This window comes from Rutilus rutilus (assembly GCF_951802725.1).
Source record: "Rutilus rutilus genome assembly, chromosome: 9".
Classification (NCBI taxonomy): domain Eukaryota; kingdom Metazoa; phylum Chordata; class Actinopteri; order Cypriniformes; family Leuciscidae; genus Rutilus; species Rutilus rutilus.
This window is the reverse complement of record NC_140223.1, coordinates 17,733,103-18,021,460: the sequence shown is the minus strand read 5'-3', so window position 1 is coordinate 18,021,460 and position 288,358 is coordinate 17,733,103. Positions and strand designations below refer to the sequence as shown.

At 39.9% G+C, this 288,358-nt stretch overlaps 9 protein-coding genes and 1 long non-coding RNA gene across 14 annotated transcripts in view; 6 read left to right on the top strand and 4 right to left on the bottom strand.

Moving 5' to 3' along the window:
• Positions 1-63,422: 63,422 nt before the first annotated feature.
• ubash3bb (ubiquitin associated and SH3 domain containing Bb) lies at positions 63,423-92,539 on the bottom strand. The gene is made up of 14 exons (XM_084419952.1): positions 92,046-92,539; positions 83,486-83,539; positions 75,466-75,652; positions 75,183-75,381; positions 73,684-73,853; positions 73,362-73,570; positions 68,001-68,145; positions 67,764-67,884; positions 67,564-67,686; positions 67,379-67,471; positions 66,099-66,243; positions 65,916-66,022; positions 64,298-64,407; positions 63,423-64,214 (listed from the first exon to the last, which is right to left on the bottom strand). Exons 1-14 carry the CDS (start codon positions 92,171-92,173, stop codon positions 64,077-64,079), a joined length of 1,929 nt encoding a protein of 642 aa, XP_084276078.1. The 5' UTR covers positions 92,174-92,539; the 3' UTR covers positions 63,423-64,076.
• Positions 92,540-92,674: 135 nt separating this feature from the next.
• Positions 92,675-102,543, bottom strand: gkup (glucuronokinase with putative uridyl pyrophosphorylase). Its single transcript, XM_084419953.1, has 23 exons — positions 102,385-102,543; positions 102,095-102,201; positions 101,963-102,007; positions 101,635-101,788; positions 101,424-101,495; positions 101,078-101,166; positions 98,692-98,848; positions 98,501-98,578; positions 97,681-97,772; positions 97,492-97,597; positions 97,336-97,415; positions 97,072-97,140; positions 96,490-96,550; positions 96,373-96,389; positions 96,116-96,173; positions 95,928-96,020; positions 95,766-95,826; positions 95,173-95,286; positions 95,034-95,091; positions 94,858-94,926; positions 94,611-94,674; positions 94,399-94,470; positions 92,675-93,525 (listed from the first exon to the last, which is right to left on the bottom strand). The coding sequence occupies exons 1-23, from the start codon at positions 102,439-102,441 to the stop codon at positions 93,439-93,441; spliced, it is 1,860 nt and encodes a 619-aa protein (XP_084276079.1). The 5' UTR covers positions 102,442-102,543; the 3' UTR covers positions 92,675-93,438.
• Positions 102,544-104,121: 1,578 nt separating this feature from the next.
• usf1 (upstream transcription factor 1) lies at positions 104,122-110,430 on the bottom strand. Of its 4 annotated transcripts, none has more exons than XM_084419954.1 (11): positions 110,307-110,430; positions 109,814-109,879; positions 109,677-109,726; positions 109,447-109,592; positions 108,945-109,058; positions 108,711-108,861; positions 108,508-108,595; positions 107,306-107,364; positions 107,120-107,214; positions 106,560-106,688; positions 104,122-105,552 (listed from the first exon to the last, which is right to left on the bottom strand). In XM_084419954.1, exons 2-11 carry the CDS (start codon positions 109,819-109,821, stop codon positions 105,463-105,465), a joined length of 930 nt encoding a protein of 309 aa, XP_084276080.1. In that variant the 5' UTR covers positions 109,822-109,879; positions 110,307-110,430; the 3' UTR covers positions 104,122-105,462. The 4 variants fall into 4 exon arrangements, with proteins under 4 accessions (XP_084276080.1, XP_084276082.1, XP_084276081.1 ...); XM_084419956.1 differs by having other exon boundaries at positions 108,541-108,595; XM_084419955.1 differs by having other exon boundaries at positions 109,477-109,592.
• A 7,774-nt stretch (positions 110,431-118,204) lies between these two features.
• LOC311297240 lies at positions 118,205-120,063 on the bottom strand. The gene is made up of 4 exons (XR_014628782.1): positions 119,950-120,063; positions 119,678-119,725; positions 118,834-119,181; positions 118,205-118,479 (listed from the first exon to the last, which is right to left on the bottom strand). It is a non-coding gene; the product is annotated as an uncharacterized lncRNA (long non-coding RNA).
• Positions 120,064-126,800: 6,737 nt separating this feature from the next.
• On the top strand, positions 126,801-138,717 carry LOC311296948 (alpha-2-macroglobulin-like). Its single transcript, XM_084418962.1, has 34 exons — positions 126,801-126,928; positions 127,058-127,238; positions 127,312-127,468; positions 127,708-127,760; positions 128,043-128,063; positions 129,654-129,819; positions 129,918-130,002; positions 130,114-130,228; positions 130,311-130,434; positions 130,873-130,982; positions 131,064-131,234; positions 131,323-131,556; positions 131,664-131,873; positions 132,866-133,015; positions 133,134-133,259; positions 133,427-133,520; positions 134,175-134,283; positions 134,381-134,606; positions 134,677-134,803; positions 134,881-135,002; positions 135,101-135,152; positions 135,273-135,356; positions 135,801-135,977; positions 136,082-136,157; positions 136,366-136,522; positions 136,631-136,705; positions 136,787-136,949; positions 137,051-137,244; positions 137,328-137,540; positions 137,654-137,775; positions 137,864-137,945; positions 138,144-138,227; positions 138,329-138,434; positions 138,536-138,717. The coding sequence occupies exons 1-34, from the start codon at positions 126,843-126,845 to the stop codon at positions 138,574-138,576; spliced, it is 4,293 nt and encodes a 1,430-aa protein (XP_084275088.1). The 5' UTR covers positions 126,801-126,842; the 3' UTR covers positions 138,577-138,717.
• A 2,010-nt stretch (positions 138,718-140,727) lies between these two features.
• Positions 140,728-162,215, top strand: LOC311296945 (alpha-2-macroglobulin-like). The gene is made up of 34 exons (XM_084418958.1): positions 140,728-140,854; positions 141,238-141,418; positions 141,528-141,684; positions 145,813-145,865; positions 145,987-146,007; positions 146,202-146,367; positions 153,024-153,108; positions 153,317-153,428; positions 153,546-153,666; positions 153,788-153,897; positions 153,991-154,161; positions 154,240-154,473; positions 154,572-154,781; positions 154,869-155,018; positions 155,641-155,766; positions 155,934-156,027; positions 156,477-156,615; positions 156,837-157,062; positions 157,133-157,259; positions 157,337-157,458; positions 157,557-157,608; positions 158,769-158,855; positions 158,943-159,119; positions 159,256-159,331; positions 159,548-159,704; positions 159,937-160,011; positions 160,093-160,255; positions 160,362-160,555; positions 160,639-160,851; positions 160,965-161,083; positions 161,392-161,473; positions 161,557-161,640; positions 161,738-161,843; positions 161,956-162,215. Exons 1-34 carry the CDS (start codon positions 140,769-140,771, stop codon positions 161,994-161,996), a joined length of 4,317 nt encoding a protein of 1,438 aa, XP_084275084.1. The 5' UTR covers positions 140,728-140,768; the 3' UTR covers positions 161,997-162,215.
• A 38,146-nt stretch (positions 162,216-200,361) lies between these two features.
• LOC311296949 (alpha-2-macroglobulin-like) lies at positions 200,362-214,766 on the top strand. Its single transcript, XM_084418963.1, has 31 exons — positions 200,362-200,414; positions 200,536-200,556; positions 200,741-200,906; positions 201,025-201,109; positions 201,409-201,520; positions 201,634-201,754; positions 201,864-201,973; positions 202,066-202,236; positions 202,328-202,561; positions 202,660-202,869; positions 202,954-203,103; positions 203,318-203,443; positions 203,585-203,678; positions 209,750-209,885; positions 210,094-210,319; positions 210,390-210,516; positions 210,594-210,715; positions 210,805-210,856; positions 211,363-211,449; positions 211,536-211,712; positions 211,857-211,932; positions 212,115-212,271; positions 212,503-212,577; positions 212,659-212,821; positions 212,938-213,131; positions 213,215-213,427; positions 213,517-213,635; positions 213,943-214,024; positions 214,107-214,187; positions 214,289-214,394; positions 214,507-214,766. Exons 3-31 carry the CDS (start codon positions 200,840-200,842, stop codon positions 214,545-214,547), a joined length of 3,714 nt encoding a protein of 1,237 aa, XP_084275089.1. The 5' UTR covers positions 200,362-200,414; positions 200,536-200,556; positions 200,741-200,839; the 3' UTR covers positions 214,548-214,766.
• Positions 214,767-217,868: 3,102 nt separating this feature from the next.
• On the top strand, positions 217,869-255,014 carry LOC311296946 (alpha-2-macroglobulin-like). Of its 2 annotated transcripts, none has more exons than XM_084418960.1 (34): positions 217,869-217,985; positions 229,307-229,487; positions 229,597-229,753; positions 230,589-230,641; positions 230,763-230,783; positions 230,978-231,143; positions 231,262-231,346; positions 231,646-231,757; positions 231,871-231,991; positions 232,101-232,210; positions 232,303-232,473; positions 232,566-232,799; positions 232,898-233,107; positions 233,195-233,344; positions 233,559-233,684; positions 236,562-236,655; positions 249,766-249,901; positions 250,110-250,335; positions 250,406-250,532; positions 250,610-250,731; positions 250,821-250,872; positions 251,358-251,441; positions 251,529-251,705; positions 251,851-251,926; positions 252,103-252,259; positions 252,492-252,566; positions 252,648-252,810; positions 252,911-253,104; positions 253,188-253,400; positions 253,490-253,608; positions 253,918-253,999; positions 254,082-254,162; positions 254,264-254,369; positions 254,482-255,014. In XM_084418960.1, the coding sequence occupies exons 1-34, from the start codon at positions 217,900-217,902 to the stop codon at positions 254,520-254,522; spliced, it is 4,308 nt and encodes a 1,435-aa protein (XP_084275086.1). In that variant the 5' UTR covers positions 217,869-217,899; the 3' UTR covers positions 254,523-255,014. The 2 variants fall into 2 exon arrangements, with proteins under 2 accessions (XP_084275086.1, XP_084275085.1); XM_084418959.1 differs by having other exon boundaries at positions 251,355-251,441.
• A 6,721-nt stretch (positions 255,015-261,735) lies between these two features.
• LOC311297326 (uncharacterized protein) lies at positions 261,736-263,473 on the top strand (the record flags this gene model as incomplete). The annotated part of the gene is made up of 4 exons (XM_084419576.1): positions 261,736-262,094; positions 262,182-262,267; positions 262,366-262,420; positions 262,571-263,473. The coding sequence occupies exons 2-4, from the start codon at positions 262,209-262,211 to the stop codon at positions 263,471-263,473; spliced, it is 1,017 nt and encodes a 338-aa protein (XP_084275702.1). The 5' UTR covers positions 261,736-262,094; positions 262,182-262,208.
• An 11,176-nt stretch (positions 263,474-274,649) lies between these two features.
• The window catches only part of LOC311296947 (alpha-2-macroglobulin-like), a 20,472-nt gene continuing 6,763 nt past the window's right edge, over positions 274,650-288,358 (top strand). The window contains exons 1-21 of the mRNA XM_084418961.1: positions 274,650-274,790; positions 275,162-275,342; positions 275,461-275,617; positions 276,521-276,573; positions 276,733-276,753; positions 276,943-277,108; positions 277,227-277,311; positions 279,154-279,265; positions 279,375-279,495; positions 279,615-279,724; positions 279,813-279,983; positions 280,064-280,297; positions 280,405-280,614; positions 280,697-280,846; positions 282,196-282,321; positions 282,486-282,579; positions 282,842-282,965; positions 283,188-283,413; positions 283,484-283,610; positions 286,602-286,723; positions 286,813-286,864. Of these exons, the coding sequence (XP_084275087.1) occupies positions 274,705-274,790; positions 275,162-275,342; positions 275,461-275,617; positions 276,521-276,573; positions 276,733-276,753; positions 276,943-277,108; positions 277,227-277,311; positions 279,154-279,265; positions 279,375-279,495; positions 279,615-279,724; positions 279,813-279,983; positions 280,064-280,297; positions 280,405-280,614; positions 280,697-280,846; positions 282,196-282,321; positions 282,486-282,579; positions 282,842-282,965; positions 283,188-283,413; positions 283,484-283,610; positions 286,602-286,723; positions 286,813-286,864 (2,728 nt within the window). The 5' untranslated portion in view covers positions 274,650-274,704. The remainder of the gene's footprint in view (positions 274,791-275,161; positions 275,343-275,460; positions 275,618-276,520; positions 276,574-276,732; positions 276,754-276,942; positions 277,109-277,226; positions 277,312-279,153; positions 279,266-279,374; positions 279,496-279,614; positions 279,725-279,812; positions 279,984-280,063; positions 280,298-280,404; positions 280,615-280,696; positions 280,847-282,195; positions 282,322-282,485; positions 282,580-282,841; positions 282,966-283,187; positions 283,414-283,483; positions 283,611-286,601; positions 286,724-286,812; positions 286,865-288,358) is intronic.

Genomic DNA, 288,358 nt, shown 5'->3' with positions numbered 1-288,358 from the left:
TAATACAATGCATACCGTGGGATGTTCAAAAACTTTGCATCCAATGGTTAAAAACATCTAAATGTGCATGGCTGAGCAGTAGGATGTATTTAAAACAGCAACTTTTCTGAGAGGGTTTTAGTGTGAAATCCGCCTAACAGGATGCTGTCAGCAAGCTACAGTAAGCAGAGTGCCGCTAATAAAAAACTCAATAAAAAACTTTTAAAAAACGACATGACCTCATTAATCAATATGACTGGTTTTGAGGTTCTCTACATAAGATGACCCCCTTGCAAGACAGTATAATATATATAAATTAAAATTAAATACATTTCAGCAAATGTAATTTAATAAATATAATTTTCTTAACCTGTGTGGAAAATATTACTTGTAAAGAAAAGTTAAATAAATGTTTCCAAAATCATAATTGGTCATATCGTCACTGTACTAAAGCGAATTATTCAAATATTATCTAGAATTATTTTTTTTCTCTCCCACAAAATTATATACAGATTTATTTTCTTCTCACTGTTAAAATCTGTGTTGTCAATAGAATAAAAAAATTAAATAATAATCACAATTAATCTTATGTTTTCTGACCAGTGTTTAAAAAGCAGAACGAAATAACAATATAACTGAATTTGGTGAATGCAAATCGCCATTATATATGCTTTAGCTTTAGTCTAATGACAAAAAGCTAGTGCTGTCAATACAACAAAATAATCACAATTTATTTAAGAATTTCGGATCAGTCCTTTGTAGTAAACGTTAACTATGACAGCTCTAAAGAATAAAAATTTTACAGTCAGTTTTATTTTTACAGACCCCCCTAGCACCGCCTTGTGCTACCCTGGTATTACCGGACCCCAGTTTAAAGACCTCTGAATGAGTTGACCACTGTGACCCAACGGTCTGAACCAACAGTGTCTGGGCCCTGTAAGCAACATTGTAAGTAATATTCTGCCATATGGATAAGTATTATCTGTTGAGCGCTCAGATCAGGGAGGAGTAAGGTAATAGGCACAAGGGGGCATATGGCCAGGTTTAGAAAGCAGGCTGAAACCGAACCGTACGCTCTTCTGTCTCACGCCCAACGACTCCTTCCATGAAACGGATACAACGATCGTCCAAAAAATGCTGCATACCTGATGATGCATGTCGGGAGGAATCCGAGACCTAATACAGCACCACCCTGCGAATGACCTCACATTCATTGTCTGTCAGGTGTTAAAAGATGCATTGCAGGAACAGGGCGCCAAACTCTCCCCGTCAAAAAAAAGAAAGAAAAAAGAACAAGAAAAAAAGGTATGGAATGAGATAAGCACCTAAGTTGTGTTTGTTGTTGTTTCTCCTAAACATGCCAAGACTAGGGAACAGCAGGCAAAGTGTCTCTTCTTCTCATGGTTGAGCATATGGCAGTCAAAGGGAACAAACAAACAAACAAACATAGGGAGCAACACACAAGTGTGATCACAGGATGGAAGTGTTAGTGACTTCTCTTTATATTTGTGTTGAATGGTTGTTGAGGTGCCCGGGGAGAGAGACATGTCAGGCTGACAGCAAGCAGGACAGGCTGCTTAAACCAGTGAAAGGAAGAAAAAGGAAAGCAGGAGAGGGAACAATGATCAGCTTCATATGGGGAAGACATCTTGTGGCTTTGCACAGCCGGGCCGGTTTACAAAGAGAGCCATTGTTCCTGCACAGCCACCTCTGTGCCCCTCTGCTCTGAGACTGAGCCGTACAGGGCCTGTACGGGGCCGCTGCAACCTGTCCCGGACCCCACACGCCTCCGCTGCTCCCACCGCCCCTCTTCTAAAGTTTCATGCCGCTTGAGCTTATCATTTGTAGAGTTTTTACCTTTGAGCATTGCAGGACGCGTTCCGACACTGAATTATGTTTCACGCCGACTCCCAGGCAGAGTCCGGCTCACGTTTCAGCCGCAGATCGCTGACCGATGAGGATATGTTTAAGGCAAACACACACAATGAAATCCTTGAGAAAAGAAGCGCAGGTCACATCCTGAGAGGGTCTAGCAGATATATGGCTTATGTTGCTTTGGCGGGCTCAGGATGAGAAGCAGAACGGAGGCCAACGACTAATTGAATAGATAAGAACAATTGCTGGATGAGAGAATTTTTCCGAGCTAAAAGGCCGAGAGGAAACCAGGGGTAATGGAAAATGAGGATTTATCCCGCACTCTCTGAATAACAAGAGTATGAAAAGCTAAATGGACTGACATCTCACACCACGTCTATTATGTCCTCATGGACATAGATGGCTTTACTTACCAAGTAAGCATGATTACAAATCCTGGCGCTAAAGCAGATCCAAGTGCATGGAAGTGGAATCAGGCCACATTCCATCAGTGTTCATGGGACTGTTTTGCCTCCTAAACCGCAAGCATACAAAATAGTTTCTCAATCCCACAGTGCTCGTTTAACATTTATACCACACATGTCTCAACAAACACAGTGGAAGACAGACTGACTTCTGTTTAAAGAGATCCTATTTTTCCTTCCTTCCTATTTTTACATTAGATGACCCCAGCAACATCCCCTCCCAAATACTCTATACATATCTGCGCTTAAATGCACACACAGAGTCACAAATATACATTCTACAAACATGTAGTTTTGGACAACCCTAACATACACAACAAACCAACCCAAACAATCAGACATGGGCCAAATATAACCACACATCCAGACACTAACTCAGGCACACACACACACACACACACAAATATGGGCAAGGTCATTCCATACCTTTTATTAGTGTAACATGGACTCGCTGCCCCTGGTCATCCACTCAAAAACTATAATAATCTTGTTTATTACCGGACGAAATAAGGAACCGTCTGACAAGCCTAGCACCCATCTGCCGGGTCAAGAGGGGTGTTATTCTGTCTGTTTCTTCTTATTTTCACCGCTTGCTACCATTCTATCTTTATTACCTCTCTTTCTTCCCTCACAGCTTTATTCCCAGCCTGCTCGCTCTCCCTTATTCACATCTGAATGCCAAGGACAGCGAAGGTCAGGCTGCTCAGGATGGAGAGCTTGTGGTGTCTCAACAGCAGTCATTAATGTCCAGATACTGCAGAGCTTCACACCCAAAGAAGGCGACTAGAGGGAGAGTGTCTGACAGCTCGCCTGGTGTACTAATGCACTGCAGCCTCTTCTGCTCTTATCAGGGTCCCTTGCAGAAAGCTAAAGGGGAGCGGGAGTGCATCAGAGCAGATCATTCATCTAGGTGAGCGGGCGAATGGTTGATCTGGGATTATTTGTGCAATTTTCTGAAGGCTCAACTGTGAAATTTAGCACCATCCCTGTACCATGTTTGAGCTGCTCTTCTAATTAGCTTTCAGACACGATTTAAAGGGTTAGTTCACCTAAAAATGAAAATTCTGTCAGTAATTACTCACCCTCATGTTGTTCCAACCCTGTAAGATTTTCGTCAAAGGTATTGGCCGACGCTGGTCATGTGTGTGATGCGTGAAATGCTGGCCAATAGTGAGCTTACGTTCTGACGTACAACCCAGAAGCACTGTGCTGTTACACTACCTGAACTCACTCAGAGGCCCACACAGAAGAAAATTAATAGTTGGATAAAGTCGTTATTTTTGTTTGTCTCATCGCTTGATAAACTTAAGGTTGAGCCACTGTAGTCACTTGGACTATTTTAATGATGTCTTTACTAACTTTTCTGGGATGGCAGATATCGATTACCTAGCAGCCAATGAAGGAGTGAGCGAGCTCTCAGATTTCATAAAAAGATATTTCGAAGAATGTTGGTAACCAGACAGTTGATGGACCCCACTGACTTCCACTGTAGGAAAAAAAATACTATGTAAGTCAATGGGGTCCATCAACTATCTGGTATAGGGATGCAAGATATTATCGGCACACCATCAGAATCGGCCGATAAAGGCTTAAAATGTAATCATCGGCATCGCTCGATATGAAAGCATTATGCAGATATGCCTTGCCGATAAGATAGCGTTTAATATGCGCCTGCAAAAACTCACATGAGCAAGGAGTGCTAACGATAAGATCACGTCAGTAGTGTGGCCATTATTGAAGTGAACTTTTGCATCTATGGTGATCAGATACACTGTTTTGGAGTGTCAATTTGAACTTGAGCACACAAGTTTTATTTTCAGTTTTCAGTTTTATTTATTTAGGGGATCGCTGGTGGCCTACTTGTTAGACTAATAAAATGAAAAGCAAATAAAATACACAACAATAAAAATACACAAGTTACTTCCGAACTTCTGAATAAATAAAGCAGTACTTGCAGGGCTCCAGACTGTGACCAATTGGCGCCACGAACTCGCCAGTCGCGGGCCGATCTCGATCACGCGACACTGTTACTAGGAGATCCAGACTCTGGAGATCCAATGAAGAAATCCATTGAATTCGCCTCAGAATTAATTGCATCAACGCTGCCAGATCCAGTGAGAAACATTCCGATTCGGCGCAGAGTTCTCTGTTATAAACCATAGATATCAGATCAAACAGCGCTGACGTGGAAACCAGAAGAAACACTTATAGAAGGCTTTCAGTCCACAAATCAGCAACATTCACCATGGATTTAGGCTAATGTAGTAACTCTAACCATAACTATGGTATTGTGACAGAAATAGTCAAATGCTTACAAGTACTACACATCTTTTTCCAGCACTTCAAAAGTATAACATCATATATAAATGTTATTTTTAATGTGATGACCAACACATTTTTTGTTCATCCTTCAAGGATTGTCCTGAAAATAAAAATTTTAAGATGTAGGAAAACTTTCATTTAAACACTTATTTAAAAAAAATTAAAAAATAAATACCATTGTAAACAGTAGGATGCTTATTGGCTATTTTCACTCCCTAATATCAATTTTTTCACTCGTTTTGCTTTTTAATTAATATTAAGACATTATTATTGTCAGTCCCAGTGCTATTTTTTTTATAGAACTCAGTGGCTCCGGTGCTGCTGCCCTCAAATGTTAGTCTGAACTTAAAATAAAACTGCACATTGTAAAATCTGTACGTTAAGTCTATTTAAGAATTTGTCAGTATTACAGTTATTTTGGGGGAAATCTGAATAATTGCATTGCAAGCTGATTTAAGGCATGCCCCTACATTTTCTGCTTGTGCTCCTAAAATTTTCGTCAGGGTCTACAGCGCTCCTAGTAAAAAAAGTTAGTCTGGAGCCCTGAATTGATATCATAAAATCATAAGTCTGATTTGATTTAATGGTCAGAAACTATAGCCTACATGATATATAAAAACAACACTCGTAAATTAAAGAATTTTTATGAATTTTTACAGTTTATCAATGAGTTTTTTTTGTTGTTTTTTTAAACAGATGATGAAAATAACTTAAATCCAAGGAGCTCTAAAAGATTTTTTGAATTTTTTATCTGAGGCTAAACGTGGTAGTCCTTCAACTAAAGTCACGCCACCCGCACTTCATATGTTGACAAATCCATTGCTGTAGACTCCACATTAATGGATTTGTCAACATAGAGTGCTGCTGGCGTGACTTCAGGTGTAGACCATCTACAAATGTTAAAACCTCAAATAAAATGTTCAGGTTACAACTGCATCTGCAACCGCAGTGATTGACTTTATTATTGTTATTTTTAAAGCTTTCAATATACTCTTATTATTAGACCTCAGAACTCTGAAACCAGAATGAAAAAATACAGTTTTATTCCATTATTCAAAATGCAATTATTAAAAATTAGTTTAAAAAAATGAAATGCATTATTAGAAATGCATGTGTAGTGTGATCCTGGATCAACATATTTTGGCAAACTCTAACTGTTAACTCTAATTAGCTCTACAACCAGTCCTAAGATTAACCTGATAGGAATAGAAACTCACCCTACCAAAATCATGGTCAGTCTACAGTAAGTACAGTAGTAAACAGCTGCCGCTGGTACTCAAAAGTGTTATTCACATAGATGAAGCGAATGTTCTGAGGCGAATAATACAATATGAAAAGAGACCTGCGGGGGACGGTGGAAGCGATCAAACCAAGTGTGAAAACAGCATAATTGACATCAAATAGCTTCAGGATTCAGCAAGTTCAAAAATGCTGTGGTCTGAACCTAGAGCTTGATGATGATTTCACAGCAGATCCATTGTTTTTTATTTTAAGATTCCACTGTTCATAGATGAAAGCAGACAACCTTTTATGACGATCCAGCGGTATATTTTTAACAGTTCTTAATTTGGCGAGACCTTCAGATGAATTGCAGATGGAAATGCTTAGTGCAAACACCTGCCTGTCATTAACACAAATTGTCTGTAATATTTGTAGAAGTTTTTTTTTTTTGTGGCTCTGTCTCTCATCACAGATTCTGCACACCTTGTGAGCCTCCAGCCTGAGAGGAGACCTTGTCTGTGTGAGTGGTTCGGCTTTCTGCGCTGAACCCGTGACCTTGGTACAATTAAAATAAGGCTCTCTCTTTCCTCTACTCGCGCTCATCAAAAGGAGCTCCTGACTCAAGGTCAGCCCAAGAGCTGCTGTTTTCTGAATGAGTGCACAGGGCTTGTGGCGCTGAAGAGAGTAGCCGTGTGGAGAAACATTGGGGTTTGTTCTTTCTGAGTGTGTCATTAAACAGCAATTAAACAGCATCTAGGACCAGTGTTGAGAAACTAGTAAAAGTAGCTAAGATGTTATAGAAAGTGTAGCTTTAACATTAACAAATGATTTGTTCCCCTAACAAGTAGCAGTGCAGCCACGGCTTTATAGCTGAGCAAGATATAATTATCAGAACAATGAAATATGCAGTCAGCTCTGATTCACTGAATTGGTTTGGGGTCTGTCAGTTTTGTTTATGTTTTTGGAAGAAATCTATATTGCTCACTAAGACTGCATTTATTTGATCAAAAATACAGTAAAAATTGTGAAATACTATTAAACATTTTATTTTGTTTTCTACTTACTCCAGTCTTCAGTTTCACATTATCCTTTAGAAACCAATCTAATATGCTGATTTGGTGCTCAAGAAACATTTCCAATGAATACATTTCAATGTTGAAAGCAGGTCAACATGCTTTTTAATATTTTGGTGGAAATCTTGATCCTTTTTTTTCAGGATTCTTTGATTAATCTTTTTGTAACATTATAATAGGCTTTACTGTCACTTTCAATCAATTGAATGCATCCTTGTTTAAAAATAGATTTAGCATTTTTAGCTGTCACAACACTAGTAACCTAGCCTGGGTTTCCCCATGCTGCCTTGCTCGCAGCGCGATTTTATTCACGCTGCTAGGCAGTCTGGACACCATGGACCAGATTTTCCCCTGAAAAAGGGAACCAATCACAGAACGGGGAGGGAGCAGCAAGACGATGACGACACCGAAGCAGTTTGTTTATATCTATGGATCCAACATGGCATCAGACTCGACGTTACCTTCTACCCTCATGTTTATCTTGCACAAACGGTAATATTCGCTAAACGCCATCGTGTACAAATAAATCTCTGACCCATCGTCTTTTTCCTCGTCGAATTTCTGTCACTTTACATACGTCATCTGGTATAATTGAAGCGATTGGCTATGAGCTACGTACAGGCGCATTTGATAGACATTCATAGCGCCCAATAAACAGCTCTGGGCATTCGTAAACCACGCCTCAAATATGAGAAAATGAACACGTGGTTCCCAGACCAAGTCTCAAATGAGACTTGGTCTGACGTTAGCCAGGCTACTAGTAACCATAAAGAGATTGTAAAACTAATCTACATGTATATGAATTGAGCGGTTTAGTCCAAATTTTCTGAAGAGACACAATAACTTTATATGATGAACAGATTTAATAAAATTAAAAAATTCACATAAACATTCATCAACTCACACATCAGTTGTGGTAAACAGAAGCTCAAGCATGTTCGCTTGCCGTGCGAGAACCAATGAGGCTCATTCTCTTGTGTTATGCAGCACGTTTGAGCTTCCACAAGAGGTTTGTTCTCACGCATCAAGCAGGTTTGGTTGAGCTTCTGTTTACGTTCACTGATCAATGTTTAAATGTGAATAAAAGCCTAAATTAAATCTGTTCATCATGTAAAGTCCATTAAAATCTGGACTAAACCGCTCAATTCATATGGACTAGTTTTACAATCTCTTTATGAACTTTTTAAAGCGTCAAAGTGGTAGTTGCGTAGCTGTCTATTGAGAGTACAGAAAGCTCTCAGATTTCATCAAAAATATCTTCATTTGAGTTCCGAAGATGAACGAAAGTCTTACAGGTTTGGAACAACATGAATGTGAGTAACTGATGACAGAATTTTCATTTTTGGGTGAACTATTCCTTTAATGGTCTTAAAGTTTGTATTTCAGCATATGTGTGTGTGTGTGTTTTTAGCAGCTAGTGGTTGGTCAGCTGCTGTGTTTCAAGGCTGATGAGCAGAGAATATAAACAGCTGCACGTAAACACAAGTTTTGTATTCTATCCATGTGCCAAATATTTGTTTACACGCACAGCTATTAAAGGCATCCAAATGATGTCTGCAAATATCAGTAATGGATGGGCACAAAAAGCATATACTTACATTTGAATGATGACTTTGTGCTTCGTGTCACAAAACTTGGAGGTGCAAATTTCAATTAACCCCTGAAAACAAAACAAAAACAAAAAAATTACTTCAGAATGGTCTAAACTCAGTCATTAAATCACACTCTAAATTCAAGAGAGCTGTATAGATTTTCAGTGAACACTTCTCAATCACACTTTGTTTTTCAAAAAAAAAAAAAAAAGGGTTTTAACTCAATGCTTTTAACACCATGGTTTTAACACCTGTAATTATATGGCAGCTGCCTCTGTTGCAAACCCACTAATGAAAACTACACCCTTAAAAGTGTGGTAAATGCTCTCTAGTATGCCAACTTCCCTTGAGCAGGCCTGCAGCAGACTGCAGTTCTCACTAGAAACATGCACACTCTTATTGTTACCATTATCTTTACTGTTATTCCCCTTTGCCAGTGCAAACACATTCCACCCATTCCTGGCCTGTGCATTATTGGTTGAAAGCTGGACTCCTTCAAAGACAGATTTCTCATTTTTTCCTTGCATTTTTAAGACAAGCAGCCAATTCCGGGCATGCAGTCAAACAAAGGGAGATGAAAAAAAAAACGTTTTTCTCCGACACACGCTCATGCTGCATTAGCTCACTGTTTTCTTTTTATTGCACTTGAATATTTTTTAATTCTGTTGGCTGTTACGGTAAATGGCCTTAATTATGATCCTGCGTTCCAAGCAATGGCAAAGTAAGCAGAGAGCTATTAGCGTGTGGCTCCTGTATGCCTATTAAACAACATGCATCCAGGCAGGCTACTGTCTCTCCTTCCCTACCTGTTCACAGCAAGCTTGAAAGCAGCCGTTTAGGCAGTCTATTTGTCTTCTGTGTTAAAGGGTTAGTTCATCCAAAAATGAAAATTATGTCATTAATGACTCACCCTCATGTCGTTCCAAGCCCGTAAGACCTCCGTTCATCTTCGGAACACAGTTTAAGATATTTTAGATTTAGTCCGAGAGCTTTCTGTCCCTCCATTGAAAATGTATGTACGGTAGGGGTGTAACGGTTCACAAAATTCACGGTTCGGTTCAATACGATACACTTGTGTCACGGTTCGGTACGTTTTCGATACAGCAAAAAGAAAGAAATGCCAGAGATTTTTTTTTTTTTAACTAACATAATTTTTTTAAACTAACTTTTTTTTTTACTTTGAGCAATGATAGAGTTATAATAGACTCTTCTTAGGAGCATATAAAACAAAACAGCTCCTTGGAAAAAATTAAATGTAGCCTAATATTATAGTAGATATAAACAAAGGTCTATTTTAGTTCAGATTAACATTTGAGGGCAGCAATTTTATTCATAATGTCAAAATAAAACCAACGTAATGTTACTTGAAAGCATTATAGCCTACTATTCCTGCCAAACTTCCATGGTTGCAGTTAGTGTTATACAGTAAATCCATGGTAAATGTTGCAGATCTGTGGACACCGGATAGTTCATTCATGGCACAATGTTTCTTCCTGGTTTCCACGCGCTGTTTGATCCATTAATAACGGAGAAATGTGAATGTTTCTCACTAGATCTCGCAGCAATGTTATTACTTAAGTGGCGAATTCATATGATTTCTTTACTGGATCTCTTAACGCTGTGTAGTAACAGTGTCGCTTGATCAAGATCGGCTCGCGCTGCTTTGGTCCAAACTGATAAACGGTCCGTCAACCACACAATAACGAGTAGCTCAGTTTCGTTCCGCTTACATTACGTTTGCCATTTGACGTTGGACAATGTTGTGGTCGCGCTGGCGTCTCCTACTTTATGAGCGTGCTTGCGACCCGCCTACATTTGAAATAACTAAATTTTGGTCGGCAGGAAAAATGGTCCAACGAATCGTTCGGTTTGAAAATGCGTACCGAACCGAAAGCCTCGTACCGAACGGTTCAATACGAATACGTGTACCGTTACACCCCTAATGTACGGTATACTGTCCATGTCCAGAAAGGTAATAAAGACATCATCAAAGTAGTCCATGTGACTACAGTGGCTCAATCTTAAGTTTATCAAGCGACATCACACGTAGGCTCACTATTGGCCGACGCTGGTCATGTGTGTGATGCGTGTGACGTACAACACAGAAGCGCTACGCTATTACACTACGTGAACTCACTCGAGGCCCAGAGAGAAGGAAATGAATAGTGGAATAAAGTCGTTATTTTTGTTTACTTTTTGCGCACAAAAAGTATTCTCGCCGCTTGATAAACTTAAGATTGAGCCACTGTAGTCACATGGACTACTTTGATGATGTCTTTATTACCTTTCTGGACATGGACAGTATACCGTACATACATTTTCAATGGAGGGACAGAAAGCTCTCGGACTAAATCTAAAATATCTCAAACTGTGTTCCGAAGATGAACGGAGGTCTTACGGGCTTGGAACGACATGAGGGTGAGTCATTAATGACAAAATTTTAATTTTTAGGTGAACTAACCCTTTAAGGCCTTTCATTTCTTTAGTTTGACAGGTCATGGTGAGCTGCACTTGGTTCAACCCTGTTTAACTGTGAGGCACGAGAAATAAGGAACAAGCTGTGCAAAAACGAACTGTCACTAGCTTATTAATGGGCGGCGTACATTTTAATGTGCATAAAAAGCAATTAATGACTGCAGCGGGAGGAAATTATTGCATAAATGGAATATGACACACTGGTAATTAAACAAGTTTTCAATAAACGACTATTTAATTCAAAATATTGAACTACTGTACGCGTGTGCGGTATGCAAATACAACAATCTAAAGGGCATGCATACACGAGATACTTCCTAATCAAAGACATACGTTGTCAACTTTAATAGCATCTGATGTCACAGTACAGTGGGTGCATATACTGTGATCATGCATGCTGTGAAAATATAAACCACACTTCATTGGCTACTGAAAGAACAATGCAAAACATGTTGTCTGTTGCATGTAGTTGTAATTTTATCCTTCTCTCATCATTCAAATATTTCCTCTGGGGTGCTCATATTACAGCAAAAGCCTTGCTGATTATGATGGATTAGAAAAGTGGCCATGATCCATTTCAGTTATTAAAAAAAAAACTACCTTGATGATGGCAAAAATCTCTCAAGGATAGACTTGCCTGCAGCGTGAATGGTGGGATCCCTCAAAACCTTTCAAAAGGCAAAGGGCAGAATTCAGAATGCGTAGACAAGGTTTTATTTTCACAATGATTTAGCCTCAATACTATAGTACAAAATATATATATATTTTAAATGTATTTTATATTGAATTTACAATATATATTTATTTTGTTACATTTCTAACATTTTGATTTATTTAATTTTAATATAACAATATTTAAATGTTCACTGACAATGAAATACATTTTATTTTTTTCTCCCACCAAAATATTATAAGGGATATAAATAAGGGATAATTCGGAGGGGGTTATTATTGAAACTTGTGCTATTCAAACAGGATTCGTTTTCTAAACAATGTTTGAGCAACAAATATGAATGGAATATTTCACTCATAAACATATTATTCAGTTAAAATTGTTTCACACTCGTGTCATTCCAAACCTGTGACTTTCATTCTACAGTGGATAAAAATCTCAGTGTTTTTAGTCCATACAATGTTAGTAAACGCTCAAAAAAACAGGCTCCAAGCTCCAGGCTCCAGGTTTCTCAGAAGAAATAGTCAGAATTTCCATGCTTTCACATGGGGCATCTGTGATTTTATGTACTGATTCAGATTGGGTTCTGTGTAGATTTTAAGATGGGAGTGTTTTTTGTCTGGATGTGGGCATAAAGAATGATTATGTGCTCTGGATCCCATCACAAAACCCACTGAAATAAACCAGACTTGATATATGATTAATTATTAAACATTATGTATGTAATTATGGGAAGGAATTAATTAAGGTGAGGATCATACTACAGTAGCCACTCTTAGGAGTTTCCCGGATCAGACTCGGATCAGACATTTAATTTTCATTTTATGTCAAATTAGATGAAAGCAGAACCCCCAATTGTTATTTTCTCAAGAAAGTTGGCGTACGTTCTAAATACACAATCAAGGTTCACCAGGCAGTGCAATCATACACTTAGCTATAGTTGCAGTATTCGTGAAGGTCAAAATAAATGAGGTGAAAAGTAATATACTGCAATCATGGACAATTCTATCCAGAGTTGAAGTTTTCCAGAGGACCCCCTGAGTTAGCCAAAAAAACGTAGGTAATTTTGCAACATCATTTTAACCAAGGCTGAGTGAGAAAAACACAGATGTGTTTGATTCGGATGGCATTGAAATTCAAGTACAGCTATGAAACTAGTAACTGTGAAAACTAGTCCAGTCTGAATAGGGCTTTACACCAGTTTACAGAACATTCCTCCTCCCTAGCGGGCCACAGGTCGTGGATGCTAATGTATTGAATAAAATGCAACTGAGCAAATAATCATATAGTTAGGACAGAAATTAATAAATATAAATAAAGTATAAAAATAAAATATTAAATTTTTATTAAATCTTTTAAAAAAAAAAAAATTATAGGAGAAAATAAACGTACCACATGTTTTATCTATTAAAGGCCATTCGTCCGAACAAAATATACAGTGAAAATTAATTTATTGGTAGCAGCTAGCCAAATGATGCCTTTATACATAAAACATGGAGAAAACTATGCAATAAAATGAAATTTAAAAATTGGTGTAGATTAAAAATGGGTTTACATACATGTGCTGTAGGACAAACATGGGTTGTGTCACCTACAATGTGTTTTGTGTGATGAATTAAAAATATGTATTTTTGTAAACCAAAAATAAAGGAAAATGTCATTTTTCGTACTATTTTCTGAACATCTGTGGTGCTGATGGAGCTCTGCTGTATTGTGTGGTGGTTTATGACAGTAACTGGGCGTCATCGTACTGCTGCAGTCCTCTCTCTGTCTCACTCTGCAGTCATCAGCGGCCCCTGAGAGACGGCAATTTTTTGTGAGTGTCCTTAAATGACCCGCAGTCCCATTTGCCTCCCTCCCTCTTTCTCTCTTTCTCTCCAGGCTGCTTCCTTTTTCTCTCTCAAATCACCCTCCATGCCCCCTTGCTTTCTGAACGTTTCCTCGTCCCTTTGACCTGTGCTCTGTCCCTGTCACTCTCTCTGTCTGTCTGTCTCACTGAATCCACCTTTTCTCCCCCAAAAATTATTCATCATTCACCTCCACTGTCCTCCAGCAGCTTTGAACGCTTATTTATTTCTTCTAAACACATCTCTGACCACCCTGGGTTAGTTCTATAGTTCTGATTTAAAATTTTCAGTTTGTGCTTTCAATTTAGTTTAATTTTCATTAATGTTTTATAGTTTTCTTAAAAGATTACACAAAAGATTTAATTTTAACTAACATCAATTAAATACTTCTGGGTCATCTAGTTTTATCATATTATCTAAATAATTTATAATGAAGGCAGAAGGAATAATTACAAAATAATAAAAATATATATTTATTGTGTATTTAAAAGGTAAAGTTAACATTTTAATTTATTTTCAGTTTTTCCTAAATAATTATGCTTATATATATATATTTTATTTTATTATATTATTTTTTTACATTTTATTTATTATATTATTTATCATAATATATTAATTCTATTTTTATCTTTTTCATTAACGCTATCAGCACTATATTATATTTTATTATATTTATTGTCATTTTGTATTGTGCTTTAAAAACTAAAATGAACTCGTTCCATTTTATTGATTTATTTTAGTATTTTTAGTCATTTATTTACATTTTTTCTTTCTAATGTTTTATATTATATTTATGTATTTTATATATGATACATTTTATATGAATCATTTTTATTTTAGTTAACGCTAACAGCACTGCGACCACCTAGTATCCGCCTGTCCTCAGCCCTCCCTGAATCTCTCTCCATCCTTTTCTCCTCCTCCTCCTCCCTCTCGAGGCTGATGGAAGAGGGTGGGGTAATCCGCACTGGTTGCCATGACACCAGACAGCCCTTGCTTGGTGAAGGCACGTAGTTTCCTCTCTGCTCTATTTCCCCGGAGTCTTAAACGCAGAAGAGAGTGAGGTGTATGTGTGTGTGTGAAAGGGAGTGTGAGACAGTGTGCCTGTGAGTGCAAATGTGCATAAGAGATGCCAATGATGCTCGGTAGTGAATACATCATGTGTCAGAGTGCTGTTAAATCACCAGCCGTGTAAATGCTCGCATGTAATGAGCATGTAGACATAAGCAGTGCTAATGCTACGTTATCCTCCTCTCGACAGGCCTTTATTCAACACCGCTGCAAATCACAATCAGAGAGCGATGTTTGACAGCACCTAAGATCAACACAGCAGGCACTGACATCTGGGAAACATCTAAGGATAATATTTCAACAACAACATCAACATTCAGAACAGACGTGAATAACGGCTGTGTTTCAATGAGGCGGTGGCACTTCTGCAAATTCGATGCAAGGCTATTATATTCATGCCGGTGTTGCTCTCTTTATTTTTCTTTCTTCCTCCCTCTCACTCCATCGCTTTCATCGTCCCAGTAAACTCTATCACTCCGTCACTAACCAAAAGCTGGAGCCCTGATGAATAATTTAGCAGTCGATATTTGCAGCCATCTGTTTATCTTTTCCACACATCAGTCTTCCTCACAAAGTTCCCATTCACTGCACTTTGCCATCAAACAGTGACTTCAGTCCAAATGCTGCATTAGAGGGCTACGCTAATTAATGCGCTTTAAAGTCATAGTACTCACAAAAATGACAATTCTGTCATCATTTACTCACTCCCATGTTGTTCCAAACCTGTATGACTTTCTTTCTTTCATCGCACTGGAAGAATGATCCTACAGTAGTTGCTCGTTTCCATGCTGTTGCAACGAATGGGGCTTAGAAGCTTCAAAAAGGACCTAAAAGCACAATATTATGGACCACACGAATTATACACTATATTCCAAGTCTTCTTGAGTCATATGATAGCTATGTTAGAGGAACAGAACGAAATCTAAGTTGGTATTCATTGAAAATTATAATATCCTTGTTCATAAGAAAAGCAACAATATCTCATTTGAGAACAAATCCTTCTTTTCAATGAATTAGTTCATCCAATTCATAAAACTTACAAGTTGAACAGATCCAGTGATTCAGTGATCCAACTGCACTCACAGCTCAAATTACGCTACCGTTCAAAAGTTTGAGGGCAGTACGTTTAAAAAAAAGAAGAAGAAATGAATACTTTTAATCAGCAAGCAAATTGATAGTAAAGAAATGTATAATACTACAAATAAAAGCTGTTCTTTTGAGTTTTCTATAAAGAAAATCCTGACAAAAATTAATTATTGTTTCAACAAAATTTTAAGCGGGCACTGCTACTGTTTCCAACATTTATAATAATACATGTTTCTTGATCAGCATATTAGAATGATTTCTGAAGGATCATGTGACACTGAAGACTGAAGTAATGGCGGCTGGCAATAGAAAACTATTTAAAATTGTAATAATTCTTCACAGTATTGGTGTTTTACTTAAAATAAAAGTACCTTTGGTGAGCATAATGGCGCTTTTCCACTACACAGTAACAGCTCGCCTCGGCTCGGCTCGGCTCGACTCGACTCGGCTCTGTTTGGTTTTCCACTGTGTAAAAGTTGTACCTGTACCTGCTTCCAGGTACTTTTTTTCGTACCACCTCCGGCGAGGTTCTAAGCGGGCTGAGGCGAGCTGAGGCGATACTAAAATGTGACGTGAAAACACGGCAGACTGCTGATTGGTCAGAGAGAATCGTCACTATTCACTGCGTCATCATTGCACGCGCCAGACGGAGTATCCTGAATAAAAAACAGCAAAAACAAAAAACAAAAACATCCAAAAACAGCATACACTCGATTTCCTCCTTTGCCCTGTGTGTGTGGGTAGCGGGTGTGTCTCGCGCGTCTCGCGTAAAAGATTAAGTCATGGCGGTTTCCTGCGGCGTCGCTATGACGTCCAGGTACTATTGTGGAGGTACTATCTGCAATGGAAAACGGAGCGAAAAGCGAGCCGAGCCGAGTCGAGTCGAGCTGGTACTGGTAATGGAAAAGCGCCATTAGATACTTTTTTTAAAAAATCTTACTGACCCAAGTTTTGAACGGTAGTGTATCTTATGCAAAACTGAACAAAAACATGGCTTCAGAATAATTAAAACATACTGTACAAGTCATATAAAATACTTTTTTTGGGTGATTTTACAAGTACTTTTGTGTCCTTTTTGAAACTCAAAAGCCTAAGAAAAAGAAAGAGGGTGAGTAAAGGATTTTAGAATATATAAATTCTATTTAACTAAACTAAAAGTTTAATAATTATAACAAGATCTGAAATATGGCCATATAACTTTTCTACAGCACTGAAAGCCTGTCACTGTTTTTAAATGACGATTATATAAAGCCATGTAGTTATTTCATATTTACCCCTCTATAATGAACTAGTTTTTATGTTACTAGAGGTCATAGGAGGTTAATAGGTATATTAAGTTACCTCTGTAACAACTCTCTCAATAACCGCATTATGCTTCAACTACCAACAGAGGGCAAACTATAGTTTCACAGCATACCCACCCTCTGGTGTGTGTCTCACAACTTTATTTAACAATGTTTAATCAAACTACATCAGGATGGGCTGCTTTTGATTATAGTGTACGCATGATGAAAATAATATGCCATTTCAAAGTCCTAGTACTGTAATTATGCCTATTTCAATAACATGCCATCAGGACGGTACAGAAAAATAAACATAATCCACATTAATATCCTCAGCCAGCGTTTACATAAAAGGTGGGAGCGGGTCGTAGCATACTGTAGGCTATTGCAAGGGATGATAAGCTGACTGAGTTGAACGTACAGGGTCCGAACAGGGTCTCTATTTTTGTGAAAATTACAGCTTTTGTAGATCAAGCCCCTGGTGGGGAGCCAACACAACCAGCATCTTTGTTCAGGTGAAATTCCTCGCCGTTATCTCAACCCACCGCCAACAAACCACTCCCCGCCCCGTTCGCTAGCCGCTAGTGCTTTAATTAGGGGTCCTGCAAACCTGCCCCGGTCCCGCCGGCATGACTACTCTCATGCAGAAGGTAATAGAGGGCAACATTCGGGTTCCGGAAATAAAAAGTCAGTTTATTTTCTCCAGAGAAACTGATTTTTAACGATAACTTATAAACCTTTAAAGACAAATCTGTAGACTTTATGCCAAATGCCACATAAACAAACAGGAAACCAGGTCTCGTTGCATCCGCTTGTCGGAGAAAGTGTCACTGCCAATATGAACTGACGGCAATATCTATGGACTAGATACTGGATAGGTAATCGGCTAAACTAGCTAGTTCTTTTTATTGCTGGCAGTTTAATCCGATTTAAATATCTAAATGTTAGTAAGAAGAAGAAAATAAAAAACTTTTAGATATCAATCTGCACATGCGATAGACATCAGGGCTGGGCGATATGGCCAAAAATATTATCACAATATTATAATATTGTTTTAATATTATTAGATTTTTTATTAAATAAGATGCTGCAAAACAGAACTGTATAAATTAAAACGGGTGAACAAATATCTTGGTTGTATATTGACGCGCAGATGCTGAAAACACCGTAAGCATAATAGTGTTCGAGTTTGTGTGGACAAAACTTCGGTACTCGGTCAGAGACATGCAGAACATGCAGACTTATTAGCGATATGCACTGACTGGCTGTTGTCGCGTTCATTTCTGCTGTGTGATAGGCTGTTGGATTATGTCATTTTTTATTCACAATCTCCTCATCTGTGGCACTAATTTTCGCACGAGTTTGTGTTCTGATGTCACATGGCGATGGCGCAACAGAACCCCAAAGCAACTTGTTCAATTATTGGCTGTTGACTTGCCACTCGTAGCAATTTATCAAGGCTGTTTATGATGCAGGGACAGAGCACGCTTGAGGGTTGTTCATGCAACCAAACTTATGTGGTTTCATGTCTATTTACATTTGACTGCAGCTGTCCGACTTTGAGATGGCGAATGGGAATATGCTTTTGCGTAACATTAGCAACACATTATTAGCGGTTTGATAACGTAGTCAAGCAAAAGGCTAATCATATTAATTACCTTTATGTGTTCGACGTTGTAAAGAGCGATACCATTGTGCAGCGTTTACTACAGTAAGTTGAGCGAGTGCATCTCTGAGCTGGAGCGATGGAATGGAGGTGGGGCTAATTAGCATATTCATGGGTCTAAATGAAGCAAGGATGTAGAGTTCCATTCAAGCTATTCTAAGGCAGAAAAAACATTTAAATGTGTTATTTTGGTGATCAAAGATGAGTTTTAAGGGATAAAATTGTTGACTACAGGGGAACTTTAAGTGAAGCCATCAAGCGTTATATCGGAAGAATTTCTATCGATAACGGGATATACCGTCGATAACAGAGCATGGAAATTTGTTACGCATAACCCTCGTTGTGAGTTCCAAGGTTGTTGATGATTGTATATGCCTTTGTTGAAGTCATCTGTTCATTATTTCATTGTTTCAGCTTATTTAAAAAATAGTTTTTTAGATGCAAATAAATGTTGTCATCATTTTAATTTATGCTATTCACAATGCATCATAAGATTGTAGTTCTTTCTCTCATTAAATCTTGGAGTTGGCTGGCTTTTTTTTTTTTTTTTTTTATCCCTATGGGAAAAATGATTGGAAAAAATACTTCCGGAACCAACATCGGTGAAAAAGTAAGCAGGCACTAATGCATTCAATACTGCACCAAAATCACTCAACGTGTGCTGCGAGCCGTCAGAGCTGAGCCGACACGGCCTCGTATTTTGGTCATAACTGCACGTCTGGAGGGTTCTGACCGAAGCCTGACACATCTCATCAGAGCTCAGACACACTAGAGGCTGCTCTAAAAGCGGCCGGAGCAAGAGAGAGGAGGTCAAACATTCATTTTACTCTGCCTTTACACACACTGACAGATGCTGTCTGCTTTGATCTATCTTTAGCCAATCCGCTCCTATCTGTGGGCCTCTGTCCGGAAAGCCGCTTAGAACTTGCTGCCTCTCCTATGCCCAATGGCACCGCACGGTCGAGCCGTGCATGAGGCGTGCATCCAGCGATTGGGGGGGAAGGGTGATTGGAATTCATTCAAACCAACAGCACCCATAGGTGCAAACGCCAGACTTGAAAGCATAGAATAGCTGAATTGTGCACAGCTGCATGCAGTGAAGTAGCACCGTAGCTCGTGCGCACAATGGCAGCCGCAGCAGCAGTGAGAGCAGGAAGAAATCTGGCAGTGTATGTGTGTGTGCGCGCACTCTCTCGGAGCACAGCGCGGCCAGGCTGAACCGAATGAACTGCAGAAGAGCGTTTGCTGTGAGGTCAGAGAGTCCAACATTCCTCTGGAGCCGTGTGTTTACACTGCTCCGAGAGAGGGGGGATGGCAAGGGGGGAGCAAGAGGGGCTTACAGGAAAGGAAACAAATCAAGTCCCGGCTGCACTGTATGCGCTTCTACCTGCCGGCTGGACCCCATCGCTTATTAAACTACTATAGGCGCTCATCTGCTAGGCCAGCCAGGACTGCACATACAGTATATCACAACCTAGTTCTCCGTAATCTTATCCTGCACTTAAAACATGGGAGTCGAGTGTCATTCACAGTAGCTTTATAAATCTGCTGGCAGCTAAGGAGTGGTGCGCACAACACAGAGATCTCGTAGTCGGACGTTTGCTTTGTTTTTTTTATTGGAAGAGAAAAAGCATCACATTTTATTTTTTTATTATTCTAAAAAAACAACAACAAAAAAACATACCTTTATTAAAAAATAAAACTTTGATCAAAAGCTATTTCTGTTTAATCTGTTGACGGTTTACTGATTTTAAATGAGGTCAGCATTAAACTAAATAAATAGTTTCAAAAATAATTTAAATCAAATGAATTAAATCAAACAAATCAAGGGATTTTTCTGGGAGGCTTCGATACGCTCCAGAATATTTCCAGGCTCAAAGGCTTATTGTTGGGAATGGATTCGATTTTTATCTTTATTAAATTAGCATTATTCTGCCAGGTTAATGAGATTAAAAAAAAGAAAAAGTTCTGTCTTTTGTTTTGGTTAAAAGGCAGGCAGCCAGCAAACAAAACGGATTCCTGCCCAAAGCTGTACAGCTTTTTAACAAGATATCCGTTATTAGATACGATTAATAAGATCACATTTGCCAATTTTTGGATTCGAAAAGATGCTCTTCACAGATACTGGCTGAATTATGATAATGATTACATTCATTGTATTTTACAAACTATAAAAACATAAATAAATAACAATATAGCCTATATATATATATATAAAATACACAAAGCTTATTTATTAATAAAAAAATTGTGTAGATATAATCTTTTATCTTCATCTGTATTTCAAAAACATAATGGATCTGTCTTTACAGAACCAGATGAGACAAGATGAAAAGCTACAGTCATTTATGAAGTGATGAGTCTGAATTTGGAAAGGAGTATGCACATAAAACTAAGAGAACTGTATCTCCTAATCTTTTTATATTATCATATCAAATGCAACAAAGCGAAGCAATCTGGATCGGAACCACTTTTACTCACAGCCGGGGATGGAGGTGGATTTTCCTGATTTCTGCAAAGACGTTCAGTTTCCTCCCTCTCCTGGCCAAAGATGAAAACTGCACAGTGACCACATGAAATCTGAGTGGACATGCTGTAATACATTGAATAACGTGTACATCCTTTTGCCTTTTAACTGAATGCAACTAGAGGCACTTTTATTGCAAAAGACCAGCAGAAAAGCGAAACATCTAACATCTGTAGCTCTGTAGAGTTATTAATAAAGACATGTAATCACGATAATCCCAAAACAGAATCTCATTTATAACTACGTCATTATTTAACCTAATAATAAGAAAGCGTCTCTCTTTATCCAGTCATTTATAATACATAGAGCTAATTCAGAGCTACTAATAATCCTAATTATCATAAACTACTACAGAGATAAATATATTTCATATCCACATATTTGCCAGCTTCGATACTTGTCCAGAGGGCTTAGTGATGTCAGCCGTAAAGGGAATTGATTTCCGGTCGACTTTAAAGATTTAGACTTAATTCACTCAAAAAAGAAAAATCTGCTATTGTTTATTCACCCTCATTTAATTCCAAATCTGTATGACTTTGCTCTGTAACAAAAGGGGATAATTTAAAGAATGTCTGAAATGTTGTTTTGGACACACTGAATTTCAGTGTATTGACAAAAACACTTGAAACATTCAAAATATCTTGTTTATTATTTCACAGACAAGCGCAAGTCATACGGGTTTAGAACAACATGAAGAGCAACAAGGACATTTTTTTAAATCTAAAGTTTTAAAAAGTCTAAAAATGTAACTGCAACACGATCATATCATATATTATGTTATGTATTTTCCTCAGCCCTAATAAACTGGTTTGACATGTCTTTAATGTCATCTGTCTTGGTCCTTTTGTCTTTTTGATATCTCAGATGGGCGTCAGGAGGTCTTTTAAACTTTTACACATATATGCCCTAAGTCCTCCATACACACATTTAGGTCATATTTTTCACACATTTCTTGCAAAAAGAAATTCCCTTTGTGCGAATGTTTTTAATCCATATATGTATATATATATATATATATATATATATATATATAGATAGATATATAGATATATAGATACATACATACACACACACACACACACACACACATCCTAAACCTCTCACTACCCTCAGATTCATATGCAGTCAGTGTAGTAGCTGACAGCCTAACATGGGCACATGATCCACAACACAACCATAAGACATCCACAGACCGGATGGAGATGTATGAGATGAAAGGGCATAAGAACTGAGAAGAAGAATCATCTTCAAAAAGGGCTTCACTGTGTGACGCAGCTCCTTTAGCAGTGCTCGCCGCTGGATAGCACCCCGGCTTGCAGGACGGGGCGCAGCGGAGCAGCAAACAGCTGCCGTACCTCCATGCCGCAGCCGCTCAACCCCTCTCCATCTGCAGCATCGGGGCTCAGAGAGAGAGAGAGAGGCCCAGTTTTGGGGGGCAGTGGGCTGGACATGAACACAATAGCTAGCCGTGGCTTTAACAATGGCTTCATCGCGCTCCCGCCCTCTCAGTGCAGAGACCTTTGCTCTCTCTCCATGACACCCGCATTCAGACAGCAAGCCAGACAGGGAAGACAAGGACAAAGGCAAGTGCAAGTGCAACAAAAAAAAAAGTGTGTGTGTGGGGGGGGGGGGGGGGATGGGGCAGTGCGAAAGCGTGAACCAGCAAGGGATGATGAAGAAAAAGAGGATGAATGGAATGGGTTAGATCGCTCACCTTTTGTCCCGTCTCGCACTCTCGTTTTACGCGTTCAATTCATCCTCAGATTATTTTTCTCCCCTCTTTCATAGTAATCCATCAGGAAGTTTGAAGGACAGAGCGGGTGCTGAGAACACTTTTATCTGCCTGCCTTTCACTCGCTTCTCAGTTTTGGACAGTGAGCTTCTCTCCCGAATCGCTCAGTCCGGTCCAGCCTTGCATTGCTATTAGAGTAGAGACTAGAGCGGCGTGGAAAGTCAGCTGTGAGTGTTTTGGTGTTGTATCTGCACTCCTTTAGATATCCCTCCTGCACACGTTTATACACCCCCACCCCACCTCCCATAATACCACCAGCGTGAGAAAGAGTCGACAAAAGTATAAAGAACAGAAATTATATGTGCGTGAGAGTAGCCCGTGGGCGTGAATGTCCTCTCAACTATGTGTGTGTGTGTGTGTGTGTGTAAATACAATGTTCAGGTATGTTCGACTGCCTGTGTTTGCGTGAACCTGAGTTTCACAATGTCTCATTAGCAGAGCCATTTTTAGAAGCTCATTAACAGTTCTCACACTAATCCATCTGAGAGTTCAGAAGACAAAAAGGTGGAACAAAAGTGTGATGGAAAAGGTGGAAAACGCACTTTTCTTAGAACAGTCCCGTAGATCATTATTAGTCCGTCTGTGCCAGTGACTCACCCGTTCGATCTGCGAGCGGTTTGTGTGCCCTTGGTGCTGGCGAGTTGAGAGGAGGAAGTGTTTTGCACCAAAATGGCCATGGGTGAACTTAAATAAACAAACCTAATGACAACAAAGATGCAGATTTATCAGGTCGAGAGGCAAGAAACAACTTTCACTAATTACGGAAAATCCACATGCAGAGGGAGCAAGTACATTAACATGCACAAGTATAACTAAGCTACGGAGGGCTTTTGCATTATTTGTCACAAAACAAAATTAAAATATTTGAAAGACTAAATAAATGCTGCCTTTCACCTCTCTTTCAGAGCAAGTAGAAACATCAAGGCCAATTGAAGTCCGATTAACATGCGTACATGCTGGACGAAGTCAAGCTGCAATCACATTATCCACCTTATTTTTAACGGAAATACGGACGCAGCCAGTTGACGGTATTTTGTGCGAGACTTCCGGTCAGGCACTTCCTGTCACTGGCGACCTAACTCACTTTTCACCGTAGCATTTATCAAACAAATATTCATAACAACTAACTCATCGTTATGGCTTCGAGGAAGACCGGGATTGTTTGTGCAGTTAGAGGTTGTCATAATAACTGCTACAAAAGAAAGATTTACTTGGAGCAGGAGTGATTTAATCATCGAAATCATTGACATTTTAATCATCAGGCGCCCTACGACTGGCGACACACTGGCTGCGTGGCGTTTTCTATGTCTTTGCACACCAGAAACTTGTCTGACGCGGCGCTTCTGCTGCTAGGTGACATTATGATAAGCCTCATTGGTGATATATTCGACATATGGGGAGAGAGTAGTGGAAGGCCTATACTTAATGTTAAACATAAATATATAGCAGCAAAGACAACGTCGGCAGTATTGATGGCAAAATAGGCTACAGAATATTTAGTTCTGTATTGACAGGTGCAATATTAGAAAATTATAATTGCATTTATATCTGCATTTGTCAAAACCTAAACTTTCAAACATCAAAATGTCATTTATTAATATGTATTCATCTCACAATGACATACAAATATCTTTTCCTATTCTATTTGGCCTGGAAACGCTTCCAAAACGCTTGCGTGTCGCGTGAAAAATAGGCGTTGATTCTATTTCTAGCATGCACGAGTTTTCTGTCTCAGGCTTGTGCCGCGCGTCACGCAGGCAGCGTGCAAGCTCTAACCTGTTAACATGTGAGCCGAAATAAAAACGGACACGCCACGCAGCCAGTGTGTCGCCGGCCTGAGGAATCCCTTCGCCTGTGGTTAAAAGCTTTGTTCTTTTCATTTCGTGAACACAAGACCTACAGAAGACCACCCTATACCAGAAAAGTGGCTGGGCTAAAAGTTTCAATAAAAACTCTGAGGAGAAACAAAATCATTATAGTAACCCCTGTATACAGTAGAATAATCTAGTCATCATGGCATAATGGCATGATCATGGCATTTATTTTGTCTGATATACAATTATTTATATCCATCTACTTATTGCTATCCTGTGCTTTGGTTGCATTCTGATGGCATTATTAATACATTTGACATCACAAAATACCTCCATATATATATTAGTCCAGCGCTGGCTCGACCGTGTTTAGGGCGGTGCTGAAGGCGCCGGCGAAGTTTTAGCACTCTGCCAGCTAGATACATGAGTGTTTTCAACCAGGTCCGGTACCCAAACTGGGTGAGGCGGGGCTTTAGTTCTTTGTTGTATTCATCTGCTACGTTATGTGTAACATTTTTCTGTCAATTCTGCATAATCCTTTGCGATTGATATCGTTAGTTAGCCCAGGGAAGCGAGGAAACGGAAGTGCCGCACAAAAACCGGATACTGGACCCATATTTACTTCCGCGTTCGAAAATAAGGTGAATATAGGTCTGCTAATCTGACTGTGCAAAAAATGGACTGTACAATTTCAGTTCAATTAAGGCGAGACACTACAGGTGAATAGGGTAAAAATTTTAACTAGCAGATATCACCATGAAACTTTCCCAGTTGATTACCTACATTAAGATGAGAAAAAAACGTATTACAAGTTTTCTGTAATTTAATGTTTAAATATGCAAATAAGTCAATATCTAATTAAATATGCGCTACTTTGCATATATTTAAAAAAATTAAATCTGAGTATTGGATAAAGCCAGGTTAAAATTTATTTTTTCATTGTGTTCACATATTAGATGGGGAAAAAAATACAGAGGGATTTATGGATATTTTGGACTTTTGTTATCCTGTAAATCAGAAAATACTGTCAATAGCCTTAAAAATATGATTTTCACCATGTTTTTTGGAATAAAATGTTATATAAATCAGGCTAGGAATAATATATTTACAAATCCCTCTGTAAATGTCTTCATAATATAACTAGGTACAAGACTGGAAAGTTTGGTGTATATCGGTGCTACTGAAGTGGAGATTTCGGACTTGGAGTATGAGAGAAAAGTCATTTTGAGAAAACGGGCTTTAAAGATTTATCATCAGCCAATGAGGTTGCGCATTCAGCCCTTTTACTTTCACGATTGGTTGCTGATAAAAAGGAAATGACCATATTTGGATCCGACAGCATTGTACAGGAGAGAGAGTGCTTCCTAATGGTGCATGTGATGACAGGGTGCCGGCAGAGATCGCTGAGCAGCATGTTGATTAAGAACGCAAACTTTTGTTGAATTTATGAGAAATCTACAGACGCAAACAGACAAAGTGTAATAAAATAAAGACCTAAATGTGTATTTCGGACTTTTTTTCACCACAAGTCTGAAAGAAGACATGTTATTGAAGACAAATATACAAAAATCTCAAAATTGACCAGTAAAAAAAAAACGATGTTTTTGCCTGCCGTGTCTCACCTTAAAGCATTTACATGAACACCTAAAAGGACAAATTATTGCTCTAGTCTGACTGAGTTACTGCTAACAATCTCACAAACAGGCACGCTCCTGGTCTTGGAAGCCAAGCAAGGTTTGGGTCGGTTAGTTCTTGAATGAATTGAACTTTTCAAAGTTCATGTAATTGTATGACAAAAAGAACCCACGACAATTCTCAAAAACACTGACAAACATGTTGTTATGGCTTTGTTGATTTCAATAAATAGTTTTTCTTCAAAATTCTAGAATCAAAGTTTTCGGCATTTGAACAAACCCATAACCCAAGCATTCAAATTTAGCACACACCTCATACCGCAGCGTTGTGCTATGGACCCAAATGATTCCTCAAATCATGTGGCTTGTTCAGGAGAGGTGTGCTATTACTTTTCTAAGATAAACAGGTAAAAACAATCCCTTAGACTTACATTGAAGAACTCCACCCATATCAAGAGACCAGAAAGTGGTCTATATATAAGGTTTATACACATGGTGGCTGTTAGCAAACACCCTAGAAACCGCAATGAACACCCTTAAGAACACTGTGGCGAGCACGACGAGGTCGAGGGCCGTGGGAGGACGGCGCGAGGCCGGTGGCGCGATTGATAATGAGCGACACGTGCGCGACGCACCGGTCTCGCATCTCTCACGGAGGAGCGGAAGCATAAAGGAGGAGCGACGACAGTGAAGAGCGAGAGAGGACAGGCCTGATTTTTATTTGATGTTGTGTCTTGCCAGCAGTCGTCCGTGAGGGGCTGCTGGCTTTTACTTTCATTTTGTATTTGGTTTATTTTTATCATTAAAATATGTTGAATGTTCGCCGGTTCCCGCCTCCTTCTTCCCGTAACAACATACCTCGTTACACTGGTGCCGAAACCCGGGAAGAAGGAGGGACACGCTGTCGGAGAGCCCTCGCTGCTGGGGGGGATCGCGGTGCTGAGGAGGTCGGGCAGCACGAGGGAGCGATGGCCGCCGATTGCTGCCCGAGGCGATGGTGCTGGAGCGATGGAAGAACTGGGGGGACGGAGCTCGAGCTCGCTGCCGTGCTCCTGGGTCGAGGAGGGGTGGCTGCCGTCCGAGAGGGAGCGGAGGAGTCCCGTTTGCCGTGGGCCGGAGCCTGTTGCCGTCGGCCATGATGGGGGCGGAGCAGGGAACGGGAGACTCGCTGCCGGCTGCCCTCAACCGGAGGAGCCATCGCCGTCCGCCAGGAGGCGGAGGAGCGTCGAGCTGTTCCCCAACGGATGTCCAGTACCATCGCATGGCACCGCGAGTGACTCTCAGCTGGTTGAGGACCGAGCGGCAGTGTGTCCGGGAACCGGATCAAGAATTTTTTTTTATTTATTTATTTTTCCTCTCTCCCCTCTCTCGTCTCTGTCGCTCCTCGTGCTTCCGTCTCCTTTTCCCTCACCTCGTCTATCCATACCTCCAGCCCAGGTACCGCAGCCGCCGTGATCGGTCCCCCCGGGGAGGGGGGGAGGGGGAGTAAGCGCAGTCTCGTGGGTGCCCCCCGGCCTGCGAGGGGCGATGGGGGTATGTGGCGAGCACGACGAGGTCGAGGGCCGTGGGAGGACGGCGCGAGGCCGGTGGCGCGATTGATAATGAGCGACACGTGCGCGACGCACCGGTCTCGCATCTCTCACGGAGGAGCGGAAGCATAAAGGAGGAGCGACGACAGTGAAGAGCGAGAGAGGACAGGCCTGATTTTTAGTTCATGTTTTGTTTCTGTTTGTGTTGCCAGCAGTCGTCCGTGAGGGGCTGCTGGCTTTTACTTTCATTTTGTATTTGGTTTATTTTTGTCATTAAAATATATTGAATGTTCGCCGGTTCCCGCCTCCTTCTTCCCATAACTATTGAACCTCGTTACAAACACCTTGCACATAGTATTGCAGTAGGAATGCCCTGGCAACCACTCAACACTGTTGCAATGTCAAAAAAAAAAAAAAATTTTGCTACAATGCTGTGGTCATAACTTTTTATTGTTATGTTGACAAAATGCTAAATGTGGAGGAAATAAAAAAAGGGAAGTAGAGGGAGGAGGAGGACATTTAAAGAAGAGAGGAGGGGAAGGAGAAACAGCATGAAATGAGGTGTCTGGACTGGAGCACATACCCACAGGAATGGTGCTGCTCGATACTTCTAAGGCTTTCAGTTGTACTAAATGCATTATTCATTCCGCTCTGCAGTTGTGTCACCGGCAGATTGAGATGTACCCCTGTTTCACGGCAGATACAGACACAAGCATTATGCCGAGGAGCCATTCAGCAAGCCCTGAACTTACACAAATGCCTTGCTCTTGCACGGCACATCATTTATTCAAAGTCATTCAAATTACTGGTCATCCCACATTCTTCTCCAATTTATCATCGCACCCACAGGGTCATCCCATCACACCCATGCAAACCTGGATGTAATCAACCGTTCCAAAAAAAAAAAGACCTGTGAGAAATACTGGAATAAAGCCCCGCGTTCACACCGCTAGCGACTCTGTCGCTGTATGTCGCTAGTCTCTGTACTGTGAAGTCGCTTGTGGGCGTTTCCAGTGCTGTCGCTCTAATGTTATTGGTTGACTTCACGTCTGGCCATATCTATAGAAAGTACAATTACAAGTGATATATTAAACTAAGATATCATTATAATTTGACAAGGAATTAGGCTTAAAAGAATTAAAATTAACATTATGCTGTTGGAGAGTGTTGTTATATTAACCACAGCAGTGCTCAGTGCGTTAAATCATTAACTAGATTAACGATAGATCAATCAACAAATTAAACTCACTCATTCTGTCAAAAATGACTAAAATGTCATTATATTTTGACAAATGATCAATTTTCTTGTCCCTAAAAATCAACATAATGCAGGGGAAACCGTAAAATGAACTGCAGTCTGCAGCGGTGCTAAACTTGCATCATAAAATTACAACACACGAACTATCAATGTATAAATCAAACTCGCAAAGACTGTCGACAGTTTCTTTTCCATTCATCATTTTATTATATCCATGGTTACAGTCAAATAATATAAAACAGTGAAATCGCTCCGGATCTCTGTTCTGTCTTGCCTGCATTCGAGACGGTGACGTGAGCTCTATTGACAGTCCCTCCTATTGGTTGTCGCTCGCGAAATTCGCTTCTCATTTGCATAAAGTTGACATTTATGAACTTTTGTAGCATGTCTTGCGTCTCGCCGGCTCCTAGCACTGAAACCTAGCACTACGTTTGATCAATCTTTTCGTAATATATGCAGCTTTTCTCTCTCTTAATGTGTGTCCATGAGAAAGAGATGTCAATCAATTTATTACTTAAAGGGCATATTTTAACGTATCGCCAATCAGCATGCGTAGTTTTCCATTGACTTAAACATTCCGAGGATTGATTTTTTTCTGATAATGACTGTCGTCAATAAAAACGCCACTGTATAACAAACTGCTGTATAACAAACCGTGACTGGCGCCATCTTGCGTCCCCTTAGCAATTGTATTGAAAATGACTACTCGTCTTGTTTCCAGGATGATTGTTTTGCACATTGTAATGGATTATAAAGTAACAAGCTGGATTTACATTATCCCTTACATCTTAGGACCTTTATTACAAACAAAACAGATAATAGAAAGATCATATACTTTGTCTATATAATACAACTAGAATAAAAATAGGATTTTTTGAGTATGAGAATTCTTTTTTTTTTTTGTAAGGCATGAAATGACTTGAGACTCGACTTGGACTCGTGACAAAAGACTCCAGCTTAAAGACTTGTGAACATCTCTGTTCCAGGCTAATAGAAAATAAAAAAAATGCATACATTGTAATAATAATACTATTACATTGTAAATAATATTAAATACTGCACTTCTCTTAGCACTGCTGGACTAGATGACCTGTCTAGTCCAGGTAACATTTCATCTGTGCATAAAAATGATTTGTTTTTACAGACAGAGATATCTGCAATATGTTGGTAAAATAAATAAAAATAATAAATAAATGAGCATATTTGTCATAAATCAGCAGTGTAGAGGGAGTGGACTTTTACAGGAGACTCTTTTGTCTTTGGTCTCCAGTATCAGGTGAGCTGCAGTGATTATCACGACAGCAACAAGGCTTCAGCACTTTCTAGCCAGGTTGGATTCTAACCAGCAGCAGAACCCAGCTGTGGTAATTATGGAGATCTCTGCAACTGGAATGGTGTTATTGGGCAGCGTGTTAAATGTAGATGTCAGCAGGGCTGTTGTGGGCTCACGAACCTCACGGCCCCGTGCCTCCGCTCCATACAGCTATCCGTCAAAAGCCGGCGTCTCAGCTGCACATAAACGAGCAGACTCAGACACACACAGTTACACACGTCACTGCAGTGAGATCGATGGACGGGAAAGGGCAGAGTAGACTGGCCTTTTCTGAAAAGTTTCTGCATTTTTATTGCTCAGAAGTTGTTCTTTCATGAGACTTAACGTTCTCAGTCATATTTCACTGAAGTATCAAATTTGTGTCAGGTGTTTCACCCAAAATTAGACACGAAGGTGCAGAAAATTTGCCTTAGAAAGAATTTGATGAGAAATGTTTGAGTTAATTTTGAGATCTTTGATTGTAAGATTTCAGCAACTTAGCAAATCTGAGAACAGTTTCTGACTTAATAAAAATATCCTAGTTTCATAAGAGAATTTCAAATAGGATTCATTTTCTATCCATTTAATCTCACTGCTATTTCACATCATTGCATCACTGACTAGAATTGCAAAAATAATATTGCTAAACAAGTTCAGTGAACATATTCAGTGTGCTACTGGTCGAACAAACTCACTCTATTGGTTTAGCCAATGTTGTTGCTGTAGGGCTGGTAAGGATGCTCAAACGAACAGAAAAATGTTGTAACAGCGCCACAGAGTTTACAATTCTATTGATATCTGACATAAAATGCTAAATGATGGGAGAATTTAAGAAAGCTTGTGTGTAGCTGAGTGTGTTCCTAATTTGTTGCGTGTGTCTTGTCAAACGTATTCCCGATTCACCAATGACAAATGGTTCCATCCTAATTACTCTGGTCAAATTATGGCTGCTAGAAGAAGCAGGCCAAACATCTCTGAGAGGTGAATAACTTGACGCCCAAATTAGCACTGCAGATTTTGTTTTCAGAATAATAGAGAATATGATGCACAGAGAGAATTTTCCCTCCTAAAAATGTTGGTATGCTCAAGAGAGCTCATTTTAAATATAATTTTTCTCCAACTCTAAACTCAACATCTGGGTAGTGTATTTCATAGGAATGGAAACATGACTCTAGTGGGTGATTTATGCTGTAGGGTAAATGAGTGGAAGACCTGGGCCACTCGAGTACTTACATTACAGCACAGAGGAGAACAGGCTACATATTTCAGAACAAAACATCTATTCAGTCCTGTTTCTGTGAAAGTCAGTGTGGCAGTAGATGAGATGTGCTCAATGAAAAGTCTGGACTTATTACTTTGGTAAGCTCCTGAAAAAGACACCGCATCAAACTGTCATTCAATGTGAACATTAGAGGAGAGAATTTCTGTGCGTTTTACTGTAAATGCAGTTGGCTTTTATGTCTTGAAAGTCTTGAAAAATCATACTCATTTTTAACTAAGTTTTCCTGTCACACTGAAAATCGAGGCAAAGCAAAACAAAGCTTTCTTTCAGCACAGAGTGCCCATGATCCTTTGCAGACGGGTCTATAGGGGTCTATATCTATAGCCGACTGTGTAGTATCTAAGCGCCAGTCAGGACTCATCCAACACCTGGTTTCCTGCACTAATCTCGGTGACAGCTGCCCCACATAAGCTAGCACCTCTGCTTACACAGCTCTTTACTACAGTTCAAGAGAAATATGAAAGGTTTAAATAAAGAACGAATGAAAGAATCCTCGAAAGAGGAATGGTCCAAAGAAGGAAAGACCGATAGTTAGGTTGAACGGATGAAAGGTAGGGGTGTGTGATATGTAGTGAAGGGGGTGGATTTACAATCCCTCTTCTTGTAATTATATAATGAATTGGAAGTCATATTTTTGTTAAAAACAGTGTATCTATTTGGGTATTTATGTTACAGGCAATGTCTGTATTTGGTATATAAAAGGTGACTGGGGGTCTGACCCATAAAAGGATATATACATACATATACATAAATATATATATTCTGTTCTTCTCATGATAGCTGTATGAGAAATGTAAAGATGTAAAGACAACTGTGTCTAAGGTCATGAAGGTCACTAATGCACTACATGTATCCACTAACATATGCATTGTTAGCATGTGTAATTCTTTTTAGGATATTTAGCACCATTGGTCACTACATGTTAAACTATGACAGTGAATCATGTGTAGACATTAGAGATGTGACGGTGATAATATTCTCCCACCGGTTAATCGACTTGTGACAACGCCGGTAATATCGGTTTCACCGTGGGGTGTGGAGGGGGGTTTCATTTTCTTTGACTGACCAAATTTGAAAGTTGAGACTTTGTTTCATATTAAATATTACCTGCTCGATCCTGTCTGTCAGCGCGTTGTCAGTGTCCTCTATTTTTCACTGCTTGAGAACATGGGTTGAATCCTAAAGTTTAAAAATAAAACTAAACCAAATTAAAATATGAATAAAACCAAATAAATAAATAAAATAACACTCCAGGTCTCCGCACCAGTCAAGTAACTGAAAACTATGAAAGCCGTGACCGGCCAACCGGTAAAATAAAATAAAAAATACATTAAAGAAATTATTCATTTCATTAATAAAGTTTGACTACTCGCAGCAGTCTCGCATGCGCTTAGAGCTCGTGTGAATTGCACGTATAAAATGAAATTAACGAACAACCTCGATCCATCAGGAAACGTCACATAGTTCGCTGAATTTCACTGCGCTTCATGAAGAGTTTTTCTTTTGCGTGAAGAAGCCGTTCGCCGGAGATGTGTTAAAAGATAGCGGAGTGCATTCATGATTATTAGGCTACCGATATAATAATCCTCCTGGCGCCGGGTCTGAGTGAGTACCGTAATTTACTCTCTTACCTTTGTTCTTTGATTAACATTAATGACACTTTAAGACCAGCCGCTGCCCATTTTCTCACAAATCTCTACGTTCATTTAAGACTTTATTTAAATCATTTAAGACTGCTCTTATGGGGACACTCGACAAAACGGATCGAATTGTGGGTGTGTAATAGGCAGGACTTACAGCGCGGTCTCTTTAGTCTTGTCGCGCTTGAATGGTTTAAAAGCATTCACATTAATAAGAGCGTGATCATACAGCGCTAGTCAACGGGTGACAGAAAAAAACGGATACTGCGTAATTGCGTTAAATATTTTTACCGCTTTAAACTTTTTTTTTTTTTTTTTCGGTGCCGCGGTTGGCAAGTGATGAAACCGGTGTTGCGACTGAACACCGTGTAACACCGGTAACACCGACTATCGTAGCAAGCCTAGTAGACATTTGTATCCATGCACTGTGCCCTGTGTGGATGCAGTTTTCATGTTCTGTTCCAGTGAAGTCCTGAGAAAACCCAGCCATGAAGAGAGTGCGTATATATATATATATATTGGGGGTGTATCGGTTCACAATTTTTCATTACTTTGAACAATGATGGAGCAATACTTGACCCATCTTCTGGGGTGTCTTCTTAGCAGCATATAAAACAAAAACAGCTCCATCGTTCTACTTGTTAATTTGGTTTTAGACTTGCCATTGTGTTTATAGTTTTGTTTTTGGATTTGTAATTGTGTTTTCATTATTGTGATTTGTTTTGCACCTCTCGGCCACCGTATCGTTCGGTTTGTAATGCGTACCGAACCGAAAGCCTCATACGGAACGGTTCAATATATATATAACCATGCCAAATGAATGGGTTTCAGGAGAGATCAACAGCATCCCAGATGTGAAGGGTCCTACTGGAATGTATTATTTACCTGTGACCCTTCCCAAAGGTTTCAAAAGAAAGTATGAAAAAAAGGCTGAAAGAAAGAAATATAGGAAGATATAAAGATCTATTAAAAAATGGAAGGGTTGAAAAAGAATGAAAGAAAGATAAAAAAACAAATGCAAGCATCTGCAGCTGTATAGAGATAATCTGAGCAGCCATCAAAGGTCACTGATGAAGCACTACACATAGGAAAGAAAAATCAAACGTGAGATCTCTTTAATATCTCAAATGTTTCTAGTGTCATGTGTCCTAGACAAAAATGAGTTTACTTTAATATCAAACTGAGACTTTTTCTTGAGTCTCCTCCTTCTCACACTTGTCTCCTGAAAAAAACTCTAACGCTCTCACATTTGTCTCCTCGAAATTTTACAAGAGACCTCAACATCATCACACACTGTGTTCAGATTTTTCTCCTTAGGTAGAGACTCCAGCAGTCTCACATTTGTCTCCTCTAAATTTTGAGGTGATCTAAACAAATTTGCAAAGTGTATACCAAGTAAAATGTCTCAATATGAACTCAAACATTCCTACCATATAATATGTATTAATAAACAAATTAGTCAAGGATTGAGTCATGAGCACAATGATTTAGCAGAGGAAATCATGACCTGTTTTTACATGCATACAAAATGGGTTGTGCAAGATAAACATTGCAGTGTTAAACGAAGAAAAAAAGGTTATGTAACAACCATGAAGCACTGATACACTAGTAAGATAAAGTATTTATCTTAGACTAAACATCTTACACTTGTCTAATCCCTTGTTTGGAATATGCACTGTATTTACAATGCTGGGCACTGAAGATAAACTTAAACTAGTAACCCGTGATATTCTGAAAAAAAGGGGGACCGGTTGTAAAAACTTCTTAGACTAGTCTTCAAAGTCTAAAGGGCCTTACACACCGGGACGAATATCGGCGCGCGTTTTTTTTCGCCAGCGTTTTTCAACGCGTTTTTTGTGTTCACACCCAAGCGATTTTCGCTGACGATGAGCCGAGTGAACATGCAAATTCATTCCCTGACATTAGATGGCGCGATTGTCAAACGTTCGTGGGAAAAAGTTACAAGCCTATGTACATGAAAGACAATTAAGTAAAATGAAACTCACCATCAAGGCCCATTTGCTCTGCAATACCACTCCATAACAGTTCTCTTTTATCAAGATTTTTGTAGTCGCGTTTGTCATATAGTTCTTTATGTTCCGACACCAACGAGGCCAGCAGCTCTACATTCATCTTGCCTTGCATCTTCCTCGTCTTATTTCTTCCCAGCAGTGTAGACGCTATCTTCTTCGCCTGTATGTGTGCTCGGCAAGACCGTTTTGTGTTTGAGCGCCCCCAAGTTGTGTTTTACTGTAACTTCAGAAGCTCCAGACACGTGAGCAAAAGCGCCAATCTCATTGGTCGGATAGTTTTTGACGCGGCGCGTCAAACCAAAAAAACGAACCCGAGGCGTTTTTTTAAAAATGACGCTTTTACGCGTGGCGTTTTTCGCGTCGGTGTGCACACTCACATTGGCGCCCTTTGTTTAGTCATGAGGCGTTAAACGTCGGCGAATATCGCACGCGAAATTCGTCCCGGTGTGAACAGGCCTTAAGGGCCCTATTTTAAAGATCTGAAACGCAAGTATCAAGCGCGAAACGCAAGTAACTTTGTGGGCGGGTCTTGGGCGCTGTTGCTATTATACCGGCGGGATAAATGACTCTTGCGCCCGACGCAAATCTAAAATGGGTTGGTCTGAAGTAGCTTCATTATTCATAGGTGTGGTTTGGGCGTAACGTGAAATAAACCAATCAGAGCGATATCTCGCATTCCCTTTAAGAGCAGGCACGCTTGTTTTATGGCGGATTCTTATTATAACGGCGGATTTGCCAGGCAGGCGCGCGCCAGCAGCGGTTCACAGCAGAGGAGACCGACGTTCTCGTCAGGGCCGTAAAACACAGAGAAGTGACATTAGGGATGGGAGAAACCCACCCAAATTAACTTCGGTTAAACAGGCGTATGATAATTTGGGTAAATGTGTAAGCTAGATGTATGCTTTTATAATAAACTATCTATCTATCTACAGTATCTATCTATCTATTGTAATAATGTATGATGATTTGCAAAAATGAAAACTGCTGCTTCTGTGTAGAGAGAATTAAAGTGTATGCACGTTGTGCACACGCTACATTGATTATGGCCAAGCATGCGCCCTTAAAATAGCATATGAATAACATGCGCAATGCGCCACTGACTTTAGACTTGGTTTTTCCTGGTCAGTGGCGGAATTGTTTTCAAAACCTGCAAAATAGCATCAGGGAACGTTTGCAGCATCAGGGAACGTTTGCGCTGGAACACGCCGCCTCTTTGCGCTGAACCGCCCCGGGGAGCGCAAATGCTTTTGCATTTGGAGGGAAAAGTCCGCTGTGCGCGGGTGCAAAATAGGAATGATACATGCGTCGGTGTACAAAGTCAAAGTCTTGCGCTGGGTGCAAGATAGGGCCCTAAATGTTTTTCCTAAAGCCTGATAAAAACTTTAAGTCATTTACATAAAAAGTTAGATCTGTTTAATTTGAATTGGAAAAGTAAGACTTATTGCCTTTTGGTTAACTGATACTTAATCAAACTAGTTCTTAAGTTACTATCCAACCAACTGGCACCAGAAGACAAAGCTGATACCTAAATGAGACATATTAGAGAATAATCAGCCCTTAGTATCCTGAGCTTAGAGAAATCTCTGTCACGGCAACACATCAACATCAAGACACAACTGCACCTCTGACAGCACAAGTTCAAGTCCCAGCTAAAGGTACTTTCTTGCTCCTGTTCCCTTCTCTCCTTTCCCATTGTTTCCTGTCTCTCATTATATGGTCCTGTCCATTAAAGGTGAAAAACCCCAATGTCATGAAGAAAAAAGAAAAAAAAAAAACCTCTGAAAATAATTTTACAATGGAGTCTTGAAAGAGATCTCCCATGTTTCTCATTCATCTCAGAACTTTCTCATGTGTCAGTTGTGTCTACTTTTATTTCTCCTAAGGAATTTTAGGAGAAACATATGAGATACTGTTGATACTACAATGAGAGATATATGAGAATCAAAACTAAGTCTCCTGAGCTTAAAAAGAGCAAACTCTGATCAATAAAATATTCCTATAATGGAGTCTTGAAAGAGATTGCAGCAAGACAATAAAGAGATGTTCTATGTTTCTTCCATAACAATCTCAGTTTTAACCCCTTTTCTCTCAGATATTTCTCATGTCTTATTTCTTTTAGGAGACATATCTGAAACTCTGTTGATACTAAAATGAGGGGTATATGAGAATCACAACTACTGTAAAGGTCCTTGCACACTGAGTCCGAAATTTTCGTATCCAGGTTTTTTTCGTATTCGTCATTCTGTGGCTCTAAATTGTCCAAAAAAACAAAAAAAACATTCAATCTGCTTGCTACGGATGCAAAAACCCCAGAAAATCGAAACCGATCCGAATTTTTTAAAGACGGACGAAAGTTTCGGAGGCAGTGTGTAAGCGTGATTGACATAACGTGAGGTCGTATTTATTTTTTAACATGCGAAAACTTAGGAAAAGCAATACACCACTGAGCAATACATTTTTCCTCTGGGTAGAGTTAAGACAACCTTCTCCTAAAGCTCGGCCCATGTCCTTGGTGGTCAGAGCCCATCTGAAGTGTGCACCTGTCCCCACTTAAGCAACAGGAGATCGCTTTATGATGTGTAAGGAAATCTGATCTGGAAAATAAGGTGAGGCTGTCAAATGTGAGGGTGTAGCCTGTCCTCAGTAAATAAAGTCCTGTTGATTCAGCTTTCACAACTCATCTGACATCAGCAGGGAGCCACTTACACAAAACCTGGGCTGATCTGAGACTTTGAACATATTGCTCCTCTTGTACATGGGTAAATCTAGAAATACCTACAAAGATCGGGTCAGCGGCTATTTTCGAACATTTCTAGATTACAACTACACTCATATTGGTATCACATTTCATTTTTATAATCATAAATCAAAGCAGACTGATTTACAGACCTGTCTGTCCCCTCCAGACGTCTGATTCTTCAGGACGTGGAGCTGTACAAACCGACCCAGGTGATTTACAAGCCCTGTCTCCACGTACAAGAGCCATCAAGAGCCACCCTCCCCCCAAAACATGGCTGTCCTGCTCATGTCATAAAACACCAGGTAAAGATGCTCACTGCCCCAGACAGCAGACAAATCTGACAGGGAGAGGAGGAGGAGGAGAAGGAACAGAAAGGAAAGGGATGCTGAAGGCCCAACAGCTAAAAGCACTGCATGGCCCACATTCCTCTCACTTATCTGGGGCGGCAAAACAAAGTCATTTGGCAGAAAAGGCCAAGAGAGAGAGGGAAATCGAGAGCACAGGGTGCCAGCACTAAGCCTAAATAATTACCTGTCACACCAGCAAGAGTGTGACTGGCAGACACGTTTTGCCCTGTGAAATAATATGGAAAGATTAATAGTTCCCTGTCTATCCAACTTTCTCCCCTCTGCTGGACAAATCTCTCTCTGCCTAACATTGTCTACACACAGGGAATTCTGAGCAAATGGTGATTACCAAACAGAGAAAAGGCACAGCAAGAACAAAAATACTGCAGACCTTAACAACAAAGAATGTAGATCAAGAGCAGTGAATCTCAGCCAGGGGGTGTGTGTGTACTCCAGGAATACTTAAAGGGTTAGTTCACCCAAACTATGAAATGAAAATTCTGTCAGTAATTACTCACCCTCATGTTGTTCCAACCCCGTAAGACCTTCGTTCATCTTCGGAACACAAATTAAGATATTTTTGATTAAATCTGAGAGCTGGCTCACTCTTCCATAGGCTTCTAAGACACTATAACTTGCTGGCCCAGAAAATGTATTAAAGACATCGTTAATATAGTCCAAGTGACTCCAGTGGCTCAATCTTAAGTTTATAAAGCAACGAGAATACTTTTTGTGCGCAAAAATAATAACTTTATTCCACTTTTCATTTCCTTCTCTCTGGGCCTCGAGTCTTTTCACGTAGTGTTTAAGCGTAGCGCGTCTGTGCACGTCACCACGTATCACACACATGACCAGCGTCGTCCAATAGTGAGCCTACGTGGTGACGTGCAACAGACGCGCTACGCTTAAACACTACGTGAAAAGACTCGAGGCCCAGAGAGAAGGAAATTAATGGGGGGGGGGGGGGGGGGTTGGAAATGACTTTGCTTTAATAAACCTAGTAAGTAAATAAATCAAGTATTATGTTTTATTTTGTAAATATAATATTTTAAATTGAATATGAATAATACATTTTATTATGAATACAAAATAAATGAACTTCTTAGAATAACTAATGAAAAACTATTAAATAAAAATAATAGTAATTATTATTATTATAAAAAAAATATATAAAAATAATGAAAATGCTGACTGGGCAGCTGATCTCTAAGCTTGAGCAAATGAAAAGCATGCAAAAACTATAAAACCTACAAAACAAATCATCTTAAACAATGCATCATGTCATAGGTTTGATATCTAGGGAATATATGAACTATTTAAATGTATACTTTGAATGCAATGAAAGGTGCTTTGAATAAAAGTGTCTGGAAAATGCATGTACATTCAAAAAACTACAACTGGCTGACGTTGCTTCCAATAAGTAATTTGATGATACCACGTTATTATACAGTACATATTAATTAGAACGTGTTACCCAAAACTGTATATAGAAATGATAAAGTATATTACAAATCCCTGTCAGGAGCTACAGTATAAATGTAAAAAGAAACTTTCCAATCACTGTGCTCTGTTGCTTATGTATATTTTATGCAAACAAAAAAAGCAGAAAAAAGCAGCGGGTGTGTTGAGCTGAGTTTAGCCAGGCTGAGTTGAGGTGTGGTGTCCAGAGCAGCTGTGGGGGCCCGACCGCAGGGAGAGCTGCAGTCATTCTTCAACTCCCTCAGAGACACATGCAGCCATCACACCCCGTGACAAAACAAACAAGATCTGTGATGATTGGAGCACGGCCAGCTTTTAGGCGAAAAAAAGAATAAATAAATCTCCCTCCATCAACCCTCGTCATCTTGCCTAAAAGCTATTAGGGCCCAGGAGAGTCACGCACCCTCTGACTCCTCTCATGGTGGGCTAGCAAACTAAATTAATAAACGAATCAAATAGAGCAGGGCTGGACTCCGGCCCTTTAGCCTGTCGGACAGTATGTGCCCATCTCTACAGAGTTGTAAGCATACAGTCATATAATTGTTCCCATATTTCTCCTGAGGATGCAGTGAATTGTCCCGCTCTGTACTGGCTGTCAAACATTTTGGCCATTTCATGTCTCCTGAGAAATTTGGGTCAGTGATTTTTAAATAACAGTTTTGCAGTAGTACAGTAAATGGGAAACATCTGATCTGTTATGGACAAAAGTAAGGATTGACATACTATACAGCATAAATGTCACTATACTGTTAAATATACTCATCAGCCATTTTGTTAGGTACGCCTGTTCAACTACTCGTTATCACAAATCAATGCATTTAGGCATGCAGATATGGTCAAGACAATCTTTTGTTAAAAGTGAGCATTAAAATGGAGAAGAAAGGTGATTTAAGTGGCTTTGAACATGTTATGGTTGTAGGTGCCAGGCGGGCTAGTCTGAGTATTTCAGAAACTCTTGTTATAACCGAGGTAAACAGAATAGCGTCTCTGTCTGAACACACACAACATGTCGAACCTTGAAGCAGATGGGCTTCAGCAGCAGAAAACCACACCAAGTGCCACTCCTGTCAGCTAGGAACAGCAAACTGAGGCTACAATTCGCACAAGCTCAAAAAAATTGGTCAGTAGAGGATTAGAAAAACGTTGTCTGGTCTGATGAGTCTCGATATCTGCCATTCAGATGGTAGGGTCAGAATTTGCCATAAACAACACGAAAGCATGGAACCATTATGCTGGCAAATTTTCTTGGCAAATTTTGAGCCCCTTAGTACCAACTCAGCATTGTTTAAACGCCACATGAGTATTGTTGCTGACCATGTCCATCCCATCTTCTGATGGCTACTTCCAACAGGATAATGTGCCAAGTCACAAAGCTCAAATAATTTCAAACTGGTTTCTTGAACATGACAATGAGTTCACTATATATATATGATGCATTTGGTTAAGTTAAATACTGCGGTAGTAAATCGCTTCAGTGTACCGGTGATCATCTTTAGATTCAGCGCATGCAGCTCAAATAGCAATGTACGACATTAATAACTACTGTATGACTGGGACTGTCATATTACATGACATTATAATGAGAACATTATTTTAATAAAATGTTGTGAATTAATTTGGTTTAGTTGCCATGTTTCAGCGTGTTGTTGCGTGAAGAGCACATCCACAACAGGAGTTAGACATTCTGACTATAGCACAGTCAAGTTCGCTTGTGCATTCGCATTGGCATACATTATGTTTATTATCCGATTTATCTCATATAGGATGTGTTTGGTTAAGTTAATTAATGTGGTAGTGATGAATTAAGGCAGTTCTGAAGGCAAAAGGGGGTCGAACCCGGTACTAGCAAGGTGTACCTAATGAAGTGGCAGGTGAGTGTATATACAGTATATAAATATCATGTACCATCAGAGGAATAAATTACATTGTAAAATATATTAAAATAGAAAACAGTTCGGTTAAATTTGAATTTTTCCACAGTAATACCTTTTTACAATATTTTTATGAAAAAAATTAAAGCCTGGGTAAAAAATTAAAGCCTTTTTTTACATAATAAGAATTATGTAAAAAAAAAAAAAAAAAAAAAAAAATCTTACCAACCCCAAATGGAACATGCTCATAGTTAAAGCTGCATTCCGTAACTTTTTGGGGTTAAATATTATCCAAAATACATTTTTGAGCAAGTACATAACCAGCCAGTGGTAAAAACGATCTGCTTGCCTTAGCTCGATTCAAAACAGTAAGCTTGTAATAATGTTTTTAATTCCAGTGGTAGTACTGGTGGATTTCCGTGGGAAATTCGAGCATGTCTTTGCGTCATTACGTCACATCTGTACACATAAAGAAGGTGTCTCGGCTAGTAGGCTATATTGTGTGTGAGGATGCTGGAGGTGGAGATTTATAGCCTTTTCTCACAGCACTTTATATTATTAAACTTATCAATTTGATGGTGGATCCAAAAAGGTTCAAACGACAATCAGCAGTGACAACTGGAGATTCACCCGTTGTAAAATGCAAAAGTCTTCGTTCGGACTTCGGAGCGGCTACAGAAAAAAAAGAGACTGCAACCGGGCCATGAGAAAACAAGGATAATATCGGAAGGGCATTAAATGTAGTTACTCAATGCTGATGTTGTTAACATTAACAATCTGATCATTTGCACGGTTTGACGTGATATGATAAGCGATCTTTAGATTTAATCAGCGCGATTTACTGCAATGCTTTTTTTCCCTTAGTTGGTCAGAACAAAAGTTGATGTTACTTGTTCATATGACATTTTCTGGTGAAAATTGTTATGTTGGTCATACTTCCAAAAAGTAGAATCTGTGATTCCAAATGACAGCCGCACATTCTCCTCAAAACATTGGATTCATCCGCGCTGTGCCGCGCCGAGGCACAACCCACATAAAGTTGATAATTCCGTGAATAACTGCAATTACAGATTTCGAACAGAGATGGCGACAAAGAGGAAAACCTTCAGACTACAGCTTTAAGGCGATAAATTGCACATGTGGTTACCCTGTTTGGACACATGTGTGAACTTGAGGGAATCTAAGTTCTTATAGCCACTAAAATCACAGTAAAAGAAACTGTAAAAATGGCTCAGAAAAAGTTAATTGTGATTCTATTCATTTGTTTGCACATTTAGACTTTAAGTGCGATATAAGCATCCAAATCCTTTTAGGGGATACTGTATAATAAATACAGTCAAAAATGGAAATAATAAAGCAAAAAATAAAACCCTGGCATAGACACTAGACATACACTCGTGACTCCAATCTGACCCAGCTAATGTTACATCATTTATAACAGCAGGGAGTTGTAGGATCCTCTCAGATCATGGGCTGACATGTGAGCATTCCAGGGTCTGGAAGGTGACGATTAACAAGAATAAACTGCATTCAATCTTGTGTTCTGTGGTTGTGCATTCCCGTCAGTCTCTGGAGATCATGTCTTTTCTATTCCATTTCTCAGTCTTTACACAAACACAGACCAGGCTGTATAGTTGATGAAAGATGAAACCCAAGACAATCATCCCAGCGGAGAAAGCAAACACACACTGAGGCGGGTCTAATGCTAAATTGCAATCAAATAAAACTATTCCTTATATCAATCACAGAGCTGCTCTGATTGGTCACAAAGTGCTACATATATTTTATCTAGTTCTGCTATGGGTGACAAGAATAATAAACTTGTAGGACTATATTGTACAATTATCACACATTTTCTCAAAATTGCTCATAATTGCAGGCTCGAGTTGTTATTTTAAGCTTGGTCCTATGTTTTTGCAAGTCCCACCTTTTGGAGCTTAAGGGAAAAAAGGCTATATTAATCATTGAAGCCCTGATTGTGTGCATTCTGCATCAGCAAGCACAGAAGATTTGTGGTTGCCCTAGTGATTGCACATCGTGAGAGTAACTCGAGAAAAAATGGCCTCTCTTTGCACAGCGACTGCAAACGGGTCCAAACGCCATTAAAGGAATAGTTCAACCAAAAGCCAAGAAAAATAATGTCATACAGGTTTGGAATGACATGAGGGTGAATAAATAAAAACACAAATGGGTGAACTACCCCTTTAAATGGTACCACTTTCAGAAATGGCATGTGGGCCCTTAACCAAAGAGTACGAGTGAATACAGAGTCAGACTTGTATTATAAGTGGTGTGAGGAACTTCCAGAATAGTTAAACAATGCCATGGGATTGCAGGGTATGCGTCGGGGTCCGGTACCATTTGCTAAATAACCATCCTCAGAAAGGAACTGATCAGTAGACCAGGAACAGGCCAGTAAGATTAAAGAAACACATAGCCATGCCTCGTTCAGCCGGTCCCCTAGGAGAGCAAGAAACGCTACAGTGGGCATCTCACATTTATCCAATATCAGCAGCTGCTGTACCGCCCCTGCCCTCCCCTTCACTACCCTCCCAGTCCCGCTGGGGCATTCAGCAGATTTTAATTTCACTTCTAGCTTCTGTTCTGCAGCTTGTGCTTTAGGCACACAAAAGCCTGAGTTTCAAGTTGAACGTGAGAACCACCTCATCTCCTGAACCCTATTAGCATATGAATCCTCTGGCAAAATGATGGAACAGAAAGAGGAACGGGAAGACATAAGAGAATGACTGAACAGGAGGCAAAAAGTGTGCCCACCACCAAGTTAAAATCTCAGACAAGATTTTTTTTTGTTGACAAAAAGGCACAAATTATGTTTTTTTGCGCTTTTTCAAATATGCTTGGTTCTTTGGGCATTACGGTTTTTATTAGCAATTCTTTTTGCAAGGTTTACAGACTTAAAATGTACGACAAGGAATGCTGCCATTAAAATGTTCTTTCATTAATATAAAAGTATGTGTTGAAAACACATACAAGTGATGCTCGAACTCGACCTTAGTGCACTCACTGTTTGTGCAGGTAAATGAAAGGGTTTTGAAAGAAGGTTATAAGTGCTATTTGGCCAGGGTTTCATCCTCAGATCATTTATTGGCTGAGCAGCTAATCTGCCGGCAAACCCAAGATTGACCCCATTCTTCAGGGTTGATCTGATGGGTCTAGCTGGGGTGTTGCTGGGGGATATACAATGGGGGGAAGAAATGACAACAGTTGCACTGACCCGATCCGTCTCTCTCAGCATGGCAAACAAAGGGCCCCATACTTGTTCTTCTCCTCTCCAGCTGTGGACAGAGAAACACCACTGTCAGCAAAGCAGAACAGGAGAAAATACACACAGAACAAATTGATGTGGACCCTTGTGACACCCAAAATGATTCATGATGAGTGCTTGAGTCAAATTTCTTTCAGAAATTGATTATGCAGGTCATTATGAGTCAAAGGATATCCAGAAATTTTAAAAATCCTTGTTATTAAAGCATCCTGAGCCAGCGACCCTGTACACAAGGCTAGGGATGTCCCGATCCGATCCGATATCGGAGGGGAGAAAAAAAATTATCCGATACCTATGATCCGATACCCATTAGGGGTGGAACGGTACGTATTCGTACTGAACGTACGTTCGGTGCATGGATTTTAAAATAAATAAATCTCGCGTGCACATTAATTAATGTAATAGGCTACGGAACTAACGTTACTGTTAGATACGCGCATATGCGGGTTCTTTAGGGACACCTAATCTGTAGCCCGCCTTAGCTCTGAACGCGCGTCTATATCGCTTCAAACTCTCACTTTATCATTATACGCGCGCGGCGCGTCCTATTCGTTTTGGACGCGCGAATGGATTCAAACTGTTCAAGCATCGAACTAGACGCGATAGACGCGAATTTGACGCTTTATTCGTGTTTGGTGTGAACGCTGCAAAATGAACAGGCTGCGATGTCAAGATTGCAATGCTGGAGTGTGTGTGTGTGTCAGAGAGAGAGAGAGAGGCACGGGCGCAATCGAACAGTGGAAACGAAACATAAAAACATACTCCGTCATTTTCATACAGGACACCATTAAAACTGCACAAAGTGTTTAGCCTACTTACATTTGTGTAAAACACAATATTGTGCTTTTGTCAAACTGTAAACTCTTGTCAAACTGTAACTGTCACCTAGGGCTGCTCGATTATGGGAAAAATCATAATCACGATTATTTTGGTCAATATTGAAATCACGATTATGTAACACGATTATTTCACATGACTGGGAACGTGTTGCATTTATTAAAAAGACACGGTAACACTTTACAATAATGTTAATTAGGTAACATTAGTTAATGTATTAACTAACATGAACTAACAATGAGAAAAACATTTGTTACAGTATTTATTAATCTTGTTTAATGCTAGTTAATAAAAATACAGCTGTTCATTGTTTGTTCATGTTAGTTTACAGTGCATTAACTAATGTTAACAAATACAACCTTTCATTTTAATAACGTATTGGTAAATGGTGAAATTAATATTAACTAAGATGCTGTAGAATTATTGTTCATTATTAGTTAAATTTTAACAAAGGTAAGCCTTTTTTAACCGTACAACCTTATTGTAAAGTGTTACCAAAGACACCTTTCAACAATTCTTAAAAATCGAAATGTGAACATTGATTGTACTTTTTGACCTATTAAAATAAATAATGTAACAGATAATACTTCAATGAGTATTTTAATAATTCCCGCAGGTCTACCACTTATAATGCGGGAAATTCCCCACAAACATTGATTCACTTTAGCATGTAGATTGTATGAATATCTTAAATGAATCCACACAGATTATAAAATCAAATCAATAATTTTAAAACTTTCTCCAAGACGCAATTTCACAAACCGCGTGAGTGTTCAGCGGCGCTGCGTCTCCTCTCTCTCTCTCTGCCTCTCTGAATGTGCTGGACAAAAGCAAGCGTCGAAACTACACTTTCGCGTTTAGGAGTCGGGACATGATGGAATTGTCACTTGTACAATCGGGCCAGCATTGCATCGTAACTAAAGTTTATCATTTTCACTTCTTTTTAAGTCTTATCAGTTTAAACATTCAAGCTGAGAGAGTTTACGGCATCGGGAGGGCCGGATGTGCGCGTGCGCGCGTCATTCAGAACACAAGACAAAATAAGAGCGTTCTTTTAAAACAGAAAATGGCAAAATAATCGTTTTTACTCGATTATACTAATTTGGTGATCGTTGGGAGCAAAAATCGAAATTGAAATTGAAATTCAATTAATTGCACAGCCCTACTGTCACCCAACCAAAATCACACACACACACACACGCTGTTTAAAAGCAAAAATGATCTCATCTTTTGGACATTCATCATTGCATTGGTTTTCATTTCTTGTCCTAAAACAGAGCACTAATCTGTTTATTTTTAAGTTACACATTCTACATTGAATAAAAAAGAAAATCAAATGTGTTTTTTAAAAAGTAGTAGTATTTTATACAGAAATAAATTATTTATAATTCAGATGAGAATAAAGTTAAAGTTACTTAAAATTTTAAGGAAACAAATATATTCATCTGAAATATAGCAAATTAATTTTAAATTCATTCAGGTTACCAAACATATCTCAAGGTCTTGAATAAAGGCTGGCAGTCTTTCATTATCAGCTGTTGTTGTGGACTATATACTGGAGAAGTATTTGTTCTCCATTTGAGTGAGATGTTTTTATGTGGCTAATTGAGCAAAGTGCTTCCATTATATTTTATTATTATTAGTATTAGTTCAAGAATAAAATAAAAATATCGGATTGATATCGGTATCGGCAAATAGCCAAAGCTGCGGCATCGGTATCGGTATCGGAAGTGAAAAAGTGGTATCGGGACATCCCTACACAAGGCCATTTAAAACTGCACTTTTTCTTTTATAGTGAAAGTGTCCAATAATGGGCGGGGTTAGGAGCAAATATACTCATCATCATATTTCATCATCAACATAGTATGTGCGTATGTTCGCATACATGCAGCCTTTGTTCTAACTGCGTACAGTGCACGAAGTAAGCACCGGAACATATTACCGACACTTTTATATTTTAATCTGTAGCGTACCCTCACTTTTTCTTGCATACTACCAGCACTTCTCATATGTTGCCGGTGACCACCCCACCCCCAGAAAGATTTCCACCATGCTGTCTGAATTCTTGGCTACAGTTGGTAAATTCCTTGCTGATATAGCGCAAAAAAAAACCAACATGTACTATATAGGGATTAGTGAATGCGTGAGTAATTGCAGTCATTTTAGCCTGCTCTCAAGAGATAAGCAATGGTATCGCCCACTGAAAAACCCATATCGTTCAGCCACTACCAAGGGTCATGGAACATGTTCCAAATGAATCCAATAAATGCAAGACAGCACACATAAAATTGTTGTTCCAAGCAGATAGTTGTAGATTTATGATCTGTTTTTATCATTGGTAGTCTACTGGACCATTACACAACACAAAGCGGCATCAATCTCCACTTCTGTCAGGCCATTAATGATGGTGGCGGTCGCTACCCCACTCTCTCTCTCTCTCTGCCCAAGTCCCATCAGCTTTTTGTTCCCTCTTATTTTATAGTGATGAATGATGGATGTTATCGCAGACTAAGAGACAGACTTTTACAAGCATGGATTACTTCTGTACATGACCAAAAACTACCACACTACATCATTAGATCAAAGCACATAGCCACAAAGCTCTTCATTGTGACAGCAATCGAGATAAGCACCACACATGTAAGGGGATCATATTGTCTAATGTCTTCCACAGGACATCATTTATACATTTTTATTTGTCTTTCTCTCTGAGTTTGCAGAGGACTGGGGACGCAGCAGTACAAGACGGGAGCGAGGCTCAGAGCAGCTGCCTGTGTTATTATTGCTCTACACAGCTTTTATCATTCCCATAAATCTGGTTCTGCAGAGCCCCATAAAATGGCAACCTGTGAGTGTCTGGCACTCCGAACACCCCGTGGAGAAGGAGAGATCGAGACAGAAAGAAAGAAGGAGAACCACGGGAGCTGTTAACCTGACTAATGACAAACTCCACTTGTGCAAAAGCCCAGCGGACTCTATGACAGTGTTTACTGCTGCTACTGATGAGTAAACGGAGATGGAAAAACAGAAACTTGGCATTATCAGTTTAAAAAAATGATAACAACAATACATACTCGTACAAGAAATTGAACTGTAGTATAAGTGCTAGGTAGTTTAGACTAACATAGTGTCCAATCCAGTCGCAAGAGCAAAAGGACTTGCTTTCCTTAATTCCTTAATACATTAAATACATTTGGCGCTCAAGAAAATGTCTTATTATCAATGTTCAAAACAGTTGTGCTTTACATTTTTTCAGCATTCTTTTATTAATAGAAAGTTCAAAAGAATTTTATTTGATTTATTTGAAACAGAAATCTTTGTAACAATGTAAAAGTCTTTACTGTCTGTCACTTTTGATCAATTTAATTCTGAATAAATAAAAAAAATCCTAATGACCCCAAACTACCAAATTAATTCAACTTTAAATTGCACTTACTGTGTAAATCTGTTATTATAACAATATGTAAAATAATTAAAAAATTAGGGTTAGGTCTATTAGTTTGCATTTACACTCCAAGACTCAATGCAGTATCAGCTTGTTTTGTCCCATCTGTTGCTATGGTTATATCACTGTCAGCATAGGCGCCAATTTATGCCGTTTTGAGCGGTGTTGAGCAGATTCTGACAAACTTAAACATCTCTGATTGGCCTTTACATTTTCACACCCCTACATATGAGCAGAGCCATATAGAGAGAGAGTTGCGACAACGGAAGTTCAAAATTCTTAGTTGTCACGTGATTCGCGTAGACCTCAGATAGTTCCAGGAAGTGCTTCGGAATCAACTAGCATGCTTTAAAACACAAGTTTATTTGATTCAGATAATCTGATAATATACAATCTTATTCTTTAAACGTCTTATCTTTTAAAACTGCATCACAAACGGTCTGTTCTACCGCGCTGCTGTTACTTCCGGGAACTATTGAAAGGCTCTACGAGCCGCCATTGCTGTAAAAAAAGCGTTCCATTGTAGTCAGGGGGGAAGTAAGTCGACCGGAAGTTGAAGTCGGCCGCGTGTCGCCATCTTGTAGCAGAACTTCACCTGCAGTTAGCATCCCATTGACTCCCATTCATTTTGGCGTCACTTTGACAGCGAATAACTTTACATCTGAGGCGTTTAAAGACTCCATTTGTCCATTATTTATTTCTAAAGAAACACGACAATGTATAAAATGCTCCATTACCTTGTAGCTTATGTTATGGCCCCGTAGAAGCAGTTTTTGTAAAAGTAGGCTAACGATTGCGTCATAACCACGCGACTCTCTGTCGCACAGTAGAGAGATTACCGTATGGACGGGAGGAGAAGCTCGCGGGCAATCGGGGGGACGTGGAGTCAAAATGACAATATAATTAATTAGAATACCTAGCAAAAGTTGCTCCTGCTCCAAGCTTATGGACAGCTCCTACTCACACTCTCCGTCTCTGCAAGATTCGGAAGGGAATGATTCAGATTTTTCTTGGCACAGCTACTAGAAGACAGACGGGTTGCTCACGTGGTCTGTGTAAAGCTTTGCTCGGTTTGAGTCTGCGCGTCAGGAAAGGAAGTGCTAAGAAATCGCTAAAAATGGGCTTCACTTGTCTCAATTGAGTTCCAATGGGGTCGCTGTGTCCATTTCTTTTACTGTCTATGATTGTAGTCAATGGAGTTGTCGCAACTCTCTCTCTCTATGGCTCTGCATATGAGGCGGAACAAAACGAACTGTGATTGGTTGCTTGCTTAACATGTTTTTGGCCAATGAAAGCTGCGATGGAGTCCAGAACTTCTGCCGTCAGTCTGAAGGTCTGACTACACGAGACTAGCCATTAGTGGATCATATGAATTGCAGCATTTAAACTTAAACAGCAAAGACGTAAAATGTTTAAAACAACACCCAAATTCAAATATCAACAGCAAAATTGCTGCCCATAAACCTTATAGAAACTCACATGTGAACAATTCCAGCTTCCACTACAGCATATGCTGCTTTTATCAGCTGATCTCATTTCACACTCAGCCTTCAAATCAATCACAGGGACAGGTAAGATAGCTGAGAAAACAAAGAGCTCAGAAATAATATTGCTTCCAAGCGTAACCACAGTGTCCTGCTATTGTGGGAAAGGAAACACCTCATATAATACTCAGGACATTCTAAAAAGTCGGAAAATGACTGCTTTCCTTCAAGGCTCAGTGGCCTTCTGCTGTATGCTTTTAGTGTTGTGTTAACAACTGAACTCTTTCACCCTTTACTCAAAACACACAGCTGATGTCAGTATGATAACGTTGCGTAAGCAATGACGTGTGTCTGCCAGACCAAACAAAAGATCTGACACATTCAATGTACTTTGGCCCAAAGCAGAGTGAGCTAAGACTTCATAACAACAGGTTGAGGTTGCCCTGCAACAAAGCTACAGCTGTTATGCTATGCTATGCTATATACTGCTTACGATTATCTTTAAAAATCAAACAATTAAATTATCCTTAATATAAATACAATACATTTAAATAAGAATAATCAATTATTATAATATAATAATATAATAAAAATAATATATTTTTTATAATTTTATAATATTATAAAAAAGAATAATTCACAGGACAAACATGTTTATCCTCATTGCAAGAGAACTCTGTAATAGTCTGGGTCATATTTTCTTCTACATTACATCATTCTGCTCATGTTTTTTAAGGATGAAAGCATGTCATGCAATCTGTCATTTGATGATTGTGTTCATTTGATTAAGCGTGAACGCTGCCCTCCGAATCCTGATGCGCACCAAACAAGCAAACCAAGACCCCTGAAAAGGTGGGTCTCGGTTCGCTTCCAAAAGAACTCTGCGGTTCGGCTGAAATATGAACGCAACACGGACCACAGACATCTAAATGGAGCTACGTTGCCCATTAAAGTTCGGTACAGGCATCAGAAACGCCGTCTCCGTTGGTTGCACACAAACGAAGATCTGCAGAAATGAGGAATTCCTGACGCCGTTTTGACTCCTTTACACATTGAATAAACTCTTCACGAGTTCTCAGCTTGTCAAAATACCATCATAGGTTGGCTACGCACATAAAACGAGCGCATTTAGTCCAGAATTGTTTTGGATGTTCGTTAAGCTCTGTCACAAAAGACACAAAACAAAAAAACGGTTTTTGTGACGTGTATTTTGAGACGGAGCTTGTCGAACATCCAAAACAATGCTGTGCACTGGGGTAAATGCGCTCGCTATGTGCGTACATATGATGGTATATGATGGAGCTGACAACATGTGAAGAGCTTATAAAAGGAGTAAAGGAGTCAAAACAGCAGAGGAATCCCTCCTTCACACAGACAAAGAAGATCTGCTAGGAAGAGACACGTTCTGATGCCTTTACCGAACTATAATGGCAACATCGTGACCATGAAAGGGAAAACAGGTATGCTTGAGCATTCTTTTTTAGGGTCGCATCTTGTGACATCATGTCCTTTTTTGGTTTGTTTACATGTCTTTGGTCCGCGTTGCATTTATATTTCATTCGAACCGCACCAGAGTTCATTTGGAAGTGAACAGAGACTCATCTTTTCAGCAGTGTCTGTCCGCTTGTTTGGTGCGCACCAGGGTTCGGAGGGCAGAGTTCACACTTAATCAAATAAACGGCACTAACAGAGCAATCGCACCAGGGTTTATTTTAATCGAACCAAACCTGCCAAGTGTGAACACACATTAAAAGCATAATTTTCTTTATTTTTCGCTTAGACTAAAAGAACCAAACTACAAGTGTGAAAAATCTCTTACATTTCAGGCAGCAATTAAACTTGAGTTTTAATTCATTTTAGGAGGACACTCCTAATTTTTATCAGCACATGTCCCTCTATTTTTGCAACTTTGAAGGACACAGCAAGGCAAGTAGAAATTAATTTTGACCATGACAGTTCTGATACTAAACACAATAGGAAAAGGTGTTGGCATTGGACCAAAAAGTAAACCAAAAAGCTTTCATGGCCTCTGGACACATTGAGTGTGATGCTCCATGAATTAAAGATTTAGACTTCAGCATTCAGGACAAAGAAAATGATCTTAAGCAGTCTGCATTTATTATCATGAACGGTTCAAGGATCTTCAGCAAATTAATGAATTTACTAAATGCTTTTGGTTAGCTAGAAATGAATTTTAAAATGTAAAATATATATTGTGATGGGGTAAGTAGAAGAAATTGCTTTACAAGAAAACCATGGGCACATTTCCATCGGAAGACATATTTACTTTTATTCAATGGAAACATAAAAACTGACCACTAACCAAGAGTGTTTGGGTCCATAAAATTACACTCTTCCTTAAGTTTATGAGTTTTTTTTTTTAAGGTGATGAATGTGTGTAATTATCTAAGTGCTAAAACAAGTACCTAAGAGTCAATGATTTAGAGTGCAAACACACTTTTCATATGTAGTATTGCGTAAGTTACTTACAAACAGTGCCAAAGGGTGCAATGAAAATAAACCATATTAGTGGGTTTTCATACAGCTGTTTGTTGGCAAGCAGCACTTCCCAGATGTGAATTCCCAGTATCAAAGCATGAGTAAGTGTTATATCTGGTGAGCCTTTATAACAAAACAAACAGGCTGTCAGAAAACACAGTTCATCTTTACATCTCCTCATCATCTGGAGAAGGGAGCTGCACAACAGCTGAGTGGGAAAATGATTTCATCGACTGTCACTGTTCCCTTCTGGACATTAAAATAAGAGAGGGAGAAAAACAGCTTAACTTTTCTTTTCAGAAATTAAACAACAAACACAAAGGTTGCAACATATAGCATAAATAATAAATGGCACAAATAATACCAAATATAATCTGAAGTTCTGTTGGAATTTAAACAGTGTGTGCTCAAAAACCTGGACTGAAATGGTGTTAATAATGCTATTACTAGTATGACAACATACGCTATGTAAATACATAGAAAATAATAAGTTTGACACTTCTGAGGAACTTCTGTTTCACAGGACAAATGACACAAACTATCAAGTGTACTAATTTAAAAGTTAGATTTAAAGGTTTAAACTTTACAGCCCCTCTAAGTGGGCGGCAATACAGTGGTGTCAAATGTGTAAATATGTTGTTCAGTACGTAATTAAGATCTAGCTTCTTGATTTCAAACTAAAAGTATATATATATCTTAGCCAGAGGCCTTGAATCAACTTCCTGGTCTGACATTAAAATAACACATACTGGTGGTTTCAGCATAGAGGATACGGTAACACTTTATTTACTTTCCCTTATAGTTAATGTATTAACTACCATGAACTAACAATTAGCATTACATTTGTTACAGTATTTATTAATCTTCGCTAATGTTAGTTAAAAATAAGTTGTTCATTGTTTGCTCATGTTAATTCACAGTGCATTATCTAATGTTAACGAATACAACGTTTGATATTTAATAATGCTGAAATTAACATGAATTAAGATTAATAAATGGTGTAGAAGTATTGTTCATTTTTCGTTCATGTTAATTTAAGTAGTTGACTAATGTTGCCAAAAATACATCGATTAGACTACATACAGTGAAATGCTTACATAAAAAAAATTTGTACATCAAGGTAACTTCTTGTAGTTTTAGCTTTTATAAGTGTGACCGGAAATTATACATTATTGCTTATAGCATTGCTGCATTACCTTTAGATGCAGCAGATGACAAGTATATGTTAGAAATCACAACATCTGACAACGGCTTGTGCCCCCAAGAACACACAAAAATCTGAGACTTCTTGAAAAACACATGACTACAGAAACTCTAGAAGTTGCAGGAAGAATTCAGAAAAACAACCACGTGTTTCGCACTTTATGAAATCTGCCTTTTTTCATGGTACCCACGTGGCTGCAGCTGAGACAGATCCCTTCCGCCCTGCCGTCACATCCCAGACAGACATTCACCCTGAATCAGAGCAGCCACACATGAAGTGGTGATGAGACACTTCGAGCAGTTATGTAAAACTCTTGAGCCCTGTGTCAATGTAGGAGTTCTCAGAATGTGTCCACGTGTCTTCCCAATCATAACACAAGTACAAGCCTCCCAACGCCTTTTTGTCAGCATGTAAACATACCTCCTGACCTTTTCTTATACTTCACTGGTTGCTTTCCATTTTAGCTTAACAAGTTTCTTTGACCTCGTTATTTCTAAAATCTTTATTCAGACTGCTTCTTATCTTTCTGATGAAGTTTTCCTTGCTTAAGAGAGAAAATGTACAGGGGTAGAAAAAAAATGCACGCACCCATCTCATAAGTCTTCCTGTCAATGCGCTCCATCTTTTCCAGTGTAATCCACGTTCACCTTTTCAACCTTAGAGCCGTAGGTGCAGAAGGAACCATGCAGGGTGGAAGCCAAACAGACACAGAAGAGTCTAACTCAAGAGTCAGCGGCGTAACTTGCCCTCCCTCCAGTTCAAATTTGGGGGCTGGATTTTGTGGGAGCCGAGCGTGCCTCAGTGAGCATGCTCTGAAACGAAAGGCACACTTTTATAGGCACATGACAAGTGATTTCCAGTCCCTCCTCCCATCCACATCCTCCCTCCCTTCTGCCTCCGAGCTGAACAGAACCCAGGAATGCGGCTCAGACCAAAGTCCGGCCTCCATCAGGAGTAGGAGCAAGAGAGAGCCTCCCCCCACTGGATCAATAACACGTCCAGCTGCCCGAGGCAAACGCTGAATTTTACCGGCCGCTTGCTTTTTCTTTATTGGAGGCAGGTGGCTAAATAGCAGAGGTCTGTACCACAAATGGGAGGCTCCCAGTTCCCAGTGCTGGGAGAATGGCACCTAACTAACCCCCTGACCCTTCATCTCCCCCAGGGGCATCCCAAAATGACTGGCTTTCCCAACAAAGTGCGTTTTCTACTAAGAATAGGAATGTCAGAGGTAAAAAGACACCTGAGCTAAAGCTTTTCAACTGGTTAAGTAAGTTGTGAAATACCCTCTTATGTTACTGCTCACAAGTTCTCACAAATCACAGGTGACACGCCTCCCTTAGTCGACCCCATGACCTTTATTGAAACTTAAACAGGTCTTAAATTATTTCTTTATTCAATACCATTCAAACGTCTGGGACCAGTACGATTTTCCGAGACGTTTTTGAAGGAAGCCTCTCGTGCTCCGATGCTGCATTTACTTAATCGAAAATTCAGATAAATAATAATATTACAATTTAAAATAAAGGTTTTCTATTTGAATATTTTAAACTGTAATTTATTCCTGTGATGGAAGTTGAACTTTCAGCATCATTACTCCAGTCTTTAGTGCCACATGATCCAATCATCCTAAAATGCTGATTTGCTGCTCAAGAAACATTTCTTATTATTATCAATGTTGTCTTTACTGTCACTTTTAATCAAGTTGCTGAATTAAATTATCAATTTCTTAAAAAATAAACCAAAAAAAAACTTGCTGACCACAAACTTTTGAATGGTAATGTATATTTATACTTTAATTATGCTTATTTAACTATTATCCTATTGAGTACAACAATAACATCATATTATACTATAATCTAGTATACTTGATTCTGATTGGTCAAACACAGAATTCTAAATTTTTTGTATAATGGTCACTATTAACTGTTTATAACTGTTTAATTAAACATGTTTCTTGTAACATGCTGTTTTTTTGTGTGTGTTTTTTACACATGCTGATAAAGCAATTTCAACTCCAATCAACATTTTAGGTCTCTGTATTTATTTTTTTGTCAAGTAGCCATGTAATAAACAGTATAATGTCATTAATAAATGTATCACCCTAACAGAGATTATATTTTGCGTTAATGACCGGCTGATTGTACAACCACACAGCTGAAAAGGACTGAATTATAAGTTTTAATTTCAATTTAATTGAATTCAATTCAATTCAATTGAAATTTAATTTCAATTGAATTTTAAAATGATAAATTAATTTGTCAAATAGTCAAAAAATGTGTTATGGATAACTGTTCGCCATCTCACCCACCAGTACTGTTATCATTTACAGTTATGCTGTTTCATATGCATATCCACCCAAGGGAAGAATGAGACACGCCTTCCATGGTGTTTTTACAGTGTGTGCACGTCTGTTTTCACTCTTCTATCTGTGTGCCGCTGTCTGGATAACTCTGATAAGCGCCTTGTCTCTCAGCCTACATGCAGATCTATTTGCCATTTCACTGATCAGCCGGATGAGACTTTTGTTCACCAAGTGTAGCAAAACAAACCACTGCTGTTTTCCCACATGCATGCATACTTATCACATGCCGCTCTATCTATCGCAGACAAAAACACACACGACCCATGGAATCACTGCTCATATTCTCCAGCTCTCACAAACACACACTGAGCTGATAAGACTGAAGAGCAAACAGATTCATTCTAGAAAACGTGATTCCACTGGAACAAGCTTCTATTCAGAGAATAGAAATACAAATTAAATGTGTTTCTGCTTTTTAATTCATCAAAACAAAACAAAAAAGGTTGATTGAAACAGGTTGATCATTCATCTGCTAATTACTGCTGTCGAAATCTCATTTTTGTCTAATAAAAGTTAAGTAATGAATTGATTTTTGACACCAGGTATTACATTTTCTGGCGGTGGGTTTCACTGTGCAGGGTGTTTCAGACGCGCTCTGGCGATTCTCTCTCCTGCCCTAATTTCTCAGAGAATCTGTCTGCATTCAAACCAGGTTGTACAATGAGGACATTAGTCCTTTGAGACATTCTCTCAGCCTCCCTCTAGCTCTCTCCTCTTTCACACACTCTCACTTTCTCTCCCCTCACTCACTTTTTTTTGTCTTTTCCTGATTGCCACCCTACAATGAGAACCCTACCCCGTTCTCTGCATTTCCCTTCCCTCTTAATACCTGTCCATCATACCATATCCCTGTAGGCACCAAACAAATGCCAAGTTAACATCTTACCTCAAATGGTTTCTATTCATTGTATCTAGTAAAGTGGTTTTCAAAATGTTTCCAACAAGGGGGTCTCGGGCAAAAAAAAAAAAAAATTGCAATGTAAAAAGTGCTGTAACAAGTAAATCTGAATTGAATTTTAAAAAATATTTGTTTCCTTCAATACAAATTATACCTTGCAAATAATATTTAATATATTTAGCTTTAGTACAATACATAAATGGCATTTATTTCATTTTTTAAACATGTCTTTATAATATTACATTCTCTATTTTTCCTCACACTGTATAAGTTGGACTTATAATATATGACAACCTTCATAATTTAGGAAGAAAGTCCTTTGCGATCTTCTTGGCTTGAAAAAGTTTGAAAACCCCTGATGCAGAGCTTCATATCTCACAACATAATAACATACCTCGCAAATCTAGAGTATTCCAGAAAAAGTATCCTAAATGGTTTATTCAGTTTAACACAAGTATATTAAATGAATTCGCTAATATTACTTAAACAGTTTACACAAAACATCAATGTTTTGTGTAAACAAATCGCCCATAGTTTTGGCAGGTGTCAGAGTGATAATTCCCTACAAGGAAGATAATTAAATAAGGGAGGACTGCTCCAGATGATTGCAGATCAGTCCATAAGGTCAAAGGTTATGGGAAAAAAGGAGGTAAAAAGAGCACTCGTGCTGAGGTGAAGGTGGATGTCTAACTGGGCAAGAACAAAACAGAGAGGTGCAGAAGTGGGGGAGGAACATTGTCATTACGGTGGCCACAATAAAAGGTTTAAGCCTGTGACCCTTCAAAGCCAAAATAATGCCAATTAAGCTTTAAGAGACCCTAGCGTGGGTTCAGCCAGTGGCTCTTAGCCCTGGTCCTATTTGTCCGTTTTAATGACCACTTTAGCCAGATAAACAGCTCACATTGTCCGTACATAAGAACAACAACAAGAACAAAGGCGGTACATTTACTGCCTTTCTCAGGTCACGCCTTCCCATAACACAGCAGCATTGACCGGCAAGCCACTACACTGACCCTGACTTTACAAAGTGAAAACAAATAAGAATGTGGTTTAAATCGGAGTTTCAAAGGCAGCTGCTGCCCGCCCCATTGATGCTGAATAGCATATGGTTATCTGTGTTTCCTCTGCAAAAAAAAAAAAAAAGGGAAGGGCGCATTTAAAACAACTAAATCTCAACAAATAGTGCATGGACTATTTTCATTTATCATGGTAAGTAAATCAGACCATAATCTCTCCCAGTTGTGTGCATTATTAAAGCTACTAACCTCAAGAGTCTGGAACAAAGATATGTGCTAACAGCAGCAGCTACGGTGCAGGTCATCTCTGCACAAACAAATGATATGTATCACACTTCACGTATTTTAGTATTCTTTCTGCCACAAAAATATAATGAAACCATGCAGCTCATTTAAAACAATACAGCAGAGAGACAGTAGATGGTAGATGGCAGTATTTGACCCCTTTGCTATGAAAACTAGGGACATTTGTAGTTTTTTTTTTTTTATTATTATTAATTACAATGATTTTTTTAAATGCATGATAAAATTTTGATTTATTTATTATAAGTTATCCGTGTAAACTATAAAACAGAGCAAATTCACTGCAAGTTTTCTTTCAATAGACTAGTAACACCTGCACAACACCACAATGGACCTTTGTGTGCATGCCTGTGTGCAGACCTTGAAATAAAAGGGCTTAACAACAAGCAAAAAGTAGAAAACTCACAGGTCTTGCACTGTTGCTGCATGAAGCAATGGACCGGCAGCTTCCATCGCACCATATGAAGCTCTATTGCCTCCTTTTGGAAATAAATGGAAGTTCCTGAGGACTTCATTTCAGTCAGACAGCTTGATTAGTGTTGTAGCAGGCAGCAGTTTGCAGTTTGTTTAATTCCTTATGGCATTTAGACATATTTTAAACGTTTTTTTTTTATATCTAAAATTTAAACACAAAGATTACTCTTCAAGGACCATATATTAGGATGTGTGAATGCAACAGAAATACATTTTTCTTGTCTTTTAAATGAAATTTGTTCCTTTATTTGCGCAAAAATATCATGTTCCTTAACTGAAAAATATCCATTAAAAGATCTACATGAAAAATATATAGTATATATATAAACATACAGTAAGAAAACTGACAACTTACCTGAAATGTTCTGGTTATGACTGCATAATAATCATCTGTCCATAATTTGTAGAAACAGAAGTTTCACTTGAAAGATTCAGACCTCTTCATTTCCACATTCTGCATGCAAAGTGAACAAGCAAAGACTATAATATCAACACTGAAAAGCAAACGTTATTCCGGTGAGACGTCTGTGGGAGAGCCACGGGCTCAGTGTCTTTACACCCTCTGTGTGTGTGTGTGTGTGTGTGTGTGTGTTCCTTCCACTCCACATATAGGCTACGTGCCTTTGCCATCGGCATTACGCTAATATATCTCTTGTCTTTAAGAAGGCACTTCCCTTTTTTCTCTCTTTTTGACTGGAACTGAAATCAATGGTCACGCAATTACAGAATGTGGATTTGTCAACCGACTTCTGGCTGTTAAAGTGCGTGTGGGGAGCACTATACAAATACTCAATGAGGAGTTCAATAAGAGCAGTAACACTGCTGATTGCCGACTACGGTCCCATCAAAACCAGACGGCCAGTTCCAGGTGTTTTATTCTGTCGAGAGGCAATACTGCATATTGGCAAAGAACATCGATGTTCACTCAAACGTCTCAAGGCGGTCTATTGACTCTCTCCACCAGGGAGCAGAGTCAACCATTTGGAAGTTATAGCTCCTTTCAAACAGTTTTAAGATAGAACAAACGTTCAGAGCTGGAAAGTGCTGTCTCGAGAGGCTCCGTCACCGATAATTAGTGATCAATCACGAATTAGTTTAAAAGCTTGAAAAGAACACTGAGAGCATTATTAGATTGCAGAGATTCACTGCTCTCCAATAATGACTTGGATTTTTAGAGGAATGAAACCCTCCAATCGTTTGTCAGTCTCCTCTATTGCCAATCAGGTCCATTAATCAGGAAGGTCCAACCGGTCCACATCTGAAAGAGCGCAGGTGCCAAACAGAAAGGAAGAGGGGGAAAAAGGCTGCTTTACAGCTTGTGTAATTAAAGGACGTTAACACAGATGGAGTCGACAGCTTCAGGTTCATCACTATGTGGTAAGTATTTAATAATAACTAAGTCTTAAAATGCTAATCAAAGACTCATTTATGTTAATTCTGACACTGAGATCTAAACTGAAAGGTATTTGCTTAAAATTGCACTCATCTAACGTAACAGATGCAAGATACTTCTATGTCTGGAGTTTGCTATCAAAACCACTCCCTCCCATGAGCATCTCTAACAGTAGCTGACCTGAACTGACCGGCTCTCAGTAATTGAACAAATGCATCAATGCTGCATTTGTTCAATCTAATTTCAGGATGCTGCTAGAGGGAATCTTTATCGAAGAGAACAAATGTCTAATAGATCAGATTAGCCCACAAATCACAGGTCAAAGGAAGAAGCCATATGACAAGATACCTGAGGGTTAAACCAGGACATTAAAGATTTAATATTGTTGTCCTTTAGAAACCTGACCAAGGGCGTTTATCGTGGTGGCATAAGGGCCTTAATGATTCAGTCAGAAGCTAAAACTAAATAATAATAATAATAAATCAAACAGTTATAGTTTATATACTTATGTAACTCAGTTATTATGGTTTAAAGTAAACTGTCAACATTATTATATACTTGGATATTTGATCATTTGTTATTAATATACTCACATTTTTTGTAACTATCCTCTACTGTTAACTGACTTAGGCAAACTGACTGTAAAATGGAAGGGTTGGCAACACTTATGGTGATATAGGGCAGGCTACTTGATAAAGGCGCGAACTCTCGCGATGCAACTAATTGACAGAAATGATATATTCAATCGACTTGTTTCGCGCCATAACACTTTCACCTGCAAAGGCGCGAAACCAGCTAACTGCAAATGAGATACCTTACAAAGGCGTGAGACACTTTCTTATCTTCTCCAAACTTTCATCTCCAGATCAACGAGATAATGGGAGCTCTCAAACAAAGAGCCGATTTTCTTAGTGGATCCTGGCCCAAATAATTGGCACTGGACGTAATTTAATAAAACGTGCATGTATTAGCTTTGAGTAATGGCTGAAAGCAAATTAATTACCTACTTCTCGTACCTGTTATGGTGCTCTTTTTTTTTAATGATGATATCTCTCTGCAGTATTTTTCTTTTCTGCAGTGGGGATGGAGGGTTGTTGCACTGCCCATGATAGAGTTGAGGCGCTGTCTGTCTCTCTCAGCCGTTGAGCAGCTGTCAGTCGTTCGAATCTTTTCAGCGAATCGGTTCTTTCGAACTTTGCTCTAAACATTCAAATAAAGCCATTTCTAGGAACATGTTGTTTATTGTGTGTTTTTAAGCAGGTTATGAGGGGCCTTTCTGCTTTACCTCATGATCACTACTACCACTGTACTTTCATGTATCCCCAAACTAACATATGCGTTAACGTTAATTCAAACGATTCAAATTCGTTCAGGGATCTCTACAAGTTATCATCCCAAAGTCCCTTTGTGTAAAATCTTTGATCATTCTCTCGAAAAAAGTCACTACTAATAACAAAAAGGCAGCTGTTCAATTTCGAAACATCTCAAGTGTTTAAAAACACTCAAACATATATTAACTTTTCCACGTAGGCTAGATTATTATTATTAATCGAAGCATTTTACTGAATGAGTTGTCGCTTTGAAATATTGGTATATTTGACAAAAGGACTAATGATTTGAATTAGTCTGTGATTTTCGATACTGCTAAATGAAGCCTTTCAGCTAGTCAAAATAGGCCTACAGTATATCAATAGTTTTAATAATATGGGCATATATGCTACCGCTGGAAACTTACCGTGATTCGTCTGGTTGAGATGGTGTTAAAAAAACTTAAGTGTGTAAATACCACTTAGGTATTTGCAACAATTAACCCTTTTCACATTTCCGGTTTTCTCAGAAGCAAGTCGTTATAGTTGGGTTATAGCGGTAGGCTAATTGAGAGAAAACATTAAATCTATTTTTTGTGTTCTCATTTGCTCAAATAGCAAAAGAAAAACTTGACAATTTATTGTTTTCACAACTTTCAAAAAGAGGAAAAAAAATAGAGAGATTGATAATGGCATCCAGAAGAGAGACATATAGCAATTTTATCGAAACCCCCACAGCCGCTGTATTAGAGACACCCTCACAGCAGCATTAACTAGTTTTTTTAAATTTGATGCAAAGGTAATATAATACAAATTATAGTGTTATAAATGTACATACATAAAAAATAATAATAATATATATATATATATATATATATATATAAAAAAAAACTTTCAAGGATTTACCATGTTGATGAACATTAAAACTGTCTGTGAAAAGGGTCTATTATTGTTTCCAAACAGGTTTCCAGAACACACCCCCTTGTCTATCATTGGTCAAAAAATTGACAGCCTCCCCCCAACTCATGCAATTGGTTGAGCAATGCTGCAGTCTCCGGCTGCTCAAACAGTGATAGAGCCAAAGAGCGAAAAAAGGAAAATCAACCTGCAAATAACTTAATATTTATCTGATCATATTGCTCTGAGATGGGACAGGAACCCTTTTTAAGATTAATTACAATATTAACTATTTGTTTTTAAAAATTACACACTTCAGCTTTAATGTAAAGATATTACAAATGCATCTGATATCCATTCAGCTATGCTAAAACAAATATTACACATTTTATGCATTCAAGTTACATTTGCAAGAGACATAATTGAGACATGGCTGCCTTTAAGCTCTTGCAGAATTGTACATATTTGCATGGCAGGACATGATCTTTAATCTTTATAATAAGTGCTGCATTATGCCACTGTGCATTTTGACCAGTTAAAGTGATAGCCAATGCCCTGAGAAAGCCTCTTTAAAGGCTCAGTAAACACTACCACAAATTTTAATTTATCAGTGCAGTCTCCTCTGTCCACCTGCAAACAAAAGCTCTGCCACATCCTGTATGAATATCTTATTTGCATAACTTAAAGACGTGACAGATTAGTTCTGTTTAAAAAAAATATTCTCATTTCTGTGCTTCCAGTGCAGGTAGCATTTCAGTCTCTTGTGGAATGACCCTGCAGATAAGATCATTCTTGAAGTAGGGTCTCTCTCCAGCTGAAGCTGTGGTTGGGCCCATGAGTTAAAGGAAGAATTGGTGGATCCACGAGCTGCCAGACTCCCGAGTCCCCTTGCTCCTCACAGGCACAGAGACCCAGGTATGGAATCTGGATGGAAAGATCGGCTTCCATAAAGCATCACTTTTTAAAGCATAAAATTCAAATGTTTAAAGTAAAAGGCTGAAACTAACCTTTCGGACTACTTGCACAAAATCTTTAGGATTCTGGGGAGAAAGACCCTGGATCTGGCGAGTACAGGCCTCCAAAGAGGAAGCATGTCCCACAAACAGAATATTTTTTCCTGATATAAAAAAAGAGAAGGGGGTTATTATTAGTAAAGAACAAGTGTGCTTGCCTGACAAGCCTGGGAACACACCATTGGCAGGGCTCAATCCGAGGAGCGGGATAAACGGTTGTCTTACAAATTCCCTCTGCACGCAATAGGATAGCGCTACAACCAACCAGAGCAACGAAGAAGGTGACGTAGTCAGAGAGATGAAACTTTTGCCGTATCCGGTCGGCAAAACTCCGAACACATCTTCCTTTTTTAAGAATGACTTCAGTGCCATTCTTTGTTCTTTTCTAATAAAAAAACTTAACTCCAAGTCTTCCAGAGTCGCGGCCAAAGCCGATTCGAAAGACCGCTTTTCGCCAGCAGCAGCAGCCATCTTCTTTGTTTTCAAGTAGCAGGGAATTCACGCGGAACCATCGCAACTCTGCCATCATTATGTTAAGCCCGCCCACCGACTCTATACACGATGTGATTGGCCTGACTAGTTTGGTTTTTCCAGCTCGAAAGCTAACAGAGATTTGCTAGACGACACTGGCTGCAAAATAAAATTTGCTGCCGCTAGGGTGCGTCTAGATTTCTAGGCTACAAGTGTGCCGCACACGTCAGGAAAAGTGAAGCCAAAGCATTTTGATCACCCCCTAGTAGGGCTGAACGATTAATCGCAACAAAACCGCAATCGATTTGCGATTATTTTATGCGCAGCTTGTCAGTGGAGTGCGGCTGATTGGTAGTAAATACAGCCCCATTTGAACGCCAGAGGGCGCTCTCATGCAAACACGATAAATATGCCCCGCCGCAGAAGTACAATAATGCGCATCATTCCAGGAAATCCCTGAATAAACAGAAGATTGAAACGCTTTGATTAAACATGACTTATAAATACACGACTGCCTTATTCTGTGACTCAAACTCACAGTGCTTTCAGATGGAGCAGCGTTTACAGAGCCGTACATCAATGACAAACTGCGCATAAAAAAATAAATCGCAGCCTTTGCGATTTTAAAATCGCGATAAGCCATCTCGATTTAAGTGCGATTACATGGAAAGTGCGATTAATCGTTCAGCCCTACCCCCTAGTGGCTGGCTGCAGTATAGGTCATAAAACCCACCCTCTCAATGTAATCGAATGGGACACAAGTCAAACTTATAAAATCCACACAAAAAAATCCAATTACACTTCAAATAATTTTTTTCTTTTGTCATTTTCGGTACTGTAGTTCTTATCACACAGTCGTATGTTCAAGTGTTTTTCCAATAATTTGGTTTTAGTTATTTGATGCGATAAAAACATAAAAATTGACAGCTGTGCTTGCGTGAGCAGGAATATGGGCGGGACCTTGATAACGCATCTCCACCGCAGGATCACTACTACGCAGAATCAGGCTCCGAAGGACATAATCGGCAACAGCCATTTCTGCAATTTTCACAGTGGAAGTGGTGGAGACGCGTCGTCCAGCTTTTTACAGTCTATGGTATAGATATGTGAGTCAAGTAAAAGCAGTATTTTGATCACTTACCCTTATCTTTGCAGTATGCCAAAATGTCTTTGGTCACCTGGTGGCTGCGACTTATGTACGTGTCATACGCCTCCGAGACGGTTAGCTTGCTAATGGGTATGTGGGGTCTGAGGAAAGGCAGCTGTTGATTAGGACTGAATTTGAAATACATAGGCCACAGTACATGATCACTCCAGTTGTTACCTGTACGTTGTGTCTACATTAAGGTTGGCCGCAGCAAGATCTGTGGGGGGTATCCAAGCAGGCAAAGATGTCCCTGACACCCATTTAGTCCACTCAAAAAGCCCAGGCTCAACTCGAATGCTTATTGTGCCATCTTGCTGCATTCCTAAAGTAGTACATGACATGTCACAGAGCATTTAAATATAATTTTTTTTATTAAAAATAAAGTGACAATGTCAATAAAGATGTAGCACAACAGAGTGTCATTCTTTCACACTTATTATGATATTATAAGTACAAATCTAATACAACTGTGATTCTCTAAAACAGGGGTTTTCAAATTGGGGTCCAGGGACTCCCAGGGAGCCACAAGGAAATTCTACCTATCTATTGGTGGGTGGAAGAAAAGTGCAACTTCATAGGACTAAATATACATAAATAGATTGATATATTCAATTAATATCCATTAAATATTCCAGCTAATATTTTTCACAGTCTGTAAGACTTTTTAATGTTCTAAAATAAGTCTCTTATGCTCAACAAGGCTGCATTAATTTGATTAAAAATACAGTAAAACAGTAATATTGTGAAACATTATTACAATTTAAAATAACTGCTTGAATATATTTTAAAATGTGATTTATTCCTGTGACGGAAAAGCTGAATTTTCAGCAGCCTTCAGTGTCACATGACCATTCAGAAATTATTCTAATATGCTTATTTGCTGCTCAAGAAACATTCTTATAATTATCAATGTTGAAAACCGTTGTACTGCTTAATAATTTTGTGGAAACCAAGATGCCAATGATTTGTTACATTGTTCATGTATTTAGTCATTGTCGATCAATTAATAAAAAACATCTTTCAAAAATCTTAACTGACTGAACGGTTGTGTATTTATAGTATTTTTATTTTTCACAGTAGAAATTGGATCTTTATACTGTACACGCAAATGTATTGCTACCATTTATATTTTAGAAAGGGTATTTCATATTTGAAGGTCCATGGCATCTAAAAGATTAAAAAACCCTGGTCTAAAAGATATTTACATACACCTATAGGGATTTTCCTGTAGACATGTATAGATTTGTTCACACTGCACAGGTGTAATTTTTGACAGTAACTGAATAAGCTCATTAATTCTCATTCATATCGTTAACGATATAAGAGTGTGATTCTTCCAAATGTAGGTCATGTAAAACAATATTCCCAAGTGGCAAACTCTGCCCTTCTTTATATTATGTTGGCATTCTTATCCATTACACCACTGCTGCCTCCATATTACTGACTGCAGAACGTACCTCTGAGAATTTCATGAGCCGTCTGGACACATCGGAGGCTGGGCGAGCAGTACACAAAATCAATACTGGTATTACTTTCCAGCAGAGCCTCACCTGGAAATCAGACAGATGACATAAAAAGAGCATGATGGACTCTAATGGTTGGTGAAATTGCATGTGGACATTAAAACAATGAGCAGACATACCCACTGTCTTAGCCTGTGTAGATCCAACCACTGTGATAGGAGCATCCATTTCATAGTCCCTGTGCGCTCCCCCCCTGGCGGGCAGTGAAGCAGGCATATTCAGGTTCCTCCTCACATACCTGCCTACAGGAAGACAAACTGAGCTGGCAAACTAACAGCACCATGTGAGCGTGCCGCCACGACCTGTCCGTTCAGATTACCTTTGGAGTCAGAACACTGTGAGAACCAGTGTTTCCCAAACACAACATCCATTCTCTCTCCATGCCGACATACAAACAGGGTCCTTTTAGGGGATCGAGACTGCATGTTGGAGCGAAGCACCTACCATCAACAGCACAAAATGTATTAATAAATTACTCAAATCATTAGCAACTGCACAAACCCAATGTTTATTTTGAACTCAGAAGTTTTTTTTTTTTTCATAAATAATTAGGCACCTGCATAGGTTGGCAAATAACACTCAAGATGGCAGACTCTCCCAGCTTTGAGTTTTCAAAGCATCGAAGGTTGAGCAGCCCATCCAATGCTTTGCTCTCTTTGGAACACTTTTCCGAAGGAGAAGTACAAAAGAAGGAGTGCGATCTGTTCAAGGAGCATGAGAAGAGTTAAATGCACTGCAAAACATTGTTTTTGTTAACATTTAACACATTTAACACTCAGTCAGACTGAAAATGAGATTACATTTTTACATTAATGCATTAAAGGGGTCATATAATGGTACATGCACTTTTACAAGTTGATTGTACTGAAATGTGTGTTAGCAGTGCCTGTACACAACCATCATATAATGATAAAAATCCATCCAGTGTTTTTTTTTTTTTTATCTCCTTATATGTTTTATGTAACGTCACACGGTCAGACGCCCCTCCCACGATTGTTAATTCACAGCAGCGTTTCAACACAGACCCGCCCTGAGCGAGCTGTCATCATAGTCCGCATTGTTGATACGCTGGAGCAGAATGGCGTCTAAGCGATTGTGGTGTTCTGTTCTTGGGTGTAATAATGAACATAGCAGTCATTTTGACGTTCCTAAATCCAAACCGCTGAATACGCAGTGGCTGAGTTTTGTTTTCGAAGGGAATATTCCCCACGATCAACGTCAATGCTTTCATGTTTGCGCGAATCATTTCTCACCAGACTGCTTTAGAAACGAGGGTCAGTATAAAGCTGGACATATACATTACAACAAATTCTTAGGTGTCCTTCAACTACTGCTAGAAATATTCCTGCCGTGACCTCATGTCAGTGCTTCAGCCCTGACAGTTGTACCTAACACTGCATAGATAACGTTACGCATCACTGACAAGCCTACATTTACCGAAAAAAAGTTTTTCATGACCATTAGCTGTAACATCAATCTGTCAATGAACTAACGTATACATCAGTAAACACATAGCGTTCGTATCTCACTACTCTACCCTGCCAGTACATACAAAGATAGATCAAAGTGACATTACGTTAACCAATCATTCAGAAACGTCCTGTTCGAGCCTTAATTCTCGAACTTCTTCGGGGCCGTCATCTTGTTCTGAGTCCGACTCCGGTTCAAATTGATTTGGTTGCACAGATGTGTCCTCAGAGACTCCCACTGCCATTCTTTCTCCAAAATATACCCTCAACTGTTGTCAAGGCAACACTCGGTTGTGTCAAAACGCCCCACAGAACAGAGGGGCGGGGTGAGCAAAGCTCATTATCATTTAAAGCACACTTAAATGGCGTGCTGAAAACAGAGCTGTTTTTGACCAGGTAAAATGAGTGTTTTCTTACAATACTAATGAGAATTTTTAATTAAAGTATATTACAAACTTTTCATTTAGACCCTAAAGAATCATATTAACTTGTACAAAAATGGCATTATATGACCCCTTTAAAATTATGTGGTTGAACTAGGTTTTCTAAGGGTAGGTTGGTTTACACGACAACAAATGTACTAAAAACAGAAAAGTTTTCGTGTATAGACGACAACATTGTCAAAAAACAACTAAAAACGTTGTATTCTGCATGCCAGGCCAGTAGTTGGCGATGTCACTTTGTTAGGAAACACTTCACACAGATAGACTGAACACGTAATACACATGAGCATGATGTCACAGTTTTCAAGAATTCGCATTTTTGTAGTTCACACAGAGACAATAATGGTATCGTTTTCAAAAACCTGCACACTTTGAATCCCGTTTTTAAAAGTTTGCGTTTTCAGGCCCCCAAAATGTAAGTGTAAACAAAGTGTAAATGAACCTAAATAAAAATATCATACATTTTTTTCTGTTTTTAGTTCAAACTGTGTCATATAAATGGCCTCTTAGTTTGCCAAGTAGTTTCTGACATGTTTGCTATGAATTTTGGAGTTTTTTCAAATGCTTAAAGAGATAGTTCACTCATAAATGAAAATTCAGACATCATTTATTCACCCTCATGTCATTCAAAACATGTATGATTTTCTTTCTTATGTGGAACACTCACAAAAATTTTACATTGGTGTCCAAACAACATTGGACCCCAATGACTTCCATTGTATGGATAAAAAAAAAACACTGAGACATTTCTCAAAGTAAGTAATATAGTGTAGGAATGATATGAGGATGGCTGCATCTGAAATTGCATACTTCCTTAATAATAGGTAAAAAAAAGCACTATGTCCGAATTCACAGTACTTATAAAACAGTAGGTGAAAAGTACCCGGATGACTTATTACTTTTGTCGAGATTCCAAAGTGCGCATCCAATAGACACTTTACTATCCCATGAGGCCACGGGAGAGGATTTCTGAATGGCAGCGAAATGACGCAACTGACACTGGTAGGTCACATGACAATGAAAACATAGCAAATGTAGTATGTCTGGATAACATTCATACTACACACATTCATACTACTGTGAGATTTATTTTGTGTGAATATTCAGTATTATACAAATTGGATAATTTGATTTGCTGTTCATGGGTGATGCAATTGTGACATTATGGATAGGTATGGGGATGTAAGGTTTGAGGGCGAACCAAACATAAATGAATCTTCCAGGTGATTTGTTCAAACATAATTCCACACCGAACTCAACATTCCAGACCCCAAATCACCAATCCAGAGGCATAAAATCCAGGCTCCAGCCAGTCTACGCTAAGAACTTTATGGCCATGCAAGCAACTAAAGTAAGAACGTTGTCAATGTTAGATGGTTTGGAAAAAGACTGATTGGATCAGAGATGGCAAAGCTCAGTGCCCGATCAAGATAACGGCAAAGGTTGCTTGATCCCACGACATACAGTGCAATGCATAAGTGAATACACCCATGCTAAGGTTGACTAAAAAGAGGAATAAAAAATCATATTTTGGAAATTGAACTTAATGCCTTAATTTAAAAAATTAGGAAAAATTCAACCTTTAAGGACACCAATTTTCTTTGTGAATGAATAATGTATCGTAAATAAATAAATGTTCTTCCTTAAAATACATGGTGCATAAGTGAGTACACCCCTATGTTAAATTCCCATAGAGGCAGGCAGATTTTTATTTTTAAGTATTTAAAAAAAAATTTTTTTGGGATACTATGCATCCTGATAAAGTTCCCTTGGCCTTTGGAATTAAAATAGCCCCACATCATCACATAGCCTTCACCATACCTAGAGATTGGCATGGGGTACTTTCCATAAGATCATCTCTCAATGCAAATCAAACCAGCTATTAGGCTAACTGAAATAAAACCATGCCAATCTCTAGGTATGGTGAAGGCTATGTGATGATGTGGGGCTATTTTAATTCCAAAGGCCAAGGGAACTTTATCAGGATGCATAGTATCCTAAATTTTTTAAAAAAAAAATACTTAAAAATAAAAATCTGCCTGCCTCTATGGGAATTTAACATAGGGGTGTACTCACTTATGCACCATGTATTTTAAGGAAGAACATTTATTTATTTACGATACATTATTCATTCACAAAGAAAATTGGTGTCCTTAAAGGTTGGATTTTTCCTAATTTTTTTAATTAAGGCATTAAGTTCAATTTCCAAAATATGATTTTTTATTCCTCTTTTTAGTCAACTTTAGCATGGGTGTCTAAACTTATGCATTGCACTGTATACAAAACAGACCTCCTTCTTCTTAAGGAACTCTGAATGAGGTTGAAATCTCTTATAACCAAAGAGACTGAGACTTTACCTATAAAAATAAATAAAATCATCCCAAAACAATTCTTAATGGACTTATAATCAAACATCGTTCAACTACATAATTCTATATTGTGTCTACAACCTATATGTGTGTCTAATATGCTTAGATCCCATATAAGTCATGTAATTGTTATAACTATTAGATGTTTGAATGAAAGTGTGTCGTTTCCTATCAGTATGATCCTATGTTCTTAATTCAAAAGATGGCTTGATTGAAGTCTGTGTAAAATGTTTCGTATTCTTATAATAGTAATGATGTCTAAACTGTGGCCTCTGTACTCTCTACTAGAGCTTGGAGAGTAAGGAGATCACAGATAACGCATGATTTACGATGAGAAGTGAAGAAAATGCCACCTCTCAAATAAAGACAGTGTCTAATTGGTCAGATAAAGAAAAAGTAGATTCAAAAACAATCATGGAGAAGCCATGACGGAGTGACTAGACAGACTCAGAAGAACATGGGTCAAACAGCTTCATTCAAGCCATCTACTCTTGTCTCAATTTTCTTTCTTTTCTTAGTTTTCTTTTCTTTTCCGTTGTGAGTCTTGGTTCTAAGTTAAGTTTTGTGGCAAAGTTTCGGTCCACGATTCTTTTGCAAAGCCTGCTTTACAGCTTCAAAGACTTTCCATTCACCCGCCAGCACACCACGTGATTGGCCGCCCCAGACATCTAACGTTATCCAGGCACGAGGAGACGCCAGCCAACGAACCCAGGAAACCCCTTTTACGCAACAAAAGGGAATCCCCAAAAGGAACACAAAACAAGCAGGTAGCCTCCAGACTCTTAAGCTGAACTGGTGTATTTATATAGATTTAATATGATTGATGGTTCGTTCAGGTCATGTCTTATAAGTGCATATAGAATCTCGAAATTTCATCATCTCACTCTTAAAACTCATTCTTTCCTCACTCTCTTTCTTTCTGCAACTCGTATGAATGTGTGTGTGCGTGTGTTTGTGTTCGATATTAGTTTATGTGTTAGAATAATCAATAAAGTCTTGTTTGTATTTTAAAGAGAAGTGTTACTTGTGTTATGTGCTTATGAATTTAATGTCTTAAACTGCTGATCTAAGTTACCTTGCTAACAAATAGTGTTTCACTATAGTTTGGATATTTATATCCGCTGCAGAGCTGATAGTTACGGCCGGTTCAAATGAACCCTGGACGAGTCATTTGCTCGGCCGTAATAAGTGATTCTTTCGAATTCCCTATAAATTAATTAATAATTCACTAAATTACGTTACAGGGAATTGGCAAGCTGACATGCACAGTTATTGTTATGTGTGAAAAGGGACATGCACTTGTATGTATGACGGAAAAAAAGAATAGTATAGAGAGCACGTAGGTGAAGCGAGCGTTACTGCAGTGTGTGTCTCCCTATATGAGCTCTGACAAATAAAAGTAGTTCCAAATTTCCTTGTATGCCTGCATTAATTCGTTCCACATCCCCTCTTACACTATATAGAACATACTTGTTTAATGGATGCAAACAAAGTGATTTCTTATTCAAAAGAAGTACCTACTCGGGAAGTATGTGATTTCGGATGCATCCGGTGAGTATGTGTTAGGTGAACTTTCCCTTGAGCCTCAAGCAATGTGAAAGAGTCTTGCTGAGAACTGATCATTTGGAGAACTTACCCGTGGAAAACCCACGTGTCAGACTCATCTGCAGGGCTCACATAATTCTCAGGCAGCAGTGCAGAGATGCCTGTTCCCAGAGACGTGCCGTACACCCAGCCCTCACTGGTACTCATTTGCTCCACTGTAGATGAGAAGATAAAGTCTCCTGGCACCAGTTCCAGCTCATCGTCATTCTGAGGAGTGTAGGGGTACATCACTCGCAAAGTCTGACAGTGAAACAGAGGTTAGTGTGCATTAAAGTGGATTTGCATGAACTAGTAAAACAATAAAACTGCATGAATGAGACTAATAGCAGGACATTGTCTCAATTGGGCCTCACCTCGTGATTCGCAAATCGGATGTCCCGTGAAAAGAGGGCAGCTAGCCAGTCACAACCCAGCTTTACCTCAATCCCTCTTGCCAACTTTTCCAAGGAAGAATAATGATTGGTTGGGAAGTGATAGGCTAGAGTCAAATGAAGCTGCTTTTTATGTGGTTCCACATGGACATCTATGAAATACATAAATAAATAAATAAATAAATATTGTCATGAGCATTTTTATGAATTGATAATCATTCTTTATTCAAATACCCTTTTTGATTAATGAATCAGTATCAGTTAATTCAATTTGAACAGATTTTTAAAAACATAAATCATTCATAATGTTTAATAGTTTAGCAATTTATCTTGGACAATTATAGATTTAAAGGGATAGTTCTTCCTAATAGAAATAGAAATAGAAAATTCTGTCATCATTCACTCTCATGTCTTTGATGTCATGTGAATGTTTTTGCTGCTCTTGTCCATATATTAAAACCGTACAGTGTCCATGGGTCGTCAAGCTCAAAAATGGAAAAAATAAGCATCATAAAACCATAAAAAAGTACTCTTTTTTTATCTTATCCTATATGATATTATGTGCATTATATGAGTTTTCTGAAGCCATATGATAAATTTGAGTCAGGAAAAGAACATTATTTTAGTTTTGCTTATAGTATTTATTCATATTTGTAATGAGCTTTTTTGTAATATTTAAAAATTTTATTACAATTTTAGATTTACCAATTTTGGCAAGTGCTTTTGTCACTTTTTTTTTTTTTTAAATCTATTTATCTTTAGTAATTGTTTTACAGTTTTAGTCATTTTAATATTTCAAGTTGTTCGTCTAATATTTCTAATTCATTTCAACTTTATTTCAATTAACGGAAATTATTTTTATTAGTTTTAGTGGTAACGCTACAATAAGGTCCAATTAGTTAACATTAATAAATGCATTAACTAACATCAACTGACAATGAGCAAGACATTTGTTACAATATTTATTATTCTTTGTTAATGTTAGTTAATAAAAATACAAGCTGTTCGTTGTAAGTTAATGTTAAAGTTAATGTTAATGTTAATGCTCAGGTCCATTAAATAATATTAATAGATCCAACTTTTTGATTTTAATAATGTATGATGAGTAAAAGTTGAATATAGCATCAAATAAGATTAATGAATACTTTCATTGTATTTTTCATTGTTAGTTGAAGTTAACTAAAAATGAACTAATATTAAGAAATGAAACCTTCTTGCGAAGTGTTACCATTTTAGTTAACAGTAACAACTCTTATTCGCTGATAATTAAATCTTTTAAAAATCCAAAAAAAAATAAAATGTTTTTTTAAATGCCCTGCTTTCATTGTATTGATAAAAGCAGCTTGGACATTCTGCCAAATTTCAACATTCATGTTCCAAGTAAGAACGACATGAGGATGAGTAATGAGCTGATTAGGAAAAAAAACGTGAGCACTATCCAGGCACCATCTGTGACAAATGCTCTGATCACGCCTCCCCACCAGCTTTAGTGGCAGCCTCCACAGCAAAGTCAGCCGCAAACTTCTTCAGTGTCTCAGCCACCTGCTCCTCCACAAAGAGGCCAATGAAGTTGGTGGAGGTGTAGAGCTCCAGGGGCAAAGGGCTGGGGAAGCGTCCTCTCCACTGATTCACTGTAGACTGCAGAGCTTCACACAGAGCCACTAGTTTATTGTCTGGACACTGTAAACACATAAAATGAAGAAATGTAAAAATTTCCACAGCATAATTAGAATAGATCAGATTAAAATAGAAATTGTGACTCACCATAAAGAACTGGCAGAGTGTGATGTGTGGAAATATGTTGTGAGCTTTGTTCTTTCCACAAGTCAAGCGAGACTGCTGCCAAAAATGGGATAGCTGGTTTTGTAAAGGCCCACTGGGGCGCAGGTAGAGCACATACTCTCTGGGTAAAGGGTCGTCCAGGAAAGGGTCATCCAAATGTGAGAAAAGCCTAAGGAGACATATGCACATGATCATAAATTCTAAAGCATAGCTAAACCAGCATGTAAAGTATGTGTAATTGTAACTGTCAACCAATTATTCTGCTTGTTTTATGTATAGAACTGCTGGTTTGATGCAAATGAAGCACTAGAGGGCAGTGCAATTTCTTTAGACTGAGGGCTTCAACCTTGCTCCTGGGGAACCAATGTAAAAAAGCATAACGCCTGCTAAAGCTGTGGTACGCAGGGAAGGAGAACAGAGGCTGGATTTTTTTAAAGGATGTCAAAGGAGGAGAGGCTTCACTACGCTGAATAAACCGCTTTTGTGGGAAAGCGGCTTATCATTTAATGAATCGACAGCCAATCGGCTAATCTTCAACATATTTGCTCTTAAACATTCGTTTTGGATAGTTTACACCGAAAAAAATCCAGTTTTATAAAAGAAGTCATGGACATTTGGTGACAGGTATGATTCGGTTTACGGCAACTCTCATTCATTTCTATGGTATCTGCAAACAGTGATTGTCGCACAACTCTGAACTCTGAAATTCATTGACGTCAAGGCTGTAATGTGATTGGTTATCAAGGCACAGATGATCCAAGTTGGCTGTTACACTTTCCCCAATGTTAGAGCCACGGACCCTCGTCGTATCTCCCAATAATAAGACCACCGGTGCGTTCCAGTTCGCCTACTTATACTATGCCCTAAAAGAATGTACTGTTTTCGTAAAGAAAAAGTACGTGTGTAGCAGAATACTAGGCAAGCTTTGGGACATACTACTTCGTCATAACGTTTAAAATGCCGTCAATCATCTTGTCACAATTCAATTTAATTTAATTTCCTACCGTTTCAGAGAGACATAAAAAAAAAACCCGTAAAAAAACGTCTCCGGTTACTTTCGTAACCTCGGTTCCCTGAAAGGCAAGGAACGAGACATTACGGATGTCGTATATGGGAACTCCTCTCATCCTTCACTTCCGCTGAAATCTTATAGGCTAACGCCAGCAGAGCTGGCCAATTGACGCAAATATGCAAATACTGAAACACCGTTGCAGTTATAATGCAAGTGCAGCGTCAATTCCCTTCAGAATCGAACAACGCTAAATTAATAGCGAACACGGCGGCGAGCGTAATGTCTCGTTCCTTGCCTTTCAGGGAACCGAGGTTACGAAAGTAACCGGAGACGTTCCCTATCAAGGCTACGGAACTCGACATTACGGATGTCGTATATGGGAACTGTATAGAATCCCGCCGTGGCAGCAAACTACTGAACAGACCCAATACAAACCTCGCCCCCAGAATGGAAGTGCCTGATAGGCCGAGATTGACAAATAGCGAACCTCTAACCTCTGATAGGTCCAAAGGGACCAATCACAGGAACACACCAACACTACCGGAATTTGCATATCCCGAGCAGTATAACTGGGGGAAGGTTGCACTGTAGACCAACAGGGCAACAACAACAACAGAGAAGCCAACGCATAGCGGTGACAATAGTATAACACACAAATAGCACACAGAACAACTCATGAGCAAAGCGCAGAGCTGCTCTCTTAATGCTGTGTAAGCGATCAACTCACCGAAAGCACTCGAGACGCTACAGAGGGTAAATCCAACTTATAAAATCTGGCAAACGTGTTCTGAGAAGACCAGCCAGCCGCAAGACATAAATCCTGAATAGACATACCCTTAGTCCAGGCCCACGAGGAGGCAATCGCCCTAGTCGAATGGGCCTTGATGTTCAGGGGACATTCCTGTCCCAGGCAATCATAAGCCAAAACAATAGCGTCCACGATCCAGTGAGCAAGCCTCTGTTTTGAGACCCCCCGTCCCTTGTTGCATCCACCAAAGCACACAAACAGCTGGTCCGATTGTCGAAACGCTGCCGAGCGAGAAATGTATTCTCGGAGCGCTCTGACTGGGCAAATAGCACTCTGAGCATCCGAACCCTGAGAGGTTGATGGCTCAGCGGACAGGGCAGGCAGAGAAACGATCTGCGCTCTGAACGGGGTATTGAGCGACTTAGGAACGTAACCCGGTCTCGGTCTGAGAGTAACATTACAGTTTCCCGGTCCAAAGCGAATACAATCTTCACTTACAGAGAAAGCCTGTAAATCCCCAACCCGCTTCGCCGAGGCGAGAGCGAGAAGCAGAGCCGTTTTAATCGATAGCTCCTTAATGGCAATCGAGGCTAGGGGCTCAAAAGGCGGTCGTGACAAAGCCTCCAAGACCAAAGCTAAATCCCACGGCGGCACAGAAGGCGGCCGTGCAGGGCACAATCTCCTAGCTCCCTTGAGGAACCGTGTCACCGACGCATGTCTACCGATAGACTGTCCGTCAACAGGGGGGTGAAACGCGGCAATAGCGGCCACATAAACCTTCAGAGTGGATGGCAGGCTCCCTTCATCCATCCTATACTGAAGGAAGCGTAGAATATCCGACACAGAACAGTCCGCTGGGTCTATACCGACATCCTGACACCATTTAGAGAACACACCCCACTTCAGAGCATACAGGCGCCTGGTGGACGGAGCTCGCGTCTCCGCGATGGTATTCAAAACCCGCGAGTGCAGCGCGTCCCGCCCGCTCAGCGACCCTGTAGCGGCCACACATGGAGGCTCCACAGCGCGGGGCTGGGATGCCAGATCGTTCCGCTCGCCTGAGACAGAAGGTCCTTCCTGAGCGGGATCTCCCATGGCTGCCCTGCTAGCAACTCTACCAAATCCGCGAACCAGGGCTGATTCGGCCAGTTCGGGGCTACCAGAGTCACCGCCGCCTTCTCCTCCCTGATTTTGCACAACACCATGGGCAAAATTTTCACCGGAGGAAAGGCATAGAGACAGACTCTCGGCCATCGCGCAGTCAGCGCGTCCACCTCCCGGGGGGAACGGGACAGCGAGAAGAACATCTGACAGTGCGCGTTCTCGCTCGTTGCAAAGAGGTCGACCTCCGCCCTGCCGAAACGATTCCATATCAGCTGAACCGTCCCGGGGTGAAGCCTCCACTCCCCCTGGGGAATCCCGCTTCTCGAGAGCATATCCGCCCCGCGATTTAGAACACCGGGGATGTGCGCCGCTCTCACCGAGAGGAAAAACCGGTCCGCCCATAGCAGAAGGGATTCCGCCTGCCTGAATAGGGCTTTGGAATGTACACCGCCTTGGCGATTTATGTACGAAACCACGGAGGTGTTGTCTGTCCGAATCAACACATGCCGCTGCTCCAGCTGAGACCGGAAGGTTTTTAGAGCTAGAGAGACCGCTTCCAGTTCCAAGCGATTTATGTGCCACTCCATCTGCTTCTCTGACCACCGACCCGAGGCGGGCTTGCCCAAGCAGACCGCTCCCCATCCGGTGGATGAAGCGTCCGTCAGGACCTCCACTCGCTGCGTCACTAAGCCCATAGGGACACCTGAGCTGAAGAGATCTGGGTTCCTCCACGGGGCCAGGGCGCGGGCGCATCCGCTGGTGACCATAACGCGCCTGTGGCCAGAATACCACGCACTCGGGGGAACGCGCGCTTTCAGCCAGTGTTGAAGCGGTCTCATATGCAGCAGCCCCAGATGACACACCGAAGAAGCCGCTGCCATCCGTCCCAGTAGCCTCTGAAACTCTTTCAGTGGGACGAGCCTGCCAGGTCTGAAGAGACCGAGAGAAGAACTCAGAGCCTCCGCTCGCTCGGGGGAGAGGCGCGCTCTCATTCTCACCGAATCCAAGCACACTCCCAGGAATGTTATCGTCTGGCTCGGTGTGAGCACACTTTTCTGGACGTTCACCCTCAACCCGAGCATCTCCAAGTGTCGAAGGAGGGCATTCACGTGGCTGACCAGCGTTTCTCTCGACTGAGCGAGAACTAGCCAGTCGTCCAGATAGTTCAAGACGCGCATTCCGCTCGATCTGAGGGGTGAAAGTGCCGCGTCTACACATTTTGAAAACGTTCGGGGGGCTAGGGCCAGTCCAAACGGAAGCACCGTATATTGGTACGCCGAATCCTCGAACGCAAACCTCAGGAATCGTCTGTGGCGTTTCACTATCTGAATGTGAAAGTAAGCGTCCTTTAAATCCACTGAAGCGAACCAATCCCCGGGGCGAATTTGCGCCAGGATTTGCTTCAGTGTTGTCATCCTGAAGGCGCGTTTGTGAAGCGCTCTGTTGACAGGTCTCAGATCCAGAATGGGGCGGAGACCCCCTCCCTTCTTCGGCACAACGAAGTAGCGGCTGTAGAACCCGCTGTCCCGTTCGCTCGGGGGAACTGGTTCTATAGCCTTTTTCTCGAGCAAGCTGCACACTTCCTGCCTCAGCACGTGAGCGTTTTGGGGCAAAGTTAATGACTGAATTACGCCGCGAAAGCGGGGTGGTCTGCGTTTGAACTGAAGTGTGTACCCGCGCCGAATTATATTCAACACCCACGGCGAAATGCCCGGAATAGCTTCCCACGCTGCCTGGAAACGACTGAGCGAGGGCTGATCTAAACCTGCGGTCATCGCCGCTGCGGTCATGGCCGCTATGTGAGTGTTGGGGGTAGTTATTGACCGTGACTCTGCGCTGCTCGAGGGCAGGGCGGGTAACACAGTGTGTGGTGCAAGAGGAGAAAAAAGCTCTGTTTGTGAAGTAGTAATTTGCTTTATTTGAACAACATTCACAACATTTACACACACAGAACAACTGCACGCGTCGCTCACAGAACTCTGAGGGACGAAGTGCACTAGAGCGCGCCGCTTGCACGCGGGGCCGGCCTGGCGCTTTTTCCTCCTCTTGCCCGAGCGGTCAGGACGACTGCTTGGGCCTGGCAGGGGACGCGGTGGGCTTTCTGCGCGGGCTCCTCTGCGTCCTCCTGTTACCCGCCCCTTGCCATGGACCGCTGCGGCCTTTACGGGCATCCTGTCCCGGGCGGGGCGCTGTCTGTCTTCTGGCCGCAGCCTGGGGTTGGCGGCCTGAGGCTGAGGACGAACGAGAGCGCGGCTGCGGCTGCGGCTGCGGCGGCGGCGGCGGCGCCCTTCGCGGAATGACGTGGCTCATAGCTTTGGCCTTTTTCTGCGTCTCGGAGTAACGCTCGGTTACTTTCTCCATGGCGTCTCCGAACAGGCCTGCAGGGGAAATGGGCGCGTTCAAGAGCGTCTTCCTGTCGGCTTCCTGCACGTCCGACAGGGTGAGCCACAGATGCCTGTGGAGGACCACGAGGAAACCCATAGAACGGCCGATCGCCTGGGCCGAGCGCTTCGTGGCCAGGAGCGCGAGGTCCGTGGCCGAACGGAGATCCCGGATGGCGTCAGCGTCAATAGAGGCGGCGCCATCCAGAGACTTCAGCTGCTTTGCCTGGAGCACTTGGAGAAGGGCCATAGCGTGCAGCGCGGATACCGCCTCCCCCGCGGCACCGAAGGCCTTGTTGGCCTGGTGGGCCGTAAATCTGCAGGCTCGGGACGGCAGGCTGCGGTCCGAGCCCAGGGCGGGAGCCGACGGGCAGAGATGAGCGGCGACGGTCTCCTCGACGGGAGGGATGCCGAGGTAGCCGTGGTCCCCCGCCTCGTCCACGGGGGCAAACATAGCCTGGGTGGAAGTGAGGGTGCGCGCCGATTGCGGGGCCGCCCACGACTTCACCACGTGCTCATGCACGTCGGGAAAAAACGGTGTTCCCCTTTTCGAAGCGGCCTGACGGCGGCTCGATTGTAGGAACCACGTATCCAATTTGCTCTTAGATGGTTCATCAGGAGCTTTCCAGTCGAGGTCCAGCTCCTCGACGGCCTTAGAGAGGACACGGAAGAGCTCGTCCTGCAGGTCCGCAGGGGTGTCCTGCTCCGCGGCCGCCAGCGGTGCGGCCTGCTCCGCACCCCAGTCGTTCTCGGAGGCTGACAGCGACATGGAGTCGTCCCCCTCACTCACCCCGAAGGAAACGAAGTCAGCGACGTCGCGAGGGGGATGAAAGGTGGGGTCGGGGAAGCTCACCGGGGAGCGAACCTCGACTCTGCGGTTGGGGGGGGCTACCAGCGGCTCAGAGGCGGCGGTAGGCCCAATTCCCGCTGCTGCGCGAGCCTCGTCCCTCCTGGCTCTGAGGGCTCGAAGGGATAAATCCGCGCAGTGGTCGCAGGACCCTCCGTCCCCGAGGGCTGACTCAGCGTGGGCCAGCCCCAAGCACGCGATGCAGAACAGGTGCGTGTCGGGGGGGGCGATGGGGCCCGAGCATAAGTTGCAAGTAGTTGCCATCGGATGCAGGAGACAGTGCGAGTATCTCCGACGCAACTTCAACGACGGCGAATAATCCAAGTTTGTAGTATCAGCTTTCTAGCACACGATTTAAGCGTGAAGAGAGAGATTCTGAAGGGAATTGACGCTGCACTTGCATTATAACTGCAACGGTGTTTCAGTATTTGCATATTTGCGTCAATTGGCCAGCTCTGCTGGCGTTAGCCTATAAGATTTCAGCGGAAGTGAAGGATGAGAGGAGTTCCCATATACGACATCCGTAATGTCGAGTTCCGTAGCCTTGATAGGGAACTGTAATTTTCTGGCAGCTGGGGCGCCAGAAAATTCCTGTTATAAACAGAAAAATACTGTAAAAAAACGTTCTTCCCGTTGTTTTTACGGAAAAAAACTGTATATTTAACATTGGATTTCGGTAATATGATATAATGTTAATTTACCATCCTATTGAAGTATTAATATCTGTTTTTTACACTGATAACCACCAATCACAGCAGTGATGAGAGTCACATGATCAATCAAAGCTCAACATAAGCAGTTATTCCACAAGAGAGTTAATACTAATATATATAGAAGCTGCACAGTGTCATTCACACAAACATTAAACACCATCATGGTAATACATGAAATTTTAAAAATGCAATAAACATTAATTTAACAACATTAAATGTAACATAAACCCCTAATGTACATAACTGATTAGAAAAAACGAAGAAAACTATGAAGAAACAAACATAGTTATTTCAACAAAAATACATCAAATGTGAAGTGTCACAGGGAATTGTGGGAATGTCAATTTACGGTTTTTCACTGTAAATGATACAATGAGTTTTCACTTTCAAAAACTGTAAATTTAACGGTATGTTACAGTAAAATTACATTAAATGTACCGTTAGATCTATCACAGTTATTTACCGTATATAGTACGGAAACTTTCTGTTAACCAATTAACAGTTTTTCACTGTAACATTTTTACAGTCTTTTACCGTTAAAATTACGATAATTTTTTACAGTGTATAGCAGCACGTTGATCTGCCAGTCGTGGGTCTTTCATGCAGGAAACTCTCCTTTGTAATCTGCATAATGATGTTTTTAAAGGTACAAAAGTTTTACAAAAGTTCACAATGCTGTTGCAGATGAAATATAATGTGGATAACACTGAATACATATCTTTAAGTCAGGTTAGATACTGATTACTGATCACTCAAGGGTCAAACCCCTTTATCTAAACCTCTCTACTACTCTACTAGTTTTTAACACTTTTTATTCATGTTTGTAGTTCTAATTCAATTTTTTCTCCAACGCTCAGTGGGTTGTGGCACTGGGTGATTTTAGCCATTAGAGTGCGCACGGATTTGCACTTCGGATTCTAAACGGAAAAAGTAGACCGTCCGAGTATCTTTGGAAAACTCATTTCAACATACTACGATTTGGGACACTAATTCTAATTTCAAATACTATTTCGGACGGATAGTATGCGAATTGGGACACAGCACATCTCTGGTTTAGCTACAACCCTAAACAAACACGCCTGAACCAGATAATCATGGTACTCAGGTGTGCTGAAGCAGGTTGGAAATAAACTTTGCAGGAGATTGGGTCCCCAGGAGGAGGGTTGAAGACCTAGGGGTGCAGTTAGGAAAGCTCACCAGTCACATGCAAGCTGAACACTTCTGCCTCCAGTTGATGCCAGAGCTTTCAGCCTGTAAAGAGAAAATATTTTAGAATTACCAGTAGCTACAAGTTCCCCATCTCAGAGTCAGACAGCTGCCTTAGTATCCTTAGAAACGCTTTGAACATCTTAGAACGTCAATGGAGAAAGGCATATAGTTCATCATAACATCGTAATATACATCATATACATAATTCACCTGCTATATTCTTCGATTCTTCATATCAACAGAAAAATTTACAGGGATAACATGGCTTCTCTTGAGACTCTCTTGCTTCACAGCATAGTAACGTTGACATGATTGGTTACAGGTAGTTTGCGATGTAATTAACACCAGCGATTTCAAACCGTGTTTTTGAGACTATCTTTCACAACAGTTTTAAAGAGAAAATACTCCGCAATGGTGTTGACTTATGAATTTGCACATGGTTTGTCTTAAAGCATATTAAAAACACCACATAGACACATAAAGAATATTAAAAAAACTTGATTTTTAAGCAACTTGTGGTGTGCAGGCCTGAGCAAGCATACAGTATGATGAGAATATGTTTGAAGGATGTATTTGTGGAATTATTTTCCAGTGGACCATGTGTCATTATTTTTTAATCTAATAGACTATGTGCTCACTGCTCACACTGTGACACCATGTTTGAGGTCTGTGACAGTGGAACATGTATAAAAAGAGATGAGATGTTTTTTTTTTTGTTTTTTTTCTAACATGTGAGCCAGTGAAAAAGCTGTAATGCTGCGTGGGAGAGGTGATCATCACACTTCTTTCACACCTCAGTGTCTCATACACACTGTGATTGCTTCTTGAAGTTAAAGTTCTGCGTTAAAAAGTGTGCATCTTTTTTAAGATGCACCTTAAATGGAAAGTATTTCAGTAGTAAATGCAGTTTGGATCATATTTTCTTTGAACTTGCATACTTTTGTTCATGGTTTTCAAAGATCTTCTTTGAAACATCGTTATTTGGCTAGCTTCTAACAAGTGACAGATAAATGTGTGCAAACATATAGTGGTTTCAACACACAACCTTTGAGATCAACAACAAAAAATATGCATACCTATGCATGATAGTATAGTTAGTTGGACTTTATTTGCGTATTACGGAGCCTCGCACAAAATGTGTTCCCTTGGAAAAGAAACATAAGGGATTACTATTCATTTTTATGTGATTTAATTACAGTTACTTCTGATGTAATTGCATTAAATACTTTAAAAACTATAGAACAATTCTTTAAGACGTATATGAAAAAAAAAAAAAGGCAGGGTAAGAATACACCCTAATTTGTCATTTTCAGAAACCTTGGAACCTAATGTCAAAAGAAGAAGAGGTAAATTTAACAGCATTTGCGTGACCAAATAGAACAAAAAATACATTGTGAGACGGTTTCTGTTCTGAAAGCACAAATAAGTGACACTGTGGTTACATCATGGGATTGTAGAGTGTATTAGAGTGTTTCAGCCTGTATAAACAGGTCATCATAAGACCTCACAAAGCCTCGTTTTACCTATTACTACTGAAGCGAAACCTCATGGTATACCAGGACTTCCCCTAAGCTCTGTTCTGCAAAGACCTTGAACAGGAAAGAGTTTACCCAAAGCCACGGACAGTCTGTATATTTCTCAAAAAAGTAAAAAAACTGACCTTTTCAGTTATTACTCCCTTGTGACGGTTTAAACCCTTTTTCTAGTACGAATCACAGCTTTGCGATAACCTTTTTACAATATTATTTGTTCATTGAAAAGACTAATTAATTGCTGTAGATAACAGCAGTCAACATCTGAACATAAATAAATGACTAGATCGTAAAAAAAAAAACTTGAAATTCATTATATTTCCATGATCGCGTAAATGCCAACAACATGGAAATTATGAACTATTATATATGATGAAAGGGATTTTTTTTTTTATACCAAAGTGTGCTTTACAATGCAAATGAGACAATCACTGGGCTAAATATTGCATATTTGCAAATAACAGATGAATATTGCAAATAACAGATGAATCTGTGCTAAAATAACACAGTTTCATTAGGCTCATGGCATTTAACTTGACAACAAACAAGACATGAAACTCACAAAAAAAGTCAAGTGTTTTGTCCTCCCTAATAGTTGATGAATTTATTTAGCTATTTTAAATATATAATATAATATAAGATTGATTTGATATGGTTAGTTACATTTTATTATTTGCATTTTTGTATTCTTTTTTCCATTTCCTCATTTTCTTATTAGAACAGACTTTTTCATAATAAAGCAGCCCAGATCAAGTCATCTCACTATACAGTGTATAGACTCAATCACAGTGGTAACAGGCCCGAAATACTTTCTCATGCACAGCATGCACTGAGTGAAAAAGAGAAAGAGGCCGAAGAGGTTTACAAGTTAACAAGAGGGTGACAAAACAAATCCGTTTTTATGGCAATCTAATTTCATGGAAAAAGCTCTTGACAACATGAAATATTAACGCGCATACCAAGCATGATAGTGAAAACATCCACTGATTAAAATTTAAAGTAGGTCATAACGCTTCAGGTAATATTTTCCCATCATATCACCAAATATGCCTCTTAAAACGAGATAAAAACTAAATAACCGCCCAGGCGCCCACACAAGCCTCACTCACAACCGGTCATGTCCTAAGACGCCTTTTATGTCTTACTAGCTATTTCCAATTTACCCTGTATTACTCATATACAATTTGCTGAAGGTGCAGTGGGGGGTGATTCTTTACAAATTCCAGTGACACATATGATAATTAAATAATTATGACTGTTCGTCCGAAAAGCTGTGATCAGTAAAGTCTTTCACGCCTATTTTGCTCAATGAATTTGTACATCTATATCCTCAAGTGTATTGAACAAAAACATAAATGTAAATGGAGAAGGGCACTTACATGAGCAAAATCTTTGTATTGTTTTGTGGTATATGATATAAATGATCTAAAAGGAGATTATTTTTGTGGATATTTATATCAAGGCTTTTAGCATTAGCAACCAGCAGCCTGTAAACAAGATTAACTTTACAGGTTTACTGCCTGTTCTATTTTTTGTTCTTGTTTAATGATGCATCTAATTGTTTTCCACAAATCATTTCAGATAAATCTCCACAAAGTGTCTTTCATAATCATCCAGCTGACCAAACAGGCATGAACACACCTTTCTCTCGGCTCTTTGGGGAAATCCCACAGCTCAGACCTCTGCATCCCTATGTTTCCTGTTTACAGATCTTCCTTTTAGCCTGATTCTTTGCCAAGAGGCTCAAGAGTCACTGCAATCCAGAAGAACACTTTCAACAACTGGTTTTGCAGATAGATAGATGTACTGCAGTACTGGACTGTTTGCACTAGAAGTAATAGCCTATATGTAAAGATTCAAAATATAAATAGCTTTTTATAATAGTAAGGACACATTAAATCAATCAAATGTGACATTAGAGACATTTATAATGTTACAAAAGATTTCTATTTCAAATAAATGCTGTTCTTTTGATATTTAAAAAAAAAAAGATCACGGTTTCCACAAAAATATTAAGCAGTACAACTGTTTTCAATCTTGATAATAAGAACTGTTTCCTATGGAAGATAAAAAAAAAAAAAAAAAAAGCTAATTGCGACTTTTTATCTCACAATTCCGAGTTTACATCTCGCAATTCTGACTTTATAACACGCAATTGCGACTTTACATCACACAATTCTGACTTCATTTCTCAGAATTGGGAGCTATAAGTCAGAAATGCTAGATGTAAACTCTTGTGAGATAAAAAGTCGCAATTATCTATTTTATTCTGTGGCGGAAACAAGCTTCCATAGTTTCCTGAGCCCCAAATCAGCATATTATAGTTATTTCATGTGACACTGAAAACTGGAGTAATGACTGCTGAAAATTCAGCTTTAAGCAGGCATAAAACACTCTAAATAGTAACAATACTATTTTTATTTGTTATCCTTGTGTTTCTTCCAGAGCTTCATTCTGAGCAGGAGGGTGGAAGGACACCCGCATTTGGACACACGGCTCTCATTCTGGCAATCGCACAACCCCCACAGATGGCGGACTCACAAATGAGAGAACACACACTGATACAGGCCCCTTATAAACAGTGGAGGAGTGGAAGAGTAGGCTGACTTTAGAACAACTGCTTCTGTGGATCCCACTCTTGTGCCTGTGCCTGTTTTTTTCAGAGGTGGAGGAGAGGTTCGCTCCCTATTGACGCTAGTGTGCTGGCCTACATCTGTTTCCTTTATCCCAGCAGCCACCGAGGGAGCTGAGCCAAAAAGGAAGAAGAAAAAGATACGATTGATCTCACTGACGCCCGGCAAGAGCAACAGACACTATATCCCACAAGCCCCAAGCCCCACAAGTACCAGCTGCCATCCCTGCCACACAGAGAGCACAGCTGTTCATCCCAAAATATGGCCAGCCAACACCTGCAGGCCTGTCGGCAAATGTGGCCAGACCAGGACAGGCAACAGGGACAGCTGACGGCCCACTTGTATCCACAGAACATCACATCACAACAGAAACATGAAATGCATCCTGCGAGGGACATAATGTGGCCTTTCAGTACGGAAAATGATCAGGATCTCAGTATTTATACACCAGGAGGTCATGGTCGCTATCTCATTTCCTGCTCTGTCATCTTTCAGGAAGGAAGTTGATGACATTTACACAGCGTGACCCTGAGACGAAACCACAGCATTATTATATACGCGCAGACTGACTACTGGTAAACCCTACCTCATGACAAGACAGAAACGGTGATATACGCATGAGCAAGAGAATAACGAGAAGGACTGGTTAGTGTAGTCAGACTTAACGGTTCACCCAAGAAGGAAATTACTGTCATCGTTTGCTCACCCTGCTGTTGTTCCTAACCTCTAGGACTATGTCAAGTCAAGTCAAGCTCAATTGTCATTCATCCGTAGTATACATGTATACAGCTGAACGAAATTTTGTTTCGAACGTAACCAATGCAAGAATAAACAGCAACAGATCACAACATCCTACAAGAGACAGTGCAACACAGCCCTCAACCATTCACATGATACACAAAATACAATACATAGCAAACGGTAAACAATACACAGTAAACAGAAAAATTGTGCAAATCGCCAGTAGACAGAAAAAAGTGCAATAGACAGTCAGTATGTGAACAAAAAGAGGAATTTTTGAAGAATATCTTGCCCACACTTCCTTAATATAACGAAAGTTAATGAGAACTGTATTCTGTCAAGCTCCAAAATTAAAAAAAATTACACCATAAAAGTATTAAAATTGGTCCAAATGACTCATGACCTTTAGGCTGTTATTCAGTGCAAATCTGGACATCTGCCTCAACTTGAACTGCCACAAACTTGGTGAGTTTAGAGAAGTTGTGATCAGTGTTGGGGGAAACGAAAACACGCATTACAAGTAATGCGAGTTACGTCGGATTACTTTTTTCAAGTAACTAGTAAAGTAACGCATTACTTTTAAATGTACAAAAAAATATCTGAGTTACTTTTTCAAATAAGTAACCCAAGTTACTTTGTTTCCCATTCATTTATTGACACCTCTCCTGTCTCCATGTTGAGAGAAATCAGGAGTAAAGTTCAGAGGGGTTGTGTACGCTGTGTATATATGATGGTTATTGTATTGCAGTTAATCTCACTTTATTAACCAAAGTCTTTGATGCTGACCTTTGAAGATCCAATTCAACCATACTAATAAGCAAAAAGGACTAGATAAACATCACAATATATATATATTTTTTTTGCTGAAGTGAGAGAGTTGAAATTTCCTGCTTCCTATTACTCAGCCATCCAGAATTGTTTAAGCTGCACCCTCTACTGTACAGCCGCGAATTTGCATTTTCTTCAGTCAAGGCTTACTCATTTTACTTTTGGTGTGAAAGGGCCTTTACATTTGCACAAAAATCAAACTTTTGTGTTTTTTTTGTTATTAAAAAAACAAAACAAGCAAGCCTAGCTCAGGTGAGGAAAAAGTAAAGCTAAAGTAATGCAACACATTTTCTTCCATGAAAAGTAACAACACAATATTGTAATGCATTACTTTTAAAAGTAACTTTCCCCAACACTGGTTGTGATGTCCAATTTGTGAACGAATCATTCTTGTGAATCAAATGTTCTCAAATAATCTGTTAATCCAGTAATTCACAAAAACTAGGCTGCATTTAAATCCAATTTGGTGTTGGCACCGATAGCCTCATGGGCAGGGCACTGACATATAGCGCCGTTGCGCTTCGGGTGACCCGAGTTCGAATCCCCGTCCCCCTTCTCTCTCCCACCTTGCTTCATGTCCACTCTACACTATCCTATCACAATAAAGGCAAAAAAAACTTGTTATGCCCTTCCCTTGCTAACTTCCCTCCGTCTCGTTCACTCTGGTGTACGTCATTGCATGAGTGCCCACTATTGGCGCCCTTGATCACTTGGAATCTGCTATGGAGCTGATTATTATTATTTTTTTTTTATATATATATAGTTTTTTTTCCCACATGAATTTGTTTTATGCACCATTTTATATGCCTGTAAGTATGTTTGGCCTGTTAAATAATTAAATATAAACAAATATTAAATATGAATATATTTATATTCAATATAAAAAAAATACACAAATGAAAATGATAATACAATAAACTATTACTGTGTTTAAAAAAAAAAAGTTAAAGGTAGCTACAAGAAGTATTAAATGTAGTTAAATGTCAAAAGAACGCCAATATCATACACTAGAGATGTGTGGGGTGGGGGTAAATTAAGAGCGACCTGCTGTGACGTCACAATCATGGTGGAATTGTGGACTATGGATCCGCCTGAAGTGTACATGTTGAGTAGACTCACTCCCTTGGTCAGAATCGAGGGGTAGAGGGTCTGTCCAAATCAAATTTTGTCGTCCACTGGACGAAGTTGAATGCACTTCAGAATGGCGGTGGGGATTCCCATAGGGGAAGTGATTGGGGAAGTTCGCAAGTATCGCTAAAAGTGGAGAATGATTGTATTGATCAGAATGATTCTACTGATCAGAATCATACTGATCTATATGGTTTTACTGATAGGAATGATTCTACTGATTAGAACGATTCAGATCAAAATGATTTTCTAATCGCCAACTGATCCGGTTGCAACAGTTAACAGCTCTCTGGAGGGGAAGGTTATCAGTGAATAATGATTTAAATTTCAATACATTTGAAAGTAATATTGAAGTTTTATGGGGTTTTTTTTTCTTTTCTTTTTGGAGCTCGACATTTCACTTTCATTAAAGTGGTCAGGATTTTTCTTTAAAAAAATCTACTTTTATGTTCCACTGAAAAATAGAAGTCATCATATATGGGGTTGGAACAGCATGAGGGTGAACAAAGGATGACAGAATTTCCATTTGTAAAAAAAAAAAAAAAAAAAAACATCCTTGTGATCAGTTCCAAATGCAACAAGTAATCACCAGGACCACAAAAAGAAGAAAGAAAAAAGAAAAGAAACTTCCCACACAAGACTGAGCGCACATCGGCTGTACTTTATTTAATTTTGAACAGCTGCATAGTCTTGGGTTTTCTCATATATGTGCCAAAATAAGAATGAAAACAAAAACCTTGTGACTTACAAATCATTCATGCTGTAATAAACACAGATGTTCCTTCCTCATGTTACAGGACACCTTTACCATCTTTTTACATTGACTGGGTCAGTATGATGGTACTCCTATCTCAGTTGGTTCACATCAGGGCAGTTGACACACCTGAAAGCTCTTAACTTTAAAAGAGTCCTTTACAGGAAATCAGGACAGTTCACTGTTGTTATGTGGGTCAATACATCCATAAAGGAAAAAGAGGAAAAGCATATTAATAACTCCTGACTAAGCTTGACACACACACACACACACACACACACACACACACACACACGCTAGTTAATACAAATGCATTTATGATTGCCCTTAAATAGAAAAAAACTTGAATTATATATATATATATAAAGTTGTATTTTTGACATTTATTTGTTACATTGTCATTTATATAATATATAATTGTAATTTTAGATTTATATAGCCTATATTTGTATATAATAAAATATTAAGGAAACACTGAAGGATGACTTTCTCAAAAAACATGACATCGTTACATTGATTTAGACATAATCCCCCAGTTTAGATCGTGCTCTCTGTGGGTTTTTTGACACAATTACCAAAAATGGCCAGAAGACTTTCTCTTATGTGATGCTCAATGTGGCTGCAAAAACACATCACTGACCTGAATGACAAACAAAAGCCTTTCTTGTAAGCGATATAATACAAGCCATTTGCATTGCATGATAACCATTATTTTCATGTCTAGTATACATTATCCCATAGGATATTCAGTCAGTTTCGTGACTTTATACTGACTTGAAGTCAAAGTAATCCACCTCAACAATAATTTAATTAGGTTCTACAGCGTGTTAAGACACCCTACAGACGAACTTTGAGAGACACAAACATTATTTATACATGGGTGATTTTACGAAGAACGCCATTATAGTCTATATTATAAATATGGGACTTACGCTCTCATTTGAGGAAACCCCATCGACAGCAGCACGTCCAGATTGGATCCATGTTTGACAGAGACGCAATTGTTCTGTCTCAGTCTGCGCGGAATAATCTTTGAGTAAAGATCCTCCTTTGCTGCCATCCTTTAGTCCCATCAAATGATACTGACGATAGTCGGGTACGACACATCCACATCTGCTTATTTAGCGATTTACACTATGACTGCAATAAGCATAACCGGTCCCTCCTCCTGACAGCGGCAGCGTATGTTTGTATACAGTAGTAGTAAGTACAGTAGATTAACGAGCTACAGAATGTCTGCGTCTCAAAATCTAGTCAGCTCCCTACATACTAAAATACATTTGGACCATCATAGGCGGGTTTCAAGTATGAACAAAGCAGCATATTTGAGAAACGCGCCTGTATGCCAAAAAAAGAAAGCAATCTATATAGGCAGGTCACGAGGTTTTAGACACAGCTCAAGTGTTATGCTTGTCAAACTAGCAGTGACCCGTTCACTCGTCATGCTTGACACTAACCTTCTTTAATTAGTCTAATTTACCTAAAAGTCCAAAGTTAATAAGGTTTTACATTACTGTTAGCCTACACACCTGACATGAAATAACAAGTAACTCCACACATTCAATCACATCTTTTATTTACTTCCATGTAATTCCAATACTAATTTAAAGTGAGTCAAAAGGATTTATTTGATTCATTAACATATTGACAAAATATATGACAACATGGGAGAATTTTTTGGTGGTAATTTGGTAGTGCTGACTATATTAATACATAGACCGATATAATTGAATTAAACCTTCTATTCGCAACCACGTCTTATTGAAATAAAGAAAACGCTTTCGGCTCTGCACAAAAATCTCTTTACGACACAAAAACAGGATGGGTGTGGAAGGCCATTGCAAAGTCAATTGTTTCTCGTTTCAATCTGAAACGTACAACAATTGGAGCCCCACCTACCGCTAAACAATGACCTGTGATATAGAAGTCTGAAATAGGAAAACATTGACAAGTTCATTTAAACTTAAGTTCAAAACTTATGTTAAAACAAATATAAAGGGATAGTTCACCCAAAAATGTACATTCCGTCATCATTTACTCACTCTCGTGTCGTTCCAAACCTGCATGACTTTCTCCCGTGGAAGACAAAAGATGATATTTTGAAGAATGCTAGTAACCAAACAGCTTTGGGTACCACTGACATCCAAAAAATCTTAAAATAAATCTTCTTTTATGTTCCACAGAACAAATAAAGTGATACAGGTTTATACTGTATATTGTAAAAATTACAATTTTGGGGTGAACTATGCCTTTAAGCTATGTTCCTTTAAGCAGAGCCTTTATATCTCAGCTTCTTGGCCAACAATTAACCATTTCTCTGAGTGATCAGTTCTGACCCTGCACTGACGGGTCATAAGGCACAATTAGACAAAACACGCATCCCGCCTCTTGGAAAGCCCTCTTCATCTCCACCTAGTGGTAAAACATGAAATATATTTTTATACTGGGGCACAAAAATACCACTTCCAGTTCAATTTAATTTCATATCAGCCAAGATCTGTTTATGATAGATGATGCTGTTTTCACAACATGTTAAAATTTGTGTAATTACCAGTACATTATTACAAGACCAGTAAAAAAAAAAAAGCATCAAACTCAATTACAAGTTGGAATGTCAGGCTTCTCTAACTTGACTGTTTAAATGTCGTAAAAACAACAAAAATGGCAGCAGTTTAAAGTAGTTCGGTAGCTATATACATACACTAGGTTGCAAAAGTTTGGGGTCATTAATTATTTTCTTGAAAGAAAGAAATTAACACTTTTATTCAACGAGGTGACAGTGAAGTAAAGTTTTCAGCAATACTAAGAGATGTTTCTTGAACATCAAATCAGCATATTAGACTGATTTCTGAAGGATCATGTGACACTGAAGAATGGAGTGATGATGCTGAAAAATCATCTTTGCCATCACAGGAATGAATTACATTTTCAAATATTAAATATTTTTGATCAAATAAATGCAGCCTTGTTGAGCATCAAAAATATTTAAAAAAAATCTTACAGACCACAAACCTTTGAACACTAGTGTACATTTATGTTTGATATAATTCATAATGTCTTAATATAGAATCATTTCAATTATAAACCAAAGACATTCAAATGGTTTACAGACAGTGCATCTAGTACAAAAGTTTTGATGTTATGAAAGATAAAATTTCCAATAGCACATGAATAGCTCTGAGTAGAATCCTAAGTTACTTGTTGCCTCCTAATTACGGTAATTCACACATTGCATAAATTAAATTACAAACAAGCATTATATAAAAGTCAAAAGATCTGCCTTACCAGCCGCTCTTGGTCCTTACACAAGCCCACCACAGCACCGCCACTGCCGGGCAATTTGACTGCAGATTCAAACTACACAGACAAGAAAAAAATCATTCAGATGTGCTGCTTTTTTTCTGCAGGTCAGATTGCTTCTAGTATTATGGAATAACTTAGTGCACCAGTTAATTTACCAGATATATTAGGGAAACAATGCATTGGCATTCATTTACCTGTCTCGCAAGCTGTACCATTTTCAGATTTCCAGGGCCCAAGCAATCTTCAGTATACACCGACCTGATGGACAAAATGTAACTTCAACAGTGGTATCTATTTATAAATGAACTTGTATTAAAATCCTGTTTGATTTGAACCACATAATGAAGGATTCGTTGTTGGTTCTTTTAGCTTGAAACTACAACGGCAATCCACAGATTAGTGACATGCTGTTAAACCTCCATTCAACTTAAAACATCATACCGCCGTAGCTCAAAGTTTTCATCCATGAGCTGTGCGAGTCTGGCCCAGTCCTTACACAGGAAGGCAGCCCTGCATACAGTGAGAAAAACTTTAAAGCACTTTTCATTGTTTCGAATTTTACATGAAAAGTACAACGCTACAATTATTGAAGGACCAATCCTCAAAGATGAACCAACCGGGCTTGGTCTGTGAGTTCAGCAAATGATTTCATAGCTTCAACCACAGCAGAGTCACCTGTCCAGAAAGAACAAGACTTGTGAAAAGCTTCATTTATTCACTATCAAGACATAAACCAAGACATAAAGCAGGACTTACCGTTTAACCACCGCTGTCTAACATTACTGTGAATCCGTCCAGAATCACTTGGATCGCTCAAGTACGCCAGCCAGAACGAGGGAAGATCGTTCATGTCCAAGGGAATGTATTCTCCTATTTAAAAGAATAGATTGACATGCAGTACAGTCACTTAAAATGTAGGTTTCTATAGCAAATGCACTACCGTTTAAAAGTTTGGGGGGAAATAAATGAATACTTTTATTCAGCAAGGATGCACAAGTGACAGTATTGACTTTTACATTCTTACAAATTTCTACTTCAAAAATGCTGTTCTTTTGAACTTCCTATTCATTAAAGAATCCTGAAAAACAACCGTTTTCAACATTGATAATAATAATAAGAAATGTTTTTTGAGCATCAAATCCACATATTAGAATGATTTCTGAAGGATCAATGTAATGTTATTTTACAATGTTACTGTTGTCACTGTATTTTTGATCAAATAAATACAGCCTTGGTAAGTATAAGAGACATCAAAAACATTCAAAAACTTTTTTAGGTTTATATACAGTACAATAATGAATTGTTTTATTTATATTGCCCAGAATAATATTTCTGTTCAAAGACAGTACCATAACCCCGCTCGTTCATAAGCTGTTTGTTGAAGTCCATGTAAACCAAGCCTTCATAGACCTATTAGAAAGTTAATACAGAGACAGTCATGTTCCACAAAGTCTAAGTCAGATTGGTAAAATTTATATATATATATATATATATATATATATATATCTCACCTGCACAACTCGATCCTGTAGACCAGCTGTGATGAACAGCTCATCTGTCTCTACGTTGAGGATGAAGTTGGCTCTGACTGGTTTAGGAAGATCCTGACTCAGGATAAAGTTTATGTAAGCTAATAGTTTTTTCCAACATTAAAAAGTAGTTCTAAATCCATCCACTGACTGGTGAATGCTGAACATACGTTATCTGTGATGTTGTAAAACTTCATCAGGCACTTCAGTGTGGCAGACACAATCGCACTACACAGAAAACACCCAAATGCTAATGTTAGAATACTCAAATTTGACCCCAATAACAGCAGATGAAACGGCAAGTGTTTGACACTTGAATAATGATTACAATGCATCTTGTTTGATTAAAAATCAAATAGACATGAATGAGCTTTGGAGAAACTGACTGTTAATGTTCACTGAAGTTTGTAGTCAATGTTTTACTTACCTGCTGCCAGCTAAACCCTAGAAGACATCAAAGAAATGTAGAACAGCGTTACTCCACAATTCTTAGTACTTCAACTCTAGATAGACAACTGCAAATATCATTAGTAATAAGTCTTACCACTTGCCGAGGAATGTTTGTGTCGTACTTGAGAGTAAAATTCTGCTTGGACAGAGCAATGCTGTCAGAAAAAAAGAAAGAAAGCAAATACAGTCAATGTCTTAATCATTCCAATTACGCAACAGATCTTTTCTTCCGTATTATTCCATACACAAGTGTAATGGATTATCGAAAAAGAAAAAATATAATGCAGGGATTTGAATCATTCCAGTGGTTGTTGATTGGATTTTTCTTTTTTTTAATAAAATCAGTTTGCAAATAAATCTATGATCTCCAAAATACTTCCAGATCAATTATTATCTTCATTTTTATACTGTATATCCTAATGATAATGAAAACATATTTGTCAAGTTGCCAGACGTGACTTAACGTATTTCTGTCCAATTACAATGAAGAGACAAAATTATTTGTCTATTTCAATACAGTACATGGAACAATACTTCAATAAAGAGACAGTATTGTATTTAAAAAGAGACACTGCCATTGTATCACTGTATTATCTACATAAGCCATGTCTACATAAAGTGATTGGACCCTGATAATCACGACTTTAAGAATGTATTTATGTTTATTGGATCTCACCCTTGTTCAGAGCAGAACTGGTAAAACTTTTTACAGGTGGCTTGTAGAAGTCTCAGACCTCCTAAATACCTGTAGGGTAAATAAATGAATACTAATGATAATAATTGGTTTTGTATTGTAAACATAAGACAGATGGGTTTGGGTCGACATGAGAGCGAGTAAATGCTGAGAGATTGTACATTTTGTTGTTTAAAGTGTCCATATTGTTGAAGTCCATGCAAAAAAACACACCAAAAAAATCAGAGACAAATACTTTGGACAAACCCTTCTTTCCGGCTGATCTGAAAGAGATCCTGCAAGCTTCCGAACTCCGTAGGGTCGTTCAGAGGATGAGGTAGAATGGCCTTAATAAAAACAGTGAAATTAATGAAGAACAGAGCTTTCCTTGATGTCTTATATCAGTCTGTTTTTTTGTTTTACCAGAGTCTGGCTCTCCATGAGTGTGACCTCAGCCCAGAAGTTAGCAATGGTCATAGCAATGGTTTTCCCATTGAAACCATCAGAGGGGTTCCCCATGAGTCCAACCCTGTGAGTCAACACACAGACGCATGTATAGTAATGAAAAGCAGGTAGGCATTCGTGGATACTAGCTAATGTGTTCTGACTGACCTGGCATATGAGCGGCATGTAATAGGTTTAGATGGGGACAGCTGCTGTTTAGAAGAATAGTGAGCGAGCCATTTCGTGTAATCAGACAGACCCTGTAATAACAGATGTTAAAATTCTCAACATGTATTAATACAAAATTTATGTTTAGAATAGTGGGGTATACACTCCTGTTCAGTGTCAACAAGATTTATTTTTAATTGATATTTGCATTCAGCAAGGATTCATTAAATTGGTCAAAAGTTATTGTAAAGTCATTTATAATGTTACAAAAGATTTCAAATAAATGCTGTATTTTTTAACATTCTATTCAAATCTTGAAAAAAAAAAAAGTAGCAGAGTTTCCACAAAAATATTAAGCAGCACAAATGTTTTCAACATTGATAATATAATAAGAAATGTTTTTTCAACACCAAGGATGATAACTATAATGATAATGATAAAGATATAGTTTTAAAAATCGTTGTAAATATAAAAGAATAGCAGAGTCCACAACAATAACGGCACTGAGTAACAATATCATTGGAATCACTTTCAGAAAGATTTTTTTCCAGCTGAAGAAAGATAAAAACATTGACAGCCAATCAGAATCCATCCTCGAGCATTTAAAGTGCGGACGATAAACCTGCAGCGTGCACTTAGGATAAACATCATTATCGTTTGTTAATGTTAATATAGTTATCGTTATGGTTATCTATATAGTTATTGTTCTTGGTGTGAACGGGCCTTGAGATTGCTTTTGAAGGATCATGTGACACTAAAAACTAAAGTTATGGCTGCTGATATATAAAATTAACCTAAATAATGCTACATTTGTACCCACCACTTGTCCAATTAGTTGAAATCCTGTTGGTAACTTCATCCCATAAACAGGAACCTTCTCCTCATTTATAAGCCATTCCTACAACCAGTAAAATCCTATTTAATATTGAAGTTAACATTAAATCTTAAGACACAGAAACAAAGGTTTAATGCTTTACATTTTAAAACTCAAAGATCATTTAAAACATTTACCCAAAAAAAGCCAAAAGTTCTATCTTTAACGTCTGGGTGTTGAACAAGGAAATCAGATATGTACGGTAAGGACTCTTTACGCAGACAGTAGAACACCACACTTGCCAGACGGGATGCGGTGACGCCCTCTCGAGGCTTCTCAATGAAGCGCATGACCCTGGTGTGCACATAGATTCAACATCTTGTAGTGAATGCTTAAACTCAAGTGGTGCTCACTGCTCACTGCAGAGCCACCTTCTAGCTCCACCCATTATGCCTAAATGACATCTAGAGAGGGGGAGCTGGCCACCCATGGCTCTGCAGTGAGCTGCCTCTCCTTAAATTAAAAGAAAATGATTACATCTTCCATCAGGCCATATATTAAAAATGTCTAATTGTCAGTTTGAATATTAAAATGCTACTTTTTTATTTATGTCTACATACAGTAGACTTTATGCTTATAAACATAAGCATACATGTTGTCATATGTAAAAAAACAAGAAAAAAAAACAAAACAAAAACAAGTCAGCCATCATAACGTCACTTTTCTCTCTTAAAGTTTATTTTTATTTATGTCTATAGGTATGTTTATATTCAATGATTATGTCCAATGTTTATTTTCTGTACACAATTGTCTAAATGTAATTTGTCAAAACATATTTCCATTCTATGACACATTAAAAGGAGAATTAAGAACCAAACCCTGCTATTTAGAGTACATAAAATTGCCATTCACCGTAAATAAAAAGAAAATAATAAAGAATCTATTAATCTTGGCTAATTTTTATAATATCAGAAGGTATTTCTCCGATCTGGCAAGATATTAATGTTTATTTCGATGTTTTTTTAATAACAGATGCCACTGCATTTTAAAGCACTACTTTTTTACTTTACGAGTATGTTTATACACTCACCTAAAGGATTATTAGGAACACCATACTAATACTGTGTTTGACCCCCTTTCGCCTTCAGAACTGCCTTAATTCTACGTGGCATTGATTCAACAAGGTGCTGAAAGCATTCTTTAGAAATGTTGGCCCATATTGATAGGATAGCATCTTGCAGTTGATGGAGATTTGTGGGATGCACATCCAGGGCACGAAGCTCCCGTTCCACCACATCCCAAAGATGCTCTATTGGGTTGAGATCTGGTGACTGTGGGGGCCATTTTAGTACAGAGAACTCATTGTCATGTTCAAGAAACCAATTTGAAATGATTCGAGCTTTGTGACATGGTGCATTATCCTGCTGGAAGTAGCCATCAGAGGATGGGTACATGGTGGTCATAAAGGGATGGACATGGTCAGAAACAATGCTCAGGTAGGCCGTGGCATTTAAACGATGCCCAATTGGCACTAAGGGGCCTAAAGTGTGCCAAGAAAACATCCCCCACACCATTACACCACCACCACCAGCCTGCACAGTGGTAACAAGGCATGATGGATCCATGTTCTCATTCTGTTTACGCCAAATTCTGACTCTACCATCTGAATGTCTCAACAGAAATCGAGACTCATCAGACCAGGCAACATTTTTCCAGTCTTCAACTGTCCAATTTTGGTGAGCTCGTGCAAATTGTAGCCTCTTTTTCCTATTTGTAGTGGAGATTAGTGGTACCCGGTGGGGTCTTCTGCTGTTGTAGCCCATCCGCCTCAAGGTTGTGCGTGTTGTGGCTTCACAAATGCTTTGCTGCATACCTCGGTTGTAACGAGTGGTTATTTCAGTCAAAGTTGCTCTTCTATCAGCTTGAATCAGTCGGCCCATTCTCCTCTGACTTCTAGCATCAACAAGGCATTTGGCCCACAGGACTGCCGCATACTGAATGTTTTTCCCTTTTCACACCATTCTTTGTAAACCCTAGAAATGGTTGTGCGTGAAAATCCCAGTAACTGAGCAGATTGTGAAATACTCAGACCGGCCCGTCTGGCACCAACAACCATGCCACGCTCAAAATTGCTTAAATCACCTTTCTTTCCCATTCTGACATTCAGTTTGGAGTTCAGGAGATTGTCTTGACCAGGACCACACCCCTAAATGCATTGAAGCAACTGCCATGTGATTGGTTGATTAGATAATTGCATTAATGAGAAATTGAACAGGTGTTCCTCATAATCCTTTAGGTGAGTGTATAATATTTACTTGTCCTTTCATGTTCATTTGATGTACATTTCGTTTGAATCATGATGTCACTGATAACGTCAAAGACATTTCCATTTAATGATAAAATGAATAAATGGTAACGCACAACATCCTGCTATTAAGAGGGCATGACAATGGCCATGGAACACTAAATAAAAAAATATATATAAAGAATCTAATAAGCTTGGCTAATTTTATAATATCAGAGGGTACTTCTTCCATGACAACACAACAAAAATAAAAGTAAAGATGCTATGTCATGTCTCACCGATGGGTGTTCGGACAAACATCAACAATTCCTCTGGAGTAGCTCTTCTCTCCTGACTCCAGCTCATAATATATAGCAAGTTCTCCAGGCTGAAGTATTAAATTGTAATGAGAATTAAAACTGAGCCGAAATTACAAATTATTTCAGCAGGTTAAATGAATAATGATAAATAAATAATGATATAAAGTTATAAAATGATAACTGTATGCGTCTGTGCCACATGAGAATCCCACTATGGTGCAAGCGGGAAAGTACAAATCAGTACGAACCTGGTGTTCTATGTTTGACATCTCACCCACAAGAACCAACTTGTTACAACACAGTCAATATGATAAGTCTCTCTTACCTTAGATCTGAAAAAGCGAATAACTTGTGCAATATCAAAGTTTTGATCAGCACAAAGCATGTCTCCTGCGATCTGCAAATGCAATATGAGAACACACAATTGAAAGCAGCCCTTTCAGTTTAAGATTTAAGTCAAATAAAATAGGTTTTGGAAAAAGGTGCGACTAAAGGGACGTTATGCAGTGTTTTAATAGCTCAATGAGGTGTCATACCACCATAATGTCATCTTGTAGCTGTCGGCTTCGGATGGCCAATTCAAGGTCTGCAACAGCCCCGAGTCTGTCATCCAGAGTGGTGCTGCCATCATTCACAACATTCTCCACCGGAAAGTCATTGGCTGTTGCCCACCGCTCATAGTGTTTGTATCTGAATAGAGTGCAGTTTTGAACCAATATACAATTTTAAATTAGTTTAATGGCTGCTATTGTGTATCTTAAACATACAAAAAGCCACACTTCCTGCACTTATTTTCACAAAATTAATGTAAACATTGCAAAAAAATAGTTGGCATGTTTGTCAAATGACAGAACAAGGACTTACTTATCAGCATTCGTGACCAGATAGACTTCACTGAAGAGCTGGCGACTGGGAGAGAGGGTAAATAATGTGTTGCATTAGTTTGCATGGAAAACACCTTTCGCAATGATGCTAACAACAAATATAATGGCTCACGTGTTGACGGTTTCCCACCAGAAATCCAATATTTTCTTTCCACCCACTCCAGGTAACAGAGCTTTGGGCACACCGGCCAGATGAGCATACAGACCTGTAATATCACTCTTGAAATATAGAGACATGTTTATTGAACATTGCATTACATCTTTTCTTTCTTGTTTTGAACAAAACAACGTGGCATTAAAGCTATTACAAACGCTAACTGCAAAATGACACAAAGTTTAAAAAAATCATAATCGTTTTTGCAGCTCACAGGAAAACGTTTAAATCAGTTGATTTAACGTTACCTTAATCTGTGTCTCTAAAACCGTGCCGTGCCCTGCAACTAACAATATGCAAATCATTGCTCTGGCTTATTTATTTATTTGAAATAGCAACGAATAATCCCTTCCATCACAGGATCCGTAGAGAGTCCATAGTGCAACTAATAACACAGTTACAACTTTGAACTTACTCACGTCACCGGAAACCTTACAAATCCTTAAAGAAACAGGCTCATGATTTCATTTGTAATATGGCAAGCCGGTTTAACATTTAGTAATTTAAACAAACTCTTTGTTTGTTTGTATACTAGTACTTATTAATAAATAGTTGTGACTAGTGCACCATTAATAGATACTAGTAGACCTGCTCAAAATTTTATCAGTAATAGGTCAGGTTTCACTAGTAATGATTGCTTTGTAAGTTATGACTAGTCAGAATGGTTACTTTATACATACCTCTATTCACTTCTGATTAGTGCTGTTAACTGTTAACTAAATTTGTTCCAGGTTCGCATTCCTGTTATTTGTAACTCTTCCAGGTAGCCTAGTACTAATGTAGTAATTGCACTGTATTAGGCTGCGTTTACACTTGGCATTAACATGCGACCTGTATCCGGATGTTGTCCACATACACATTGAAAAGACAACTGTAAACGCGCTTCTGATCGTAATGTTATCGATCGTTCTGTTTTTAAAAGAAAACCCACCACTTGAGGTCGACTTTGCACCATCCTTTTTTTTTTTTTTTTTGCAGGAATGCAAGATCCGATCTGTTATCCACATTCAGAAACCACTTGATGTGGACAGGTGTAAACGCACCGTGTCCTGATTGGCTTATGATCCGATCTGCTTGATTGGATCACGGTGATCGCATGTTAATGCCAAGTGTAAACGCAGCCTTAGAAACTCTCTAATCGTAGTATGTTGAAATGAGAATTCCAAAGATACCCAGAGGGTCTACTATTTCTGGTTAGAATTCGAAGTGCAGATCCATGCACACTCTGACTAATATTGCCCAAAACCCATTGCGTGTTGTACGAGGATTCGATTAGAACTACAAACACGAACAACAAGTGTTAAGAACTACAAACCTGGAGGATGTCTGAGACCAACAGTTAAGGGGTTTTAGTGATTAATAATTAGTATCTAACCTAACAAAAAAATAAAATAATTCAATGTTATCCACATTATGGTTCATCTGTACAACATTGTGAACTTTTAAAGATGTTTGATCATTAACTTTTAAATGCAGTTCTCTGCATGAAAAACCCGCAACTGGCAAGTGATCCTGCTAATACATTTCAATCCAATACGGTAGTACATTAAATTAAATTGAATGTGGAGGATTTTAACTGTGACCAGATGATTGACAGTTTAAACAGTGACAGGATGCACATAACTAAGTGACAGTGCGTTCTGTTAAAGATGAAATTATGACAAGGTAGTATGTCCCAAAGCTTGCCTACTATTCTGCTACACTCAAAAATATCATGCACATACTTTTTCCTTCACAAAAACAGTACATACTTTTAGGGCATAGTAAAATAGGTCAATTGCAACACAGCATTTGTTCCTGGAGGGCCACAGCCCTGCAGAGTTTAGCTTCAACTTTAATAAACTGCACCTGATCCAGCAAATCAGGTTGGGACAAAACTTTGCAGGATTGTGGCCCTCCAGGGGCTGAGTTTGCCAGCCCTACTCCAACTCCTCATATATGTGTGTTAGGACATCAAAAATGTGCTTGGGGATACTCCAGGACCAGGATTGGAAACCACTGTACTAGTACATAATTTAAAATACATCATTTAAAATACACCATTCACCATTGGAATTATGTAAAATAATAAAAAGTGGACAACGATATTAGTCACTATTGGATTACTTAATATTCATTTAAAAAAGGACTAGAAAAACATATACTTTTTAGTTTTAAGAAATAAATGTTAAAATGGCTTGCCATAATGTCCATGGTCATAGAACTCAGTTCCTGGAGTGCCACTGTCCAGCAAAGTTTAGCTCCAACCCTAGTTACACACCTGAACCAGCTAACCAAGGTCTTCAGGATTATTAGAAACTTCTGGGCAGGTGTTTTGGAGCTGGTTGGAGCTAAACTTTGCAGAAAAGTAGCCCTCGAGGAGTGGAGTTCTACACATGTGTCATAGAGGAAGGTCTAAGAACATTGAAAGCAGGTTTTTTAAGGCCTGAAGTGCTGCATGACCCTTGATTTTTAAGTCTTGAGCCTTTTTGCATACCAAATATTTTTTTTTTTTTTTTTTTAAACAAAAATAGACAAGAATGTCTCCAGGAATCAGAGATATTTTTGTCTATTTCTGTTAAAAACTAAATATTTGACAAGTGAAAAGGCATAACATAACAACATACACTGAGGTGTTGCAACACAAAACATTCTTAAACCAGAGTCTACAAAAATGGCGTAGGGGAAATGTGTCTATTTATTTCAGCACTGAAATCTCCTATGATGCTATATGTTGTAAATTGTCAATTAATAGGCAGTTAATTTACATGCTCATTATTCAAACAAATTAAATTGAAATACCTTCTGAAAAGTATGAAAAATATGAAAAATGCATTAATAACAAATATTTGACATGTATAATTTTCACAAATTTAGAAGTAAAAGTACAAAATGAACAAATTTTCCTGACCTGTCCTGGTACATAAAAATGAATGCTAAGTTACATTAAAATATGGGGCAAAAAATTAAAAATAAATTATGTACATAAGGCAAGATCCTGATGGAGAATCATCACCAGCAGTGGCGTGCACAGACCTCTGCTGGGGGCATTCAGGGGGCATGGGGGCGGGGGTCCCCCTTGGTTGAAATCGCGTTCTGGAGGTTGTGATTGGGAAGATGGTCACCCTCAGTTGAAATCGTGTTTTAGGGTGCACCGCAATACGACCGAAAGTGCACTTTACTATAAGCGATTAAAGTGCACACCACTGATCACCAGTAGGTTGAATACTGCATTATGTAAGTCATGCATTAAGCGTTGTTCAAGGTTGTTAAAAAAAAACTGCAGATATGTGCATCTCCAGCACCAAATGTTTTTGTTCTAAATTTCCAAAACTCCTTAGAATTCTTCACTGGGAATCTGCACTTGCTGCCGCAACTATGCCGTGCTGTCGGAGTTGGTTCCTCAAAATCTGATTCTTAGACTTCCAATCTTCCACCTTTAAAAAACAAGAAGACAAAATAAAACTGTCAATGAGAACAATACAAAAGAGAGAAATAAAGAAAGTGATAAAGACAGATAGGAAAACATGCCAAGTCAAGTCACCTTTATTTACTGTATATAGTGCTTTATACGGTACAGGGATGCGTTTCCCAAAAGCATCTTAAGCCTCATAGGCATCGTAAGTAGATCATAGAGTCCTTTGATGCAATTGGTTTACGATCAACTTATGGTGGGGACACACCAAACCAATGCCAAAAAAGAAGAAAACGTTGGGGTGCTTGAACACACCGAAAGGACTACAGGCGACTGTCAACTAGCACACGCGTTCTGCGTCTGCATGTCAAGGAGATAACTGTCTATTTAAGCAGATATATATTCGTCATTCAAAAAGGGAAAGCAAAAGAACAGCCTTCTGTCTGTGCCATCATGACTTTGCTTGCTTTCATCACTTTTGCTCTTATTCTTGTGTTTGCTAAACTTGAACAGCTATAATCAGTTCACTCTCTAACCGACGGCCCGACACTGATATTACATGTTGAATCGGACCAAAAAAACCTAAGAAACTCTAGCTCTAAAAACCACTTATTATTCAGCTGATGTCAGTTCAGTGTTGATTCAGTTCAGCAACTGTGTAAAGTTCATCGATTATGAAGTTTAATTCAGCTATAAAGTATCTCTGCAGAAAACAGTGATGTCAACATTGAGCTCAGTTCAGTTCTCATCCGATAGATAGATAGATAAATAGATAGATCTATCCATCTATCTATCCATCTATCATATAACATATAGATAACGCCTAAAATGTTAATGTTGATCTTGGTTTTGCAAATTCATTTTAAATAACAAATTAGTTTTTTAAAACCTTTACCTAGTTTAAAATAATTCAGGTTCACTGTAAAATTTAAACTAGGATCAAAACTATGATTAAAGTGCAGCTGAATTATTAGATTCATTTAATCTAGATTTAAAATTAGCCCTAATTGATGCAAACAAGTAAAATACCTCTTGCCGTAACAGTTGGTTATCCATCCTCAACCTGTCAAGGCTGTTCATTTCATCTCCTAACCGGCTGTTACTTTGTCGCAGCTCCTGAATGTAATCGCAGGCCTTTGATAGAATCCCACCCTTACTCTGTAACACACAACAGCAGATATAATGGGGTTATGTGCAACACATTTCCATATTCTGTAAAACAGGTTGCATCGTGTTCAGGTCTTTTGTAGGTGCTTCGTTAAATAAAGAGCCGTTTTACTCAAGATCAAAGATGAGCATAACCGATGTCCATCACATATACAGACTGATGTCTAAAAGTTTTTAATTTTTCTAACATTAAGATATTTAAATCGAACAAAACATCAACAATAAAAGAACTAGCTAGGTTAGCTGATTAACTTAAAAGTCCATAGATATTGCCGTCAGTTCGTACTGCCAGTAACACTTTCTCCGACAAGCGGATGCAGTGAGAATTATTTTCCTGACATTATTTGTTCATGTGGCGTGCGGCATACAGCCTATCCAGTAGATATTGCTGATACAATTATATTCACAAAACTAACACATACCTGTCCAGTTTTAGTGGCATCAATGGTGCAGTCTGGAATTGTTTTTGAGAGCTGAACAATCCAGTTGTTAATCTTGTCTCTGCGTCTTCGCTCAACTGTAAAGTGGTTTGAAAATAATCACTCACAGATATATTACACAACAACCTGCATGTAATTTTCAAGAATTTTTCAATTGAAAACCTTTACCTTCATTGTGCTGAGCTCGCCTTTTATCATCTCTAGACGTTCTTGGCCCCTCTGACTTACTGCAAATATTGAAAAAGTGTGTTACAACTGTTTTTTCTTCTTCTTTGGGACCATAAGCTAATCCATGAATTCAAAATGTAAATGTCTAGGGAGAAACAATGAGTTGTATTAGCAACACTTCAAAGATTGGAAATACAACTTACAACAGATATCCATTACTTTTTAATTCATTTTACAAAAAAACAGTAGTTTGAATACCTCTGCTCCCAACTACTAGAATATGGAAATAACTTTTACTGTATCTTCTGACTGCACTACAAAAAAAGTGATGTTCTTCCTCAGTATATTTGTCTTCCAGTTGTTTTTCCAGCGAAAAAGTCTAAAGAGTCTTGTTTTCTGTGAAAATTTTTGTTTTGAATATTTGTTTTTGCTTTAATCATTAACTTAATTTTGTAAAAAAATTTAAGAGTTCATTTTACATTTGGATCTTGAGTAAATGTATTTAGATTTTAAGATGTTTCGATATTTGTTTGGAAAACAGGATAAAAATACTAAGGAAGATATTGAGTCTCATTCACTAAGCATGCGTACGCACAAATTTGTGCGTGACATCTGTGTACGAACCATGGAAATGGTTTGGCCGTGTTTTATGCAAATGACTAACCTCATGCACGCGGCCGCTCATTAAAAACACTCCAAATTCACATTAGAACGAGATTAAGAACAAATTCATGTGCGTACGCTTGTGTTGTGAATTAGGCGGAGATTTTTCGTGAGAAGGTCTCCTGTGCGTACAAATACGAAATGATCCACGCAATTATTAGTGAATGAGACCCATTCATTTTTATGCAATGCATGCTACATTTAATGCTATGACTTTGTGAATTTAAGACTGTCCGCTCTTTTTAAGCCGTTAATTTGTGTAAGGGCGAATTAAGAATTTTTAAGACCCGCAAACACTGTCATACGTTTATTAACAGCTCAATTACACTATATTTTTAACATTTAATATAAAATAGAATAATGGCATGCTTAGACTGATATCAAAATAATAAACTGAGTTTATTATTTTGATTTATTTATATTTTTTATTATTGTTTGTGGTCACTGTGGTCAATAAAGATAGCGAAACAGCAATAACTGAAAAGAGAAATGTATTAAACGACTGAGTGCTTTTAAGAGGCTGGAAAAGGCAACATTACGCATTGTAAGGTTGTGTACGAGGTGCAATAGACCTCTGGTTGGCTCCAGTAAGGACCTCCTGCGGAGACATCATAACATACAACTGACCTAAAGCAGGAGCAAAAAAGCAAACAAATAAATATAAAAAACTGAACTGAACAGAACTGTTGCATTGTTGTGTATTCATGCAGATAATAAAACTGAAAAGGGTTTAATGATGTACCTGCAGGAGCACTCTGACTAAGCAGAGCATCTGAGGCCTGAACACTGGTCACCATTGTGCCTGCTGCAGCGTCTGAGATAGTAGCAGGATAATACGTGTAATGGGTTTCTGTGCCATCTCCATCTAAGCCTTCTGAATGAGAGAAAACAGCCTGAAAGACATTTAAATTAAGTTAGTTGTAATCAGATTTATTTATATGATCTATTTCAGGTAAAATAATAAAGGCTTTTCCACCTGTGTGACAGGCTGTGTTGTAGCTGGAAACCCAGTAACTACACTAACAGCTGTTGCACCATCAGTTTGAGCTTCCAGCTGTCCATCTGCGACCTGGATTACTCGATATGTAACCTAAAGAAAATTAAGATGGAAAATGATGTTACGCAATATAATCTTTCAGAACTACACTCGTCTGTACATACTACCTAAAGTGAAAAAGAGAGATCACAGCTAAATCTTCGGAAAGAACATTTTATGGGAAGAATTTAGGTTGGTTTAAACCTGGTATTAACATCTGTCTGGCATGGACAGTCACAGCAGCACTAAATACATTTGTAAAATTGTTCCCCAAAAGCACTCAAAAGGTCATGTCTGTGGAATGTTTGAGAGCAAAAGTGAGTCTGTCTTTCTTGACTGACCACTTGTGATCAGATGACTGAGACGAATGTCACTACCAGGTGTAAACTGGGCCTAAGTTCTTACTCAGGTTTGAATATAGCCCTTCCTCCCCATCTCCTACCTGCCCTGAGGGAGGGTACAGCTCCCCTACCTGCCCCCCAGCTCCCTCTGTCTTGAAGAGGTATTTAATCGGCTGCTCCGAAGAAAACGTAGAAGCAGACTGTATAGTTGTGATTGCCGATGGGTCCTCTGCAGTAGCAACTGCCCCTGAGAAAAGAAACCACACACATCAATTCTCAAAATATATATTTTTTAAAACTGACATTACTGCATTGCTTAATCTGATAATACCTTCTTCAATGACTGGAACATTGACATCAGGTTCAGAACTTTTCTGTTGTCTGAAAACAATATTTTAGATCATAGTGTAGTTATAGTGCACATATACAGATAATTTCTAATCAGTGACAGTAATACTTGCTACTAACCCTTTCATATCCACAGTCAGTATGTAACAGGAAAAAGTGCCTTTACTCCTTGTTGCCTGATCAAATCTGTAATGGAGCCAATAGAGAAAACCAACTATTTGAACGTTAGCACCAAGTTACTTGTGATATATACAGATAATAACCAGTATTAACAGAACTAGCCAACAGGAGTCACTCCTTACATTAGTACGCTGGTTGTGTATTACAAGGTAAATATTTTATAATAAAATAAATAAATATTATATTGCAGGCAATAGGCTAACAAAAAAAAAAACTGCACACAAAGAGATTTATAAGCCATATCAATGGACATTATAGACTCAGTTAAAAAAGGATAGCTAGCTAGCTCCTAGCAGAGCAATCTGGAAAGCATAGACAAATAACGAAGCATGTTTTAAACGAACGAGAATAAATAATTTGCATCTACATATAGCCATCATAAAATTGGTATTGAAATAATGAAAAGAAACATGGGGTTTAATTTACATCTCACCGTTTACTGTTCTCGTGTCGTCTTGTTTACAAGAGGGGCAACCGGGCGGTTCGGTTTTGCGCATGCGCACATAATCAGCTTCAACCTTTTACAGTCTATGGCTTCAACACAGGACATCATCGTCGATTGATACTATCTAGCAGTGTTTCCCAACCTTTTTTCAGCCACGGCACCCTTTGAAATAAAAAATAATAATAATTGTGCCACCCTACACTAGTGTTGTTATGAAACTACTTTGATACGATACCTTGAAATGTATCGATTTTCAATACCACAGGGACGAACCGCCTACTGTCATATAGGCTAGACTTGATATTTTAAATATTATTAAAAAAAAAAAAATTGTCCATCCATTGAAAGTCTAGGAATCAGTCATTTCTTCTGAAGAGATCACTTTATATGGTGACGTATTTAATTGAGGCTTTTATTCATACATTGCTCAATTTCCATTCAAGGGTTCGATCCCTTGTCGGGAGACATGACCATTCTGAGAAGTGTTAGAGCACTGAGCTATTAGCCCAGGAAAACCCAGACGAACTTCCGGCAAATTTAGATCTGCTCTGTAAGTCAGTCTGGCCAAGAGCCCATTTCCAATCTTTCCAAATCTTGGCACTAGAGGTGGGCGGATCGATCCTGAAGTATCGATACTATCAATACTGACGTGTATCGAAAAGGATCGATCCTCACATAAAAATATCGATCCAAATGTGTGTTTTTTTTTACCAGTAATTTTTATTAATTTAGCACGCAATTCAGTGCGTAAAATAAGCTTCTAAGTGGAAAAATAAGCGAATGTTAGCAGATAATTGTGTAGGATAGAACTTTTTCTCCTAGTCATCTGGATACAAGACGAAACCAATCAATCACAGAGAGCGTTCGATGCTGGTGCTTCGCCGAGCTCACAGGCCCAGTGCGTTTGGGAAACGAAGCCTTGCTTAGATGACAGAGAAACAATCGGGAGTTATTTTGCAATAAACAAAGCAAAAGTGTATATAACGGTTCAAAATGTTGACGTCAGTAAGATTTTTTTAATGAAATTAATATTTTTATTCAACAAGGATCGATGCATTAAATTGATCAAAAGTGACAGTCAAGGGTTTTTCACTGTTAAAAATCTACTTCATATAAATGCTGTTCTTTCAACTTTGTTCATCAAATAATTCTGCATAAAATGTATCATGGTTTCCACAAAAAATATGAAACTGTTTTCAACATTGATAATAATAAGAAATGTTTCCTGAGCTGTAAATCAGCATATTAAAATGAATTATCATCATGACTGGAGTAATGATGCCGAAAATTCAGCTTTGATCACTTGAATAAATTACAGTTTAGTATGACATAGCAAACAGATAGCCTATGTTAAATTGTAATATTACAGTTTTTATTGTATTTTTGATCAAATAAATGCAGAAGAGAATTAAATATCTTACAGACCCCAAACTTTTGAACAGTAGGCTAGTGTACAATAGCACTTTTACTATAATTAGGGTAGTTTTGTAAAAGTCACTGACTAATAATAATTACAGGCGAGTTGAGAGCACAAATCACAAAATATTTAGTAGTCATGAAAACGTATTCAAATTTAGCATATTAATGATGCATTCACCTCATAAATCATGACACACTGCTCTAGCACAGGAAAGTGCATACAAGTTCAAGTGCATGCTTTTAAAATGAAAAAGTATTGGTATCGGTATCGATATCGGCGATATTGGCCCTGTATTTACTTGGTATCGGATCGATACCGAAATTTGCAGTATCGCCCACCAGTGCTTGGCACTACAAAAATTGAGGCGGGCTTCACACGATGACGATCGCTCTGATTGGTTTTAGGTCTGAGCGACGTCCGTTGGTGACGCCCCTTTGGAAATTGGATGTGAATGAAGCTTCGCCAGACCCACTGGTGTAAACCAGGCTACTGAGCTATGCACAACGCCAATTGTTTTATCCACAAGACACATACTTATAATTTACTGCTTAAAAAATGTCATGCATGTATAGTTTTATTATTTTACGTTAAATCTTACAATATGACAATCCGTAAATATATTGATAAATAAGTATTCCTAAAAATATGCATTATTACATTTTAAAACTATGATAAAATAAACTGTTAAACAATCAGTCGATTTCAGTATTTATTGTGTGCACGTATATTTAAACAATTATTTTTTATTACAACAAACAATTCTGCCCTTAATAGAGTTAAATTTAAACGTTAGCGTAGCCTACTTGGTTATCAAGGAGACAAAAGTGTCAGTGTATGATTGATGTGAAACATGAAGAGAACAAAGAAAAATCAAGGTTAATATCACTTGTGAGCAGAATATTTTTTTATTGTGTGCCATTTATATTTAAGCTGTAATGAATTTCTGCTTCCTTCTGCTGAACACAAAATAAAATATTTTGACAATGACTTCTAGCCTAGAAATCTAGACACACCCTAGCGGCAGCAAAATTTATTTAGGGTGGTCTAGCAACTCTCCGTTGACTTTCGAGCTGGAAAAACCAAACTCAGGTCAGGCCAATAACATCGCGTATAGAGTAGGCGGGGCGGGGTTAACATAATGACGACAGAGTTGCGACGGTTCCCTGCTACTTGAAAACAAAGAATGGCTGCTCCTGCTGGCGAACAGTGGTCTTTCGAATCGGCTTTGGCCGCGACTCTGGAGGACTTGGAGTTAAGCTTTTCTTTGAGAAAAGAGCAAAGAACGGCACTTAAGTCATTTTTAAAAAAGGAAGATGTGTTCGGAGTTTTGCCGACTGGATACAGCAAAAGTTTAATATACCAACTAGCCTTCTTCGTTGCTCTGATTGGTTGTAGTGCAGAGGGATTTTGAGAGACAACCGTTTATCCCGCCCCTCGGATTGAACCGTGCCAATGGTTAGCCAGACCTAACATCTAGGTCTGGCTTGCCAGGTTAAATGACTTAAAGGGATACTCCACTTTTTTCGGAAATATGCTCATTTTACATCTCCCCCAGAGTTGAACAGATGAGTTTTACCGTTTTAGAATCCATTCAGCCGAACTCCGGGTCTGACGGTACCACTTTTAGCATAGCTTAGCACAGATCATTGATTCTGATGAGTCCAGTAGCATTTCTTTCAAAATGACCAAAGAGTTTCAATATTTTTCCTATTTAAAACTTGACTCTTCTGTAGTTAAACCGTGTACTAAGATCGACGGAAAATGAAAAGTTGCGATTTTCTAAGCCTATATGACTAGGAACTACTCTCATTCCGGCGTAATAATCAAGGAACTGTGCGGCTGTACCATGGGTGCAGCAGGCGTAATGATATGACGCAGCGCCTGAAAATAGGTCTAATAGGTTAGACAAACTTAGTCCCGGTCACGTTGGAAGAAGTTACCGAGCTGGGGACTATTTTCAGGCGCTGCGTCATATCATTACGCCTGCTGCACTCATGGTACAGCTGCACAGTTCCTTGATTATTACGCCGGAATGAGAGTAGTTCCTAGCCATATAAGCTTAGAAAATCGCAACTTTTCATTTTCCGTCGATCTTAGTACACGGTTTAACTACAGAAGAGTCAAGTTTTAAATAGGAAAAATATTGAAACTCTTTGGTCATTTTGAAAGAAATGCTACTGGACTCATCAGAATCAATGATCTATGCTAAGCTATGCTAAAAGTGGTACCGTCAGACCAGGCGCGGATTTATGGGTGGGCCTGGGTGGGCATGTGCCCACCCAGATTGACCGGTGGCCCACCCAATCAGATTAATATAAACAATTAAAAATTTTAATTTTAATAATAATAATAATAATAATGAACTAATAAATCATTTCATTTTAATAGTGTCCTGAGGACATTTATGTACAATAGCTACGAAAAATAGCTACAAAAGAAAAATTTTATGTCGGCATATCACGTGTCAGTCCATTGATGCTATCACGCAACTCATCTCTGTGCGAGCACTGACTTAACATTGTGATAGTGACTCGCGTGACAGACAGATGAACTTTAGGTTTAAAGCAGCCGGGAGGACTGACTGACATGAGTACAAGGTAGTTAAATTCACTACCTAAGTACCGATCTGCTATTGTTGACATTTATCAGGCGTGTAACATAGGCGTAATTTGCGGGTGGGACATGTCCCCACCACTTTTTAAAACATCTCGCGGCACGAATGTACCAATTCTACAAATAAATTAAACATCTCCAGTTAACCAGCAGAGCATTCATTTCGTTCGTTTGTTAAATAAGAGACGATCTAGCGCTGAAATGTGTTTTTTTAAATCAGGTGATGAAAGTTGCCGCTGCGATAAGTGGCGCTGATACAGTGTTCTCTCGTGTGGCTCGCGCACACACCGCACTGTCTTGACTCGACGCGCGCTTCAATCCGTTGCGGATACTCTCTATTCGTTGTGGCGAAATCACACATCATAATGCACACGTGTCCCTCCTTGATATACAACCACTGATGAACATAATCAGTTTTGATTAAAAAAAAAAAAACTATTCTGGAGCGGATTAGATCCCACAACCTCTGACACTGTTGGCGAAAGTTCTACCACTGGACCATTTAGATGTACGTTACTCGACATCTATACTTATATCTAAGTATTTTAGTCACACAAAAATTCTATCATACAGCATAGGCTACATCTCATTAAACGACAAATGTAGCATATACTATTTAAATCGGTGGACATCGTAATGTTATTGTACAATGTACATATAATTTAGCAAAGTTACGCCACTGAGCGTGTATATAAGCTTAAAAAACCGAGGCCCCCCGTATATTCACCAGGCCCACCTATTAATGACATTCTGTATCCGCCACTGCGTCAGACCCGGAGTTCGGCTGAATGGATTCTAAAACGGTAAAACTCATCTGTTTAACTCTGGGGGAGATGTAAAATGAGCATATTTCCGAAAAAAGTGGAGTATCCCTTTAAATAGTATGGGGGAAATACTATGCACGTCCAGGGTTCTCAAGTGTCACTCATTTCGGTCTTTTGTCACGCACTCCCGCCACACGTATTTCTCACGCGGAAAAACTATTTATAATATATTTAATATGCCGCAGCGCCCAACATTTCTCTGGCCGCGCCGCTCTCACTATTACCCCTTTTCCACCAAGGCAGTGCTGGTGCCGGTTCGGAGCCGGTGCCTACCCGCGAACCAGTTCTTTATGTTTCGACAGACAAAGAACCGGTTCTCGGCCAGGAAAATTGGTTCCAAAGCCAATGGAACCGGCAGGAATCAAGCGCGTCTTCCCTAGAGTTCTTAGTCGAGCCTGCCACTTATCAGCCAATCAAAAAAAGAAAGGGCCTACACAATAGCCAATCAGAAAATAGCACTATAGTTTCTGGGTAAGATTTAACGCAACAACCAATGAAAAAAAAAGCATATCCTGGAATTGTTCACGTGATTCTGCCCGAAAGTTTCGTTCACCCATAGAGGAAATCACTCCGTATATAACTTTGAGCACAGAGTAAGTCATGATCTCCTGTTTTAACGTTACAACAAATTCACAACTTGTTTGACACAAAAAGTGACAACTTAACTGCTGTTAGAGAATGTTTCCCAGATAATTAGCATCAGTTTTTCATGAGTGTGTGTAACTTAGCCAACAGTTTTACAGCCTGTTCACTGACAACACGTGCTCAGAACAAGTAGTCTAGGCCTAGTCATATTTTCGTTATCACACGATGACTGACATATTGTCACATTATAAACATCTCTCTATCCAAATAGGCTTAATAATTTTATTAGCACTAAATAAATTAAAGTGTATTGCATAGTCGATGTTATAGGTCACTTTTAAAATCATGTATTTTATAATTATATCCTAGCCATGGATGCATTAATCTGTCTTTCAAAGATGTCAGGTAAAATGCAATTAAGCATCCTCTCATTTGCCCTGAGAGGAAAGCCCCCTAAAAAGGCCGGGTTAGAGGATGCTGGCCCAGAGAAGGTGGTGAAAAGGGTAGACCCATTAGAGGAGGAGACAGAGGAAGAGACAGTGCAGGTGGAAGGCAACAAGTCCAAAAAGGCAACAGACACTTACAATAAACAACACCAGTCAAAATCTCTCTCTCTCTCTCTCTCTCTCTCACACACACATGCGGAAATTGAATAAATACTTTGTATTTGGTATATGAGCAATTATTATTAATAACAACAACAAAAACACTAATAATAATATTATTAATGAAACACCCCCGTTCCCGTGACCCGTCCAACCCGCCCCCCCTTTGACCCCCTTGAGAGCCCTGGAAGTCAATCGGGCCCATCAACTGTTTGGTTACCCATATTCTTCAAAATATATTTTGTGTTCATCAGAAGAAAGAAATTCATACAGGTTTGGAACAACTTGACGGTGAGTACATTTTCAGAATTTTCATTTGTGTGGTTAAGCGTTTTCAAACCAAGTCGTCAAAAGGAAAAGGAACGCCATTCCAGACCGGAAGTAACTTTTTAGATTTTGATTAAATATTACCACAAAAAAAAAATAAAAATCTGTGTATTAACATGCAAGGATTAATTGGTTACCCTAAGACCAGTAATGTGTGCTAACAAAGCAAATAGGGTCAATTTTGATTTCATGAGGACTTTAACAGAATTAATGGGGAAAAGCCACTTGGGTCATTTTGATAATTGATGATCCAAAAATAAGTTGACTGTTAAAAGAAAACATGTGACAACATTAAGTGTAGGTATAAAAGGTAAAACCTGTGAGGACTTGTTATTAAACATAACATAATACATAACTTGAGATGTGGTGACACTGTTATATAAATGTTCACTGCGTTCAGAAAAAAAAAGAAAAAGAAAAAAAAATTGTCTCATGATGCATGCATACTAGGGTGGTCCTTATTTTTAAAGTCTCCAATTGTCATGCTCTTAACCCTTTAAATTGTTCCTTTATATAAGAAAATACAGCATGCCAATTTTTATGGCAGTAACATAATTACTGGTAGCTCAATAGCTTTAAACTTTCTGAGATTTTGATGATTTTCGTAAAAATAGATCATTTGAATTGGTATTGTACCTGGCTAGTAAAATTCCAAAAAAAACATCTCCATAAAAGCATCTAATGCACCATATATTCCTAAATATGTATTTTAGATACATATCTCAGTTTACTTATTGTAGAAACTAAATCCAAATTAATTCATCCATGACCCGGTTTAGCAGATTTACCTTTCCTGGTGGAATAAATACATATTTCTATTGATGATCACCTTGGTTATTGTTTGGGTTTAGAGCACATTTTTTGGTTTAAAAAAAAGACATTACGTTCCTTGAAATTGACCGGAACTTTGGCCGAATCAAGCAGATTATCAGGAGGCACAGGCAACCATACATGCAATGAAAGTAGTCAATGATCACGCCGAGAGAGGAGTGGCTCTGATTCAAGAATACAATGGCTATCTCACACACTCTGAAGAACAATTGCAGTTTCTCCTTCATGTGGTGGAAGATCACAGACGGATCTATCCAGACTGCAAAAAGTCAACACTGACTGCTGAGCATCAGAAATGAGGGATTGTTGAATATTGCTTTTTTTTAGATTGTTGTCATCGTTGTCATGTCAGTGTTGCTCTGATTTCAATAAAATGTATAGTTAATTTGCAGCAACTTTTAATATTACTTGCATATCACAATAACGCCGCACAGCTTAACATAGGCAATCTTCCACATGATTGAGCTACCTCTAAATATCATTTTTTTTGTCGACATTTTTGCATATTTCTAATTTTGAAGTTAAAAGGAACAGTTTAAGAGGTTAAGACATTAACATTTTGCAAAAAAAAAAAAAAAAAAAGGACTTAAGGATAAGGACCACCCTAATGCATACACTGTTGGGCATTGTTGAAATAGAAAAAAATTAAGTAGAAAGAGCATGAAAAGTGTGGTTTTTAGACCCAGGGCCAAACACATAATTTGGACAATGCAGTAAGTATATTATAGCTACTGAACAGATAAACACCTTCAGTGGTTGCGTGTTCCTAATACGTTTAAGTATAATGTTTCATATGCACACTCCACTCTTATGAGTTTGTTTTGAGTATAGGTTTCGAGTGGGGAACAACGTTTGATTTTACAAGTACGTTTCTTGGAAGAAAAGAAATGCCATTGACCACAGCAGTCTTGAGACATGTAGGAATGGTCCACCTGAGGGACAGACCTTGGGTCGCTCTGAAAGTAAAAAGAAGGCTCAATCTGTTAAAGGGTGTAGGATAATGCACAGATTAAAAAACAACAACAAATATAGCACATTTCATTACCTACATTTGCATAAATAATCATCTTTAGCAAGTGTTATGAAGTGTTCAAACCTGCTTTTTAACTGCAGGTTGACAATTTAGAAAGAATAAAGCATTCTGTTTATCACAGAATGCCCATTTTTCCAAATTTAGTGTTTCCCCCAACCTCATTCATTTTTAGGGAAATTAATGATAAGGTCATCTGTATCTTTCACATATTTTTGCATATTTACCATTATTTTCCGGTCAATTTCATTGTGATCAAATCCTTTACACTGACACTAACCTTTTCTTTTCTTATTGTATTGTACAGTCAGGTTCTTCTCTTCTTTACTTTTTCTTCGTGACAGAGAGCATGTGTAAATCTTGGTCTTGTTACGGTAAATGGTGGCATGATCTTTGATAATGAGTAGACATTTTCCAGATGCAGCATTTAAGTATGAAACATTGTCGTTTACCATTTCCCGGTTTGAGCTGCCAATTAGCGTTCTTGTGTTTTCTTCAACTTCATACAAGTCGCAGTTAAAGGGTGTGTCGTCACAAGCTGGGTAAAAACATTTAACCTTTAGGCTTTGGTTTTTGTAGACACATGCTGAGAATGTTCCATAATCTATTTTCTTTTCAGAATAGACAGCTGAGAAAGAAAATACAGAAAAGAAACTATAAATAAATAAATCTTATGTACTTATACTAAGGTATTACATATAAGTAGATTTGAAGTAAATTGTGATCTCTGGAAAGCAAAATAATAGTGTTATAATTCCTTTAAAGGAAAATTATCATTCCTTTATTATTATTAAAGGATAATTGTTTTTTGAATGACAAACAATATGTAAGTGTATAGAAGCAATGGGTGATTTTAAAAAACTTGATCTTGAAGACTTATCAAATCACATTAAGGACACAGTAAACTTGCTGGCCTATATGCTGCAAAAGGTTCACACCAAAACTATTTCAAGCAAGCATATCACATATAACTTTAGAGAACATTTCAGAAAACCTTTTGATTTGTTGCAAAATTTCACCCTTGATTTTTTTTTTTTTTTTTTTTGTATTGGTGTGAACATTTTTAAAATGTATCTGATACATTTGCACTATTTAAAGATGTAGATCTTCTATGTGGCTCTTACCCGGGAACAGGAGGACAGCGATAATCATTTCAATGTGCAAATGGCTCTCTGTGCAAGACAATAAAAATAAACTTTTGTAATATTTATTATTTGGTCTTTAAAAACATAAATGACACAACTAACTTAACAATAATTAAAGAGGACAACATCAAAGTCATTTGTTGACATACACAGAAAACTGGTATCTAGTTGAGTTGTTTTCATAGACAGTTTTTCTGTTCAAAATTTTCACAGGTTCAACAGGTTGAAGAAAATAATTCTAAAGTTCTTACCTTTGAACATTGTTACTGGAATATATTTGCGTTTTTTAGATGAATAATCCTTGTATATCAGTTATTTGAGATTGAGAGAAACATCTAACATTGTGGGCAGGGCTCAAATGAGCGAAATCGATAGTAATGTGATTTCATAGGGCTTTATAGCATTATATTGTGTGTGTGTGTGTGTGTGTGTGTGCTGGGGCGTGGAATGCATTGCCGGATGCATTACATAACAATATTACTCAATACTATTACTCAGAAAGGGTAGGAGAAGAAGAAAACTATGTGAATACCCCCTAATCTTTCTGATTGTTTTTACTATTCGTAGAAGTAGCATCCTTTTACTTTTTAACCACATCCTGTCTTCTTAAAAGAGCCTCAGCTATCACAGTCCATCAGTGTGCCTTTTACATGTGTTCCAACATCATGCATTATAAATGTAATGCACCATTAGAGGACTCAATATCACCATAGAGTGCCTTTGAGACTTCACAATTTCCCAAATAAAAAGCTGAGATTTTCCTATTTGTTGTATTAAGGAGACCATAAGATGTTAGAAATGCATGTTGGTCAAGCTCCAGCACTTTTTATAAATGAACTGCAAGCAGACAATGTACGGGCAAACCACAAAACATGTCCACCCTGTCACAAAATCAAAGTAGAGTATATACATTTTCATTGCATAGTGATTATAAAATTTAGATTTTCAGAAAGATATTTATTCCCTTTCTCAACCATGTATTTGGGAATATCATCTTTTTATAATGAAATTACCGCAAAATATTTGGTTCCCTATAAAATATGTGCACTTTTCTTTTTAAATAACATCTAACAACAAATATATTTGGTCAAACTTTCAAACAATGCTAACTGGATTAATTTCTTTATAAATAAATTAAGCAAACGGTTTTGCTAATTTGTTCAAATACTTTGCTTATTTTCATAAAAGATGAAGATGACAGGGTGGACAACTGAGCTGCGTTTCACTGAGAAACGTCATTCTCAAGCCGTCCTTGCGATGGCGGTTCGGGTTAAATAAGTTCTTCGAAGGTTTCATCAGACTCGCGCTCAGATTGAGGTGGTAAAATCGGCGTCATCGTTACTGTCTTTACAGTGTGTACAATCGCTGAGGACTTAAAGGGATATTTCACCGCTGGAAAGATGAATGTGTATGTAAATTGGGTCATTTATGTAGTAGAAATGTGAAATTATTTTAGAAGTTGGTGCCTTCTAGACTGAGAAGAGCCAGAAAATTTATTTTTGGCTCATGTGGATGAAAGACAACAACTCCCAGAATGCACTTGCTTCGCTGCCCTACGAGGCCACTTCCAAGCCACGCCTACCGGTTACAGAGGGCAGTATCAGAAGAAATTATACAACTAGGCTACTAGTTGACTCGAAACTGAAAAGACGCCGTTTTATCGTGAGATCCCACCCCCTATGGGCGGGTTGAAAACATGCGGAACGAGCTCCTACTACTGGCGGTAGTCTCTCGCCTCTGGCCAGAAAAGCCTCAGATGACGCAAAATGACGATTTTTGCGTCATCGGACATTTTTTTCCAGACACACAATACAGAAATATCTGGTCTCAGAGGGACATGAGGAAGGGAAGCACAGTCATTCGAAAATACTACCGGGTTTCTACTGATACAAAGCTTAATGCTAATTGTTGAAGTATCTCTTCTCTCTTCTGCAGAATATTACAAGATTGAAAAATATTAAGAATTTAAACAAGTTTACACATGCAGCAAGAAGAAAATTGCTGTCTATGAAAGAGGATGACTAAAATAAAAAGTCTTGCTATATCAGTGCAAGTAAAAGTTGTGAAGTTAATTTATACAGTTGAAAAAGGTATAGTATAACTTTTAAACTCACATGTAGTCATTTTATAGCTTTATCTATTGATTCTAAAGTGTATTTATATTACCTTCATATATTTATTCCTTTAAACATGTGCGTAATAATAATTGATAAAGTAAAATTGTACATGTGTGATCGATTAAGGGTATATCTAACATCTAAATCATACAAAATTATTATTCCAAATAAGCATTATTAAAAGCCAGGCGATTTTGTCTTTAAAAATCATTTGCTATGTAGTTGCCTTTAATTTGGAGTAGAAACAGGTGGAATGATTTTATCCTTTGCTCACAGCTGATTGGACTAAGTTCGGTTTGCAACCTCTTACCTGAAACATAACCTGTCCCGGACCAGGTTAGCCGTGGAGCGTAAGTTACTATGGCGATGGATACTGCTAAAAGCCAAACCACTTTCATGGTGCCTAAAACCCAGGGTTGGCGCAAACTAAACTGAAACATAGCTGGCTAGCTACCTAAACCGGCTTCATGATATAGGCCCCAAGAACAGAACAACATAGAACTGGAAGAAACAAAAGGCTTAAATAGACAACAAACAGAGGAACTAATGAGACTAATTAACGAGACACACCTGGGGCCTGTTTCAGAAAGGAGGTTAAGTGAAAACTCTGAGTATGTTAACCCTGAAATGAGAGGAAACTCTGGGTTTTCTGTTTCAGAATGGGAGGTATGTCAAACCCGAGATGGCAGAGTAAGTCAAGCCCGTTTCTGAAAGAGAGGTAACTTATACTCAGAGTCAGTTACCATGGTAACTTGGTGCAGGTCGGTGTAGAAATCGGTTTAAATGAGGCTAACCTGCTAAATGACGTTCAGTTAAGAACATCTTGCTGCGACCCCTCGAAGTAACCTAATAATTAGAATTCCCTTTAGGATTTCCCAATGTGGTTGGATGGATTGATGGCACACATATTCCCATCATTGCACCTTCCGAAAATGAAGCTGACTATGTCAACAGGAGGTCCATCCACAGTATTAATGTGCAGGTACACTGACAGCCTACTGTTTCTAATGGTCAAAGGCTACATCACAATACTGTAACATGTCTCATTCTTTGCACTGTCAAGATCATATGTGATGCTGCACATATCATCACAAATGTGGAGGCCAAGTGCCCCGGCTCTGTTCGTGACTCACGAATGTATCGCGAGTCAACCCTGAGCAGCAGGCTGGAAAGGGGTAAGTAAATGTATGTCCTATACACTTATTTCAATGTATGCATGTATGCAATGTATGCCGACCAACACTAATTACCCCTTACCCCCTTACCTTACCCAACACTAATTACCCCTGAACCAGGCCCGTTGAAAAAAAAAGTGAAGAAATGTGAATGTGTAGATTTGTAGACACATTATACACTCTCTGTGGCAGCAGAAACTGTTTCTTCATCATCCTGTGAAGTTGAGCATTTGGTTGAGTACACTTTATAATACTATTTGTCATCATTTCTGGTGTATTGAGTAGGCTACTTTTAACTGCCTGGGGTTCTGTTGGGACAGGAGGCTCCAAAAGACAGATATTACCATCAGAATCTGTTGGGACCAACAAAAAACCCAAAGTAATATAAATGGAAATATCACAAATAGCCTATAAAAAATAACACATAGGTAGACCTCTTACATTTTATGAAGGCACTTGAATCTTCGGGAGTGACTGGCTCTGATGAAGTCCCTCCAGGAATTCCCTCAGCCATTGGCCTTCCAGCATTCAGGCTCAGGGCCATCTCCTCTGCATTTGTCAGAGGTGGTGGTGCAGGTCCTCCCCCGGTTTTGCGAGCCTCTGCCTTCTTTCTGTTGACTGAGTAGAAGTCAAATGAGAATGAACATTTAGACCTATGTCAAAAATTCTGCTGCACTGCTAGACACTGGATGCTATTTAGTTATTTAATGTCAAATGTTTGTAAAGTCAGGTATCCTACACCTATGGTATGCTCAAGCCTTACCTGATTGAATTATGTTTTTATATTTCATTTTCAGCTGCTGCCGCCATGTTCTTTTAATGCCTGCAGGATTGCACCTACATGAAAATTAAAATTAGGTTTAATAACAAACTGTTCTTCCAGTTTCACCTCTGATATTATAACAGTTGGGTAAGTTACTCTAAAATAGTTATTAATTACTAACTACAAATGACATCTTCAACAGTCTAATTAGATTAATGTCATAATTACTATCTCTAGAAAGTATTGGTCTACTTATTACTAATTACTTTCTAAATCCCATATCAACCTCAAACACTTGAACAATACAAGGAGAGGCAAGAAACTGCACTTTTAATGCTTTAAAATAAACAATAAATTGCATGAATTATTCTTGAATTGACCAAAGTGTGTAGAGGGAGAAGGTTACATTATAAAACAATAGTGGATTCAACATCAAATTTTAAAAGGTATATTTTTAAAGAATTGTTCTATAGTCTATGCAGAATTTAATGCAATTACATCAGATTTAGAGCCCGTTTAAACACTTCAAAGACTTTTGAAACTGCATTGATTTGGACTTAAAAAACGATGGTAACCAATGAAGTCCATTGTTAGAAGAAAAATCCAGAAATGTTTTTCTCAAAAAACATAATTTCTCTCCCACTGAAATTTTCATTTGGGGGTGAACTAATCCTTTAAGAGTAATCCCTTTAATTAAATTACAGTATTTGGATTATTTAGTAATTAATTACACCCAACACTGTATACCAGTAATTAAAATGTAACCTGACACATTGACTCGAGCAGCTATTTTCTCCCAAGCTAACTCTCTGTCCTTCGCCGCTGCAGCCGTGTTGCTCTTTTTTAATTTAAATAGGCCTATGTGTTCGTACTCACTATATGCATGCATAAGCACATCCAGTTCTGCTGGTGAAAAATATGCAGACCTCTTTTTTTCTGCCGCTGTTGCCATGGTGACTCATAATATCTGTGCTCCATTGATAATGGCTTTTTATAGTTGTGGTGCACACGCTTAACTCAGAGTCAGTCAACTTAGAGTTGATTGAACTAACTCATTTCTGCTGTTCTGAAACCGAAAACTCAAGAGTTTCCCATCTCAGGGTAAATCAACTCAGAGTTCAAGTTTTAACTCAGAGTTGGTTGAACCTCCTTATTGAAACAGGCCCCTGAACTGAAACTCAAATCAGGGCCCGGTTTCCCGATAACGCTCACTCTTAGCCTGCTAAGAAGACTCGAAAGATATATCTTACCAAATTTGTTTATTTTCCTAAGTGTGTTCCCCGAACTATACCTTAGGAAGCCGCTTAAGATATACCTTCTTACATGGGACGTGAACAGGCGCTGTCCGTGCCAATGGTGCTGAATTGTTTGAAATCGATGGCTCGAGAATCAATTATTCTCTCGTGCAGGGGCTGTTTATGTGAAAAAGCGGTCATCTTTATAAAAGAAGCACTTCAGAAATAGTTGAAATTTCAATTTATTATGATTATTGGATATTATAAAAAATAATTCAAACTATAATAGCCTATAAAAGCGTAGCCTACATATTTTAAAATTGTAACATATAGCCTATTGCTGCCACAATAACCTTTTCAAAAATTTACGTGCCGCCTTTTCTTTCCCATTTTTGTTCGCTGAGGTGGAGCTGCGATGAAATATTGTTCTTGTGTAAATACTTTCCAGCATTTCAGTAATAAAAGTTTACATCTTGCGTACGGTGCTCGGCAGTGATCAAAAAGGATTTAAACCATGAATTTTGAATCTCTTGTAAACTCGGAGATGTGGATTCAGACGGCAATTAAATTACCACATGACCTGTTTGTCAAAAAACAGAAGGTACTAATTTGGCCAGTGCCAAAATTAATTTGGCCACTGATATTATGGATTCGGACGGCACTAAAATCACCGACTTACCCCTGTAAATGTTTAAAATACCGGACGAGCCCATGAGAAACAATATTAGCGTCCGAATAGGACTTAACTGACAGTAGCCTATGCTTTCACTGGCCTTTAAAAGAGCGTTTTAATTCAATTAATAATATTGTATAATAATATAATTAAAAATCTAACAACAATCAGTGTAATGACAATTTTATTCTTTGCATGAAAACACTTGAATTAGCCTAATTTAATACTGTCTGGGTGTATTAAAACTTCAGAATTATATTCATTTAGACCTGCAACAACGCTAAGAGAGAGCTACGAATGGTCCAGACCAACCTTACGAAAGTGTGACTTACAAAAGATATACTTAGCGTACGAACGTTTCGGGAACCGTCCCATAAGGTTAAGAGAGAGGTTAAGGAATAGGTTAAGAACTACTTAGAGATAAGAACGCTTTGGGAAACCGGGCCCAGATCAGTAACCACAGATACAAACAGGCAGGGGACGGAGAAAGACTGAACTAAACACACTGACAGCAAAACACTAGAAATCCTATCATGAATCATTGAAAATAGTTTATAACACAAATTAAGGAATATGACCAAACTTTTCATGACATTTTCAGCACAATTTGTGAACAAATGGTTAAGAAACACTGTTTCAATTGATTTATAACACAGAATTACCGGTAGCCCCTCTCACACATAAAAATGGGTGTAAGTTAACTACTGTGTAAACAGGGCCAACAGGTCAGTGACCATGGTTTTTCACTGATTACATAACCACAATGATGAAACAATTTCATTAAAAACTAAATACGGATACAATCTAATCTTTATATGTTTATAGGCTATACATTTTATATTGTTTATATTTCAGTATAAACAAACATAGGTATCAGCTTTGCATCTGAATCAATAAATAGTCATCGAGGATGACAACTGATACTAACTGCTTATTTTATTTTACAGAATTTAAGCAATACTGTGAATGATATCAGGAGGAGGAGTTAAGCAATGTCTTAGGACCTTTGCACAATGTCTCGAAGCGCCAACAATTGTAACTAATGTTTATCAAAATCTCAAGAAATTAATCATTAATTTTAATACAAATAATTTCTCAATAGCTTGTTTGGGGCGAGTGCCCTATAAAATAAAGACACAGTCAAAGTTGTGTTCATAGTGTGTTCTGCATCAGCCTTCATCATGGCTTTCAATGAGCATTGTGATTGGAAAGGGCTTCTTTTAGTTTCTTTCCTCTTCCTCTCTGTTCATGGACAAACCTCAGGGCCGTAAGTAACTTTGAATGGTAACTGTTTATCGATCATTGTGAATATAGTGAATGGATTGAGCCACAAATTTACTGTTTGTTGTTCTTGAATAAGACACAAAAGTTGCAGAGCTTTGATATTTCTCGACAGATCTTTCATGGTGACGTTTCCTGCAGAGATCGGGTCTGGATCTGAGGCCAAACTTTGTGCAAGTCTTCTCAAGCCCAATGAAAGCCTTGTCCTGAACATTCATCTGGTTCATGGTAACCAGAGCACTTTACTGTGGCAGGAGAAAGCTGAGGAAGAGTTTCACCGCTGCTTTAACTTTCAGGTTTGTTATCAAGAAATGTGTATTCACACACAATTGAACATTCATAGGTTTGATATAACTTGTCTCCCAACAGACACCTCAGGTAAAAGCAGAATCAGTGCAGACAATGAAGGTAGAACTTCAGGGGACGAACTTCAAAATGACAGAAGAGAGAAAAGTCTTGTTCAAACGTTACTACCCTTTGACTTTAATCCAGACTGATAAACCCATCTATATTCCAGGACAAACAGGTGAGTTGTGTGCGTTTGAGATTTAAAGGTCCGTGAATAAATAAGGTTTTATTTGTTTCACACTGTTAGTGACATAGTGGTTTTATGGGATGTGATTAATGAAAGAACATTAGCAATGTCCAGGACACAACAGACAAACAGTTTGGCATTTCTCAGAGCCTCTTATATTGCTCTGTAGCTCAGAAATGACAAGTGAAAAGTTTGTAATCTCATGTTTTCACATATTTCTCATTTCACAGTGAATTTCAGAGTTGTCACACTGGATAAAAGTTTTGTACCCCTTGATCAGAAGGTTTGTATCCTTTAAGCAAAAGCAACAGTCTTTTGTGTGTATGTAATTCTCTTATGTTTAGCTCCAAGCCCAATTAAACACACCTGAAACAGGTAATCAATGTCTTACTAGGACTACTAGAAACTTCCAGGCAGGTGTGTTGAGGCAAGTTGGAGCTAAACTCTGCAGGACACTGTTTGGACACCCTGGCTTTAACAATAAATATATGATTTGCACAATAGATTGTTAAAAAAATGATATTGCATTTTGTTACATTATTAATATTTATTCTCTCGTTTTTAGTACAGTGCAGTCATGCTGGAGGTAAGCACAACCCGTCTTTTGCACAGCCATATACATATACAACATTTGCATTTCAAATTTCTGTTGTATTTGCAGTTATTTATTATTCATGTGATTACTAATTGCTTAAAGTCGGCTTGAAATGGAAGTCTTTCTACTTTCTACCAAAAAAAAGTGCAGGGCGGGACTTGATTTTGTCCATGGGGAATTGAATGGATGGTTGTGGTTTGCTATTGCTGTGATCTCATGTGAGTGACAGGTTGTCCCGCCCTCACGCCAGTAAACACGTCATCAGAGAAGAGATGAGATGTTTGGGAAGAGCCCAAAAGCAGACAGATGCTCAATCAAATATTATTTAAACTCAAAGAACAAAACTGGGTCGAGCCACCTGGCTCCAGGCCAACTTGGGCAGATTTGAAGAATGGTCAGACAGGCGTATGTCGAACCAGAAAATCAGTTAGAGTCAACAATTGGATGAGCAGTTCAAGAGAGGTGTGGTGTGGTAAAAAAACACAAAAAAAACATGCATCCACGGCACTAACTGGGCAGAGGAGAGAGATATGAGCAAAACAAAAAACTAGACTAACGAACTAGACCGACAGACTTGACAGGACTGAGAAATGGGCACATGTGAAACGTGGAAAGCAAAAAACAGTGGCAAAGCACAATCAGCTGTGAGCGACTGCCACGTGGTAAGAATGAAAACAAAGACTACAGCGAAGAGGAGGAGAGATCAAACCAGAGTCCTGACAGTTGCAGTAGGAAGTTGAAGTAATTTTGATTAAATATAACAAGGGCACATAAAAAAATAAATAAAAAAAAGATGTGCATGGATAAATCATTTATAATAAATATGACAATATTCCATAAAAAAAAAAGAAATTATGCACAATTACATGCAACTAACCCTAAACCAAACAATCATCCTAACCCTTACCCTAGAGTAAGTGCATGTAGTTAATTATTATTACTCAGTACTTAAAGGTATAATTACACTGTAACACGGACACCTTAAAGGGGTCATCTGATGCAAAATTCACTTTTATATGGTGTTTGCATATGAATGTGTCTTTGCAGTGTGTGGACACAACCACCATACATTGGAAAAAATCCATTCACTCCTTTTTTTTAATACTCAAAAAGTCTAAACACTCTCAATAATCAAGCCTTTTGGATTTTCTAAGCACTATGATGTCATAATGCTCATGCTTCGCCCACAACCACTGATGGACTGTCCCGTATTAGCATATTTCCCCCTCAGCCATTCGACACCCCCCACAGAAGAGAGGGGTGGGGTGAGCAGTTGCTCATTATCATTTAAAGAGACATGCACCGAAACAGGTCACTGTGAACAAAGCTGTTTTTGAGGAGGTAAAAACGGTGTCGTTTTACGCAACCATTGAGGAATTTTAACCAGGGTATATTACAAACTTTACATGAACACCCTAAATAATCATACCAACTTGTGGAAAACGGGCCTTCCGATGAAACTGTCACCAGAAATGTCAATTTCTATTTCATGGTGACTTTAAATAATGGTCAGGAACTCAGGATGTATGTAGATGACTATAACTAAACTATCTGCACTGTGTGTTCTTTGTGATCAAACAGGACAGTCAAGATAACAGGATTGGTCAGTGGACAAATATTTCCTCAACAAGGTGGATATTGCAGCGCTCTCATGAGTTGAACCCAGAGGCTCGTGAAGGCATGTACAAACTGAAGGCTTATATTGGTGAACGGGTGATCACACATCATTTTGAGGTGAAGAAGTATGGTAAGTTACAATATCACAGAACGTTTTTTGAGAGCTATTACAGCATTAATCCTCATTCGAAATATTTTTTTAATTGATTCTCTGTACTTGATTTCCAGTTTTACCTAAGTTTGAAGTTACCATGAAAGCTCCAAAAGAAATAAGTTTTGGTGATAGCGACATGAATCTAGAGCTTTGCGGGAAGTAAGTGAAGGTTTATCTGATTTGGTCTTATTTTACTGTAGCCTATATATTAGTGTTTTATTATAATATAGCACGATTTCAAAAGTATAACCCAAAGCATGTACTTTATAGATACACATTTGGGCAACCAGTGGCTGGTAAAGCATGGGTGGAAGTATGCCGGGAACATTTGAAGTATATTTCTCGACCCGACTTGATTTCACCATGTTTGGTTGAAACCACTGAGGTATGAAACTATGTTACAGCATGTTTATAAACACATTTTCATCCGATACTGTTTTTAATGGTTGTGTTTGTGTTTCTTCCAGCAAATAAATGAGATGGGCTGTGCCTCCTTTACCTTGGATACATCAGTCTTTTTTAACTCTAAAAATGAGAGATTTCTGGAAGAACATCTTACTGTAAAATGGAAAGTAACAGAAGAAGGAACAGGTGACAGATCTAAGCAGAACATGGACACTTGGAACGAACAACCACTTGCTAATCCTTTGAAATATTGGTAACACTTCACAAAATGAGTGCACTAATATGCATTAATACATGCTTAACTAATGTACAGATAATCCAAAATGAATGTATGGAGAACTTAAGCATTTATTAATAATTGCCGCATCATCAACTTATAAAGAGTCAAGTCAAATATGAATTGCTATGAATTAAATGCCTCCTCATGGATTAATTCCCTATCAACTTCTAGTATTAGACTCTTTATTAGTTGCTGATGCAGCAATCATTAATGAATGGCTTAGTTCTTCACGGGTCACACTTTAACTCAGGATTATCTATGTATTAGTTAAGCATGGATAAATGCATATTAGTGCACTCGTATTGTAAAGTGTTACCATATTATTAATTTGTTTGTTTTCCCAGAAAACACAATGGAGCGATCTGAAACGATAACTCTGACATATGAAAGTGGTAAAGCTACGTTTACTGAGCTGCCCGAAATTTATAAACATGGGTCAGTTATTGAAGGAAAGGTATGTCTAAATTCTGGCTGTTAATTGTTATTAAATTGAAAAAAATTAGTCTGATTTTTCTTTTCTTTCTTCCTTGAACAGATCAAACTTGCAAACTTAAAAGGAGCACCTCTTCAAAACAAACAAGTTCATCTTTTGGAGGGTAAAAGGTGGACTTCAAAACTGCTCCTAAATCTCACTACAGACAGTGATGGACTAGCCAGTTTCTCTCTTAACACATCTAATCTTTCTAAAAGTGAAATTAACTTGATGGTATGATAATCAGTGCTCATCCATCCAGTGTTTGATCATTTTATGTCTTTGTTACATGAAAAATAACTGCACATTCTTTGTTAAACAGGCTAGTGCATATCCAGAGTTTCAGTTTCAACGCTTTAAACTGCCTTACTTCTCTACTGAAGAAAAAACAGTCCAGCTCTTCCAGCCTGCCACTCCATACACCCCAACACTAAGTGAATTGATTATAGAGGATACTGAGCAACCATTAAAGTGTGACTCTGAGTTTACAGCCACCATCAAGTATTATTTTATTGGAGAGACTGTTGAAGACTACAAAACAGATATTGTCTATATGGTGAGAACATGTGCAGTATTTATTTTATTACAGAGATGCTTTTGTTTAACAGTATTATTTGGCTGCACTAGTCAGTTTGTTATTAGAGTGTCATCTGTCTGTTTCAGGTCTTGTCCAGAGGAGTGATCGTTCATCATGGATATGAGAAGGTTGAAGTGAAGTCTTCTAATGGAGCAAGTGGCACAATGTCGTTCAAACTGTCTGTTGGTTCAGATCTGGCTCCTGTACTGCAGATTCTGGCATACTGTGTTCTGCCCAGTGAAAATGTTGTTGCGAGTAGCAAAAATTTCGACATTGAAAAGTGTTTCAAAAACAAGGTATGTATAAAAACGTCTCCGGTTACTAAACATAACTTTGGTTCCCTGAGATGAGGGAAAGAGATATTGCGTCAGAAGCTGACAAAGAAATACTAAAGCCTGATTGAATAACGCCGTTGTTCTTAAAACGGCCAATGGAGTTCATGCACGCAAAATAGGTTTAGTTTTTTTTAGAGATCTGTGAGGCTCAGCCACAACTGTCTGTCCAACACGACCAGGCATCCCATTGCACTTCAGAGTTCTCTAAAGATCTCAGGGTCAGGGCCTCATCCAAGTGCTTCAGCATCTTGGCCTGGAAGACTTGAAGGACAGCCATACGCTGATAAGCTGCTGCCGCAGTTTAGGCTTTGCCAGTGATTTTTGCAGTTGTGCAGAAGGGCTTTTTGAGCAACAACTTATCCAGCCGGCTTCATTTTTTGGCTCAGCGGGGTCAGAATTTAGCTCCTCCAATGCCCAGGTCATAATCCAGAGAAGCTCTTCATCGATAGCGCCTGGAAAATCCAACACTTAGGGCTATGAGACTAGTCCTCTGTGTCCGACGCGACATTGACATAGTATCATCGTGCTCCTCGCTCGGCTCCCTACAGAGCGGCTTCTGAGGAAGAAGATGCAGCTGTCATGGCTGTCCAGGAGCTCAAATGGTCCTGAACAGGCGGCACAGGGCTTGGTAGCTTTTTCCATCAAAGATATTGTCGTCGATATGCTAAGGGCATCAGTGTAGAATTGTCATCCACTGCAGGTGATAAATCATGGTGAGAGGCTTCTTGTAGATGTTCTTGTGAGGGAGAAAGATTCTGAGGCAATTTCGCTCAGTGCCGCTTTATTAAGAACAATGGCGTTAATTAATCAGGCTTCAGCATTTCTCTCTGAAAGGTGTTTCCCTCAATAGTGTCAGCTTCTGATGCAATGTGGAGTGAACCTAAATCATTTACACGATCACAGTCCATTCTAGTTCAGTACTAAAATGACACGTCCTTCTGTTGTTGTCACAGGTGTCTCTGCGGTTTTCTCCTACTAAAGCGGTTCCTGGTGAGAAAAACACTCTCCAGCTCTCAGCTCAGCCTGGTTCACTGTGTGGACTCAGTGCTGTAGATCAGAGCGTCCTGATCCTGAAGTCAGGAGAACGTCTGGATGCTGACAAGGTGTAGATGAATAGCTTATCAACTGAAAAACAACAACTTTTGTCTAGAGAAAAACATAAAATGTTAAAAAGAAATCTGTAGATTGTTTTTAATCTGAATATAAATGTTACCTTCATAGGTCTTTAACCTGCTGCCAGTACAGTCAGTATCAAGTTATCCTTATAATGCTGTGGATACACCAGAGTGCCTAGAAGTTAGACCTCGTCGAGCTGTGTTATCAGACCATGTTTATGACAGCTTGAAGGTAACAAACTGCTTATTAAATGGTTAGTGACGTTATTTATAGAGGATGAAGTAGTACATAATGAAAATAATTACAATTAACTACAAGAAATATGGATTTAAATGTTGTATTTTAAACATTCAAGCCTCATATTACATTTCATGTAGTTTATAATTGCTGTCTGACAGAATGTGGGATTGAAGATGGCAACGAATTTGCTTGTGAGACAACCCCTTTGTCTGAAATACCGTGGAATTACTTATCACAGAGAATTTCAATTACGTATGTTCTTTTAAAATTTGTAATATGATGCTTTTTTTGTTACATACAATTGCAGAAAGTGTTTAAAGGCTGGAATGCACCACACAACTTTTCAATTCTGAACAGATTTTAAAACACTAAGCATCATGCACTTGCCGACTATCTAAATGGTTAGAGAGAACTAACGGATTTACTGACTCACACAAAACCAGACTTTCACGTTGTTCCAAACACAACAAACTCATACAAACATGCATCTCGTTTCTAGGAGACGCATGACAATTGACAGTGTGTTTTAAAATCAGTTCAAAATATCAACATGTTTGATATCCTACAACTAGATGGAATTATAGTCTGAAGCTATTATTATATACTCCCTGATTTTCTGTGAAATCTGTCAACTCTAATCTGCAGACTGCCACTGCCAAATTTTCGCAACCTGTGTAGTGTATTCTAGCCTTTAAAGGAACATGAAATCATGTGACTGGAAATCCACTTGGTTCTATTGTTGTTAAATAGCAGTGTTTGAGTGTTAATAGTTGACATCTAAAATTGATTCAGATGCATAAACAAACAAAAACGTTTTGGACAAGTAAAGGCATAAATATATTGATAGGTGAATTCACTAAAAATCATTACGCCTGCTGAAAGCACTGTTTATTTGAACACATTCAGATACGGTGGATTACATGATTTCGCATTCAAGAAGAAAGCTTTCATCTCCTGTGGAAACGGTTCGTACCTTTTTCCCAGAAACATGGATCTGGAAACTCAGTGAAGTTGGGTACGTAAATGGATACCCAGCAAAGAGTTTGTAAGATGAAACTGAACATTACTATGACACTTTCCACTACATTTTACTGTACTGTGTTGCACGACAGGGACTCTGGATCAGCTCAGGTTCCTGTCACGGTTCCTGACACCATCACCACTTGGGAGACGGAGGTCTTCTGTCTGTCCTCTGAAGGTCTGGGTCTCGCTCCTCCTGCTCAGCTGACAGTTTTCCAGCCCTTCTTCCTGGAGCTCTCTCTGCCTTACTCCATCATCCGTGGGGAGATCTTTGAGCTGAAGGCCACTGTCTTCAGCTATCTGTCCAAGTGCATCATGGTGAGATTTCAGACTCAGTCTAATCAAATCATATCAAATATGCCTCTAATCATGTGTGGTTGATTGACAGGTTAAAGTGACTCCAGCTCCGTCCTCAGACTACACTCTCAAAGCCTCCTCTGATGATCAGTATTCATCCTGTCTATGTGCTAATGGAAGAAAAACCTTTAAATGGATCCTCACTCCTTCTGTTCTTGGTGAGTTTTCCAGTCTGAATCATTGTTTCTCTGTGTTTGTGTCTGTTGTATCTTCACGTACATGTCTTGTGTTGTAGGAGTCTTGAATATAACAGTCAGTGCAGAGGCAGAGGCGTCCCAGACTGTGTGTGACAATGAGATTGTGAGCGTCCCAGAGAGAGGACGCATTGACACGGTCACACGAAGTCTGCTTGTACAGGTCAGCGCACGTCAAACGTCCACTAGACGTCATTAACCCTTTATCCTAATGCTGCTTATGTCAGAATGATGCGTTGATGTGATTGTTTTATGCTGCAGGCAGAAGGAACTGAAAAGACAGAGACTCAAAGCTGGTTTATGTGTCCAAAGGGTTTGTCCACAGAATTATTTTTATATAGATTTAAAATGTATACATATTTTAATGTTATTTAATATTAAACCATAGCGTTACTCTGCTGATCACTGATATGTGTTTCTGTCTGGTTTGTAGGTGACAGTCTCTCAGAGGAAGTGGCTCTGACTCTCCCTAAAGATGTGATAGAGGGATCAGCCAGATCCTCTGTTTCAGTCATTGGTAACATTTACAAATACAAGCAGAAATGAGGAGATTGGGTTTTGAACATATAAAATGTAGTGAGTTGTAGTGAGTACTGTCGTCCACACAATCCCACACGAAACCTGAGGTCTGGTGATAAGAGACTTTTGTCCGTCCCCAGATCACGGTTCAAAACTAGAGGAGACAGAGCCTTTGCTATTGCCGGCCCTAGGCTGTGGAACAGCCTTCCGGTTTACATCAGAGCGGATCAGTCTTTAACTGCTTTTAAATCTTCTCTTAAAACCTTTTTTTTTTCTTTAGCTTTTAATTCATTGTGAGCTTTTGTCATGAATGTTTGTCCTTGTTCTTTATCTTGTGTATTGTTCAGCACTTTGGTCAGCCTTGTTTGCTGTTTTTAAATGTGCTATATAAATAATTACAAACTTGAAACTTGAGTGAGCTTCATTTGTGTATGGTTTATAGGAGACATATTGGGTCGTGCACTGAGGAATCTTCACGGATTATTACGGATGCCGTACGGCTGTGGAGAGCAAAACATGGCTGTTCTTTCTCCCAATATTTACATTCTGCAGTATCTGGAGAACACAGAGCAGCTCACCTCAGCCATCCGAGAGAGAGCCACAGGCTTCCTGAAGAGCGGTGAGAGACATAAATCATGTCAAGGAAATACTGAGACTGTTTGGTTGTTAGAATTCAGACACATTTGATCAACCCAAATTAACTGTCATTGTCAAACTCAACAGGATACCAGAGACAACTGAACTACAGACATAACAATGGAGCATACAGCACATTTGGTTATGGAGATGGGAATACTTGGTAAAAACTTTTTTATCAAATAAATTATTAAAAGTTACTAATAAACCCAGCCAGACTGTACAAAATATTAGATCTTATATCTATAAGAGATTATTTAGTTTGTCTGTCTTCTGCATTTTTTTATTTTTTAATTCAATCAATTTTGGTTAACACTGGAGTTAAATTACTGCTACAACTAATGACATTGTGTAAATTACCACACCACCAGGTTGACTGCCTTTGTCCTGAGGTCTTTTGGCAAAGCACAAAAATACATATATATTGATCCTCGTAATATTCAGGATGCAAAGAATTGGTTAACAAGTAGACGGGATTCAGACGGCTGTTTTATCCAACAGGGAAGACTGTTCAACAACAGAATGAAGGTATTTTGTTTGTTTTTTTAACATTTGCTGTGACAAGTAGACACCAGGTCTGAAAATAAATCAAATGTTTGTCCTTATTTTTTTTTATTTATTTTTTTTTTATTCCAGGGTGGAGTGAATGATAATGTGACCATGACTGCCTACATTACTGCATCATTGCTTGAACTGGAAACTCCAGTCACAGTAAGTTCATCTTCAGGAAACACAGTATAAACTAATAGAAAAATGACACTCACAGTGTCTGTTTCTCTGTTTTTGTCACAGGATCCTGTCGTCAGTAAAGGTTTGTCATGCTTGAGGTCCATCATTGAGGATGTCAAAAACATTTACACCACTGCTCTGCTCACCTACACTTTCAGTCTGACTAATGACACGGACACTCGACAGCAGCTTTTCAAGAAACTGGAGGATGTTGCTATTTCAGACGGTAAGAGGTTTGTTTCTGATGATTTCTGTTGTCTTTTATGACTGTACTATTGTTTTTTTTGTCATGCTCATTGAGTTACGCGTGTGTCTTTTGTCCTCAAGGGTCTCATCTCCACTGGTCTCAGTCTGCATCTGCTGATGACTCTGATTCTCTGGCAGTGGAGATCAGCTCATATGTGCTGCTAGCTGTTCTCTCTGCAGATTCAGTCACTACAGCTGATCTGGGCTATGCTAACAGGATTGTCAGCTGGCTTGTGAAGCAGCAGAATGCCTATGGAGGATTCTCCTCCACACAGGTTACTCAAACTACTCCAATCAAACACATTATTAGCAGTGTGAATGAGTAAAAGTGACATGACTGAACACATTTATTTCCCAGGACACAGTGGTGGCTCTTCAGGCTCTGTCTTTGTACGCCACCAAAGTGTTCAGCTCTGACGGCTCCAGCACAGTGACTGTACAGTCAGCAGGAGACACTCACCACTTTGATGTCAATCAGGACAACAAGTTACTGTACCAGGAGAAGCAGCTGCAGACCGTTCCAGCCAAATACAGCATTGAAGTGAAGGGCTCAACCTGTGTGTCTGTGCAGGTCTGTAGTGCGTTCAGCTTCATTTACTCACTCTCTCTTTCTCTCTTGGCATTATGGTTATTCTGCTGTGAAATGGTTTATTCATTTATTTTTGTTTGTGTCGACTCTCTCAGATAGCTCAGTTCTACAACATTCCCACTCCTACTGAAGCTAAAACATTGAGTATTGATGCTAAAATTGAGGGAGATTGCAAGAAAACCTTTGGCCAGTCCCTATTGTTAAATTTCACTGTGAAGTAAGAACAATAACTTTATGCTATAAGACATGATTTTGGTTATGGCTTTAGTTCATCAACTCTGATGGATCATATTTATTTTTTCCAGATACGATGGTCTACAGGAAAGGACTAACATGGTCATTGTGGATATTAAACTCTTATCTGGATTCACAGCTGATACATCAATGGTGCGTTTGACTATGTGAAGTGATTCATAATTAGATTTACTGTACTATCTCTGTGAATCTACTGTAAGATGTTGCAGCTATGGCCAATATTGTCCTCCTCACTTCTTGTTGAACAGCATGATAGCTTACAGAAAATAGCTCAGTTGGGCATGTACTAATCATACTTTTTTTTCTTTTTTAAAATAACTTTTTCCACAGCTTGAAACTCAAAGCACTTCAAGCGCATCACTTGTGGAACGGGTCGATTCTAAAGATGATCATGTCATCGTATATTTGAAAGAGGTGGGAGAACAGCAACATTCATATGATAAGTTACAGTGATTCCTTCACATTTTATCTAAAATATTCAAACATTTCCATGATTTATGTTTATCCTCCTGCAGGTTCAAAAAAATATTCCTGTCAGTCACCATTTACAATTAAAACAGATTGTTCCAGTGAAGAATCTCAAGCCAGCTGTGATTAAAGTGTATGATTATTACCAAACAAGTAAGATTTTTATGTGCCACTTTTCTTTGTTTTTATTATGATTCAAAAGTAAAGTATCAGTTGGCATTAAGCTAATTTCTCATTATCAACATTTCCCTCAGGTGATCTGTCAGAGACTGAGTATTCATCCCACTGTGAATGAAGTGTCAAGCCTCAGTTCTGCAGCTCGGATAAATATATTTGAATGCTGACTGAATGTTTTTATTCAGTGTTTATTCCTTTTTCTGGGCAAATTAGTTTCCTGATTAGCCTTTGTTTTATTAAACCCCAAACAACCTGAAAACACTTTGGTGAGATTATTGTATTTTTGTTATTGAGTTACTTACATACTATGGAAATATTTCAGTGTCAGATTAGATATTTTTCCTTGAGACAGTCTAGGTGCATCCCAATTCACATAATTATGCACTATTCTAAGCCATTTTATAGTTTAAATAGAATGAGTAGTTTGTTCACACTGAAATTTTCAACAAGAAATAGTGCACTTTAAATGGATGATGCACTTTAATAACCAAAAAGATAAAATCAATGTTGGATACTTCAGGCACTCAACTGTCACAGCTTTCCTTTCGTAGCCAAAGTGGAGAGGCTATTATACTCCAACACTAGATGGTTGAGTACAGTATTGCATAGTATAATGCATACTGTACGTCATTTGGAACACAGCTACTGCACAATAATACATTTTCAATACATTCTAATGCTAAAGAGATTATGCAATTACAGGAATAGGGTTAAGATCCATGACAGCCAGGGTCCTCTGGAAGTCAGTGAAGAAGGTACTGCAGAAATCTGTTTTAAGGGATATATAAAACAGAAATGGTGTTTTAAAACAGTTTTTTTACATTACATTTTTACATGAATTTGCACTGATGAAAATATCCCTATTATCTGACATACATACAGATACCATTGAATTAGCTGTCCTGAAATATAACGCATGTCTCTGTGACAGCACTAGGCTGTATAAACTGCAAGAAAAGAAAAAAACCTGTAGGCCAATCAGACATTGCCAAGTTAATTAGAAAATCAAGCTTTTTTATTAGGGGTCCCAGGGTTGCTTCAAAGTGTGGTGAGGTCCATGTGTTTGAAAAATCCCTGATGTACAGTATTCTTTAATGCCAAAATACATCCAAACCAGGTTAAACCCCAGAAGATCCAAAATACTAATCTAAAATTCACAGTGGAGATAAACAGAACAAGGTTCAAAATAATCACTAAACCAATACAGAACTGATTGCTCAGAATTGCAGGGACACTGCTGGACCTCGCAAAGATGAGAGCAATGAGTATGGAAGCCACACTATTTTTCCAGAGATAATGTTAATTTTCAGGAAAATAAAGGATATGACATGACAAAAACAGTGTTATAATAATTAACATACTTGAGCAATATTTACATTTAATCATTTAGCAGACTATAGTTTATCAATAGCAACTTATATCTGAGGAGAACAATAGAAGCAATCGGACCAACAATAGGGCAACAATATGCAAGTGTTAGCCTAGTCCCAGTTAGTCTAGCACATGTAGCATCCAAATGAACATCCAAATTTCAACATGAAATAATTATAGCATATAATGTCAGGTAGCAGGAAGTGTCTTGCATATTTAATATTGCACAACAGATTTTAGGTGACTTTCAGTAGCCATAAGTTTAGTCGTATTGTGAAGGCAGAGAATTTACAAATGCAAACAGCAGCTTATAGTATCTCTCCCTATCAGTTTGAGTGGGTGGGTGCATGTATGTGCACTGGATGTTAATTATCAGTTGTCTTGGCCCACTGTTTGTCTACACGGAGTTAAAGGTCAGTAGCTCTACATTTCTCTGTAGATGAGGAGTTTAGGAGTTTGTATTTCAGATGATCACATGTACACTTATATACTTTAAAGATCTGAGTTGATTTCTTGCATGTTATATGACTACTAAGAACTGAACTTCCCAACTTCCCCTTTGACTGCAGATAAAATTACTATTTAGAATATTTAGATTTACATGCTTAAATATTCCAACATGCAACCTTTAAGTTGTTCAACACTGAATTATGCACTCAGGAACATTCATAATGAATTAAATGTTTATTCTAATCTGTGAAGGAGTAAAGCTTTTGCATGTCTTGAACTGCTTGTATTTATCATTTATCAAACTCATCACAAATTAATTTTTGGGCAAAACAACAAATTGCATTTTAGCACAGGTTGCTGAACTGCGTTGCCTACATGGTTGAATCATTAATCAGATGATCAATAGAAATGTTTTGAAGGACCTCCTTTAGCATGAGAGTCCTTTAAAAGAGACGGTTCATCTCATGACCTGTATGATCGCTCGTCATCATGACTCTGAATATGAGCTGCTGTTGGAAAGGGCTCCTTCTGCTCTCTTTCCTCCTGATCTGTGTCAATGGACAAACATCCGGGCCGTAAGTTTTTAACAATTTCTGCTGAGGAAGGCAGTGTTTTGCTTTCTAAGTGTGATAAATTATTATACCATTAGTTATTGTGTGAGATAGGTCTTGATGATTTCTCCTGTATTGATTTAACGGATCTGTGTTGCACAGTAGAGGTTTGCTGTTTAAAAGACAACTTGAGGCATGTGTAAGATCATTTATAATTAATTACAGTGTATTTTTAAGGGCAGTATTGTTCTGAAAAAAAAAAAAAACATTAAATTAATTCACCAGACTTCATAACACAGTTTGCTCTTGTATTCTCATTACTCATATAAATGATCAATAGCAAACAATCTGTATTGATCTGTATCTAACTATTCAGGCAATATTGTATGATCATTTTCTCTGGACAGATCTTTCATGGTGACATTTCCTGCAGTGATCGGGTCTGGATCTGAGGCCAAACTGTGTGCAAGTCTTCTCAAGCCCAATGAAAGCCTTGTCATGACCATTCATCTGGTTCATGGTAACCAGAGCACTTTACTGCAGCAGGAGAAAACTGAGGAAGAGTTTCACCGCTGCTTTAACTTCAAGGTCTGCCATCAAAACATACACATGATGATTATTATCAAATATATTTCACCATAATGCATCTAGTTTTTGTGATGGCAGGTTGTAAATACAGTATGTTATTTCTCATCAGGCTCCTCTGGTCGAAGAAGAATCAGTGCAGAAAATGAAGGTCGAACTACAGGGAGAAACTTTCAAGATGACTGAAGAGAGAAAAGTCATGTTCAAGCCTTACCATCCTCTGACCTTTATCCAGACTGATAAACCTATCTATATTCCAGGACAGACAGGTGAGCTTTGAATGTCTCAAAGTCTCAGTGAATAATGCTGGTGTCACTGACATCTAGCCCTGATCACAGCTGATGTAACACATATACAGTACTGTGCAAAAGTCTAGAGCATGTTAATATCCTAAGCCCCCCCTGATATTAACATGCCTAAGACTTTTGCACAGTACTGTACATTAAGTAAAGCTCGCTATGATCATACAATGAGCTGATGATCAAAAATTACAAATGATGCACAAACCGACAGGTGGTAAAAGAGCATTAAGTAAACAGTTCAATGGATTTACAAACATGTAAACAGCAAAGAAGAGCATTAGAAAAGATAAGGAAAGAAGATAAGGATGAGTAGCTTTGAAATCTAACCGCTTTGGAAACACAAGAATGGTCATCTAGTGTGTGTTTGAACAATCACCTCAGATTCAAACATATATTCAGCCTAAATACTGTAATTACAAATAACTGATAACGTAAATCACTTTATATCACTGTATGACTTTATTTTAGATACTATAGATCAGGGGTGTTCTTGATGCATACAGTTTAGCTTTAACCTTAATTAAATGTCAGGATCAAGTATTCAGCTAATAAAGTCCTTCAGATTTATCTGAAATCTACAGGTCTGTGTGTTGAAGCAGGGTTGGCCCTCCAGGAGTTAGTCGAGTCCCAAAATAGATAAATAGCCCTGGATAAGATGCAGTAGGCATTTTTGAGGAAAAGTACTTCAAGTGTTGTTTCTATATGATTTTTAGGTGCTGAATCCATTTCTGCCGTATAACAAGTTGTAAACATCACTGTTTTGGCATAAACAATAAAAACAAAATGGCTGCCAAAAAAAAAAAAAACGTTTTAATGCATTTATTGCAGTTTAAACATTAAACATTATAACTAAACTATGCATTCTCAGAATATTTAAACATGTAAAAAATTAAAAAACAACATTAACATGAAAGGGACAGTTTTTAATGGCTGCTGGAATTATGCCAAGGTACACTGGGAAGCATATATCAGTGGAAATATGCAATTATGCCCAGCCCGAAGGTGGGAACTTGGAATACACATGACCCCAGGGGGCTGCATATTGAGAATCACTGGGGTGTCCAGCCGCAGGTGGAATATTTCAAACCCAGGGGTGGCATGGTGGCTTGCCGAGGGAAAGACACATGCTCAGAGAGGCTTACAGTGGACTACACACGTGGGGGTCGCCCGGAGGCCGTGTTAGGTGTCGCCCAGCCTGCAGCTCTACAGATGTCTGTTAGCGAGGCGCCATGCGCTAGAGCCCAAGAGGATGCCACACTCCGGGTGGAGTGGGCCGTCACACCAAGGGGGCATGGTCGATCTTGCTGCTGGTAAGCCAAAGCAATGGCGTCCACTATCCAGTGAGACAACCTTTGCTTGGAGAGAGCCTTTCCCTTCAGCTTCCCACCATGACAGACAAAGAGCTGGTCTGAAGTCCTGAAACACTGCGTTCTGTCTACGTAAGCATGGAGGGTGCGTACTGGACAGAGCAGTGCCAAGGCTGGGTCTGCCTCCTCCGAGGGCAGCGCTTGCAGGTTCACCACCTGGTCTCGAAAGGGTGTGGTGGGAACCTTGGGCACATATCCAGGCCGGGGTCTCAGGATCACGTAAGAGTTAGCTGGTCCAAATTCCAGGCACGCTTCGTCAACCGAAAATGCCTGCAGGTCCCCTACCCTCTTGATGGAGGCCAATGCAACCAGGAGCACTGTCTTCATTGACAGGAACTTAAGCTCCACTGATTGCAGAGGCTCAAAGGGAGCACTCTGCAGAGCAGTTAAAACCACTGAGAGGTCCCAAGAGGGAACGAGAGGAGGGCGAGGAGGATTCAGTCTCCTCGCTCCTCTCAGGAAACTGATGATCAGGTCGTGCTTTCCAATGGACTTACCATCAACTGCATCATGATGTGTGGCAATGGCGGCACCATACACTTTCAGGGTGGAGGGAGACAGCCTTCGCTCCAACCCTTCTTGCAGGAAGGAAAGCACGACACTGATCGGGCCTTTTGTGGGTTCTTGAAGTTTAGAAGAACACCAGTTGACGAAGAGGTTCCACTTCAACGCATAGGCATGTCTCGTGGACGATGCTCTAGCGGAAATGATGGTAGCCACCACCGCTGGTGGTAGGGTACTCAAACCTGCCTCGTCCCATCCAGGAACCACACATGGAGATTTCAAAGATTGGGACGAGGGTGCCATAGGGTGCCCCGTCCCTGAGAAAGCAGGTTCTTTCTCAGAGGAATTGGCCAGGGAGGTGCTGTCGCGAGGAGTACTAGTTCTTGGAACCAGGTGCGGTTGTGCCAATACGGTGCAACCAAAATTACCTGCTCCTCGTCCTCCCTGATCTTGCGCAAAGTCTGCGCAAGAAGGCTCACTGGGGGAAATGCATACTTGCAGAGGCCCCGCGGCCAGCTGTGCGCCAGTGCATCCATGCCGAGCGTGCCCTCGGTCAGAGAATAAAACAAGTCGCAGTGGGACGAGTCGTGGGAGGCAAACAGATCTACCTGTGCGTCCCCGAACTGATCCCAAATCAGCTGAACCGACTGGGGATGGAGTCTCCATTCTCCAGCGAGAGGCCGAAACTGAGACAGATCGGCTGCACGGTTCAGGTCTCCCGGGATATAAATGTCTCGAAGCGACCTCAGATGCTTCTGACTCCATATGAGGAGGTGGCGGGCGAGTTGCGACATACGACGGGAGCGCAGACCACCTTGTCGGTTGATGTACGCTACTGTGGCGGTATTGTCTGATCGGACTAATACGTGCTGACCCCTGAGCAACACACAGAAGCGGTGCAGGGCGAAACGTACAGCCTGCAACTCGAGGCAATTGACTTGCCAAAGGCGCTGGGGTCTTGTCCAGGAGCCCGCGGCAGCATGTCCATTGCACATGGCGGCCCAGCCCGTGGTGGAGGCATCTGTTGATATAACAACATGCCAGGAAACTCGTTCTATGGGCACTCCAGCCCATAGAAAACTGAGGTTCGTCCACGGGGTGAAGGTCTGGCGGCAGGTCACTGGGACTCGGAGCGTGCCGTGTTGCCATGCCCACCTCGGGACTTGATCGCGAAGCGGTCTCATATGAAGCAAACCGAGCGATGTTACTGCGGCTGCGGATGCCATATGCCCCAGGAGCCTCTGAAATAGTTTCAGTGGAACCGCACTCTTGCCCTCGAACTGACGAAGGCAAGTTAGCAGTGACTGCGTGCGCTCGCTCGTAAGCTGCGCGCACATGGCGACCAAGTCGATTTCCATACCGAGAAAAGAGATCCTCTGCACGGAGCAGAGTTTGCTCTTCTCCCAGTTGACCCGAAGGCCCAGACAAGCTAGGTGCTGGAGCACTAGGTCCCTGTGTTCGCAAACCTTGTCTCAAGAGTGAGCTAGGATCAGCCAGTCGTCGAGAGGAACAAGGGCTGCCTCGACAACCTTCGTGAAGACGCGAGGAGACAGGGCCCGAAATGGAGAACCGCGTACTGGTATGCCTACCCCTCGAATTATATATATATATATATATATATATATATATACTGGTATGCCTCATTTGCATATGTAAACATGACATTTCAGAAAACTTGTAATACAAAAAATGTCTGTCTCTATGTAAGTGAAAAACTGGAAAGGTTTTATTGTGATATCTATAACTTTTACCCTATCCACCTGTAGTGTTTCGGCTGTGAATAATGCACCTATTGTTTCAATAACAATTACAAGAAAATGGGACCCTTATTTCAATGTTATACGGTGGATCCTTATTCAGGAGACATTGAACTTTCGAAAAATGTGGTATAACAACTTTTCCTCAAAAATGCCTACAGGGTTACACAATCTTGAAGATTCGGACCTGACTAATAGAAAGTTACATGTGATAATAGCTGTCTGGTATAAGCCTACTTGATTCTAACTGGTCAGCTGGTGGAAACTGGTCAGAAATTCTTGTAAAATTATGTCTAAAACAGGCTGTGACAGTTTAATTTGGCTTAAAAGACACGTTCAAACCGCAGCAGAATACAGTTGTCAGCCCTGCATTTGAGTGAAATACTGACTGTAAGCCTTGTCCCTTACATAAGAGCTGAAGACGCCAAAAATTTAGTTTTTTTTAAATACACATTTCTATTTTACAGTGCACTTCAGAGTTGTTACCATGGATACAAACTTTGCACCCCTTGATCAGCAGGTCTGATGTGTTTATCTTGCATCTTTATTGCCATTATTTTCTCTTGCATTGTTGAATACATGTTTAATAAATGAACACATTTTTGGCTTTTAATCTTTAACTACTATTTGCTCTTTTACAGTATAGTTCAGTGATTCTTGAGGTAAGAACACAAAACCTTCTGTGCAGTCATAACTAGCACAAGTTTTAAATCTTATTAACACTATAGAAATTCTGTTAGGCTATTTTTGCAATTATTGTATTTTCAGAAGGCTAATTATACATTTCTGAATTGATAGTCAGGATATGTGTAGCTGACTGTAACTAAATATCTGCCCTGTCTCTGGTATTAAACAGGACAGTCAAGATAACCGGATTGGTCAATGGACAAATGTTTCTTCAACAAGGTGGATTTTGCAGCTTTCTTATGAATTAAACCCAGAGGCCCGTCAAGGCATGTACACACTGAAGGCTTTTATTGGTGACAGGATGATCTCACATGGTTTTGAGGTGAAAAAATATGGTAAGTCATTAAAACAAATGATTTGCAATGTTGCATGGGAAGAATTTCAATAATATGTAGTAGCTTTTAGAAGGGAATGTCACGGGTTACTTGATTGTAACCCTGTTTCCTGACAAAGCGGTAATGAGATGATGCGCTGAGCGCTATGGGAAAACATCTTTGTTTAACCGGTTGTGAAAATTTTGCTTAAATAACTTCTGATGACATCATTGGAATGCGCAAATCAGAGGCTATAAATAGACGTGTGACAGGTGCACTTTCAGGTCACTGTCTGAAGAATGTCCTGAACATGCCCCCCAGTGCAGCATCTCATTCCTGCTTTGGGAACAGGGTTACAGTCAAGTAATCCGAGACATTCCCTTTTAAAAGCTACTCTCAATGCTGCGCTGGGAACGAGAATGCCAACTGCGCTGCACTGCAAGTGTCTGGACCCCTCAAGGTTGTGTAGTGTGTGCGCACAAACACGAGAATGGCCTCAGACATGAGTTTGGGATGTTGACCCAAGGACGTGTGAGCCCGGAGTAACATGAACATCCAAACTATAGAATATAATTAATGTGTGCGGAGAGGACCAGCCTGACACATCACATTCTTGCTGCAATGGGGCACCCTCTTGCTAAAGCCCTGGATGATGCAATCCCCCTGGTAGAATGAGCCCTAACGCCCAGAGGCGAAGCTTGACCGCTTGCCTCATAGGCTAGTGTGATGATATCTCTCACCCAATGAGACATAGGGCGTTTCTCAATACCATGTATGCAAACTTCGGACTTGCGTCGTTGGTAGTTCAGACTTGGTAATTGGCTCTCCTGAGTCTAACTTGGCGAGGACACAAGTCTGGTAATTCTGCAAATGGAACAGCGCCGTTCTTGATAGCATCACTCAGCTCGCTCTGGCTACTCCGGTTATCTCAGGATGTTAAGTAGTTAAACTAGGATTTTGTTCTATGGTGGTTCTAATGTATCTATCCGTCCTCTTGGTGTGTCGATCAGAACGCAGGAATGGATCAGGGCAGTCTGATTCAATCAAAGGGCTTTATTGAACAATTCGTTGGTCTGTGTGCGGGTATGTGTGTGGTTCTACAATAAAACATAAACTAGATAAAAAAAGTGTTTAGACAAACTTTAAGTTGAGATGAAAAAGCCAGAAAGTTTGAAGAAGTTTTAAAAGTTTGAAGTTTGAAGGTTTTTAGTTTAGAAATATTAGATAGAATGGAATCTTAAATGAGTCTTGATTGATTAGAAATAGTACATAGAATGGCAGCAAATGGAGTCTAATGGGTCTCTCCAACTTTTAAAAATTTAAATTTAGTTTGAAGTTAAAAAAAAAAGAAAAAAAAAGAAAGCTTAGTTGGAAAGAAAGAAAGTTTTAAAAGCTTGAAGTTTAAAGTAGTTTATACATGGATGGATAGATAGATGGAATGGAATCTTAAATGAGTCTCGATGGATTAGAAATAGTACATAGAATGGCAGCTAATGGAGTTTAATGAGCTTCTCCAACTGTCAAAATTTGAATTTAGACTGTTGAAGTTTGAATAGTCTTGGCTCATCTAAACATTCCGTCATTGAAAGTCTATGGGATTTTTCTGAGTTTTGATCAGCATTTTTAGGAAACCGTAAGTCTGATCAGTCTGAAAAGATATTGTAACGTGTTCAACATGCTGTTCTGTTACAAATAAGGATGCATTTAATATTACTGTTGTACTTTATTCATTTTGTGTGATTCGATTGATTCGATGTTCAAATTGAATATGGAAAAAGGCTCCACCCCTTGGGGAGTTTTGGGGGATCTTGAGAGATAGGAGTTAGTTTGAGCGCCTCGCTGGTTCAAGTACGGTTCTCTTATAAGTCGGGTGTGTATGGCGTGGGCTGTGGCCGACAACAGCCTCTAATAAACACCCTTTGTTATTAAAGACGTCTCGTTCTTGTCTGAGAACGCAACAATATAGCACACTAAGTCAGAACAGAATGAATGTCTATGACTCTAGTCTGAATTTGGTGATGTAGCTTGAACAGTTTTGGAGGAGTAGCAATTAGAAATTTTAGTTTCAGAATAATAATAGTAATAATCTAAAGTAGGCTACAATATCAGTAATATCTTTTTCAAGCCAACTTAATAAAGAAATAATCAGCATAACATGACTTGACTGTTATATCAAAAGAAATCACACTATACATCACATCGCATTACACTATACAATGTTATAATATAGCCTACATAACTACAGTATAGAGTATCAACTTTCCGTGGACCAATACAATGCAATATGGCGCTGTCATTATTTAAGTAAACTATGGAAGTAAAATAATGACAAATCAAAAAAAAAAAAAACGAATTGAAAAAAATAGGCATTGCGACAGGCAATTTTCAGTCCATTTTATTTCGCCTTACAAATTCGCTTCCACAAATTCAGTGGTTCAAATTGGACATTTGACATCTGATGATGATTCTGTCACAGCTAACATCAGCATTAAAGACTTTTAAAATAATTTATCTCAAAACTCACTTTCATGTTTGAATGTCTTCTGTTTGTGATCCGATTCTGATCACCGTGTAAAATATTTATAGCCTACGCGATGCAAAAGACTGAACGCTAACCATTACCATAGTTCTGTCAGGTCCATTAAGTCAAGAACACACAGACAATAAAAATAAAGAATTTTCATTGAATAGATTGCAAACAGTTGATGTTCCTGAATTGAAATTTGGCGGGATGGCTCTGTTCAGGGAGTCCTCTGACCTTTCATGAGCACCATGAAATAGCAGAGAGTCAGAGGACAGCAGCAGCAGCAGCATTAGGGAACGCTCACACAGTTTAGGACTGTGAGAGCTAAAATATCCCCCCAAACAAAACCACACCTGGCAATCCTCTGAGATACATTTTATTTGAACAATTATATGCTTAGTAATCTACGAATATATACGGATAATTTGCAATATGTTATAATCAGATGAGTCCTGACCACCCATGAGTTAACAGAATCAGGGGACAGCAGCAGCAGTACAGTATGTTCTAATCAGATGAGTCCCCTGACCATTCATGAATTAACAAGTCAGGGGACAGCAGCAGTATGAGGAGATAGCAGCCGCATATAGAGACAGTATTATCAGCATGAGGGGATGCAGCAGCAGCATAAGGGCTCTCACATTATTTTGACTAGATGAGCTATTCCCCCCAAAACAGAAATTGAGTGTCTATATTAAAAAATATATTTTTTATAAAATGAGGGAGGGAGGCGACACTGGTTCAGAATGAATTAATTTGTCTGCTATTTCTTTGCACAGTAGCTAGGTGTCACTAGTGAGCAATGCTGAATGAATCTTCGAGTAATGAACCTTTAGCTGAAGCAATGGGCTGCGAGGTCTCAGTGGTTCAGGTAAGGATGGCTGACGCGAAACAGTCGTTCCGAAGCTTTGCGAGATCCCGAAGCGCAGATGTTTCGAAACACTGATCCGAAGCGTGATTCAAAACACCTATGTCACGTGACTATGGCCAAACGAAGCCTCGAAGTGTTTCACTAAGTGTTTCATCAGGTGTGGTCCGCCGAATCAGCGTTTGATAGACATGGTCGGGAACAGACCACACAGTCGCACATCTGTATAAAAGTGAAATCAACGCATCTTGACCTCGTGGGTTTTTGTGAGAGGAGTTTGATTTTGAGATAGCGGATTTTTGGTGATATAGTGACATAGTGCGATTTGATTAGTTATAGGCTATTTAGGCTTGCATTTAAATTTAACATGAATTTAAGGGTGTTTCTGCAACTACGGGCACTTTTGACTATCCTAATTTAAAAAAATAAACCTCTATGAATTTCAATTTTAACCATCACAGTCTGTAATACATATAAAGATTTACACAAAATAGAATGTATTTGTTAAGATTTTAATCTGGAACATGTTTATTTTTTATGTTTTTCGGGTCATCTTCTTAAAAAGTGTCCTTACCGCAATGTTACAATAACATTCATTTTATACATTTTTCTTTAGTAATTTCTATAAAAAATGTAATATATTTAAATAGCTTTTTCAAATTTGATGCAGTTTTGTAAATACTGATATAAAAAAATAGTATACAAAATAGGGAATTTCATGTTTTTTTCTATGCCATGTAAAAAATTTACAGTAACCTTAGATGTCAATTGTTTCCATACACACAAAAGATAACATAATTAACTTTTTATGACAGATGTTGCAATTTCAATGTGTTAATCATCTCAACTTAAGTGTAAAAATATTTTTTTTTGCAAATGAAAATGTGAAAAAAAAGGAAATAGAGCAGTGCTGCGGTAATGACATCTTGTGTCGGTAAGGACAAAATTTTATTTTTAATGTAAAAAATGGCATGTTTATATATATATACTAATATAAATACTAATATATACTTAAGTACTAATAATATACTAAATATTTGTAATTTAATATACAGTAAACCTTGAATTTGTCTCTACCGCAACAAAAAGTCTTTACCGCAACACCCAAATTTGCTGCGGTAAAGACATGTTGCGGAAATGACATTTTTACTAATATTTTAGCTAATTGGCAGCTAGCAAGGCCTACCACATTAGTTTTGACTCTTAACATCTTAATATATGTGAATTCAACAGTAATATACATTTATTTTTAAAATGTAGTTATAAATACACAATTATTAAGCTGAATGGTAAGGACGCACAATAAATACTAGAGCAGAAAAGATGATGTTTACCTTATTTTTTTGGTATCTTGTGAGTGAGGTAGTGTGGTGGTCCAGTCTGTCAGCAATGTGCTCATGTGATAATTTCTGTTTTCATAGAAACTAGACTTGTTTGTGTTCGATAAAATTTCATAATAAAAGCTTTTTTTCATTGTTGCGGTAAGGACTCAAAAGTGTGGGACAGGCACATTTAGTTAAAAAAATCATAAAAATGATCAGTAAATAATACAAAGAATTTTAAGATGCTGTAAATGAATCTGTATGTTAAACAATTCCATTTGAAATAATGTCATATTGTAAAAGAATGAGCTAATTTTAAGTATCTCAACATTGAAACCACGGGTGTGGGACATGAGCAAAAATGGTGTTTGGACCTATAAATGCTTCATAATTTTACATTAAATCATATTATTTAATCATCATTTTTTATGTCAAGGTGTGTATTGACACTACTTTTATATTTATGAAACATCAAATGACAAATTTTAACATAAATCTAAAATTTCACTCCTGGGACTTAAAAGTGCCCGTAGTTGCAGAAACACCCTTAAATGAAACTGGAAAGAGATAGCAGTAATCTTTCCTCATTTGTATGTCCTAGCTAAAAAAAATATCTCCGCCGTCGGCGTCAATGGCCTCGTGGTCAGTGCGCCGACATGTAGCGCCTTTGCACTCGGGCGTCCCGAGTTCGAGTCCCGGCTCGTGGACCTTTCCTGCCTCGTTTTTTTGTCATCTCTCTACTGTCCTGTCACAATAAAAGGAAAATCACCAAAACAATATATATATATATATATATATATATATATATATATATATCTTTGCATGCCAGTAACAAGTGTCCTTTGTGAGAGGATTTTTTCAAAGGCTGGAGAAATTATCTGTAAAAAAAGAAGTAGTCTAAGTCCTTCCACAGCAGAGAAATGAATATTTTTGAATAAAAATCTCTAAAAAAGTGAGACATTGTGGCTTGATTTCTTTTATTAATATTCATTTTGCAAGACCAAAATGCACAGTGAGGAGCCTATAGGTTACAATCTTCACATATTAGAAAATTATAATAATAAAAAAACAACACATTTTTTTAATGGCTCGTCAAGGTTGTTTCAGATCAACACCTGCAAGTGACCACTAGGTGTCACCGTTGAGACGGGTGTCGGATTGATTCGAAGCCTCGAAACAATATGGCACATTTGGTTCAACTGTTTCAATTGCTTCACGAGGCCTCGATCTGGCCATCACTAGGTTCAGGAAGCCTCATTTTGCCATCACTAATGACTAAGCCACCTTCTGAGAAACAAGCTAGATGAAGGAATTAAACAACTTTTTACCAGCGTACAGATCAGCAAAAGCGAGCAGCAAGCATGTATGAGCAAACTGAATGTGCTTTAAATAGGGCGCCTTGTTTGAGCTTTGGCCATTGAGCAGCGAGGGGAGTTAACGAGCTAATGCAGCTCAGCTGGAGAAGATCAGCTGACGGGACAGTGTTGTTAGCAAACAGCATTAGCACTAGCAGCGTCTTGACTACCTGGCCTGCCAGAACTGACGCTGACGCTCAATTAAACATAGCAAATATGAACGCTTGAAGAAATCAGACAAATCATAAAGGCTATCACAATCATGTTTTTACCTGTCAATAGCCTACGTCTTGTCTCTTTATAACGGAACCGGACTGTCATAAAATAAGGCAACTTTTTTTGCTTCCTCTGTTTCTCTGACTGAAAATATTCTAAATGTGATGTAGGCCTAAATATGTCCTGTAACTACCAAATAAACAGAAACAGACGCGACTGAATAAGTAAGTCTGTCCTCTTTGTTTTTTTAAATAGACCTAACGGTAAACCACTTTTTTTCTATATGACTATTGTGCAATTTCGTCAAACAAAGATGTTTTCCCATAGCGCTCAGCGCAGCATTGAGAGTATCTTTTGAAAGGGAACTCTAATGTCTGCCTTCTGACTTCTAGTTTTGCCTAAGTTTGAAGTTACTGTAAAAAGCCCAAATGAAGTGAGTGTTGAAGAAGAGGAACTGATAATTGAGGTTTGCGGAAAGTAAGTGGTTTATTTTATTTCCTGCATTAAGAGAGCAGTGTGTTCTTCCAATCTTGGCACAATTAAGTTACTTTGATTTAATTGATAATTGTTTTCTTTTTTTCTTTTTAACTTTGTTGTCATTTATTTACTGTAACCCCCATCCTAATATATTAGTTGCTTAACTCAACCCTGGGCTGTAGATCAGTTGCTTGTACCTTTTTCACAGATACACTTATGGACAGCCTGTACCTGGTACATCATGGGTGAAAGTGTGCCGTAATAATTTGTCCTACCGGCGCCTTTACACCGATCCAGTGTGTTTAGAGGAAACCATTGAGGTATGTGAGTTGAAACGCAATTCATGTAAATTAATGGCACATTATCTTTCCTCAATTTATCCAGTTAAACCACTCTTTAGTTAACATGCTCTGTTTGTGTTCATTCCTTATAATTAGATAAAAAAGACAGGCTGTGCCATCCATACCTTAGAAATATCAGTCTTTTTCAACGCCACACTAAATGATAGGCTGGAGAATTCTCTTCGTGTTGAGGCAATGGTTACAGAAGAAGGAACAGGTGAGCTGCGGGATTTGGTCAGATCTTGTTACCTACATTTCTTGAATTTCTAATTTTTTACGTTTAACTTTAATTTTTAGAATTTAAAGACTATTTATTTGGGTGTTTTTACTGTTTACAGAGATCACCATGGCAAAATCTGAATCTGTAACTCTCACTTATGAAATTGGTAAAGCCACATTTACCGAGCTGCCCAAAACATATGAACATGGATCAGTTATAGAAGGAAAAGTAAACCTAAAATAAGTTTGTCTCAGTTTAACGCCATTAATTATGTATGGAATTATTCCTTAATGTATTTCTGCAAAATCTTATATTCAACAGATCAAACTCTCAAATTTCAAAGGCGCTCCAATTCAAAACAAAGAGGTTTATCTTATGGAGGGTAACACTTGGTCCCCAAAACTGCTCCTAAATCTCACTACAGACAGCGATGGACTGGCCAGCTTCTCTTTTAATACATCCAGTCATTCTAAAAGTGATATTAATCTGATTGTAAGAGAGGTTTTTTTTGTTTTCTTGTGTTCCCTGAAGAGTTCATTGCATGAGTTTTTTCTGATTCTTTGTTATCAGGCAAGTGTCTCTCAACAGCCCCATTATTATGGCCACAGCAAGCCTTACATCTCTGTGGGTATACAACCAGTCCACCTCTTCCAGCCTGCCACTCCATACACCCCAACACTGAGTGAATTGATTATAGAGAATACTGAGCAACCATTAAAGTGTGACTCTGAGTTTACAGCCACCATCAAGTATTATTTTATTGGAGAGACTGTTGAAGACTTCAAAACAGACATTGTCTATATGGTGAGAACATGTGCAGTATTTATTTTATTACAGAGATGTTTTTGTTTAACAGTATTATTTGGCTGCACTAGTCAGTTTGTTATATCTGTCTGTTTCAGGTCTTGTCCAGAGGAGTGATCGTTCATCATGGATATGAGAAGATTGAAGTGAAGTCTTCTAATGGAGCAAGTGGCACAATGTCGTTCAAACTGTCTGTTGGTTCAGATCTGGCTCCTGTACTGCAGATTCTGGCATACTGTGTTCTGCCCAGTGAAAATGTTGTTGCGAGTAGCAAAAATTTCGACATTGAAAAGTGTTTCAATAACAAGGTATGTATTGTAGCTTTAGAAATGAGCCTCTTTAAACTGTATTGCTGACTCAGTTCTAAAATAAATCCTATTCACTGTATTTCACAGGTGTCTCTGCAGTTTTCTCCTGCTAAAGCGGTTCCTGGTGAGAAAAACACTCTCCAGCTCTCAGCTCAGCCTGGTTCACTGTGTGGCCTCAGTGCTGTAGATCAGAGCGTCCTGATCCTGAAGTCAGGAGAACGTCTGGATGCTGACAAGGTGTAGATGCTTTAAGATTAAGTATTGATCAAATGTGTCTTCATAATGGGAATCTACAGTGGAAATTTAGTGATAACAGACTTTAGTTATTACTGCTATGCTCTGTCGAGGAAAAATTACTTGGGTGAGGCCAAAATGAAATTCAGACCAGGAATTTGTCTTTTAAAACTTTATTCATGCAGCAAGAAGGTTGTCTGACATACAGAACAATGCACTCCTCAGTGAGAAGACACCATCTCTCACTTCCCCATCATATTTACACTCCTCATCCCATGACATTGGAGGCCAGGCTGTAATGTCTTAGAACACAAGATATTTTGCACACTCTCACAAAAGACAATTTTCAACACAGCATAGAACATATAGAAAACACCCTAATATGTTGTTTAAAAACACTATATTATAGTGTTTATGACACACTACTCGTAATGACACACATGTGACACGCATATTTGTAATTTTACATTACAGATCCATCAGTGTTTAAGCTAAAATCCTGATCTCAGGAGATTTAACATGATTCTGTATTATTTTCTCACCAAAATGGAATTAAAGTTTTGTTGAAAATACATAAATTATTTAGAAATCATATTGATAGTGTGTGAATGTGGTCCTGTCACAGGTCTTCAACTTGCTGCCAGTGCAGTCGGGGTCAGATTATCCTTATACTGTTGAAGATGAGCGGGAGTGTCTGCATGTGAGACCCCGTCGAGCTGTGCCGACAGACAACGTCTATGAATCCTTAAAGGTAACAGGTGGATTATATGTGTGGCAGTGCACTAGATAATGATTGGCAGAGTATATACTGCACATGTGCAAGTAAATGCATAAAAATGTTCTCTTGATTATACTGACAATTAAAAGTAATTTGTATTTTCATGATTTCTATTGTGGTTCATCATTGCCATTTGACAGAGAGTGGGATTGAAGATGGCAACAAATTTGGTTGTGCGAGTCCCTCAGTGTCTGTCATACAGAGGCTTGATGTATCACCGATATCATCATATAGGTACTGTATAGGTACTGTTATCACAATCCGAACTGTAATGTTTTAATATGTAGGTGCTTGTTATTAAATATATTAAAAATATATGTTAAATTTGTGAAATTGTGAAACTCACACAATTCGTACAATTCCACAATTATAGTGATGTAGTAGGAAAATACAGTTTTTCTGGGGTCATTAGTTAACTTTGACTTTGACTGTTACAACAAATCAATTATAAAACTTATATATAACTTTTGGAAAATAAAATTAACGCATTAACTTTGGGAGCCATAAAATACTAAAACTAAAATGAAAACTAAATAAACTGAAACTAGAAAACTCTGACAACACTAAAATCTATCTGTAGATGAAAATAAAATTATGTGTATTAAAATTATGATCTGCCATCCATTTTCTGTTCACTTAGTGCTTTTCTGCTCACTACAAAATATAACTTTTTTTTTTTACAGAGATGTATCGTTATAATGTTCCAGTGGCAGTGATGTCTTCACTGAATGCTGATTATGGTTCAAATGACAGACGTTCTCCAGCAGTGACGATTCGGACCGTCTTTCCAGAAACGTGGATCTGGGAACTTGCTGAAGTGGGGTATGTGAAACGTAATCAGCACAATTAACATTGTTTATCTTATTACTTATCTTTAAAACATCATCTCCCCTCACACCCACAGGACAGAAAATACCTTGCTTGCTTTGCAGATTCTGAATTCAGTTATTGTATCATCTGTGTGCTGAATATTGTTATTTTTTAATACAGGAAAAATGGCAGGGTCAGAATCAAATATGCTTATTGTTGTAATTCCTACGCAGGGACTCTGGATCAGCTCAGGTTCCTGTCACGGTTCCTGACACCATCACCTCTTGGGAGACGGAGGTCTTCTGTCTGTCCTCTGAAGGTCTTGGTCTCGCTCCTCCTGCTCAGCTGACAGTTTTCCAGCCCTTCTTCCTGGAGCTCTCTCTGCCTTACTCCATCATCCGTGGGGAGATCTTTGAGCTGAAGGCCACTGTCTTCAGCTATCTGTCCAAGTGCATCATGGTGAGATTTCAGACTCAGTCTAATCAAATCATATCAAATATGCCTCTAATCATGTGTGGTTGATTGACAGGTTAAAGTGACTCCAGCTCCGTCTTCAGACTACACTCTCAAAGCCTCCTCTGATGATCAGTATTCATCCTGTCTATGTGCTAATGGAAGAAAAACCTTTAAATGGATCCTCACTCCTTCTGTTCTTGGTGAGTTTTCCAGTCTGAGTCATTGTTTCTCTGTGTTTGTGTCTGTTGTATCTTCACGTACATGTCTTGTGTTGTAGGAGTCTTGAATATAACAGTCAGTGCAGAGGCAGAGGCGTCCCAGACTGTGTGTGACAATGAGATTGTGAGCGTCCCAGAGAGAGGACGCATTGACACGGTCACACGAAGTCTGCTTGTACAGGTCAGCGCACGTCAAATGTCTCTTAGATGGCATTTACCTTTTATCATAATGCTGCTTATGTCAGAATGATGTGTTGATGTGATTGTTTTATGCTGCAGGCGGAAGGAACTGAAAAGACAGACACTCAAAGCTGGTTATTGTGTCCAAAGGGTTAGTCTGCAAATATTTCATGTATTTTGGTGTATAAGCACCAATAATGCTGGAACCCTTTTGCTTTTGTTCAGTTTTTTTCGGGGATCAAGCAGTGAAGCTTTTTCAACTGAGAAAAAGTTGCTCAAAGAATTTTGGTTGTCAATATGTTTGGCATATAAAAGACTAATTGGCTCTTTATCTTATAAAGACAAACTCTAACTTCATGAAAATTAGTACACATTGCATAGAGGACACAGTCCTCTAATGAAACACAGTAATCCCTGCTTGCAATTATATTATTATTATGACCGCCTTGTTATTATTTCCTAAATAACTACCTGAACCGTGGCACCGAGGATGAAGACATTTTTATGGTATGTTGCTCTTAAGGGCCCACATCAACCTAGCCCATAATCACTCATTTGTGATTTGCGCCCCTCCCATAAAAAATGAAAATGCAATATTATTCTGCTTTAATGGCCCCTATCTTCAGTGGAGATGTTCAGAACTGCACCATATTTCATGTGTATGATTAACTTGACATCCTCTGGGGGTATCCTCTGCTAAGTTTTGTAGAATTTCATCCATGGGGGGGTATAAAATAAATTAATTTATGTGCACATTTAGTGACTGTACACTCATCGGCCTGTAGATGGTGCTGTTGAGCGAAGGGTTGCTGGTTTAGGATGATACTGTCACACACACACATGCAGGAATACAAACAAACGCAAGCATGCACACACACTGACATCCACACGCACAGACACACACCCATACACACACATACAAATCCACATGCACAGACACACACACACACACAAACACACACACACACACGCGCACACATGTACGCACACATACATACACGCACAGACACACACAGACACACACATACACAAACACACACACACACACACACACACACACACACACACACACACACACACAGACATGCACATACTATTACTTTTTTTAGGTATATACATAAACACGCAATACAGACAAATTACTCCACGTCATTTATTTTTGTGGAAAGCCAGTGCAGGCCTGAGCGGCGGTCATATTTTGTACCGCGATGCGGTACATCTAGTTATTATTGGGACTTCACAGATGGTATTAGAATGTTAATATTATTGCATTACTCTGTTGATGCGTTTCTGTCTGTCTGTTTCATACAGTAGGTGACAGTCTCTCAGAGGAAGTGGCTCTGACTCTCCCTAAAGATGTGATAGAGGGATCAGCCAGATCCTCTGTTTCAGTCATTGGTAACATTTACAAATACAAGCAGAAATGAGGAGATTGGGTTTTGAACTTATAAAATTTAGTGAGTTTTATTTGTGTATGGTTTATAGGAGACATATTGGGTCGTGCACTGAGGAATCTTCACGGATTATTACGGATGCCGTACGGCTGTGGAGAGCAAAACATGGCTGTTCTTTCTCCCAATATTTACATTCTGCAGTATCTGGAGAACACAGAGCAGCTCACCTCAGCCATCCGAGAGAGAGCCACAGGCTTCCTGAAGAGCGGTGAGAGACATAAATCATGTCAAGAAAATACCAAATTATGCATTTTTCAACACACCTGAATTTCATTCAGTAAAGTTGAATGATCAGACACATTGAATCAAACCGTTAAAGTGTTAACCATTATCACACCAAACAGGATACCAGAGGCAAATGAACTACAAGCATTTTGATGGATCATACAGCACATTTGGTTATGGGGATGGAAATACATGGTAAATATATTTCCACTATTACTTTTGTTAAAACAGAAATAATATCGAGGTAATCTACAATTATAAACCCAAGAGAATAGTAAAAAAAAAAAAAAAAAAAAACACATTTAAGAATGTGTCTCTTAGTTCAAATTATTTGTTTTGATATTTATGATTAATGGAATTCATTAAAACACCTGATGACATTTTTTTTTATTATATCTTCCACACCACCAGGTTGACTGCCTTTGTGCTAAGGTCTTTTGTCAGAGCACAGAAATATGTATTTATTGATCCAGAAATTATTCAGAGTGCAGAGAATTGGTTAATAAGCAGACAGGATTCAGACGGCTGTTTTATCCAGCAGGGAAGACTGTTCAACAACAGAATGAAGGTCTGTCAACTTCTGTCTATCTATATCTCTCTATCTCTCTTTCTATATATAACACAATAGCAGACACCTAGAAATGGTCTAGTTACTATCTAGAAAACCTGGAATCTTAGACCTGTAAAAGTTTAAGCTTTTTAAAAACATTTAGACGTTCTCAAGCCAACATCAAAGTTTGTCTAGATAAACTTTCCTTTAATAGTTTGAGTGCTGCTTTATTTATCCTCATATATTCCAGGGTGGAGTGAATGATAATGTGACCATGACTGCCTACATTACTGCATCATTGCTTGAACTGGAAACTCCAGTCACAGTAAGTTCATCTTCAGGAAACACAGTATAAACTAATAGAAAAATGACACTCACAGTGTCTGTTTCTCTGTTTTTGTCACAGGATCCTGTCGTCAGTAAAGGTTTGTCATGCTTGAGGTCCGTCATTGAGGATGTCAAAAACATTTACACCACTGCTCTGCTCACCTACACTTTCAGTCTGGCTAATGACACGGACACTCGACAGCAGCTTTTCAAGAAACTGGAGGATGCTGCTATTTCAGACGGTAAGAGGTTTGTTTCTGATGATTTCTGTTGTCTTTTATGACTGTACTATTGTTTTTGTTTTTTTGTCATGCTCATTGAGTTACGCGTGTGTCTTTTGTCCTCAAGGGTCTCATCTCCACTGGTCTCAGTCTGCATCTGCTGATGACTCTGATTCTCTGGCAGTGGAGATCAGCTCATATGTGCTGCTAGCTGTTCTCTCTGCAGATTCAGTCACTACAGCTGATCTGGGCTATGCTAACAGGATTGTCAGCTGGCTTGTGAAGCAGCAGAATGCCTATGGAGGATTCTCCTCCACACAGGTTACTCAAACTACTCCAATCAAACACATTATTAGCGGTGTGAATGAGTAAAAGTGACATTACTGAACACATTTATTTCCCAGGACACAGTGGTGGCTCTTCAGGCTCTGTCTTTGTACGCCACCAAAGTGTTCAGCTCTGACGGCTCCAGCACAGTGACTGTACAGTCAGCAGGAGACACTCACCTCTTCGATGTCAATCAGGACAACAAGTTACTGTACCAGGAGAAGCAGCTGCAGACCGTTCCAGCCAAATACAGCATTGAAGTGAAGGGCTCAACCTGTGTGTCTGTGCAGGTCTGTAGTGCGTTCAGCTTCATTTACTCACTCTCTCTTTCTCTCTTGGCATTGTGGTTATTCTGCTATGAAATGGTTTATTCATTTATTTTTGTTTGTGTCGACTCTCACAGATAGCTCAGTTCTACAACATTCCCACTCCTACTGGAGCTAAAACATTGAGCATTGACGCTAAGATTGAGGGAGATTGCAAAACATTGGGACAAAATTTCATTTTGAAGTTCTCTGTCAAGTAAGAAAATCTGTATTCAGTTACAAATCAAAAGACTTGAACATGATTATGACTTAAGATTTACTAACAAATAAATCTTTACTGAATATCATAAAACCAAAAGCAATATAAACTGAAATGGCATATCTCAGTATTTAAAACTGCAACACTTACTTGAGAAACAAGAAAACATTTTTTTATTATTGACACATTATGAGTGATGAAAACTTAGCCCGAGTCTTGTTAATTATACTGGCTTTTGTTCTCGCTTATTTATAAATTTATATGAGGCATTTAAGAACCAAACATTTCAATTTGCTCTTTTCCAGATACGATGGTCTACAGGAAAGGACTAACATGGTCATTGTGGATATTAAACTCTTATCTGGATTCACAGCTGATACATCAATGGTGTGTTTGAGTGATTCATCACAGAATGTGTAAAGTTTCTAGAGTTCACTATTTAGAAATCAACCAGCACTTTTTACCCACAGCTTGGAAGTTCTTCCAGATCATACGTACCACTTGTGGAACGGGTCGATTCTAAAGATGATCATGTCATTGTGTATTTGAAGGAGGTGAGAAAACAGCAACATTCATATTATTTGAATTAGGTCGATCCATAAACCTTTTATCCATAATGTCCATGACTAATGTGTTTGTTTCCTCCTGCAGATCCCACAACATATTCCAATGAATTACCAGATACAAATGAAACAGATTCTTCCAGTGAAGAATCTCAAGCCAGCTGTGGTCAAAGTGTACGATTACTACCAAACAAGTAAGATTTAAAATGCCAGCGTTGAATGTTTTGATCATGTGATGCACATTGTTTATTCACATTTACAGGTTTTCATTGTTGTATGAATGTGAACATCTTTCTTTTCCTTCAGGTGATCAGTCAGAGGCCGAGTACTCCTTTCACTGTGAATGAAGCTGCTGAAGTGAATCACCTCATAGTTCAGCTCGGATAAAGATGTTTGAACACTCTAATGCTTAATATTAAAATGTTTAATCTTTATCCTGTGCAAAATTATTTCCAATATCATCCCAAATTAGAACAATCCCCCAAAAATCAGATTTTGGCCACGTCTCTTGAGAACATGACTATTGAATTCACAATTCATATGGTTAATAAAAGTGATGAAAACAAGTTATAGTGAGCTGGTTGAATTGTTGAATGTGTAGTAGCTACATGCTATGGCAACATTTCAGAATCAGACAAGATGTTTTATGATGATATCTTGTGAATTAGTTTTTATCTCAACGCTGCTTTATCTTGTCTTCACACCCTGTAAGAGGGCTATTTAAGTCCATTGTAGGTCCTCATGCTGTAGAATATTTACTTTGTCCTTCATTTTTAACTGAACAGCAAACAACCAAAATATGAAAAGATATCAATAACAAATCACCTTACCTAAAGTCATTGAGAGGTCGGAAACTTTACTCATCCCATCACAGCCAGGTACTCAGGAAAAGACAGACTATATATTATTATTAAAAACCAGAAGAACTCGCAATAACATATGTGACCAAACAGTTGCCGACAAGAAAGAGTCAATTTAATCTAAAGGAATAATTCAAAAGAATATAATTGTTTTGTGTCGACTACGCCACCTAGGGACTTACACCCCAGGAATTCACTCACTCTCTTTTGATGAAATCCGATGGCTCAGGAGGGGCTCCATTGACAGCGATTTAATTAACACTTTGAAGGCCCAGAAAGGAAGGAAAGACATTAAAATAGTCCATGTGACTATGGTTCAACTTCAATGTTATGAAGCGATGAGAATACTTTTTGTGCGGCAAAAAAATAACGATTTTATCCAACAATTTCTTCTCTTCCTCACGAGAGCACCACGACGCATGAGTGTGTGATGACGCAGGAGCTGGCGTTCTGACATATGACCCGGAAACGCAGGGCTGTGTTTACAAGCAGAGGAAGATGCTCGCTCAACATAAAACAGTTCATTACTATGTCAGCAGATTTCGACACAGAGGATGAATTGCATTTTTTTTGCACAACCTTACTTATTCGAACCAGAATATACAGAGAACGAACTAAAAGAGATAGAAGAGGCTGCAACACAGCCACAAGCTTCTGAAAGACAGAGATCGGGGGAGAGCTGGTGGTGTAGATGTCATCAGTGCCAAGCGATGCCTACTGAACAGGAGAGTGTGTGCTGCATCGATTGTGATATTGTCATGCCACATCTTGAAAGTTTGGACGGAGACAACATGTATCTCACTGTATAACAGAGGATCCCGGCTTTCCACACGCATGCATCGTGTCGGAGTCGGAGACTGATACGGAAGAGAAGAAATTGTTGAATAAAGTCGTTATTTATACATTTTTTGTTGCACAAAAAGTATTCTCGTCGCTTCATAAAAATTAAGGATGAACCATTGTAGTCACAAGGACTATTTTAACTAGTCTTTCCTTCCTTTCTGGGCCTTCAAAATATTAGTTAAACAGCGGTCAATGGAGCCCCGCATTGGATTTCATCAAAAATATATTAATTTGTGTTCTGAAGATGATCGAAGGTCCTACAGGTTTGGAATGACATGAGTGCGAGTAATTAAAAACAGAATTTTCATTTTTGGGTGAACTATCCCTTTAATACCTCACACCCAAACACATAAAAGGAATCCCCAAATAGCCAAATTACAAAGACAAATAACAACAAATGGATCAAAACATTCAATATTCAAAAACAGGAGAAAAACTCCCTTTAGTCACTCACACTCTTTACAAAATTAGATACACAGAACAGAAAACAAAATAGAAAAATATCCAACTTAAAGGTGCATTGCGCAAGTCTCTGAGTTTTTGCAGAACTATGCCCCCTTCTGGCAACACGCGAAACTGCAACCAGAGTTGTGCACGCGGTTACGTGGAGTTTGCGTTGGGGTTTGGGATGAACTAGAAGCCGGTCTCTTTGAATCCATCTTCTACTTTTGCAAAAGTCGCTTGAGTTGTCTTCGCTGATGCGGATAATGGCGGCGAATACACAAACCTGCCAGACATAGCCAGGTGAGCGTGAACGCGCATGACGTCACGCCCAGTCGATTCCGACCCGAATCCCTCTTATTTATTTTACTGTACAGGATTATAGAGGCAATCGCAGTGATCATAGAAGGGCTCATTCAGCCCATCAGGCAATTGTTTAAGCATGTATGGGTTAGAAAAACGGGTATTTTTAACATGAAAAGTTGCTTATTGCACCTTTAAATATATATATATATATATATATAATTATTATTTTTTTTTTTAATGGTCCAAATGGTTACCTCCCAGTCTTTCCATTGCAGCACGTCCAGCCAAATATCTATCGCATCACGCAAAAGGTGCTGCCCATTTAAATACCCTCTTCCTGATTTGGCCCTCCACACACAACCAATGGGTGGTGTGTAAGTCATCCCTCCCACTACAAATAAGAAAGTTTGCCAATCCTTGTGCTTTTCCTGCCTGTGTGTCGCACCTGCCGATCTGCATGTAGATACAATGTTCCAAACAATTTTTTTACTAACATTATTAGTGGATCCCAGGCAGAAAAACAAACATGGTAAAATATGAATCATGTTGTATAATCTCAAGTAAAATTATCATTTAATTGCTCATTTAATAGATTTACTTTACATATTTTAATGATAAAATCTTTTCAGACCCCATATTAGAAGGGGTTTGTAAATCTAAACAAACATTTACAGTAACTCACTCTGACTGAGTGGGTGTAGGTGATTCTTGACCCTTGATTTCAGTATTGATTGTTTTCAGGATACAGGTCAGTGGCCTGTTTTTTTTTGTGTGTTTTTTTTCTGTGTATGAGCATATAGTTTGTTCAGATGATATGATGTGTATATTTTACTATTTTCTACAGAAAAAAATAGTACAACAAATCTACTTTAACTGCAAATGCAATTAATATCAAATTTAAAAAATACATATTTTCTTATATAATGACTCAAACTTTTGAGTTGTTAAACTGTTAATGGAGAAGGTAGGAACTCTCTGTTTTGTAAAGAGTCTTTGTATTAGTAGATATTATATAATGTATATAATCTATATTTTACCGCATGCCTGAATACTATTTTTAATATTTGTCTCAAATGTATTTTTAAGGCTTTAGTAGTGCTAATTTAGCAAAAGTTTTCAAACTGCGTTGCCTACATGGTTGAATCATTAATCGGATGATCAACAGAAATGTTTTGAGGGACTTCCTTTAGCATGAGAGTCCCTATAAAAGAGACGGTCCAGTTCATCTCATGACCTGGATGATTGCTCGTCATCATGACTCTGAATATGAGCTGCTGTTGGAAAGGGCTCCTTCTGCTCTCTTTCCTCCTGATCTGTGTCAATGGACAAACATCCGGGCCGTAAGTTTTTAACAATTTCTGCTAAGGAAAGTGTTTTGCTCAGCTAGGGGATATGACCAAAGATATGGGAGATATGGTAACATTTAAATATTCTGACTGATTGAGTTGTATTTAAATTAACCATTGGTCTTCCACAATAGTATAGCCTACATTTAGATCCTGATAACCACAGTTAACACCACGGATATAGCACCTCAATACCATGGTAAAATGTATAACTGGTTATATGGTATTTGTATTTGTCTTTAGCCTAAATACAGCATAAATGCACAAGCTATAGCTTATCACAAAAAATACTATAGCCAATATTACTATAGCCAATAAACCGATCGAGAGACGTCTCGAGAGAGACTTGATCGGATTGAAAGCCGAAACTAAAAGCACTGCGCAAGTGCAATGACGTAATGACGTATGACGCATGGAACAAGCTCTTCTTCCTGTTAATTAAGTGTCATTTAAATGAGTGTCCCATCATTCTACAATTCTCCTTTCTCTCAGTGTCTGTGAAGTGGAGCAGGACAACGTCCCACAGTCCTTGTTCTTTCAGATTCTCATCCACAGACGATGGGAGCGCGGGTGCACGGAGGGGCATTTTTACTGCGTGATAAATATGAAATGGTTCATGCTCATTGCCTCCAAATTATGACCAGAGACGGATATTAAGTCTGCTGTTTAAAATAAGGAACCAATGTAGGAAAAGTTATTATGCGCAAACATCTGGAAACTCTATTCATGCAGTGTCAAAAAACAAATTCCAATTTGAAGCTTGTGACATAGCCTATAATGTGCACATCAACCCGATCACTTTGTTTAGCGTTCATGTAAAGACTATTCAGATTCATCAATCGGAATGAATTTAGTCCGACTGAAACAAAAGTTGTGCATGTAAACATACATTATGTGGGCCGGATCTGGCCCAACACGGCTACGTTTACATGCACAACTTTTGTTTCAAACAGACTGAATTCATTCCGATTGATGAATCCGAACGTGTTTACATGAACGCTTAACATGTGATCATGGGCCTGTACCATGATGGTAGTTGAACAAACTCCGGGTTACAGGATTAGTTTTGAGTTGACAAAACCAAACCAATCCAACCAGGCTTTGTTGGTTCCATGACGCTGATCATCAACTTTCTCTGTTAGCTCAGGCTTTGATTTTAGGAGTTTAGGTGTGACATCAGTAGCGAACAGCCAATCACATGCTGAGAAAGAGTGAAACTGCGATTCATTTCTCGCGAGAGAAGCAGCGCGATTCACTTCTCTCTTCTGCAGAATATTATGAGATTAAAAAATATTAGGAATTGAAACAAATTTACACAGCAAGAAGAAAATAGCTGTCTATGAAAGAGGACGACTAAAAGAAAGAGTCTTGCTATATCAATGCAAGTAAAAGTTGTTAAGTTATTTATACAATTGATTTGAGCTTTTGATAGAATTGACCTTTTAAAGGGTTAGTTCACCCAAAAATGAAAATTCTGTCAGTAATTACTCACATCACCACGCATCACACACATGACCAGCATCACCCAATAGTGAGCCTACGTGGTGACGTGCAACACAGACGCGCTGCGCAAAAACACTACGTAAACTAACTCGAGGCACAGAGAGAGAATGAAATGAATAGTGGAATATCGTTATTTTTGTTTGTTTTTGCGCACAAAAAGTATTCTCGTCGCTTTATAAACTTAAGATTGAGCCACTGGAGTCACTTGGACTATTAACGATCTCTTTAATACATTTTCTGGGCCAGCAAGTTATAGTGTCCATCGTGATGCCACGCCCCCCACCCTGTCAGACCAGCCCAGTCTCACGGCAGTTCATGTTCGTGTGTACACCAGTGGTTGGGAACCTGGCTCTTAGGCAAAAATCATGTGGCTCGCAAGGTCTCTCACCCTTTACCAACGAACGATAAAAAAATTAAGACGTGCGTGTGCAGTGCTGTTCGCGAGTGTCACGAGTCACCACAGCAATCAACTAACCGCTTACGTTTCTGTGGTAACCTAACAGCTCTTGCACTGGGATTCAAGCAGCCGCTGCTTGTTTAAGGTGATGGCGAAAATCATTTTAGAACAGCACCGAAAATGTAAAAGTAGGCTATATAAACTTTAATATATCCTTTTATTGAAACGGGTGTGTTATGGAGGTTTAAGTAAGGACTGTATTTTACTGGAGTAGGTGGATTTGTATCCGCACTGGTGTGTCGGTAAGAACACATGCGACTCAGAGTTTGAAGCAGAGTTTGTAGTTTACTCTTGATTCAGGTTGAATAGTAACAGTGAGTGGTAACAGTAAGTGGTCTGAAAATAATAAAGAATAACAATAATATTAGATATACAGCTAAATCAATAACATTCACCAAGGCAATAGAACTGGCTACATTATTAAAGTTATTGCAGTTCCTAGATGATCCACAAGGTGGCGTTCAAGGGACGCACATGGAGTTAGTTGTTATGTGAGACGCCATTATAGTTTCATTACAGGCAGTAACATATACACCCGATATAGGAAACAGCACATAACACAATATTTACGCAGATAATCTTATAAATCACCATCCAGAGATATATCTCACATTATGAAAGTACTCATGCATTACTTATATTAAACATAAGGGATGAACTTTGGCGCTTAGGCGCTAGCGCGAGCTGCCGCAATGGTGAGCAAAACGAGCTCGTGATAAATCAATAAAGTACACAAATCTGCTTTAAACGCATATATAACATCACAAGATAAAAGGAATAAACAACTTACATCATTGTCATTAACTCGCTCACATAAGACCACTACTGAAGGAAAGATGAGATATTAATCTCCTGCATCGGAACATTCATATTTCGTTCGTCTCTTACTGACTAGGCACTGACTGACGTCATTCATCAAAGACTCTCTGATTGGATGAAACCTTCTTAACATTGCCGCCCCCAAATATGCCAAGCATATTTGAACTCTATAAATTAATCAGTCTGAGGGGCTAAGACAAGTTCCCTTTGATCTGTGAATGCAGGAAGTGGGATCAAGCGAGAAACAGGCCGGATGTAGGTCTTATCCTTAATTTGAATCTCAGCAGATCTGATGTGGCCATCAGATCCTGGGAACGTCTTCGCAACTTTGCCTACCAACCACAATGCTCGTGGTAGTTGTGGATCGATGAGCATTACCACTGTTCCGGTAGAGATGTCACCGACATCTGTGTGCCACTTGTTGCGGGTCTGTAGCGTAGGCAGGTAGTGCTGGATGAAACTTGACCAGAACTGATCGGCCAGAACCTGACTCTGCTTCCACCTTCTTCGACCCATGAGCTCTGTAGCAGGATAAATTACGAGTGGTAGTGAGCTATCTGGCCGCCCCATCAGCAAATAATTTGGCGTAACAGGGTCAAGGTCAGCTACATTGCTGGAAGTGTAACCCAGGGGCTTGCTATTAAGCATTCCCTCCACCTCTATGAGGACTGTTTGGAGAACTTCCTCAGTTACGACTTGGGAGCTGACTGTGATGCGAAGAGCAGTCTTGACCGACCTAATTTCTCTTTCCCACACACCTCCAAAGTGTGGGGCTCCAGGTGGGTTAAAGTGGAAAGAAATCTTTTGTTTAGCCAAATGTAGCTGGATTTGTGGAGTAAGCGATGCAAAGGCTTCTTGCAACTCTCTCTGTCCTCCATGAAAGTTAGTGCCATTGTCTGAATATAACTCGCGAGGTGTGCCACGGCGAGCTATAAACCTCCTCAAGGCCATCAGAAAGGAATCAGTATCGATGGCTGTAAGGAGGTCTAGATGAACGCTTCGTGTCGTGAGACACTTAAAGATGATTCCCCACCTTTTCTCACATCGTCTGCCAATCTTAATTTGGAATGGCCCGAAACAGTCCATGCCTGTACTGTAGAATGGGGGTTTGAGCAGTCTGAGTCGAGCTGGAGGTAGATCTGCCATTCGGGGAATAACTGGTTTGTTCTTCCATTTTTGACAGTCTTTGCACAAATGTTGTTGTTTGCGTATAGCTTCTCGTCCTCTCAGTATCCAAAAGCTTCTCCTTATCTCTCCGAAGACTCTTTCAGGTCCTGGATGGCAGAGTTTACTATCAAAGTCTTGGATCAGTAACTTGGTAACCCAGTGATGTGGGTCAAGGACTACAGGGTGTATAACTGACATCTCTAGTCCTTCAACTCGACGTAAACGGCCACCAACTCTTATAAGCTGACAAGAGTCGTCAAATTCTGGGGCAAGAGCAAGTAGTCGACTAGTGGAAGGTACAGGTTTACCAGCTTTTAGCAATTTGTATTCATCTGGAAAACAATCAATTTGAGATTTCTGCAGGATATACCATTCTGCAGTTTGGTAGTCTACTGCTGAGGGTGGTCCTGAATCTTTTAACCCCTGAACTGTGGCCTCTACTAACTCATTCCAGGTGTTGTGTGTGGTAGGGTCAGGGATGTCAGGAACAACTTCTTCTGTCATAAGGCCACAGAAGATTCCTTTGCGCTGCTCTGTTTTGATTTCCGGTGGTTGTATGGGAGGAGTGACAGGCCATACCGACTCAGACTCAAACAGGAATGATGGTCCCTGACTCCATCTGTTGGGCACTGATAACTGAGAAAGAGTTTTACCTCTGGTGAGGTCATCCGCTGGATTACTGCTGGAATCCACATACCGCCAGGAACATTCTGCAGTCAGCTCTTGAATTTCGGCTATCCTGGTTCCAACGAACACCTTGAATCTGTATGATTCGGAGTTGAGCCAGGCTAGAACAGTGGTGGAATCTGTCCAAAGTGTCACTGTATTGATCTTTAGGGTGAGCTCAGTCTGTAAGAGTTTGGATAATTGGGCACCATTCAGGGCAGCACACAGCTCTAGTCGGGGAATGGTCAGACGTCGTTTCGGGGCAACCTTGGATCTTGCTAGTATAAAGGCTAACTGGACATGACCACTGTCGTCCTCAATACGTAGGTAAGCGACAGATCCATAAGCTTGCTCAGAAGCGTCGCAAAAGATATGAATCTGTCTGGTGTTGTGGGAGTGATTAATGTCTGAAGATGTGACACAGCGGGGAAGTGAAATACTTGCTAGTGTAGGGAGTTCTCCCTCCCATTCCTTCCAGGATCTCAAAAGGTCATCAGGTAGATTTGGGTCATCCCATTCTCGTTGCTTGTCCCATAATCTCTGAACTAAAACTTTGGCCCGAGTGGTAAATGGGAGTATGAAGCCTAGGGGGTCGTACTGGGTTGCAAGTACCTTGTAAACGTGTCGAAGGGTACATGGTCCAGGCTTGACAGGACGAGTTTTATATCCAAGGAGATCTGATTTGCAGTGCCACCTTAAACCTAATGCGGATTCTTGCACATCGGCACGATCTTGAGATAGCCACAATTCGGTACTGCTGGATCTCAATTCTGTCGGTAGGTGGTCAACCACACTGGGATCATTACATGCCCACTGGCGCAGTTCAAAGCCACCGCTGGCAAAGAGGGTACAGAGTTTGTCTACAAGCTGCCTTGCCTCTTGAGATGATGGTAGGCTCTTCAAACAATTGTCCACATAGAAATTCCTTTCTACTATGGTTCTGATATTGTCATCAGGAGTGCTATGATCTGTAACATGTCGCTGGACAGCATAAATGGCACAACACGGACTACACGTAGTGCCAAAGGGTAGTACTTGCCATTCATAAATGTCCGGTGGTTTAGATCTGTTCAAGTCTCGCCATGCAAAGTGGAGAATATGCCTATCAGCTGGAAGGAGACGAACCTGATGGAACATCCCTTTAATATCTCCGCTTATTGCCACTGGGTGTTCACGAAAGCGCAGGAATACACCTAACAATGATGGGCCCAAGGCTGGTCCTGGCAGCAGATAGTTATTCAGGTTATGGCCTTCAAAGTCAAATGAACAATTAAAGACCACACGGTTCTTACCGTTGTGCTGCACAAGGTGGTGAGGGATGAACCATGACTCTCTTTGCGAATTAGCTGTTTCAGGTGGGAGTTTGACAACATAGCCCGAGGTCTCTAATTTCTTTATCTCTTGTTGGTAGGCAGCTGCTTTACTGGGGTCTTTCTCCAGGCGTTTCTCTGTGTTCCTAAGGTTAGGAAGTACTGCCTCCATAGGAGCATGAAGTATGGGCATATCCTTCTTACGCAGGAGTGGAGTTGCATAGCGACTTACGCCATCGATCAGTACTCTGACAGTCTGTGACTGGAGCAAGTCAAGAGCTCCTTGGTCCTGCTTAGACCGCGTGACAGATTTCTCATTTCGATTGGGAATCACGTCTGCTTGCCAGAGTCTCTCAACATTCTGGAACAACTCTGTCATTGAGGGATTAATGGCAATGTGCAGACACTGTTGAGATTTCACATTATCTCCGAAGACTCTTGCTGGTCCTTGTAAAGTCCAACCCAGCCTTGTCTTGACAGCTGCCGGACCTCCAGGTGGACCGAGACGAACTGGTTCAATCGGAGTGATAAGGTGAGGATGGTCTGCTCCAATCAGTAACAGGGGACACGCTTTGTGAATAGGCTGTAAAGGTAAGCCTTTCAAATGCCGGTATCGTCGCTGAAGGTCTGCAACAGGGTAGGAATGTTCAGCTAAGCTAAGTAGTTCTGCAGTGAAGGCTCCCGTTATTTTGTAACTCTTGCCAGGCTGGGATGGAGATGAAATCTGAAAGGATACTGAGGTACCGCAAAGCTTAGTGATGTCTTGCCTTATAGTTCTCAAGGCTAAGTCCTCTGCCTGGCCTGTAAGTCCCAGCCTCCGGGCTGCCGCTGGTAACAGCATTGTCCGTTCAGAACCATCATCAAGCACAGCATAAGTATCTAGGCTCTGTCCCTTATGCTTCAGAATGACTCTGACCACTTTCAGAAGGACGCTGCTGAGTCCTTGAGGACGGTCTAGGTATAGCATTTTGCTAGTTGAACTAACTAAACAGGTCCCTTCTTTCACAGGCTTAAAGTTGACCTCATGGAGGATTTGGAGGTGCTTTCCATTACACAGATGGCAGAGTTTCTTGAGGGTACACTGTGCAGCTCTATGGTTACGTCCACACTTCCAGCATCTGTTATTAGTCTTAATCCAGTCAATCACTTGGTCTTTGGTTAAGGATTGGAATGTGGCACATTGACTCAGATAATGTTCTTTACTGTCACAGTATGGACAGAAGGCAAAGCTTTTGCCTTGACTCTTGGTTGGCACTGATGGTATTGAGGAACATAATTCGTTTGAGCCATGAAGGATTGTAGTCTGTCTGACCTTGGCTTTTGTTTCCCTCTGTTGATCCACTCGTGAACGGGCTCTATCTTTCTGGGGCTTATATCCACCAAAGCTCTCTGGGTCCTGGCACCAGGATTCGAAATTAAGCCATTTAGCTAAATCAAGCAGCGTGTACACTGAGCCAGGTTCATAACTCATATGCCTGCGGAAGGATGCTCTTTGTTCTGAAGGGAGCTTGGACAAAAGTCGAGCCACGTGGGATCCACAATGTAATTCAATGTCTCCTTCTGTTCCTAATGTTTTAAGGAATCCTACTAAGGCTTGTATCTGAAGAGCGAAGCGTTCAAAGCCTACAGTGTCGCCAGGCTGAATATTTGATGCATCCATAATAGCAGCAATTTTACTCAATGCAAGCTGGTGAGGTCGACCGAACCGTTCAGTGAGGGCTGCCATGGTATCTGTGTAGGGAGTGGATGAATTTAAGAAGGAATCAGCAATGAGGCGAGCATCTGTTAACTTTAGGTGATCTACCAAAACTTGGTACTTGAATAGCTCTGTAGCTTCATCAGGTAGTAGGTTATTCAAGGCAAGTTTGAGACGGGCAAATTCACCAGGCTCTCGACGGGTAAAATCTGGAATGGTTGGCTGTGGACCTCTATAAATGATCTCCTGTCTTGCAATGTTAGTCTGGATCCGTGGAAAGTTAGCTGGCGCTACATGCGGCTGACTGGAGCTAGGAGGAGGTGGTGTGTAGATGATAGAAGCTCTCCTTACTGTTGTTGGCTGCCTTGTGTCCCGCGTAACTCTGTGAGTGTCAATAGGGCCTGAGGGAATCTGAGTAGCCACATTATCTGAAACAAAGTCATTTGAGTAAGGCTGCATTGGAGGAGTATGCTGTGCGTAGCTGACTGTATCTACATAAGGATTTGTATTCTTAGATTTAGAAAGGCGGTGTGGTGCAGGAACTGGAAAGGCTCTAGGAGTCGGTGTAGGCCCTGGAGACTCTGACTGTCTGCTTGCAACTCTAGGCAAAGGAGCTGGAGGGGTTAATACTTGGAACTGTGAATCAGGCTTAGGAGTTGACCTCTGGCTTTGCGACTGGTTTATCAACATCTGCTGCATACTTTTCTGGATTTCTATAAGTTGGCTGATCTCTTCCCTCATGGATAGCTGAGTAGCACGGAGATGTCTATTCTCTTGTTCCAGGTCATGCACTGTGTTTTGGACATCAGGAGGTAAGGAACGTCCATACCGTTGAGGGCTGCATTCATCTCTCTCACTCCAACGATCGGTGGTAAGGTACCAGGGCTCTAAAGCCAATCGTGGTGATTCTAATGAATCAGGTGATCCAACAGCCTCTTCTCTTTGATCATGATAAGAAATAGATGCCTGCGGATGGGCCATAGGAATATCCCTGTCCTCATCTTCATGTTGATAGTCATCTGACCCATGTGGTCGCGGTGTAGACTGAGGCAGAAGAACATTAGCTCTAGGCAGTCCAGCATACTGCAATTCGTAATCTTGTAAATAGGCTGGTTGACGAACTATACGTCTAGGGCGAGCTCCTTCAACTTGATACTCTGCATTCTTGTCCTCTGACATCATGAGTCCAGTGTAGATACAGCATCCGGCTCGAAGGACCAAATGTTATGGAGGTTTAAGTAAGGACTGTATTTTACTGGAGTAGGTGGATTTGTATCCGCACTGGTGTGTCGGTAAGAACACATGCGACTCAGAGTTTGAAGCAGAGTTTGTAGTTTACTCTTGATTCAGGTTGAATAGTAACAGTGAGTGGTAACAGTAAGTGGTCTGAAAATAATAAAGAATAACAATAATATTAGATATACAGCTAAATCAATAACATTCACCAAGGCAATAGAACTGGCTACATTATTAAAGTTATTGCAGTTCCTAGATGATCCACAAGGTGGCGTTCAAGGGACGCACATGGAGTTAGTTGTTATGTGAGACGCCATTATAGTTTCATTACAGGCAGTAACATATACACCCGATATAGGAAACAGCACATAACACAATATTTACGCAGATAATCTTATAAATCACCATCCAGAGATATATCTCACATTATGAAAGTACTCATGCATTACTTATATTAAACATAAGGGATGAACTTTGGCGCTTAGGCGCTAGCGCGAGCTGCCGCAATGGTGAGCAAAACGAGCTCGTGATAAATCAATAAAGTACACAAATCTGCTTTAAACGCATATATAACATCACAAGATAAAAGGAATAAACAACTTACATCATTGTCATTAACTCGCTCACATAAGACCACTACTGAAGGAAAGATGAGATATTAATCTCCTGCATCGGAACATTCATATTTCGTTCGTCTCTTACTGACTAGGCACTGACTGACGTCATTCATCAAAGACTCTCTGATTGGATGAAACCTTCTTAACAGGGTGCTTTACTGTTCAAAGAGACATTTCGAAACATTTCACCCGCTGGCCGCTGGTACTTTCACTTTAGCCGCGCAGACCCTTTATGTCCTATAAATGTGTCGTATGTTGATAATCCGCGCAGATTTCAGTTGACGATTCTGTTTAAAGTTATTAATAATAAAACATGAATGAATGAGAAAGAAAAGAGCAGGATGTGCTTTATATTGAAAAGAAATATTAAAAGCGCGATAAGTCGCGAAAGAGAACTGAATTGTACTGACAGGATGCTGTGCGCGCGCTCCGAGCGCAACACGGACAAGCTTTGTCTTCGGTTGCGAGCCTAAACGGCCAAATAAACATATGGGTGGTTGACATATTTGGCTGAAAAAAAGTTTTTAAATAAAATCTCAAATGGAACTCATGGAACTCATTGGGTTATATTCTACCAACTCTTATATTTCCAAATATATATGTGGTCTTGTAGATTTTGTCCTGAAATTTACATTTATTCGCTAGTTTACTGTCTTAGTGACTAAAATTGTCATTTGGTGTGACATGAATGTAATTGTGTATTAAATTAAAAAGGGATATAATGTAATAATGTAAGTTCATTTATACTGATTCTTTATCATTACTATATAAAGGTATAGCATTTCTTATGTGCAAATATGTTACATTTTGCATTATTTTACTTTATCATCACTCATAGGAAGACGTTTACTCGTAATCTTTCAATATACTTCAAATTGATTTGAGAATACCTTATTACAAAAGTACCAAAATGCTTGTAACCTTTGCTGGCACTATTCCCCATCTGTTACAGTGATGATTTTATGATTAATAACCAAAAAGCCTTAATTTTTTTCAAAATTCTGAATGTCACACCAAATTACATGGTGTCACACCATATGATGAATCACACCACACAACAATCTGTATGCAAAAATCTGTATTACCACTTACTTTATTCATTTGATGTTGCACTTTTTATTTAGTGAATATTAATTACATACATTTTAATCATTAGTAAATCACTGAACATTTTATTTATTTATTTAATGCATAAATTCATTTCAAAATGAGGATGGGTAAAACAATGACCGAACAACAAGCTGATGATATATCATTAAAAACAGTGTGCCACTAAACATTTGGCTTCTACTTAAAGAGACAAGAACCATATCTTTATAAAGGAACTGAACAGGCTTATATTTGTTGCAGGTTTAGACTTCATTAAACATGAGCCAGTCGTATTTCAAGAGCATGGCAAAACGCCTGCTTTGCTGGGGTTGTTTGAGGCTGCAGATTATTTCATTTTGGTTGTAGTATATGCAATCTTGTCTGTGTGGCCACACAAAAGCATTCTGGCACCCCTTCTGTTTCATGCAGTTGACCTTCAGCTCATTCTCACTGAGTATTTCCACTATCTGACCCACATATGACCTCTCCTCATATTTCACAATCACAAACTGCCCCTCTGTGTATTTCTCATTATCATCATCATCTTTTTCAGTGAAATCTGCCTCAGCTTGAGTAATGAGTGAACTTTTGCTTGATTGGGGAGGTGGCACCTCAGCATGAGAGTCACTTGACTGGGAACAGAGCACTTCAGCAGGTGAGTTGCTGTCAAACTGAAGATGAGTTGGCTTGTGACAAGCACACATATCTGGATATTTACAAAAGCAGCTCAAAGCCCTGTAGAATATCTCCCCTGGGGCAAAGGACAGAATCTGGTGCGTGCTGCTGATACCAGTCACTGGGCGCACTGATGGAGGGAGCATTTCGTCCATTACAGAGATCTCTTCCTCTTCGATCCAAGTGACTGTGACGTTTTCGACAGTCTCTTGCAAATATTCACACATTTCCTTTGGACTTTGCAGATCCCTACCCCCAAGGACATGCATGTCTGCTTTTCTTTTCAGAGTCCCTCCGACGCCATCAGGTGCCCCTTTCCCATGGCCGCGCTCTGAGTAGTTCCAGGTGACTCGCTTGAACCCCCACGTATAGGGAATGCTGCTCATGAGGTAGCAGTTTGCCCTGTTGCGATATTGGTTGGCTGGCCCATCACTCAGAAAATGTACTGTATCAATGGCATGGACATTTCTTCTTCGGAAGTCCTCTAAAACGGGCTTTATGTGTGCCCACACTGCGCGTTCATCGTGACGTAAGGACTTGGAGATTGTGGCATAGCACTGTGAGCCACTAACTGAGTAGGCAACTCCAGTGTGTAATGTTGCCTGTTGTCTATTGCCACCAAAATGGTAGGTCTGAATCTCAGTGTTCAGTTTACATGCGTAATTTTCTGAGAAGTCTACATGCAAGACCATCTCATTTACCTTCAGGTTCTCCTTAATTTGTCTAAATTGCTGCACCTGGTGAAGCCAGTTAAACTGGTGGCCTGCGATCGCCTCCAGCCCCTTCTGGAACAGTTCAATCAACTCCACGAGAGTCCCCCTTTCTGTTTTTTTTATCCAGTTTTTGTATATTTTCCCACCAACCTCAGCATCCACTTTTTCCCACTGCTCCCATGTTGCGGAATCACTTTGACTGTGGTCATTAAGCTGCACCTCATCAAAGCAGCAGTTTGGACAGAGGCGTTGCATGCATCTCACGTCGGCTGTGCTGCATGTGATACTTGCGAGCAGATCAGAGAGGCTTTTTGTAGGAAGTAGGCCTCTAATTGCAAGACTGTTAATCAGGAGAGACATATTTTCATGTTGGTAACATGCACATGTGTTGCGATCTTTTGACTTAGCCTCAGTGATATAAAAAGGTCTGTACCTCGTAAACTGCCGGTATGACATACGGTGTTTACGGTCACATGTCCGCGTGTAGGCCTTGTGGAGATCTGTCAGAGGGCTGGTTAGTACTCTTCTTTGTTTTTTCACTTTTCGACCAACTACATCTTTCTTGCCTGGAAGAACGATACTGTTCTCTTCTTGCAGCAAAAATGACTCCACTTTCTGTGCCTTCTCAGACTTCTTACTTTTTGGAGTCTTACTGACAGCTGTTGGCTTTATTGTCTTTTGTCTTCGACACTGTTTTCTGTATTTTGTTGCCTTCCGTTGTTCAATATTTACTCTTCTCATTAGCACCTTATTTTTGTTTCTCTGTTGTCTTAACTGAGCCTTCAGCTTATTGATCTCTACCCTCCAAGGGCTTGGTGATTCTGGCAGTGAGGATGGTGGTGGTGGTGATGGTGGTGATGGTGGTGATGAAGTTTGTGGTCTTTCCTGGTTTTGTGCTAAATCTGGATGTTCAGGTGTGCTACAGTGGACTGGCACTGGGTCAGGTTGAACTTCCACCTCCTGGTTAAATGAGGTTTCAGGGGTTAAGTTCATTATCCCTTGTAGATTTTTCTTCTTTACCCTGTATTTTAACTGTGCATTCCTCCATAATTCCCTAAGTTTCTCTCTTCTTGATGGTGGAAGAGAATTCACATGGAATGTTTGTACCTCCCCTTTCAGTTTTTTCTCTTGATATCTGTAAATAGACAAATTCAATCATGCACACAAGCATTTCAGAAATATACACTGCAAAATATAATCAGATTAATAATTTATTGCATTTACTTTTGCATTCAAGAGTGATTGATTGAGTGAGTCTGCATGCATGTCTGAGTGAGTGAATCTGCGTGAGCGAGTGAGTGTGTGTGTGCCTGCCATAGACTAAAACATCTACGCATCTATGACATCTTGGGGCTTGAGTCTGCGCAGTAGCGATTTCGGGACCAGACCTGCACAGTCGTGAGCAGGAAGTAAAGCCGTGAAATCAAGGCCCCGTCCTCAATCTCGGTGTGAAATAATTAATTATAGAAATTTAGATATTACATTTAAAGCTCCAATCTCCTCAGTCCTCTGAAGATCCTAAAAAAAATGTCTGTTGGTGCTTCAGTGACTACTTCGCTTAGAGAACCTGTCAATCACAGGTGATAAAATATTGACGTCACACCACCACTTTTATAGCATAAAATAACTAACTAAAAACAAACTTACTTTAAAAACAAACACTTGAATTTACATCAGCGTGATAAAAACTACAGTAAATGACAGAAACCACCTTCGGAAAAAAGATATTTGAAGTGTAATTAAATTGTTTGTTGGTCTCAAGTCCCATTGAATAACACGGGGAGGCGGGGCTTATGGCCTATACTAGGACCAGTCACCGGGGGGCGATCAAGACGTTTTGGCTTCACTTTTCAGGGCTTTTGCGGCACGCTTGGTGCCTGCTCGTGCAAGTGTGTGTATGTTTATCTGTAGAGCTTTCTTCTGAGCTGAGTTTTTCAAGTATAATGTGTTTTTCAACTTGGTCTCAATATAACTGCACATTGTACAACTGGTATAGGCTATGTGATGCAGCACCCTGCATCACTATCAATAACTTAAATGTTTCCATTTACTTTGCTTGTCTTTTCCTCAGGACCTCCTCTCTCCTTAAAGCATCTGCATTTAATCTCTCCCTGTATTTCCTTGTTCTTTCTGTACTCGCCATCTCTCGCCATCTACTGAAATCTACCTCAAACTGAAAAATAAGTAAATAAAGGGAAACATTTGAGTGACAAAATGCTGTAGTTTAACATAGATTCAGCTTGAAAATGGGATAGTAAGGAAGTAGGGATTCACCAAATTGAGTTGGTGTATAGATATTAAATGTGTGAATAATATAGTATCAAAATGTGTTAAAAGGACGAAATATTCAATAAGCCTAACTATTAGCTATAAAATATGTATCTAAGAGCATTATTTATGTATTTAAATGCAGTTCATATCATACAGTGTGACAAAATAATCATATGGTGTGACAAGAAAACCCTGTCACACCTTATGATGTTGTGTCACACCATATGAGGTTTCATGTACTTAGCATGACATTAAGCAATGTGCTTTTATGCTAACGTGCTAAAACCATGCTAACTACAATATGACAATATAGTTTTAAAGGTAATATTGACTGAAAAGTCTTTTCACTTGGGCATTTTTGTGTAAAATGGGTCACACCAAAAGACAGCGTAAAAGGGAACTGAAGCAGGAGTGACGGATATACTTGATTTTTTTGAAAACATGAAGAGAGAAAACTCACCTCATAACTTTCAGTGTCCTTCTGAGTTGTTGTTCTTCCTACTGAATGAAGGAGGACCCCCACTCCCCAAAGGTCTCCAAACAATTGCCCGTTTAAAAAAATGAATATGGCGTCACACCATATGATATCCATTATCGGGACAAAATGTTTTAGTTAAGGGTGGCTTCAAAATATTATGCCTGAACTTTTAGTCAAGCAGACTCACAAGTAGACATCTGGGATATCAATATGAGATTGAATAAACAGAAAATGAATTCATTTTCTTGTTTTTATTCAAAATCAAAATTTGTGAAATGTGCTTGGGACAGTCACGCCATATGAGCTTTTTCTGGTTTGGCTGAAAATTGTGAAAAAATGGAAGATTAATCCCATGGATGCTCTGTATGTTCATATAAAACAACACTTTCTGAACAATATCACCACAGTTTTTTACATATTTTTCTATAATTTACTTAACTTTGACACATTGGACCAAAAAAAGGCCATGTCATGTCAACCACCCATATACATATTTCAAAATGCCAAGCCGAGTATTCCCGTGGCGTAAACACAGTAGAAGTGTACTCTCTCTCTCTTTGTGATGGTCAGCGCGATTCCGTACGGAGCACCCCCCCCCCCCCCCCCCCCCCGACGATATCATCGTCCATCGCGATGTTTTACTGTAAACATCGTCAACTGCCAATTTAGGGGACATCGCCCAACCCTAGTGTCCATAAGCCTGTGGAGGAGTGAGCCAGCTCTCAGAATTAATCAAAAATATCTTAATTTGTGTTCCGAAGATGAACGAAAGTCTTACGGGGTTGGAACAACATGAGGGTGAGTAATTACTGACAGAATTTTCATTTTTGGGCGAACTAACCCTTTAAGCTCACATGTAGTCATTTTATAGCTTAATCTATTGATTCTAAAGCATATTTATATTACCTTCATATATTTATTCCTTTAAACTTTGCGTAAAAATAATTGATAAATGTGTGATCGATTAATAATTACATAAATAATATCTAAATCATACAAAATTATCTCAAACCCCGTTGCACACCGGTGCACGCCGTTTCCAGGAAACATGACGTTCAAACCGGAAACCGTAGCAAAACGTTGCGCACCGTTTTGAACTTGAACGTGCCCCAGGTTAGCCGGGGAGCGTAAGTTAGCCTATGACGATGGACACTGCTAAAAGCCAAACCACTTTCATAGTGCCTATAAAACCCATGCAGGGTTGGCGTGAACTAAACTGAAACATAGCTGGCTAGCCACCTAAACCCGCTTCACAACCTATAGGCCCCGGCCGGGTTAAAGAACAAGGACTGGTGACGACGTTGTCCTGCTCCACTTCACAGACGGGAGAATTTTAGAATGATAGGACACTCATTTATATGACACATTCGGTGTCTCTGAATTGTCAAAACACAGATCAAAATAGATCAAAACACCTAGATCAAAATGCTTGCTACGGATGCGAAAAACGCAGAAAATCAAACCCCATCCGATTTTTTTAAACATTTTTTTCGGACGAAAGTTTCGGAGGCAGTGTGTAGCGTGCTTATTTTATGTAAGGCGTATTTATTTTTTTAACGTGCAAAAAATTCGAATGATAATTTCGGACTCAGTGTGAGTGTGTTTACATGTCCTCTGCTCCTCTCGAGACTCGATCGGATCAGAAAAGGAATAGGCTAAACCTCAATCCGTGTATCATTCGTTCAGTCGTTTTTTAATTTAATATTGAAAGTAGAAAAATGAGAAAACAGTTCCTTTTTCGATGTTCATTTTTTCCAAAACAACGAAAAACAAGAATTCAGCTTGATTTTTCGTTTTTCGTTCTGAGGTAGAAAAATGTATAAACAGCTGGAATATTTGATTTCTACACGTAGGCGGGAATGAAACGCCCCTTTCCTTTGATTTGTCAGCCGAAGATCAAACTGTCCCGTCATCAGTTCTTCCTCAGTTCTGCACTGCAGAATAAGAGTCCTCGCGTTGTGATTCTTAACGCGTTTATTGCAACTACATTTCATCTTTTTTTTCATCAAATAACCAGACTAACATGGCTCGACACAACCCGTACTGGGGAAAACACTAGACAGGGCTTTCTTCTGTGTAGACCAGGAGTTCTCAAGTGCCAGGGGTTTGCTATTTTCCTATTTCCAAACTGTAAAGTCACGTTTATTTATTTGTTTATTTATTTTTATCATGAACCACGCTGTGTTTTATTCTTAAGTGACTATATAATGCATTTTACTTCAAATAATCTAAATGTTGACTTTGAAAAGTAGGCGCGTCAGAAGGCTATTCACTCTATTTTGGTTCATTTGTGGTGTGCGCCAGAAAGATGTTCAAGGAGACTGAGACGCGCTAAAGCAGCGCATCATGTTGTTTTCTTTATTTTCCAAAGGCATGACATTTTGTAGTCATTTTGAATGTACACAAATAAAAATATAAATGTTACTGTTTCGAATGACAGATTATTAAACGACAGAATATTATTATTTCCCCTGCTGAGCAACAAATCCAAGTGATGTCGCCGGCGCATCGCTCGCTCACACAGCATCTCTATCAGTTCACTTCTGGCATGGCTAACATCGCAGCCTGTTCATTATTAAAATAAAACACAGTCAACCAAACATATAAAAAGTTATTCTGCTTAATTTAATTGGTCTGTTGTACAATATAAAGGCTGTGCCGCACAGTAGGCTACTTGCTGTTATTCCAAACTCATTTCCCTTGCTGTGAAGATGATGATTTAGCATATACGTGTATTGGGACTTGACTTAAGTATAAAAGCCCTCTTTACATTACTAGTTAGCATCCAAATATTACATTGCAAATATGGAAACTTTGGACCGAATGAGAGATGCGCGAAACCAACGTCGGTACAGTTTCAGTTTCGATTCAAATAAATTCGTTTAGGCTTGGCGTTTAAAATTGGCTAAATGTTGTTTATAATAAAGGACAAAATAGGCTATTTTTATAAGCTATTAGGCTATATTTTTATTGTACGGCTACTTATTTTTCATTCTTGTTGTTTTCTGAATAGGCCTACCATTCATTTAAGGATTTGACATAGGCTAGTAAGGGGAAGTAAAATACGCATAGACATAGCCTATATGTTATTAATAGTGTTTATAATGTTAATGTTGCATTTTATTTACCGATCTTTGACACTATTTCTGAATAGGCTAATAATAAAATGCGTTTGTTTCCCTCTCAACATGACCCGGTGCGCTGCGATACAAGCGCACATCTTTGAGATATAAATGAATACATTTTAATAAAACACAAGGCCTACATCATAAAACTCAGAAGAGTGTGTATTTTAATATCTCTGTTGTTCTCTGTTCTGTTGTTAGTCAGTCTGAATGTCATGCGTTTACGTTAATATAGACATATTGTACATGCATTATTCTTTTCTTTTTGTATTAGTGTTAAAAATATTAAATTTACAACTAATTATATTGATTTATATCTTCATTTATTATTTAAAAAAAAAAATTATTGGGCGAGGGCGACCATGTAGGCTAACAGCCGTCATTTAGGCTACCTGCATACCCAGCTGATGCAAAGCGTAGGTGAATTTATATCTACACAGAAGAAAGCCCTGTCTAGTGGTTTCCCCATATGGAACGCCGTTGGGGACAATACTTATTATATGCAACGCGTGAAATTTGGACGCATTAACACGCACAGTTTGTACGCGTAAATACGAAGTATATGTTCGGGTGTCGCGTCAGACCGCACAACAGCCAATAGCGTTGCCCTATTTAGGATTTCATTTGCATTTGTGATGCGATGGCACGTTGCTGTATACATATATAAACATCAGACGACATTTCTTTCCGTGAGGGATGATGTGCTGTTAGGTAAGCAAATACCTATGCAAACGTCACACGTAACATTTGTTCGTGAATGAGATCGTAATTTTACGTTGGCATGTACATAGGCAAGCGTAAAACTTTAGAGTCAATGATGCATTTATACGTTGGTTGTGATGTCAGTGCTGTGTCATGCTGTGGCATCTCATCCCGTTTGTACTCATGCAGGTTTTTTGTCTCCGGTAACGTGGAAAAGTGGATTGCTGATGGAGTTTTCGGTTTCTTGCCACTGTTGCCTTTGGCTTGCTCAATTGGGGATATTTTGGGAATATTTAATTTAATTTTATCAATCAATAAATTTACACTAGAAACAAACCTTGTTGTGTTATTTTGGTTTATGCTGTGAAGCTGCTTTGATGCAATCTGTATTGTGAAAAGCGCTATATAAATATTCTTGACTTGACTTGACTCTCTACGATGGCTCATAGAATTTTTTTATTAAACTGTCAAAGAACTTTTACAGACTGCGTTCAGTTGGCATCCTCTTATAACAGGCTATATACACATGTATAACATATGTTAACATATGTATACAACATACAACACTGGATATGGCCATAGCCAGGGTTTAATACCCAGCAAACATTGGTCCGACGGCAACGTCGTGTCCCTGGCCAAAAATAGTCGCGGTATGACGGCATAAATCGGTAAAAATATGTAACACAGAACATTTCCTAAAAATGCATTCAGATACATGTGTGCATGTCTACAGTTATCTGAGGTTGCATGTATAATTGTTATTTTGACTTTTAGCTACGTGTAGTTCAATATATACCATGTTGTGTTTCGGGTGAGAGAGGACGTCACCATGGCGACGTCTTTTACACGTGCATTTATAGTCCATCATGACCCTCTATGAAATCAATTGTGATAAAGCTGTGCTTAATCCTTGCGTGGTTAATACTGCAATAATTAATTAAATTTTTTATTAAATTAAAGTTTTAATAAGTTTTGTGAATACGTCCACTGACGTCCTTTACACGTCTATAGTATCGGGTGAGAGGACGTCACCTGGCGACGTCTTTTACACGTGCATTTATAGTCCATCATGACCCTCCATCATGGAATCCTTGTGAAATATGCAAAAGCTGTGCTTAATCCTTGCATGGTTAATACTGCAAAAATTAATTTAATTGCCCAAGTAGTTTTTAAGAGGTGTGAAGACGTCCACTGACGTCCTTTACACGTCAAGGCTGTGAATACACGTCCACTGACGTCCTTTACACATCTAGTCAAGCAAGACAGAAAAAACCCCCCAGGAATTATCTTTATGAAATACACGAATTGTATACAAAGTAAATATATTTACTTTATCTTGTTTAAATAAATTATAATCTCACAGTTCCCAGTGTGGTTAAGTGAATGCAAAGCCTCATTTTAGTCATTATTTCAACCTGATACGTTGTGGTTTTTTTTTTTTTTTTATGGAATGTATGCATGTAAAACAGAAATATATCTGGTCACCATTTATGTCTGAGTTGGATGTAATTGCCAAAACTGTGCTGCCAAGATGTAACAAAAGATCTCCCGACATTACCAAATCCCGCGATAGGTTAGATTATCTCACGAGATGTTAACGCGTTTTCCCCATAGACTCACTCCGGAACACTGAAGTTTGAACAACCACGGAGAGAGGAGGAATTGAGGCCCATATTATTAAAAATCTACTGTTGGGTACGTACATTTTGTATTATTAGATTCACGTGCTAGAGTTTTACTTGTTTGACATGAATGAACCGAAAGAAATGATGCCCACATTGTCAACTGAAATTGGCTAACGTTAACTGAGTTTGGCTAAAATTAGCTAGTAGGCTAAAAGTTGCTATGAACTTATACAACGGTATACCATAGTATAAAGTATGTTTAATGATACAGTCAAAGTTATTACTGTAAATTATTAATGTAGCCTTTTGAGAGTTTCTTTCAGAAAGTAAATTATCTGAAGTAGAATGAAATGTTTAGCTGGATTTGAACATGTATGTTTTCAGTAACTGCTTTAAAAATATTTTGTAATTTTAGAATTGCTAAACATGTCTATTCAGGGGACATCACAGCCCACCTGTCTTTATCAGAAATGTCCTGTTCACTTTCTCACTGTTACACACCTAGTTAAGGGTCTTTCTCAAGGGCACCACAGTGGTATTGAAGAGGCAGGGGACAAATGCTGTTTTGAATTTAGCTGAAGACCATAAAAATATTTTGAAAATAAGTGCATGTCATTTACCTCAAATTTTTAATTTTCATTTATTTTAAAAAGAAATATATTCTCTTCCCTTAGATGCTGTGAAGAGGTGGAGCCCACATGCTACAGACACTGAAATTGATGCAGCAATGGCAGAACACCTGAAACACACTCCAGGAAGAGCTGGGGGTGGTGGATACAAAAAATGAGCCAAACAATGTGTTTAAGGGATAGTTCACCCAAAAATGAAAATTGTCATCATTTACTCAACCTCATGTTTCAAATCTGCATATACCTTTCTATGCTAAACACAAATATATTTAGAAGAATGTTTGTAACCAAGCAGATGTCGCTTCCCATTAATAATCATTTTTTCTCCAATAATGGTAGTCAGTGGATGCTCTATTTGCTTGGTTACAAACATTCTTCAAAATATCTTCTTTTGTGTTCAGCAGAAGAAAGAAACTCATACAGGTTTGGAATTTGGTGAGTAAATTACATAATTTTCATTTTTGGGTGAACTATCTTTATATAATAATTCAGTATTTTGCTATTGGTATTTAGTTTGGTTAACAAATCGAGAGCTTAGAATTATAAGGTTCTATCTCCGTTTATTGTAGTTTATTGAGGATCAAAGTTTTTAAACTCGGTTTATGTTTTGTGAGATGGAACCTTTTATTTTATTAATAACTACTAACAAAATATTTTTTTTACAAAAATAACACCACACAGGCATTAATAAACACCTAATGAATCAGATTATCAAAAACTCAATTTCGACCAAAAGTGGAGATAGAACCTTAAAATTCTAAGCTCACGAAATGTTAAACATTGAAAAAAATAAAGAGAAATTTTGGCTGTTCAAGATCAATAAAATGTTGTGCTTAATCAGAACATGCTTCTTTATTGCTTATATCCACAAATAATGTGTTATTGTTTTTGATGTACACGTGATTAAAACGTTTTATTGACAATCAGGTCTGACTGGACCAATTTTGGACCTTTTTAGAACCTTTGTCAAGATGTGTAGGCTAAACCTCAAGACTTGATTGTCTTTCACGATGTTACACAATAGGTGTGTGATTATTTTATATGCAGGCTTATACACTTAAATTATGCAGCAACACATTTAAACACATATGACGACGCATTTAGACGTCCAGGGACGCGCAGAAGAGACGTGGAATTCACGGCCAGAAGAGACGTGGAATTCACGGCCAGAAGAGACGTGGAATTCACGGCCAGAAAAGACGTGGAATTCACGGCCAGAAAAGACGTCGGTTCAACTTCCATTTTGGAACTATTTTTCAACCATGACGGGACGTCTCGGACGGACGTCTTTTCAACGGTCATTAAACGTCCAAATGTTTGCTGGGTAATTAGTGAGGTCCACGGTGGGGTGTCAATAATTATACATAATAGTGCCAATAAATGCCATAAATCATTCAACTTTAATAAATACAATGAATAATAAAGTTAGCAAAGGCTAAATACTAAATACTGTGGCTATTGTTTTTTCAAAATGACTGGAGTAATCTCCGAGTGGGCCAGCATCAATCTGGTATGAGAGACTCTGGAATGCTCCTTGAAGTCGGGATGTAAGGTTGACTGGAAATAATTAATACACATATACTGTATGTATACTGTATATGTCAGATAAAAATCTAATAACAACAATATATTGTAACAATCACAAATTTAACAATTATATTATAACAATAAGGCAAATACAAAAGCAGAAAACAAAGCACCAGTAGCCTATGACAATTTACAAATCTTTATTCAACATTTAAACACAGACACAATCATACGACACATAAACATTATAGAATCACTACAGCAGGCGGACCACGTAAACTGTGGGGCAGCCAGTCCAAGTCCAAGTGTAAATAGCAACAGTTGTGGATTCAGTAGACATTTAGATGCTATTTACTTATAAATAGTGACAGATAACGTTACTATTTGCTCATCAGTATTGTTGTGCATTAAACATCCTGCAATATAACTGACAGTAGATCATTAGATTTATAAAACAATATTAAAATCATGGCAACTTATTGAGATATTAAAGACCTAGAGCTACCCCGAACCTACCTAAATGTAACTTTTATGAATTAAAATGAATTTTAATTCAAATCATTTTTATTGAAAACAAATGCGTTTAATAACTGTAAAGTTATATAAAAAAAAGCGCTGTCAGTGGGAATAGAAACCCGGCCCCCCTTTACACGCCACAGAAACCGCTGACTAAAGTGACTTTTTCCACATATAGGGTAGACTGGCCTAGTGTAATTAGTTCTGCCAACAAGTAGGCTATTTGCAGTGGTCCAAATAGACACCTCGAATGTATTAACCAGAGGGGAAATATGGTCGTTTACTTTACCTACAGGACAAATTCATGGGCGTCAGTTTGGTTTGAAATGTGCTGGGGACAGAGACGCATTCGGAAGTTTATTTTCAGAAGTGCTGGGTACAATGACGCATTCATTTTTTTTCTCTCTTTCGCGCAGGTTATGTTTTGGAAGACGATGTCCTGTAGCTCAGGCACGGCCCCACTTTTCAACAGGCCCACCCAAAAGTAAAAAAAAAAAAAAACCTTTTACTATAGGCTATTCTAATTTTGTCAATAGTTATAAAAAAAAAAATCGCCAATAAGCTCATAATTTGTGCTAAAATAGTGTTTAGTTTTTAAAAACCATTTTAAAAAGCTGGTTATATTTTGATGTTTCTGCGCAAGTTCAGCAGACAGTGAGGTTCGGGTTTGTTCCGATCAGAGCTCGTGAGTGTAGAGCGCATTTCTGAATATTCCGCTCCGCTCGTCCACTTCGTAAAAGTAATGATATGAATGATTGTTAATAGGCTATATATCTTCATTAACTAGAGATATAATTAAACAAAAAGTAGTCAAAACACATCTAACAGAACATAGCCTAAGTTGTTTATTTTTTACACCTTGTGTTCTTATTTTGTTTAATTAACGAAATGTCAATCTTCGTGTTTATAACAGAAGATACAATACAATACAAAAATCTTCAAGATGTATAACGGATTGTCACCTTATAAACAGTCCCTTTTTAATGGAATAATACACCCTTATAATAAAGAAAAAGCTTCAGTGATAAAGAATATGAACGCAATGCATTTAATTATACATTAAGCGTTTTCCTTTCATAGAAACCCTTTATTATAAGGAAAATATGTGTCTCTTAACGTGTCTTTCTATGGGAGGATGGCATAGCGGTGCATAGCAAATATTCAATGCATTCAATGATAAATATTCAATGGTATTCAATGCAAAACAAATAAAATAAATAAATTATCGTGGCATTAATTAGCCCATAAACAATATTTATTTTAAAGCCTAAACGAATTTGTTTAAAGAAAAACACCAGCGTTGGGCGTTTATCTGTATAGGCTAAGTGTTTCAGCCGCCCTTTTCAAACTGGCGCAATAAAATGCAACAGAATTTGATTAGTTAAACATGAAGAGGATTATCCGTCTGGCATGGCCGCTCGCTCTAACGTTAACCTAGATAAATGTTTGCTATTATGAAGCGCATATCCGAGTGTTTGTGCGGAGTGTGGAGCGCGCACTATGACATGGATGGAGGCGCCGGTGCCATCACTCGCATTTTCCTATCAACAGTGGAAACAACTTAAAATACTCCATTTCTGGTCATACAGAATATAATAATACATCAGTCGCAACTACTTTTATTTGTGTAAACTCACAACAACAAGAAAACGGTGTGCCTTTGTAAAATAAAAGAAAACGAACAGGGCGCGCTTTCATGATCTCTGTGAATTGGAGCGCGCCTCAAAAATGAACTGACAAACAGTGTATAGACAAGCCTCACAGACATGAGAAATATAACTATAAAGTTACTAAAAAAAATGTCCACCAACGAAAAAAAATCCAATCGAAAGCAAATACGGTAGCTACCATCTGATTATGTAATCCTGTCCGAATGAAAGGCGCATCTAGGCTACATTACAGCGGAGATGTGGAGATATGTATGCAGGCAGCCTACACTGATTTAGAAAAGACTAGTTCATTAATAAACAATTAAAATGCATCGTTATTTTAAAACGACATAAGATCTCGTTATTAGACATAATTGAGGTGAAAAAATAATATGTATGTGGCAGCAATGCGTCACCATATGATTCTGCTATATTTACTTTTTATAGCTATATTAAATCCTAAATTTTTTTTGTTGGGTCAGACAATGATTACCAAATTTCTCTCTCATATTGCTCCTCACAACCACTGAAAACGGTCAAAAAAATCGAACCAAAAGTCAAATTAATATGGACGGAAGTTAAAAGTAGTGGGTACAAAATGACTCATGACGAAAGTCCCCCCCGAAATCGACGCCTATGGACAAATTCCTTTAATGTTACAAAAGAATATAATGTCAATTCATGCAGTCATTGAATGCATTTATTCATTGACTATAAATTATCACCAGTTTAACTAAAACAGAAAAATTTGTATGTCGCACATCAAATAAGACTCAGAAATATTACACGTTCAAACATGTCATGTTTACACGACGAAAACGTTCGTCTAGAAACACGTAACAAAAAATACACGGCCATAAATGTTGCTTTAAGGCGATACAAACGATCGTGTCTTTAAATAACATGACAAAAAACTTCGCGTTTAGACGTACAAAACGTTCGCGTTTACACGGACCAAAAAGACGCGTACAAACTGTGCGTGTTAATGCGTCCAAATTTCACGCGTTGCATATAATAGGTATTGTCCCCAACGGCGTTCCATATCCCCAGTACGGGTTGTGTCGAGCCGTGTTAGTCTGGTTATTTGATGAAAAAAAAGATGAAATGTAGTTGCAATAAACGCGTTAAGAATCACAACGCGAGGACTCTTATTCTGCAGTGCAGAACTGAGGAAGAACTGATGACGGGACAGTTTGATCTTCGGCTGACAAATCAAAGGAAAGGGGCGTTTCATTCCCGCCCACGTGTAAAATACGAATATTCCAGCTGTTTATACATTTTTCTACCTAAGAACGAAAAACGAAAAATCAAGCTGAATTCTTGGTTTCGTTGTTTTGGAAAAAATGAAAATCGAAAAAGGAACTGTTTTCTCATTTTTCTACTTTCAATATTAAACTAAAAAACGACTGAACGAATGATACACGTACGGATTAACCTCCTTCGGATAATTTGTTTTCTCGTTTTTGACTTTAGAAACCGTTTATTTATCAAATTCGATTCTTCTCGTGAACATAAATAAAGAAATCTCGCGTTGTTTTTTCATATTTGTATCTTTGTTTTCATCACACTTTGTTCTAATCCGCCAAATGGAAAAACAATAAAACCAAAATGAATAAACAGCTTGAATATTCATGGGAAAGAATAAAACGCCCCTTTACGCTGATTGGTCAACCAGAGATCAAGCCGTAGCCTACTGTCATCAGTTCAGCTCCGCGTAACACAATAAAAGTCATCTGATACAGTTTTTTGGGATTATTACAGAGTTTATTGCAACTAGGCCTACATTTAATCTCTTTTTTTTTTTTTTTTTTAAACAGTCAGACTAATAAATGTCTCGTACCTAGACAGAGCCTAGACAGAGCTTTCTTCCGTGTTCGGGTGTCATGAAATACACATTTTTATCATATTATAATAATTTAAGTGCCATCTGCTCTCACAACTATCCGTAGCCTACGTATTTGGCACACCGCCTGTTTTATTTGCGGTGTGCTAAATAGCCTAACCTGGGCACTGGGCAGCGCGGAGAGAATGCATAAACTACATTGTACTAAAGCAGAGAACAGAATCGATTCAAGGGATGACTATGAAATAAAACTTTGAACAATAAAGCCAGTGATGAAGAGTAGCTACTTTTTTATACTTATTGCTATCTATCACCGTCAGAAATTAATTAAGCCAAATACCTAGATTTTTTTTCTAATCATATTAGCCTTAATATGTAGGCATATGTCATCTTTAAATTTAAATTTAGTCAATAAAATTAGAGTTTGACATCATGTGATGTTTCGACCAAAGGCATCTTGCGCTGCAGGTGGCATATAGAAGCAGCATGAAGTTGGTTTCAGATGTATTTACCAATTTAATGCTGCTCAGAGAGGTCAGTAAATGCATTTACACAGCAAATGCATAATGTAATGAGATTAATTTTATGTTTTAAACGTTTTGAATATAGAAATATGAAATAAATTACAAGATAAAACGATTATGAAATATCGCCAGTAGGTGGCAGCAGGTCACTGTGTTTATTGAATGAGTCATTTTATTCAATGGATTCGCTCGAAACAGTGAATCACTTACTCAACCGATTTGTTCAAACACTCGGATTCATTCAGAAATGAACCAATACTCTGTGAGCCTAGCTGTGAGTCGCACAATGACATGTGACTTTGCTTTAGAAGTTTAGCTGGCAGAAAAAAATAAAACATTGTTTTGAGTGACACTGTGACATTAATACACAGTGTTAATGAAATAAACTCAGTGTAGGCTATTGCTCAAAACAACAGTCAAGACAGCTGGTCTGCACTTTACTATGCAAAGGCTACATTCTCTGCTCTGAGTGCATGCATCGCGCAGTTTTGGTACACATATTTCAAGAGTTGGTCAGCAAAGTTCGCCAAATAGATAGGCTAGGGCAGGGTTTCTCAAACTCGGTCCTGGAGGGCCACTGTCCTGCACAGTTTAGCTCCAACCCTGATCAAACAGAAACCCTGGGCTAGGGAAAGTTGTGACAGCAGATGCGACGTAAATTAATATGCTAAACTAATTTCATGGAATTTATGTGTAGGCAGAAGAAAGCTTTGTCCAGGCTCTGCTCCGTTATAGGGTTTGTTTCGAGTCATTCAATCATTAGTCTGGTTGTTTAATGAGAAATAGATTAAATGTCCTTGCAGTGGACGAGTTAAAGGTTGTATCAGCGATTTCAGGCCCAATAAAGGCCCAAACATAAATGATCACATTCATATAATCTTTCCTAACGATCACCGACAGGGGGTGGGTGTTGTGAGGTTTGTGGCAAAACCTGTGTGTGTGTGATTGGGAGTTTGTGCGAGGTGATAGAACCTTTAACTGTAGCAGATGACTATTCTGTTGCGCGGAACTGAGAGTTCTGTTGACAGCAGCTGATCTTAACTGCATAGCCTACATCTCTCCGCGCTGTCCAGTGCGTCTCTCCAGTCTCAGTTGTGAGAGCCACGTAAATTAATATTTAATACGATAAATTAGTATTTGTAGGCTATTTCACGGCACGTGAATGTGTAGGCTACACAGAAGAAAGCTCTGGCTCTGTCCAGGTACGGTTTAGTCTTGTTTGATGAGAAAGAGATGAAATGTAGTTCCAATAAAATCTGTAATAATCCATTCAACTGTAGATGACTATTATTCTGTTGCGCGGAGCTGAACTGATGACAGCATGGCTTGATCTCTGGTTGACCAATCAGCGGAAAGGGGCGTTCTCTTACGCGAGGTTCTCTCGTATTGCGTAAGTTAGCTTACACTACGGGTAAAGTCATCTTTTCTTGAGATATGAAGCCAAAAAATTATCCTTAATTTTTTATTCATTGTCAACGCAGTGCAGCAGCTAGCAGACCTAGAGCAGGCTATCTAGCACGCTCATTAGCTTCTCCGCGGCAACTGCAGCAGCCTACCAGTGAGCCTGGCGTGACGTCACGCCCAATGAGGGCATTTCCTGTGGCTCTTGCCGAGCCCCTCTCAGCGACAGGGACCGCCACGTTATCTGCCCTCTCTGCCTGGGACGAGACCACACAGCCGTCGCTATGTCTTCGGGCGGCTGCGAGCTTTGCGAAGAACTGCCGATGTCAACCCTGCGGGCTCGACTCGCCTTGTTCGACGCTGATGCTGTCACTCCGCCTGTCTCTGCTGGGCCGCGGAAGAAGAAACGCTGCTCACAGAGACCACCGGAGCCCGATGTGCCAGCCAGGCGTTCGCCGGAACGTCTCCCGCGAGCCTCGCTCTCTCCCTCTCCGCCCCCGTTTCCCGACGCGCAGCGGCCGGCTCCTGCCCGCACTGCCGTCGCCTCAGGGGATGAAGCAGATGAAAATGCCATCGGCGACAGCTGCTCTCTCCTGGCCTCGGACAGCGAAGAGTGGTCCGGATCTCACTGCTCCACCTCCTCTTCGAACCAGGAATCTGGCCGGGCCCGCGCCAGTGTGGACACCGAGCTTCTCCTCCTCCTCACTAAAGCTGTCGATCAGCTGGGCCTCGAGTGGTCCCCACCGAAAGCGCCCGCGCCTAACAGGCTTGACAGGTGTTTTCTGCCTAGCCGCCGCCAAGCGCCTGCCTCTAGGTCAGCACCCTTCCTGCCTGAGCTCCACGCCGAGCTTTCTAAGTCGTGGAACGCTCCTTTCTCCGCGAGACTCCGCTCTCCAGTCTCCTCGACTCTCTCCCAAGTGGACGGAGCCGCTGAGAAGGTATACAATCAAATTCCCCTGGTGGAAGAGGCGGTCGCAGCGCACCGCAGTAAGCGGCATTGTGGATCGTTTTTCGGAGGTACAGAAAGCGTTGCAGGCCATGAATCTCTTCCTGCCTCGCCGCTCGAGCTCCGCTGCAGGCCGCTCTCAAGCCCAGCCTCCTGCACGCAGTTCTACACAGCGCTCGTCTCACCCTCCACCTTCGCAGCGACAACAGGGCGGCCGCCCTAGGTCGCGCTCATCCAGCCGTCACAGACCGCCTCCCCCTCGGGGTCCCCGGCCCAAGATCGCGCTGAAGCCTGAGCCCGCGAAGTCCTCCTAGCATGCGCGGGGAGGAAAAGACAGTTGAGTCCCGCCGTGGCCGGACCGCCATCAAAACATCTAACTTTACCTCTGTCAGTCCCCTTAGAAAAGGCTACTGCAGTAGTGTTCACCGCAGCCAACGAGTCAGTTACACAACTCGCTCGCCTGCACACAAACGCCGTTTTCACGGCGACCCAGAGAAATCTCAAAAGAGTATAATGTCTGGTTATCCGACTCACGCCGATGGTGTTATGAGTGTAGAAAATGTGCCCACTTACCAGTGCTCACCCCTACACACAAGCACGATCTCCCCTGTGTCCCTCACAGAGTGCACTCTCATAAAGCGGGCACGCGCCGCTCGAGTGTCAAGTGTAGGAAATGTGCCCACGGTTCAGTGCCCAGACCTACCCACTGCCCGCTCTGTCACACAGTTGTCCCAGGGGTTAGATCACATAAAGCTCCCAAACACTGGCCGTGTTATGAATGTAAGCTCTGTGCCCGCCCACGAGCGCTCACACTTACTGATAAACACATTAACCCCCACGCCGTCTAGCGCCACAGGTTTCTCACAGCAAAATGTTCTCCGTCCCAAGCGACCGAGTCATTGAGTTCTGTCCAGCCAGTCACCGCTATCAGCGAGCTCCCGTTCCCCAGCATCGACAGCGCGCGCGCCGCGCTAATACCTCTGTTATGAGTTCCTGATCCCGCGCAGTGCAGCGGCCGGGACCCAGAGACCATTCGACCCCTATGCATGCAGAAGCGTGAGAAGCTATCCCGGGCATGTCAGAATGGGTGCTGAACATTGTGAAACGGGGCTATTAGCTGCAGTTCGCTCACCGTCCCCCTGCGCTTTCGAGCACGGACCGAGACGAGAGTGAATACGGAGGCAGCTCACCTGCTTCGTACAGAAATAGCGAAACTATTGTGCAAGGGACCAATAGAGCAAGTGCATCCTTCTCTGACCGAGGCGGGTTTTTACAGCCGTTATTTCCTCGTACCCAAGAAGGACGGAGCCCTCAGACCTATATTAGATCCTGAGATATTTGAACAAAGCTCTCATGAGACGGCCGTTCAAAATGCTCACAACCAGACAAATCCTCGCACAAATTTGCCCGATGGACTGGTTTATTTATCTCGATCTGAAAGACGCATACTTTCAGATTCAGATTATACTATATATTATATAGTATATTATAATTATATTATATATTATATTTGGGAATAGAACTGGACTCGGTGGCTATGACGGCCAGACTGTCGACACAGCGCGTGCGCCGTATTCAACATCTCGCTGCATCTTTTCAGAAAGGCAGGTGATTTCCTCTGAAAACGTTTCAGATGATGTTGGGCCACATGGCCTCAGCTGCAGCGGTGCTTCAGCTGGGCATACTACGCATGCGCCCGCTTCAGCGCTGGCTGAAAGCGAGAGTGCCTCGCAGAGCGTGGACTGCCAGCGGCTCGCGAGTCAGTATGAATCAGGGCTGCGTCTCAGCCCTGCAGCCCTGGCTGGCGACCGAATGGTACCAAAGGGGAGTTACAATGGGAGTCATCTCGCACTGGAAAACAATCTCGACAGACGCCTCCAACCTAGGTTGGGGGGCGCTTTTCGAGGGCAGACTGGTCTATGGCCTCTGGTCAGACCAGGAGAAATGTCTTCACATAAACTGTCTGGAGTTGTTGGCGGTCGAGAATGCGCTGAAGCATTTTCTCCCATACCTGCGAGGTCATCATGTACTGTACTAGTCCGCATGGACAACATGTCAGTGGTGTCCTACGTGAACCGTCAGGGCGGTGTCAGATCCAAAACCCTCTGCACGCTGGCGGAACGCCTACTCGTTTGGGCTCAGCACTCACTGCGCTCGTTGAGAGCCGCGCACGTGCCCGGTCACCTGAACGATGGTCCAGACAGACTGTCCAGAGACAAGGTTTCCCCGGGGGAATGGTCTCTGCACCCCCAGACAGTCCAGCTTCTGTGGCGCCTTTTCGGCAGAGCGAAAGTCGACCTCTTTGTGTCAGACGACAACGCCCACTGCCCGAAATTCTTCTCGAAGAGCGAGGACGCGCTGGCCCAAGCCTGGCCCAGCGTCCCGCTGTACGCTTTTCCCCCGATCTCACTGCTGCTTCAGGTTATCGGGAGAATCAGGGAGACGCGCCACTCAGTGCTCCTCATAGCCCTGCGCTGGGAGAACCAGACATGGTTCCCGGAATTAATGCGGCTGGCAGACTCAGCCCCATGGCCGATCCCGGTGAGAAGAGACCTTCTCTCTCAAGCCCGCGGTTCGATCTGGCATCCTCATCCAGAGCGCTGGTCTCTGCATGCATGGATAATCAACGGATACCCGCTGATTTTCCAAGAGGGGTCGTGAACACGATCACGCAGTCTAGAGCTCCCTCTACGAGACGGCTCTACGCGTCTAAATGGTCTGTGTTTAATAAATGGTGCACGGGGAAAAATCTGGACAACGGCGGCAGGCTGGGCCTCACCCTCTACATTTGTTAGGTTTTATAACCTGGAAGTTCCCGCCCTGCAGGCTAAACTTCTATCAGTCTAGTTGTGTGTATGCCCTGCCCAGACTCTTCGTGCGCGGGGGACTACTCGATTTAGCTCTCCTGGTTGAGCTGCACTATAAAGGGTTGTGTTAGTCTTGTATAGACCGGCCGAGCCGCTCTACACCCCCTACTGTGTGCTTATGAACATGTGCTGGCCCACTCTGTTGGCCGCCTGTTTCCACTTTCAGTGTTCCCCCGGGCTTCCCCTGGGACTCATGTAGTGGATGCTAGGCGCACACGGCGTTGACAAGGGGTTCCCGTAGCGTAAGCTAACTTACGCAATACGAGAGAACCTCTCGTAAGAGAACGTAATCAGTTACTAACGTAACCTTGGTTCTCTCTAGAAGAGGGAACGAGTATTGCGTAACCCGCCGTGCTCGCGCCACGAGCTCATTTCGCTTCAGTCGACGGAAACCAGGGTAGCAGCCTGTGAGCCTTCCTTTTATGCGCTAAGCCACTCCCATTCTGGCGGGCTGTGACGCGTGAGGGCGCGACGTCACGCCAGGCTCACTGGTAGGCTGCTGCAGTTACCGCGGAGCAGCCAATGAGCGCGCTAGATAGCCTGCTCTAGGTCTGCTAGCTGCTGCACTGCTATGAAATTGAATAAAAAATTAAGGATAATTTTTTGGCTTCATATCTCGAGAAAAGATGACTTTACCCGTAGCGTAAGCTAACTTACGCAATACTCGTTCCCTCTTCTAGAGAGAACCGAGGTTACGTTAGTAACCGATTACGTTTTATTCCCGCCCATGTAGATATCGAATATTCAAGCTGTTTATTCTTCATTTTGGTTTTATTGTTTTTCCATTTGGCGGATTAGAACAAAGTGTGATGAAAACAAAGATAAAAATAGAAAAAAAAACGACCCAAGATTTGTTTATTTGTGTTCATGAAAAGAACACATTTGTGTTCATGTGTTCATATGTGATAAATGAGCGTTTTTTCTTCTTTCATTTTAACATTTAGAAGTAAAAAAAAAAAAAAAAAAAAAATTATCCGAAGGCTACACGGACCCACCCCTTTAAATCCGATCGAAATTTCATTCGGATCAAGCTCAACCGATTATGGTGTTTACATAAAGGCTTTTCAGTCCGATTGAGCCGTCAATCCGATTAAAAACGGATTATTTTGCGCGGTATTGGTTCAAATGAGTAATGTTAGTGCTGTTTAGTTCCGCTTTTGGTGCATCAACATTATATTGAACATTTTTCTAGCTCTTCGTTTGATCGAGCAAACTTATATTGCGATAATTATTGTTGTTAATATGTCGTTGTGTATGATAAGACTTGATGATTGAATTCTTTATTGATTTAATTGTGTTGCTAGGTTTGCTGTTTGAAAGACAACTTAAGGCATGTAGCCTATAAGATAATTCATAGTTAATGACAGTGTATTTTCAAGAGCAATATTGTCCTAAATAAACATAAAATTAATTCACCAGACTTCATTACACAGTTTGCTCTTGTATTCTCACTTCTCAAATAATTGATCAATAGCAAATTAACTTGATTTATTTTCACTCCCAGTTTAATTTTTTGTGTTTCTTATTGTATCTAACCACTCAGGCAATATTGTATGATCATTTTCTCTGGACAGATCTTTCATGGTGACGTTTCCTGCAGTGATCGGGTCTGGATCTGAGGCCAAACTGTGTGCAAGTCTTCTCAAGCCCAATGAAAGCCTTGTCATGACCATTCATCTGGTTCATGGTAACCAGAGCACTTTACTGCAGCAGGAGAAAGCTGAGGAAGAGTTTCATCGCTGCTTTAACTTCAAGGTCTGCCATCAAAACATACACATGATGATTATTATCAAATATATTTCACCATAATGCATCTAGTTTTTGTGATGGCAGGTTGTAAATAAAGTATGTTATTTCTCATCAGGCTCCTCTGGTCGAAGCAGAATCAGTGCAGAAAATGAAGGTCGAACTACAGGGAGAAACTTTCAAGATGACTGAAGAGAGAAAAGTCATGTTCAAGCCTTACCATCCTCTGACCTTTATCCAGACTGATAAACCTATCTATATTCCAGGACAGACAGGTGAGCTTTGAATGTCTCAAAGGCTCAGTAAATAATTCTGGTGTCACTGACATCTAAACCCTGATCACAGCTGATGTAACACATATACATTAAGTAAAGCTCGCTATGATCATGCAGTGAGCTGATGATCAAAAATTACAAATGATGCACAAACCGACAGATGGTAAAAGAGCATTAAGTAAACAGTTCAATGGATTTACAAACTTACAAAAAGAGGAGCATAAGAAAATATAAGGATCGATAAGGATCAATAGCTTTGAAATGTAACAGCTTTGGAAACACAAGAATGGTCATCTAGTGTGTGTTTGAACAATCCCCTCAGATTAAAACATATATTCAGCCTAAATACTGTAATTACAGTATCTATATGACTTTATTTTATATGAAATCTAGAGATACTATAGATCAGGGGTGTTCTTGATGAGCCACTGCAGAGTTTAGCTTTAACCTTAAATGTCCGGATCTGGATCCAGCTAATAAAGTCCAGAAAGGTTTTTCTGAAATCTACAGGTCTGTGTGTTGAAGCAGGGTTGGGACTAAACTCTGTGGCCCTCCAGGAGTTTGACACTCCTGCTATAGATCGTTACATGAGATAATAGCTGTTAATAGAGATAATTATGGCTAAAACAGGCTACTATGACAGTTGAATTTGGCTCAAAAAACATGTTCACACAGCAGCAGAATACAGTTGTCAGCCCTGCATTTGATCCTTAATACGGTTACGTTCACACACAGTTCGGTCATTTACAGGAGTGAAATACTGACTGTAAGCTTTGTCCCTTTTAAAGAGCTGAAGACGTCAAAAGTGGAGCTTTTTTTTAAAATGCACATTTCTATTTTACAGTGCACTTCAGAGTTGTTACCATGGATACAAACTTTGCACCCCTTGATCAGCAGGTCTGATGTGTTTATCTTGCATCTTTATTGCCATTATTTTCTCTTGCATTGTTGAATACATGTTTAATAAATGAACACATTTTTGGCTTTTAATCTTTTACTACTATTTGCTCTTTTATAGTATAGCACAGTGGTTCTTGAGGTAAGAACACAAAACCTTCTCATAACTTGCACAAGTTTTAAATCTTATCAACACTATAGAAATTCTGTTAGGCTATTTTTGCAATTGTATTTTCAGAAGGCTAATTATACATTTCTGCATTGATAGTCAGGATATGTGTAGCTGACTGTAACTAAATATCTGCCCTGTCTCTGGTATTAAACAGGACAGTCGACGTAACCGGATTGGTCAATGGACAAATGTTTCTTCAACAAGGTGGATTTTGCAGCTTTCTTAAGAATTAAACCCAGAGGCCCGTCAAGGCATGTACAGACTGAAGGCTTTTATTGGTGACAGGACGATCTCACATGATTTTGAGGTGAAGAAATATGGTAAGTCATTAAAACAAATGATTTGCAATGTTGCATGGGAAGAATTTCAATAACGTGTTTGCATATTAATATGTAATTTGATGACTAATAACTATAATTTCTGTCTTCTGAATTCTAGTTTTGCCTAAGTTTGAAGTTACTATAAAAAGCCCAAATAATGTGAGTGTTGAAGAAGAGGAACTGATAATTGAGGTTTGCGGAAAGTGAGTGGTTTATATTTCCAGTATTAAGAGAGCAGTATAGCATGTGATAAATAAAGCATGTGATTAAATATTCATTTTTAAATGAATAAAGCATTTAAAAATATATATATATATATTAAGAGAGCATTCTTCCGTTCTTGTCACAATTTAAGTTACTTTGATTTAATTGTTAATTGTATTCTTTCTTTTTTAATATTTTTTACTTTGGGGTCAGTTATTGACTGTAATCCCCATCGTAATATATTAGTTGCTGAACTCAACCCTGGGTTCTAGATAATTAGCTTGTACCTTTTTCACAGATACACTTATGGACAGCCTGTACCTGGTACATCATGGGTGAAAGTGTGCCGTAATAATTTGTCCTATCAGAGCCTTTACACCACTCCAGTGTGTTTAGAGGAAACCATTGAGGTATGTGAGTTGAAACACAATACAAGCAATGGCACATTATCTTACCTCCTCTAATCCAATTAAACTACTCTACAGTCAACATGCTGTCTTTTTTGTTAATTCCTTATAATTAGATAAAAAAGACAGGCTGTGCCATCCATACCTTAGAAATATCAGTCTTTTTCAACGCCACACTAAAGGATAGGCTGGAGAATTCTCTTCGTGTTGAGGCAATGGTTACAGAAGAAGGAACAGGTGAGCTGCGGGATTTGGTCAGATCCTGTTACCTACATTTCTCATTTTTTATGTTTTACTTTAATTTTATTTTAAAGAATATTTATTTTGGTGTTTTTACTGTTTACAGAGATCACCATGACAAAATCTGAATCTGTAACTCTCATTTATGAAATTGGTAAAGCCACATTTACCGAGCTGCCCAAAACATATGAACATGGATCAATTATAGAAGGAAAAGTAAGTCTAAAATCAGTTTGTCTAAGTTTAACACCATTGATATGTACATAATTATTAATTTATTTATGCCTTCAAAATCTTATATTCAACAGATCAAACTCTCAAATTTCAAAGGCGCTCCAATTCAAAACAAAGCGGTTTATCTTATGGAGGGTTACCTCTGGTCCCCAAAACTGCTCCTAAATCTCACTACAGACAGCGATGGACTGGCCAGCTTCTCTTTTAATACATCCAGTCATCCTGAAAGTGATATTAATCTGATTGTAAGAGAGTTTTTTTGTTGTTTTTTTAGTTTTCTTTTGTGTTCCCTGAAGAGTTCAGATGCATGAGTTATTTCTGATTCTTTGTTATCAGGCAAGTGTCTCTCAAAAGCCCCGTTATTATGGCCACAACAAGCCTTACATCTCTGTGGGTATACAACCAGTCCAGCTCTTCCAGCCTGCCACTCCATACACCCCAACACTAAGTGAATTGATTATAGAGGATACTGAGCAACCATTAAAGTGTGACTCTGAGTTTACAGCCACCATCAAGTATTATTTTATTGGAGAGACTGTTGAAGACTTCAAAACAGACATTGTCTATATGGTGAGAACATGTGCAGTATTTATTTTATTACAGAGATGTTTTTGTTTAACAGTATTATTTGGCTGCACTAGTCAGTTTGTTATATCTGTCTGTTTCAGGTCTTGTCCAGAGGAGTGATCGTTCATCATGGATATGAGAAGATTGAAGTGAAGTCTTCTAATGGAGCAAGTGGGACAATGTCGTTCAAACTGTCTGTTGGTTCAGATCTGGCTCCTGTACTGCAGATTCTGGCATACTGTGTTCTGCCCAGTGAAAATGTTGTTGCGAGTAGCAAAAATTTCGACATTGAAAAGTGTTTCAAAAACAAGGTATGTATTCTAGCTTTAGAAATGAGCCTCTTTAAACTGTATTGCTGTATTACTAAATTAAATCCTATTCACTGTATTTCACAGGTGTCTCTGCAGTTTTCTCCTGCTAAAGCGGTTCCTGGTGAGAAAAACACTCTCGAGCTCTCAGCTCAGCCTGGTTCACTGTGTGGCCTCAGTGCTGTAGATCAGAGCGTCCTGATCCTGAAGTCAGGAAAACGTCTGGATGCTGACAAGGTGTAGATGCTTTAAGATTCAGTACTGATTAACTGCGTCTTCATAGTGGGAATCTACAGTGTGAATCTAGTGATAACATACATTAGATATTACTGCTATGATCCATCAGTGTTTGAGCTGACATCCCAATATAAGGAGATTTAACATTAATCTTCATTCTTTTCTCACCAAAATAGAATTAAAGTTTTGTTGTGTGAACTTGGTCCCGTCACAGGTATTCAACTTGCTGCCAGTGCAGTCGGGGTCATATTATCCTTATACTGTTGAAGATGAGCGGGAGTGTCTGCATGTGAGACCCCGTCGAGCTGTGCCGACAGACAACGTCTATGAATCCTTAAAGGTAACAGGTGGATTATATGTGTGGCAGTTTACTAGATAATGATTGGGAGAGTATATACTGTATATGTGCAAATTATACTTGATTATACTGACAATTAAAAGTAATTTGTATTTTCATGACTTTTATTGTGGTTTTTGACAGAGAGTGGGATTGAAGATGGCAACAAATTTGGTTGTGCGAGTCCCTCGGTGTCTGTCATACAGAGGCTTGATGTATCACCGATACCATGATATAGGTACATGCACAGTTATTACAATCCAAGCTGTTATGTTTTAATATGTAGGTGCTTGTTGTGAAATATATAAAAATATATATATATGTTAAATTTGTGAAATTGTGGAACTCTTACAATTCGTACAATTACACAATTATAGTGATGTAGTATAAATTATTGATACAAAAACTTAACTATATAAATTTTGCTAAATTAAATGAACACATTAACTTTGGCAGCCCTAAAATACTAAAACTAAAATAAAAATGAAATAAATTGAAACTAGAAAACATCTCAGGTTACGCATGTAACCATGGTTCCCTGAGAAGACGATGCGTCACCTGAGTCGCTATGGGGATTGCCTCCGGCCATGACAGTTGTCTGAAGCAGTGTTTCCAACACCTGTGCCACTAGTGTCAGGTGTGCCGTGGAACATGATCAAATTCCAAAAATAAAGAAATGATGTTTGCGTAAGCACAGCGTTTTATTTACTCAAGAAACACTGTCCATGAAGGCTAAAAAAAAATGTATTTGAAGAGCGGTGAATAGTAGTCTTTGCTGTCTAGTCTAGAAGCAAATATAGTGTTTTAAATATAGTGTAGCAAGTCTAAAGACTGTTTATGTTCAATATGATCTAGATGCATGTATTTTCTTTCATGTGTTATGTGTTCTGGTTGTATGGGGCTTTAAGGAATGGGCTGTTCTTCTAAAGAACGAGCCTGCGCAGTTAAGCAGGGGTTAGAGAAAGGGGAGTTCGAGAAGTTTGTGGTTCGCTGGACTGTGTGAGGCAAGAGCATCGGCTACACAGGTGCTCACGTTAATAAAAGAGCATTAAAACTGTTAAGTGAATCTATCATTTTCTCAGATCGCTACAATATTGTGCATAGCGCTTCATCTTTTGTATCATGAGATTTTGATCGTGAGATTTCAACAACAAGAAAACTGAGCGCCCATATTAAACTTTATCTCCTGTTCGTTGATGAAAACGTAATGTGATACAGACAAACTATATCTGTCATTCGCTGGTCAAAAACCTTGTAACTCAATTTAAGCTTGATTTTCATAAAATGTTAATATTATAATGACACTTGCACGTGTCTGACCATCCAATCCAATCCAATCCAACTTTATTTGTAAAGCACATTTAAAACAACCAAGGTTGACCAAAGTTCTGGACATTGACATGATTTCGGACAGATTATAAACACAAGAGTAACAAAAAACAAACATTTAAAACAAGGGACAAACTAGAAGATAAAAATGCAGAATACAACTCTCAAGCAGGTTTAAAGGCCAATGAATAAAAATGAGTTTTAAGTTGTGATTTAAAAATGTGAAGGCTGGGGGCCAATCTGACACACAAAGGCAAATACTTCCACAGCCTTGGGGCCACGACTGAAAATGCTCGATCTCCCCTATTTTTGAGCCGCATTCTAGGGACAAAAAAGAGTAGCTGGTCGGCAGACCTTAATGACCTCAGAGGAGCGTGCCTCTTCAGTAGTTCAGAGATATAAGCTGGGGCTTGACCATAAAGAGATTTAAAAACAAACAACAGAATCTTCAAATGTATTCTAAAGTAAACCGGTAGCCAATGAAGCAGGCATGAAAACAGGTCAGGGGTAAAAAAGGTGAGAAGGATGCGGCAGCAAAAAATCCAATCCAATCAACTTTATATATATATATATATATATATAAGTTGATATATATATATATATACATACACATACACCTATATATATACATACATATACACCCCCCCCCCCCCCCCAAAAAAATAAATAAAATAAATGTAATGAGTGAGTAGGAACGAGTGAGAGTTAAAGGGATACTTCACCTGTGGGAAGATGAATGTGTATTTAAAATAGGTCATTTAAGTAGAAGAAATGTGAAGAAATTTTTGAATTTGGAGCTTTCTAGACTGAGAAAAGCCAGAAAATGTATTGTTGGCTTATGTGGATGAAAGACAACAACTCCCAGAATGCACTTGCTTCGCTGCCTTAGGAGGCCACGCCTACCGGTAAGAGTGCGCAGTTGTAAACAACAAAGCTAGCCTACGTGATGAGTTTGCGAGGGATTTAGAGATCGTCCAGGGTGTCCGGGATTCTGCTTTTGCGTTCTACAGTCGCCATTCATCATGTTTACTGTGGCGAGCAGGACGAGGCTGACGGCCGTGGGAGAACAGCGCGAGGCCGGTGGCGTGATTACTGAGACGCGCCGGGTCTCGCATCTCTCACGGAGGAGCGGGAATTTTTCTTAGCAATGGTAAAACGCACATCAAACGATCACTTGTTTAGCGTTCATGTAAACACTACATTCAAATTCACCAATCGGAATGAATTCAGTTAGATTGAAAGGTGTGCATGTAAACGATGAGTGGCGACCGCGGAAGGCAGGGGCTGAGTCCCGGACATTTTGAACAATCTCGCCCGCCGGACGAGTCCGGGAAAAGGAGGATGGTTACTTACTCAGCTTTCTCCTACTATTCAGCTTTCTCCACAGAACAAGAGCCTGCTAGCTTAGCTTCCAAAGAAAGACTGACTGTGTGTACATTCTGTGAGTGAGATCCCACCCTGTATGGGCGGGCTGAAAACATGCGGAACAACGCCTTCTACTGCCTGTAGTCTTTAGCCTCTGTCCAGAAAATCCTCCGATGACGCAAAATGACGATTTTTGCGTCATCGGAGGATTTTTTTCCAGACAAAAAATACATAAATCTCTTGTCTCAGGGGGATATGAGGGTGGAAAGCATGGTAATTCGAAAATACTACAGGTTTTCTACTAATACAAAGCTTAATGCTAAATCCTGAAGTAACCCTTTAACAGATGAAATAAGTACAAAAAAATTAACTTATTAATAGAATTGAACTATACTCCACAGTGATGAAACCCCCCCAAAAAAGCTGTAAGCTGCATTGGCATAGCAATAACCAGTGTTTCTCACAGGATTTTTGGATCACTGTGGTAAGTGGACCTCTGTCCCTCTAGGGGGGTTTGGGGGCATGCTCCCCCGTAAGAAAATGTTGTGCTTTTTAATGTTAAATTCATTAATCTGGTGCAAATTAAACAAAGAAAAATTCAAAACTCTTTTAGTTACAGTGTCTGTCTACATTACTACTACATAATAATAGTTATAATATTAATCCCATGATAGTAATAGCCATATATTGTAAATCAAATGCACTGAAAAATAAAGGAAACTTTCATAATTAGTTTTGTGCTAATTTCTATACTTGAAAGAGTATATTTCTATACTTTACATTAAAAGATGTGATTGGGCTAGCCCAGTGTCAATCAAGAAAAGAACCAATGGGCCGCTGATCTACGTGTGTGATGTATGAGATGTATCGGCCCAAAAAGCACGTCGGTCCACCGGGAATCTCTTGGTAGTCCCGATGGCATTAGCCTACATGCCTGGACGTCACACAAAACAAAATCCTACCTGTAGCCTTTCACCATCCACTTATTTAGCTGCTGTCGCATCAATTGACATGCCATCTCCTTTCCCCTCTTTCTTTTTCTATTTTTAGCCCCCGACAGCTTTTTTGCGTTATCCATCTTTTTCGACGACAACTCACTTACTCGTTCCTGCTCGCTCAGCGCTCACGGCGCCCGCGCCCGCTCGCGATATTATCTCGCCCTCTTCTATGTCAAAATAATGACATTGGCAACATCGCTGTCTGTATCTGACAGGACAGTTAACATTGTAAGCTAACTTACCTCAGGCTTGCTTTCCGACGTGCGGTTCTTTGTTCGGCAGTGTGTCCAGTTGTCAGACTCGCGGTGTAAAAGACTTTGAAATCTATTCTGCCCTACTCTGACTCGGATTGGCTGTCAGGTTTCGGCATTAGGAATGATGATTGTTTTTTTAAAGCTGCGAAGATTATGGTAACTATAGAGATATAGCGGGTAAATGCTGGCCATGACTTTTTACTTATCACAATTGTGCCGTGGCAAAAAAAAGTTTGGGAAACACTGGTCTGATGCATGAGTCTAAACACACAATGAACTTGACATTGGCAGGTGGCTGCCTATGACGTCACCACTGGTGTAACTGTGAGTATAAAAGATCACCTGTGAAATATGTCAACCACATCTTGTCTGAAGGAGATGTGTACAGGAATACTGGAAGCATGGCAAGGGGACACAGCGTCTCGTTCCCTATTCTCAGGGAACCATGGTTATATGCGTAACCTGAAACGGTACCTTTCGAAAGGGAACTTGCGCGGTGTCGCTATGGGAACGGTATACCCACACTGCCATGCTGAAGAGATGAGAGCCCTATTGGCTGAGCTAAGTCAAAGGACTCAAAGGAGTCCTCATCCCTATGTTGCACACCAGCATCATGATCATAGACCGGAGCTTCTCAAGAACAGAGGCCTCAACAGCTCCTGACCCTTAGTCATAGGATGGAAGGGGGTGAAGGAGGCACATATTATTTAGCCTCGGGGCCCCTAGAATGCTCAGAGCGTTTACCCTGGATCACTTCCCTAACTTTCTTCTCCCTCTAGCTTCACGCCTCCTCCCCGCTCTACCCTTCGAAGGAGGGGGAGCACGAGAGGCGGTGCTTGCCTTCTGGTCTCACCTCCAGTCCTCAGACTGGGGCGGGCCAGCCCCCTTCCTGAAAGCCGCAGAGCGCGCCTCCTGAAACTTCCTGACCACTGTCTCGACGGATGAACCAAAGAGCTCGGTACACGGAGAGCCAAATCTTTGGTACTGCGCAGCACCTTCACCACCTCAGGGGGGAGCCCCTGGTACTGGACCAGGTCCTTTAGCAGGTCAGCCTGGTAGGCTTGCAGCACGGCCATCGTGTGCAAAGCCACCCCAGCCTGACCCGCTGCTGCATATGCTCTGCCATTCAGCCGTGATGTAACGTGGCAGAAACAGCGCCTTCAATGTGGATGCCTCACCTACCGAGTCCGAGAGATAGCTGCCCAGTGTCTCTTCAAATGGAGGCATCGACGCATAACCACATTCCTGCATCCCTTCCACTTCAACATAGTTTGCTTTCCCCAAGATCTCTGCACCTCAGTGTGAAGATCTGGGAGAAAGGGAAGACTCATACGAGCTGGACGGTTATGTCCCAATAGGAAGCGTTCATCGAGGCGGCTGTGAGGGAGCTTGCGCTTCTCGCGCTTCTATGGCAGATCAAATCTCTCCGTGGCGTGAGACATAACGTCCAGCAGCACATCATATGCGGGGCAGGTGGGCTGAGAGTGCTCAGAGACATCCTCGATCTCAACACCCTCATCCTGCTCATCTTGGCTTGAGGCGAGGAGTGCGCTCGCTGCCGGATCAGATGATGTGAGGGATAACACATCATCCTCCAGGAGCTTGCTTTCGCCTGCCGCCAACAAATGAGAGATATTCATACTTTCCTCAAACTCATTGGCAACTCACAAATTGCTCGTCCATCTGTGAGCCCCACAATCTCAGTCTCTTACTCTCCTCAGCTGCAGCGGGTCCCATCCCGATTCCCTCGAGAAAAGGGACAAACGAGAGCGAAGCTTCCTCATGGGAAAGCATTGGCAATGCATACAAACAGCCCCCTCAAGGACTGAGCTTGCATGCTCCTCGCCCATGCACAAAACACATACAGTTACACGTGTGTCATCAGATGTTAGGAAAAGCTGATATGGAGGAACACACTTCTTGAAACTCATGGTGCTAGTGCAAGCCATAGTTTTGGCTTTCTATTTAGACACACACTCAAACCGACGGTCTCCTGAAGACAAGGAAAAGGGGATGACGTATTTCACAGGTGCCCTTTTATACTCATGGTCTCATCTTTGGTGACGTCATAGGCGGCCACCTGCAAAAGTCAAGTTCATTGTCGTGTTTAGACTCATGCTTCAGACACCTGTCATGCCGGAGGCATTCCCCATAGCGACCCCTAGGGGACACAGCACGAGTTCCCTTTCGAAAGGGAACTCTGACAACACTAAAATAAATCTGTATATGAAAATAAAATAATGTGTATGAAAGTGATGATCTGCTTTCCGTTTGCTGTTCACTTAGGACTCTATAGAGACTTGGTTATTTTGCTTTTCACATACATATCACTCAAAACTACAAAATATCACCTTTTTTTCCAGTGATGTATCAAAGTTCTCCAAGGAGAGGGATGTATGCAGAAGCGGGTGAATTTGGTGCAAATGACAGACATTCTCCAGCAGTGACGATTCGGACCTTCTTTCCAGAAACATGGATCTGGGAACTTGCTGAAGTGGGGTATGTGAAGCGTAATCAGTACATTTAACATCATATTTGTCTTATTACTTATCTTTAATACATCATCTCCCCTCACACCCACAGGACAGAAAATACCTTGCTTGCTTTGCAGATTTTGAATCCAGTTATTGTATCATCTGTGTGCTGAATATTGTTATTTAATACAGGGTCAGAATCAAATATGCCTATTGTTGTAATTCCTCCGCAGGGATTCTGGATTAGCTCAGGTTCCTGTCACGGTTCCTGACACCATCACCTCTTGGGAGACGGAGGTCTTCTGTCTGTCCTCTGAAGGTCTGGGTCTCGCTCCTCCTGCTCAGCTGACAGTTTTCCAGCCCTTCTTCCTGGAGCTCTCTCTGCCTTACTCCATCATCCGTGGGGAGATCTTTGAGCTGAAGGCCACTGTCTTCAGCTATCTGTCCAAGTGCATCATGGTGAGATTTCAGACTCAGTCTAATCAAATCATATCAAATATGCCTCTAATCATGTGTGGTTGATTGACAGGTTAAAGTGACTCCAGCTCCGTCCTCAGACTACATTCTCAAAGCCTCCTCTGATGATCAGTATTCATCCTGTCTATGTGCTAATGGAAGAAAAACCTTTAAATGGATCCTCACTCCTTCTGTTCTTGGTGAGTTTTCCAGTCTGAATCATTGTTTCTCTGTGTTTGTGTCTGTTGTATCTTCACGTACATGTCTTGTGTTGTAGGAGTCTTGAATATTACTGTCAGTGCAGAGGCAGAGGTGTCCCAGACTGTGTGTGACAATGAGATTGTGAGCATCCCAGAGAGAGGACGCATTGACACGGTCACACGAACTCTGCTTGTACAGGTCAGCGCACGTCAAATGTCTCTTAGATATCATTTACCCTTGATCCTAATGCTGCTTATGTCAGTATGATGTATGATTTTATGCTGCAGGCGGAAGGAACTGAAAAGACAGACACTCAAAGCTGGTTATTGTGTCCAAAGGGTTAGTCTGCAAATATTTCATTTTCATTCATATTTTGGTGTATAAGCACCAATAATGCTGGAACCCTTTTGCTTTTGTTCAGTTTTTTTCGGGGATCAAGCAGTGAAGCTTTTTCAATTGACTGTTGCTCAAAGAATTTTGACTCGTCAATATGTTTCACATATACAGTCTGTAAAGACTAATTGGCTCTTTATCTTATAAAGACAAACTCTAACTTCATGAAAATTAGTACACATTGCATAGCGGACATTTTTAGGACACACCAAATTTGAGGACCAACAGAGGGAGCTAAAATACAGTAACCAAAATATTCTCATATGTCTCTGACATTGTAATTGAGAAGCTGAAATTTGTCAGCCTTTCATGACAAATGTAGTTTAGTAGTTCAGTTTTGAAATTGTGGCTATTTTCTTCCCTTTTCCAAAGTGCTTGAAACACAGTAATCCCTGCTTGCAATTATATTATTATTATTGGGACTTCACAGATGGTCTGTCTGTTTCATACAGTAGGTGACAGTCTCTCAGAGGAAGTGGCTCTGACTCTCCCTAAAGATGTGATAGAGGGATCAGCCAGATCCTCTGTTTCAGTCATTGGTAACATTTACAAATACAAGCAGAAATGAGGAGATTGGGTTTGGACTTATAAAATGTAGTGAGTTTCATGTGTATATGGTTTATAGGAGACATATTGGGTCGTGCACTGAGGAATCTTCACGGATTATTACGGATGCCGTACGGCTGTGGAGAGCAAAACATGGCTGTTCTTTCTCCCAATATTTACATTCTGCAGTATTTGGAGAACACAGAGCAGCTCACCTCAGCCATCCGAGAGAGAGCCACAGGCTTCCTGAAGAGCGGTGAGAGACATAAATCATGTCAAGAAAATACTGAGATTGTTTGATAGCAAATTATACATTTTTCAACACACCATAATTTCATTCAGTAAAGGTGAATAATCAGACACATTGAATCAAAGTGTTAACCATTATCACACCAAACAGGATACCAGAGACAAATGAACTACAAGCATTTTGATGGATCATACAGCACATTTGGTTATGGTGATGGAAATACATGGTAAATATATTTTCACTATTACTTTTGTTAAACATAAATAATATCAAGCTAATCTACAATAATAAACCCCCAAAAAAACGCACAGAATGTGTCTCTTAGTTCAAACTATTCGTTTTGATATTTATGATGGATGAAACACCTGATGGCATTTTTTTTTTTTATTATATCTTCCACACCACCAGGTTGACTGCCTTTGTGCTGAGGTCTTTTGGCAGAGCACAGAAATACATATTTATTGATCCAGAAATTATTCAGAGTGCAAAGAATTGGTTAATAAGCAGACGGGATTCAGACGGCTGTTTTATTCAACAGGGAAGACTGTTCAACAACAGAATGAAGGTCTGTCAACTTCTGTCTCTCTATATCTCTATATCTCTCTTTCTATCTAGAACACAATAGCAGCCACCTAGAAATGTCTGGTAACTATCTAGAAAACCTGGAATCTTAGACCTGTAAATGTTAAAGCTTTTTAAAAACATTTAGACGTTCTCAAGCCAACATCAAAGTTTGTCTAGATAAACTTTCCTTTAATAGTTTGAGTGCTGCTTTATTTATCCTCATATATTCCAGGGTGGAGTGAATGATAATGTGACCATGACTGCCTACATTACTGCATCATTGCTTGAACTGGAAACTCCAGTCACAGTAAGTTCATCTTCAGGAAACACAGTATAAACTAATAGAAAAATGACACTCACAGTGTCTGTTTCTCTGTTTTTGTCACAGGATCCTGTCGTCAGTAAAGGTTTGTCATGCTTGAGGTCCGTCATTGAGGATGTCAAAAACATTTACACCACTGCTCTGCTCACCTACACTTTCAGTCTGGCTAATGACACAGACACTCGACAGCAGCTTTTCAAGAAACTGGAGGATGTTGCTATTTCAGACGGTAAGAGGTTTGTTTCTGATGATTTCTGTTGCCTTTTATGACTGTAATATTGTTTTTTTTTTTTTTTTTTTTTTTGTCATGCTCATTGAGTTACGCGTGTGTCTTTTGTCCTCAAGGGTCTCATCTCCACTGGTCTCAGTCTGCATCTGCTGATGACTCTGATTCTCTGGCAGTGGAGATCAGCTCATATGTGCTGCTAGCTGTTCTCTCTGCAGATTCAGTCACTACAGCTGATCTGGGCTATGCTAACAGGATTGTCAGCTGGCTTGTGAAGCAGCAGAATGCCTATGGAGGATTCTCCTCCACACAGGTTACTCAAACTACTCCAATCAAACACATTATTAGCAGTGTGAATGAGTAAAAGTGACATTACTGAACACATTTATTTCCCAGGACACAGTGGTGGCTCTTCAGGCTCTGTCTTTGTACGCCACCAAAGTGTTCAGCTCTGACGGCTCCAGCACAGTGACTGTACAGTCAGCAGGAGACACTCACCACTTTGATGTCAATCAGGACAACAAGTTACTGTACCAGGAGAAGCAGCTGCAGACCGTTCCAGCCAAATACAGCATTGAAGTAAAGGGCTCAACCTGTGTGTCTGTGCAGGTCTGTAGTGCGTTCAGCTTCATTTACTCACTCTCTCTTTCTCTCTTGGCATTGTGGTTATTCTGCTGTGTTTGTGTTGACTCTCTCAGATGGCTCAGTTCTACAATATTCCCACTCCTACTGAAGCTAAAACATTGAGCATTGACGCTAAGATTGAGGGAGATTGCAAAACATTGGGACAAAATTTCATTTTGAACTTCACTGTCAAGTAAGAAAATCTGTATTCAGTTACAAATCAAAAGACTTGAACATGATTATGACTTAAGATTTACTAACAAATAAATCTTTACTGAATATCATAAAAACAAAAGCAAAATAAATTGAAATGGCATATCTCAGTATTTAAAACTGCAACACTTACTTGAGAAACAAGTTTTTTATTTTTATTATTGACACATTATGAGTGATGAAAACTTAGCCCGAGTCTTGTTAATTATACTGGCTTTTGTTCTCGCTTATTTATACATTTATATTAGGCATTTAAGAACCAAACATTTCAATTTGCTCTTTTCCAGATACGATGGTCTACAGGAAAGGACTAACATGGTCATTGTGGATATTAAACTCTTATCTGGATTCACAGCTGATACATCAATGGTGTGTTTGAGTGATTCATCACAGAATGTGTAAAGTTTCTAGAGTTCACTATTTAGAAATTAACCAGCACTTTTCCCCACAGCTTGGTTCTTCCGGATCATATGTACCACTTGTGGAACGGATTGATTCTAAAGATGATCATGTCATTGTGTATTTGAAGGAGGTGAGAAAACACCAACATTCATATTATTTTAAATGATTAGGTTGATCCATAAACCTTTTATCCATAATGTCCATAACTAATGTGTTTGTTTCCTCCTGCAGATCCCACAAAATATTCCAATGAATTACCAGATACAAATGAAACAGATTCTTCCAGTGAAGAATCTCAAGCCAGCTGTGGTCAAAGTGTACGATTACTACCAAAAAAGTAAGATTTAAAATGCCAGCGTTGAATGATTTGAACATGTGATGCACATTGTTTATTCAGATTTACAAGTTTTCATTGTTGTATGAATGTGAACATCTTTCTTTTCCTTCAGGTGATCAGTCAGAGGCCGAGTACTCCTTTCACTGTGAATGAAGCTGCTGAAGTGAATCACCTCATAGTTCAGCTCGGATAAAGATGTTTGAACACTCTAATGCTTAATATTAAAATGTTTAATCTTTATCCTGTGCAAAATTATTTCCAATATCATCCCAAATTAGAACAATCCCCCAAAAATCAGATTTTGGCCACGTCTCTTGAGAACATGACTATTGAATTCACAATTCATATGGTTAATAAAAGTGATGAAAACAAGTTATAGTGAGCTGGTTGAATTGTTGAATGTGTAGTAGCTACATGCTATGGCAACATTTCAGAATCAGACAAGATGTTTTATGATGATATCTTGTGAATTAGTTTTTATCTCAACGCTGCTTTATCTTGTCTTCACACCCTGTAAGAGGGCTATTTAAGTCCATTGTAGGTCCTCATGCTGTAGAATATTTACTTTGTCCTTCATTTTTAACTGAACAGCAAACAACCAAAATATGAAAAGATATCAATAACAAATCACCTTACCTAAAGTCATTGAGAGGTCGGAAACTTTACTCATCCCATCACAGCCAGGTACTCAGGAAAAGACAGACTATATATTATTATTAAAAACCAGAAGAACTCGCAATAACATATGTGACCAAACAGTTGCCGACAAGAAAGAGTCAATTTAATCTAAAGGAATAATTCAAAAGAATATAATTGTTTTGTGTCGACTACGCCACCTAGGGACTTACACCCCAGGAATTCACTCACTCTCTTTTGATGAAATCCGATGGCTCAGGAGGGGCTCCATTGACAGCGATTTAATTAACACTTTGAAGGCCCAGAAAGGAAGGAAAGACATTAAAATAGTCCATGTGACTATGGTTCAACTTCAATGTTATGAAGCGATGAGAATACTTTTTGTGCGGCAAAAAAATAACGATTTTATCCAACAATTTCTTCTCTTCCTCACGAGAGCACCACGACGCATGAGTGTGTGTGTTGACGCAGGAGCTGGCGTTCTGACATATGACCCGGAAACGTAGGGCTGTGTTTACAAGCAGAGGAAGATGCACGCTCAACATAAAACAGTTCATTACTATGTCAGCAGATTTCGACACAGAGGATGAATTGCATTTTTTTTGCACAACCTTACTTATTCGAACCAGAATATACAGAGAACGAACTAAAAGAGATAGAAGAGGCTGCAACACAGCCACAAGCTTCTGAAAGCCAGAGATCAAGGGAGAGCTGGTGGTGTAGATGTCATCAGTGCCAAGCGATGCCTACTGAACAGGAGAGTGTGTGCTGCATCGATTGTGATATTGTCATGCCACATCTTGAAAGTTTGGACGGAGACAACATGTATCTCACTGTATAACAGAGGATCCCGGCTTTCCACACGCATGCATCGTGTCGGAGTCGGAGACTGATACGGAAGAGAAGAAATTGTTGAATAAAGTCGTTATTTATACATTTTTTGTTGCACAAAAAGTATTCTCGTCGCTTCATAAAATTAAGGATGAACCATTGTAGTCACAAGGACTATTTTAACTAGTCTTTCCTACCTTTCTGGGCCTTCAAAATATTAGTTAAACAGCGGTCAATGGAGCCCCGCATTGGATTTCATCAAAAATATATTAATTTGTATTCTGAAGATGATCGAAGGTCCTACAGGTTTGGAATGACATGAGTGCGAGTAATTAAAAACAGAATTTTCATTTTTGGGTGAACTATCCCTTTAATACCTCACACCCAAACACATAAAAGGAATCCCCAAATAGCCAAATTACAAAGACAAATAACAACAAATGGATCAAAACATTCAATATTCAAAAACAGGAGAAAAACTCCCTTTAGTCACTCACACTCTTTACAAAATTAGATACACAGAACAGAAAACAAAATAGAAAAATATCCAACTTAAAGGTGCATTGCGCAAGTCTCTGAGTTTTTGCAGAACTATGCCCCCTTCTGGCAACACGCGAAACTGCAACCAGAGTTGTGCACGCGGTTACGTGGAGTTTGCGTTGGGGTTTGGGATGAACTAGAAGCCGGTCTCTTTGAATCCATCTTCTACTTTTGCAGAAGTCGCTTGAGTTGTCTTCGCTGATGCGGATAATGGCGGCGAATACACAAACCTGCCAGACATAGCCAGGTGAGCGTGAACGCGCATGACGTCAGGCCCAGTCGATTCCGTCCCGAATCCCTCTTATTTATTTTACTGTACAGGATTATAGAGGCAATCGCAGTGATCATAGAAGGGCTCATTCAGCCCATCAGGCAATTGTTTAAGCATGTATGGGTTAGAAAAACGGGTATTTTTAACATGAAAAGTTGCTTATTGCACCTTTAAGTATATATATATATATATATTTTTTTTTTTTTAATGGTCCAAATGGTTACCTCCCAGTCTTTCCATTGCAGCACGTCCAGCCAAATATCTATCGCATCACGCAAAAGGTGCTGCCCATTTAAATACCCTCTTCCTGATTTGGCCCTCCACACACAACCAATGGGTGGTGTGTAAGTCATCCCTCCCACTACAAATAAGAAAGTTTGCCAATCCTTGTGCTTTTCCTGCCTGTGTGTCGCACCTGCCGATCTGCATGTAGATACAATGTTCCAAACAATTTTTTTACTAACATTATTAGTGGATCCCAGGCAGAAAAACAAACATGGTAAAATATGAATCATGTTGTATAATCTCAAGTAAAATGATCATTTAATTGCTCATTTAATAGATTTACTTTACATATTTTAATGATAAAATCTTTTCAGACCCCATATTAGAAGGGGTTTGTAAATCTAAACAAACATTACAGTAACTCTCTCACTCTGACTGAGTGGGTGTAGGTGGTTCTTGACCCTTGATTTCAGTATTGATTGTTTTCAGGAAACAGGTCAGTGGCCTGTTTTTTTTTTGTGTGTGTTTTTCTGTGTATGAGCATATAGTTTGTTCAGATGATATGATGTGTATATTTTACTATTTTCTACAGAAAAAAATAGTACAACAAATCTACTTTAACTGCAAATGCAATTAATATCAAATTTAAAAAATACATATTTTCTTATATAATGACTCAAACTTTTGAGTTGTTAAACTGTTAATGGAGAAGGTAGGAACTCTCTGTTTTGTAAAGAGTCTTTGTATTAGTAGATATTATATAATGTATATAATCTATATTTTACCGCATGCCTGAATACTATTTTTAATATTTGTCTCAAATGTATTTTTAAGGCTTTAGTAGTGCTAATTTAGCAAAAGTTTTCAAACTGCGTTGCCTACATGGTTGAATCATTAATCAGATGATCAACAGAAATGTTTTGAGGGACCTCCTTTAGCATGAGAGTCCCTATAAAAGAGACGGTCCAGTTCATCTCATGACCTGTATGATCGCTCGTCATCATGACTCTGAATATGAGCTGCTGTTGGAAAGGGCTCCTTCTGCTCTCTTTCCTCCTGATCTGTGTCAATGGACAAACATCCGGGCCGTAAGTTTTTAACAATTTCTGCTAAGGAAAGTTTTGCTCAGCTAGGGGATATGACCAAAGATATGGGAGATATGGTAACATTTAAATATTCTGACTGATTGAGTTGTATTTAAATTAACCATTGGTCTTCCACAATAGTACAGCCTACATTTAGATCCTGATAACCACAGTTAACACCACGGATATAGCACCTCAATACCATGGTTATATGGTATTTGTATTTGTCTTTAGCCTAAATACAGCATAAATGCACAAGCTATAGCTTTTCACAAAAAATACTATAGCCAATAAACCGATCGAGAGACGTCTCGAGAGAGACTTGATCGGATTGAAAGCCGAAACTAAAAGCACTGCGCAAGTGCAATGACGTAATGACGTATGACGCATGGAACAAGCTCTTCTTCCTGTTAATTAAGTGTCATTTAAATGAGTGTCCCATCATTCTACAATTCTCCTTTCTCTCAGTGTCTGTGAAGTGGAGCAGGACAACGTCCCACAGTCCTTGTTCTTTCAGATTCTCATCCACAGACGATGGGAGCGCGGGTGCACGGAGGGGCATTTTTACTGCGTGATAAATATGAAATGGTTCATGCTCATTGCCTCCAAATTATGACCAGAGACGGATATTAAGTCTGCTGCTTAAATAAGGAACCAATGTAGGAAAAGTTATTATGCGCAAACATCTGGAAACTCTATTCATGCAGTGTCAAAAAACAAATTCCAATTTGAAGCTTGTGACATAGCCTATAATGTGCACATCAACCCGATCACTTTGTTTAGCGTTCATGTAAAGACTATTCAGATTCATCAATCGGAATGAATTTAGTCCGACTGAAACAAAAGTTGTGCATGTAAACATACATTATGTGGGCCGGATCTGGCCCAACACGGCTACGTTTACATGCACAACTTTTGTTTCAAACAGACTGAATTCATTCCGATTGATGAATCCGAACGTGTTTACATGAACGCTTAACATGTGATCATGGGCCTGTACCATGATGGTAGTTGAACAAACTCCGGGTTACAGGATTAGTTTTGAGTTGACAAAACCAAACCAATCCAACCAGGCTTTGTTGGTTCCATGACGCTGATCATCAACTTTCTCTGTTAGCTCAGGCTTTGATTTTAGGAGTTTAGGTGTGACATCAGTAGCGAACAGCCAATCACATGCTGAGAAAGAGTGAAACTGCGATTCATTTCTCGCGAGAGAAGCAGCGCGATTCACTTCTCTCTTCTGCAGAATATTATGAGATTAAAAAATATTAGGAATTGAAACAAATTTACACAGCAAGAAGAAAATAGCTGTCTATGAAAGAGGACGACTAAAAGAAAGAGTCTTGCTATATCAATGCAAGTAAAAGTTGTTAAGTTATTTATACAATTGATTTGAGCTTTTGATAGAATTGACCTTTTAAAGGGTTAGTTCACCCAAAAATGAAAATTCTGTCAGTAATTACTCACATCACCACGCATCACACACATGACCAGCATCACCCAATAGTGAGCCTACGTGGTGACGTGCAACACAGACGCGCTGCGCAAAAACACTACGTAAACTAACTCGAGGCACAGAGAGAGAATGAAATGAATAGTGGAATATCGTTATTTTTGTTTGTTTTTGCGCACAAAAAGTATTCTCGTCGCTTTATAAACTTAAGATTGAGCCACTGGAGTCACTTGGACTATTAACGATCTCTTTAATACATTTTCTGGGCCAGCAAGTTATAGTGTCCATCGTGATGCCACGCCCCCCACCCTGTCAGACCAGCCCAGTCTCACGGCAGTTCATGTTCGTGTGTACACCACCAGTGGTTGGGAACCTGGCTCTTAGGCAAAAATCATGTGGCTCGCAAGGTCTCTCACCCTTTACCAACGAACGATAAAAAAATTAAGACGTGCGTGTGCAGTGCTGTTCGCGAGTGTCACGAGTCACCACAGCAATCAACTAACCGCTTACGTTTCTGTGGTAACCTAACAGCTCTTGCACTGGGATTCAAGCAGCCGCTGCTTGTTTAAGGTGATGGCGAAAATCATTTTAGAACAGCACCGGAAATGTAAAAGTAGGCTATATAAACTTTAATATATCCTTTTATTGAAACGGGTGCTTTACTGTTCAAAGAGACATTTCGAAACATTTCACCCGCTGGCCGCTGGTACTTTCACTTTAGCCGCGCAGACCCTTTATGTCCTATAAATGTGTCGTATTGTTGATAATCCGCGCAGATTTCAGTTGACGATTCTGTTTAAAGTTATTAATAATAAAACATGAATGAATGAGAAAGAAAAGAGCAGGATGTGCTTTATATTGAAAAGAAATATTAAAAGCGCGATAAGTCGCGAAAGAGAACTGAACACAGGATGCTGTGCGCGCGCTCCGAGCGCAACACGGACAAGCTTTGTCTTCGGTTGCGAGCCTATTTATAAACATATAAATATTTCAAAATGCCAAGCCGAGTATTCCCGTGGCGTAAACACAGTAGAAGTGTACTCTCTCTCTCTTTGTGATGGTCAGCGCGATTCCGTACGGAGCACCCCCCCCCCCCCCCCCCCCCCCCCGACGATATCATCGTCCATCGCGATGTTTTACTGTAAACATCGTCAACTGCCAATTTAGGGGACATCGCCCAACCCTAGTGTCCATAATCCTGTGGAGGAGTGAGCCAGCTCTCAGATTTAATCAAAAATATCTTAATTTGTGTTCCGAAGATGAACGAAAGTCTTACGGGGTTGGAACAACATGAGGGTGAGTAATTACTGACAGAATTTTCATTTTTGGGCGAACTAACCCTTTAAGCTCACATGTAGTCATTTTATAGCTTAATCTATTGATTCTATATTACCTTCATATATTTATTCCTTTAAACTTTGCGTAAAAATAATTGATAAATGTGTGATCGATTAATAATTACATAAATAATATCTAAATCATACAAAATTATCTCAAACCCCGTTGCACACCGGTGCACGCCGTTTCCAGGAAACATGACGTTCAAACCGGAAACCGTAGCAAAACGTTGCGCACCGTTTTGAACTTGAACGTGCCCCAGGTTAGCCGGGGAGCGTAAGTTAGCCTATGACGATGGACACTGCTAAAAGCCAAACCACTTTCATAGTGCCTATAAAACCCATGCAGGGTTGGCGTGAACTAAACTGAAACATAGCTGGCTAGCCACCTAAACCCGCTTCACAACCTATAGGCCCCGGCCGGGTTAAAGAACAAGGACTGGTGACGACGTTGTCCTGCTCCACTTCACAGACGGGAGAATTTTAGAATGATAGGACACTCATTTATATGACACATTCGGTGTCTCTGAATTGTCAAAACACAGATCAAAATAGATCAAAACACCTAGATCAAAATGCTTGCTACGGATGCGAAAAACGCAGAAAATCAAACCCCATCCGATTTTTTTAAACATTTTTTTCGGACGAAAGTTTCGGAGGCAGTGTGTAGCGTGCTTATTTTATGTAAGGCGTATTTATTTTTTTAACGTGCAAAAAATTCGAATGATAATTTCGGACTCAGTGTGAGTGTGTTTACATGTCCTCTGCTCCTCTCGAGACTCGATCGGATCAGAAAAGGAATAGGCTAAACCTCCTTCGGATAATTTGTTTTCTCGTTTTTGACTTTAGAAACCGTTTATTTATCAAATTCGATTCTTCTCGTGAACATAAATAAAGAAATCTCGCGTTGTTTTTTCATATTTGTATCTTTGTTTTCATCACACTTTGTTCTAATCCGCCAAATGGAAAAACAATAAAACCAAAATGAATAAACAGCTTGAATATTCATGGGAAAGAATAAAACGCCCCTTTACGCTGATTGGTCAACCAGAGATCAAGCCGTAGCCTACTGTCATCAGTTCAGCTCCGCGTAACACAATAAAAGTCATCTGATACAGTTTTTTGGGATTATTACAGAGTTTATTGCAACTAGGCCTACATTTAATCTCTTTTTTTTTTTTTTTTTCAAACAGTCAGACTAATAAATGTCTCGTACCTAGACAGAGCCTAGACAGAGCTTTCTTCCGTGTTCGGGTGTCATGAAATACACATTTTTATCATATTATAATAATTTAAGTGCCATCTGCTCTCACAACTATCCGTAGCCTACGTATTTGGCACACCGCCTGTTTTATTTGCGGTGTGCTAAATAGCCTAACCTGGGCACTGGGCAGCGCGGAGAGAATGCATAAACTACATTGTACTAAAGCAGAGAACAGAATCGATTCAAGGGATGACTATGAAATAAAACTTTGAACAATAAAGCCAGTGATGAAGAGTAGCTACTTTTTTATACTTATTGCTATCTATCACCGTCAGAAATTAATTAAGCCAAATACCTAGATTTTTTTTCTAATCATATTAGCCTTAATATGTAGGCATATGTCATCTTTAAATTTAAATTTAGTCAATAAAATTAGAGTTTGACATCATGTGATGTTTCAACCAAAGGCATCTTGCGCTGCAGGTGGCATATAGAAGCAGCATGAAGTTGGTTTCAGATGTATTTACCAATTTAATGCTGCTCAGAGAGGTCAGTAAATGCATTTACACAGCAAATGCATAATGTAATGAGATTAATTTTATGTTTTAAACGTTTTGAATATAGAAATATGAAATAAATTACAAGATAAAACGATTATGAAATATCGCCAGTAGGTGGCAGCAGGTCACTGTGTTTATTGAATGAGTCATTTTATTCAATGGATTCGCTCGAAACAGTGAATCACTTACTCAACCGATTTGTTCAAACACTCGGATTCATTCAGAAATGAACCAATACTCTGTGAGCCTAGCTGTGAGTCGCACAATGACATGTGACTTTGCTTTAGAAGTTTAGCTGGCAGAAAAAAATAAAACATTGTTTTGAGTGACACTGTGACATTAATACACAGTGTTAATGAAATAAACTCAGTGTAGGCTATTGCTCAAAACAACAGTCAAGACAGCTGGTCTGCACTTTACTATGCAAAGGCTACATTCTCTGCTCTGAGTGCATGCATCGCGCAGTTTTGGTACACATATTTCAAGAGTTGGTCAGCAAAGTTCGCCAAATAGATAGGCTAGGGCAGGGTTTCTCAAACTCGGTCCTGGAGGGCCACTGTCCTGCACAGTTTAGCTCCAACCCTGATCAAACAGAAACCCTGGGCTAGGGAAAGTTGTGACAGCAGATGCGACGTAAATTAATATGCTAAACTAATTTCATGGAATTTATGTGTAGGCAGAAGAAAGCTTTGTCCAGGCTCTGCTCCGTTATAGGGTTTGTTTCGAGTCATTCAATCATTAGTCTGGTTGTTTAATGAGAAATAGATTAAATGTCCTTGCAGTGGACGAGTTAAAGGTTGTATCAGCGATTTCAGGCCCAATAAAGGCCCAAACATAAATGATCACATTCATATAATCTTTCCTAACGATCAACGACAGGGGGTGGGTGTTGTGAGGTTTGTGGCAAAACCTGTGTGTGTGTGATTGGGAGTTTGTGCGAGGTGATAGAACCTTTAACTGTAGCAGATGACTATTCTGTTGCGCGGAACTGAGAGTTCTGTTGACAGCAGCTGATCTTAACTGCATAGCCTACATCTCTCCGCGCTGTCCAGTGCGTCTCTCCAGTCTCAGTTGTGAGAGCCACGTAAATTAATATTTAATACGATAAATTAGTATTTGTAGGCTATTTCACGGCACGCGAATGTGTAGGCTACACAGAAGAAAGCTCTGGCTCTGTCCAGGTACGGTTTAGTCTTGTTTGATGAGAAAGAGATGAAATGTAGTTCCAATAAAATCTGTAATAATCCATTCAACTGTAGATGACTATTATTCTGTTGCGCGGAGCTGAACTGATGACAGCACGGCTTGATCTCTGGTTGACCAATCAGCGGAAAGGGGCGTTCTCTTACGAGAGGTTCTCTCGTATTGCGTAAGTTAGCTTACACTACGGGTAAAGTCATCTTTTCTTGAGATATGAAGCCAAAAAATTATCCTTAATTTTTGATTCATTGTCAACGCAGTGCAGCAGCTAGCAGACCTAGAGCAGGCTATCTAGCACGCTCATTAGCTTCTCCGCGGCAACTGCAGCAGCCTACCAGTGAGCCTGGCGTGACGTCACGCCCAATGAGGGCATTTCCTGTGGCTCTTGCCGAGCCCCTCTCAGCGACAGGGACCGCTACGTTATCTGCCCTCTCTGCCTGGGACGAGACCACACAGCCGTCGCTATGTCTTCGGGCGGCTGCGAGCTTTGCGAAGAACTGCCGATGTCAACCCTGCGGGCTCGACTCGCCTTGTTCGACGCTGATGCTGTCACTCCGCCTGTCTCTGCTGGGCCGCGGAAGAAGAAACGCTGCTCACAGAGACCACCGGAGCCCGATGTGCCAGCCAGGCGTTCGCCGGAACCTCTCCCGCGAGCCTCGCTCTCTCCCTCTCCGCCCCCGTTTCCCGACGCGCAGCGGCCGGCTCCTGCCCGCACTGCCGTCGCCTCAGGGGATGAAGCAGATGAAAATGCCATCGGCGACAGCTGCTCTCTCCTGGCCTCGGACAGCGAAGAGTGGTCCGGATCTCACTGCTCCACCTCCTCTTCGAACTAGGAATCTGGCCGGGCCCGCGCCAGTGTGGACACCGAGCTTCTCCGCCTCCTCACTAAAGCTGTCGATCAGCTGGGCCTCGAGTGGTCCCCACCGAAGGCGCCCGCGCCTAACAGGCTTGACAGGTGTTTTCTGCCTAGCCGCCGCCAAGCGCCTGCCTCTAGGTCAGCACCCTTCCTGCCTGAGCTCCACGCCGAGCTTTCTAAGTCGTGGAACACTCCTTTCTCCGCGAGACTCCGCTCTCCAGTCTCCTCGACTCTCTCCCAAGTGGACGGAGCCGCTGAGAAGGTATACAATCAAATTCCCCTGGTGGAAGAGGCGGTCGCAGCGCACCGCGGTAAGCGGCATTGTGGATCGTTTTTCGGAGGTACAGAAAGCGTTGCAGGCCATGAATCTCTTCCTGCCTCGCCGCTCGAGCTCCGCTGCAGGCCGCTCTCAAGCCCAGCCTCCTGCACGCAGTTCTACACAGCGCTCGTCTCACCCTCCGCCTTCGCAGCGACGACAGGGCGGCCGCCCTAGGTCGCGCTCATCCAGCCGTCACAGACCGCCTCCCCCTCGGGGTCCCCGGCCCAAGATCGCGCTGAAGCCTGAGCCCGCGAAGTCCTCCTAGCATGCGCGGGGAGGAAAAGACAGTTGAGTCCCGCCGTGGCCGGACCGCCATCAAAACATCTAACTTTACCTCTGTCAGTCCCCTTAGAAAAGGCTACTGCAGTAGTGTTCACCGCAGCCAACGAGTCAGTTACACAACTCGCTCGCCTGCACACAAACGCCGTTTTCACGGCGACCCAGAGAAATCTCAAAAGAGTATAATGTCTGGTTATCCGACTCACGCCGATGGTGTTATGAGTGTAGAAAATGTGCCCACTTACCAGTGCTCACCCCTACACACAAGCACGATCTCCCCTGTGTCCCTCACAGAGTGCACTCTCATAAAGCGGGCACGCGCCGCTCGAGTGTCAAGTGTGGGAAATGTGCCCACGGTTCAGTGCCCACACCTACCCACTGCCCGCTCTGTCACACAGTTGTCCCAGGGGTTAGATCACATAAAGCTCCCAAACACTGGCCGTGTTATGAATGTAAGCTCTGTGCCCGCCCACGAGCGCTCACACTTACTGATAAACACATTAACCCCCACGCCGTCTAGCGCCACAGGTTTCTCACAGCAAAATGTTCTCCGTCCCAAGCGACCGAGTCATTGAGTTCTGTCCAGCCAGTCACCGCTATCAGCGAGCTCCCGTTCCCCAGCATCGACAGCGCGCGCGCGCCGCGCTAATACCTCTGTTATGAGTTCCTGATCCCGCGCAGTGCAGCGGCCGGGACCCAGAGACCATTCGACCCCTATGCATGCAGAAGCGTGAGAAGCTATCCCGGGCATGTCAGAATGGGTGCTGAACATTGTGAAACGGGGCTATTAGCTGCAGTTCGCTCACCGTCCCCCTGCGCTTTCGAGCACGGACCGAGACGAGAGTGAATACGGAGGCAGCTCACCTGCTTCGTACAGAAATAGCGAAACTATTGTGCAAGGGACCAATAGAGCAAGTGCATCCTTCTCTGACCGAGGCGGGTTTTTACAGCCGTTATTTCCTCGTACCCAAGAAGGACGGAGCCCTCAGACCTATTTTAGATCCTGAGATATTTGAACAAAGCTCTCATGAGACGGCCGTTCAAAATGCTCACAACCAGACAAATCCTCGCACAAATTTGCCCGATGGACTGGTTTATTTCTCTCGATCTGAAAGACGCATACTTTCAGATTCAGATTATACTATATATTATATAGCATATTATAATTATAATTATATTATATATTATATTTGGGAATAGAACTGGACTCGGTGGCTATGACGGCCAGACTGTCGACACAGCGCGTGCGCCGTATTCAACATCTCGCTGCATCTTTTCAGAAAGGCAGGTGATTTCCTCTGAAAACGTTTCAGATGATGTTGGGCCACATGGCCTCAGCTGCAGCGGTGCTTCAGCTGGGCATACTACGCATGCGCCCGCTTCAGCGCTGGCTGAAAGCAGGAGTGCCTCGCAGAGCGTGGACTGCCAGAGGCTCGCGAGTCAGTATGAATCAGGGCTGCGTCTCAGCCCTGCAGCCCTGGCTGGCGACCGAATGGTACCAAAGGGGAGTTACAATGGGAGTCATCTCGCACCGGAAAACAATCTCGACAGACGCCTCCAACCTAGGTTGGGGGGCGCTTTTCGAGGGCAGACTGGTCTATGGCCTCTGGTCAGACCAGGAGAAATGTCTTCACATAAACTGTCTGGAGTTGTTGGCGGTCGAGAATGCGCTGAAGCATTTTCTCCCATACCTGCGAGGTCATCATGTACTGTACTAGTCCGCATGGACAACATGTCAGTGGTGTCCTACGTGAACCGTCAGGGCGGTGTCAGATCCAAAACCCTCTGCACGCTGGCGGAACGCCTACTCGTTTGGGCTCAGCACTCACTGCGCTCGTTGAGAGCCGCGCACGTGCCCGGTCACCTGAACGATGGTCCAGACAGACTGTCCAGAGACAAGGTTTCCCCGGGGGAATGGTCTCTGCACCCCCAGACAGTCCAGCTTCTGTGGCGCCTTTTCGGCAGAGCGAAAGTCGACCTCTTTGTGTCAGACGACAACGCCCACTGCCCGAAATTCTTCTCGAAGAGCGAGGACGCGCTGGCCCAAGCCTGGCCCAGCGTCCCGCTGTACGCTTTTCCCCCGATCTCACTGCTGCTTCAGGTTATCGGGAGAATCAGGGAGACGCGCCACTCAGTGCTCCTCATAGCCCTGCGCTGGGAGAACCAGACATGGTTCCCGGAATTAATGCGGCTGGCAGACTCAGCCCCATGGCCGATCCCGGTGAGAAGAGACCTTCTCTCTCAAGCCCGCGGTTCGATCTGGCATCCTCATCCAGAGCGCTGGTCTCTGCATGCATGGATAATCAACGGATACCCGCTGATTTTCCAAGAGGGGTCGTGAACACGATCACGCAGTCTAGAGCTCCCTCTACGAGACGGCTCTACGCGTCTAAATGGTCTGTGTTTAATAAATGGTGCACGGGGAAAAATCTGGACAACGGCGGCAGGCTGGGCCTCACCCTCTACATTTGTTAGGTTTTATAACCTGGAAGTTCCCGCCCTGCAGGCTAAACTTCTATCAGTCTAGTTGTGTGTATGCCCTGCCCAGACTCTTCGTGCGCGGGGGACTACTCGATTTAGCTCTCCTGGTTGAGCTGCACTATAAAGGGTTGTGTTAGTCTTGTATAGACCGGCCGAGCCGCTCTACACCCCCTACTGTGTGCTTATGAACATGTGCTGGCCCACTCTGTTGGCCGCCTGTTTCCACTTTCAGTGTTCCCCCGGGCTTCCCCTGGGACTCATGTAGTGGATGCTAGGCGCACACGGCGTTGACAAGGGGTTCCCGTAGCGTAAGCTAACTTACGCAATACGAGAGAACCTCTCGTAAGAGAACGTAATCGGTTACTAACGTAACCTTGGTTCTCTCTAGAAGAGGGAACGAGTATTGCGTAACCCGCCGTGCTCGCGCCACGAGCTCATTTCGCTTCAGTCGACGGAAGGGTAGCAGCCTGTGAGCCTTCCTTTTATGCGCTAAGCCACTCCCATTCTGGCGGGCTGTGACGCGTGAGGGCGCGACGTCACGCCAGGCTCACTGGTAGGCTGCTGCAGTTACCGCGGAGCAGCCAATGAGCGCGCTAGATAGCCTGCTCTAGGTCTGCTAGCTGCTGCACTGCTATGAAATTGAATAAAAAATTAAGGATAATTTTTTGGCTTCATATCTCAAGAAAAGATGACTTTACCCGTAGCGTATGCTAACTTACGCAATACTCGTTCCCTCTTCTAGAGAGAACCGAGGTTACGTTAGTAACCGATTACGTTTTATTCCCGCCCATGTAGATATCGAATATTCAAGCTGTTTATTCTTCATTTTGGTTTTATTGTTTTTCCATTTGGCGGATTAGAACAAAGTGTGATGAAAACAAAGATAAAAATAGAAAAAAAACGACCCAAGATTTGTTTATTTGTGTTCATGAAAAGAACACATTTGTGGTCATGTGTTCATATGTGATAAATGAGCGTTTTTTCTTCTTTCATTTTAACATTTAGAAGTAAAAAAAAAAAAAAAAAAAAAATTATCCGAAGGCTACACGGACCCACCCCTTTAAATCCGATCGAAATTTCATTCGGATCGAGCTCAACCGATTATGGTGTTTACATAAAGGCTTTTCAGTCCGATTGAGCCGTCAATCCGATTAAAAACGGATTATTTTGCGCGGTATTGGTTCAAATGAGTAATGTTAGTGCTGTTTAGTTCCGCTTTTGGGGCATCAACATTATATTGAACATTTTTCTAGCTCTTCGTTTGATCGAGGAAACTTATATTGCGATAATTATTGTTGTTAATATGTCGTTGTGTATGATAAGACTTGATGATTGAATTCTTTATTGATTTAATTGTGTTGCTAGGTTTGCTGTTTGAAAGACAACTTAAGGCATGTAGCCTATAAGATAATTCATAATTAATGACAGTGTATTTTCAAGAGCAATATTGTCCTAAATAAACATAAAATTAATTCACCAGACTTCAATACACAGTTTGCTCTTGTATTCTCACTTCTCAAATAATTGATCAATAGCAAATTAACTTGATTTATTTTCACTCCCAGTTTAATTTTTTGTGTTTCTTATTGTATCTAACCACTCAGGCAATATTGTATGATCATTTTCTCTGGACAGATCTTTCATGGTGACATTTCCTGCAGTGATCGGGTCTGGATCTGAGGCCAAACTGTGTGCAAGTCTTCTCAAGCCCAATGAAAGCCTTGTCATGACCATTCATCTGGTTCATGGTAACCAGAGCACTTTACTGCGGCAGGAGAAAGATGAGGAAGAGTTTCATCGCTGCTTTAACTTCAAGGTCTGCCATCAAAACATACACATGATGATTATTATCAAATATATTTCACCATAATGCATCTAGTTTTTGTGATGGCAGGTTGTAAATAAAGTATGTTATTTCTCATCAGGCTCCTCTGGTCGAAGCAGAATCAGTGCAGAAAATGAAGGTCGAACTACAGGGAGAAACTTTCAAGATGACTGAAGAGAGAAAAGTCATGTTCAAGCCTTACCATCCTCTGACCTTTATCCAGACTGATAAACCTATCTATATTCCAGGACAGACAGGTGAGCTTTGAATGTCTCAAAGGCTCAGTAAATAATCCTGGTGTCACTGACATCTAAACCCTGATCACAGCTGATGTAACACATATACATTAAGTAAAGCTATGATCATGCAATGAGCTGATGATCAAAAATTACAAATGTTGCACAAACCGACAGATGGTAAAAGAGCATTAAACAGTTCAGTGGATTTACAAACTTACAAAAAGAGGAGCATAAGAAAATATAAGGATCGATAAGGATCAATAGCTTTAAAATGTAACAGCTTTGGAAACACAAGAATGGTCATCTAGTGTGTGTTTGAACAATCCCCTCAGATTCAAACATATATTCAGCCTAAATACTGTAATTACAGTATCTATATGACTTTATTTTATATGAAATCTAGAGATACTATAGATCAGGGGTGTTCTTGATGAGCCACTGCAGAGTTTAGCTTTAACCTTAAATGTCCGGATCAGGATCCAGCTAATAAAGTCCAGAAAGGTTTTTCTGAAATCTAAAGGGCTGTGTGTTGAAGCAGGGTTGGGCTAAACTCTGTGGCCCTCCAGGAGTTTGACACTCCTGCTATAGATTGTTACATGAGATAATAGCTGTTAATAGAGATAATTATGGCTAAAACAGGCTACTATGACAGTTGAATTTGGCTCAAAAAACATGTTCACACAGCAGCAGAATACAGTTGTCAGCCCTGTATTTGATCCTTAATACGGTTACGTTCACACACAGTTCGGTCATTTACAGGAGTGAAATACTGACTGTAAGCTTAGTCCCTTTTAAAGAGCTGAAGACGTCAAAAGTGGAGCTTTTTTTTAAAATGCACATTTCTATTTTACAGTGCACTTCAGAGTTGTTACCATGGATACAAACTTTGCACCCCTTGATCAGCAGGTCTGATGTGTTTATCTTGCATCTTTATTGCCATTATTTTCTCTTGCATTGTTGAATACATGTTTAATAAATGAACACATTTTTGGCTTTTAATCTTTAACTACTATTTGCTCTTTTATAGTATAGCACAGTGATTCTTGAGGTAAGAACACAAAACCTTCCGTGCAGTCATAACTTGCACAAGTTTTAAATCTTATCAACACTATAGAAATTCTGTTAGGCTATTTTTGCAATTATTGTATTTTCAGAAGGCTAATTATACATTTCTGCATTGATAGTCAGGATATGTGTAGCTGACTGTAACTAAATATCTGCCCTGTCTCTGGTATTAAACAGGACAGTCGACGTAACCGGATTGGTCAATGGACAAATGTTTCTTCAACAAGGTGGATTTTGCAGCGTTCTTATGAATTAAACCCAGAGGCCCGTCAAGGCATGTACAGACTGAAGGCTTTTATTGGTGACAGGATGATCTCACATGATTTTGAGGTGAAGAAATATGGTAAGTCATTAAAACAAATGATTTGCAATGTTGCATGGGAAGAATTTCAATAACGTGTTTGTATATTAATATGTAATTTGATGACTAATAACTATAATTTCTGTCTTCTGACTTCTAGTTTTGCCTAAGTTTGAAGTTACTATAAAAAGCCCAAATAATGTGAGTGTTGAAGAAGAGGAACTGATAATTGAGGTTTGCGGAAAGTGAGTGGTTTATATTTCCACTATTAAGAGAGCAGTATAGCATGTGATAAATAAAGCATGTGATTAAATATTCATTTTTAAATGAAAAAAGCATTTAAAAATATATATATATATATTAAGAGAGCATTCTTCCGTTCTTGTCACAATTTAAGTTACTTTGATTTAATTGTTAATTGTATTCTTTCTTTTTTAATAGTTTTTACTTTGGGGTCAGTTATTGACTGTAATCCCCATCGTAATATATTAGTTGCTGAACTCAACCCTGGGTTCTAGATAATTAGCTTGTACCTTTTTCACAGATACACTTATGGACAGCCTGTACCTGGTACATCATGGGTAAAAGTGTGCCGTAATAATTTGTCCTATCAGAGCCTTTACACCACTCCAGTGTGTTTAGAGGAAACCATTGAGGTATGTGAGTTGAAACACAATACAAGCAATGGCACATTATCTTACCTCCTCTAATCCAATTAAACTACTCTACAGTCAACATGCTGTCTTTTTTGTTAATTCCTTATAATTAGATAAAAAAGACAGGCTGTGCCATCCATACCTTAGAAATATCAGTCTTTTTCAACGCCACACTAAAGGATAGGCTGGAGAATTCTCTTCGTGTTGAGGCAATGGTTACAGAAGAAGGAACAGGTGAGCTGCGGGATTTGGTCAGATCCTGTTACCTACATTTCAAATTTTTTATGTTTTACTTTAATTTTATTTTAAAGAATATTTATTTTGGTGTTTTTACTGTTTACAGAGATCACCATGACAAAATCTGAATCTGTAACTCTCATTTATGAAATTGGTAAAGCCACATTTACTGAGCTGCCCAAAACATATGAACATGGATCAATTATAGAAGGAAAAGTAAATCTAAAATCAGTTTGTCTAAGTTTAACACCATTGATATGTACATAATTATTAATTTATTTATGCCTTCAAAATCTTATTTTCAACAGATCAAACTCTCAAATTTCAAAGGTGCACCAATTCAAAACAAAGAGGTTTATCTTATGGAGGGTTACCTCTGGTCCCCAAAACTGCTCCTAAATCTCACTACAGACAGCGATGGACTGGCCAGCTTCTCTTTTAATACATCCAGTCATCCTGAAAGTGATATTAATCTGATTGTAAGAGAGTTTTTTTGTTGTTTTTTTTAGTTTTCTTTTGTGTTCCCTGAAGAGTTCAGTTGCATGAGTTATTTCTGATTCTTTGTTATCAGGCAAGTGTCTCTCAAAAGCCCCGTTATTATGGCCACAACAAGCCTTACATCTCTGTGGGTATACAACCAGTCCAGCTCTTCCAGCCTGCCACTCCATACACCCCAACACTAAGTGAATTGATTATAGAGAATACTGAGCAACCATTAAAGTGTGACTCTGAGTTTACAGCCACCATCAAGTATTATTTTATTGGAGAGACTGTTGAAGACTTCAAAACGGATATTGTCTATATGGTGAGAACATGTGCAGTATTTATTTTATTACAGAGATGTTTTTGTTTAACAGTATTATTTGGCTGCACTAGTCAGTTTGTTATATCTGTCTGTTTCAGGTCTTGTCCAGAGGAGTGATCGTTCATCATGGATATGAGAAGATTGAAGTGAAGTCTTCTAATGGAGCAAGTGGCACAATGTCGTTCAAACTGTCTGTTGGTTCAGATCTGGCTCCTGTACTGCAGATTCTGGCATACTGTGTTCTGCCCAGTGAAAATGTTGTTGCGAGTAGCAAAAATTTCGACATTGAAAAGTGTTTCAAAAACAAGGTATGTATTCTAGCTTTAGAAATGAGCCTCTTTAAACTGTATTGCTGACTCAATTCTAAAATAAATCCTATTCACTGTATTTCACAGGTGTCTCTGCAGTTTTCTCCTGCTAAAGCGGTTCCTGGTGAGAAAAACACTCTCCAGCTCTCAGCTCAGCCTGGTTCACTGTGTGGCCTCAGTGCTGTAGATCAGAGCGTCCTGATCCTGAAGTCAGGAAAACGTCTGGATGCTGACAAGGTGTAGATGCTTTAAGATTCAGTATTGATTAACTGCATCTTCATACTGGGAATCTACAGTGTGAATCTAGTGATAACATACATTAGATATTACTGCTATGATCCATCAGTGTTTGAGCTGACATCCCAATATAAGGAGATTTAACATTAATCTTCATTCTTTTCTCACCAAAATAGAATTAAAGTTTTGTTGTGTGAACTTGGTCCCGTCACAGGTATTCAACTTGCTGCCAGTGCAGTCGGGGTCATATTATCCTTATACTGTTGAAGATGAGCGGGAGTGTCTGCATGTGAGACCCCGTCGAGCTGTGCCGACAGACAACGTCTATGAATCCTTAAAGGTAACAGGTGGATTATATGTGTGGCAGTTTACTAGATAATGATTGGCAGAGTATATACTGTATATGTGCAAGTAGGGTTGCAAAGGGGCGGAAAATTTTCGGTAAATTTCCGGAAAGTTTCCGGTAAATTTCCATGGGAAGTTAGGCTGGGGAATTTTGGAAATATTCATTACCACGGCAACCGCTTGCGCGTCCACTCTGAAAGTAACTGTACACATAAGAGACGGATAGATACTTTATTTAAGGTTATTTCTATTCGTTAGAATATTGATATATGAACTTGTTGTCAAGTAAGCCCCGTTGCGAGCAAGAGCAAAGGCTCTCTAAACTTTCAGTGTGCTGCACTGCTCTAGTTGACTTCTGCACCTTCCCCCCCGAAAATATCACGTTAATTTTGAAAACATAATTCCTTTTGTGGATCCTCTTGGTCTTTCTTCATGTTTCTTTGACAAATATCAGTGTCTCAGTCTCACGTACGCTGCACGTGAGTTAGCCACGCCTACTTATTTACATGTTGCGGTATACACGGAATAAAAAAATCTGTTACGGTTGACATTTTCTTCCACGGTAACTAGGGATGCACCGATGTGAAAATTGTGGCCGATACCGATAACCGATATTAATATTGCTGTTATGGCCGATACCGATATTTACCGATGTCGATATCTCTGTATAGAAAACAAATTTTAATGATTATCAAATAAAGAGCTATTTTCCAAAACACTTTTTTTTTTTTACTTTATATTTACTTATTGCATTTCATATAATGTGTGCTGGTCAACTTGTCTAAAATTAAGAAACCCTTAGAAAAAAAACAAAAAAAAAAAACAGGAACATTGTGTACAATTAAGATAGTCATAGGCTACTTAATTTATTATTCCAATATCCAAATATGATACTAAATACCACAGGGAAAAGGGCTTCTATTTGTGACGTGCTGTCTTTGCATTTGAACACTGCACATTTTAAACAGGACAGGCATTAGCTGAATAAATGTTACCAATACAAACATATTTATAGAAAACAGTTGACAATGAATAGACAGGAGTCCAATAATAGCATAACGAATCACTTATTCTAAAAATAATAACAAGTAGGCTATAAGACGAATCCGACATATGGGCTGTGTTAACAGTAAAATGTCCGTCATTTAACGAATTTTAAAAACATGGATGGATAATAAAAATGCTTTCTGACATTTTGATAGAAAAAAAACAAGCAAGAACAAAATTTAAACTTAGCCCGTCAATTTTTCATTTTACAATTATCTTCTCTCTCTGTGTGCGCGCGTCCATGTTTGTGAGGGAGAGCTCGCGCAGCACTGATACAACGGTAGCCTACTTTTTAATCCATAAGTAACGAACGCGCTAGTTTTCATACAAAATAAATATGTAACATAATTAGGTAGGCTACTTTAGTTATTAACACAATAACGTAACACATGAAGGCTACGTTTCTCAACACTGAGAATGAATAAATAAACGCCTGTTTCTCCACTCGCGCTTATCAGTAATCCACAAATCACACGTGCTGTCACTTTTGAGAAAAATCAAATTCGAACGGGTATCAAATATCAAGCAATATATTCAAATATCTACGAGTCAAAAAACGATCAATCAAAAATGTGTCATGAAGAGGGAAAAAACATAAGTCGCACTGGACTGCGTTAACAATGTTACTGACGGGACAGTTATCTGTTATGCACGTCTGAAAGCGGCACTAAAAGACTGCTTTAAAACTTTCACAGAGACCTCAAACAGAAAGCACAAAGCCCGTCTTTAAATTTAATTTCGTTTTGTATTAATTGTATCTTAATTTTGATCAATGTTTCATCAAAAATAAATAAGAAGTAAATATTAGAAAATATTTAATCAGGACATGGAGGCGACGGCGCGTGAACTGAAGCGCGTCTCAAATGAACCGAAACCTACCTGCCTCACAGACCTGAGACATATATAGAAAGCTTGAAACATCTATTTTTAAACAGAACAATTCAAAACGAAAGAAAACAGACTGTTCTCTGCTTATGTCATCTGTATGAAATGTGTATTTCTCTCAGGCGTGTTCACTACTGCTAAGATCGCGAGTCCTCAACTTCATCTTCAACTTCACGTCAAATATCGGCCTGTTCACATCGGCCCTATTTTGACATCGGAACGATACCGATGTGTAAAAAAATGACCATATCGGCCGATATTATATCGGCGGTCGATATATCGTGCACCCCTAACGGTAACAATATATACCGTCATACCGCCCAGCCCTACTTATGTGGTAAATAGTTATGATAGCTTATTTAGCATCTAACTTATCAGCTTACTATCTACTAGATGAATACATTTGTATGTGATATTTGCAATTTAAACATTTAATAAATATATTTCCCCATAATATCATCAAAACTTACTTCACTTTGTTTAGTGAAAAGGCTCAAATGTGTGCCTTCAATAGTCTTGTGCTTTGGGCTTCTGTACATGTGATGGAGGCGTGCACGGTGCCAGTAGGGGGTGTGGTCACAATAGCCATGCAGTAAGCAGTGTGCCATGTGCATGTGATTGAGGAATGGCATGGATATTCAAGTGTATTTGAATGGCATCTGTTTGTTTTAGTCAAGATTATGCTAAAATATACTTTCCTCAACTATATTTAAGTTCCCTATGAAGAGCCAACCTTCAAATTTGAAAATTCCCAGTTTATTCCCGTTTATTCCCATAAATTCCTGTTAATTCCCTTAAATTCCCATTAATTCCCATGGAAAGTTTCCATCTTTGAAAATTCCCAGAATTTTGCAACCCTATGTGCAAGTAATTATACTTGATTATACTGACAATTAAAAGTAATTTGTATTTTCATGACTTTTATTGTGGTTTTTGACAGAGAGTGGGATTGAAGATGGCAACAAATTTGGTTGTGCGAGTCCCTCAGTGTCTGTCATACAGAGGCTTGATGTATCACCGACACCGTGGTATAGGTACATGCACAGTTATTACAATCCAAGCTGTTATGTTTTAATATGGAGGTGCATGTTGTGAAATATATAAAAATATATATATATGTTAAATTTGTGAAATTGTGGAACTCTTACAATTCGTACAATTACACAATTATAGTGATGTAGTAGAAATTATTGATACAAAAACTTAACTATATAAATTTTGCAAAATTAAATGAACACATTAACTTTGGCAGCCCTAAAATACTAAAACTAAAATAAAAATGAAATAAATTGAAACTAGAAAACATCTCAGGTTACGCATGTAACCATGGTTCCCTGAGAAGACGATGCGTCACCTGAGTCGCTATGGGGATTGCCTCCGGCCATGACAGTTGTCTGAAGCAGTGTTTCCAACACCTGTGCCACTAGTGTCAGGTGTGCCGTGGAAAATGATCAAATTCCAAAAATAAAGAAATTATGTTTGCGTAAGCACAGCGTTTTATTTACTCAAGAAACACTGTCCATAAAGGCTAAAAAAAAAGTATTTGAAGAGCGGTGAATAGTAGTCTTTGCTGTCTAGTCTAGAAGCAAATATATTGTTTTAAATATAGTGTAGCAAGTCTAAAGACTGTTTATGTTCAATATGATCTAGATGCATGTATTTTCTTTCATGTGTTATGTGTTCTGGTTGTATGGGGCTTTAAGGAATGGGCTGTTCTTCTAAAGAACGAGCCTGCGCAGTTAAGCAGGGGTTAGAGAAAGGGGAGTTCGAGAAGTTTGTGGTTCGCTGGACTGTGTGAGGCAAGAGCATCGGCTACACAGGTGCTCACGTTAATAAAAGAGCATTAAAACTGTTAAGTGAGTCTATCATTTTCTCAGATCGCTACAATATTGTGCATAGCGCTTCATCTTTTGTATCATGAGATTTTGATCGTGAGAGTTCAACAACAAGAAAACTGAGCGCCCATATTAAACTTTATCTCCTGTTCGTTGATGAAAACGTAATGTGATACAGACAAACTATATCTGTCATTCGCTGGTCAAAAACCTTGTAACTCAATTTAAGCTTGATTTTCATAAAATGTTAATATTATAATGACACTTGCACGTGTCTGACCATCCAATCCAATTCAATCCAACTTTATTTGTAAAGCACATTTAAAACAACCAAGGTTGACCAAAGTTCTGGACATTGACATGATTTCGGACAGATTATAAACACATGAGTAACAAAAAACAAACATTTAAAACAAGGGACAAACTAGAAGATAAAAATGCAGAATACAACTCTCAAGCAGGTTTAAAGGCCAATGAATAAAAATGAGTTTTAAGTCGTGATTTAAAAATGTGAAGGCTGGGGGCCAATCTGACACACAAAGGCAAGTACTTCCACAGCCTTGGGGCCACGACTGAAAATGCTCGATCTCCCCTATTTTTGAGCCGCATTCTAGGGACAAAAAAGAGTAGCTGGTCAGCAGACCTTAATGACCTCAGAGGAGCGTGCCTCTTCAGTAGTTCAGAGATATAAGCTGGGGCTTGACCATAAAGAGATTTAAAAACAAACAACAGAATTTTCAAACGTATTCTAAAGCAAACCGGTAGCCAATGAAGCAGGCATGAAAACAGGTCAGGGGTAAAAAAGGTGAGAAGGATGCGGCAGCAAAAAATCCAATCCAATCAACTTTATTTATACACTCACCTAAAGGATTATTAGGGGAAAGGAATGGGAAAGAAAGGTGATTTAAGCAATTTTGAACGTGGCATGGTTGTTGGTGCCAGACGGGCCGGTCTGAGTATTTCACAATCTGCTCAGTTACTGGGATTTTCACGCACAACCATTTCTAGGGTTTACAAAGAATGGTGTGAAAAGGGAAAAACATCCAGTATGCGGCAGTCCTGTGGGTGAAAATGCCTTGTTGATGCTAGAGGTCAGAGGAGAATGGGCAGACTGATTCAAGCTGATAGAAGTGCAACTTTGACTGAAATAACCACTCGTTACATCCGAGGAATGCAGCAAAGCATTTGTGAAGCCACAACACGCACAACCTTGAGGCTGATGGGCTACAACAGCAGAAGACCCCACCGGGTACCACTAATCTCCACTACAAATAGGAAAAAGAGGCTACAATTTGTACGAGCTCACCAAAATTGGACACTTGAAGACTGGAAAAATGTTGCCTGGTCTGATGAGTCTCGATTTCTGTTGAGACATTCAGATGGTAGAGTCAGAATTTGGCGTAAACAGAATGAGAACATGGATCCATCATGCCTTGTTACCACTGTGCAGGCTGGTGGTGGTGGTGTAATGGTGTGGGGGATGTTTTCTTGGCACACTTTAGGCCCCTTAGTGCCAATTGGGCATCGTTTAAATGCCACGGCCTACCTGAGCATTGTTTCTGACCATGTCCATCCCTTTATGACCACCATGTACCCATCCTCTGATGGCTACTTCCAGCAGGATAATGCACCATGTCACAAAGCTCGAATCATTTCAAATTGGTTTCTTGAACATGACAATGAGTTCACTGTACTAAAATGGACCCCACAGTCACCAGATCTCAACCCAATAGAGCATCTTTGGGATGTGGTGGAACGGGAGCTTCGTGCCCTGGATGTGCATCCCACAAATCTCCATCAACTGCGAGATGCTATCCTATCAATATGGGCCAACATTTCTAAAGAATGCTTTCAGCACCTTGTTGAATCAATGCCATGTAGAATTAAGGCAGTTCTGAAGGCGAAAGGGGGGTCAAACACAGAATTAGTATGGTGTTCCTAATAATCCTTTAGGTGAGTGTATATATACACATACACCTATATATATACATATATAGATATATATACATATAAAATTCAAAACTCTTTTAGTTACAGTGTCTGTCTACATTACTACTACTACATAATAGTTATAATATTAATCCCATGATAGTAATAGCCATTGTAAATCAAATGCACTGAAAAATAAAGGAAACTTTCATAATTAGTTTTGTACTAATTTCTATACTTGAAAGAGTATATTTCTATAGAGCTGGTAAGTCCCGGCCATCCGTAAAACCCCAAGTGGACCTCTAGGTTGAAAAATCGTCAATGCAAGTGAATGTGAGAAAATAATTATTTTCTGATCCCGTTTGAATTGTGCCATGAATGTGAACATGTTGTCTGTGAATTTTTTATATAATTTTTCATGTTACGAGTTTGACAGTATATTGTATGATTCTTTGGCTAGCAGTTGTGGAAAAGACATAACGAGAAAGACTACATGTCGCCTATGTGACGTCACCCCATAACACATTTTCCCTCCACTTGTCAAATCACGGTGCTAATGCTGCGATAATCTATGGAGACAGATCGAGATGCCTGTGTGTTTTGTACCCAAATGTCACCATTCAAACCAAATGGGCTGTTCTTTCATCAGATTCCCGTCTGATGTAAAAACTAGGAAGCGAAGAGTTGTAATCCACAAAGTGCTCTCACACAAAGTCTAACCGTATCAAACTTCTACACGCTAAATTGAAGCATTCTTCACATGAAAAATTATATAAAAAATTCACAGACAACATATGTTCACATTCATGGCAAAATGCAAACGGGACCAGAAAATAATTATTTTCTCACATTCACTTGCATTGACGATTTTTCAACCTAGAGGTCCAGTGGGGTTAGCGGAAGGGGCGGGACTTACCAGCTCTATACTTCACATTAAAGATGTGATTGGGCTAGCCCAGTGTCAATCAAGAAAAGAACCAATGGGCCACTGATCTACGTGTTTCATGGGGTGTCAGAAAAAAAACTAACGCTGACTTTTTTTTGACCAATGCATTACACACTAATTACGCACTAACCCAGCGCCGCCAATTAAGCAAAACAAAACGAATGGGCCGCCGATGTACGAGTTTTATGGGCCATTAAGACAAAAAAACCCCAAAAAGTATGAGATGTATCGGCCCAAAAAGCACGTCGGTCCACCGGGAATCTCCTGGTAGTCCCGATGGCATTAGCCTACATGCCTGGACCTCACACTAAACAAAATCCTACCTGTAGCCTTTCACCATCCACTTATTTAGCTGCTGTCGCATCAATTGACATGCCATCTCCTTTCCCCTCTTTCTTTTTCTATTTTTAGCCCCCGACAGCTTTTTTGCGTTATCCATCTTTTTCAACGACAACTCACTACTCGTTCCTGCTCGCTCAGCGCTCACGGCGCCCGCGCCCGCTCGCGATATTATCTCGCCCTCTTCTATGTCAAATTAATGACATTGGCAACATCGCTGTCTGTATCTGACAGGACAGTTAACATTGTAAGCTAACTTACCTCAGGCTTGCTTTCTGACGTGCGGTTCTTTGTTCGGCAGTGTGTCCAGTTGTCAGACTCGCGGTGTAAAAGACTTTGAAATCAATTCTGCCCTACTCTGACTCGGATTGGCTGTCAGGTTTCGGCATTAGGAATGATGATTGTTTTTTTAAAGCTGCGAAGATTATGGTAACTATAGAGATATAGCCGGTAAATGCTGGCCATTGCTGAACACTTACAGGGTGGCTTTGAGAGTTGTTGGCTTTGAATGTCTAATTTAAAGTGGTTTTAGAGAATGAAAACGTAATCGGTTACCTAACGTAACCTCTGTTCTCTCTAGAAGAGGGAACGAGTATTGCGTAAGTTGCTTACGCTAGGGGTAAAGTCATCTTTTCTTGAGATATGAAGCCAAAAAATTATCCTTAATTTTTATAATCTTGTCAACGCAGTGCAGCAGCAGGCAGACCTAGAGCAGGCTATGTAGCGTGCTCATTGGCTGCCCTGCGGCAACTGCAGCAGCCTACCACTGAGCCTGGCGTGACGTCACGCCCAATGGGGGCGCTTGGCGCCCTCACGCGTCACGGCCCGCCAGAAGGGGCGTGGTTACGCGTATAAAAGGAAGGCTCGGAGGCTGGTTCACTGATTTTCGTCAATGAAGCAAATGAGCTCGTGGCGCGAGCACGGCGGGTTACGCAATACTCGTTCCCTCTTCTAGAGAGAACAGAGGTTACGTTAGGTAACCGATTACGTTCTCTTACGAGAGGTTCTCTCGTATTGCGTAAGTTGCTTACGCTACGGGAACACCCTTGTCAACGCCGTTCACGCCAAGCATCCACTGAATGAGTCCCAGGGAAAGCTGGGTGCCCAAGGGGCACTGCAGGTTTTTAGATGCATAAGCAGCCGCAATAGCGTCCACTATCCATCTGGACAGACTGTGTTTCGAGGCGGCGAGACCCTTGGTGCGCCCACCAAACGAAACGAAAAGCTGCTCCGAGCACCTGACAGCAGCGGAGCGCGTGATGTAATTTCTCAGTGCTCTGACAGGACAGAGGAGGTTATTATCGACCTCGCTGCCGGATGCCGGCAAAGCTGAGAGAGAAATGAGTGGCGAAATGAGAGGGAGTGCCCATCACTTTGGGGACATAACCGTGCCTCGGTTTGAGAATAACTTTCGAGTCATTAGGTCCGAACTCGAGGCACGCGACGTTAACTGACAACGCGTGTAGGTCACCCACACATTTGACTGATGACAGAGCTATCAGAAAAACAGTTTTGAGCGTGAGATATTTGAAATCCACAGTTTCTATCGGTTCAAAGGGATGCGCTTTCAAGGCCTCTAGGACCAGGGAAAGATCCCAAATGGGAACCGACGGGGGCCGTGGGGGATTCATCCTCCTGGCTCCTCTCAGGAAGCGGATGATGAACTCGTTCCTTCCTAATGCGCGGCCATGCGCCGAGTCGGCAAACGCTGAAATGGCCGCAACATACACTTTGAGCGTGGAGTGGGACCTGCCCATGTCCAACAGCTCTTGAAGGAAGCAAAGCACCCGCGAGACCCCACACGTATGTGGGTCCAAATCTTTGGCGGTGCACCACTTATCGAACATATCAGACCATTTCGACGCGTAGAGCCGTCTCGTAGAGGGAGCTCTAGACTGTGTGATCGTGTTCACAACCTCTTTTGGCAGGTCAACGGGTATTCGTTGATTATCCATGCATGCAGAGACCAGCGCTCTGGATGAGGATGCCAGATCGAGCCGCGGGCTTGAGAGAGAAGGTCTCTCCTCACCGGAATCAGCCATGGGGCTGTGTCTGCCAGCTGCATTAACTCCGGGAACCACGTTTGATTCTCCCAGTGCGGGGCTATGAGGAGCACAGAGTGGCGCGCTTCCCTGATTCTCCCGATGACCTGTGGCAACAGTGAGACCGGGGGGAAAGCGTACAGCGGGCCGCTGGGCCAGCGCGTCCTCGTTCTTTGAAAAGAACCTTGGGCAGTGAGCATTGTCTTTTGACGCAAAAAGGTCGACTTTCGCTTTGCCGAAAAGGCGCCACAATAACTGGACTGTCTGGGGATGCAAAGACCATTCCCCCGGGGGAACATTGTCTCTGGACAGTCTGTCTGGACCATCGTTCAGGTGACCGGACACATGCGCGGCTCTCAGCGAGCGCAGTGAGTGCTGAGCCCAAACGAGGAGGCGTTCCACCAGGGCGCAGAGAATTTTGGATCTGACACCGCCCTGACGGTTCACGTAGGACACCACTGACGTATTGTCCGTGCGGACTAGTACATGGTGATCCCGCAGGTATGGGAGGAAGTGCTTCAGTGCATTCTCGACCGCCAGCATCTCTAGACAGTTTATGTGAAGGTGATTCTCCTGGTCTGACCAGAGGCCATAGACCGGTCTGCCCTCGAAAAGAGCCCCCCATCCTAGGTTGGAGGCATCTGTCGAGACAACTTTTCGGTGCGAGACAACTCCCATTGTCACCCCCGTGTGGTACCATTCGGCCGCCAGCCAGGGCTGCAGGGCTGAAACACAGCCCTGATTCACACTGATTCGCAAGCCGCCGGCAGTCCAGGCTCGGTGAGGCACTCGCGCTTTTAGCCTGCGTTGTAGCGGGTGCATGCGCAGTAAGCCCAGCTGGAGCACAGCTGCAGCTGAGGCCATATGGCCCAACATTCTCTGAAATGTTCTCAGCGGGACCCGGCTGCCTGTGTGGAAAGACGCGTCGAGATGTCGAATGCGGCGCGCGCGCTTCGTTGACAATCTGGCCATCATAGCCACCGAGTCCAGTTCTATTCCCAGAAAGGAAATTGACTGACTGGGTAGTAAAGAGCTCTTGGTCCAGTTGACCGAGAGACCCAGGCTTTCCAGATGGCTGAGGAGCGCTGTTCTGTGAGACATGAGCTCTGTCTCTGACTGCGCCAGTATCAGCCAGTCGTCCAGATAGTTCAATATCCGCATCCCCTGTCTTCACAGGGGAGCGAGAGCCGCGTCCATGCACTTCGTGAATGTACGGGGTGCTAAAGACAGGCCGAACGGCAGGACGGTGTATTGACGGTGTATTTTCCTCCCTGCGGTTGCTAGGAGGACTTTGCGGGCTCGGGCTTCAGCGCTATCTTGGGCCGGGGTCCCCGAGGGGGAGGCGGTCTGTGACGGCTGGTCGAGTGCGATCTAGGGCGGCCGCCCTGTCGTTGCTTCGAAGACGGAGGCTTCGAAGAGCGCTGTGACGAGCTGCGTGCAGGAGGCTGATTCTGAGAGTGGCCTGCAGCTGAGCTCGAGCGGCGGGGCAGGAAGAGATTCATAGCCTGCGACGCCTTCTGTACCTCAGAAAAACGATCCACAATTCCGCTTACCGTTGGGCTGAAGAGACCGGTGGGGGAGAGCGGGGCGTTGAGGAACACGGCGCGCTCAGATTCGCTCATATCCGCGAGCGTCAGCCAAAGATGTCTTTCGGTGATGGTGAGCAAAGCCATGGATCTCCCGATGGCTTGTGCCGCGGACTTTGTAGCGCGAAGCGAGAGATCCGTTGCGCTGCGCAGGTCCGTCAGGACAGCGTGATCCAGGCCTTTCTCGTCCATTTCGCGGAGGAGATCGGCTTGAAGGATCTGGAGAACAGCCATCGAGTGCAGGGCGGAAGCAGCCTGGCCGGCGGCAGCGAAGGCACGGCCGACGAGAGCTGATGTGGTCCTGCAGGCTTTGGAAGGCAGGGCAGACTTTGAGCGCCATCTAGCGGATGGCGGGCAAAGGTGCGTTGCGACAGCCTCTTCTACCGGGGGGATTTGAGTATATCCCTTCTCGACGGCCCCGTCTACTTGAGAGAGGGTCGAGGAGACCGGAGAGCGGAGTCTAGCGGAGAAGGGGGCGCTCCAAGACTTCAAGAGCTCGGTGTGAAGCTCAGGCAGGAATGGTGCTGACCTAGAGGCAGGCGCTTGGCGGCGGCTAGGCAGAAAACACCCGTCGAGTCGGTTGGGCGCGGGCGCCTTCGGTGGGGACCACTCGAGGCCCAGTTGGTCGACCGTCTTAGTGAGGAGGCGGAGAAGCTCCGCGTCGACATTGGCGCGGGACCTGCTAGACGAAGTGTCGAAGCGGTGCCGTGTCGAAGAGGAGGCGGAGCGGTGAGATCCAGACCACTCTTCGCTGTCCGAGGCTAGAAGAGAGCAGCTGTCGCCGATAACAGCCTCGTCTGCTTCATCCCCTGAGGCGACGGCAGTGCGGGCGAGAGCCGGCAGCTGCGCGTCGGAGAAGGGGGGCGGAGAAGGAGAGAGCGAGGCTCGCGGGAAGGGATCTGGCGAGCACTCAGCTGCTGCATCGGGCTCCGGTGGCCTCTGGTAGCGGCGCTTCTTCTTGCGTGGCCCGGTGGAGGCAGGCGGAGAGACAGCGGGAGCGTTGAACGAGGCGAGTCGAGCCCGCAGGGTCGACACCGACAGTTCTTCGCAGAATTTGCAGCCCCCCGAAGAGAGAGCGAGGGCTGCGTGGTCTCGTCCCAGGCAGAGAGCGCAGATCACGTGGCGGTCCCTGTCGCTGAGCAGGGCTCTGCACGAGCCGCAGGAAATGCGAGGCATTTTGAATCAAACGCCTCGCGCTCTTTTAGAATAGTGTGTCGCGGCGGCGAGCACACAGTGAAGCACAGTAGTAAAAGGATACTATCGCCGAATAGCGAAGCAGGCACGGATGGCTGAAGGCGGCGAAGACGACCGGCTTCCTCAGACTCTATCCTCGGCTTGCTGGTCGCTTGATTCGACGGCGGCTTCTCTCAGAGTCCAGCGATGCAGAGAGCTTCGCTGAAGAGACGAAAATCAGTGAACCAGCCTCCGAGCCTTCCTTTTATACGCTTAACCACGCCACTTCTGGCGGGCTGTGACTCCTTTAGCAGGTCGCCAGGCTCAGTGGTAGGCTGCTGCAGTTGCCGCAGGGCAGCCAATGAGCACGCTACATAGCCTGCTCTAGGTCTGCCTGCTGCTGCACTGCGTTGACAAGATTATAAAAATTAAGGATAATTTTTTGGCTTCATATCTCGAGAAAAGATGACTTTACCCGTAGCGTAAGCAACTTATGCAATACGAGAGAACCTCTCGTAAGAGAACAAAGTGTGCAATATCAATACAGAAGTTGATTGCTTTGAAATTTAAAAAAAAGTAAACATTTCTAAAACAAAGCTTTGTATTGTAATCACACTTAGTCGTGTGTGCTAAACTATAAAAGAATAAACAACGCATCATGGTTTACATTTTAACTTTAACTTTTATTGTTTTCACAAAAACATTTCTAGCAGTTCTTGTGCAGAAAAACAAGCATGTCTGCTTTTTCTGGGAGGATCCTTGATCTCTCCAGGCTGATCATTGGTTACTTACATCTAGCATTAATGTTTTGATATAATTTATAAGCTAACCTACCATTGTTTGTGGAGCGCAGGCTGTCAAATATAGTGCACTCCTGGTATTTAATTTGAGCATTTTTGTTGTGCTCCCCCCTGAGATGCTGACACGCATTTAAATGATGACAGTTATATGAAACATGCGTCCGAGGTTTTGCATTCCCAAACGTACATTATCGGAAACCTAAACAAACAGCACATGAGGAGACTGAGTATGTGTGGAGCAGCGTTTACTATGAACAGAGCGAGTTACTTTTAACAATCTGCACGCATGTAAATAATTAAAGCGTCGTGCTTCTCTGTAAAAAACAAAACAAAAAAAACAGTGCATATATTTTTGGCGCATATCACAGCCTTTACGATTTCATGATAGCACTCTGCTATTTTATGATTGTAAATTGTTTTAACCCCTTCCCCATCACCCCCAATTTTGGCAAGTGCTGCATACATGAAATGCCCAAAATAAAAAGGTTACTGCTCATAAGTAATTCTGAATAGAAACATAACACACATACATTTAGAAAGCCAACACTTGAGAGTTTATAGTTCAAGACTCAAAATTAACCAGACTGTTATTAATATTGAGATATATAAGCTCAAACATATTTTGAACTAAAATAATCTGGGATCACCAGTGATTGCGTAGCCTTAGAAAACGGTGTAATAATGCGGTTCATGGATTCGATCTAAACAGGCTATGAAAATGTGAACTTGGAATATAAATCTGACGGCACGCACTTATCACACTGTTGGATTGACTTTGTTTACTTCTGTTGGCGGTAAAGAAGATCAAAACAGACTAGCGCGCGAGCCGACAGCATCACCACCACTACCACCTCTCTCTCTCTCTCTCTCTCTCTCATCAGAGATGACGTTTCACGGCTAAATCAAATAAACAATCGGAGGAGAGCCCTTTTAGCCAATCAGAGGCGAAAAAGGCGGTACCTTCTCCTACCATCCTGGGGAAAAAAATATCGCACGGCTTTATGCACAGCTGCACTACTTCCTGAACTTCAGCCAGCTCTTTGTTTCCTGTCTGCCATTATTGGACAAACTGATTAATCCAGGTGTGCCTGACCTCAGTAACAATAATCAGACACACCTGGATTAATCAGTTTGTCCAATAATGGCAGACAGGAAACAAAGAGCTGGCTGAAGTTCAGGAAGTAGTTCAGCTGTGCATAAAGCCCAAATCCAGTCGCATACTGTGACGTCCTGCCGCGACGCGGGAATGGACGGAACGGAACAAATTAGGAATCGTTAGTGGAATCGTTAACGTGTGGACGTGTACGATTCCGATGGATCGGAACGTTTGGAACCGGTTCCAAACCGGAACTTGGAACCGATTCCCAAGCCTACCTACATATAAAGCATTACAATAATCCAGGCGAGTTGTGATAAAAGCATGTATAACCCTCTCAAAATCAGTGAAAGATAAAAATGGTTTCAGTTTGGTAAGTAGCCTGAGTTGAAAGAAACTAGCTTTTAGCTATACAAGACCATAGCTATATAAAACCACAATACCAACTTCGACAACAGTATTTAATTAACATATGTCAATTTGTTGTTTTAACATCACTAACAATATCATACTTATTGTGTTCCTACCGGACTTAAGCTTTCGCATTAAAAGTGAGTACTACTTTTAATATAGCCTAATATATAGATTTATATGCCATTTGAAGCAATGCATGTTTGTGCAATTTTGTTAGATTTTTATATAGTGGTGTGTCGTGGGATTTTTTTACTTATCACAATTGTGCCGTGTCCCAAAAAAAAAGTTTGGGAAACACTGGTCTGATGCATGAGTCTAAACACGACAATGAACTTGACATTGGCAGGTGGCTGCCTATGACGTCACCACTGGTGCAACTGTGAGTATAAAAGATCACCTGTGAAATATGTCATCCACTTCTTGTCTGAAGGAGATGTGTACAGGAATACTGGAAGCATGGCAAGGGGACTCAGCGTCTCGTTCCCTATTCTCAGGGAACCATGGTTATATGCGTAACCTGAGACGGTGCCTTTCGAAAGGGAACTCGTGCGGTGTCGCTATGGGAACGGTATACCCACACTGCCATGCTGTAGAGATGAGAGCTCTATTGGCTGAGCTAAGTCAAAGGACTCAAAGGAGTCCTCATCCCTATGGTGCACACCAGCATCGTGATCATAGACCGGAGCTTCTCAAGAACAGAGGCCTCAACAGCTCCTGACCTCAGTCATAGGATGGAAGGGGACGAAGGAGGCACATATTATTTAGCCTCGGGGCCTCTAGAATGTTCAGAGCGTGAGAGAGGCGGTGCTTGGTCTCACCTCCAGTCCTCAGACTGGGGCGGGCCAGCCCCCTTCCTGAAAGCCGCAGAGCGCGCCTCCTGAAACTTCCTGACCACTGTCTCAACGGATGAGCCAAAGAGCTCGGTACACGGAGAGCCAAATCTTTGGTACTGCGCAGCACCTTCACCACCTCAGGGGGGAGCCCTCCTTTAGCAGGTCAGCCTGGTAGGCTTGCAGCACAGCCATCGTGTGCAAAGCCGCCCCAGCCTGACCCACTGCTGCATATGCTCTGCCATTCAGCCGTGATGTAACGTGGCAGAAACAGCGCCTTCAATGTGGATGCCTCACCTACCGAGAGATAGCTGGCCAGTGTCTCTTCAAATGGAGGCATCGACGCATAACCACATTCCTGCATTCCTTCCACTTCAACATAGTTTGCCTGTGAACGATGGATGCGAGCAGAACAAATGAGAGATATTCATACCTTCCTCAAACGCATTGGCAACTCACAAATTGCTCGTCCATCTGTGAGCACCACAGTCTCAGTCTCCTACTCTCCTCAGCTGCAGCAGGTCCCGTCCCAATTCCCTCGAGAAAAGGGACAAACGAGAGCGAAGCTTCCTCATGGGAAAGCATTGGCAATACACGCAAACAGCCCCCTCAAGGACTGAGCTTGCATGCTCCTCGCCCATGCACAGAACACATACAGTTACACGTGTGTCATCAGATGTTAGGAAAAGCTGATATGGAGGAACACACTTCTTGAAACTCATGGTGCTAGTGCAAGCCATAGTTTTGGCTTTCTATTTAGACACACACTCAAACAGACGGTCTCCTGAAGACAAGAAAGAGGATGACGTATTTCACAGATGCCCTTTTATACTCATGGTCTCATCTTTGGTGACGTCATAGGCGGCCACCTGCAAAAGTCAAGTTAATTGTCGAGTTTAGACTCATGCTTCAGACACCTGTCATGCCGGAGGCATTCCCCATAGCCACCCCTAGGGGACGCAGCACGAGTTCCCTTTCGAAAGGGAACTCTGACAACACTAAAATAAATCTGTATATGAAAATAAAATAATGTGTATGAAAGTGATGATCTGCTTTCTGTTTGCTGTTCACTTATGACTCTATAGAGATTTGGTTATTTTGCTTTTCACATATACATATCACTCAAAACTTCAAAATATCACCTTTTTTTCCAGTGATGTATGATAGTGCTCCAAGGAGAGGGATGTATGCAAAAGCGGGTGAATTTGGTGCAAATGACAGACATTCTCCAGCAGTGACGATTCGGACCTTTTTTCCAGAAACATGGATCTGGGAACTTGCTGAAGTGGGGTATGTGAAGCGTAATCAGTACATTTAACATCATATTTATCTTATTACTTATCTTTAATACATCATCTCCCCTCACACCCACAGGACAGAAAATACCTTGCTTGCTTTGCAGATTTTGAATCCAGTTATTGTATCATCTGTGTGCTGAATATTGTTATTTAATACAGGGTCAGAATCAAATATGCCTATTGTTGTAATTCCTCCGCAGGGACTCTGGATCAGCTCAGGTTCCTGTCACGGTTCCTGACACCATCACCTCTTGGGAGACGGAGGTCTTCTGTCTGTCCTCTGAAGGTCTGGGTCTCGCTCCTCCTGCTCAGCTGACAGTTTTCCAGCCCTTCTTCCTGGAGCTCTCTCTGCCTTACTCCATCATCCGTGGGGAGATCTTTGAGCTGAAGGCCACTGTCTTCAGCTATCTGTCCAAGTGCATCATGGTGAGATTTCAGACTCAGTCTAATCAAATCATATCAAATATGCCTCTAATCATGTGTGGTTGATTGACAGGTTAAAGTGACTCCAGCTCCGTCTTCAGACTACACTCTCAAAGCCTCCTCTGATGATCAGTATTCATCCTGTCTATGTGCTAATGGAAGAAAAACCTTTAAATGGATCCTCACTCCTTCTGTTCTTGGTGAGTTTTCCAGTCTGAATCATTGTTTCTCTGTGTTTGTGTCTGTTGTATCTTCACGTACATGTCTTGTGTTGTAGGAGTCTTGAATATTACTGTCAGTGCAGAGGCAGAGGTGTCCCAGACTGTGTGTGACAATGAGATTGTGAGCATCCCAGAGAGAGGACGCATTGACACGGTCACACGAACTCTGCTTGTACAGGTCAGCGCACGTCAAATGTCTCTTAGATATCATTTACCCTTGATCCTAATGCTGCTTATGTCAGTATGATGTATGATTTTATGCTGCAGGCGGAAGGAACTGAAAAGACAGACACTCAAAGCTGGTTATTGTGTCCAAAGGGTTAGTCTGCAAATATTTCATTTTCATTCATATTTTGGTGTATAAGCACCAATAATGCTGGAACCCTTTTGCTTTTGTTCAGTTTTTTTCGGGGATCAAGCAGTGAAGCTTTTTCAATTGACTGTTGCTCAAAGAATTTTGACTCGTCAATATGTTTCACATATACAGTCTGTAAAGACTAATTGGCTCTTTATCTTATAAAGACAAACTCTAACTTCATGAAAATTAGTACACATTGCATAGCGGACATTTTTAGGACACACCAAATTTGAGGACCAACAGAGGGAGCTAAAATATACAGTAACCAAAATATTCTCATATGTCTCTGACATTGTAATTGAGAAAGCTGAAATTTGTCAGCCTTTCATGACAAATGTAGTTTAGTAGTTCAGTTTTGAAATTGTGGCTATTTTCTTCCCTTTTCCAAAGTGCTATTATTATTATTATTGGGACTTCACAGATGGTCTGTCTGTTTCATACAGTAGGTGACAGTCTCTCAGAGGAAGTGGGTCTGACTCTCCCTAAAGATGTGATAGAGGGATCAGCCAGATCCTCTGTTTCAGTCATTGGTAACATTTACAAATACAAGCATATATGAGGAGATTGGGTTTTGAACTTATAACATTTAGTGAGTTTTATTTGTGTATGGTTTATAGGAGACATATTGGGTCGTGCACTGAGGAATCTTCACGGATTATTACGGATGCCGTACGGCTGTGGAGAGCAAAACATGGCCGTTCTTTCTCCCAATATTTACATTCTGCAGTATCTGGAGAACACAGAGCAGCTCACCTCAGCCATCCGAGAGAGAGCCACAGGCTTCCTGAAGAGCGGTGAGAGACATAAATCATGTCAAGAAAATACCAAATTATGCATTTTTCAACACACCTGAAAGTCATTCAGTAAAGTTGAATAATCAGACACATTGAATCAACCCAAACAAACCATTGAAGTGTTAACCATTATCACACTAAACAGGATACCAGAGACAAATGAACTACAAGCATTTTGATGGATCATACAGCACATTTGGTTATGGTGATGGAAATACATGGTAAATATATTTTCACTATTACTTTTGTTAAACATAAATAATATCAAGCTAATCTACAATAATAAACCCCCCAAAAAACGCACAGAATGTGTCTCTTAGTTCAAACTATTCGTTTTGATATTTATGATGGATGAAACACCTGATGGCATTTTTTATTATATCTTCCACACCACCAGGTTGACTGCTTTTGTGCTGAGGTCTTTTGGCAGAGCACAGAAATACATATTTATTGATCCAGAAATTATTCAGAGTGCAAAGAATTGGTTAATAAGTAGACGGGATTCAGACGGCTGTTTTATCCAGCAGGGAAGACTGTTCAACAACAGAATGAAGGTCTGTCAACTTCTGTCTATCTATATCTCTCTATCTCTCTTTCTATCTAGAACACAATAGCAGACACCTAGAAATGGTCTAGTTACTATCTAGAAAACCTGGAATCTTAGACCTGTAAAAGTTTAAGCTTTTTAAAAACATTTAGACGTTCTCAAGCCAACATCAAAGTTTGTCTAGATAAACTTTCCTTTAATAGTTTGAGTGCTGCTTTATTTATCCTCATATATTCCAGGGTGGAGTGAATGATAATGTGACCATGACTGCCTACATTACTGCATCATTGCTTGAACTGGAAACTCCAGTCACAGTAAGTTCATCTTCAGGAAACACAGTATAAACTAATAGAAAAATGACACTCACAGTGTCTGTTTCTCTGTTTTTGTCACAGGATCCTGTCGTCAGTAAAGGTTTGTCATGCTTGAGGTCCGTCATTGAGGATGTCAAAAACATTTACACCACTGCTCTGCTCACCTACACTTTCAGTCTGACTAATGACACGGACACTCGACAGCAGCTTTTCAAGAAACTGGAGGATGTTGCTATTTCAGACGGTAAGAGGTTTGTTTCTGATGATTTCTGTTGTCTTTTATGACTGTACTATTGTTTTTTTGTCATGCTCATTGAGTTACGCGTGTGTCTTTTGTCCTCAAGGGTCTCATCTCCACTGGTCTCAGTCTGCATCTGCTGATGACTCTGATTCTCTGGCAGTGGAGATCAGCTCATATGTGCTGCTAGCTGTTCTCTCTGCAGATTCAGTCACTACAGCTGATCTGGGCTATGCTAACAGGATTGTCAGCTGGCTTGTGAAGCAGCAGAATGCCTATGGAGGATTCTCCTCCACACAGGTTACTCAAACTACTCCAATCAAACACATTATTAGCGGTGTGAATGAGTAAAAGTGACATTACTGAACACATTTATTTCCCAGGACACAGTGGTGGCTCTTCAGGCTCTGTCTTTGTACGCCACCAAAGTGTTCAGCTCTGACGGCTCCAGCACAGTGACTGTACAGTCAGCAGGAGACACTCACCTCTTCGATGTCAATCAGGACAACAAGTTACTGTACCAGGAGAAGCAGCTGCAGACCGTTCCAGCCAAATACAGCATTGAAGTGAAGGGCTCAACCTGTGTGTCTGTGCAGGTCTGTAGTGCGTTCAGCTTCATTTACTCACTCTCTCTTTCTCTCTTGGCATTGTGGTTATTCTGCTGTGTTTGTGTTGACTCTCTCAGATGGCTCAGTTCTACAACATTCCCACTCCTACTGAAGCTAAAACATTGAGCATTGACGCTAAGATTGAGGGAGATTGCAAAACATTGGGACAAAATTTCATTTTGAACTTCACTGTCAAGTAAGAAAATCTGTATTCAGTTACAAATCAAAAGACTTGAACATGATTATGACTTAAGATTTACTAACAAATAAATCTTTACTGAATATCATAAAAACAAAAGCAAAATAAATTGAAATGGCATATCTCAGTATTTAAAACTGCAACACTTACTTGAGAAACAAGAAAACATTTTTTTTATTATTGACACATTATGAGTGATGAAAACTTAGCCCGAGTCTTGTTAATTATACTGGCTTTTGTTCTCGCTTATTTATAAATTTATATGAGGCATTTAAGAACCAAACCTTTTCATTTGCTCTTTTCCAGATACGATGGTCTACAGGAAAGGACTAACATGGTCATTGTGGATATTAAACTCTTATCTGGATTCACAGCTGATACATCAATGGTGTGTTTGAGTGATTCATCACAGAATGTGTAAAGTTTCTAGAGTTCACTATTTAGAAATTAACCATCACTTTTCCCCACAGCTTGGTTCTTCCGGATCATACGTACCACTTGTGGAACGGGTCGATTCTAAAGATGATCATGTCATTGTGTATTTGAAGGAGGTGAGAAAACAGCAACATTCATATTATTTTAAATTATTAGGTTGATCCATAAACCTTTTATCCATAATGTCCATGACTAATGTGTTTGTTTCCTCCTGCAGATCCCACAACATATTCCAATGAATTACCAGATACAAATGAAACAGATTCTTCCAGTGAAGAATCTCAAGCCAGCTGTGGTCAAAGTGTACGATTACTATCAAAAAAGTAAGATTTAAAATGCCAGCGTTGAATGTTTTGATCATGTGATGCACATTGTTTATTCAGATTTACAGGTTTTCATTGTTGTATGAATGTGAACATCTTTCTTTTCCTTCAGGTGATCAGTCAGAGGCCGAGTACTCCTTTCACTGTGAATGAAGCTGCTGAAGTGAATCACCTCATAGTTCAGCTCGGATAAAGATGTTTGAACACTCTAATGCATAATATTATAATGTTTATTCTTTATCCTGTGCAAAATTATTTCCAATATCATCCCAAATTAGAACAATCCCCCAAAAATCTGATTTTGGACACGTCTCTTGAGAACATGACTGTTCAATTCACAATTCATATGGTTAATAAAAGTGATGAAAACAAGTTATAGTCAGCTGGTTGAATTGTTGAATGTGTAGTAGCTACATGCTATGGCAACATTTCAGAATCAGACAAGATGTTTTATGATGATATCTTGTGAATTAGTTTTTATCTCAACGCTGCTTTATCTTGTCATCACACACTGTAAGAGGGCTATTTAAGTCCATTGTAGGTCCTCATGCTGTAGAATATTTAATTTGTCCTTCATTTTTAACTGAACAGCAAACAACCAAAATATGAAAAGATATCAATAACAAATCACCTTACCTAAAGTCATTGAGAGGTCGGAAACTTCACTCATCCCATCACAGCCAGGTACTCAGGAAAAGACAGACTATTATTTTTTTAAACCAGAAGAACTCACAATAACATGACCAAACAGTTGCCGGCAAGAAAGAATCAATTTAATCTAAAGGAATAATTGAAAAGAATATAATTGTTTTGTGTCAACTACGCCACCTAGGGACTTACACCCCAGGAATTTACTCACTCACTATTTGATGAAATCCGATGGCTCAGGAGGAGGGGCTCCATTGACAGCGATTTAATTAACACTTTGAAGGCCCAGAAAGGAAGGAAAGACATTAAAATAGTCCATGTGACTATGGTTCAACTTTAATGTTATGAAGCGATGAGAATACTTTTTGTGCACCAAAAAAAAATAAAAAAAATAACGACTTTATCCAACAATTTCTTCTCTTCTTGAAATTTAATTATAAAAGTGCCACTTCACGTGGAGGAGTGGCATTTTGCACATATATGAGCGGGTCGAAGAACTTCAAAATGAGTTTTAATGAGATTTCATTAAATCATGAGATTTTTATTCATTTAGCCTAATACATACTAATACTCCCAGTTGGTCTGGGAACGCCCCGTCACGTGATGTGAATTTAGCCCGTGGGGGAAAACATTGCCTTGGCGCTAATTGAAATACACGGGACAATCATGCCGAAGAGTTGCTGTGTCGTTTTCTGTACCGCCAATAAACAAACAAATTATGAACTGAAGTTCTACATAGTGATGGCAAAATGAGGCTTCCTGAACCACTGAGACCTCGCAGCCCATTGCTTCACCCAAAGGTTCATTACTCGAAGCTTCATTCAGCATTGCTCACTAGTGACACCTAGCTACTGTGCAAAGAAATAGCAGTAAAATTAATTCATTCTGAACCAGTGTCGTCCCGATAAATAAACATGTTTATTTTCTTCTCACTGTTAATGTCTGTAACCTTTAAAAAAAGACCTGAGCAGACATTTGTCCATTGCCTGGGTATAATATAAAATATGTATCTTTCTCTGTCTGAATTTACTTGTGCAGAGACAACTGTCACACACACACAGTTAATTAATTATTCATAAATTGTTTGGATAGTGACAATATGATGAACAACAAAAGTGACACTGTGTTGAGTGCAGTGCTTATGGTGGAGGGACTCGAGGGAGTGTAGTAAAGTAAACTGCAACAGAATAGTCTGGGGTGGGAAAATTTGTTTCTGGGGTTTTTTGTGCAGTGAACTGTTACTAGTTTTAGTGCAGTGTTGTGCTTATGGGACTGGGGATGTAGAGGAGCAACCTGCAACACTGCAGTTTGGGGTGGGTGAAGGAAGGATTACAATAGATTTTTATCGAGAAACAGAATTATTTCTCCAGCCTTGGAAAAGAAGGAACAGAGGATGCAGGGGAACATAAAAATGCCAGTGCCAGCTGGTATAAATGAGGATCCTGATGCTTCTGTTGATCCCAGACAGGGGAGGATTCCCTCTTTCTTGCTGGCTCCATTACCAAAAAAAAAAAAAAAAAAAAAAAAGAGGTCACAAAAGCAAACAAATCCAAAAGGGCAATCCAGTCCAGATCCAAAAATCCAAAGCAATCCAAATAATCTTATCTAATTCATATAACAAGACTATAATATAGCTACTATAATTAATAATAACAATATACTATAACTATTCTAACCTGATATAATGATATAATGTAATAATATACAGCCCTAACACATGTAGGCCTATGACACAATAACACAATAATAATAGCCCATTTTTTCTCGACACAAGCTCCGACGCCTCGGTTCAAATGTCACATCACTAGTTCTACATCCTTCCTAATAAACACACAGAACCGGAAAGGAAGACAAAATGGCTACAAGCAATAAGGCGTGAGGATGATCAAGGGAAGTTGTGGAATCCCCCGTGAACCTATGGAGTAGTTCAAGGTCTACACTCAATACACACTGCAGTCTGTGAGTTAGGGATAACTGTCAGCACAGTACCTCAGCAACTTAGTACTACTGATCACAGTTTTACAAAAGGATTAATAGTTTGGAGTGAAGCATACGTACAATTGGTAAGTGACAAGGTTTTATGGAGTTATAGTATGCAACATATACGAAAGTTGATTGAGTTATAGGCTAATGTTACCGCTTCAGCTACCTTGATGTCTTACCTGGAGATTCAGCCAGATAACAAAATATGTCTGGAAACGACACCTCCGGCCATTTGGCTTCGCCAGACCACACTCCCAACTATGACTAGATGCCGACTGTATGTATGTGTTAATTCTAGACTAGATGTTTATTTATGTAAATGTGCTTGACTGACTATATGGTTGTGCGCGATGAACATTACAGTAGCTTTCAAACCCTGGAGCTACAGAGTTGCCATGGAAACTGCGCAGCAATTGAGCAAACACAACTGACAAGCAGCAAACTCCCTCTCTCGCTGTTGTTTTCACTGCTTTCAGGTGAGTTTAGTCTCTAAAATCACACAAATAATACACACAACTGTTCCTGACACTTTTCTTACGTGTTATTGACACACATCTGTTGAATATTTACTTAATAGAGTAATTTGTCTCAAACATTAGTGTCTTTGGAAAAAGTCCGTTAGCATCTCACCCATTTTCAGAAGAGGTAACTTAATGTTAACATTAACTGTTAGGCTAACCTAAACTCTTGTTTACAAGTTTGGGCTTTTATTTAATCAAGTCTTTATGTGTAGACGAGATATTTTTAGTTTTGTAAAGTTTTTGCTGTCGGTTGAATGGGTGATTGGAGGTTGGCTAATTTATTTAACAAACTGATATTTAACATAAATGTATGTGCTGTTAATCGATGACGTCACTTACATGGAGCGCAAAAGATGTCTGAAACTAATGTTAGTTCAAATGCGTTTTGATCTTTCAAACAAATATTGATGAATGTTCAGTTATTTTAGCATCTACAAAATAACCCCTTAACAACAGAGGGAAAGCTCCACGATTTTAACATTTCTGAAGAAAGCTGCTGCCAGAGAGGAAACACAGGTGAAGTGAGGAAGCTTATTAAATAAACATATGACTAAACGTAAATATGAATAAACTTCATATAAATTTTCCCCAACAATATGTTTTACCTATATCACCATACATGTTTTTTCCTTCTTTTTATTATCTCAAAAAAAAAAGTCATTTAATTTATTTTAAGAAGGCTTTGACATTCAAATGTAAGTGACGCTATATGAGCAATATTCAATGAATTATGTAAACCTAAAACATAAATTCTGTTATCCTAAGAAATTATTTTCTGTATTCTTCTTTCTCCGTACTTTTCTTCATTTCACCTTCTTCTATAGCTTCTTTACTTTTATTAAACATGGCATTTTCTGCAAATAAAATTAATAATACAGAAACTGCTGAATCTTTTTATTTCTTTTTTTTATGTCTTTATTGTTTTTGCTCCAAAGAGAAGAGTGGCAATAAGAGTATTGATAAGTATCAGTGATAAAATCATTATTTAACTACACCAATCCCTAATGATGACATTTTTTCAATAAAAAATAATAGTTGGTTACATTATTCATTGTTTATGTTTTTTTTTTATTAATTAATTGACGTGTTAAATTTATGTATTTATAACTTGTTAACACTTTACATGGTTAAAAATGTTAAAAATGTACTGGCTTAGTAATTGTACAAAGTAACACTGAATAAATGCTGATTAATAAATGAAAGCAGCTGTGGTTTTGAGCCATTTTCTATTTAGAATTTAATAGGGGTTTGTATTGGTTTCCGTTACAATTGATCCCTAAATGTAACTGAAAACAATACACAATTCCCTATTAGAATTTATAAGGTTTTACAGCAGAGAATGAAATGTTTGAGTTATCAGTTCTTCTCAGTTCAAGGTTATGGATCAAGCACATCTTCATTCCCAGGACTAAAGGTGAGAAGTGTATTAAAAGTATATGCGGACGTGGTATTTTGGTCGTTAGGACGTACCTATAACGTCGCCACAACGAATACAGGAATCACAAAGTTATGTTTCTGGAACGCTATTTGGCACATCGCACCGACTAATATGGTCCTTTGATGTTACATCCTCGCAACATGCCAGTTTGGTCATTGAGACGTACTCGTTACGTTCTTGCGACATACCACTATAACGTCGCCACGACGATTATGGGAATCACAAAGTTACGTCGCTGGAACGTTATGTGGTACATCGCTACGACGAATATGGTCCGGTCACGTCTTCACAACCATACATTATATATATACACTCACCTAAAGGATTATTAGGAACACCTGTTCAATTTCTCATTAATGCAATTATCTAATCAACCAATCACATGGCAGTTGCTTCAATGCATTTAGGGGTGTTGTCCTGGTCAAGACAATCTCCTGAACTCCAAACTGAATGTCAGAATGGGAAAGAAAGGTGATTTAAGCAATTTTGAGCATGGCATGGTTGTTGTTGCCAGACGGGCCGGTCTGAGTATTTCACAATCTGCTCAGTTACTGGGATTTTCACGCACAACCATTTCTAGGGTTTACAAAGAATGGTGTGAAAAGGGAAAAACATCCAGTATGCGGCAGTCCTGTGGGCGAAAATGCCTTGTTGATGCTAGAGGTCAGAGGAGAATGGGCCGACTGATTCAAGCTGATAGAAGAGCAACTTTGACTGAAATAACCACTCGTTACAACCGAGGTATGCAGCAAAGCATTTGTGAAGCCACAACACGCACAACCTTGAGGCGGATGGGCTACAACAGCAAAAGACCCCACCGGGTACCACTCATCTCCACTACAAATAGGAAAAAGAGGCTACAATTTGCATGAGCTCACCAAAATTGGACAGTTGAAGACTGGAAAAATGTTGCCTGGTCTGATGAGTCTCGATTTCTTTTGAGACATTCAGATGGTAGAGTCAGAATTTGGCGTAAACAGAATGAGAACATGGATCCATCATGCCATGTTACCACTGTGCAGGCTGGTGGTGGTGGTGTAATGGTGTGGGGGATGTTTTCTTGGCACACTTTAGGCCCCTTAGTGCCAATTGGGCATCGTTTAAATGCCACGGCCTACCTGAGCATTGTTTCTGACCATGTCCATCCCTTTATGACCACCATGTACCCATCCTCTGATGGCTACTTCCAGCAGGATAATGCACCATGTCACAAAGCTCGAATCATTTCAAATTGGTTTCTTGAACATGACAATGAGTTCACTGTACTAAAATGGACCCCACAGTCACCAGATCTCAACCCAATAGGCTATGTGCACAATGGGCGGAGCCAACGTTCGATTTCAGTCAGAGTTGGCATATCAGTTTCCGGTTATGAGCCTGTCGATTTCACTAGAATTTTACCACAGAAATGGCATCCGCCGCTAGCAGTTCTTCCTTTTCCCGGTGTCTTTCGGATTTACCGGCAGTGAGCGTCAGCGACATCCACAGGATCGTCGGTGCCCTGTCCCGCACCCCGACAAGTAAGAGGGACAAGGGATTTCTTCGTACATTCACAACTATGAGGGTAAGTATCTGATAACTTCTAGCGCTTGCCTAACGCTACCTAGTAAACGTACCAGCTAGTGTTTGTGACTATAAATGTATATAAATGTTTAATATAAATGAATATAAATGTTTGCTTGTTATCAAATACTAATGTTGTTATTCAACACAAATTATATACTCCTCCTTCCGTCAGTTTCCACAAAAGATCAGGATTCAGGAGAGGTGGTCGTCAGGGCAATGTGCTACAGGTCGCTGACGAAAAAAGAGAAACCTCACAGCTTGAGTGTATGGTGATGCTAGTTATAGATAAGATAAGATAAGATAAGATAAGATAAGATAAGATAAGATACGAAGATAAGATAATGTAAGAAGATGAGATAAGAAGAGTTTGCTTAGCCAAATAACCCAGCGTTTTTGATGTTCCTGGGGATTAGCAATGTTTACTATAGTGCTACATGTTTACTGTACCTTCACTGCAAAAAAATGCTTTCTTAATTAGTATTTTTGTTTTGTTTCCAGTTCAAATATCTAAAAATTCTTAAATCAAGAAGCATTTACTAGAGAAGTAAAATGACATAAGAAATTCTATTTTGTTTTAGGAAGTAATTTAAGTATTTTTTGCCTGAAACAAGCAAAATTATCTGCCAATGGGGTAAGAAAAAAAAACTAAATTAGAATGGAAAACAAGATTATTTTTCTTACCCCATTGGCAGATAATTTTGCTTGTTTCAGGCAAAAAATACTTAAATTACTTCCTAAAACAAAATAGAATTTCTTATGTCATTTTACTTCTCTAGTAAATGCTTCTTGATTTAAGAATTTTTAGATATTTGAACTGGAAACAAAACAAAAAATACTAAGTAAGAAAAGCATTTTTTGCAGTGTTAGCAGCTAGATGCTACATGTTTACTGTGCATTGCTTGTCCCCACTGGGTTTTTGCTTGCATTAGTTATTATGTTAGCAGGTGGGGAATCAGCTAGAGTAAAGTTTAGTGAATTGACGATGGTGACTAGAAAATAGTGACTAATGTAAGAGCAAGCAGGTTAAAAGGTAAGTTTACCTAGCTGGTCCCCACTGGATGAAGGTTTTCTTATTCATTGTTTTGATCCTTCAATTAAGCTACAGTCTGGAGTGAAAGGTACTACTACTACTGAAATAAAAGTGAAAAATTATATGGCATAATATTCAGCACATTAATCCAACACATAGCTTAGAATATTGTCTTATCTCCTAACTTCAAAATGTTAGACAGAGGATTCAACATCAGGAGTGATCTGCTGGTCTAAAGAAATGAGTCACAATGCAAGACTGTATCTTAAAAGAATCTGTAAGCAATGAGGATACTGACCAGGCTATGATAAATTGTGACTTACTATGACATTCTGACATTGCAGGTGGTGCTTAAAGACAGCAAGCCTGTGCAGCTGATTCACCATAAATGTTCTTGCATTGCTGGAGCTGCGCTGTGCAACCACTGTGTTGCTCTTTTGTACCAGTCAGCCCACTACTCGCAGCTGAAGGTGCCTGTAGTCCCCCCTGTGCTAAGCTGTACTGAGGGAGAACAGCAGTGGCACAAACCTAGGACTTTGGTAAGTCAACCAAAACTAATTACTGTTTTGTAGTTATGTTGTTTTACTGGAGATGTGCTTTTAAAGTATATCCTGCAAACACTACAGGGTATAAAACCAGGCCCAGTGGACAAAATGGCTGTGCTGTCTGCTAAACCGAAGAGCCGTCCTAAAGCAACAACAGAGGGTATAAGGTAAAAGCAATATTGTAACAATACATGGGTATTTTGATTTCAGGTCTATAAGCCATAGAGCATTTCCACTTATACATGTTTTACACTTCACTTCGCAGGAGCACGCTTTACAAAGGCCTCAGTGGGGATCTACCTGATCTTTCCGTCCTTCGAGTGAGTTTACCCTCTTATTTAACCAGTCTTACCATTTGTAATGTTGTGTGGATCTGTACAAAATGTGCAAGATACTGTGTGCATAGAACTAAAATTGTGCTTAGTTGATGTTGAGTTGTATTGCTAAACTATACACTACTCCATCCTAAGGTGACTGAGACATATGCCGACTTCTCCAGAGCGGAGTCGCCAATGGTGTGTAGCATGAACATCAGCTGTGAGGTTCCATTGGTCAACTCTGCCCTTGGGATGGTGCAAGCCGGAAGCCCGATTGCCTACCAACAGCCAGCAGCAGCACATAGAGATCTATCCTTCCACGTCGCCCCACCTCGTCCATCCCTACCCTTGCAAGATTACCACTTACAGCCCTCAATCTACATGTCTAACACCACTGAGGCAGAGTGCAGGCACTTACAGAGCCTACAGGTGACTTGGGACATGGCAAATAAACTGGAAAGTTCCACAAGAAGCCAAAGCTCCTGCGAGGAATGGCACCAGTTGCGGAGACCAAGACTCACTGCCTCCCGTTTCAGGGAGATCTGCTTTGTCAGCAACAAATGTGAGGAAAGTCTGGCTGATAGGATCCTGAAGGGAACATATCAGACAAAGGCCATGAGAAGAGGACTGGAGTTGGAGGCTGATGCCATATGGGAGTACACTCAAATAAAGAGGGTCAACCACTATCCGTGTGGATTTATAATCCACCCAGACACGCCTTGGCTGGGAGCATCTCCGGATGGACTAGTTTTTGACCCGACAGAACCATCTCCTTTTGGTCTTCTAGAAATTAAGTGCCCAAATGTTAAAAACTACGTTGACTGTCCCTATGTTAAAATGACCTTAGGCAAAATGGAGCTGAAGACATCACATGCGTACTACTACCAAATTCAGGGGCAGCTGTTGGTAAGTGGCATGACGTGGTGTGATTTTGTTGTGTCGGCGGAGGAAGACACATTGATTGATAGAATATACAGAGACGTAGAAGTGTTCAAGGTCATCAGAGACAAAGTTGACCAATTTTATTTCAATGTTTATATGCGAAAATGCATGTAACTGATCAACTTAATAAACAATGCAATCTGAACAAACATGCAAACTTGACTGATTTACTTTTTACAATGTTGGTTTAGACAAACAGAGTCCATATAATAAATAACATTTATATACATAAGTAACATATTTGTTTTAAGAATGCACATGCACACACACACCATTCAACACAAGGTCAACATTTCAAACCTCATTTGCCCAGGTCTTGACCAGAGGGCCATTTTGGAAATTAGAGAGTAGACAGGCGACTGTAAAAATTTGATTAATACTCCCTGATATGGCAAGCGGGATTGTGGTTTCAAACAGTTTGTTTTCCTTCACTCTTCTGATTAGCCTCTCTACATGTACCCTCAAGCGAGCAATTGACTGTGTTTCCAGCACATCTGCCTCTGCCATTTGGGCCCTCTGGATGACAAAGGCTGGGCGGTAAACAGTCCCAGGGGCCAGGTCGTCCACCAAGAACCCTTTGTCCACCATAATTGCTGTGTCAGGGGTAAGGAGGTTTTTGATCCCAGACTGACGGAATATTTCCTTGTCGCTCATGGAGCCCTCGAAGAGGGGCGAGATGAATGTCAGAGCTCCATGAGGGGACATACCAACCATGGCTTTAAAAGTGCAATGTGATTTGTAGTGTGAAAACACTTCACTTTGTAGAACCAGGGAAGATGGTGTCTGGCACCGTAGTTCAGTGCAGTCAAGGATGACTTGTGTGTCACTGTATGCATTGAACTCTGGTGGAAGATTGTCCTTAACAGCTGCAGGAGACATCCAAAAACAGACTGAGCCCAGCAGAGTGTAGAGGAAGTTGGCCCAGGTGACGATGATGCGACTTACTGTTGTCCTATGTATTTTGAAGCGATGAGCCAGTTCCCTCTGTGTGCAGCCAGTGGACAGGTATGTCAGGAACAAGAAGAGCTCATCTATCGCCAGCAGTTTCTAAGGGTTGGGGAGAAATATATAGATAGAGACTTTATTCATCCTGAAGGACATTTTAGACATCCAGTAGCTTATACTATATACAAACTAGGGGTGAAACAGTACATGTATTCGTATTGAACCGAAATGGTACGGGCGTCACGGTTCGGTGCATGAATATACACGGAGAATACACGGTACAAAAAATAAATAAAATTTGCGTGCAAATTAATGAATGTAATGCAGAACTACTGTTAGACATGCAATAAACCACAACATTGTGCTTTTGTCAAACTGTAAACTCTTTTCAAACTGTACAAACAAACCTACATCTGTTACCCAACCAAAATCACACAGACACTGTTTAAAAGTAAAAAATATTTATCCGACCCCATTTTAAAACAGTCTGTTGGTGCCATCTTTTGGACATTGATCATATTGCATTGGTTTTCATTTCTTGTCCTCAAACAGAGGACCAATCTGTTTATTGCTAAGTTACACATTCTACATTGACTAAAAAAGATGGTCTTTTAATGGTAGCATTATTTTACACAGAAATCAATCATTTATAATTCAGATGAGAATAAAGTTAGTGTTAATTAAAATTAAGGAAAACAAATATATGGATCTGAAATATAGCAAATTAATTTTAAATTCATTCAGGTACAATTACCAAACATATCTCAAGGTCTTTGTCTTTTTATTAATTTAATTAATAAATTAATTGTATAAAACTATTGTCAATGCACTACAAATAAACTGGTTCTATGCCTTTACTTTATTAATAAAACTTATTTAAAAAATACAAGGCTTAAGACATTTATTTTCTTGTGGTGGTACAGCCTGAGACATGCACAATAAAAAAAAATTGCCTTCTACATTTTTGTTTTGTTTTTCCCTCCATTGTACCGAACTCGTACCGAACCGTGATGTCTGAACCGAGGTATGAACCGAACCGTGACTTCTGTGTACCGTTCCACCCCAGTACACACAAATACATACATTCACCCACATAAAAATGAAATCCCACACAGATAACCATGTGTATAAAACCATGAGAAGGGCACACTTACAGTTGGTCTGGTGACTGGGCTTTCAGTGACTGTGCTGGTGGAAGATGCTCTCTTGGCTCTGCTGGTCACCCTGATCATTTTGGATGTTGCACTCTCTATCAGGCTCCAAAACGCCATCAGGTGCTTGTAAGATGGGAATCTGAAATATAGTATCCTCATCAGAAAGGGAAAACGGAGAAAATTGTAGTAACACACAGAAACGGACAATGGCAGACAAAGTACACAAATACTGTACATCAGTGAAAGTAAAACACTTAGGCTAATATTCACTGCTGTTGAAATTACACAGCCTAAGCTCTCATTCTGTTCAATGTTTTATTTTTTTAAATATTACTTTTGTTTTGTTTTCTATTTTTCAAGGTAAATGTAAAATGTTTCGACTGATGCTGTGTTGAGTTTGGTTATGCTAACATTAATATTGTGCACAGAGGGGTCAATAGTCCAAGTATGATAGTGGCCATTGCAATGACAGACTAGGAGGATCCACTGCCGATAGGCCAGGCCAGAGCAAACAAAAACAATTACGTAGTAATTCACATAATTAGCCTCCCCAAGAAAAGTAGGTACTGGATTACATTTACTTAGTTACTGTCCAACACTGAAAACAGAAAGTGGGATTGTACATCTTACCTGGTGTAAAATCTAATGTCCTCAGGTGACGAGGCAAATCGCTGAAGTCCAAAAGAACTGTTTAGATGGAGAGTTTGGACTTGTTCTCTCAAGGCCTCAATTTCTGCCTTCATCCTCTCGTACTCTTCCTTATCAACACAAACGGTGGGTCGGGCTTCGTGCTCCATCGGGACGGCTTCCTCTGAGATGGCCTCATCCTCGATGTCCTCCAGCTCAGGCTCTGGACTCGAGGGTTTAGTACGCCGTTCCCAAACCCCGGCACGTCTTTTCACAGAGTAGTCGTTCCAGTGGAACAACGATGGCACTGCATTACGTGATAAAACCCGTCTACCCTTAGCAGTCGTCCGGATTAAATGTTCTTCAAAGTGACGACTGCATACCTTCGTGTTTTGAGTTACTTTGAATTCCGCCCTCCGTATTCTGTGCAGCCACTTAGCACATAGGATAGCCTCCTGAGGAAACCGATGAAAACTTAATACGCTGTTGTGTCGACTTGAAGCCGAGCAACTTGGCACACAGCAGTGATTATTTGAGCCGGCCACAGTTTTCATCAATTTAAATGTACCTCGTACATTGTACTTCTTTCGTACACCAGCACCACTCATTTTGCGAACAACGCCGACGGCTCCGCTTTGGTTGCTAGGATGTAAATAGAACGACCGGAAATGAATACGCCAACTTCTAGACAAACCGGAAGTTTGTTCCTTCGCCTGTGCACGTAGCCCATAGAGCATCTTTGGGATGTGGTGGAACGGGAGCTTCGTGCCCTGGATGTGCATCCCACAAATCTCCATCAACTGCAAGATGCTATCCTATCAATATGGGCCAACATTTCTAAAGAATGCTTTCAGCACCTTGTTGAATCAATGCCACGTAGAATTAAGGCAGTTCTGAAGGCGAAAGGGGGTCAAACACAGTATTAGTATGGTGTTCCTAATAATCCTTTAGGTGAGTGTATATTTATATAATGTATGTATATGTACATTCTACCATTCTACAAACACGTAATACAACTATTGTGACTGTCCATTTGGGGGAACAGGGAATGATCGCATCCAGAAACACACGGGTGGAATGGTGTCTTGAAAAAGACGCAAACGCACCCGTGTTGCTCTTTCAGGAAATGGAACCCATCACCAGTGTTGGAGCACACAGGGGAATGACCGCGACAACACTGAACAGTGAACTGAAACAGTGAAGCACTAATTTTTCCGCCCAACCAGCCGTCAACAAACACAGAAATTTGATGCTGTTAAAACAACAGTTGAGAGCTCAAAGCTCGCGATCACCGCTGCACTCGCGCTGTAGAACCACCAGCAACTGGGAGAGTCTTCCTAAGAACACAGACACACTCGCTCGTTGTATACAACAATACTCTTTAGAGCAGGGGTCTTCAACCTTTTTCAGCCCAGGGACCCCTTAGCCAATAGTGAAATAGAACAGGGACCCCCAGGGAATCCACGTAACTTTTGGGCGACTTTTTTGATAAGCGCCATCAGTCCACTTTTCTGACCAGTCATAGCGCGCACTGTCAGTACACACCGCAACACACCTTGCCCAGCTTATCTCATTTGCTCAAAAGTCATCAATCACTTTGAAAATTTTAGAGCTTGTTGTGCGTTCAGGAAGCTTCTTACAAAACAGAAACTCCTACATTTCGTTTTGGTCAACAAAACACACAAATCCCAAGAGCTGATACGTCCACAGACTCATCAAACTGTAATGAAAAGGCTTCCGCCGATATCAGCTTCTCAATTAACTGCTCCCTCACATCAGATGCCATTTCGGAAACCCACCGAGCAATCGTTGAGTCTGACAACGGGATAGTCATCAGTTTTTTTGCATATTCATCATTCCCAAACATGGTCTAGCACATATCAGTGGCCGCGGGCAATATCAAATCTTCCGCAAATGTATATGTTTTTTTTACATTTAGCGATGCGAAGTGCAACTTGATAGGAGGCTTTCAAACCAAGCTCTCCAACTTTCGCTGAATTCCTCATCATTGTCTGTTGGCCTTGGAGAGACTGCAGACGAGCCTGAATTAGTATTCCAGCAGTTTATCTTTCAGGTGGCCATGATTAGTTTCCAAGTGTCATTGCAGCTTTGATGGCTTCATGCCTTCATTTGAGAGTGTTGCTGCACAAATAACACACATCGGCAATTCAATTCCTTCGATTTCCTTGAAGGTAAATCCAAACTTTAGGTAGGCTTCTGAAAATTGTCGGGGCTTCTCCTCCTGTCTAAACGGTAATTTCTCTACTGTGCGTCAGAGAGTCGCGTGGTTATGACGCAATCTTAAGCCTATTTTTACAAAAACTGCTTCTACGGGGCCATAACGTAAGATACAAGGTAATGGAGCCTTTTATACATTGTCGTGTTTCTTTAGAAATAAATAATGGACAAATGGATTCTTTAAACGCCTCAGATGTGAAGTTATTCGCTGTCAAAGTGACGCCAAAATGAATGGGAGTCAATAGAATGCTAATAGCAGGTGATGGTCTGCTAATCAATGGCGGCCCCCGGGGAAGCTTCAGTTTCTGGTTGATAGATTACCACCCTGGTTCGACCTTGAGTGTGTGGGCCAGTACTTCCGGTGAAAACTTCCGGTGATCTGACAGCGAGACCGAGAAATAACAGTGACCGAGTTCCATTGCCAGAGATAATTTTTCACAATGAGTGTTTTTAGGATTCAAGAGAGGCGACTTGCCTTTCAGACGGTGACAGCCTCAGCATTTCATTGTGTGCCATTATGTACTGTTTCTTCACGTTACAAGAAAGAAGTCAGCTTTCATGCATTCCCCGTTGACGCTGTGGTACGGGCTGAGTGGATGCAGAAGATCTGGAGGGATGACTTCAACCCAACCAAATTTTTAGATGCATATCATTTTCAGTGTATTTCACCTGTGCGTATATGCTTTCTATTACTGCATTTATTTCATTTATGTTTCATAAATCATTATCTGTCTGGTGTTTATAAGCAGCACATACAACATTTTACTACGTGTAAAATATACACAAACTTCGCTATATTAAATTGTTTGTGGTACCTACAGTTAAAAATGTAAATGTAAAATATGTGATGATAATATTGATCAAGCAATTGATAAGTAGGCCTACGTGAAAATATATGCGCAGAATTGAGAAAATAGTATTTATGGAGATAAATTGTAGCCTATCACAGGGCAAACGTGTTTATGTGCACGGTGCATTTTATGCAAACAACTCTAATAGTAGTTGTAACTCTATATTTACAGTAGGCATAACTGTCATTGCGTATGCGTATGCAGCATGAGTCAAATCTTCTGTTCGTGAACAGTTGAATTTCATTCATTAATCTGACTATGCATCCGTGCATTTAATTGCCATTGGCTAGTGTGATAGTAATATGGATCTTAGTAGTATTATAAGTGATATAATTGATTCTATAAACAACTATAAGAGATCTTTTTCGGCTTTCTCCGGCTCCCTGTGCCGGGCGTAATGCGAAACCGGAAGTGTCTACCCCCACACTCGCTGATCGGAAATCCAACATGGCGGCCACGTGCAACTAGCCTATTGCGTTGGCTCGTTCAATAGTACTCGAAGATGACAGGCTCCCTAGCGTTTTTTTTTTTTTTTTAAATGCACACATACAAAACATTAATCACAGTACATATAGAATATAAATTGCTGTATACAAATAGAGGTTGAGAAAACACAATAACAAAATAAAAAATAAAAAAATACCCAGGGATATTGCAGATATTTTTATCAAAAAATAAAAAAATACACATTTAGAGAGGAATATATCAATCTGTCGTAATGTTGCTGATTATACATAAAAGTCTGTCATTCTTCTTGTTATTTCGTACATTTCTAAGTGACTGAAGAAGTGAATCAAACTCTAACTTAAAGCTTTTGAAGCAAGGTAGCTTTTTTTGCCATTTTTGTTTGTGAATAAAGAATTTTGCTTGTAAAATAAAAAAGTTAACCATGTATTCAAATGATTTATCCGAGTTCTCATAGCCAATGATGATATCTTTGGCTGTGAGGGAATAAGGATTTTTTTATTTTTCAAAAAGAAAATTATTCAGGCCATAGAAAAACAATTTGGTTTTTCCACATTCAACGAAAAGATGCAACAATGTTTCATCCACACTCTCACAAAAGGAACACTTGGGGCTTATATCAATATAGCTATACTCGTGTTGGTAGGGTAAATCTTATGAAGAATCTTGAAATGTACCTCCTTTACCTTGTTTGTGATGCAGTACTTATAAGGTAAAAGCCATGCTTCCCTCCACTGGATATCATTAAGTAGAGATGCCCAGTAGAACTTGCCCCTCGGTGAAATTCTGTGTTTAAGTTCAAATATTTGACGGATATGTTTGTTGTCACATTTTTTATCAAGTATATTAATTCCATTAAGTAAAAGTTGTGTCGGACTACTGGTTGGTAAACCATAAGAGAGATGGCATTTAAATGTTTGTGTTAGTCCTTTAGGTATAGCCTTAATCAGTAAATTGAATTCTTTGAAGGGCACTGGGAAGCAATAGCGGGACAGAAATTGGTCATAAGTCAAAATTGAACCAGAACAGTCAAATAAGGAAATAATATTATGAATACCTTTTTCAAACCATCTAGGGTAAAATATAGATTTCTTATTAATTGTGATCAATTCATTATTCCAAATAATCATTTTATGAGGTGAAAAATTGTGGATGAAACAGAGTTTCCAGGCAAGCAAACATTGCTGATGAAAATTAGATAATACAACAGGCAGTCTATTTGGAGCACAGGCTCCCTAGCGTGATCCCATTCAGTCGACGTCGATTACGTCGAACGTGAACGGCTGAAAGGGAACTCTTCACATAACCACTCTCTCTTTTACAGAAGTCTTTGGCAGGGTTTAAGCTTCTCCTTGTGTGAGTAATTCTATCAAATGGCCAAAACAAAAACTCTCAGCTAAATTTGCCACCTTCATACTAAAGAATGTATTTTTCTTATTAAGCAAACCACCGGTCAACAACATGTTTCATTTGTTTCTCTTTTGAGAATGTGCATGTCTATAACAATGAATTATATTAATTCTAATCTCAGAGCCGAAGATACAAAAGCTAAAAAAAAAAAGAAGTTACCATGAGCTTCTGGCAACATTGTAAGAGACTTTTGTCTTTAATGGCACAGTGGGCTCCACAGTCACAAACAGGCACCTTTTGCATTATGAGCAAAACTGTGAAAATTTGTTTTTGCGATTTCTCTTCTTAGTCTTTCATTCAAAAAATTCACACAAATCTAACTTTTAATTAAAGTCAAATTCTTATCATAAAACAAATATTGTTTCTAAAATATATGAATTTTACAACTATTGGCACCCCTACAAATTCTAATGAGTAAAAGTCTAACTGAAGTATATTCACTTTCATATGGTGTGTTATTATGTCCAATCCAATCCACCTTTATTTATAAAGCACCTTAAAAACAACACTGTTGACCAAAGTGCTGAACACAGTCAATAAATAAACAATAACATACAACAAAGACACAATAACAATAAAGATAAAACAATAAATAACAATAAAAATAAATGCAACAGTAATACAAAACTGAAAGTCAACAATCAAACTGAGTTAAAAGCCAAAGAAAATAAATGAGTTTTAAGACGGGATTTAAAAACAGGAAGAGACTCAGTCAGTCTGATGTGCAAAGGCAGCTCATTCCAGAGTCTCGGAGCTGCCACGGCAAACGCTCGGTCACCTCTTAATTTTCGTTTGGTCTTGGGGACAACCAGCAGTGCCTGGTCAGCTGACCGGAGCGAACGAAAGGGGGTGTAGGGCACGAGCAGATCAGACAGGTACTGGGGGGCCAGGCCATGTAGACATTTAAAGACAAATAAAAGAATTTTAAAATCAGTGCGAAAGTGCACAGGGAGCCAGTGGAGGGATTGGAGAATGGGTGAGATATGGTCAAATTTTCGAGTTCCAGTTAAAAGACGAGCAGCTGCATTTTGGACTAATTGTAATCGTGTCCAATTGTAATATGTCCATCTTAGTGATCAGGAACACTTAAGTGATGAGTCATGACTTCCTGTTTCATTGAGCTCTAAATATGAAGTGACACACAGGCCAAACTCAGGATTGTCTCTATCGGGGTACCTGGATGTCATGTTCCTTCCTTTGTGGTCTTTGGATTATGTTCCTGTTTCTTTGTTTCTTTGTGCCTGTTTCTTTGAGCCGATACGCAGCCGTTCCGCAGTTGGTGGAAATCATTTTTGTGTTAAACCCATAGACAGTATATAAACTGGACACAGCAACCCCATTGTATTCAACGGAGACAAGTGAAGTCAATTAGAAGCACTAACTTCCTGATGGTCGAGCGTACTGCGCAGACTCACACTGAGCTTGACGACGTAGTTGTGACGTGAGCAACCCGTCTGTCTTCTAGTAGCTGTGCCAAGCGAAATCTGAATCTTTCCCTTCCGAAACTTGCAGAGACGGAGAGTGTGAGTAGGAGCTGTCCACGAGCTAGGAGCAGGAGAAACTTTTGCTAAGTATTCTGATTAATTACTTTGCCATTTTGCCTCCACGTCCCCCGATTGCCCGCGAGCTTCTCCTCCTGTCCATACGGTAATCTCTCTACTGTGCGACAGATAGTCGCGTGGGTATGACGCAATCGTTAGCCTATTTTTACAAAAACTGCTTCTATGGGGCCATAACGTAAGATACAAGGTAATGGAGCCTTTTATACATTTTCGTGTTTCTTTAGAAATAAATAATGGACAAATGGAGTCTTTAAACGCCTCAGATGTAAAGTTATTCGCTGTCAAAGTGACGCCAAAATGAATGGGAGTCAATGGGATGCTAACAGCAGGTGATGGTCTGCTAGCCAATGGTGGCGCCCGGGGAAGCTTCAACATAATATGAAACGCTGCCCCCCTGGTTAAACCATATTGTATCACGGCTTGTAAAACAATCCGACACCCTTCTCCACGGTGACCCCTAGTGATCAGAACAGTGAAAATGCAACAAAAACCCGGGCCAAAACATGCATAAAAACACCTTTTACAAATCTATTGCATTTTTTACTGAAAGTAAAATCTTTCAAATGCAATTATCTAATAAGATTATCAAATGTAAATATGTTATTTTATCAATGGTCAGGGTTTGTTTTGTTTGTTCTATGAATGGCTCAGCTAAACATGCCAATGGGGTAAGAAAAATAAATCTTGTTTTCCATTTGAATTAAGATTTACCAGCTCTATACTCTTACGTGTAACTCCACAGTTAGCCTACTCTCGCACTTCAAATGATTGTAGGCTACATTTTGTTAGTAATTTCAAATAACAAATTACTACGTTTTTATTAGTAGTATTTTGTATTGTAATTAAAATACATGTGATGAGTAAGTATTTGTAATTTGTAATTAAATCGTTTTTCATGTATTTGTGCTCATCTCTGCTGGTCCATATCTGGCATAGACCAGCGCCATCTAGCCCACCGGCCTCAGCGTTCTCAAGCCTGCCAGTACCTGCGCTGTCTGCCCCAGAAGTTGTTCCCTTGTCCTATGTACTCCGCGCGTTACGGAAATGGCCGTTTTGTGTGTTTGGGCTGCACACTGCTCTTCAGCCCATGAACCCGCTTCAGCCCATAATTCTGCTCCAGAGCCCTTTTCTGCCTCAGAGTAGCCTACAGTCCTGTGTCGATTCCAGTCCATGAACTAAATGAACAGCCCATATTGTGTTTTACTCGTGGGGCATTGTTATCTCCATTGGGGTACACATGGATGTCTTGTACCTTCCTTCATGGTCTTTGGATTATGTTCCATGCTTCTTTGTGTGGACTATTTGCCAGTTTCGGATTTCTTTGCCTTGTTATTAAAACTGTGCATTTGGATTCTCTCTCTGCTTCGTCTCTTCAAAACGTAATGACTTTCAGTAGCCATAAGTTTAGTCGTATTGTGAAGGCAGAGAATTTACAAATGCAAACAGCAGCTTGCAGTATCTCTCCCTATCAGTTTGAGTGGGTGGGTGCATGTATTTGCACTGGATGTTAATTATCAGTTGTCTTGGCCCACTGTTTGTCTACATGGAGTTAAAGGTCAGTAGCTCTACATTTCTCTCTAGATGAGGATAAGAGTAGGAGTTTGCTTTCAGATCACATGTACACTTATGCTATGTACTTTAAAGTTCTCAGTTAATTTCTTGCATGTTATATGACTATGAACTAGTTCAGTTCAGAGAATACAAGAATTCTCTTTTGACTGAAAAAAAAGGACTATTTAGATTTACATGCTTGAATATTCCAACATGCAACCTTTAAGTTGTTCAACCGTGAATTATGCAGTCAGGAACATTCATAATTAACTGAATGTTTATTCTAATCTGTGAAGGAGTAAAGCTTTTGCATGTCTTTACTTGAACTGCTTTTTAAAATATAATTTATCAAACTCATCACAAATGAATTTTTGGACAAACCAACAAATTGCAAATCACAGGTTGTTGAACTGCGTTGCCTACATGGTTGAATCATTAATCTGATGATCAACAGAAATGTTTTGAGGGACCTCCTTTAGCATGAGAGTCCTTTAAAAGAGACGGTCCAGTTCATCTCATGACCTGTATGATCGCTCGTCATCATGACCCTGAATATGAGCTGCTGTTGGAAAGGGCTCCTTCTGCTCTCTTTCCTCCTGATCTGTGTCAATGGACAAACATCCGGGCCGTAAGTTTTTAACAATTTCTGCTGAGGAAGGCAGTGTTTTGCTTTCTAAGTGTGATAAATTATTAGATAGATAGGTCTTGATGATTTCTCCTGTATTGATTTTACGGATCTGTGTTGCAAAGTAGAGGTTTGCTGTTTAAAAGACAACTTGAGGCATGTGTAAGATCATTCATAATTACAGTGTATTTTTAAGAGTAACAGTGTGAATAAACATGCAAAGATAAAGAATTAAGTCATTAGACTTAATTACACAGTTTGCCCTTGTATTCTCACTTCTCATATAATTGATCAAAAGCAATGGTGCTTTTTTTATGGTTCTTACTGTATCTAACCACTTTTTGCAATATTGTATGATCATTTTCTCTGGACAGATCTTTCATGGTGACGTTTCCTGCAGTGATCGGGTCTGGATCTGAGGCCAAACTGTGTGCAAGTCTTCTCAAGCCCAATGAAAGCCTTGTCATGACCATTCATCTGGTTCATGGTAACCAGAGCACTTTACTGCGGCAGGAGAAAGCTGAGGAAGAGTTTCACCGCTGCTTTAACTTCAAGGTCTGCCATCAAAATCTGCACAAGATAATGACTAAATAATCAAATATGTTAGTTTCACCATAACGCATCTAGTTTTTGTGATGGCAGGTTGTAAATAAAGTATGTTATTTCTCATCAGGCTCCTCTGGTCGAAGCAGAATCAGTGCAGAAAATGAAGGTCGAACTACAGGGAGAAACTTTCAAGATGACTGAAGAGAGAAAAGTCATGTTCAAGCCTTACCATCCTCTGACCTTTATCCAGACTGATAAACCTATCTATATTCCAGGACAGACAGGTGAGCTTTGAATGTCTTAAAGGCTAAACCTCAGTAAGTAATTCTGATGAAAATGCATTACATACATAGGTTAATATACATTAAGTAAAGCTTGCTATGATCATGCAATGAGCTGATGTAGTACCATAGGTCAAAAATTACAAATGTTGCACAAGCCAGAAGATGATAAAAGAAGTAAACCGTTCAATTAATTTACAAACATGTAAACAGAAAAGAGGAGCATTAGAAAAGATAAGGATGAGTAGCTTTGAAATCTAACAGCTTTGGAAACACAAGAATGGTCATCTAGTGTGTGTTTGAACAATCCCCTCAGATTCAAACATAATATTCAGCCTAAATACTGTAATTACAAATAACTGATAACGTAAATCACTTTATATCAGTGTATGACTTTATTTTAGATACTATAGATCAGGGGTGTTCTTGATGAGCCACTGCAGAGTTTAGCTTTAACCTTAATTAAATGTCAGGATCAGGTATTCAGCTAAAAAGTCCTTCAAGTTTATCTGAAATCTACAGGTCTGTGTGTTGAAGCAGGGTTGGGACTAAACTCTGTGGCCCTTCAGGAGTTTGACACTCCTGCTATCGATCTTTACATGTGATAATAGCTGTCTGGTATGAGCCTACTTGATTCTAACTGGTCAGCTGGTGCAAACAGGTCAGAATTTTTTGTAAAATGACAGTTAAAACAGGCTGTGACAGTTTAATTTGGCTCAAAAGACACGTTCACACAGCAGCAGAATACAGTTGTCAGCCCTTTCACTGTATTTAATCCTTAATACGGTTACGTTAACACTAGGTCTGGTTATTTACAGGAGTGAAATACTGACTGTAAGCATTGTCCCTTACATAAGAGCTGATATCAAAAATCAGTTTTTTTTAACACACATTTCTATTTTACAGTGCACTTCAGAGTTGTTACCATGGACACAAGCTTTGCACCCCTTGATCAGCAGGTCTGATGTGTTTATCTTGCATCTTTATTGCCATTATTTTCTCTTGCATTGTTGAATACATTTTTAATAAATGAACACATTTTTGGCTTTTATTCTTTAAAGGCACACTATGCACTTTCCATTTTTGTCATTCTTTAATTGCTATTTGCTCTTTTACAGTATAGTACAGTGATTCTTGAGGTAAGAACACAAAACCTTCTGTGCAGTCATAACTAGCACAAGTTTTAAATCTTATCAACACTATAGAAATTCTGTTATATTTGCAATTATTGTATTTTCAGAAGGCTAATTATACATTTCTGCATTGATAGTCAGGATATGTGTAGCTGACTGTAACTAAATATCTGCCCTGTCTCTGGTATTAAACAGGACAGTCGACGTAACCGGATTGGTCAATGGACAAATGTTTCTTCAACAAGGTGGATTTTGCAGCGTTCTTATGAATTAAACCCAGAGGCCCGTCAAGGCATGTACAGACTGAAGGCTTTTATTGGTGACAGGATGATCTCACATGGTTTTGAGGTGAAAAAATATGGTAAGTCATAAAAACAAACTATTTGCAATGTTGCATGGGAAGAGTTTCAATAATATGTTTGTATATTAATATCTAATTTGATGACTAATAACTATAATTTCTGCCTTCTAAATTCTAGTTTTGCCTAAGTTTGAAGTTACTGTAAAAAGCCCAAGTGAATTATGTGTTGAAGAAGAGGAACTGATAATTGAGGTTTGCGGAAAGTGAGTTGTTTTATATTTCCTGCATTAAGCGAGTTCTTCCATTCTTGGCACAATTAAGTTACTTTCATTTAATTGTTAATTGTATTCTTTTTTTTAACTTTGGGTTCAGTTACTTACTGTAATCCCAATCCTTATATACAGTCATGTGAAAAAGAAAGTACACCCTTTTAATTCTATGGTTTTACGTATAAGAACATATATAAAATTTCATGGTCTTTAGAAGGTCTTAAAAAATCAACCTCAGATGAACATCAACACATGACATATTAATATTGTTATTATGTTATCATATTAATATGAAATATTGTTTCGTTATTTATTTTACAAAAATAAAGCCAAAATGGAGAAGCCATGTTTGACAAACTAAGTACACCTTATGACTCAATTGCTTGTAGAACCATCTTTAGCATATAACTTGAAGTAATCATTTTCTTTTTGACTTCATCAGTCTCTCACATTGTTGTGGAGGAATTTTGGCCTTCTATTCTTTACAACGTTTCTTTAGTTCATTGAGGTTTGTCGGCATCTGTTCATGCACAGCTCTCTTAAGGTCCACCCACAGTATTTCAGTCGGGTTGAGGTCTGGACTTTGACTGGGCCACTTTTTCAGCCAATCAGTTGTAGATTTGCTGGTGTGCTTGGGATCATTGTCCTGTTGCATGACCCAATTTCAGGCAAGCTTTAGCTGTCATTCAGATGGCCTCACATTTAACTCTAGAATACTTTGGTATACAGAGGAGTTCATGGTCAACTCAAAGACTGAAAGGCGCCCAGGTCCTGTGGCTGCAAAATGAGCCCAAATCATCACCCCTCCACCAGTGTTTGACCGTTGTGTTTTGGTATTGGTGTTTGTGCTGATATGCTGTGTTTGGTTTTAGCCAAATGTCTTGTCTGTCCAAATGACATTGTTCCAGAACTCTTGTGGTTTGTTCCGATGCAATTTTGCAAACCTAAGCCATGCTGCCAATTTTTTTTTGGAGAGAAGAAGCTTTCTCATGGAAACCCTTACAACATGTCATCCTCCACCTGAAGCCAATTTCGGTACTTGGTTTAAGGCAGTCAATTTTGAAAACCCGGCCTCACACAGACAGCTTAAGGTGAATGGAAGAAGTAATTAAACTGAGGATATTCACACTCGACCAAAACGAAGGCAGAGTGCAAGAGCTTTGTCTGAAACATACAAAGTTTAGGCATCTCTCCCTTGCATCTATCTGTTTAACAAATTCAACCTTTCCAAAATGTCTACAACTTAATGTATGACAACTGCGCTAACCACAGGAGGTCAGCTAGGTGCTGTGCAAGGTCGGACTTCGCATCAACAAGAAACGTCTTGAACGTTCTGAATGCAATTTGTAGAGGCGATGTAAAAGAGGTTCTGGACAGCCAGTGTTTTTATTTTATTTTTTATTTATGTACATTCTACTTGAAAATCAATCAAATACAGAATCCCCGCTTGATGACCTGTCTGTTTTGTTTTGTTTTGTTTTTAGTTTTTTTACAATTTGCACCCCACACTTTGCGGTTGAGGGACATGGGGGCCCATCAGGACTGCCTATGCATAGGGCCTGGGATCTTGTGCTACGCCCCTGCACATGATTTCTCCATTTTTGCCTAGTTTTTGTTAAATAAACATGACATGGTGTAATGTCATGTGCTGTTGTTCATCTGAGGTTGTATTTACCTAATTTAAAGACCTGCTAAGGACCAGATGATTTTTTGGTATTATGTCCTGATACATAAAACTATAGAATTCAAAAGAGTGTACTTTCTTTTTCACATGACTGTATTAGTTGCTTAACTCAACCCTGGGCTGTAGATCAGTTGCTTGTACTTTTTTCACAGATACACTTATGGACAGCCTGTACCTGGTAAATCATGGGTGAAAGTGTGCCGTAATAATTTGTCCTACCAGAGCCTTTACACCGATCCAGTGTGTTTAGAGGAAACCATTGAGGTTTGTGAGTTGAGAAACCGTTCAAGTAATGGCATCTTTACTTTCCTCCATTTATCCAATTAAACCACTTTTTAGTTAAAATGCTATGTTTGTGTTCATTCATAATTAGATAAAAAAGACAGGCTGTGCCATCCATACCTTAGAAATATCAGTCTTTTTCAACGCCACACTAAATGATAGGCTGGCGAATTCTCTTCGTGTTGAGGCAATGGTTACAGAAGAAGGAACAGGTGAGCTGCGGGATTTGGTCAGATCCCGTTACTTACATTTCTTGAATTTCTCATTTTTTATGTTTGACTTTTTTTATTATTTTAATGAATATTTATTTGGGTGTTTTTACTGTTTACAGAGATCACCATGACAAAATCTGAATCTGTAACTCTCATTTATGAAATTGGTAAAGCCACATTTACCGAGCTGCCCAAAACATATGAACATGGGTCAATTATAGAAGGAAAAGTAAGTCTAAAATCAGTTTGTCTCAGTTTAACACCATTGATATGTACATAATTATTCATTTATTCCTTCAAAATCTTATTTTCAACAGATCAAACTCTCAAATTTCAAAGGTGCTCCAATTCAAAACAAAGAGGTTTATCTTATGGAGAGTAACACTTGGTCCCCAAAACTGCTCCTAAATCTCACTACAGACAGCGATGGACTGGCCAGCTTCTCTTTTAATACATCCAGTCATTCTAAAAGTGATATTAATCTGATTGTAAGATAATTTGTGTTCACTTAGTTTTTTGTTCCCTGAAGAGTTCATTGCATGAGTTATTTCTGATTCTTTGTTATCAGGCAAGTGTCTCTCAAGAGCCCCGTTATTATAGCGACAGAAAGCCTTACATCTCTGTGGGTATACAACCAGTCCACCTCTTCCAGCCTGCCACTCCATACACCCCAACACTAAGTGAATTGATTATAGAGAATACTGAGCAACCATTAAAGTGTGACTCTGAGTTTACAGCCACCATCAAGTATTATTTTATTGGAGAGACTGTTGAAGACTTCAAAACAGACATTGTCTATATGGTGAGAACATGTGCAGTATTTATTTTATTACAGAGATGTTTTTGTTTAACAGTATTATTTGGCTGCACTAGTCAGTTTGTTATTAGAGTGTCATCTGTCTGTTTCAGGTCTTGTCCAGAGGAGTGATCGTTCATCATGGATATGAGAAGGTTGAAGTGAAGTCTTCTAATGGAGCAAGTGGCACAATGTCGTTCAAACTGTCTGTTGGTTCAGATCTGGCTCCTGTACTGCAGATTCTGGCATACTGTGTTCTGCCCAGTGAAAATGTTGTTGCGAGTAGCAAAAATTTCGACATTGAAAAGTGTTTCAAAAACAAGGTATGTATTTTTAGAAATGAGCCTCTTTAAACTGTATTGCTGACTCAATTTTAAAATAAATCCTATTCACTGTATTTCACAGGTGTCTCTGCAGTTTTCTCCTGCTAAAGTGGTTCCTGGTGAGAAAAACACTCTCCAGCTCTCAGCTCAGCCTGGTTCACTGTGTGGCCTCAGTGCTGTAGATCAGAGCGTCCTGATCCTGAAGTCAGGAGAACGTCTGGATGCTGACAAGGTGTAGATGCTTTAAGATTAAGTATTGATTAACTGCGTCTTCATAGTGGGAATCTACAGTGTGAATCGTCTCGTGTGCTGTTCCCTGAAAAGCGGGAATGAGAGGCTGCGCTGCTTTTCAGTGCTTTTGGGAATACACTTTGTGTGTGACCAGCTGCATAATATGTGTTTAAACACGTCAACGAAATTGGCCTTGAACTTGACAGCCTCTGATGGTGATGTCATTGGAATGCGCTCTTGTCAGAAGCTATAAATAAATGTGAAACAGGTGCGTTTTTAGGTTTCTTTGTCTTTGCCTGACACATCCTCAGTGCGGCAAAGAAGCGCAGCATTTCGTTCCCGTGAGATGTGAGATGTTCCTTTTCAAAAGTTACTCTCAATCTTGCACTGCTTTTCAGTGTTTATCGGAACGAGAATACCAATGACACCACACTGGAGGTGTCTGGACCCCTCACAGTTGTGTAGTGTGTGTGTGTGCTCATAAGCACGAAAGAGGCCTCAGAAATGAGCTTGGGATGTTGACTCCAGGACATGAGCCCGGAGCCACATGATCATCCAAACTATAGAATCTAATGAATGTTTGCAGGGAGGACCAGCATATGTACTTGCTACAAGGGGGGGGGGGGGGGGGGGGGGGGGGGGGGGGGGGGGGGGGGGGGGCCCAAGGCGAGCCCGAAGCAGCTTAACTGAAAACCTTTCGTAATGCTCGCACTAGCCTTGTTCCAACGCACGGGCAGCATGCTCTTTTCCAAAACAGACAAAACAGAACTGAGGTGTGTCGTTCATTCAGGCAAGGGCCATGAACACTAAGACACACACTGTCTGCTTTGACTGACTTTGACTTTTGATTGCTCTTTTCTTCTTTCACTTCACATACAGAGAGAACTTCTGCACACTGCCAGTTGAAAACTAACTATTAACAAGAGTGACAGACAAAGAGGTGAAGCACACAGAGACAAACACAGTATGGTCTCGAAGACAAAGAAACCTGAAAACGCACCTGTTTCACATTTATTTATAGCCTCTGACGAGAGCGCATTCCAATGACGTCAGAGTCTGCCAAGTTCAAGGCCAATTTCATTAGCGTGTATACACACATATTTCGCAGCTGGTCACACAAAGTGTATTCCCAAAAGCACTGCAGCATTGATAGTAGCTTTCGAAAGGGAACTAGTGATAACAGACATTAGATATTACTGCTATGATCCATCAGTGTTTAAGCTGACATCCCAGTCTCAGGAGATTAACATTAATCTTCTCTTTCACCAAAATGGAATTAAACTTTTGTTGGAAAATATATGAATTATTTGGATATCATACAGATAATGTGTGAACTTGGTCCCGTCACAGGTCTTCAACTTGCTGCCAGTGCAGTGGCGGTCAGATTATCCTTATACTGTTGAAGATGAGCGGGAGTGTCTGCATGTGAGACCCCGTCGAGCTGTGCCGACAGACAACGTCCATGAATCCTTAAAGGTAACGGTGGATTATATGTGTGGCAGTGCACTAGATAATGATTGGGAAAGTATATAGTGCACATGCATAAGTAAATCCATAAAAATCCCTCTTGATTATACTGAGAATAAAAATAATTTGTATTTTCATGACTTTTATTGTGGTTTATCATTATCATTTGACAGAGAGTGGGATTGAAGATGGCAACAAATTTGGTTGTGCGAGTCCCTCAGTGTCTGTCATACAGAGGCTTGATTTATCACCGAAATTATCATATAGGTACATGTACTGTTATCACAATCCAAGCTGTAATGTTTTAATATGTAGGTGCTTGTTATTAATACATTTTAAAAAATAAAATGTTCAATTTGTGAAACTTGTACAATTCATTCAAATTACAATTCAACAATTGATGTAGTAGTGATGTGTTGTTTTTTTAACAACAGTGAAATAAATCTCTAACGTGTATGAAAATGATGATTTGCCTTCACTTCTTACTGCATATAGACTTATTTTGACGTGCTTTTCACTTTTTTTCCAGAGATGGATCATGTTCCAATGGTGATGTCTTCACGACTGGATGGTAGTTTAGACAGACGTTCTCCAGCAGTGACGATTCGGACCGTCTTTCCAGAAACGTGGATCTGGGAACTTGCTGAAGTGGGGTATGTGAAGCATAATTAGTATTTAACGTGTATCACATTTAACATCATATTTATCTTATTTACTCCTCTTTAATCTCCCCCTCACACCCACAAGACCCGCAAGAAAATACCGTGCTTGCTTTGCAGATTCTGAATTCAGTTATTGTATCATCTGTGTGCTGAATATTGTTATTTAATACAGGGTCAGAATCAAATATGCCTATTGTTGTAATTCCTCCGTAGGGACTCTGGATCAGCTCAGGTTCCTGTCACGGTTCCTGACACCATCACCTCTTGGGAGACGGAGGTCTTCTGTCTGTCCTCTGAAGGTCTGGGTCTCGCTCCTCCTGCTCAGCTGACAGTTTTCCAGCCCTTCTTCCTGGAGCTCTCTCTGCCTTACTCCATCATCCGTGGGGAGATCTTTGAGCTGAAGGCCACGGTCTTCAACTATCTGTCCAAGTGCATCATGGTGAGATTTCAGACTCAGTCTAATCAAATCATATCAAATATGCCTCTTATCATGTGTGGTTGATTGACAGGTTAAAGTGACTCCAGCTCCGTCCTCAGACTACACTCTCAAAGCCTCCTCTGATGATCAGTATTCATCCTGTCTATGTGCTAATGGAAGAACAACCTTTAAATGGATCCTCACTCCTTCTGTTCTTGGTGAGTTTTCCAAGCTGAATCATTCAGAGGAATTTTATTGCTAAGAGGTTGCTTTTCCTAAGCTCAGGAGACTTGTGATTCTCATATATCTCTCATTTTAGTATCAACAGCATTTCACCTTAGGAGAAATTAAAATGGGCACAAATGAGACATGAGAATTATTTGAAAGACAAAGGGCCCTATTTTAACGATCTGAAACGCAAGTGTCAAAGCGCAAGTAACTTTGTGGGCGGGTCTTGGCGCTGTTGCTATTTTCCCGGCGGGATAAATGACTCTTGCGCCAGGCGCAAATCTAAAATGGGTTGGTCTGAAGTAGCTTTATTATTCATAGGTGTGGTTTGGGCGTAACGTGAAATAAACCAATCAGAGCGTCATCTCACATTCCCTTTAAGAGCAGGCGCGTTTGTTCTAAAGCGGATTCCTATTATAACGGCGGATTTGCCAGGCGCGCGCCAGGAGCGGTTCACAGCCAAGGAGAGCAACGCTCTCGTCAGGGACGTTGGGGATGGAGAAACCCACCCAAATTAACTTCGGTTAAAAAGGCGTATGATAATTTGGGTAAATGTGTAAGCTAGACGTATGCTTTTATAATAAATTATCTATCTATCTATCTATCTATCTATCTATCTATCTATCTATCTATCTATCTATCTATCTATCTATCTATCTATCTATCTATCTATCGTAATAATGTATGATTTGCAAAAATGAAGACTGCTGCTTCTGTGTAGATGAGAGAATCAAAGTGTATGCGCGTTGAGCACACGCTACATTGATTATGGCCCTTAAAATAGCATATGAATAACATGCGCAACGCGCCACTGACTTTAAACTATTTTTCCCTGGTTAGTGGCGCAATTGTTTTCTAAACCTGCAAAATAGCATGAAGGAACGTTTGCGCCGGAACACGCCTCCTCTTTTGCGCTGAACCGCCCCGGGAGTGCAAGTTCATTCCCTAGTTTAGCGACGTGCTTCTGTGGAGGGAAAAGCGCGCTTTGCGCGGGTGCAAAATAGGAATGATACATGCGTCGCTGTACAACGTCAATTGCGCTGGGTGCAAGATAGGACCCAAGATAGGGCCCAAAGAGTCAAAACTGAGAATGTGGTGGAAGAAACATTGAACATCTATTTATTGTCTTGCTGCAATTTCTTACAAGACTCCAGTATAGGAATATTTTTATTGTTCAAAGGTTGCTTTTTTTCTTCTTTTTTTATCTCAGGAGACTTAATTGTGATTCTCAAATATCTCTCATTTTAGTATCAACAGTGACTCAAATGTTTCTCCTAAAATTCCGTAGGAGAAATAAAAGTAGGCACAACTGAGACATGAGAAAGTTCTGAGAGAAAGGAGTTCAAAATAAGAATGGGCTGTGGGAAACATGGGAGATCTCTTTATTGTCTTACGAGGGGGCTCTTTTTATGACTGTAACAAAAGTTAGTTGTAACGAAAGTTAGTTGTTGTGGGAAGGAGGAGGCGGGAACCGGCGAATATTTAAAGACTTTAATCATGTAAAATAAAACAACAAAGTGAAAGTAAAAGCGGCGGCCCCTTACGGATGACTGCCGCCACATATAAACAAAACCTATCATAATTAGTCCAGGCCTGGTCCTCCCTCGTCCTTCACTGTCGTCGCTCCTCCTTTTATGCTTCCGTAGCTCCTCCGTGAGAGATACGAGACTGGTCTCATCAATCACGCCACCGGCCTCACGCCTATCTCCCACTGCTCTCAGCCTCGCCCTGCTTGCCACAATGACGTTGGAGTTTTTCACCTTTAATGGACAGGACAGTAGTAGGAGAGACATTAAAGATGCTCTAAGCAATGTCACGCGTTTTTAGGCCAAAACATTTTTTGTCACATCCAGCTGCCTGTCCCCTGAACACACTGTAAAAAATGCAGTCTCTGTAGACAGCCCAGGCTCCACAAACAGCTAGAAAAACAAACTGGGCTAACCTCCACCACGAAACATAACAAACTGTTTCAGCCAATAACCAACAAGAAGGATTTAGGGGTGGGGTTTGGGGGGTTAGTGCACGGATGAGGAGGAGGGAGGGTCTAGCTAGCCTCCGTTTTGTTTGACAATACTTTAAACGTCAACAAGAAGTGACGTCACCCAACATCACTTAGAGCACCATTAAACAATGGGAGAGGTGAGAAGGGAACAGTAGCTGGGACTTGAACTTGTGCTGTCAGAGGTGCTGTTGTGTCTTGATGTCGATGTGCTGCCCTGACAGAGATTTCTCTAGGATACTAAGTAGTGATTTTCTTGTCTCATTTAGGTATCAGCTTTGTCTTCAGATTTCAGTCTTCAATTTTTCTTTAGGAGAAAAAGATTTTAAAAATGTTATATTGCAAATATTGTAAATACTGAAACTATCTATAAAAACCATTATACATTTCAGAATATTAAGGGTTACTAGTTTAAATGTATCTTCAATGCCCAGCATTGTATATACAGCACATTTTCCAAACACACTAGAAAGTCATAAATGAGGTAACATTAACATAATGGAGACTTTTGCTTGAGTTGCTTGAGTTTGCTTTGCTGGGTCCAAAAGTCAGTTTTTTTTCAGTATGCATTAAGACCTGAGGGAAGGATGAGGGTTTTAGAAGAGACCTCAACATCACACACTGTGCTCATATTTTTCTCCTTAGCTAGAAGTCTATAAGACATCTCAACAACTTTACAAATCAAATATATCATTATGAACTCAAACATTTCTACCATATAATATGTATTAATAATCAAATTGGACAAAGAATGAGTCGTAAGCCTTTAATGTGCCTTTCAGCAAAGAAAGCTCCAGGGTTACTGTTCCTGTAGTGAGACTTGTGGACTGTAAGTCAGTTGTGGAGGTCTCTTCTAAACTTTAAAAAAGAGAAATGTGAGCTTCTCTAGCTGAGAAAATCTGTTTTTTTTTTTGTTTTTTTTCTGGGATGTTTCTCTGTGTTTGTGTCTGTTGTATCTTCACATACATGTCTTGTGTTGTAGGAGTCTTGAATATTACAGTCAGTGCAGAGGCAGAGGCGTCCCAGACTGTGTGTGACAATGAGATTGTGAGCGTCCCAGAGAGAGGACGCATTGACACGGTCACACGAAGTCTGCTTGTACAGGTCAGCGCACGTCAAACGTCCACTAGACGTCAATTACCCTTTAGCATAATGCTGCTTATGTCAGTATGATGTATGATTTTATGTTGCAGGCGGAAGGAACTGAAAAGACAGACACTCAAAGTTGGTTATTGTGTCCAAATGGTAAGTCTGCAAATATTTATACATTTTGGTGTACGAGCCCTGATAATGCTGGGTCCCGTTTTCTTTTGTTCATTTTTTGGGGGGACCAAGCAATGAAGCTTTTTCAACTGACAAAAAGATGCTCAAAGAATTTTGACTCATTAATTTGTCATACAGACTGTAAAGATTAAATGGCTCTATATCTTCTAAGCACAATCTCCAACTTCATGAAAAATAGTACACATTGCATAGAGGACCAATAGATGGAGCTAGAATTTACAGTAACCAAAATATTCTAATATGTCTCCGACATTTTAATTGAGAAAGCAGAAAAAATTTGTCAGCCTTTCATGACAAATGTAGTTCCCTTTAGAGAGAACTCAACGCCGCATCAGCTGACGCAATGGGGACGCAGGACCTAGTGTCTGAAGCACGTGTAACAACAGCCAATCATGGCCGATGCAGTGATGACATCGCAAGGTTCTCCACAGTGTATAAAAAGTTTTTTTTCTCATGATTCTGACGAAATAGAAAGCATAGAGTCAGATATTTGTAAAAGATCTGTTTCCCGCACCATGCCGCAAAATTAGAAATACTATGAGCTAGTGGAGCTTATGACTCGTGCTACAGCCAGACTGTGCTTGGAATGGTCCGGCCCATTCCCTTGAACAATCTACGGCCGCTCTGGTGGCAACAGAGGCATCTGTGGCTTCATTTGTGGCTTCATTTGTAACATAGCAGTCCTCCTGGATGCCCGTCTCACCCTCTGGTCTGTTCGGCGCAGTCGTTGAGACGGTAGTGAACAGGTTTTGAGAGGCGAGGGCAATTGGAAAAATCATTCCTCGACAGGTGCATACTCCTCCTAGCGGACCAACCAAGCAACTGCAAATTGTTCATGTAGGCCTAGGTGTCAGGCATGATGCACACTTTTTAAATGGTTGACATTAAAATAAACATGAGCTCATGCGGTACAGAAAAATAGCAATATTTAGTTATTTACACATGATTTGACAGTTTATTTGATTAAAAATCTAAAAGGTGTGCATCATGCCTGGCACCTACATGAACATTTTACAGTTGGTTTTATTACTGTAAGTCATTCTCTTCAGATGCTATTGAAGTTAGAAACGTGTGTACCAATGTCGTATGTAACTTTAGACACGGTCCCTAAATGCGTGAATATCAAATATCCAGTGTCAAGACAACTTTATGCCAGTATTTCACTAGGAATCGCTTAGCGTGAAACTTTGTGCGTTACATTCATATTCTGAGTCCACTTGCCTGTTCCTATATCTAGGTTAGCCTACATCCCCAATAAGGTGAGAGTTTGGTCTTTTATATCACTGTATTAGTCCATTAAGCGTTAAGTGTCCTGACCGCAGGGGAACTCTGGAGAATGACGTATTCCGCGATATAAAGTTAAGAACTTAACAACCGAGAGAAATATATGTCTACTACCTCAGATTTAACGTTTTATCTGTACATCAGTGTCGGGGAAGAACATTATAATCTCGT

Coding starts and splice junctions, on each gene's coding strand:
- ubash3bb (XM_084419952.1), bottom strand. CDS start 92,173: ATGGCAGCAAAGGAGGATCTTTACTCAAAGATTATTCCGCGCAGACTG. Junction 68,146..73,361: donor GACACGTGGGTTTTCCACGG/GTAAGTTCTCCA, acceptor CTCCTTGAACAG/ATCGCACTCCTTCTTTTGTA. Junction 66,244..67,378: donor GGCTCATGAAATTCTCAGAG/GTACGTTCTGCA, acceptor GTACTACTTTAG/GAATGCAGCAAGATGGCACA.
- gkup (XM_084419953.1), bottom strand. CDS start 102,441: ATGATTTGCATATTGTTAGTTGCAGGGCACGGCACGGTTTTAGAGACA. Junction 101,789..101,962: donor CTGGTCACGAATGCTGATAA/GTAAGTCCTTGT, acceptor CACTCTATTCAG/ATACAAACACTATGAGCGGT. Junction 94,471..94,610: donor TGGTACAGCTTGCGAGACAG/GTAAATGAATGC, acceptor TTGTCTGTGTAG/TTTGAATCTGCAGTCAAATT.
- usf1 (XM_084419954.1), bottom strand. Junction 107,365..108,507: donor CGTACACAACCTTACAATGC/GTAATGTTGCCT, acceptor CAATATTTGCAG/TAAGTCAGAGGGGCCAAGAA. Junction 106,689..107,119: donor ATGCCACTAAAACTGGACAG/GTATGTGTTAGT, acceptor TGTGTGTTACAG/AGTAAGGGTGGGATTCTATC.
- LOC311296948 (XM_084418962.1), top strand. CDS start 126,843: ATGGCTTTCAATGAGCATTGTGATTGGAAAGGGCTTCTTTTAGTTTCT. Junction 129,820..129,917: donor TTTTGAGGTGAAGAAGTATG/GTAAGTTACAAT, acceptor CTTGATTTCCAG/TTTTACCTAAGTTTGAAGTT. Junction 138,228..138,328: donor TCATCGTATATTTGAAAGAG/GTGGGAGAACAG, acceptor ATCCTCCTGCAG/GTTCAAAAAAATATTCCTGT.
- LOC311296945 (XM_084418958.1), top strand. CDS start 140,769: ATGACTCTGAATATGAGCTGCTGTTGGAAAGGGCTCCTTCTGCTCTCT. Junction 140,855..141,237: donor AATGGACAAACATCCGGGCC/GTAAGTTTTTAA, acceptor TTCTCTGGACAG/ATCTTTCATGGTGACATTTC. Junction 153,109..153,316: donor ATAATTGAGGTTTGCGGAAA/GTAAGTGGTTTA, acceptor CCTTTTTCACAG/ATACACTTATGGACAGCCTG.
- LOC311296949 (XM_084418963.1), top strand. CDS start 200,840: ATGTACAGACTGAAGGCTTTTATTGGTGACAGGACGATCTCACATGAT. Junction 203,104..203,317: donor AACGTCTGGATGCTGACAAG/GTGTAGATGCTT, acceptor GTCCCGTCACAG/GTATTCAACTTGCTGCCAGT. Junction 210,857..211,362: donor CTGGTTATTGTGTCCAAAGG/GTTAGTCTGCAA, acceptor TGTTTCATACAG/TAGGTGACAGTCTCTCAGAG.
- LOC311296946 (XM_084418959.1), top strand. CDS start 217,900: ATGACTCTGAATATGAGCTGCTGTTGGAAAGGGCTCCTTCTGCTCTCT. Junction 232,211..232,302: donor GATCAATTATAGAAGGAAAA/GTAAATCTAAAA, acceptor TATTTTCAACAG/ATCAAACTCTCAAATTTCAA. Junction 252,811..252,910: donor GGATGTTGCTATTTCAGACG/GTAAGAGGTTTG, acceptor TTTGTCCTCAAG/GGTCTCATCTCCACTGGTCT.